The sequence below is a fragment of the Alternaria hordeiaustralica genome, assembly GCF_023758085.1.
Source record: "Alternaria hordeiaustralica strain BMP 2776 chromosome Unknown scaffold_4, whole genome shotgun sequence".
NCBI lineage: Eukaryota > Fungi > Ascomycota > Dothideomycetes > Pleosporales > Pleosporaceae > Alternaria > Alternaria hordeiaustralica.
The window spans coordinates 1,419,183-1,691,630 of NW_026056776.1; the positions used below are offsets into that span (position 1 = coordinate 1,419,183).

Below are 272,448 nucleotides of genomic sequence, written 5' to 3' on the forward strand. Positions count from 1 at the left end.
CAAGGCTGATAAGTCACGACCAGGTGGCCTGTTAAGGTATCACATTACTTCCTCACTCCAGTCACTGATCGCATACAAGGGCTCACATCACATGTCAACCTGAAGTACTCTGAGAGAAGAAGAATGAACGGAGCCGTGTCGCCTATTCAACAGCGAGCGCACTCAAGGCCGGTCGAGTTGCGCCACACCAGAAGGATTGATGATTACCTTGTAGGCACCTTGAGAGATGCTCCGCCTCCGCTTCAACTGCAGAAGACGTTCGATAAAGTTCGCCGACAACTTGACACTACCCTTGCAGGGCTCACTACGACGCTACCGTCGTCGGGCACGAGAGATTCCATGATAGCTTCTTATCTGTGTATGGCTATCAAGCTTACCGTTTCACAACGTATCAACAACAAAAGTTCATCTTCTCAAAATCAGATCCTGCTGGAACCCACAATTTGGATCGAATGCCATAACGAGAGGTGGATCAGGCCAATCTGGCGATCATTGTCCTGTCTCGATTGGCTCCTTGACTTCGTTGAACACCAACAGCTGTTGGGGATGCCTCATATATCTCCAAACGGTCCACATCCTCTTGCAATGGAAGTTCAAGGAAGTCTGGAGGTTTCTATCCACTCTTTTGCCATCCAAGATGATACATCCCAATCGAGCAGTCTGTGCGGGGCCAGAGCTAGGTTTAGAATGGAAACGTGGAATGGCACTATCGAATGTTACTCCACTATTGGCGGTCTGATATCCGTAAACGATCAGCTCTTCGCCATGACGACCGCCCACGCTTTTGTGGCGCATGCTCTCGACGAACCTCAGCCCACGCGAAGTGAAAGCCCTGAGCCAGATCTGGATACACACTCGCCTACAGCGTCGCGTTCGAACAATTGGACGCACTCGCCTACAGCGTCGCGTTCGAACAATTGGATGCACTCGCCTACAGCGTCGCGTTCGAACAATTGGATGCACTCGCCTACAGCGTCGCGTTCGAACAATTGGACGCAGACGCCCTTCCCAACAACATTCGCATATCTGGGCGACGTATACGTTCATGGGTCCAGGGTTGACGACCCCATCGTCAGCGCTTCAGACTTTGCCTTAATAGATCCTGCATCATTCTACGTGTTATCCAATACATATCACGATACGAATCGCAGGATAGTCAACACAGTCTCTAGTATCGAGGAAACATCTGAGCTATGTGCTGGACCCGTGTGGATCATTACAAGCTGCTACGATAACCCAGACGAGGGTTATATGGTGGATGGCAATGCTTCTATCATTGTGAAGGGTGTTGTAATGCCTACAAAAATGATTCAGGTCACCATGACTCCAGGTACGTTTGCGTGTCTAGTACGCTGGACGTAAGCTAAAGTTCGGGATAGGTCTTGGCTTATCGGGCTCTTGGGTTGTCCGAGAGGGGAAACTTCTTGGGGTCATATACGCAGGCAATGCCTCAAGCTCATACCTTCATATGCTGCCAGCTGAAAAAATGTTGGAAGACATAATGAAAGTAGTTGGTACGACTGTAGTGAGAGTTGCAACACCGCGAGATACGGCCGACTACGCGGCTCACCGGACATTGCACGATCCGTCTATGGCCGTGAGCTATGCCTCTGGTCAGCATGATAACATACCGCGCTTCTCACACTTTGATATTGGGTACTGATCACCCCTTCGGCGCAGCATGTAGAATTCCCTGCGCTCGGGCATTCAGATGGGCTTTGTTATTAGGGATTTGGGTGTATTGAGATTGCGAATGTTTCCAATGACGTAATTGCCACCGCCGTTAGCGGAGCTTCTCGAATGCGATCCTCTTCTTCTCAACACAGCGGTCTAAGGTCTGTATATTGTGGCAGCTTGAGGGCATCATAAGGTGCCGACACGGCGCATGTGCGCGACAAGATTCAAAGGATGGCGGCCGGCGGCGTGGAGCGAAGTGAAGATGAAGCATCGCAATTGCTGTTTGTGGACGTGCAAAAAGGGGACTGCCGACAGGGATTATCGATAGCGAGGCAACAACGATGCGGTGCTCGGAACAACAAAGTCTTACGACTTAATCCTATTGCTTTTCTTTCAATGCGACTCTTGCGATTGTTGCTCTCACATAATACGACACTTGTTTGCAGAAGCGTCAAAGGGCGACGCGCGCTCGTTGCAGACGTGACATCTCCACAGTCGCGTCTTTGTTTCCATCACCATCTGTTTACTCACCCCACTACGACTACAATCAGTGCGCTCGCACATATATGAGTCAAAAATAACTGTGCACGCATTCATTTCTCATCAATTTCGCGAACTTCACGTCCACACCTTGTCAATCGAACGCGCTTACTCCAGCGACCGAATACTTTCGCAACTAAACACCACCCGGATGGCTACCAAATACGACTCTGTAAAGTGCAAGTCATGCGCTAGAGTCCTCGCTGTGGTATCTGCCACTGGGCTTGTGCCTACGACCTCGCCGGATGCCTCCCATGCAGGATGCAGCACATGTCAGCGATTTGACTCTCTGTATGACGCGATTAGAGAAGCCGATACTGAATGGGTTGTACTCGAAAACAAGCGCGACTCAATTAGTAAATCATTCGCGCGAGATAACCACAAGAGGGCTCATATGGAGTTCGACAACTGGTTGATGACTGTCGAAGCGCCTGGACCAGCAAGAGACGCGCAGAATGAACACCCGGAGAACAAGGACCATGGAGGAGGGGACTCTATCAACGACGACAAACAAGATATAGATGGTCCCAAGCGTCGAAGATCACACTCGCCTACTACCCAGCGCTCTGGAGAATCATCCGATACAGCACCACATGGACAACAAGGCATATCGCTGTCTCTCAGGCCATCGCCTAAACGATCGCACAGCTCATCAGCTTCTATGTCACGCAAGCGGCTCAAATTTTCCGACTCAGTCGAGTTCCATGAGAATTACAGGACCAGTGAGCAGTATCACCGACCGAGCGAAACGTACGCGCGAGGGAGAAATGCGCCGCCTGAGGGTTCCGAGTACATGGACACTAGTGGATCGGGTCTGACCTTCCTGAAGTTCACCGGTACGAAGAAAGTTGGCGCCAAATGGGTTGAGCTGAGCGAGGAAGAGCTTGCAAAGCAGAGCGAAAAAGCAAAGACTTGGGCGCAGCTGCGGAAACTCGCAACTGCAGGGAAACCCGAAGCTGATACACCGGAGGCCGATGCAGAAGTAGAGGTGAGGCAGGATGACGATGCTCCTCAAGATGCTCGTGCAGCAAGACTTGCACGAAGAGCTAAGGGAACAAGCGCGGAATCAGTGCAAGCTCGGGGCACGACAAGCAGACGGGGCCGGGGCACCTTGCGAAAAGGGAAACAACCATCGCTTGTCAGTGCAGTGGATGATGTCCCAGAGACTGCGTGTGACTCTACCCTCGTCTCAAATACCATAACAACAACACATGGAAATGATCATCATTCGGACGGAGATCTAGGTCGGGTGGAGATCATCGCATCTGGAGACGACGGTCTGGAGCGAAGATATGACGCTGTTCCCGGAACAGAAATCACAGCGGCACTGGGCGCCGATCAAGTACGAGAGCCAGCCACACCCCACGAGGAGCCCCACAAGGATATGCAAGTGACTAGCGAGGCAATGTGCCAGAGTATTGCAGCTCAGCCAAACACCAGTAGTGTGGAGTCTCAACCAACAGTCGTATCTGGATACGACCAATCGCAACTCGAGCCAAGGAAGAATGCCTTGTGCACAGATCATGATGCACCGGAAATTGAGATACCTGAGGCGTCGTCTGAGTCTCGAATTCTGCGACCGACCTCAGGTAACCTTGAGGATACCGGCATCGCAAGTACGCGAAACCTAGACCCTCTCTCAGATGCTCGCCCCAATTCTGAGAAAGTTCCGGTGCGGAATGAGGATGCTGTGCGCGATGACCCTGGAGTGTCAACTCAAAACACGCCTACTGCTGCAGAGAAGGCTATCGCGACAGGAACATCTCTGCAACAGCCATCCGCGGAGCGTGAAGACCTCGTCACGGAGCTGAACACGTCTACATCAGCTGACGGCAAGCTCCAAGTGCAGGGTCACTCCAATGTGGACATCGCTAGCGCCACGATACCGCAAGACCCTGATCGCCCTCCTGCAGCCAGAATGCCCACAGAAGAAGCATAGATCCTCGCAGGGGGCATGATCGACGAAGCTGGAGACGCTGCGAGTCAATATCTAGGTTAAAGATGCGTCCCACAGAAGGATCCAGCCTCTCTCGTGGCCGTAGAATAACAGAGTAGGGATGGCAGAGGTGGCCTCGTTTGAGCAGGGCCCTTATGTGGATACTACAGCGCGATTAGCGGCGAGTCCGTGGCGGACACTTGCCGCCGGTCCACAGTTCGGCGTACATGCCGTGCCGCAAGCGCCGCAACTCTTGTGTATGATAGCAGTAATAATTGTCGGTCTGTAGACGCCGATGCCTATGCGATTCCTTTGATGGTGTCCTCTAAATGCCATGTGTGTCTGTGCGTTGACCACACGAAAGCGATACTGGTACTGTCACTTGTACTTCCATGGAACAGGTGAGGGGGAGCAGCATCATCATCATGACTCCGCTCCATCGAATGGCTCCTCTAACGCAGCTTCTAACGCATCTTCTATTCCTTCTCGAATGCAGCTAGAGCGCTGAGCTAGAAAACATCAAGTAAGTCCTGTGCCCTTCCCGTGGGACCATTACGTCGCATTCGTCTCGAATGTCGCATTCAGGAACATGATGTATTCGAGGAAGACCCACCACCTATGGCCTCAGCTGCACCTCTACCTGACCCAAGCCTCATCCAGACAACAATTCTCCTTCTCCCAGCGTACGGGACAACGCTATGCCTTTTCGTATTGTGGCGACAACAATTTTCCTCACCGATCAATGCGCAAGTGGAGCGATGACATGGCCCAAAGAAGAAGGATTGATTGCGGCGGAAGGGCCGTTCCAGCTCTGCCGGTGTGCGTAGCCGTAAAACGTACGACTTTTCTTTCTTTGTGTATGCTGCGAGATTGCCGATACCCGGTGTTGGCTTAGATCTAAGGTATGGTGTTGATCAATGCTTGGTATCTCAGGCGGCAACTAGCCTTTTTGGGTAGTACATGGGCGGGCTATCACGATGTGGTGAGGTGATGTTGTACGTTTTGCGACTGGGTTGATGTACGAGATTGCGAAAATGATAGAAATTCTCGTGGGGACTTGAGATTGATAGCGAGAGTGGGACGTGGGAATGCGCATTGTTGCATGTCCCTGCGGCTTGAGCTCTGAAACCTTCTGCATCCTACTTTTGCTTGCTTTTTTTGGGGTCAGATAACTCCTACGTCGAAGTGACGTTGAAGGCCTAGTCTTGGCGAGAGGACTTAAAGAAAGAGATAGTACTGGGCGAGAAGCTGCTACGAAGTACCTACATTATTTTCGACAGACTTAAGTGTAGGAGTAGGAGTAGAGCCTCCTCTTCAGTTTCGGTATAGCAGCTTTCGGATTCGGGTTCGCATACGTCTTCTCAGCCTTGCCCGCCTCGCTCTTGCCTTACCTAGATCTTCTCGAAGGATGGCAACACATACTGGACACCACACTATCCAACGCCTTCAAATCCAACCCTCAACCCTCTGAAAACTTCTCTTGCTTCATGGGTGCGAAGCTCCAATCACCTTAAAGATCCCCATTTCGCCGAACGAGCTCGTCGAACTTCGGCAGCGTCCAGCCGCTCGACCGCTGCCGCCTCGCAATATTTTCGGTGTCGGCCTGAGACCGGCATATACCGTTGTACCAGCTCAACGTCTTCATCATGGCGACAGGAACTGCCTGCACTGCAGCCCAAGGATTGCAAAACGAAAGCTGCACGTGGGGAGCTGCGGGATTCCTTGCGGTGACGTCATGGGACCCCTCGCATCCATGGATGGATCTCACCAACGTCGACAGGGTTATCGTGTGACCGTCTCGTCAATACTTTCCAGGTATCAAGCGGCGCGATTTACCTTTGCACCCACATCCCACGTCTCAGATACCGGGGGAGGGGATGTTTTTCCCTCGAGGGTGAAGATTGCCCCCCTCAAGGTTCGGTCTTACTAGAGTATGTCATGCATGCCCACGGTTGATTCCGCGACAACGGCGAAAACACTATGAGCCCGCGACATTCCACCCACTCCCCTACCCCGGCCCGGTTCCAAGCACATGTCAACAGGACAAAACATTTCTGGCTGACGCACGCACGGTCCTCCGGTTCCATCGTTCCGTCGGATAGATCTTTCCAACCAGCTAACTGGGATTCAGGGACCCGCCAATTTACTTACCGCGACCCCAAGATCAACACCCCTCATCAAATCACCGATTTGCGATGACATCGCCACCCCAGTCGCAGACTCAGACCGAGGTTGGCCGCTCTCTCTGCCAACAAGGTCGGCGATAACAGCTTGCGGTTGATACGAAACGACCTCAGCCTGCCCGCGAAGGTGTAATGGATATTGGCAGTCGGCTAAATCGGAAGCAGGTAGCCATTAGCGCGACAACGTGTTTCTCAACACCACCAGGGCAAGCGGGATGTGGAGGGGTGGCTGGTAAAGCTCAGACCGGCTACCGTGGCCGTCGTATTGCACGCTGTCGACAGCGCCCAGCGTTGCGGCGGTCAGGGAAAGCAAGAGCTGAGGCAAAACGCGACATGAACCGAGGTGCTCAACAGTATACTTTGATCCGCGTACACAGCCTCGTGTCTAGTTCTCAAAGGCCATTCGGTTTCCAGACTGCATTTTGAATTCGACTATCGGCAAATGCCTGCATGGGCCATCGAGATGCCGTGGGGGATTGCAAAAGCTGGTATCGGCGATGGATCGGCAGCAAGCATAGTGAGTACTCTGGAGCAAGTGCAACTATCAATTGCTTGGACAATGTCCTAGCTCGAGCCCAACCACGAGGTATGCACGTTGCCATGCATCAAACTATCTCGTGCATTCTTCCACATACGGCCTAACAGGGTACTGAGACACCTTGCGCGAGCGTCTTGACCTACTGTTCCGTTGGCCAAGCTAGAGGTCACTAGCGGATTGAAACTTCTGTCACACTTTGGAACGAAGTTTACGCAAGATTATTCGAGACATATCACAGGACTAGGATGCGATGGCTATTTCGGCTGTACAGAGGTCCGCAAACAATCATCTCAAAGCTCAAAGCAGTAGATCCATACGTCATAATCAGACCACAAATCTCACACCTACTTTACGCGTGTTGCGTTTCATCGCCCAACTCACGGCAAAACCCCGGAGCCGCAGGTGCTGGCCCCCAAAAGGGGAATCCGGTGATCCCTACACCATCAGCCTGCCCGCGCACTAACGAAATGCATGAAAACCTGCAGTAGCGTGCACTACGCGCCGTTAAGCCTCACTAACCTGCAGCAGGAAATCTTCGAGAAGCCCTTGTATCCTATCCTTCGCTTATCCATGGTTTTCATGGCTACGCCATCGTGCATAGTGGGAGCGGTGTCTTGCTTGCATGTGCATAGGTGCCGTAGCTGCAGCTTTAAGATTAGGAGACCTGGGAGACGCAGCCACCGTCCGGTCAGGTCAAACATCGAGCAGCTAGCGTAGTCACAGCGTTGCGGTGTACAAGATGCATAATCTTCACGCTGTAAACGCGCCATGGGACGCCCACAGTGCTCGTCGGCCATACTTTACACAGCGAAGGATTCAAGGTGCATGAGAGTGATGTCATGGAGGCAGTTCCCGCTCGCCAGCCAGCAAACGCGTGCATATTCAAGGCGTGGAGTTATTGTGCATCATCAGACTACCAAGCATCCTCCACAAAAGCCCCCCGCCAAGACACCGAGCAGGGATACCCTGATGCTAAAGCCCCGACTCGTTACGAGGCACGCACGCACCTCGTCTGTTCCCGTCCCAGGCGTTTCCTCTAAGGACCAAACTCTAAACCACGTTTCTCTATTCGCCGAGAGAATATCACCAGAGAACGCGTCCGAAGCGATCAGCGACGCCTGCCACCAACCTCACAATTACGTGTCTTGTGACAGCAACCGCATCACGGATTGCCTAACAAGGTGACGGATAAGGTGACCTGTGATATAATGATCTTCGTTGCGCCGAAGCACCGCCACATAGGACCGCGGGCAAAGGCTCCGGCTAGCAAATTGGAGCACAACAACCATGGGTGTCTCAGACATTGCCAAGGTATAGCACGCATGTATTCAGGCGTGCGTCATACATCGCCAATCCATGCTCGAGCAAATTGGGCCGCCGTGATTGCAAAGAAGTACAGGCCAATATATGCAGGGCTCTCGATTGTGTCTCGCGCGTAAGTAGCCATCCGGTCGCGAACCGGATCCGCACTGGCGGCGAAGACGGAAAAGTGGGGGTTCAGACTTGCGCTCGTGGTCAAACACCGACCGGTGTAGCAGCGTTTACTAGACAACGACAAGTCTGTCTTCTGGAAGGAAAACTCGTGCGTATAGTTGAAAGTGGAGGAGCTAGAATCGTAGTTTACAAAGTGGGTATGGGGTACGGATCAAGCTACCCGGGTAAAACGGCACAGGCGGTAGCGGTCAAAGGGTTCAGCTTCGAAATCATGTTGTCATGTTGTTTGGTGCATCGTGACTATAGGGTAGGGTTGAGCGAGTTTGCAGGTCACACGTGCAGACAAGATGCGTGGTCGAGTAATTGGTGTAGAGCCTGATAAGCTTCTATGGTGAATTTGTATATGTGTTATCTAGATTGGAATGGGCTAATACCGCAATCCTGATTTCTTCTAGCTATCTAACCTTCTTTCTACACACGTCTCTTCAGTAATCTGAAGCATGCAGCCCGTGCGGTCGCATTGCAGCAGACCGTCCGATCATCGGCGCTGCGCTCAAAGGGGCCTGGCAACATGTGTCGGCTTGGAATGACAGTTCGTGTTGCTCTAGTCTTCCGATAGTTCCCGCACCATGGACAAGGGCCAGGCGCACGCTAGTGGCTCCTCGTAGCAGGTACTCTGCATCCCAGACTAAGCTGTCGGGAGGTACCTAGACTCATGGCTGAAGCTGACAGCAGGCTGGCGGCGGGCTTGCTAAGGGCCCAGGGGACAAAGTTTGTGGCTGGTTGGATGCCTCCAAGTGGAGTGCTCATGGTACCAGGCCCTCTGATTCTTCGCCTTGCCACTGCTCGAATAGCTGGCGCACGCGGTAGTCGGTCGCCCAACCAATGTCCGACTCAATGTCTCGTAGGAGATGTAATACGACTTGGCGCTCTCGAGCATCGCTGAGGCACTGACCCGCAGTGAACAGGGGCTGCACAGAGTGGATCCGGACCGCTTCATCTGACCGAGCGAGCGAAATGCCAACAATTTCGCGGCTGTGCTTCTGGCACATGGCCAGAACGGACTGGTACGAGTTCATGCGTGCGACGACGGTGCTGCGCCCCTGGGTGGACTCGTGTGGCTTGTTCATGAACAGGAGAATCTGCGACATGTGGTATGTCTGCATCGTCGAGGCGCACATGGGAATCGAGTACCAGACCTCTGCAAACATGGAGGCATTATCGTTGTTGAACATCGGTCCGGATGTTTGGGCGGGTGCCACCCTGGCAGAAGGTTTGAAAGTCACCGGTAGTCCGTCGTGCCACACCTGGAACTGCTTGCGGAGACTAAACCAGTAATCTAGAAGGGTCCGCTGAGGAACGCCAGCCCAACTCATGCCGGCTTCGTTTGAGACTTCGTCTCCCGCAGCCATGAAGTTGACTAGCTTGGCCATGAGCCAGACCAGGGCGTTGCAGATGAGGTCTTCCCTCATCACCTTCTCCTCGTCGGGGTAGCCGGTTGCTGTCGTGTTGCTAGGCATAATGTAGCCTCGCTCGTCGATCATGAGGCCAGCCTCTCTCCACAGCGTCAAGTCATCGGTGTCTAGCCTTGTGTTTGTCTTGTTGATGAAGGCTGCGAGCATGTCTTGTCTGGCAATGTTCCAGAATGTTGCTCGCCGAGCTTTTGATGTGAAGTTGAAGTTTGCGGATGGCATCGATGATGTGGGTGTTGGTAGTTGTAATGGCATAACATGCTCTTGTGAAAGGACAAGGAGGGACTTTGCACCATTCAGGTGCTTCGCCCAATCCGAAACGGAAGTGTCTAAGAACTCATAGACACAAAGAATAGCAGATGCGGCCAGCAGTTCGTCGGTGTTCGCTACGAATGAAGTGTTGCTGGAAGTCCGTCGTCGCTTGTGTGCTGGCCCATCGTAGGCGGAGTTTTGATGTCTTTGCTCGCACTCTGACTCGTCGGGAGAGGAGGCGACGTCCATCTTGAGGGCGTGCAACAGTAGTGACACAGCAGTATCATAGTATACCGCTGCCTTGTGCTTCCAGTCGACCAGTGGTGCCTCGGGGTACTGCTCCATCCTAGCTTGACGCGTTACACTGCCTCCCATAACAGGCTTACGACCCTGAACACGAGCAAGAGCCTTCGCCGCACAGGCAACAGCTGCGTACTTGAGTAATGGGTTGTCACGCGCCTGTACGGGGACGTAAGACGCGAAGTAAGTGCCAAGGTCGAATAGGTCCATCCAGTAACCGGGGCCTTCTGAGAACCACCGGAGAAGGAACGCGATTTCGTGGTCATCTTGCGTGGACATGCTGACGTCCGAGCGAGGTGGTGATCGCCGTGAGCTTGATATCGAAACTGAGCGGTGCATGTGGTCGGCGGAGTCGTACGGCGAGTTGAGGCGAGGATCTATGGGCGGCGACGCTGTGGAAGCTGGGAACTCCATCACGGGATGTATTCTTCGGTTGCATAATGATAGAGGAGGCGAAAGTGGGGTGCCTACAACAGATGCGGGTGGTGACTGCATCAATGGTGGTAGGCTTTCTAGGTCGGGGGTATAACAGAAAGGAACGCTGGTAGGAGGCATCTCGGGCCCCATGCTCGACGGTGTGCTGGTAACTGAATGGAAGTTGCTGTGTGTGCGCCATGAAGGTAAAGAGCGAGCCTCGAATGGGCCAGGTGACTCCATGGAAGCTGTCGACATTGTGTCAAAGTCGGGTGTCCCGGGATCCAGGTACGGGTTGGTGGTGTTGATGAAGGTGACTGGGTAAGGCGTTAGCCAAGCTACATGGGTTACGTGAGACAGGACCTACCATGCTTGGGGATATCCATCCAGATGGCGTCCTCATCGAATGTGTTTTTGTAGGCGTAGAAGCCCTTCAGCGAGTTCTCGTCCCCTGAGTCTTCGCCGTTCATGGAGGCATTGTGTTGGTGGCGAAAGACGATGCCTGAGGATGGAATGCATTCTCTTGAGGCCTTGGTGCATTGTCCGCACACGGGCTTCTTCTCATCACACTTCAGCTTCCGCTGACGGCAAGTGAGACTGCGGGAGGCGTCAGTGGGCGACGACGTGGAAAGACAGGTCGACATACCATCCGGTTCGTGATCGCATTTCAACGTAGTTCAATCGTGTGGGTCTTGATGCGAAAAGCTTAAGATATCATAGCCTCGAGCCGAGGGAAGTGGGTAAGAAAAAGCATCCACATGAGTCGGAGAGAGCTGCCCTATATCTATACCAGTATGTCGCGGGCGATAAAGCGTTTGATACTCGATGGTTAGATGCGGGGTCTAGCATGGGTTCGCGCCAGTTGCGGATCCACCGTCACCATGAGCAAGGTTACGAAAATCGACGAAAGGCTTGCTCCTGGGCTAGTGCAGTAATCTGAATCGCGCTCGCGTTGCTCAATTTAGCTGGTGTGTGAGAAGCCAGACCTCAGTGTAAGGAACTAACCTGGGCCCGCCGCGCCCACGCCAGGTCGCGTCAAGCGCCGCAGTCAGCCGAGCCATGGCCGAGTTGCTATGCATACACCACTTGCAGACGCTGCAGACGTGCGCTGGGGGAAGACTAGCCGGATTATGGACGCTAACTTGCCACTGAATTTAAACTTTTCTCCTGGTCGCTGCGCGTTCGGCTAGGGATGCAGGTCGGCCCTTCTACCTGGACTACCAACGCATTAGGGGCGGTTTTCCCTGTCTTCACAGCCGGAACTTCACTTCCTACAACCCCGCCAAGAAGCATAATAACCTATGGGAAATGTCGGAATAACCTCCACGACCTGAGCGAGCTTTGACGATAAGGCGCTGGAAGCGTTAACAGCGGCAGCGCGATGAACCTCTCTCATCATCGCATTTCCCAATCTTCGATGAGCACGCAAGCATCGGATGCTGGTGCGGCCGCCTTCACCGCCGCCCACCCGCCCACCCGTGCGCGCTTACGGTTATTGCAAGGGCTGTCGCTATTGCGACACCTTCTGCTTCTTCTTGGGACGTTCTGGTACCGCCTCGCCGGCGTCACTCTCCGCATCTTCCATTTCAGCATCGCTGTCGGACCCGCTGCTCTGATGGTCGGAGTCAAATTCCTCGCCAACCTCCGACTCCGAATCGGCCTGGAAGTCCTCGTCGACACTTTCGTCATCTTCGTCGGCGCTACCGCGGTTCGCTGGAGCTCCATCGTCACTGGACGCGAGGTCCTCGTCTTGGAGAGCAGCTGCCAGAATGGCTCCGGACTATATCGTTATGTCAGCACGTCTCAAACAAAAGGGACATTGATACTCACGTCGTCCGCCATCTCGTTCTTAGTCTTGATGCCCTTTGCACGGAAGAAGTTCTCGAGTGGTTGTTGCTCCTCACTACGTGGTGTTAGCTCGGCTTTTCGGGTTGTGGGGGTAAACTCACCGATTGATGTTTGAAAACTGATGTTCAGCCATGCCGTTCTTCATGCTGAAAGTGATGTCAAATGTGCGGCTGGCGGCCATGGCTCCACCAACACGCGACATGGTCACGGAGGCAATGTTGTCCATGCTGATGTATGTCGCAGGCTTAGGGATGAACATGAAGGCCTTGTCGAGGCAGAACAGATGACCCTCGTTGGCCTTGATGGAACACTTGACACCCGACTGCTCGTGGTGGCTGATGAAGTCGCGAGACGGCCTGGTGATGCGCTTCCCACTGAGTCCCCTGAAGATATCTGCCACAACTGTAGCAATCGGGGCTTCGTAGTGCGACTGAAGCTTGTCCTTGTACTTGTCCTCCAAGAGGTCCCCCTTCATGTTGAGGTCGAGATTAACTTCCTCGTCGCGCTTGAACTGCATCACGAGGAACGGGTAACGCGTTTGTCCCTGGCGAAGTGGAGGATCGAGACCGACGGTGATCAAAGTGTGCATGTCGTCGGGTTTTGGCAAAACCATGAACTTCTTGACCGAGTCGAACTGGATCTTGTAGTCGTATGTTTTACCGCGTAACCGGAAGGAGCTCTCGTACATGTCGATATCGAATCGGCCTCTGCCAATGGGTTAGTACTTGCTCCGAAACTGCAGATACGAGCGTCATACCTGGGAGTGAGATGTAGAATGTCCAAGAAAGTGGCGAATGTGTCACCGGCGACCTCTCCAATCTCGGCCTTCTCCATCAGCGTCTCGTAGAACAGGTTGGCGGCGTTGGTCTCCTCGACGTCCTCGGCCCCAGAGGCGTCCTCGCCGTCCTCTGTCTTCTCCTTCTTCGACGCAGTACCGGGTATGTAGAAGCGCATCTCGACAAGCTGGTCGCGGGCGCCTGCCGACTTCTTGCCTCTGAACCTTGCGCCTCCCAGATTGCCGTTTGCGCCAGCGTCGCCATCGGCCGGCAACGAGAAGTCGACGGCGACTTCGTTCTTGCCTGCCAAATTCGTGTTGGACACTTCGGTGTAGGGGACTTCGAAGGCGGGGCGGTTGGCTACGTTGAAGGTGAGTTCAGCCTTCCCAAAGTCGGCCTTTCCCCAGTTCCAGCCGCGCAGGGCATGCTCCCGGTTGTCCAGCCCGATGCCGTACCAGGTCTTGAAGACTTTGGAGACGCGGTCGAAATCCTCCTGCTTGAAGCCATCGAGTTGTATCACGCCGTCGTTGCGCGAGAGAATCTTGACTTCGTATCCGCGTGATGCTCGGCTCCACTGCGCTTGTTGGATCTGTGACTGGTCGCAAGTGTAGGTTTCGCCGTTTGCGGGTTTCCAGCCAAAGCCGGAGTCGGAGAATCGAGTCGCGCCAGGCTTCCGCGAGAGGTTGAGGTAGATGTCGTTGAACGCCTCCCTGCGCTGTGTTAGCTGCGCCTGTCAGGTCTGTCGCGGACTTTAGTTTCTTACATGTTTGCGGTCGCGTCAGAATATTATAATACTTGTGAAGCAAGACGACAACGGTAATGGGGAGTTGGAGGCGCGACGGGGGGAAGTCGTTACCGGAAAGTTGGTGCTCTCACTTCGTAAACGCGCTGTTTGCTTACCTAAATACGCTAGTGGCAGATCGCACGTGATAGCGCGATTTCCGTCGCGTCTTCTGCGACCAACTTCACCTGCTACCTCCATCTCCATGATGATGGCACCAACACCAGAGAGTCATTATCAGTCGCTACAGTTTCTCGGTTGACTGGCCAACGTCAAGGAAATACTACCGCCTCAACGACGCACCAGACACTCCAGGGAACAACATCAAAGCTATCGCAATCATACCGCATACCGAAGTACCATCTCAATGACCCGCCCGAAGGACCAGACCGCAGTCTTAGTCAAAGACGCACTCTATTCATTCTGAGCCTCTGTCCAAGCAGCTGCACCCAGGATTTTCGTCCCTCGCGCATGCCATCATCCAACCAAGCATCTGTAACCGATCACGACTATCAGATTGAGTCGCGCATGGCTCTGACGGACCAGACTCCGCTCTGCAACAGAAATCAGTCTCCTTCAGCCTGAAGACACCATGCTGTCACTTCATAATTTCATAGCTCGTATCGCGATTGTCTCTGGAGCTATCTTAGCCACTCCTTTCCCATGCCCTTCTTCGAATCAGTTTGTCCTATCAGTTTGATGGGATTTGAGTCATTTGCAGCAAGGTTTCATATCACGAGCTGGATGATCGACCTGTTCTGGACTGTTCACTACTTGTAACGATATGCCACGTCAGTTGCGGCTGTGCCCTTAGTACTTTACGGACCGCAGCTCATTTCGCCTCAAAGCTAATATCATCACATGTTTCTAGTCGCATCACCTTTATCCATGTCCAGCCAACACTCCACTTGTTTCGTCGCGCACAAGGAGTTTAACTTTAGGAAGGATGGATACTGCCTTGCCGGTGTACGCTCTGGTCATCAGTGTCCATTTTTCAAGGTCGCAGTCATTGAGTTTAAACTGACCACTGCGCTGGAACCTTCAATCACTTGCTTCAGCGTGAATATGCAATGTCATCACTTCGGCTGCGGAGCGCCTACACGCCCTGTACACTAGCTCCTGAGCTGAGCTGTCTAGACTGAAGTTTGAAGCCTTCGTATGTGACGCGTGCTGAACTCGGTCCGGCTGTACCTGACGCAACTCATTCCTATCTGGCTTTTGGAGGGACGAGGTCTGATTCGTTGAATTCATCAAAACGTTACAGATACGCCCCTTCAATAATGCGACTTGGGTTCTGGTGGATGGATCCATTGACTGTAATATTCCTGGGCGTACATGCACGCCACTAGAATGCACGAGATTAACCGGATCAACACATCCTTCGATCACCTACAATGCTCTTCCAGCCCCTACGGCTGTTGTGGTCAAAGTGATGAACATTTGCCCGAGCATTTGCCCCAGATTAAGGTGTCGACGAACGACAGTAGCGTACGGCAGGAGTATACTCCGGGAAATGGTAAATCTCGCACGGGAACTCAAAATCTCGCATGTTCTGTAGCCGAAATGTCTAATTCTAGTTAGGTTACTAGGTGAAATGAGTCCACCTTTTCGGAGTTGCATCCGGATGCTCTTTTATATGTTCCGCCTCGAAACGAATTCTGGTCACTTTCAGGAATCTTGAACCGAGGCTTCTCATCTCGTATCGGTCACTGCCTGGGCAGGTTTTGGGGAACGCACAAGTCATCGCGATCTATGTTCGTCATAGATTTGAATCTGCTGTGCGAAAGTGGTGGACACTCGGGAACGGTGTAACTGTTATGAGCTTGCACCCAGGTACGTACCGAGCTGGGTGAATTGCGAGCACTAAACAGCTGCAGGACGCTTCGTCAAGGGAACGGGCGCTTTCCTCAGATTCAATGCACATAAGTTCTCGCAGTTGCGATACCTCTCATTCGAGAGCGTCTCCTTCCGTATGAGTCGTATGAACTGCGGAAGGTGCGGTTGGCTCGTCGTCTCTAGTTCGCCTCTGGGCCATCGCAGTACCATGGGACGGCGGCTGAACGCATCTAAACAACGATGCAGAGCAAGGAAACATTTGCGATGATGTTAATTGAAGCATCTAACAGAAAGCTCCTATGACGTTATCTGGTGCCAGTCTTACTCAGCATGCCCCTCCAAGTGAGCTCGGAGCTACCCCGCCATGCCGGTACTTCGCTCAGCTCCTTCGACACGACCGAACACCCCCATCATGACACCATGACGGATACGAGCGCACAACAGGCTGAAAGCCACTATTTTGCCAATGAGCCCCCGCCAAAAGATCTCAAAACGAACACGACCCTTGCGCGCGAATTCATCACGCGTCATGCCGACGAGGGCCGTCGCGTCGTGCTTGTCACTTCAGGTGGCACCACAGTGCCTCTAGAGCAGCAGACAGTCCGCTATATCGACAACTTCTCGGCCGGTACTCGGGGAGCCACCAGTGCCGAGTACTTCCTTCAAAACGGCTATGCCGTCATCTTCCTGCACCGACAGTTTTCGCTGTTACCTTTCTCGCGACACTATTCGCACAACACGCGCTCATTCCTGGACTACATGAAGGAGGAAAATGGACAGGTAGTGGTGGATGAACAGCACCAGGACCAGATGTTGCGCGTGTTGCGCCAGTACATGGAGGTCAAGCGAGAGAACAAGCTATTGATCCTGTCATACGTGACCATCACCGAGTACCTGTGGAATCTGCGCGAGGTTGCGCAACTCATGCGTCCACTTGGGCCGAAAGCCATGTTCTACTTGGCCGCCGCCGTGTCTGACTTCTTCGTACCCCAAGACCGCATGGTCGAGCACAAGATACAGTCTAACGAAGAGTTCCACCAAGGCCCAGATGGCGCCCGTGGGGGCGACGTAAAGCCACCGGCTGCGCGCACTGAAGGAAAGAGTCTGATCATCGACCTCGAGCCGGTACCCAAGTTCCTCAAGCAGCTCGTTGATGGCTGGGCGCCCGATGCGATGATTGTGAGCTTCAAGCTGGAGACTGACCCTGCCTTGCTGGTTACCAAAGCCAAGTACGCCCTAGACAAATACTCGCACCATCTTGTAATCGGGAATCTACTAGCCACTCGGAAATGGGAAGTCGTGTTCGTGTCCGTCTTCGATGACGAAAAATGGATACGCGTACCCACCAGCCGTAGAACGAAGAGCTTGTCAGGAATGCCATCACTTGTCGGGTTGGCCGATCCCTTGACCAAGAAGGACGTTCAAGCAAGCGAATCACTTGCGACAGAGAAAGGGGTACCGCAGGGCGAGCCTTCTCTGGAAATCGAATCTCTTATCATCCCCGAGATTGAGAAGATGCACACCAAACTCATAGACAAGACTCCTGCATAGCAATCCCAGACATGATGAGCAAGCGTTGTTTGTACTTTGCCTTCCACGGCATGTGTTCCGATACGGGTCATTGGATCGCACGGCATCTTACACGTGTTCATCAGGCTTTCAATCTACACATTACATTGGTTTTACCGCATTGCTCACTCTAGGATGACCCTCCACTGTGCCGAAGTGTGGCGTATGCTGGCGCCCCAAATAACCAACAAGACAGCACCGATGCCGACTATGCCAGCGAAGACCCCAGCCAGGGTACCGAAAGCTCGGACAAAACCCGCCTCTTCAGCCCAAGGGATTACACCGAAGAGGAAGCCAAATGCCACGATGTTCTTCAGCCCGTTCACAAGCAGCAGTACGTCCGAGTTGACTGGGAATGCGCAGTCGCTCACATACGCTATAGTGATCGTTGGCGTGGCTGTGAGCGCGATCGAGATCATGCCGTATCCGAAGAAGAGCGAAACCCACGATAAGGCGTTCTGAACACCGTAACCGAACACAAGGCAGCCTGCTGTTGTGATCACCAACGGAATGCACACCAGGTATAGTCGGGTTTCCGGCTCGTAGATTCCGAGCATTTTCCTAGTTCGCCACCTACACCACATGTCCACGAGGTCACCTGCATTCAGTCAGCACGTTTCCCGGCCGCGTGGTGCTCAATTGTGACTTACCTCCTGCCCAAGCCCCGATGACGTTGCCCAAGAGGCCTGGGATATTGATCAGGCCGTTGATTTGTGGGCTCCAATTGTACGGAGGTGCTTGCAGCACGAACGGATTGAGAATGTTGACCGCGATAGTAATGACCAGGGATATGGAGTAGCAGAGAAACGCGTATATAACCGCGGGGTACACAACCATCGGCCACGGTCTGCTAGACGTTAGTATCAAGTTCCTACCCAGCTGGACTATTACATACCGTATAAACAGCTTCACCAAACTCGTCTCTGAGACACCACTCCATAGGCTCAGCTCCTGCCTCCATGTGTTCTTTACCTCCTGGTGCAGAATACGATTGCTCGACTTTGGCCGGAGATGTTTCTCTTCTGCCATGACAATCTTATCGTTCGAAGGACAAATGGCCACACCAGCGCCTTTGATGTACTCACGCGTGTATCGAGTCTCAGGGACTAAGAGCAGTATCGTGAGGAAGTTGAGTGCGGTCAAAATTGCAGCAATCCACTTGTGCCATCGCCAGCTGAGATTCGTCGCGATGAAGCCGCAGACCAATGGTCCTACCGTATTACCACCTGCTATCGCGTTCCTGGCGCACGGTCAGCGTACTGAAATGGGCCAACAGGAAGAGAAAATATGCTCACATGTAGATACCCATCTTGCTGCCTCGTTCATGTAAAAAGAACAGGTCCTGGGAGAATTCAGTCAGCTCGTCGGTCAAGATCGCTAGAACTATGGTTCACGGATGGGGGTTGGATATGAGCATGTAGCACAGGATTACTCACGTTGACTATTGCAGCACCCAGAGCTTCTGTAGAAGACCCTGCGAACGCGGCGACAATGTTACTCCACAAAAGGCTTTTGAACGAATTCGCCATTGCGCCCCAAACGCAGCATGCGCACAGCAGGGCACTGGCGAATACGAAAACCGGTCGTTTCCCGAAATGATTGGCCATTGGTACCCAGAAGAAATTGAACACGCCCAATACCAAGACGGGGTATAAGAGTAGATGCGCAGTCTCGTCCATCGGCTTGTCAAACTCGAGCGAGAGAATATGGAACGCTGGCGCTAAGCCTGCGATCGAATAGTTTGTCAGGAAAGTAAAGGCGCACACTGAAGCGAATGCGACATGTTTCTTCCATCGTGGCCAGCGAAGAGGGTCGTTCGGGTCGGTTGGCGAGGGTTGTGGGAAGAGGACGATGTCTACTGGTGCACTTTCACCATACCCAGCTGCAAGCGCCGAATTAGCTCCGCATCCAAACGGACAAAGACGAGCATCACCGTACCTTGTTGCAACACCACCGTACCGTCAGTGCGATCCAAAGCCCTCAGGCTGGTGAAATGGAAGCCCATCATGATGTCAAGAGCCTTGGAACCAGCAGTAATCTCGACCTTGGGATCCTTTACTTCGGGTAGGAAACTGCCACTCAGAACCAGGACCAAGCAGGTGCGTCGCTATCGCTTTTAGTCTTGTCTTTCATGGGCGACATGGGGAGCACCCAGCGGAAGGTAAACATTGTTGACATGTGGTCGGACGCATGCTATGTAGGGCTTACGGAGTTCCGTGCAAGGCAAGATTACAGGTGCAGACTAGTCAACCAGGAAACTTTCCAAGGTTCTCACGCGCAGCAGGCGCCAGATTTGTTGATATACACATGCGGTCGTGTCTGCATGCTTGCTTGTTTGGTTGGCTGAATGGAGGGCTAATATGGGTATGGGGTCTGTCTGGTGCTGACATGCTGGACGTTCATGCAGTGCCGGGACATGCGGGGCCGGTCGAGATCCCGTGCCCATCATGATCGACGGCCAGACCCGATTCTGAAGGCCCTTCTCTACAAAAGAAACGTTCAAGTGCCATGGGAGATGCCGGAGTGAAAGGCAGTAGCGTATATTCGTGCTTCGACTGCCGACTGCCACGATCCCGTTGCGTGGATCAGTCGATGGCAATGTGAATGTCGATTATGGTGTCAACAACCAACTTTGGCAGCCGTGCCAGTCCTTGTCGTACACACGATCGGTGGTAATCACGACTTCGTGAGATTGCGTCGCCATGCGCTCATCTCTTTGCTTTGTCAACCTGCGAGCGCCCTCAATCGCTGCGCCTGTCCCTCATGAGACGACCTTGGAACGAGTCAAACATTCTCCATGTTACCTACCGCGGATGGAGATTCCCCGAGGTCTGAGCCAAGGGATCTCCACCACGCGACGAGAGGAGGCTTGCGTCATGTCGGAGACTTATCGATCACTTTAGTGACGCTCAAGAAGCCGTGCATCTTTGTTGTTGCGGCGCCATCCCGTCCCGTCTCGCTAATCACCGCGCCAAGCCTACCAGCGTGAAGGCCGCGGGGGACTCGACCTTGGAACCACAACTTCAACTCTCCACCCAGATATCCCGACTAGCCCACCACAGTGGATTGACTCGGCTTCTACCGCTCACGTTATCAAATCATGTTGCTAAGGTGGTGGTCGCGCGGCCAGTGCTCAGACGCTCGACGATACGGATGGAAGCCGAGCTATGCTTCCCGAATGCAACGTTGGACACATCGCAGAACATGACACGGAGGGGCAGTTGAGATGGATCGTATGGCGAGTGATCGATTTCAGTGTGAAAGGTTTCCTTCTCTGATGACGCTGACGTTCGCATCTATGGCTTTATCTGACGCGACAGCTCGTTTTTCCTTACGCCACAACGTCTCGGATTGCGCGCCCAGTCGTCATGAAGCTGTAAATGTATCTTCGTCATATCGTCCTCTTCAGATTGCGACACGAATCATGTGCGGTCTTTTCTTCTTCGCTCGAACAATGAAGGGTCTCAGAATGAACATGGAGTTACGTTTCAATGACGCCGTACGACAAGAACGAGATCCAATACAATACCCCACGGCCATGTCTACGACCGCACAAATGAGTCCGAGTGACACGACTTCTTTGCTAGCTGAATTGGGTGGATATACTGCATTTGTTCCGATTCCCCATGGCGTCCGTCAAGAGGATCAGCAGAGCCATCAACGCGCGCTGCAAAGCATACCGCATGCGCAGGCATATTTGCAGCGTTTTAGAGCGTTTCTCGACAGACGCCATCGCATGCTGACAAGACAGTGCTTCCTTGCACCTTTGCTTTTCGCCCATGAACCCTGCCCATCGGGTCCACGGTGACGCCTTGCGTTGCACGGCGTGGCGCCTATTGGACCAAGCACATATCGCATTCCCGCTAAACAGCCAAAGAGACGCGGAGATCTTACTGCTACTGCACGTTCATCGACCGAAGATCAATAGAGTACAGCGCTGTCGAATCCGCGGATGCGGCGCAACGTGACGCTTGATCCTAGCCTACACCAAAGTCTCTCTATCGGAGTGTATCCCCGCCACCGCCAAAGCATGGTGACTTGTTTGGATTAGACTTATAACCTGATAACCACCCTGTCTCACCGCTTGGCCCCGGTACCCTGGACTCGCACCAGTATATATCGTCTACGGACCCAGACTCTTACCAAAGTTTCTTCGCATCATAGGCCCAACACCTCCCTTTCCTCACGCTATCACTCCTCACCATTTCCAACACTGAAACATAGCCGCTATATGGCTACATCGACCGTGGCCAGACTCGCGCCCCAGAACTCTCCAGCCCTAGCAAGAAACCCATCACCTTTCATGGATCCCCGACCCCCACCAGGCAATCCAGCGACGACTGCGGAGATGTGGGACAGGTACGAGAGGCAAGCTGTGGAGACGGCCAGAACAAGAGAGAGGACTATGCAGCCACCACAGCCCCACCGCATAGTGATTCCAATCAAGGACAAGAGGCATAGACCAATCGACGTTTCACCGACAATACCGAGCTTCGACTTCAGAAGACGTGGCCATACGACCACGGTCTCGACTACGTTGGCTACCTGCAAGTCCTGTACACTTCCCATCACCTATGTCTCTGGAGTTTGCGAAACCTGTACAAGAACCATCATCTTGCCATCTTCCAGCGGCGAAACCACTCCGCCGATCAGTCCAGCCTCTCGGAACTTCGCCTCTACTGACCTCATTAAACTGCGCAAGAACTCATATGGGGAAGATGTCAACATCCGAACATCAACAACATCATCGCGACGAACGTCGTACTGTCCACTACCAGCGCACCTTGCAGACCCCTCATTCCGGCTGTCCACACTACAGCCACCCCCCGAACTGGAAGCTTTCTCCAACGACCCCATACGAAACAGAAGAAAGACATCTCTCACTGACCCCAACGAGCCATTCCTCCGTTTACAGATCGCGCAACAAGCACCTTTACCCCGGTCTACAATGAACTCACCACCCATAACTCCTACATCACCACCGCCATGGGCAACCCACTCTCGCTCTTCCACACGACGATCCAGTCTAGCAAACGCGGCAATACTGCCAAAGCCCGCCTACCCACACGCGCGCACCGACAGTGTAGCTTTATCAGAATACAGCACCCTCTGCCCCATCCAAACCACACTAACAACCAAGCTGGACAACACAACCAGCGCCTGGGACGACTGGGACAGCGACAACGATGACGCGGATAGAGCGGGTCTCGCGAGCTGGATGGGCCGGCGCAAAACCAAGGGTCGAGGTAGTGGGCCCAGGGAAGGCAAAGGCAGTATGGACAGCACCGAGAGCGACAACGACGCCACGAGGCCCAGTCTGTGTCTGAGAGAGACACCCAAGAAGGCAAAAAAGAGCATGAACATCAGTAAAGAAGATCAAGGTTTAGAGCGCGCTAGGATTGAAGCTGCAGAGAATGCGAGGGCAAGGCGGCGAGACGCGGAACAGAAGCTTGCGAAGAAGAAACCGAGTGGGTTTATCAGGGCGATTACTTGTGGGAAGAGCGATACTGATGGGTAAGTTTTTTTTAACACGGTTACTGCTTTCCTTGCGTTTGGGTTGAGCAAGGCGTTCATGATGGGCGATATTTTTGAGGATGATACCACGCAAAAAGGTTGGACTGGTGTTTCGGTATTGGGTTCTATGGTATACATGTTTTACGACTAAATAGGCCATTAAGCTATCTTAACTCATAACGTATAATATATTATTCAGAAGAAGTTCATATTCTTTCATTGTCACTTGCTTTGTTATTGCTTTCGCCATCTTACTCAGCGATACATTCCTCCTTCTCCCAATAACAGCGCGGAGTTACCACTACAAACCAACCTTGGAATCCACCCCATCCATCCCAACAAACCCATCCCTACAATCCCAAACCCATACTCAAAGCCAACACACACACCCTCCACCGCTAAACGCCCTCCTGCACATTCCCGCACCCGCATCCGCATACTTACCTACATACCTACCTTCCTACCCCCCTCTCTGCTACCGAAGTCGCGTACACCCAGCCGCGCGCTCCCACGCACTCCACCTGGTAAGAGGTGAGAAATGCGGGTAGGCGAGCGGTGACCCCATCGCTAGTCTTCACAGGGTCGTTGGCCGAAAAGCCCGCGTAGGGTGGTAGGGGTAAGCGAGGATGCTGTGGGAGGCGGTGATGTGTGCCTGGGTACGACTGACGAGGCGGATGTGTTGAGGTGGGGTGGGGGGTTTAGAGGTCCGGTCGTATGGTGGAAGGTGAGGTGGGGGATCTTTGGCAGTGGAGTAAACCAGACGGTGGAGTGGATTGCGAGGGTTTGCGACTGAGTGCAAGTATGACAGTGCAAGACATCATCATGGCCCTGCTACAACCTCATCCACATTGCCCATCACCATCATCATCATCATCATCATTATCATCATCAAACCCCTTCAACCAACTCCCTAACACCACCTACCACCCTCCCACGCAATGTAAAACCCATGTATCAACGTCACACAATCGCCCGCCTCGACCGAGGCCGTGGACATCTGATCAAGCTGGTGGTAAGTGAAATGCGGATGTCGTGGCTACGCTTTGTGCTGCAAAGCATCGGTGAGGTCACCATACTGAATTAGACGCTCCGTTGTGTAACGTGTTGCGGGGCTGAGCGGTTGTAGGCGAGCGTTACACCAAGGGGGCGGTTGGGCGGTCTGGGCTTCTGAGGTTTGGGGTTGTTTGTGCGTGCGTGCGTGCGCTGTGTGGGTTTGAGACCTGGGTGATGGGTATGTGGTTAAGAGTGTGCGCGGTATTTGCGTGTTAGTCGTAATTTGGCGCTGAGGTAAATGATGGATTAAATGATGGATTTGCGCAAGACGGTAGATAGCTGGACAAGCTGCGACATCGCAACTTCGAGATCGTAGTATGCGTTCGCGCGTCACAAGTGGCGGTGTGGAGGCACGATAGGCGTTGGCCACGTCTAACAATTCGTCGCACAGTGGCGGACGCACCCACAATCGCTTTGAGCTTGTCGGTGCACATGTCAGCTGCCAGTTAGCAGGGCGAAGATGTCAGTTGTTTCGGATATACCGCCTTGACCTTGGCTCCTAGGCATCTTGACTGAGCCCACTGCGGGATATGCTTTCGACGACAAATGACAAGTGTTGATGGAAGGGCCAGCTGCATGTTCCTGTTTTCTTCATCTCCCGGCGTGCGAAGACGGATAAATCCGCGCTGTAGAGTTTCGAGGTTGAAATGTCGTTCTTGGCCGCGTGTGACATGTCGAAGTTAGAGTTTGATCACACTTCAATCTCCATATGGTTTGATAAGTTGACAGCGGGAGTAAGGAAGTGATGCAAAGCTGTTGTCAACTCATTCAGTGACAGGCAAGGGCTGGAAGTTGCGAGCAAGTCGACAGAGATTGTGTAGCTTCGCACGAGCGTGTAGAGTGAACGTTGAAGGTCTCGGGCGGGCCGAATGTGACTAACAATTAACAGTTACCAAAATCGTCTTCGGTTCTGCACCCCCTAGTCATGACTATGATATTAGCAGTACGAGAATGCGAGGACCACGTGATGCTGACCGTTGGGCTTTGGGTTGAATTACCACGCCGGCATCCGATAACTTGGCCTAACGTAATGCACATAGTTGCTCCTTTTCAAATGAGAAGACGTCATAGTCCGCAATCGATACGAGTCGGGAACCTCAAGGTCCGAGATTTCGACGAGACAAAAGTTGCGGTGGTGTTGGCAAGCTCATGCAAGCTCAAAACTAGCAGCAAGCCTTTCAATAGTTTGGGGCCCATCAACGACGGGCTGCTGGCTACTTCAACCGATGCTGCCGCGGGTAGAAAGGTACCTGAACTACCGACAAACACCACAGGGCTTGCGGGAATAATGGCGCGGTGCCACGAAAGCTCGAAGCGTGAAGACAAGGAAGCATGAAGCTGTTTGAGACGTTCTAAATCGGTACGACTGCCCGACTTAGCCCTGCAGTATGTTTTGATGAGCTGTTACAGATCACGAACAAAAGAAATCGCTGAGCGCAAACATGTCAGAAGTCAAGTCGGGTGTCGGCACACAATCGGGAATTTGTGAAAAGAGGGGTGGGCGACGAGCATAGAGGTAGTGGCGGTGCTGGACGAGGTGGTTGGCGCGGGGTGGCTGCAGGCCTTGGTGAAAGTTAAGGCGGTCGGTCAAATCTCAATACGTCGGTGTTGTTCCGGCATTGGCAGTCAGCAAAAGGCGCGACGCCTGAAGCATGATGGATGCGATAGAATTGGCACGGTGGCGTGAGCGTCTCTCGTGATCTGCCACGAGGTAATTTCCTTACGAACTGCTCATTAATCGATACGCGGACGGGCCAGAGATAGACTTGATCGTCTTGCATCATCGTTGCCTGTCGTTGCTTGTAACCGACCGCGCGGATGTCACCAAAGCTTGTCGCTTCGTGTCGGGTCCGGAGAACGCGGCACTGGTGATAGTGATGGCCCACCTTGTGGGCTAGAAGGATGGCCGGTGTGTGTGGGAATACGGGAGCGGCCAGGGTCTGAGAAGGCCCGCCGGAAACTATGGAAGCGGTGTCTGTGAGGGCGGCGTCAGCAGCATTAGATTGTTGTTTGTTGACTGCTTGAGCGCTGCTGGGCGCAGGGTTTTCTTTGACCTTTGACGCAACACGCAGGTGCGTGTCTTGGTGTTGCCAGTGTGTTGGTCGCACCTTACCCCCTGACGCAGGTTGTTCTGTCAGACTAGCCGGATCGGGCGGATCTGTGGGGTCGCTTGTTACCGCATCGGGCCAAATGGCTGCCAGGCGAGCCGTGGGCGCAATCTCTTCGACGCCAGCTGGCCAGCGCCTGAAGCTTATCTGGCGTTAGCGAAGGCTTGAGTTCTTCCGTCTGCTTGGTGACAGCGCGACAACGTTGTCAGGACGATCCTGCGTTGGCGGGTTAGGCCCTGAGTTCTGCGTGCCTTATCAATAGCGCCGCTGTTGCGTTCCACCTTTTACGAGGGCACATGTGGACGTTCAGCATCACCATCCCCACCACATCATCGGATCAGGCCCAGCGCATGCCGCTTGCCGTGCTCCCCTCTCGTCGTGTAATGCGAACCAATCCCTGCGCCCAGAAATAGAAGCTCGACGAGGCCAATCCCCGCGATGATCTTACCGCACAGTGCTCGCATTGGCTGCGCTAGGGTGGAGATTGCCGCTCGTGCCCCTTAGGGCTGTCCTGAGCAATACCGTTATTGGTCGATGCGTCCAATGTGTGCCTGAATTTTCCTTTTCCAGTCGCAAATGGCCGACGCGATGACTAGCATGGCTGAACGTCCTTCGTATACGCGGCATCGTCGTAGGTACTTGAATCTGGGCGCGCCCGCTTCTATCCTCCTCACCTCCATCGCTGTAGGCGCATCTCAAGTACCTGCCTTCAGCACCTCATTCTTTACCACCTCTCGGCCGCTGTCACTCGTTTCCAGCTGCCTTGACCCCATACAGCAAACCACTAGTAATACTTAATTTGTTTTCGCTAGGTACGTACTTTCCTTGTGTTTTCGCTACCGCGCGGGGCTCCGCAGCCGCTTCCCAAAATACGTTGTTCTGCATGCTGGTGTTAGCCTTCTTTTTCGCTACACCAACCTCGCCATGCGACGACGTCCTACCCGCCCGCCAAAAACCAACTTCATAACCGTTGTGCCGCCGCCCCTGGATCATCAATGCTATTCATCACCTACTTATACCCCTGCTATCCTCATTCCACAACGACATCGCGGATGACTACCCGGCCACATCTGTCGGCTTACACACTCTTTCTACCACACTCGTTTCTAACACCCTGCCTAGGTGAACCCTCATAATGAAGGCTTCTCTCTTCGGCCTCGGCGTGCTCGCCGGCCTGGCCAGCGCAAACATCAACTTCCTCTGGGTCAACCCCACATGCAACCACCTGGACCCCAACACCCTCTGCCTGACTGGCCAGCACTGCGACGAAACCGACTGCTGCGTACCTGACCTGAAGAGCGAGTACTCCAAGCTCGTCTCGCGCTCATCGCGCTCATCTCTTCGCGTTGTTCCCGCCAAGAGACAGGCTGCCAAGTACTCTCAGGACGGAAAGTGCGGCCCTGCTAACGGCAACCTCCTCTGCGACCCCAACAGCACTGTCTACAAGGGCACATGCTGCTCGCAGTACGGCTGGTGTGGAAGCACCGCCGCTCACTGCACACAGGGCTGCCTGTCTGGCTGTGACAACGGTGCCTCCACGCCCGCCCCCCAGCCTAGCAAGGCTACCACTGCAGGTGCTGCTAAGCCCAGGGACGACGGCAGGTGCGGAAAGGACTTTGGTGGCGCTACATGCGATGCCAACGGTGCTTACGGCGGCTGCTGCTCGTCTTACGGATACTGCGGTTCCACCGACGGTCACTGTCTCGCTGCCAACGGATGCCAGAACGGATGCAAGGGCGCCACTGCTACTCAACCCGCCAAGGGCAACCCAGCCCCTGTCAGCAGCCGTCCTCCCTCTACCACCACCTCCGGCGAGCCAGTTCTTGGTAAGCCCTCGACTGCTCCCGCTTCCAAGCCCACCGGCGTTGCCACTACTGATGGCAGCTGCGGTGCCAAGTTCGGTAACACTGTCTGCGGTAACTGGGCCCAGGGTAGCTGCTGCTCCATGTACGGCTACTGTGGTAACACCACCTCTCACTGCGGTGAGGGTTGCCAGAACGGTCCCTGCCTTCGCGCTCCCTCCGTTCCTGCTCCTGCTGCCAGCCCTGCTCCTCGCGCCGCTAAGCCCGGTAGCATTCAGCTCAAGGGCCGCTCCGGTGTCCCTGCTATGCACGCTGGTCTCATGCCCAACGGCAAGGTTGTTTTCCTTGACAAGGTCGAGAACTACACTGAATTGAAGCTCGGCAACGGCCAGTACGCCTACTCTTCCGAGTGGGACCCCGTCACTGACAAGCTCACCCCCTTGGCCTACAAGACCAACGCCTTCTGCTCCGGTGGTATCTTCCTTGCTGACGGTCGCTTCGCTTCTCTCGGTGGTAACGCTCCTCTCGACTTCATTGACCCCACTGTCGGTGATGGTTTCAGGGGTATCCGTCTCCTCAAGCGCTCTTCCTCTGATGCTTCTCTCGATGGACAGGCCTGGAACGAGCCCGGTCCTCAGCTCGACACTCCCCGCTGGTACGCTTCCGTTCAGATCATGCCCGACGACTCCATCTTTGTCGCATCTGGATCCAAGAACGGTCTTGACCCCTCAAAGCCCGAGAACAACAACCCTACCTACGAGATGCTCAACGCCGACGGTTCTCCTCGCGGAGTGAGCAAGAACATGGAGATCCTCAGCAAGAACCAGCCCTACTACATGTACCCCTTCATGCACCTGATGAAGGACGGTAACCTGTTCGTCCAAGTCTCCAAGTCTGCCGAGATCTTCAAGGTCGAGACCGGAAGCGTCGTCCGCATGCTGCCCGACCTCCCCGGTTCCTACCGCACCTACCCCAACACCGGTGGATCCGTCATGCTCCCTCTCTCATCTGCCAACGACTACAACCCCGACATCGTCATCTGCGGTGGTGGCCCTTACCAAGACATCACTGCCCCTGCTGACCCATCCTGCGGCCGCATCAGGCCTCTCGATGCCGACCCAGAGTGGGAGATGGACTCCATGCCCGAGGGCCGTGGTATGGTTGAGGGAACTCTCCTTCCCGACGGTACCGTCGTCTGGGTTAACGGTGCTCAAGAGGGTGCTCAAGGTTTCGGTGTCGCCCAGGACCCTGCTCTCGAGGTCCTCCTGTACGACCCCAACCAGCCCAAGGGCAAGCGCTTCACCACTGGTCCTGCTTCCACCATCGCCCGTCTCTACCACTCTGTCGCACTCCTCCTCCTCGACGGTACTCTCCTGATCTCCGGCTCCAACCCCGTTGAGCAGCCCATCCTCAAGCCCGACGCCAAGAACCCCTTCGTCACCGAGTTCCGCAACGAGATCTACACTCCTCCTTACCTCCAGGGCAACCCCACCCGTCCCTCAGCTGTCCAGATCTCCCAGAAGGAGCTCAAGGTCCAGCAGCAGTTCAACATCAAGTTCAACGCTCCAGCCAACGCTAAGAACGTCAAGATCTCGCTCTACTACGGTGGATTCGTTACCCACTCTGTCCACATGGGTCACCGCATGATCTTCCTCGACAACACCGGCTTCAAGGCTGGCGCCACCGCCCAGAGCTTGACCGTCACTATGCCTCCTAACAAGGCTGTTGCCCCTGCCGGTCCTTACGTCATCTACGTTGTCGTTGATGGTGTTCCCGCCATGGGACAGTTTGTTCACGTTTCGTAGAATGGGTCCTGTGAATGAGAATTAGATGAGACGAAGATGTTAGCTGATTGCGATAATATTCCTTGTATCATCCTTGAATTGAGTGGTTTATTTCGCATTCGTGCATGTGTTATGGTGGATGGCTATTGAATAATTAGCGATGCATGTCCTATAGAAATAAAGAATTGTCATGAAATCACTTGTTGGCTACGCTGAAATTTGATGTTTCGTGAAGTTTTTGATATGACACAGAGATGCCTACATACAATCATGTGTGTGTAATCTCACACTGTCCTACGCCCTTGTCGTCCCCAGGCATACACATGAGCCTCACGCTCACACACCCCAACCCCCAACTTAGCCGTCCAGCTCACCCTCCTCCCCACTCTCGACCCTCGCCCTCTTACTGTAGTCCGCAAGCGGACTCGCGCCCTTGCGCTTGCGACCCACGACGACGTTGTCAGCCCTCAGGCCACCCTCACCCTTCTTCTCCCCACCACTCTTCTTCTCACCACCACCACCACCCTCCTTCCATCCCCTCTCCTTCCGGCCACCACCCCCCTTCTTCCCCCCCATCCAATCAATCGCATCAACAGTCATACTGCCATGATACATATCTCTCAAGTCCCTCGGGACGTGAACGCGGTTATCACCGATGATCTCCCACATCCACGCCATGGACTCGCGCATCTTGGGTGCTTCGCGTCTCATCTCGCTCAGGGCGTCTTCCATGACCGCCACCCGGTTCTTGAGGGCTTTGATCGTGGCCTTGGCGTCGGCGGTGGGGTCGGGCGGGGCGGAGACGTTGCCGGCGGTGGTGGTGATGGCGTCGGCCATGGGTGTGTTTGAGGACGACGATGGCGTGGTAGATGTAGTCACGACGGGAATGGGGAGGTGTGTAGGCACAACAACACTTTTCTTGACGTTCTCCAACTGCACACGCGGACATGTAGTCAGTAAAACATATCCCATACATTCCATTCCAGACAGTGTTAACAAACCTCTTTCCTCAACTCCGCGTTCTTGCGGCAGACACGGTACGCTTCTTCGGCAATCTCAGCCGGAGTCGCGTAATTGTCGAGGCGGGCGCGGATGCGCTGGGTGTCGGGGTCGTACTCCATTGGGGTTGAGGAGCGGAGTTTGCGGGTGTAGGGAAGCGATTTCTTGATGTACTGCTTGAGTTTGTTTTGGGTGAGGCCGCTGCGGGTGCGACGACGGCTGGGCATGTATTGATGGAGTGTGTTAGGATTGTGGGCAGTGGATCACGGCTGAGGGCAGCAGAAGAGGTTCGGCTGGTGTGTGGTGGTGCGAGGATGGAGGAGTGGGAGGGCGAGATATATTTCCAGGCTGCGATGCAGAGATTTCGGTTAGTGCGTTTGTGCGTTTGCATTGGGCGGGTTTTCACTTTCACTTTCACTGGAACGTGGTGGAAGTTCAGTGTTGACGTCAGAGTGTAGGTGGGCGGGCGGGCGCGATAGGAGGTGGATGTTCAGAAACCGAACATCAGACCGCTTCAGGAGACGGTGAGACGGGGTTGATTCTGGGCCTCTTATAGCTACTCAGTCAATGGTTCATTGCCAGGCCTCTCCGCCGGTTCCTTCTTCTCTGGCTTCTCCATACGCCTCCATAGACCCAGGAAGCCACCTCCGACAACCATTTGGCCAGCTTTTGGTCGGCACACCATGACCCATTTCTCCTCCTGTTTGCTCAGATCTTCTTTTAGCTCGTTATCTCGTCCTTCTTGGCCTGATTCCGAATCTGCGCTTTCATCGCTCGAAGGCTCGGAAGGTTGCTCTGGCTGAGCCTTCTTCATAGGCGCTCTCGGTTTGACTGCGCGAACATCCCACTCGCGAATTGTACCTGCTCCTAGCTCAATGACCTGATCAAGAAGGTAGGGCATCTTATGCTCCCGAATAGCTTCGACACATTCAGCGATCTGGGTGATGCTTGGGTTGAAGACGGCGAGCATGCCATTGACGTGCAACGCGGGAGCGACATTAGCGAGGTGACTTGTCGCATTGGGAAGATCCAGGAACACGTGAGTCAGGAATGGCTCCTCGGTCTTTCTCGAAGCTCTCTGTTTGGCGATCCACTCAGACACGTCTCCTACGTGGAAGTCGACGTTGCCCGCGTACATGCCGTGTCGGAAGCCTTCGACTATCTTCTTCGCATGTACTGAGTGCTTACTGGATATATCCAGGGTATGTATGATAGCGCGACGGTTCTGCTTCCACGACGATAGTGCTGATTCCTGTAGGTCTGATATGGACTCGCCGAGGTATACCGCGTCTTCGGGTTCTTCTTGGGTAGTGACATAGGACGGCGTTCTTGGAATTGGAGAGTTGCCGGCGTGTATAGCACGAGAGAGATGCAGCGTCAGCGCTCCATGACCTGTGCCAGCTTCGAGGATCTCAAGAGGTGGTTCGGTGCTGGGGGTAGCGGATGGAGTATCTACATGGATGTCGAGTAGGGACACTATGAGGTTGGTATCTGAAGGGTAGATCTGTATTATGTCAGCATGAGTATTTTGTCTCGTCGTGGCATAGAATACGTACTGGAGTAACGAGGCGCGGTGTCAATCTGACATATTCGGCCAACGTAGGCTCGTAGACGCGAAAGGTGTCGCCCTTGTGGGATCGGACAATTTGCCGTGGCTCCTTTCCAATAACATCCGCATGCTTGACGACGCCCCGATGTGTGCCAATGGTCTTGGACGCCTGTAGTTTCACGAGGCGCCCATCCTGAGTCTCCTTGCTCTCGCGCAGGAGCACAACATCGCCTTCTATGCGCCTGTGAGCGGGGTCGGCATGGTGGAAGCGGAGGTCTTGCCTTGGAAAGCGCGATGAAGGCAGGAGCTACTGGTGAAGTGTCGCGCACGCGGTCGGGGTGCAGCACGGCGTAGCTGGTGGAGAGAGGATGATCGCATGGCTTTGTAAGAAGAAAGATGTGCAGATGCGGAGGTGACGCCTTCTCCGCAACAAGCGAGCCGCGACCGCAGGAGGGCACCGAGTATGCTCTGCAGGCCTGGGAATGCAGTAAATCTTACATAGATAACTGGATCCTTTTCACATAGCTTCTGCCTCTGCCACGTGCTATATCAATATATCAACTCTACTGCACTGCATAATGCATAACGTCACAGCAGTGATTCAATCCCTGCATCGCCATTGACGATCCGAGACTCCAGGGTTCGGCCAAGAACAACATGGAGCACCTGCACACTTCCAACACATGCGCCTCGCCCGACACGCTTAACTTCACACCCTCAGCAAACGAGCCCATGTCATGGAGATGAGATCGCGCTGCTGCGAAAGACACATATCCTAAACCCGACGCTGGCTCTATGCGCCACTACTCACACCTCCGGGAGCCTCCACCATGACGCGCCGCATAGTACGTACAGCATGACCCTTCTTCCGCCAGTACTAACAGTCCCAGGTACGGACGGGCATTCAGCTCATAGCCCTCACCATCGTCGTCTCCCTAACCATATTCTTCCTCGATAACCGCTACCGCGTCCTCCCCCAATCTGTCCACAGTCACATGCCACTGCACCACGATGGCCTCGTTATTACCGATATCACCGTACAGACATGTTCGACCATCAATCCCCTCTCCAAGTGCATGCTCGACCAGAAGAAGTGGCATCGCATAGAGAAGGACCTGTACCTCGGCTCCGGCTGGGTCACTAAAGGATACGTCCACATCAAGCGCAAGCGGGAGGAGGAGCTCAAGACAGAGGACAAGGTCATCATCGACGTTCGCACAGGCAAGCTTGATCCCTCAGTGGGAGAAAAGGCCCAGGCGTCGGAGAAGTGGGAGTCGCGCCCAGCTGGCCTTTGGATCAAGCGGTCGCTGAAGCGTCACGCGAGCGACGACAAGAAGGCCGTGACGGCAGTAGACATTCTATTCGGCGCCGACGCAGTAGAGCCACGCCCTGGCTGGGAGCTGGTCAAGAACGGAGCCTTACATCTTGAGACGGGCAAAGCAAGCACAGATCCCCGCCTGAGCATACGAAGAGGCCCAGCAGCTAAGCTCGAGAAGCCCGTACCCAAGATCAGAAAGGATGGCAAATTCAAGATTATGCAGATCTCCGACCTGCATCTCAGCACTGGTCTCGGCCACTGCAGAGACGCAGAGCCGCCAGGCCACAACGGCGGGCACTGTGACGCCGACCCCAGAACCATAGAGTTTGTGGAGAGGGTGCTAGACGATGAAAAGCCAGACTTTGTAGTTCTGTCTGGCGACCAGGTCAACGGCGATACAGCACCTGATGTGCAGAGCGTAGAGCGCCCCCCATCTTTTACGCGACACAAAGCTAACCATCTCACAGGCCATGTTCAAGATAGTCGAACCCCTCGCAGAGCGCAAGATACCGTACGCAGCCATCTTCGGCAACCACGACGACGAAGGCACCCTCTCCCGCCACGCACAAATGGACCTCTACGACTCGCTCCCCTACTCCGTCAGCGAACCCGGTCCCAACACAATCGACGGCGTAGGAAACTACTTCGTCGAGATCCAAGCCCACAGCAGCAAGCACTCGGCCCTAACCCTCTGGTTCCTCGACACGCACGCCTACTCGCCCGACGAAACCCACTACCGGGGCTACGACTGGCTCAAGCCCAACCAAATCGACTGGTTCAAAGCCACCGCCGGCGGTCTCAAAGAAGCACACAGCCACTACACGCACAAACACCTCAACATGGCCTTCATCCACATCCCCCTCCCCGAATACGGCAATCCAGACAACGACCGCGTGGGCAACTGGACCGAGCCCATCACCGCACCCGCTTTCAACACGCACTTCAAAGACGCCCTCGTCGAATACGACATCAAAGCCGTCTCCTGCGGCCACGACCACGTAAACGACTACTGCGCCCTCTCCAAAGAACCCGAGACTGGTGATCCAGAACTCTGGATGTGCTACGCGGGTGGTAGTGGCTTTGGTGGCTACGGGGGTTATAACCACTTCCACAGGAGGTTAAGGGTGTTTGAGATTGATACGAATCAGGCGCGCATTGTGACGTGGAAGAGGTTGGAATATGGGGATACGGGGAAGAGGCTGGATACGCAGATTATTGTTGATTCGGGGAATGTTATGCCGATTCAGGTTGCGAATCAGGAGTGAGTGAGCGACGAGAGATGGGGATGAGAGTGGTTCTTGCACGGTTTGGCGTTTGGGTGTAGGGGTATGGAAGGAAAATCACCGCTTTTTTGTTTGGGGTGTGTACAGCATGAGCTACGACGCCTTATTCGTCTTCAATCGACTGTTCAAATCCATCTCCCGTAATCGTGCTGGTTCGAGGGTATGAGTGTATTGCTGTCTACCTCGTATGTATGTAGCTCTTGCAGCAGGGTAAGTGACATATGTCTCAATCGCTGGCTTAGATATCAAACGCTTTAATCTTTGCTCATTTTTTTGCTCAGTTTCAGTCAGCATGTGGACTCACGTGAGAGTACATGTTCTTCCATTCATTCATCGTTCAACCCTTCCATCCACACACCATCCCTAGATGAACGTCCTCATGAACTCTCCCAACGCCATAATAGCCATAGCCTGCCCATACGGCATACTCGTAATCTTGATATCCTTATAATGCTGCAAATCATGTCCCATACCCGTTCCAAAACTCGTCTCCGTCAGCTCACCCTCTGCACTAATCTTGCCCATCACAGCCTTGATCGCCTTAACCGCGCTCTGCAGATACACATCCCCACTAATATACCTCTTCCGACACGCCTTGAGCATACCATACGCAAAGCCTGCCGTAGCAGAAGCCTCCTCGTAGCTACCTTCCGACACGGGGATATCGAGCAGCGTGCGCCACATGCCGTTCTCGCCCTGCAGTTTCAACAGCGCCTGGCATTGCGACTCGAGAATACCAATGAGGAACTGGCGCAGCGGATCCGTCTCCTTAAGGTCGAGCAGTTCAATAAAATCCGGAATCGCAATCGTCAACCACGAGTTCCCACGCGCCCACCGTGCTCGCGCAAAGTTATGTCCGACTTCCAAGCCGCCCTTGTCTTCCCACTTCCAGCCGTGGAAGAAGAGGCCTGTGGATGTGTCGCAGAGGTACTGGCAGTGGAGGATGAATTGGCGCTTTGCTTCCTCGACGTATTCGGGTCGGTTGAGCACAAGACCGATCTTAGCGAGGGGCAGCGCGCTCATCATGAGGGTGTCGTCCCAGAGTTCGTCTTTGTTGAACGAGTTGTATGTCTCGTGTTGGAAGCCGCCGAATTTGGTGCGGGGCAGACCGTGCATGACCCATTCTGCCCATGTGTCTAGCCAGGGGACGAAGGTCTTGTTTCCGGTCTCTTCGTATAGGTATGCTAGTGTGAGGAAGGGGCTCATGGTGTTGATGTTCTTGGTTGTGCCTTTGCTGAGTTGCTTGGAGAACCAGCCTTGCATTATGTCCATTGTTGCCGTGCTGCCTGTCAGAGTGTAGTAGTGCCATAGGCCGTAGAGACCAATGCCGTGTGTCCACTCCCAGCCGTCCCAGCCTTTGGTGTCGATGATGCGGCCATCGTCGAGTTTTAGCAGGAACTCGCCGGTTGTGTCGTTGATGTTGATCAGGTTGTGGGTTAGGAGGAGTATCTTCTCGTCTATTTGGCCTTTTGTGAGGCCGTGGACTGTGAGTGTTGACATGGTGGGCGCGTTTTTTGGGTTTCGTCGCGTTCGCAGTGGATTGTCGCAATTGACTGAGGATTACAGCAATGCAAGCGTTGAGAGATGTAACGCAGGTTTTGGAGAGAGACAGCAAAGAGAACAGATATCGTCACACGCGTAGTCTAGCAAGTGGGTATTAGATACAGGCCGTCGGTCACACGCGTCGGTAGAGCTCAACCCAGGAACAGAGCGGGGAGCAAAAACTGGGGAACGCTCAGGGTCCTCAACCGCGTAGATTGCATCGATGCTGCATGTCACTGCCAGATTTCGTGCCCTGTTGCACCGACTCGTCCATCTCTACCCCGACTGGGCGCTGGGCACACGTGGAGTCGCTCCAGCAGATGGGTTCCTGGAAGGCGCGGCTCTTTTCTCGTGTCAAACATCAACACCGAGACCACGGACGCCTGCTGCTGACATCGCGCTCTAGGGTTTCTGCCGCGCTCGCAGTGCATTGCACCGAGATTCGCTGATCACTAAACTGACAATACCGGCGTGAAGGTCACCAATCGCTTACCTCTTGGAGGGCCGGAAGACACCGTGGAGGGAAGTGCGACCGCCGTGAAGGAGCTTGGCTGCCTGACACGACTCAGCCTGGGAAAGCCAGCCGCCGCCAACTCGCTGCAGGCGGACGAAATCTTCCACCAGCCGCCTTGGGCCCAGCAACGAAGCTTCGCATGACACTCGCGCGAGCTTGACCCATCACATGCCTTCACGAGTGACGCGGGTGGCCTTTCGGCAGCATCTACGCCGATGTTTTACCACAAACGGACCACCGCCAAGTGGTGGCACTCTCCACACTGCTTGATCCTACTCCGCATTCCCAAGCACTCCACTATCTGTATGGACGGCATGGTGGCGGGGTTGGCGAACCCCAGAAGCTAGCGACTCAAGATGCAGCACTGGCGCCGACAGGGTCGCGCTTGCAGCACGCCTTTCCAGAATCCTACCTCGAACTGGGGTGCGGAAACAAGGAGATGATCACCAATGGTCAATACCCGGCTAGACGTTGAACGTGCAGGTTCTTGGATCCTAGGATTTGCGGAGTAGCCTGCCAGCCTGGGGTAGCTTGAGGCCGGGGAACGCTTGGACGGAACAATCTAAAATCGGGTAGAAATATCAACTCGACCGCTCCTCCATCCTGGTCAGCTCACTCGCGAGTCCTGAGGTTGCTTCTTTGCAAACCTCGTTCTTTCTTCCGCTGTCAAGCTCTCGGAAGTTCTTTTCAAGATGGCTACCACCAGAGCCAGCGCTGATGGCGTGCACAACACACCCGACGTTGTTCGCCATTCGGACGATAAGCAGGACATTAGCCAGGTCGAGCGCGTGTTCTCCGAAGGAGGAGACGAGAAGGGCGACCATGCCGACTACAACCGTATCGACAAGGAGGTTGCCAAATACGCAAATGCTTCTGAGGTTTTCATCTCGGAAGAGGAGAACGCCCGGTTAAAGAAGATGATTGACCGTCGTGTACTGCCTATTATGGTCATCACATACTTCCTGCAATCGCTGGACAAGGGCACAATGTCCGCTACCTCCATCATGGGTATCCGTGAGGATATTCCCGCACTTCTTTCCAAAGAGACTGTGAGTTGCAAAGTCTGTGGGCACTAGTATCATGCACTGACTCATGACAGTTTGGCTGGCTCACCACCTGTATCTACCTCGCTGTACTGGTCGTCGAATACCCAACCAACTGGATTCTCCAACGAGTACCAGTAGCCAAATACCTCGGATTCAACATTCTTGCATGGAGTACCGTACTTGCCTGCCATGCAGCCTGCTTCAGCTTCCCTGCGCTCGTCGTTTGCCGAACACTCCTTGGTATCTTCGAGGCTGTCTGCCAGCCCGCTTTCCTCATCATGACTTCTCTCTGGTACAAGCGTGAGGAGCAGGCCCAGATCGTTACGTACTGGTACATGATGAGTAAGTTATACAAGATCAAAGACGTACAACACCAACTAATCCTTACCTCCAGACGGCATGCAACAAATCGTCGGCGGTCTCCTCGCATACGCCTTCACCAACATCAGACATCCTAGCTTCTCTGCGAACCCCGGTAACGCTTCTATCCGATCCTGGCAAGCCATATTCATCACATACGGTTGCTTCTCCTTCATCTGGGGATTGTGGGTCATCTTCCGCCTGCCCGACAGCCCCATGCGCGCCAAATGCTGGTCAGAGGAAGACAAGAAGCTCATGGTCGAGCGCGTCCGTTCCAACCAAACGGGTCTCCAAAACAAGAAGTTCCGCGCCTACCAATTCAAAGAAGCCCTCCTCGACCCCCAAACCTACTGCTACATGGGCATTCAGATCTTCACCACTTTACCCACGTCAGGCCTCGGCGCCTTCTACAACATCATCATCAAAGACCTCGGTTTCGACACTCTCCAAGTCCAGCTCCTCGCCATGGTCCTTGGTGTCGTCATCATCGCCACACTCATGGGTTCCGCCTGGATGGTCAAGAAAACAAAGCAAAACTTGCTTACCATGGCCGTCTTCATGATTCCCGCCTTCGTCGGCACAATCATCATCATGACGGTTAAAAACACAAACAACGCCACCAAAGCCGGTCTGCTCATCTCCTACTGGATCGTCTTCACCTTCTGGGCCGCCCAGGGTCTCGGCATGTCCATGCTTACCCGCAACGTCGGCGGGCAGACCAAGAAGTCCGTCTGCATCACCATGAACTTCTTCGCGTGGTGCGCAGGTAATGCGATTGGACCCAAGGTGTTTTTTGATGGCGACCCACGCTATCTCAAGTCCTTGGCTATTCATCTGGGTTGCTACAGCGCGCTGCTGGTGGTCATTGCGTTTTTGAGGTTCAACCTCACGCTCAGGAATAAGAAGAAGGACAGGGAGTTTGGAAAGGATATTAGCAATGCGCATGGCTTTGATGATTTGACGGATAAGGAGAACCCTAACTTTAGGTATGTTTACTAGGGGGGTTTTGGTTGGAGGGGCATGTGTGGTGGAGATAGTGTTGTATGAGCTATGAAATATGCGTCGCATGAGCTATTCTACGACTTACTTGTCATGTTACATTACTTCTTGTCTCTACAGACCTGGTGATGGGTCACGATCTCTGCCCAGTACTTGCTTTTCTTGTGGAAACGTCGTTAACACCATTCCAAACAATATGCAACACTCAGAGTAATTGTAATTGGATCATCACGAGACGAACGCGAACGCGACAAGAGCAGTTCATCCCCACATGTTCGAGGGAGACAGCCCCGTGCTAGCGTGAGAGCTACGCGATTGGGGGTTGGCTTGGCATGCGCGTCCGGCCCCCGTTACATCATCGCTCTCGGCGTGCGTGCGCGCGAGAACTGCTGTGCCGCAACGATGCATCTTCACAGCTAATCATTCTACGACCTACGTGTACGTCGCACTGCGCACTGCGCATATTCTTATCGTTATACACATGTCGAGTTGAAGTAAGTCGCATTACCCGCTTCGCGCCGCTCAGCTTACCCCAGACGGTAAGATGCTCGGACTCCCTGATGCTTACAAGTTTCTAGCAGATTCGCGCGCCCTGAAACACCTTCCGTATATCACGACCGAACGACAGTACCTGATACCAAGCGAACACACTGTTCTCCACGACACGCTGTTATCCTCCGACGCTTTACCGTCGACGCAATCGCATTCTTGAACGGGACGACCCGCGACAATGGCAAGAAAGAGGGGGTATGAAGGAGGACATGGCAACAACAAGAATAAAAAGCGAAAGCCTGACACGTCAAAGCCGGCAGACCAGCTTATAGCCGATCTCGATAAACTCTATCGAAGACCTGCGCCGGAAGTAGCGGCGCGGACTGCGAGACTGCCTCGCTCCCAGCTTCCCATCGAAGAATGGGGACTGTTCGTTGACAAAGAGGCATTCGGCATATGTTATTCAATACTGGGACATGTGCCTGGTATATATGAGGAATATGAATATGCCAGGCACAATGTGCTTACAGGCTTCAGTGGGAACGCAAGCCAGAAGCATTCGTCTGTCGATGAAGCATGGGCTTGGCTGCGCGCAAGGGCTCCCGCAGTCGACGAGGCACTTAATCGCCCAAAGGGTCGCGCTTGGCTGGCTCATCTGGGCGTTCGTAATCAGCAACCTCAAGGCATTCAGCAGCATGGAGCGGTGCAACAACAGCAAGCATCTCAACAGCAGCTCCAACAACACCAGCAGCTCCAACCACAACACCATCTCCAACCACAACACCAGCAGCTCCAACCACAACACCAGCTCCAACAACACCAGCAGCTTCAACAACATCAGCAAGTTCAACAACATCAGCAAGTTCAACAGCATCAGCAGCTTCAACAGCATCCGCAGCACCAACAGCTTCAGCAGCACCAACAGCATCAACAGCTTCAACAACACCACCAGCATCAACAGCTTCAGCAACTTCAACAGATTCAGCAGCTTCAACAGCTCCAACAGCACCAACTTCAACAGATTCAGCAGCTTCAACAGCACCAACAGCACCAACAGACATCGATGACTTCAACTCCTCAGCGTGCATCCTTGTCGAACTCGAGGCCACCTGCCGGGTCTTCTGCCACCTCATCATTATCTCAAGCAATATCAGGGTCAGACACAGGCAATCCTGAACCTGAGGTGACATTGAGCCGCGAGCAAGAGAGAGTAGTAGCTCGCATCATGCAAGGGCGCAATGTCTTCTACACTGGTTCGGCTGGCTGTGGAAAATCTGCCATTCTTAGAGCTTTTAAGACAAGACTGGGAGCTGCGGGCAAACGAGTTGATGTAATCGCACCAACCAACCTTGCTGCATTGAACGTGGGGGGCATTACGCTACACAGCTACGCGGGCTGGATTCCGGTTGATAATTCAAAGAAAGATGATTATTCAATCGATGAGCTTAAGAAAAGACTTTTCAAGAAGAACAAGGACGAAAAGACCACTGCGTATCATTTCGAGCAAACTGATGTCCTTGTCATCGATGAGATCAGCATGGTGGATAGCAACTCCTTTCGCCGTTTGAACGAGGTGATGAAGTGTGCTAGAAAAAGCACTGCAGCGTTTGGTGGCGTACAGATGGTCGTGACAGGAGATGTATGTTGACAGGCCCACCTCAGTGAGTTCAACAGCTAACGACTGTAGTTCTGTCAGCTCCCACCAGTCAAGCCCTTCGAACGTTGTTACCGGTGCGGGAAAGTGCTTGTGGAACATGAGAGTAAGGATAAATGCATGATTCATCCGAAGAATGCCAAATGCACCGAGACCAAGTTTCTAGACAAAGATAAATGGGCTTTCCGTAGCGACGCGTGGCGGGTATGTAGTATTTGCTTCTATGACTTCAATCGTGTTACTAAATACCGCAGGAATGTAATTTCGAATGCATTCATCTCAAGACGATTTATCGGCAAAGCGATCCAGTATTCCAGTCCATCCTGCAGGAATATCGCCTGAGTAAGTACATCAGATCTTGACAGCCTTGACTGTCTACGACATGCCAACGTTATTAACAATGGTCAGCTGGCACAGTTCCGGAACATCTTCAGAGAATTTTGCTCCAACCGCGCCCAGAGCTGGAAGACGCCGTTGTGTTATTACCTAAGAATCACCTGGTCAAGAGAGTCAACCGGGAAAAGCTGAAGGAACTGAGCACGCCTGCTCTGGAGTATACATGCAGGGATCACTTCAACTTCAAAGATCATCACAAGGGTGATACGTACTTGCAAGAGATCGACAAGCAAAGACCACGCATCGTAGGTAACCAAACATTTTCGTCAGTAGTCACTGACACATATACAGGGTAGTCATCGTTACGATCACAAGGTGCAGCTCAAACAAGGCATGCGTGTTCTATTGCTGCAAAACCTGGCCCCGGAAGAGGATCTTGTCAACGGATCACAGGGTACGATAGTTGATTTCGAACCCTACGATGAGTCCAGGCTGCCCGACAAGGACAATGGACTCTCCGGCCCCCACGCGAAGTACTGTCACTACCAAATACTTGAATTCGCGCAGAAAAACGGCCGCCAGTCTTGGCCGGTCGTCAGATTCGACAACGGCCGAACCAGGACCATATTTGCGGACTGCATGGCGTCTGAGTATGGACATCCCCCACCCTACAGCCTTCTCTCAAGGACGCAGATACCTTTGAGAGCTGGCTATGCCATGACCATCCATAAAGCACAGGTAAGAAGACAGCTCGACCGAATCGGCATCTATTCTGACAAGTGCACCAGGGCATGACACTTAGCAATGTCAAGGCTGATCTATGGACGGCCTGGGAAACTGAGATGGTATACGTAGCCCGTACGTAATCCTTCCACTTATCATTCAAATTGCGAATTGTGGCTAACGGTCCGCACAGTCAGCAGAGCGAGGTCTCTCGAAGGTCTGCATGTCGTGGCGCTTCCCAAAAAAGACCTAGGCGGGCCAAATCCGGAGGTCAAGGAGTTTCTCGATAGCTTCCCACCGCAAGAGCAGGACTAAGCACTGAGGCATGTTACACGTGTCGTCAGCTTTCGGGAAATGTCCACGCGCATGGCGTCGGAATAGACATATGGCGCCGCCTTCATTCGCGTTGGATATAATGCTTGTCTTGGAGTTTGGGATAGGGTGTCGTGGAGTGTTTTTTGGCAATAGATATCCCTCAATTTCACAATGCATCACATCACTTTTCGTCTCCATCTACATCCCCCACCATATCCAACCTCTCGTTCTTCTTCGCACTGCCCTCCAACCCCGCCAAAATCGCCTTATCCTCCCCCGGTATCCGCATCTCAAACGTCTCCCTCACGACCGCATACTCATAATACCCACATCTAGCAATCGGTTCCGTCTTCCTTACATCAATCTTGCCGTCCGTCAAAACGCGCTCATCGATGTGCACTCCGACAACCTTCCCAATAACAACATCCGCGGATCCCATAGGCGGGTTCCCAGGAAGGCGTAGGGTGGTGTAGTACTCGCACTCAAACTTCACCGGACTCCTCTTAACCATCGGCACCATCATCTCTCTCCTGCCCTCCTTCCCTTCCTCCACAACCCCTACAGTACTTAATCGACTATCTTCCTTCTCCACCCCCGCCGTCTCAAACTCATCAATCCCATACTCTTCCTGCACGGCACTTCTATTCACTTCTTCCCTCAGTTCATACGTCGCTAGATTCCACACAAACTTCCCTGTAGCTTCGACGTTGCGGACGGTGTCTTTCTGACTGTTGGTTGGTGTTTGATTGGCGCTGAACATGACGTAGGGCGGGTCGAAGGTAAGATTGTTATATTGAGAGTAGGGAGCTAGGTTTGCGGCGCCGGTTGGAGAGAGGGTAGATATCCAACCTATGGGGCGGGGGAGGACGCATGCCTGATGGGTGTTAGTCTGTATAATTAATTGACACTTAGGGATGTCTGGATACATCCAGGGAGATTCATAGATATGCATACTTTGAATGGATCATACGGTAGCCCATGGTCTTCTTTTCCAGGTTGATAGAACATCGTGTTGGCAAGAGCTACGTCATGCAAAAGGCCACTTAGCACTTTCTCTCAAATGCAGTCGAACTTGGAATAATCTTTGTACCACGACAACATGTCCAGATAGACTTTATATCCTCCTTCAAAGCCAAATCCGTAATGCGGGTCGTTACCCGTCCGCCGCCAACGGGTAGACTGCGGGGAACCATCGTCACCTCCAGATCGGCAAACCTAGGCGGCATGAACTAGGACCCTGAGGCTCTTCACCCCCACTACTTCCGACGCCAGGACTTGTTGTGGTATAGTTTCCTTTCAACAAAATTGCCACATCGAGGTGTGATCTGTAGTACAGCGACTGTGTACCTACAAACCTTCCCATAGTCGCCTGTCTGCCTCGGCCTCTATACGCACCAACACCACAACCCAAAATGCCGCCAGAAACCATCATAATAACAGGCGCATCCTCCGGTCTCGGTCTCGCATTTGTTCAACACTATGCCTCCCTACCAACACCACCAAACATAATAGCCATAGACAACCAGCCATTCCCTCCTCAGATCGCCGAACAGTATGGAACCACCATCCACTTCCACCAACTCGACATCACCTCAGCGCAAAAAGTCCAAGATCTCGCCTCCACCCTGGAGTCTACCCCTGTAATTCTCATCCTCCACTGCGCCGGCATCAGAGGACTCGTTCCGGGAATCGTCGCCCAGCAGAAACAGGGCGACAAAGATGTTGCAGCGACCGAGACGCTAGAGGCCATGGATCACGCAACTATGATGCGGACGTTTGAGATCAACACTTGGGGCACTCTCAATATCATAAGAGCGTTCTTACCACAGCTCCGACTTGGCGTCGCTGGAATCTCATCGAAACCCAAAGTCGTCATCTTATCCTCCCGGATGGGATCCATTTCCGCCAACACTGCGGGCGGCGGGTACGCGTACCGAGCCAGTAAAGCGGCGCTAAATGCGGTGGTGAAGAGTCTTACCATCGATGTACCCGATGTACAATTTTTGATGCTACATCCCGGAAGAGTAGAGACGGGGTTAGTAGAGTGGAAAGAGGAAGGGGCGATTGGGGTGGAGGAGAGTGTGAAGGACTGTATGAGGGTTTTGGAAAACATGGATGAAGAAGGGTGGGAGAGTGGGAGGTTGGTAGATCGGTTTGGGGTGACCATTCCTTGGTAGAACGGCGGTGGAAATCCGTCGAGGGAGGTGGAGGGGGATGGAGGGGAATGCGAGAGAAGAGGTGAGGAAAGATGATATATTCTCGCACGTATATATCCGCGCCTATCTGGCATTGTATTTTGAAATGAAATCGCTGAACCTCTGATCTCCCGCCTTTGCTCATCTATCCGTACATATTCTCCCGCCTCAGATATTCTTCCATAACGCCATAATATGCATGATTGAGATCGAACCCCTCTTGTTCAGCCAACGAGCTAAGAGATTAGCCGCGTGCTCGATTTGTGCTGATGAACACAACTCAAGCCGCAGCCGAAGCAGTGACGGTGGTGTAGTTAGTAACACCCTCCATAGTTGTGCCTATAGGCTTCGTAGATGACGCCCGAGGAGTCTGCACGGTGGTGTAGTTGGTAATGCCTCCGATTCTTGTACCTGTAGGCTTGGCAGATGTAGATGTCGCTGACGGATCATAACCGCTGTAGTATTTGCCGCCAGTGTGTGTGCCCACGGGCTTGGTGAATGTCGCCGATGATGCTTCCAATGCTGGAGCCGCCTCGGAAGCCGTCAACAAGAGACGTTTGTTGTGGAAGGTGATGAGAGTCGTGGAGGATGGTGAAGGGTCATAGGGAGTCATGTTGTTACCGCCAGTTAAAGTGGCAGGCAGTGTCATAACCTTCGTTGACGTAATGACCGTTGTTACGGTAACTACCGTGGGCGCTGCGCCGTAGAGAACCTCGAAAGTTGTTGGAGCTGTGGCGGATACCGAAGAACTGTACGGGACGTAGCCAGATCCGTGAGTCAACGTCGCTGGCAAAGTTATGATCTTCGTAGTGGTGATGATGGTAGTCGTGATAGCTGGAAGGGGAGATTGCTCTGCAGTCATCGCTGAGAGGCGCTCATCTTTGGATGAAGTCATGGACGTTCGGAGCAGAGAAGGTAAGAGGCTGTTATCCTGGTAGCCAGCACCGGCATCGTTCTGATAAACTCTCACCGAGTTGATGAGATAGTACACTTCGTTGAACTTGTCGGGGTTGGTTGCAACGAAGTGAGCGCAAGATTCGTCGTGAGTCTCCGCTGCGCAGTGTGTGTAGCCAGACCAGGCATTGCCTCCAGCCATGGAGCCGCAAAAGGTAATGTTGATGATCTGTCCTATGTTAGTAGGCACTCGCATCCACGAGATCGAATGTACTTACGATCTTCATCTTCTTGAACGTATTGCGAATATCGCAGCCATCCCCAACGAAGTTCATCACAGGCGTGCCCCATGTGTTGGGGTCAGGATTGGCGCTATCCCAACCCGATGGCTCGTGACCCCGAGGAAAGAACCATGCTTTGATGCCATCGTCCTCGACTTGGGCTGCCCAGACACCGCCTCGGTTATCGTTGAAGGCTTGACCGAAAGAGCCCTCAGGACCATTGACGCCGCAGTCGCGATGTTCCATGCATTCGAGGTCTGGGCGCGTCTCACCCGATCCGCCATTGTCTCGCATCTTGCATGGCGTGTGACCGGTATGGAGGCTGAGCGAGTTCCGCGAGTTCATGGAGATACCCTCGATGATGTCGAACTCGGAGTACCATTCCTCTTGATGACCTGTGTCGTGGAGAAGCCAGCTGCAAATGGTTAGCAGGTGTACGTGTCTGATACGCCGCACAAACGATGATGAGCACAAGAGAGTGCTGGAGTCGGTACTGACTCGAAAGTCCGAGAAGGGGAGGGAATGGTTGGAAGTAAGACTCACAAAGCAGGCCACATGCCACATCCACTAGGCAGGTGCTCGAAGTCGGCAATAAAGAGGCCGTTGTCGAACGTCTGTACTCCTTCTAGTCGGACGCTCTTGCGGCCATAGCCTTCACCGGGTTCTTGCGGAGGAAGTACTTGAGTTGTATCGACTCCGAGATGTACCTTGCCGTCGTCGATGCGTGCAAGTCCAAGTGAAGTTGCTTCTTCCTTGGAGACGTAGAGAGCCATGCCTTGGGTGAACTGGTCCCAGCCGTTGTAGAAACGGAAGGAGCCATCGTCGAAGAAGTTGCTGGCGTTGTATTCCGCCTTGAGCTCATAGCCTGTGGTGAGGCAGAGCACTGAGGCAGCGACGAGGAGGGTGCGTAAGATAGCCATGATTGATACTTGACTGTAAAGCTAGGGAAATGATAGGAAGTGGAGGTAGGGAGTGATGAGGAAGCTTGACGCGGAGAGGTTTGAATCATATAGTGGGTGCCCGTGCCCATACCGTCCCGCCTCGCTTGTAGTGAGAGAAACCGTGCTGAGGTAGATAGCCTGTGTCTATTACATTGCGGCATGAAGCAGGAATAATACATGGTGCTTGAATGCTAAAGTAGCTCACACTATGCAGCTCGCAGTCTGTGATGGGTATAAGTATAGAGTAGGTGAGGAAAGACAGCATCGCGCCGTGGAGTCACAGCCAGCATGTGGATGTCGCTCCTGAAATGACTGACTGGCTTTTACAGAGGCGTGTATGACTGTTAGATGTTACGGCATGGACGCTCGAGCTGAGCAGCCAAGCACGCCACCAACTACCAGCCGTCTCTGAGTCAACACAGTGGTAGTAGCAAAGAAGCGCGCGCTCCATCCAGATGCGCATTGAAAGGAAAGTGTGACCCGAAGCCACTTGCAAAACGGCAGATCACACCAGCATCATGCTTCATCACCCACCGTCTTCTCTACGTCGCCCTCGCGAACATCAGTCAACGTGCCCTGGTCTTCCTCTCTTGACCGCGCGCCTGAGATCTTGCTAGCAGTCTCCAGTCCTCTTTCAACATCTTGCACTAGCCCATCCAACGCGTCGAAGATGTCGCCTTGCTGTTCCCTCGCCTCAGTCAGCCTGTCCTGCCCAACTTCACCCTTGCCTTTGCCCTTGCTCTTCCTCGGTATGTCGATGCCTTGTATGCGCAGCATGTATCCTTGATCCGGCGAGTCCTCATCGAACGAGGGAGCTATCCGTACATCCGTATCGGTGATTTGCCACTCTGACGAAAGCGACTGCGCATCTACGACTGTGCGCCCGTCTGCGCCGACATCGATTATGAGGTAATGCTCCTTGACACCCGGTATGGGCGGAGGCAGCGGTGACTCGACTGGTGAGTCTTGCTCGTCTCCTTCTTCGCTCCCTTGGTTGCGTCGTCTCTCCCCTCCACCCGGCGTATCATGCGGGAGGTATTTTGTATCATCCAGTCCCAGGCCTCGCATCGATGCAGCAGTTATGATGGTCGGGTCGTCGTCGGCAAAGACATAGTGTGTATACGGGTGGTAGTGCTCGCCCGACGTCGTGTCTTCGATCAGGGTGAAGAAGGGTCGGAAATTCGGCGGTGGTAGCAGCGGTTGCTCGTCACTAGGCTCGGGGTAGGGTATGTCGTCCTCATCCTCGTCTTCTGGCGCATCGCCAGGCTGCTGTTGCTCGTGGAGCTCGTCGTCGGGAGGGTCTTCGGCGCGCTCTATTGACTTTGATCGTGGAGAGATCGATGCGCGACGATCTGAACGGTACTCTGTAGTGTTAGGGTAGCTAGACATGTTGTGGGAGTTGATGGAAGACTGGAGTTAACGGAGTTCGGGAGCTCTAGTAAGGTGCATGATCGATAAGGGACGTGGTCCATGCACACTACCTCATCAACCGCAAGGCAGCAAGTCAGGTACGGAATGCGGTGAAAGGCCCCTAGCTCAAAGGCTAAAGTATGTAATGCAGTCCTTAGGGTATCATCCAAATCCAAACGCCGATAGTAACATCCGTGTGCAAACCAAGGTATTGAAGCGCCGCTTTCCCAGCTTCCATCATATGCCTGCAGATGAAGGCGACGACAAGCTTCTCAACGTGTTTCCGTAATCGACCGTGTGATCCGAGAGCTACAGCGGGCTTGTATCGGGTTCTTGGGTCGGTGCCGGGGTTTCGGTGGCTGTCGGCGCGTCTTGACTCTTCGACTTGAAAGCTGGATGTACAAGTTAGCTGAAGATCTGGTAGGTCACTTGCGTACATACGCTGTCGGCACATGGGACACTTCTCTAGAGAGCTCTCTTGCTTCAACCAGGAGAAGATGCAGTGCTGAGACGTGTTAGTCTTTATCGCCCAGGTTGACTTCATGGGTATGGAGGTGTACCATGTGAAAAGAGTGGTTGCACTCCCCCAGTACTATCTCACGTTAGTCTAGTCCCAGCATCGTCATGGTCAGACATACATAGCGGACACTCATCCCCAGGGAACTTGCACTTGGAGCAAGTGCTATCGTATGGGTTACGACAGATACCGCAGACATCGTCGTCCGGCATATCCCAACGCCAGGCGGCGACGGCGTTCCACTCGCGTATAGTGACTTTCATCGTGTCTCTCGTCGCTTGGAAGGTAGATTTCGAGGTTGGCGCGTAGATTAGATGGAAAACAAGATCAACAGCACCAAAACATGCCGAGGCGGCAGTTTGCGGCGGTGAGGGGCGGCGATTGCGCGTTAATTCCGCAGGGGTCTGAGCTCAAGCTGGAGCTCCACCCGGGCACGCTGCAGAGCGACTATCACGCATCACAAACACACAATCACGCAATTTCTGTTATACAGACACGCCGTGCTATGGCACATCCATCATGGCCGTCTGATAGAGGCTACGCCACCGATTGCTGGCATCAGTCAATACAGGGGGCAAGGAGATCAGACCCTCTTCAGGTTTGCTGCAGTTCCCCGCACTAACGCTGAAGCTCGATGCGGACCCTCTACACTGCGCGAGGATTGTAGATTAGGGAAGCTTCACCTCGCCGTCTAGCTCCACAAATCTTCGTTCCTTCTTCCTTCCTCGCCGACCAAACAACACCTTCTCATTCCATCGTAGCCATCAGACAAATTCCAAAATGTTCGTCTCACGCTTCCGCTGCTCTTTACGTCCGCTCTCTTCTACCCTCTCTATCCGCTTCCCCATAGCTATAAGCAGCAGAAGGACAATGTCTTCTCAACCCGCTTTCTCCTCTTATCTTGTCACGCCATCTGAGCTCAACTCGGCATTGAAGCACAATGCCAGCAAACTTTCCACAGAACCCCGCATTGTCCCACTTTGCGCTTCTTGGTTCTTGCCCAACGACGGTCGCAATGGCTACGACACCTTTCTTGCAGAGCGCATTCCGCGCGCACGCTTCTTCGACCTCGATGCCGTCAAAGACATCCATTCGCCGTACCCACATATGCTTCCCTCCGCCGAAGATTTCGCAATCGCCATGAGACATCTTGGTATACGACGGGAAGACAGCGTCGTTGTCTACGATACAAAGGAGTTGGGCATCTTCTCTGCGCCGAGAGTGGGCTGGACGTTGCAAGTCTTTGGTCATTCGAAGGTGCATGTGCTGAACAACTTCCGCAAGTGGGTTGAGGAGGGCTTTCCAACAGAGAGTGGAGAGCCAAAGGACGTCGAGCCGACTGAGTATGCGGTGCCAAAGTTGGAAGAGGAGAGAGTCGTCGCTTTTGAAGAAGTGAAGGACATTGCGAAAGAATTGGGCAAGGAAGGCGCAGACGAAGTGCAGATATTGGATGCCCGTAGTCTTGGAAGATGGAAGGGCGTTGACCCAGAGCCCAGAGAAGGTATGTTTTGTCGCATGCGACACATTTCAATCTGGCTAATCAATCTCATCAGGGCTCTCATCTGGACACATTCCCTACTCCACCTCGGTACCCATTACAGACCTCCTCGACCCGAACGACAAGACCCTCCTTCCTGCCTCCGAACTCCAAGCCATCTTCAAGTCGAAGGGCGTCGATCCGTCCAAGCCAATCATAAACAGCTGTGGAACTGGTGTTACGGCAGCAATCATTGATGCTGCGTTGTCGGAAGCTGGCTACCCCACACAACAGAGACGGTTATACGACGGCAGTTGGACGGAGTGGGCTCAGCGCGTGAAGCCAGGCGAAGGTCTCATCCGCAAGACGGAGTAAAATGCCGCCTGGAGCGCGAGGTTGGTCATGGCTATGAGACATTTCCTTCCAAAGTTGATACCCATTTCACTTTCGTGCATGTAGTTTGTATTGACCAATATATTATGATTTTCCGCTTTTATGACCATGATGAAGAATAAAATTGCATATGTAAAGTACAAATGTCGTATCCAACGATGACCAACAAATGGGGTATATGCGGACGCCTAGATGGTCCAGCCAAGAAGACTACCATATCCAAATAAGAAAATGCGCGACAAGCGGATGACTTTTAACAGAAGGAAAGATGATAATGATGTGTAACAGAAGACCATGACGTTCGCAACAACAATTCACAACCACTCACCCACATCTAATGAATCCCACTCATCCACATCAAATGAATCAGATAATTGAGACGAAGGAGGCTCCTGCGATGGCGGCGGCATCTGGTAAGACTTATGTGCCAGCGGAGACTGCTGCGTTAATGTCGAAGGTGGTGATGACTGCAACATTCGAGTTGACGGAAGCGCCGTCGATGCTTGCGACGACTGCGGTATTTGCGACGACGGAAGCGCAACCGAAGACTGCAACGACAGTGAACCCGGACGCATCGACGCCGAGAATGGCGAGCTTGGGTCGAGGTATTTATCGAAGAACTCTTTGACTTGTGGATCGGCTGTAAAAACCTTGTCTTCGGGAGGCAGGCTCTCGACCTTCAGACCCTCGAGCGAGCGAGCTCTACTGACTACACAAGGGGTCAGCTGGGAGTTGCGCAGATTTGTTGATGCGATAAAACTTACGTGCGACGTATATCTGGCTTGCCTCGAAGACATCCTTGAGATTCACAATGACTTTATCCAATGTCATGCCTTGTGACTTGTGCACGGTGATGGCGTAGCCTGCGACGAGCGGGATCTGCGTCCTTGATATCAGGCTAGGAATACCGTCTTTCCCGTGCTCGCCCACGGCTCCGATTTCGTTGCAGGCACAGTCTGCGTAGATAATTTTTGTTCGGCCGTTGTCAAATTGAACAACTGGCCATGGCTGGCGGTGATTGCCTTCGGCATAATTCCTGATCTGCCTTTCAGCATATCGGGCATTGTCGCCTCCCAAACGAGGCAGCCTGTCCGCGTCGAAGTCTACGAAGCCGACGATGGCACCCTGGCTACCGTTCACAAGACCGCCATCTGGATCAATGTTGGCTTGTAAAATCACGCGCATCCCTTCCTTCAGACGCACTATTGCGTCGTAGCGGTGTTTCTCCTGCGAGAGAGTTAGCGGCGTTCATGAAGGTGGGAGGACCTCCGTACTAGTTTAGAAAGAATTCTGAAATCGGCCAGCTCGTCAGCCTGCTCTTCGGCCTGTTCTCCGGGATGCTCCTTTCCGTTGCCAGCGTTACTATTCTTTGCCTTCAATTCTGCCGTAAGCCTTTTGATTTCCTGATATTCATCCGTCTGGATGTACAACACTGTTGTACCCATTGTACCATCGTCTTCGGAGCTCCCCCTGACAAAGTAGTCAGAGCACCTGTAGGTGAATGCTGGTGTGTCAAGCTTGTCGATTTCCCTTTGGTTCTCAAAATAAACATCTTTGCGTAGTGAATATATCTTGACCCCGCCCTCGGCCTTCGAGTGATGATTGAGCAAGATGTTTCGACATCCTTGTGGAATTGCGCCATCTGCTACATGTTAGGATCTCGTGTACAAGTATCGTTTCAATGAAGAAGCGAAAGAAAAACACTCTCGTTGGCTGCGCTTCGGGGATGGACTATAGTACCTCTACGAATTTTTTGGAGAATCCTGACGAATCCTGGGTCACTTTGCCGAAAGATTTTGGTAAGATTGATGTGCGCGAACTTGCATTCCTATAAGAATCAGTGCCATTGGCCGGTGAGGATCTGAAGAGATGGGTAACATACTCGCCATGCTTTACTCCGGAAAGCCCATTTATCTTTCAATGGCCAGGATTTGCAGTCACATTTAGTGTTCGTGCATGTAAACTCGCCTGATTTGGTTTTGAGGGTTTCCCCACATTCGATGCAAAACTCGAAGGGCTTCACGGGTGCAAGTTGGCAGAACTACAGTGATCAGCATACCAACGAGAGAGTTTTAGAGTTGACTCACGTCTCCCGTAACAACGATCTGGACACCGCCAAACGCTCGATTTCGATTAGCCGGATCTAATGCTGATCGGGCCTCCTTCATAACCTCGTTCAATCGCTCCAATTCATGGTTCGGAACCATGCTTATTTCGTCGATGACAAGCACATCAATCTCGACGAATTTTTTCCATTGCTGGGTTCCGTGAGCATCGGCTTTCAGCTTGTCTAGTGTGAAGCTCAAATTCACGGGCCTCCATCCGGCATAGCTTTGAAGCGTCCGCCCACCAACGGCAAGTGCAGCAAGATTCGTCGGAGCTATAGTCTGCACTACCTTCCCTTGGGCTTTCAAGAGTGGGACAAAGTACTTCAGGACGGTAGATTTTCCACATCCTGCAGACCCAGTGAAGAACACATTTTCTCCGTCCACAATCATCTTCACTACACGTTTTTGTTCGTCGCTCAATTGGACGCCGGGTCCGGACACAGAATTGTTGCCAGGTGATGAGTCGTAGTACGCAGACCCCTGAGTTGAAGGCGGAGTTGGGAGAGAGAACGTATGCGATAGAGAAGACGAAGGCGTACGCTTAGCCATTTGCGCCTCAGCTTCTGTTCTGTCTTTCTTGATTTTTTGCTTGTCCTCGTTGTGTCGCTGGAGCGATTCTTCGACCTTGGATCTGTAGGTGTTCATGAAATCCAATGCCTCATCCTCCGTGGAGAAGCTGGCATGTAAACCGTCTCTTATGTTGTACTGATGGGATGCAGTACGACGGGTTCTGTAGATACCAGGTATTCTCCCGAACGCGACTGCGATGTATTTGCTGTTTGGTGCAGATGGATCGGGCTCCTGAACGTATAGGCCGGTATCCCGCAGATCTTGCATCGATTTAAATGGTGCTAATTCTGCAGACTGTGGGGTCTTTCTTGTCTGTTCTGGAGTTGACTCTGGGGTTGCCGGGAACTCGACGTGGTTGTGCTGGTGGTTGGCATTGCTTCGAGACTGGCTTTGCGTCGCAAGTGGGCTTCTGGGGCTCCCGGACGATATATCCTGTCTCAGTCGCTTTGGAGAAGCGTCGAGTTGGTAGCCGTCTGGCTTTCTTTTCCTGTCGCTTGTCCCCGGTGTAGGGACGTTCTCTTGGTCTGCCATTGGCGGCGGCGAACTATTCGTATTGTATGATGTAGGATGAAAGTCTAAGGAAGGAGCGCGACGTAAGGGAGTGTATGGCGAGAATTGCGGTGGGTATATCGTAGGGACGGTAGCGAGAGGGGCATCATCCGGATGCCGGTTCGGTACGTGACCATCTGTTCATGCGGTAAGTTTCAAAGCTCATACTCGAACCACTACGGAGGAGGAGGGGAACCACGTACCGGACATGACGTTGTAGTCGATAGGATTGTATGCGGCGTGGTGGTAAGAATGATCGTATGCGCCGTTGCGCCGGCTCACGGTAAGGGACAGCTCATTGAAGAAGCCCAAAAAGAATAGAAAGCGACCAAGATAGTGATATGTTCGCAATAGTGATAGCCAATAGCAAAGGGTGTGATAGAGGCAGCTGGGGTGCGGGGTGCAGCGCGATGAGAGCGAATGGTCGCTCTCGAGCCGAGTTCGACGCGCCAAATCGCGCCCGGCGAGGCTGGTCATCGCGCTAACCCCGATTAGTGTAGCTCCTGACCCCACCAGTCTGGCAACATGCGGGGTGCATATGCAATACTGCTTCTAGGCTCATGTCAACCCAGGAGAGAACTAAATCTTGTGGGCTCGCGCTCGAATTTGAAGTCTTTTCGCGAGGAACTTTGGGTGTGAGGAGAGAACTAAATACTCTAAAGCCTACATCGACGTTAGGCTCTACATTGCATGCTTCTGCATTAATGTAGACCCAGGCCTGTTTAGTTTTCTTCTTGGTTAACGTGGCTTCGCGCTCGAGCTTGAACCTTGGAAGTCTTTTCGCAGAACAATAAATTAATCAAGCTTCTCGATAACTGAAGCTTTGCACATTTCTCACGTAGAAGATATCTCGGGATTGCCAGGCCTTGGCCCTCCAGCGATCTTGACATTGATACTTTCACTGGCATCATAGCTACCTAGGTAGTCTCCAGCGCTACCACAGCGTGAACATATCTCTGCAGCTAGCAATTCTACTCCTCCCCAGCACTCAAAACCGCCTCCGACACCCCCCGACTACTACTCTGCCCCGTCCTCGCCCTCTTAACCTTCCCAGCCTTCACCCTCCCATTCCCCAACCATCCCTGCTTCGCCGTTATAGGATGTAAGAACCCATCAATATGCACACCACCAAGCGTCCGCTCTTCATTGTCCGAGTCATTAGTTCTAGGGTCGTAGCCGTGAACTCGCATGCAATGCTCGACCACACGATAGGCCAACGGGGCGTCTTCATCGTGCCTCCAGCAATCCGTATGCGGACAGCGTAGTGTGCCGATTTGGAAGAAGGGTCGTTTGGGTGGCGGAGGCTGTGAGATCGAGGGGATGGTCGGTGGGGGTATGGTAGAAGGGGTGTAGGATACAGGTTCGGGGGCGACTTTTGATGCGAGAGCTTCGTGGAAGGGCATGAAGGACATACCCTCACCAAATAGAGTTGCGCAGCGCTGGGCTGTACGTGCGACAGCTCCTTGGTTCCAGCCTTGCACTGCTGCTAGTCCAAGCACTTCACTCCAGTCCAAAAGCCCTTCTCTTAGTCTCCCTTCTTCTCCTGAACTATCGCTATCGCCCATGCTGCTGGAGGACCTACGACGCTTCCGTTCGCGGGGAACTTTATTAGACTTTTCCCAGTCAGATCCTCCGCTTGAGATGTCATCGTCATTGGCGGGCTCTCGTTCATCTGTTGCCTTTCTGGCGGCTTTTGTCTTTTGTCGTACTGTGCGATCAACCTCTGTAGACGTTGCGCGCGAAGGTGGTCGAGTGCTAGATCTGCGGCTTGTCGCACTCTTCGATCGGGCTCTCGATGTAGACCTCGATCTTGGACCGCTCGACTCTGCACCTGACGTGTATTCGCTCATGGAAGAATCGCCTGGCTCTCCACGACCAAAGTGATTGACGCGCGTTCGGCGGATGGCCAGGGCAAGCTCGTCTAGCTTCCCCATCATGTTCTGTATTGTCGGCTGGAGAAGTCGCTGTGCCCTTGCGTCGTCTGCTAACAAAGTCGGCTCCACGAGTCTCTCGGTGCGAGGTTTTCTGCCACGTTTCTTCCCAGTCGTCTGATCACGTTCGGTATCATTGCCGTCCTCGACATCGTCCGTCGTGGCTGGTGCCCTGGGCTTGTTCTTCAATTTCGCAGTATCGGCGCTTTGTGATCGAGATCTACTTCGTGAAGCTGCTGTGTCGTTTCCAACCTCAGAGTCAGACGAAGGCGTTTCGCGTGAGTTCCACCTCTCTTTCGCCAGCCGCAGAAAGACAGCTAAAAGTTCCTCTCGCAGGTCGTCTCCTGCATCCTCCGTGCTTGCGCGTCCCGTAGTCCATTCGTCCACATGGTTGCTCGGAGGCTCTTCGTCGGGAGGTACTGGCCATGCCGTCCACTCTCTGGAAGGCACAACCGCCGTCTGCGTAAATCCCGCCACATCCACGTATTCAAGATCCTGCCCAGTCTTGAGCCAGCTGTCCCTACTCTGCCAGTTCTTGACCTTCGCCGTGTCTTCTGGCGCTCGTCGTAACCGCCGCTTGAGCGCATGCGCGTTATACAAGTGTACTGCAAGATCTGTCTCTTGCAGCTGATCGAGGGAGTCGGCTATCTGGCGATCCGCTTCTGTGTAGCTCTGCCATGTTTGGGGCGGTCCGTCAAAGCGATTCGGGCGCGCCGGTACCTCGTCGTCGTCGTCCTCTTCTTCAGACTCGTCGCGTGCCGACTCGCTATCGGTATCCAGGTCATCGTTCACGTCTAAAGAAACCGGGATAGCGGGAGTCTGTGCTTCTTGCACGTTGCGCGGGTCCGGGATCTCCTCGACTGACGGCGACGAGCGCGCCGATGAAGACGATGAGGTTGTGGATTCGTAAGAGGAGGGCGGTGGCGGAGCACTACCACCAAATAACGACATCTTCGTTGCAGTAGATGTCGAATCGGGCTTGCGGTTGTCTTGGCGTCAACATCTGCGTTATGGGATCCAGCAGTTGTGGGAGTGTAGAGGCGCGCTCAAATTTTGGTGGGGTTCTCGAAAATGACGCGCCGTCACGTTGCCGCTACCATCACCCCTGGTTCACAATCTGCGACCCATCTGGGCAGCATCATACCACCAATCTCGCATCTAAAGCCATCTTGCTAGTTCCCCATTGGTTTCTGATGTTTTCATCTACATGTTGAAATTGCTTCAGGCGGTCGCTGCAATGACATCTTCGTGCCGGCATTTGCTAGGTCTTACACCCTCGAACATGGAAAACAGGATCTAGGCACACTCGGATGACTACAGAGAGCGACCGTGAAGCGATCGTCATCTTACACGGCGTCTCGGTAGCTTGGCTTTGTCTTCGCGCTGTGATGTACCGGCGCATTACACTTGTGATCTGTTCACGCACGTGCCATCGCTGGTAACTGCCCAGGTGGGCGTGGGCGTCAGCGAGGCTACCTTATTAACCCTCTCTTTTGCCGTAGCCTCCAACGACCCATCAACACCACGAATCCGCTTTCACAGCCACCTTTGGCTTGGCCACGCGTTAGGTACGTCCCAAAATGAGGTTTGGGCGTGCTACTTTCAGGAGACCATCAGTCGGCGTACATCAAGCTTTGCGCTTACGTATCAGAACAAGCTATGTTCTGCAGCGAATCATCATTGGTAGGTGCTATCCAGGAAATTCATCAATGCTCTATATCGGATCTCTGCGGGGGCTTCATGAGTCACGGGACAGGAGCCTTCGCAGAAAGTCAATCGCGCACGAAACATCGAGAACGAAGTCTCTCACAGACATAGTGTAAGCGAAGGAGGTACCGACTTCCGCATGGCTGCACGAAGACTGAAGTGTACCTCTCTCTGTTCCCTCACCAATGGTCGATGTTCCAAGAAATTCAAGGAGAACCCTGGTAGTGCCGAGAGCCTCAACGGCCCATGAACACGTCCTAAGCGCGGACGAACGCCCCGAACGCGGCGCTTTGAGCGTGGTCAGCGTCAGCCTTAACATCAGTACAGTATCTCCACCAGCAGTGAGCTAGCGGCGAAATTTATCATGGTGTCGACTCCGATCCGGGGAAGTGGTCCTGAGCCAACACCACATGGTGATCAACGGCATGGCAGGATGCCCAAGCTGGCGCACCGATACTAAGAAATATCACCACAAATCATGAACCTCATACAGGCTCCCGGGTAACGCCATGTAGACGTTGAACGCCTCGTTCTTGTCCAACTCCAAGCTCAAATGACGACGGGACAAGCCGACTACTAGTAGACTATACGACATTCTAGTACTCCTTTGTCGTGCTTCGAATTGCAGTAGCTATACAACGCCCATCAGCACTACAGCACACACCCTGGACTGTTCCCCTTGTAAATGGACTCTTGACGCCCCATTCAAAGCTAGTAGCGATGCTTGTCGTCGATTCTTCCGAATGCGCGGTCCTACTTTGATTACACCTCGATCCACACAGTAGGACCGAGCTGGAAGAGCCACCGCACATACGTCGGCCATGCTGGTGGCAATATAAATACAATAGGTCTGGTATGCCAGACGATCACCAACCTCAGTCGCTCTTTCAGCTTTCACATTCTCTTGCAAGACTAATTCAATCATGCGTTCATTCGTTTCAATCACCGCCGCGGCGGTGGTCGCCCTCCCTTTCGCTATGGCAGCGCCCAGGTCGTCCAAGATGGAGGCTAGGTACTACAACCCGGAGCAGGTTATTGACACTGATGTTGTCATCATCGGAGGTGGAGGTATGGGTGCTTACTCTGCCATCCAGCTCAAGGACATGGGAAAGAGGGTCGTCGTTGTTGAGAGCTCGCACCGCCTTGGAGGTCACACTGAAACCTACATGGACCTTGAGACTGGATTCCCCATCGACATGGGAGTGAAGCTGTACCATGACGAACCTTTGGTGCACCAGTGGTTCGCACGCTTCAACCTCACTCTGGGCCCAGCAAGCCCGTTCCCTACCGGCCCAACCCAGCAGGTTGACTTCAGGACTGGTCAGGTGTTGCAGGGCCTCCCTCCAGCCAACCAAACAGCTTTGGCTGTTGCTCTCGCGAAGTACGGCGCCGTCATCGCACAGTGGCCTGAACTTGAGGGTGGCTTCTACCTCCCCAACCCTGTTCCTGAGGACCTCTACATGCCGTTCGGCCAGTTCGTCCAGAAGTACGACATCGCGGATGCAGTACAGACCATCTTCGGTCTCACCTCCGCCTTTGGTGACATCCTCGAGCTCCCTGCCATCCAGCAGATTCGCACCATGTCTCTCGGTCTCCTGAAAACCATGCAGAGCTTCAAGACCAGCTCGGTGATGAACAACAGCATGCTCTTCGAGGCACTCACTGCCGAGCTGCTTGCCTCCAACTCTGTCCTCCTCTCCTCCAGGGTCCGAAAGACTGCGCGCGTGAGCAAGGTCGATGGCGGCGTCAAGGTCCTCGTCGATACTCCCAAGGGCCAGCGTCTCATCCAAGCCAAGAAGATCCTCATGGCCATCCCCCCCACGCCCGAGAACCTCACTCCATTCGACCCCAGCGGTGATGAGATGAAGATCTTCAGCCAATTCACTTCTGTCGGCTACTACACCGCCATCATCAGGCACGCTGCCCCTACCAACGTCACCCTCAACAACCTCGCACTTGACAAGCCATACGCGCTGCCACCCATGCCCGCCATCTACAACGTCTTCCCCACCGTCAATCCTACCCTCAACCAGGTCTTCTACGGCACCAAGGTCGGCCAGCACCTCAGCGATGAGGAGGCCCAGGCTGCCATCCTCGCGGACCTCAAGCGCTTCCACGCTATGAACAACATGACCGGCCCCGAGCCCGAGATTGTCGCTTTCAGCAACCACAGCCCCTACAACATGATGGTCGGAGGCGAGGCTACTAAAAACGGCTTCTACAAGGATCTCTATGCTCTGCAGAGCAAGCGCAACACTTTCTGGACTGGCGCTGCGTGGAGGGCGCACGATAGCTCCAGCAGCTGGGCTTACACTAGCAGGAGTGTGCTGCCGGCGCTTGTCGCTAGCTTGTAGGTTTGCAAGCGGTGGCGGTGGATCATTTGGGTTAATTGATAATGGGGCGGTCGCTCCCTTGGACGGTCAATGGCGATGTTTTCCTTACATGCTGCTTTACGATACCTTCGATACTTGTATTAGTAGATGACAATAATCAAACGCCATTGTCCGCAGTCATCGAACATTTTGCTAGTCTTGATGATAGTCTTGTTAAGCCCATGAAGACCAAGCATCTTTTCGTGCGTCCACGTTGACCTCGGGAGCCTACAATGACTTTGGCTTACCTACTTTGCACGTTTTTATCTTGATGTAGTCTGCAGACCTACCCAGTTTTACCCTTGCATGAGGTGCCTTGGTGTCGATTACCACTAAGGTCTAGCATTCGTTTGTTGAATCGTACAGAGCTATATTTGTGTCCTCAATACTCAGCTACTATTTCTGGTATACAAGCATAGCTAATCAGTGTCCCTGCCGACCATGCTCGAATATCATGTGTCAATCGTGAGCCGTGGTTAGCTCACTTCTCAACTTTGGTTCGAAGCAACCATGCAAATCAAATCTACCATATTTTGACTAAATGCTGCTGCTGGTGTCTATATAGATGAGAGAAAGTAAGACTCTGCGTTCGTGTGCTCATACTCTAGAACCTCTAGCCACATCCCCAACGCATCTCGCCGTCTTGAAATCTAGTCTCTTCTTATTGGGGTCCTGCGCTCTAAGATGCAACGTATGCGACCCGCTAAACGTGTTCGATTTGAAGGCGCACATACTCTCTCGACGCCCGTCCGCTTCCTCATATTCTCGGATACGCATGGGGCTGCATTACCGGAAAACCTCCCGCCATGCGATGTACTCCTACACTGTGGCGATCTGACAGAAGATGGCACCCCGGAAAGCATCTCTGCGGCCCTCCAGACGCTGGGCAAAGTCGAAGCCAAGCTGAAGCTCGTCATCGCTGGTAACCACGAGATCTCGCTCGACAAATCATACTGGCTCTCCCAGGGCGGCACTGAAGCCAATGCAGATCGAGCAGAGGCGCTTGTGAGCTCAGATGCAGGCTCCGAAGCAAGTAGAAACGGCATCACCTTCCTGAAAGAAGGCACGCATACCTTCAAGCTAGCATGCGGTGCTACATTCAAGATATACGCCTCACCATACACGCCACTCTACGGCGCATCCGCATTCCAAAATCCATCGAATGAAGATCGCTTCAATTCCTCAGGCACTCCACCGTGGGCAAAAAATGTCGGTACCGAGACCTCGACCATCCCCAACGACGTCGACATCGTCATGACCCACGGCCCCCCAAAATACATCCTAGACACGACTTCTGACGACCAAAGCGCAGGTTGCGAACACCTGCGCCGCGCCATCGCTCGTGTGCAACCACGCCTGCATTGCTTCGGCCACATCCACACGCCGCGTCGATGGTTCTACCAAGCACATGTGCTGGACTTCACCGGCAGAAGAGAAGCAGAACTAGATGCAGGTAGCGACACTAGAACAATAACCAAAGTCTGGATAGGAGAGAACTCAGCACGCAGAAAGGGGTTCAAAAGCCTGCCCCCAGGCCCCGCTCAAAAGTTCCGAGACAACAAACAGCAGACGCTGTGCGTGAACGCGGCGATGGAGGGGACTGAGCCCGGCGTTCTCGAACACCCGCCCTGGCTTATTGAGTTAGATTTGCCCGTGCAAAGAGACATGGGAATGGGAGATGCCGTCGGTGAGGATGTGCATCTCACGTAAGCGCATGCGAAAATGGAGTCGCGTGTTGAGCTCGGTGATGAGGGAGCGGCAGTGCAGCTCGGCGTCCGCGGGCCCCGGTAAGGCGGGCAGCTGCCGTAATCTCGCGCCTCGCGGTCGGTGGTAGGGAACTCCGAGTAGTTAGCTTTGCGACAGCATCGCGCAGAGAGTTTCAGAGCTTATCGGCGTAGCGCAATGGGTTGAAGTATTAGGTAGGACGCCGTGGACGCCGTACAAGAATATGAAGCGTACATATGTAGAAGTTCCGCTGCTTGTGCCTCAGGCTCCAGTACACATTCTTTCAGCGAACTCGCAACGGTACTGCCTCCGTAGCCATCCATACCTACTAGCAACAAATCACCATGACTGTTTCTTCATCCCTCACACTCTACCGCCCAGGGCCGTCCACCTCCCTAACAACCCGCTCGTTTTCCAGCTCCCTCATCTCCTCCCACCTCTTCACCCAGCAAACCGGCACAGCAATCCTAACCGAACTCGCCTACCGCATCCTCATCGACATCATAAACCGCTTCATACACTCCTTCCAGCGCCTCGCCTCCCATGGCCTCGACTCCGCATCCTCCTTCATAGAGCGCAAACTGCAGGAACGTCGTGATCGACTAGATGCTGCTGCGTCCGGTACTGGGAACGAGGGTCTGAAAATCATTGAAGAGGTGGGCAGACTGGCGGAAGAGAGGGGCTTTGTTACTTGTCCGTTGACGGGGACGGATATGGGTAGAGAGGAGGGGATGAGGGGGCCGCCGAGGTGGGTGAGGGGTGTTTTGGATGGGATTGATGAGGGGAGGATGAAGGAGAGGGATTTTTGGATTCATACGCATACGGGTTGAAGTCGACATTCCGATTCTATCTCATACGATCCCTTGAAGCATACGAGCTACCCGAGGATGTTCCGATTGTTCAAGAAATTGCCGCTTCAGCTCGGGCAGCGACAGCTTGCGCAGCAATGGCAGCGTATGCAGCAAGCTTCACAAGTACAGCAACATTGAGAACCCTCAACCGCAACGTATGCCGCAAACTCCAGAAGTGCAGCAACTTCGACGGTCGCAGACGCCACGTATTCAGCAAACACAGCCGGCGCCTCAGCTGAGTCGCCACAACGAATCGCACCGCTCCCGTCGAGAAAGCTCTGCTCCGCACGATACGCCGCCTTGATGTGCTTCTATATGCCCTTGGATCTGCTCTTAAATGAGTGCGCCTTCGTCTCCCTACAGCGACCACATTCCTCATGCCCGCACTTCGCCTTGTCCTGACACCCGGCGATGAAGGCGTAGCTGTACCTCAGACCGCGGAATAGCAAACCAACACATCAGAGTGCCACATCACGAAACCTCCATCAATTCTAGGGCGGCGCTCTGAAGTATACAGGCTCTGTCTAGCAGCTTCTGACTAACTGCCGGTGCTAGTCAGGCGCTCAGGTTCTGGTACAAGGACAGCGTAGGCCACAAGATTTTATATGCTCGCTGTCAACACATTTACTGTCTATGGCGCTCAGCTCCTCCCACAATGTTTTACCGATATTAATATCACATTTGTCTTGATTCACATCCGTGTTCCTACGTTATCCTCATTGCCTGCTTGTCTTCCCAGTTGTGACATGTGGTGTCTTCCTGCCGCGCATGCCCAATTGTGTCTGGCCGATGTCTAGTCTCATATGCTCGCCCTCCGTCTGCCGAACCAATTCCGCATCACTACAGCTGCTTTTGTCGTATATGAGGTGAAACTAGGCGCCGCGTTGGTATGTTGCACGAAATAGCTTCGACGATATGCTCTTGGTCGGCGCGAGTGAGTAGCAGCTACGCGCTGGCCGGTAGCGATCGCAAGCGGCGGAATGAGGTCAACGGTTGAGACTGATCGTCGCGCTTTCGATGACTGGTAATGGCGCTCAGTCTCGTGGCTGCTCACGTCGTGAAGCCAGCGTAGGCCGCGGGTGCATACTGGTTTCGTCCGCTGCAGGTGAGAGCCTTCGTCGCCGATGTCACTAGTCATCATGACGAACTATGAGTATAGCATGCATGTTCTTGCACATCTTGACAGTGCCCTCGCATCCTCCGCGACTGCGGGCGGCCAGCCTGATATTGCGGTCGCCGCTGGAAATGCCCATAAAGCACACCTTGGCAGCAAGCTCATGGCGGCGGACAGGACGCCTTCCTTCCGTTCGCCTCGATAGCGGGGAATTTAAAGGCATGTAAAGAATATGGCAGTCATCTGCGGCTGTTAAGCTGCCACAGTGATCCGGAAGCAGGGCTTCCAGTTCGGATGGGCTTCCATGATGCTGCTGCCAAAGACTCCAGACACTGACATCATTCACGTTCAGCATATAGATCACTGTGCAGCTACACCAATTAGAGCGGTCTTTGAATGTTCTGGACTGATATCGCATCTTTTACGATCACAAAGATCCATTGATACATCGTTCCCAAGGCGCATGCGTGCCCGGCTCATCTGAGTAAGGTCAACAGCTTGAAGGCCTCGCTGAACTTACTCTGAGGCAATCACGACTCACATGATGGATCGGGAAACACCTGAGAAGCTATAATTGAACGAGTGTCACAGCTGCTGCGGCTCCCGAAAGCCCGTGAGGTACCTGAACGGTCGCTACATTAATGGGCCAGCCTCGATACGTCGTGTGCACTGAGCACGCTGTCTTCAAGATTTGCTACAAGAACAGCGCATAATCACTTTTCAATCTCGAGTTTCGATGTTCTCGCGTGTCTTCACGTTCGCTCAGTCAGTCGATACCTGTGTACTATCGCACTGCCCGTCAAGCCCACCCTCACTGGCTTCATACATGTCAGCGAACCCATTACCTCTCTCAGTCTCTGCTTGACCTGCTGGAATTTCGCGTTCTCGTTACCTGATGAGGCCGCACGGGCCACTCCACCTCGCGTATTTTGACTTGGTGGTTTCTCACTCTCACCTGGCCAACGCCCGCGCGGCCTTCCACCGCCGACGAAGCCCTTCTATACCCGCCTTCACCTGGTGTTTCCGACCTTCCTGTCGCCGGCAGAACACCGGCCGGAGCAACAGCGCCGGCTCCTAGCGCCTGCCCGTGCGCAGACTCTTGGCAGGCACATATAAAGCCCGTTTCCCCCCTCCGACCTACACTCTTTTACCACAAACCCCACAATCTTTTACCCCAACTCGAAGAATTCCAACTTCAGTCACTCATTTCTTCAACAAACTTCCTTCCTTCACTCACTTCGACCATGGCTCAACACTTCATCACTACTTTGGATCACTTCCACTTTGTCACATGACATCATACCTTCACTCACATATGTCGACCACTTCCAACCTCATTGAGCTTCACTCTTCTTCAATCAACATCACTGCTCAACAACCTTCACACCTTACTTGGTCATCAACACTTCATCCAACCTTGGTCCAACATCATATCCATCGATGATCAACCTTCCTTCACCATGAGCCATGGTCACTCTTCCGACATCCTCCTTCGCCATTGAACATGGTAAGTATCTTCCTGGCTTCTTCTTTATTCAGTCTGCTAACCTTGTTCAGCTTGCTGTCGCCTTCTACCACATTCACTTCGCTTCGGATCGCTCCAACCTTCGCTCACATCGTCGCCAACATCCTCAAAGCCCTACACTCTAGGCCACGATCGAGCTTCTCAGCATCCACCTCAAGCCCTCTTCAGGCCAGCATCGCATGTTCACGCCAACCCGGGTCGCTCGAAAGTCAAGTTGTTTGGATGGATTGGATACTTCGGTGGTGGAAACATACTGGTGGGAAGTGCAGGATACCATGGTCAAAGACAGTAAGAGACGGACTTTACAGATCTCGATGGGATCTTGCTTTGGGCCTACAAGGCTTGCTTCGGCAAGGCCCCATGGCTGGTGGACATGATCTGGAGGAGACTTCATTCTCACATCAAGGTGCTGGAGGACAGACAGTCTATGGTACTTCGGTACTAAGCTGGGCCTACCTTGGAGATTTGGAGTTCTTCGCCAGTTTGAGCTTGCTCGCCCAGATCATTCCCCTGCACAATTCTTGATGGCGGCTCTTAGGAGTTTGGATCAATTCGAGAAATGCAGCATGCGAAAGGTATGAGAGACTTGAGGTGAGAGTGCCTGCAGTCGGTGGTCGATGTTTGGATTGGGGTTTAGATTAGCTTTGAGGTTTTGGACATTGATTTGCTGATGGCTGGTGGATATGGGCTTCATTCTGGTGGTTGGACTTTGGGTGGATGGCTTGGATTCCGGGCTGGACTTCTTCTCGAGGATATCTCAAGGTTTCGCCTCAGCAACAATGAATCTATCATATACCTCACTTCGCTTCTTCTTTGCCTTGATGACTTCTAGCCTGACTTCTTCTTTGCTTCACTTGCTTCTTTCTTAACTTGATTTCTTACTTACCTTTTATGTTTGGTTTCTTCCTTGACTTGCTTTAGTCGAACATCTTGCTTCTTCTCTGCCTTGCACAACTCTTACTTCTCTCTGCCTTTGTGTCTTGACATAGCTCTCACTTTACTTGCTTCTCTCTTAGACTTGTTACTTGCAATAAATATACTTAATAACTTAAACTCCTTCTAAATTTCTATGTGCTCGCAGTGAATACACTACTACACATCTTGAACAAGTATCTATCTTCACAACACCCTCTCCCTACTACCACTCTACTCTAAACATGCCTCCTTCTCGCCCACTTAGTCAAGAACTCTCTCCCCTCAATCCTCCAAACATCCTCCTCAACATAACTCCCATTATACCCCCTCCCCTGCGCCTGAAGAACAAGATCCAACCCCCTCCCACTCTCATTATACCTTGGCCACCTGGGCAGAGCTTCACCGTTCGGATCACCCTTCGCTACAAAGCGAATCCACTGCGCACTCACCTGCTCAGCCAGCTTCTTATACTCCACCCACGGGCCATAGAAGTTAGGATTAGCAAAGACAAAAGCCACCTCAGTGAAGTGTGCGACGCCCTTGTAAGCACGCGGGTTGCCGCCTTCGCTGGCGGTGTTGCTGTTTTGCCAGGGGAGCGTGTTGAAGCGGTATATGTACGTAGGTGAGTACTTGGAGTAAGCGCGGGCATCGGCCAGGCGGGTCGCGTGGTAGAAGACGTCGCCCATGATGGCGGCTATGCGCTTGTACTGAAGTCCTTGTTCGGCGAAGAGCTCGACGCCGGTGTTGAGCGGGATACCAAGGGTGGGGTCGTTGGGGTACAGTTCCATGATGCGCTTGATGACGGCGTCGGGGAAGTCGAAGCCTGTGCTGTTGGCGAGGAAGGCGTATAGGTCTTCGTCGGTGTTGATGACGCCGCCGGCTGGCGCGTTGTCGGTGCCTTCGTCCGAGTTGGTGCCGTAGAGATGCGGGATGTGGGCGAAGCGGCCTGAGGCGAGGAGCTCGGTGGGGTAGGCGGGGATGATGTCGCCGTCGACGATGGGGTACCAGCCTGGGCCTTGGCTTGGGGCTGCGAGGAGGGGGAAGATGGCTTCGTATGGCAGTGTGCGCAAGCAGGCGAGCGTGTCGACTTCATCTGTGCAGTTTGCCTTGTCGACAATGTTGTCGTAGATGGGCTGGTACCAGTCTGTGCCATTGTACCATGCCGTCGCCGCAGACCCAGACTCTTGGATGCTGCGGTGGAACAAGTTGTCTGTTCGGCCGCCGTACGACATGAGTAGCTGGCCCACTGCGAAGCTCCCAGCAGACTCGCCCCAGATAGTCACGCTGTCCTTGTCGCCGCCAAATGCTTCAATGTTCTCTGAGATCCAAGCAAGTCCTTTGCGCATGTCTCGAAGCGCAAGGTTCGTCTGGCCGGTACCTTGGATCTCCCGCGAGTATAACATACCCCATCCGCCTTTGCGGTAGTTGATGCTGGCTGCAATGATGGGCTGGCCAATTTCCACGCTTCTTTGAACAATGTATGTCAAGTTGTAGTTCGCAAGCGCACTGGTGCCGACTTGGTAGCTTCCTCCATGGATCCATAGCGCAACGGGCAGCTTTGCGTAGTCGTTGTGTGAGAGACCCGCTGGACGAACGATGTTGACGCTCAAGCAGTCTTCGCTCATGCTGAAGTTGGCAGCCGAGGGATCCGGACAGCTGTCTCCGTACGATTTGGCAGGGCGCGTGCCGTTCCATGTCGTGTTCAATGATTGTGGTATGCGAAAGCGATTCTGACCTCCCGTATCTTGCGCATATGGGATGCCTAGGAAGATGTCTTGATTGAACGAAGGGAGATGTACGCCTTCATATGTCCCATTCAGCACCGTGACCGTAGGTTCAGTAGCATGCGCTATCGTTGCCAGAAAGAACGTTATGAGCGCCCCCACTTTCCAAGCTCTTGCAATAGCTGCCATGATGCTGGTGACTACCCGTCGAGATGAATGCGCGAGGAAACGAAAGCGGGGAGAAGCTCTATTTGTATATTGCAGCTGGGAGTGTTCCAAACGCTGGCAATGATAGGGCGTATCGTAAGAAGCACCGAAAGGACCCTGCATCGTGACGTGATGGCTCTCCCACTCTTGTGGTGGATATGCATGCCGTGGTGATCGGCAGAGGTGCACCTGCACGTTCGGCTGTGCGCGCCAATCAGGAAGGTAAGTACGGAGCTGCATGTGTAGTCGCACCGACAAGGATGCCAGCACATGTAAGCTGCGACTCTTGCTCGCTATCATACAGCATTATGAGATACTGGAGATGGTGAGAAGCGAGGCGGAGTCCAGCAATGTTCATGCTGCTGGCCTAGAACAGCTTGGATAAGAAGCTTCTCCTCTTCTTCGCTGGTTCTTTCTCTGGTACACTCGCCATCGTATATGCCGGGGAGAACATTGCTTGTCCAGGAAGTTCTACTGGTACATCGACAACACCATACTCCGGCGTCTTATCCACGGGCGCGATGTCTGGTACGGCGTTCTGTTGCACAGGGCTGACGTACATCGGCGCCGGCGTACTCGGCACTGAGGTCGGCGACACCGGCATGGCCATTGGTAGTCGAGAAGCACTGACAATGTGTGTCGACTGCGGGTGAAGATATGTTTGCGCTGGCGATGGTTGTGCATGCACATACGGTTGTACCTGCGGCTGATGCCAACGTGGCGCGTTGGCAGTTTGCAATCGTTTGCTTTCAGCGGCCCATAACTCGAAGACTTGATTCATAAGTCGCGTCCATTCCGAAGGGCCTCCCTGGAAATTGTAGTTGACGCGGCGATCTGTGAAGGCGATGAAGTAGTGCTGTTTGTTGTAGGGCGATATGGCGACATACTGGGTTGCATCAGCGCTGTACTCATGTCATCATGAAGGCTTGTTTCCTGAACTCACACTGACGGCACCCGGCGCAGATTCCATCAAGATCTTGTTCAATCCGGTGTAATAACCGTTGAAGTTCCATGCCAGATGCCCATCCGCAAACAGGACGAACCAGGCATCTTTCATCCCAAGACCAACACAAGTTGGCGTTACCAGCGACTTCTTCACTCTATCCTCGAGACCTGAAGGTATAGCAGCCCATATCGAGCCCTGCCCGGGTGCGCACGCGAAGTAGCTGAACTTCTGGCCGAAGGTAACGAAGCACAAGCTGGCCGCATTCGGGAACGACTTCAGCCACTGCGCGAGATCGGGATAGTTGAGATCGAAGTAGGTCCGTGAGTGGACTGGTTCTGATTAGCTTGGTAGGTGCGATGGGGCTGGCCCGCGCCGTCATCGCCATGCGTTTCATGGTCGCGGAATTTGGGCCGGGGTGCTACTTACAGAGCTTGTCCTCCCCATCTAAGGTCTTACATCCGATATACCAAATCGGCTCCGGAGAGTCTCCCTGAGGAGCAAGCGCGAGACAGTAAGGGCTTGCGACTCTCCATGGATTGCTCATGGAGCTCTTGAACAACTGGCGAAGCGTCTGCGGTATCTCGTGGCTGCACCCTGTTAGCCGCGCCTTCCTCATCGGCATGCGCAACTTACAACTTCCATGTTTGGCGACAGTCGAAGAAAAAGCTATTGCGCGGTCCAAACACGAATGTAATCTCTGGCATCTTGTTGATTATACGACGAAACTGTACATGCGAGGCAGAGAAACGAAGGTGGGCTGCTCATCAGCAGGCATGCGGCGTACGCCCAAGGACGTGGCGGCGCGTTGGGGGCCGCAATCAGCAGCACCAATTGAACGCGACGTGCAGTCGTCAATACTGCCGTTCATGTGTTCCGAGTCTCTCGATCTTCAAGCTGCGCATACATGAAACATCATCTGGGCGTCTTAAATCACAGGAAACCTAAGTCAGTATCCTCGTAAACATTCCAGATGCTTGTCCATCGTGCCTACCCAACTAGGTAAGCTCGCGGCATGTCATACAACAGCGGCACGCATTTCAAGATGCGACTGTTGCTCATGCGGTATCATTACCACAGGTGCTAATAGTCCAGCGTAGACCGCTCTACGACATCACAATCCTCAGAAGCGACCTGAAAAGTACGAGCAAATGAATAGACTTCTGTCGTGATCATGCCATTTCATTTTCGCATCTAATCGTAGACAGGCCTATCTACCATGCCTTCTCGTTATCCAATCTCGCCCAGCGTCCACCGCTACAAGACGGGTATGAGCCCTAGGGCTATCTCGTTTCGTGGTGTCGCGTCGTCGGTATCGGGCCCTCTAAGCAGCGGTGGTCTTCTCCTTAGGGAGAGGAGTGAAGCGAAGGTATGGCTTGACAATGCGGATATCGGGGAACATGGTTTTCGCATCCTCGGTCTTGACGGCTGGGTGGACAATAACGTCGTCACCAGGGATCCAGTTCTGAGGTAGAGGTATGAAGTCAGTATATGTGGCACATACACTCCGTACAGTCAAAACTTACAATTGGGGTGGTAATCTTGTGCTTGTCGCCGGTCTGCAGGCTGTCGAGAACGCGGAGAACCTCAGCTGTGTTGCGGCCGGTGCTGGCGGGGTATGAGAGGATGAGGCGGATGGTCTTCTTGGGGTCGATGATGAAGACGGAGCGGATAGTGAAGGCAATACCCTTGCTGTCGACGTTGGTCGCGTCTTGGTGGTCGATCCTGTGTATGTCGTTAGCCATGTCGCGAGTCGTAAGTCGCAAAGAATCTCTGCCTACATGTCGTATGCCAACGCGATCTGGCGGTCCTTGTCGCCAATGATGGGGAATTTGAGCTTGCTGCCGGAGATCTCGTCAATGTCCTTGATCCAGCCATCGTGCGAGTCGACGGTGTTGGCAGAGAGACCGATGAGCTTAGCACCGCGACGGCTGAACTCAGGCTCGAGCTTTGCGAAAGCGCCGAGCTCAGTTGTGCATACTGGGGTGTAGTCCTCGGGGTGCGAGAAAAGGATGACCCAGTTGTCGCCGATGAACTCGTGGAAGTCGATGGGGCCCTGGGTGGTCTCGGCCTTGAAGTTGGGGGCCTTGCTGCCCAGACGGAGAGGCTCTGGTCGGTCGCTCATTGTGTCTGTTGCGCCCATGTTAGCTCAGGTCCCAGCGATTTGCGCAAACATGCGGGGTGGCGGGGTAGGTCGCAAGCAGCCAACGTACCTAGTTGTGTGGTTTAGTGTTTGAGTGAGGTTGCGAAAGATACTTGGGTATCTTGTAGGTCCAATTTGGGATGTTGGAGCGGTACTATGAGGGAGAGAAGAAGTTGAGGGGTCGATGATGCCTTTTTGTCCTCTTGTAAGGCCATACACAACATTGAACGACCAACACTTCCAGCTAGCGTATATTGCGCAATCGTCACGTATCTCACGTGAACTCCACCAGAGCTTTTTCTGCCATTGAATTTGCCCACGTCGTTTGGCCACCGGGCGAATCATCGACGCGACATCTCCGGCGGTATCGCATGCCAATTGTTGCCCCTCCTGCCGAGCATTCGTCGCAACTGGAAGCAGGTAGAAGCCAATGATGTTTTTGTTGGTGATTTCTCAGCGATATCCCTACTTGTCAGAATTCGAATAGGCTCCGAACCATGTCAGAGCGTTTGCAGACGTTCCAACGACCGATATGGCGTTTGCTTGATCCAATCTCTCGGTAGCTTTGTGCATCAAATGCGCGCATTGTCGATTTGCCGTGTGAGACTGGGTGAGCCTTATGCACTTGCGACATTGGGGTACAGTAGCCTCCATCGATAACGAGGCGGGATGTTTGGCTGTGTCGCTCAACCGAACGATTGGGGAAGTCGCACTCTTCCAACAAAGTGCGCTTTCACAAACATTAGCACCAGCTGGCAGTGCGGAGGTTACGCGAAACTCTTCTGAGATGGGTAGCTTCATGGCGGCAAGAATTTCGCGACTGCCCGCCTGAACACACACGCCGTTCCCACGCGTCGCGCGAACTCTAATGTCGCGACGTCACGCTTGTGGCAGACACAGCGAGCAGCCACCTGACTACACCTCCATATGTTACACACGCGTCCAACGTCGCTACTCCCTCCTAGTACAGCTTCATATCGGCAACCTCGGCAGGGTCCTACTTTCTTCTCGCCTGAAGCCTCAAAGTGAATTTGGGCCGATCTTCCGAGCTGGCTCCCTTGCGGCGACTCATCAAGGACACGATGCATATCTGCGCTGGTTATCGCAGGATCGAGTGACGATGAGGCTGCTTGCTTTTGCCCAGGTGCAGATACTTCCCGCCGATGATGTCGGGGAGCCATTTGCTTGTCCGAGTCGAGATGTCTTTGCTTGAGGCGCGCCAGACTCCTTCCCGCATGATGCACCGGATCTACCCTGTTCTGCACACGCTCCAGCAGCCAGAGACTTCGAGGCGGCCTTGGCATGTCGGTGTACACGATAAATTCCCAAGTTTACCCCGAAGCGGGACGCCCCCATGCATGTGGGCCTGGAAGATGGAGAAGGAGTCCTATTCCCGACCAATGCAAACGACTTCTACGAATCCCGTCGGGAGAGAACCGGGCGTCCCACACCGTCCAGTTGTTCGTTGGGATGCATATCGGCTACGCCTGTGGGTTAGCGGACCAGACCTAACCGCCGCTTAAGCTATGAAGGTCGCGCTTTTCAGCGTCACCGGGTTCACGCTTGCTTTTAGACTCTGACGCGTTCATTGCGAAATCCTCGGCGTAGCTCTTCGACATTACAATAGAAGAGAAGGACCTTATGGCAGCATGAGTGCAAATCCGGAGATCAACCTCCCGAGAGACTCTGAGCTCGGAGAGTGCGCAGATTCAAGAAGCCAAGCGGGAATAAGCATATTGCCGGATATGCGCAGGCCTTCCGCAGAGGAACCGAGGGATCGAAATTCCACAGCGGAACCAGATAACGACCCAGAGACAGACTCCCACTATGGAAAACAAAGCACCAGTAGCGAGTTCATACCGCAAGAGAACGTGCAGGACTCAGAAATCGTTTGGCGTTATCTCACATTCGACACCGAACTCCCACACGCGACCACGATATATCCGACTCAAACCGACCAAGAAGCGCCGCCTGAACCTCCGAACCTCGTCAAATACACAAATCCTTTCGACTGGTCAGAGACAAGAAAGAGATTCACGATATGTGTCTCATGCATCATCACCGCTCTCACAGCGTTCTCGGCTGGCGCTTACAGCCCCGGTGTTGAGCAGATGACGCAGGAATGGGGCGTCAGCAGTGTTGCAGCGCTGGTCGGCATCACGACCTTCACCACAGGATTCGCTATCGCGCCCATGGTTCTTGCCCCGTTTTCTGAGATCAACGGTCGCCGGCCAGTCTTCCTCGCTTCAGGCATTTTGTTCGTCATCTGCCAGCTCTGCTCTGGCCTCACGCAATCATATGCTGGAATGCTCGTCGCGCGCTTCTTCTTGGGCGTGGGCGGATCTACCTTCTCCACTATGGTTGGTGGCGTGGTCTCAGACATCTACCATGCTGAGGACCGGAACACACCCATGGCTCTCTTCTCGGGTGCTGCCTTGTTTGGTACTTCATGGGGGCCTCTAGTCTGTGGCTTCATTGCGCAGAACACGACTTGGAGGTGGATCTTCTACGTACAGGCCATCTCATGCGGAGCGGTGGTGGTGCTGATCTGTGTCGTATTCAAGGAGACCCGCGGCTCAGTTCTCCTATCCAAGAAAGCTAAAGCCTTGAACAAGTGGTACGAGGCACGCGAGAAGTCTGGCTACTATGGCTTTAATGTCCACAATAATGAAAAGCCCGGATCGATGGAGGCTTTGCGTTTGAGGTGGAAGGTGCGATCCGATGAAGAACGAGCTTCACTTGGCAAGATGATAGGCGTTTCTCTCTACCGCCCATTCCATCTTCTCTTCACCGAACCTGTCGTGTTCTGGTTCTCCCTCTGGGTAGCTTTCTCCTGGGCCGTACTCTACCTCACATTGGCAGCGATTCCGCTAGTATTCCAAAGCAACCACGGCTTCTCGCTACAACAAGCCAACGCAGTCTTTGCATCAATGGGTATAGCCAGCATCCTGGCGACCATATTATCCATCTACCAAGAGAAGATTGCGAAGAAGAATGGGAAGTTGACCGGCACACCAGAAGGTCGCCTTTACTTCGCTTGCATAGAGAGCGCTTGCATGCCCATCGGCCTCTTCATGTTCGGATGGACAAGCTTCCCCGAGATACATTGGGTTGTACCCGCAATTGCGATTGGTATCGCTACCGTTGGCATCTTCAGCATCTACCTGGCGACCTTCAATTTCCTCGCAGACACGTATCATCGCTATGCGAGTTCGGCACTGGCGGCGCAGTCTTTCTGCCGGAATATGCTTGGTAAGTCATCTCCATTCATCACGACTGGATGCATACTAATATCATCTTAGGTGGCATATTCCCACTCATTACGACCCAAATGTACAATAAGCTTGGGTATGGTCCTGCGAGCAGTCTGCTCGGCGGGATTGGCGCGTTGTTGACCGTTGTGCCGTGGATTCTGGTATTCTACGGACCTAGGATTAGAGCAAGGAGTAAGTTCGCAAGTGAGATTATGGATGTCACTTCTTGAAAGGCAAGATGGTGTTTGGTAGATACATCGCATAGCAATTCGTTGTTCAATAAACGGAGTATTCAAACGTGACTACTGTCGCCAGATGCGAGTAAGCCTTGGTAGCCGAATCGGGTTAGTCAGGCCACTTGTTGCATCATCGCAGCCGGCAAACTGCAACACTTGCACAGCCTCACAAGTCAGCCCTGCCAGCTGCCAGTTCCCACGGAAAGATGCGCACGCACACCTCACCTTTGTCGGAATCCATAGAGATGCATGCGCCTTTCCTTCCGATCTCCACCATAACCTTTAGTGGCGACTAATGGAACTTGCCATAACAATACGTGCTCTTTCCGCTCGCTCACAACCATGGACGATCTCCTTCCGTCTTACGAAAGTGTAATGCGACGCGATCCTTGGGTGCTCATCGCCCCCTATCTGCCCTCTCAAGACCTCTGCTCAGCAGCTTTGGTCAACCGGCAATGGCACCAGACCTTCACACCGAACCTTTGGGGTAGCCCGGCTTCGCACTTTGGGGTCCAGAATGATACTGTATATGGTGGGTTATCAAGACGTAGAGACAGTGATACATACTGATATCCAATAGTGGCACTCACACGGTTCAAGCGCACATTACCTTATGCGCGAGCTTCTGTAAGAGAGCTTACACAAACTCTCCGTTTCCCGCCGGCTCATGCAGAGCTGTATGATGGACCGCACGCAGAATGGCTTCGAGACTGTTTGGAACACCTACCTCGTCTGCAGTGCCTAATTGTGGACGGCCTGCCCTTCTTCGATCACGCATGTCTTCTGAGCCTGCGACACTCAAGCCTGCAATGGAGGTTGACTCGCCCTAACGCATATCCGGTGTTCAGCCTACGCCTACTAGATGCTTCCAGCTGTACAAATGCTACATCGATGGGCCTTGCAGAAGCTTTACCGCACTTTCCAGATCTTGTCTCCCTGGATCTATCAAAGACTGCAGCCGCAAGAGACAAGGCGGTTCTTTCGACCTTCAAGTACCTCCGAAATCTGCGCGTGCTGAATCTTCGTGGTATTGGCATCAGGGATGAGGAGTTCTTAGTAGTTGCGCATGCAATCAGCAGCCGCGTCAGAAGCCTTGACATCAGCAACAACCTTTTGACGGACACTAGCGTGCGACTCCTTCTTGAACTGTGCTTGAAAGAGAGGGTTGTTGTGACGCATTCTTCTTGTGGGCCACTGGCGCCTGTCGAGAACGCAAACCCGACCGATGGACCAGAGACCTTTGAGTCTGAAAACCTTGTGGGCCATCTTCGCAAGAAGCTTACAGGTGGCTTCATTGGCAGCCTAAGTATTGAGGAGTCGAGCGATGTCGGAGTCTCGCACTTGTATCTCTCCAATAACGCAATAACTGTCGAAGGTATATCGGCTTTGCTGCGATCAAGACGCCTGCAAGTCCTAGATGTGGGTATACTACCCGCTGTAGTGACGCATCCTTCTAACCTCACGCTCGAAACACCGAATGATGACCTGGGACTACCTAGCGTATCAAAGCTTACTCCAGTACTTGCAGAGTATGCTTCATCTAGACTGCGATACTTGCGGATCAACTTCGAGCTGGTGACAGAAGACGCCCCTTTTGAAACGCCCAGTTCGCCGCGCGCGGAACTCACTGGGGACCTTGCTATCTACAAACCTTCAAATGCGCATGAGCTTGAAGCTGTAGAGCCACCAACACCCGAACTCGACTCCATCCCAATAGCTGTACACGAGGTTCCAGGGGACTCATCATATCCGGTTGAGCTTCCCGGCTCACCTGTAACGTCTCAACTTGCTGAGAATGACAGGCCAGAATCAGAATTTGCCGATGGTGAAAGGCGAGACGCCGAAAGCGTTCCTAAAATATGCGTTATTCCGCAATCACTACAGATTAACCGAGATCCTGCCTGCGCTCCGGAAGTCATACCTATAGACTCGCCATTGAGCCCTCTTAGCCCACTGGGAAACGGAATCTACCAGCCCCACGCAGCTGCAAACAGACATGAACCTGGAAAACGCCTTTCATCATCTACGCCGACCCACGGCAGCAGTGCACTGGATCAACCGACTACCAAGACTACGACAAGGTCACGAGGCAATTCATTCTACTACATCGAGGACAGAAAAGTCCGACTGGACTTTCGCCAAGCAAGTGAACCTCGACTACATCCTGGGATGCTTCCGAAGCTTCACACTCTCGTTCTGACGGATGTGCCAATCATGACCAGCGATAGGAAAATTGTCGATCGGATTATACAATTTATCAAGGATGCAGCTGAGGAGGCTTCAATCGCCAAGCAACGGGCTAGGCACACTTATGTGCTACCCCCAGGACGTAGGCGTGTCATAGCAGAAGAAGAGTATGCACGAAATCAGTTTGCCCTTCGGAGAGTAGTACTCGAAATGGCGGCCCCACAATCAGCGCCTAAGAAAATCTCTACCAGTTGGCGGGCTTATCCAACAAAGTCAACTACTGAAGATGCGGACTCTGAAGCATTTTGGGAGGCAGCAACGCATGACTTCTCCTTCTTCGACGATGAAGAGTGCGGACAGCCTGGTCGTGAGGGAGGCCGCACTCTGCCCTTGGCAGCTATGAGCGGATTGGAGCTTGCACCTAGCAATCCCGCCTCAGCAGTGGACACAAGTAAGGATGTTCATGATACAATTTCGCTCATCGATGTGGTGGGTGAGATTGGCAAGTTTCGGCGAGAAAGGAAGGCCGCATACAATAATTTAGTGGAGATGGGCGAGGCTGAACCCGATATAGAGGGGTACTGGCCTGGGGATATTACGGTTCTGAGGAAGCCGGTGAATTCAGAAGCTGGGGAACTCGACTGTTACGGCAACCGGTATGAATTGGGTTGGTTCTACCGTTGAACGCGATGGCGTGGCGCAGCACTAGCACAGGATAACGCTTTTACATTCCGAAGTCACTGAGTAGGCTGATCGGCTATTATGGCACATGTCTGAGTGTATTAGAGACTGTTTCTCAGCCTTCTTGGAAGTATCCAGGTCCTTCAGGGTGGATAACCAATTACCGAGAAGCTTACTCACCGGTTTGGTGACCGGTTCCAAGGGTTGCAGTGGGCTGACCCCGCGCACAATGACACCCACATCGACACACATCTGCCCACTTGTGCAACTGCTCTCGAGTTCTCATTTACTTATGCAGTTCATGGGTGCCAGAGCACCGCCCGCCACGACGTGACCGCAGACTTTATCCCGGTCTGGATGCACCGCCACGCAAAGGCTTCCTACGCTCATCCCAAGCACTGTGTTCCACCGATACTGGCTATCAAGCAGCATCGAAGTACTTTCAAAAACGCTCAACATCCTTATCCGATCTCTTACGACTTCTTCGTACATCAGATATAATCATGGGCCAGTCGTGGAGTGGCCAGCGAACGATCCAAGCAGCTTATGAGCGACGTGGAAAGGTAGTCGCATTGAAGTCGAGACAGTCAAAATCCAATAAAAGTTACGATAGAGGCCATAGTTCCTCTTCTGACGCAGACTCAACCGGACAACATCGGTATAGCCAGGCAGCTTCCAACGGAGTGACAGCCAGACCTGGACGCGCAGACCGCAGATCGGCCTCTTCACACGTATCACATCCTACTCGGGTAATACCCATAGAGAAAGCCAAGAAAGAGCGTACATCAACATCTGACAAGCATCGAACCAAGAAAGAAGCTCCAAACAAGCCAAAGTCTAGCAACACTCACAGCAAAAGAGCCGACAGCGGCAGTACAAGGCACAAGTCGCTCCACCGAGTAGACAGCCATAACCACCAAAACGATTCGCATCAACCCAAGAAAGAAAAGAAAGACTGTGCAGTATGCACAAATACGCTCTCACTGCACCACTTCCCCGACCGGCCGCCTACCAAGAACTGCAAGCACGAAGTCGACGTATGCCGAAAGTGTCTTCGCACATGGATCGCATCTGAGTCCAGCGCAAAACTGTGGAACGATATAACATGCCCTATATGTAAAACGCAACTGCGATCGGCTGATATGAGAGACTTTGCGCCGAAAGACATTTTTAAACGGTACGATTCCCTTTCCCAACTCCGTTTCCACACCCAATCAAACACATCACTAATACCCCCCTCAGCTACAGCACCCTCTCCTCCCGCGCTAAGCAAGAAGCCCGTCTCGGCTTCCACTGGTGCCCCCTCAAAGGCTGCAAAGCAGGCCAAGTCCACTTACCCAACACCCCCAAATTCCGGTGCAACACCTGCGAAAAGACGTCCTGTGTCGTTCACAACGTAGCCTGGCATAAAGGAGAGACATGCACAGAGTACGACTATAGAACAAACGGAAAGCTGAAGAAGGAAGAGGAGGAAGCGAGCAGGAAGGTGGTGGAGAAAACGACAAAGGCGTGTCCGGGGTGTAAGAGGCCGATTGAGAAGAATAAGGGGTGTGATCACATGGAATGTACGTATATATCTCCTTTACAAGGAGAAGAGGTAGGGGTTTCGAAATGTGATGTTAAAGCTGATCAATATGATAGGTGCGAAATGCCATGTCCACTTTTGCTGGAAGTGTTTGAAGCCGTATTATGCGTCCAGCACACTTGCGCGGAACACGGGAAGCCACTGTGTTTGTCATGGAGGACTTAATGAGGGCTAATTTGCTATATACGCGACGGACTGGAAAGACAGTATTTGCGAAGCCGAGAACAGGCAATGAAACTATTACACTCAATCCGCAACGTTTCACACAGTCAACTTCATCAGCAGCGTTGGTACCCCAGCACGCGCCATATACGCAGCAGTCACCCCCACAACCGATGTCAAGACCATGTACTTGAACCAACCACCCTTCTTCCCCTTCTTCATCTCTTGCTTCTCCATCCAGTGCCACCCCTCAGCACTCTCGTCAATCGTCCTCGTCGGCGCATAATCCAGTTTAGGCGCCACACTCAGCGATTCGATGAGCCCCGCTTTCTGGGACGGCACAATATACTTGTGCAGATACCCAGCAAAGAAGTAATTAAAGCGTGACTGGTAGCTGTTCATGCGCGTAAGTTTGCCGCTGGTTTCGACGTATTCTTTTGCTCGTGCGTGGCGACCGGCTTGGTATTCGGCGAACAAGGCGGCGAGATCGGGGGTGGAGATGCGGCGGGTGGGGTTGGAGGCGAACTCGCGGTGCAGGATGTTGCAGAGGTGGACGGCGGACTCGACGGCTATGTTGGCGCCCATGCCGAGGTCGGCTGTCATCTGGTATTGCGTTAGTGGTGCATTCTGGTGGTGATGAGTCCGGGAGGGGTACTTTGTGTGCTGAGTCTCCCACAAGGACTATGCGTCCCGCATGCCATTTACTCAGGACACCTTCTTCGACGTAAAGAAGACCGTGCCGTTCGTTTGTCTTCCATACATCGCCCAGTGTGATGTTTTTTGTCATAGGAAGATCGGCGAATCTCTCTGCTACCGCCTCGATCTCTGCTTCAGTAGCTTTACCTTTCTGCTCTGCCTTTTGGAATTCGTCTTTGAAGGTGATACCCCACATAGCCCTGCCCATCTGCGAAAATAGAAGCATGGTAACGTCTTGACCCAGAATCATATTCGTATTGGAGGTACCGAGTTGAGCACCGTCTGGTACCGTGCTGACCCCGAACAAACCTCTGTATTCTCCAAAGGACATGACTTCTTTGTCGGTTTCGGGTATGCTGCCTGGTTCGAACTTGTCGGCGTGGTCCCACATGAGCTTTCGAACATGACTGTGCACACCATCTGCGCCGATGACCATGTCTCCTTCTTCGGTAGAGCCATCAGCTAGGTGGACACGAACACCCGTGTCAGTTTGCTCGATACGTTCAAGGCGCCTGCTGGTGTGAATTTTGGACTTATCCGGGAGCCCTTCGTATAGATGCGACACACAAGTCTGGCGATCGAATAGGATGCTCGGTATTTTGAAGCTGTCGTGGGGTCAGCGCGTGATGCGTCTACTTCACGCACATCTCAGGAGTATGGCAACGTACAGTTTGCTCACAGCCTGCATAGTATCATCGCGACAGATCAAACTCCCGTCTGGCCATCTTTTGTAGGAAGCATCAACGGGCGACGTGGTTTTGGTGATTCTATCGAGAATACCAAACTGGTCGAAGATACGTGCGACAGCCGGCCAGATAATCAGCGCTGCGCCTTTTAGTGAAACAATCTTGTCGTGCTTTTCGAGGACGACATGTTCGATATTGGCTAGTTGTAGAGCGTGTGAGAGCGACAAGCCGACAATACCGGCGCCAATAACAATGACCCGAAATGGCTTTGGGGATGTGGAATCTTCGTCTGCCATAATGAATTCTCCGATGCTGATGCAAGGGTTGCGCTGGGAAACACTGGGTCTTAGGTCCGAGGCCTAGAGCAAGGGATGGTCGTGACTCGAATTACTGCTGGCTTTACTATTGTTCTTGGATGACGCCTGTTGGGCCATTTAATTTAGCCTGCTACTGTATGAGCCGTGTTATGTTGATCTAAATGGCTATGATTTGCAAGTATCGGGTGGTGCCACAAGGGAGGCTTCCAATGTTGGTGCCTTATCTCGGTTTCGATGATGCTGACACGAGCGCCTCGGGCGTCTTCTTACTTTGTAGACAAGTCATATCGTAGGGCTTGCGCAATGTATTCCATGTCTTGAATGCAGTACAGTCAGATCAGTCGTTGATCCAGGCGCTGTCTATCTGGTGGTGTGGAAGTGAGGATCTTGTTTGTACAGCGTCGCGCCTACATAGTCGATATGGAGACAGCCTTACGCGAGAGATGCGCGATGAGCATCGAGCTTGCTGCAGTGGAAGAAAACCATGTACCCCGTTCAAACGACGGTTGCAAAAGATTTGTACTCCTTTCCGATAATGGTACGATGCGCATTGTGAGTAGACGTGGAAAGATCGGCAAAAGAATACTCCGGAACTTGTTGTTAACATCGTAGCCAGGGAGGTTTAGTGGACTGGTAGCACTGCTGACACCTCTAGGTGATGAAGTTGCCGAACAAGGCCGCAATGACTGTGTCCATGCAGGAACCAGCTCGCTTGTGACGTCGAAAACCTGGGGTAGTGGGATCTGCAGCCCTGGCCCGACACAAGATGTCGTGTGGAACTCAGATGTTCCCGGCTGCGCGACTCATGAACTGAAGCTGAATGCGAACCTAATCTGGTAATGTTTGTGAATCTGTTTACATTTCCTTCTGCGGAAGGTGGCTCAGTAAACCTTCGAGATGACTGAGTGAAATGGGAAGAACTCCGGTAGCACCTGAAGGCAAACTCTGGAAACACCTGTTGTGATAGTCACTAACGTCGGCAGAGACGACTGGATTGCCGAGCTTGGTAGTGACGGATCGGCCTTAAAACGACGCGGTAGGGTGCAGTGAACGGGAGCTGCGACGAACTGCCTAGGTAGCCCACATGTTGCTTGGCACACTAGCCGCATTGATCGACCCCAGCTCGCACCTCCAAGCAGGCGCATCACGGTATCGCGCCTGTCTCGCAGCCAACGCCCCTCCGCCCATCGCCCACCGCTGGCTCCCGAATCGATGAACACGGTGCACTCGATTTGCCGGGTGATTACGCGCTTGCCGTAGCTTGCACCTGACAGCACCGGCGCCGGCGCGTCATTTCGCGATCGCCCAACCTCACCCTTGCGGGTCTCTGGACACATCCGCACTTTCTACATGGCGCCTGTTCCTGACACACCACTACCACGCGTGAGAAGCACACGACCGCCCCGGCGACACATATCTGACTCTGCGCCAGCCAGCAAGCGGCGCAAGTACGTTCCAGGCGGACCAGGAGGCGGGGGACGATACGTGGATGACGAGGGGCTGGAGACGCCCGTAGGAGGAACTGGACCTGGAGGATACGCGTATACTGGTCCCCGTGGCCGTGTAGGACGCATCAACGCCGAGCGGCAAGGCCTGCCCATATCAGCGCCGTCACCCTCATACACCAGACCCCGACGCGAAAGGCCGCCAGCTGGACCGCGTTCCAGTTCGGCCGCCGCAGTCGCCGCCGCCGTGGCTCAAAACGATGGATACAAGCCGCGCGAGGAGCGGAGCTGGGATGAATTTCATCCGGAACTGGACATCGACGCCGAGTTCCCCGTCTTCAGCGCAGACCAGATAGATGGCATCAGCCCTGCAGACAGCGCCCCCGGGACTCCGCTCAATGGCTCATCGACGGGCCAGTACGCCGTCGACAGCGGTCTCTCCGCGGTTCTTGACGGCCTACGGACACAACAAGCAGAGGATGTCGCGCAAGAGCAGGAGGACGCAAGCTTAGCCGTCAACGGCTCAGGCGCCTTCGTCACACCAAAGCGACGCCCAGGTCGACCGCCTCGCAACCGAGACTCTATGCTAGCTGGGCTCGGATCGCCGCCCCGGCCACGAGTCAACCCCCTTCCGACTATGAATCCGAGGGAAAAGCTGAATCTGCCCAAGCCATCAGTGCGTCAAGTCGACCCGTTCAAAGAACACGAAGAAAGCGAGGGCGTCAAGGTCAACTATGTCGACAAGACCATGGCGAACATCGGATACCAAGAGAGCGAGATCTTCACAAGGCCATCGGAAAATAGCCTCATTAGACTACCAGAAGGCTCTATCGAAGAAGATCTGGATCTTACTCTGCAGACAGAGGCCGAAGGTACCGCAGGCGCAGTTGCTGTTGGTCGCGTCGAGTACGACATGGATGAGCAAGACGACCGGTGGCTGGAAGCACTCAATGTACAGCGAAAAGAAGAGGGTGTCGAAGGTATTAAGCCTGCGATATTCGAAGTAACCATCACCCAGATCGAGAAGGAGTGGCACGCGCTGGAAAAGCGTAAGTTTTGTGGTGCTAAAACGAAGCGAACGTAACGGCTGACATGTGAAAGGCATACCCAAACCCAACCCGAAGCCACCTCAGACACATCGCCCACGCTCAAGCAGTGCAGCTGCTGTCAACGGAGAGCCTGCTGGCCAAGGCGAAGAGCAAGATACGAAGTGCGCCATCTGCGACGACGGCGACTGCGAGAACACAAATGCAATAGTATTCTGCGATGGTTGCGACTTAGCCGTCCACCAGGAGTGTTACGGCGTGCCTTTCATCCCAGAGGGACAATGGCTGTGCAGACGGTGTCAACTAGTTGGGCGCGGTACCCCTGTCAGCGAGCTTCCGGTATGACCTGTTCCTTCCTGCTTTACCAAATGCATGCTGACACTCACAGGGTTGCATATTCTGTCCGAATATAGACGGTGCATTCAAACAGACAACGACAATGAAGTGGGCACATCTGCTGTGCGCCATGTGGATACCAGAGGTATCACTGGGCAATGCGACATTTCAAGAGCCAGTGCAAGACGTTGAGAAAGTGCCCAAGACTAGGTGGAAACTGGTAAGTGATCAAGATTCCTCATTGTTTGAGTAGCGCACTAATTGCTTTATAGTCTTGCTATATCTGCAAACAGAAAATGGGGGCCTGTATACAATGCGGCCACAAGTCCTGTTTCGAGGCTTTCCACGTCACATGTGCACGGAGGGCTAGACTATGTCTGCGCATGAAGTCTTCACAATCATCGAACCCGCAGGATACAACTGTGCTCAAGGCCTATTGCGATCGACACACTCCGTCCGACTGGAAGCGCGAGTTTGACGTGGAGAGTGCAATCGCAGATGCGAAGGCCTTCTACCGCCACACCATGCGTCACATTCGCTGGCCGGACAGCCAAGCCTATGCGCTTTCTATTGGATCTTCGCACGCGATGCCTTCCATCGAAGGGCCTGATGACGACACCCCTGGATCCAACAAGCGAAAACGTGGACAATCTACCAAGTCTTGGAGACTGCCATCTGGAGCTCCAGTTGTGCCCCAAGCTGTCTACCACAACGTTGAAAACACGCTGATCAAGTTTAATGTACGGAAGCGTAAGGAATTCGTGCAAGAAGCCTGCAAGTACTGGACGCTCAAGCGCGAGGCACGACGAGGTGCGGCCCTTCTCAAGCGTCTTCAGCTCCAAATGGAGGCCTTCTCTTCTATGGAGATCACTCGCCGCAACTTTGCAGGCATGGGAGCAGCTGGCAGGCCCCGACTCCAACGACGCATTGAGTTTGCAGAACGTCTTGAAGATGACATGGAGCAAATCCGTGTCCTCTGCGAGATCGTCAAACAGCGAGAAGCTGAGAAGCTCAAGGACGTCTTGATACTGCAGCAGATCGTCGATTGCATCTACTTCCCAATACCTCAGCTACTGCAGCCTATCCTGGTGCGAGCACAAACGTAAGCAATCCACCTCTAGCTCTTGAATCCCTACTAACTTCGCATTAGACTTGATAGCAGAGGCTACTTCAGCGACGGATTCAACAAGCTTCAGACCAAGCTCGATGAGAAATACTATACTTCGGTGCAGACATTCAACGACGATGTGGCCGCGGTCTTGAGTGCTGAGCTTGGATCTGCCGCTGTCCCCAACGTTGGCGATGCTGAAGATCAGCTGAACAGGAGTGCGCACAGCAGTCTGAGCTCTGAGCAGAAGGAATTGAAGAAGGTCGTTAAGCGAATCACCAAAAGCCTACAACCTTACTTTGAGGACGCGATCCGCAAGGAGTCTGAGCTGGCTGGTCGGCCTTACGAAAAACTACCGGACCTGGAGACACTCCTCAACCAGAAGCTGCAACGCAGGCCGAGCGTCCTGTCTCACGACGAGACTGTGCGACAAACGACGGAAAGCGACCCGACGACTGTTGAGGAAGCTCAGGAAATTGCAGTTGATGGGGAAGAAGCTGCTGTGCTCACTCAGAAACCAGAGGAGATGCAGCTTGCGCCCACACCGGACGAGAACGCCGCAGACGCACATCACACACACCATGCACATGACGAGGCGGCAGATGAGGCGGCCATCGCCATTCAACTTGGCCAAGATGCTCTTCGCGTGTCCAGCAACCAGCCCGAGAACGCAGTGGTGGAAGCCCGTGTGGAGACCAATGGCCGACCCGAGCCTCTCACGCCCCCAAGATCCGAGAAGAACTTACTCAACCCTCTGGGCAATGGCGGTGTTCCCTGGTACTTTGAGCACTTCGATGTACATGGCACAACCGTATACGAAGAACGGTACACCGGTCGTGAGGTACTCCGAGACATGAGCGAGGAGCTTAGCGAGCTAGACGACGACGAACTCGACGGCCTGGCCGACTCTGATCCAGTTCGGCCCACAGACACACCCGAGTCGAATGTTGCCGCAATTAAGAAAGCGGTAGCACGCAAGAGGCAGAAGAGATCGAGGGGATGGTAGATGACTGGGTTTATGTTTCTTTTATCCTTTTCTTTGGCATGTGCTCCCTGAGCCATGTCTTGTATTATCATTGGCATTTGCAGCATAACTACCTTGATGGGTAGATGAGGTGCTACTGGCGCAAGGCGTTCACATTCGGAGTTGGAACATGATACCGCACTTCGATGGATTGTTTTAGCAGAGCATTCTGGCAGGAGTAATTGGAGGAAGGCTGGTCGACTCTGCATGGCGTCTAGCGGGGTTCGGTCAACGAAGCGCCCATTGCGATTGGCTTGATTATGAATACACTTGGTGGTAATGCGCATCATCGATTCTCACTTGACCGAATGTTTCACTCTGTTCGTGAAGGTCCTCTGTGGGGGGGAGCAGAGCCTCACTCGTAAAGAAACGGCGGTGCACTAGTAATATTGACGCACGTTGACGTTGACGGCTTAGACAGGGCGACCAGGGCGCTGCTCCTGCCCCTAGCAGTTGCCTCACTCGAGCTTGCGCAGCTGCCGTCAGGACAGTCAGGACAGTCCTTTGACAGAACGAACATCGCATTTAGCTACAAATAGCATCTGGCCTCCGCTCACCATCACCTTTTCCACTTTTACTCCACTCACTTGCAGCACAGCTGTCTTAGCGCGACGCTTACTAAGTAGGGACGCGGCTACCGTCGATCAGCCCTGCCAAAAAACTGCCCAAACTCGCAGCTTCAGCAAACACCTCTCCTCAACCAACCAACTACCAACTCCCCCGACCCACCACAACATCATCACCATGGAGTACGAAAACGAACAGCGCGGCTACGATGGTTTGTCTCCCGCTCTGTGTGATGCCAGCGCCCTTACTGACTGGTTTGCAGACGAGCCTCGCGGCTATGAACGCGACCGCAGCAGGTCTCCGCGTGGTGACCGTCGCGACGATGGCGCGCGCGCCCGCAGTGCCTCACCTGGCGGCCGCGACAGCCGGTATGTATCTGCCTGCTTGCTCATCTAGATGGAACTGTCGCTAATGAATGCCCAGTGGCCCGCCGCCAGAGCGCAGGGACGATGACGATGAGAGCCGCAACTCAGGCTCCAACCTCTTCGTCACCGGCATCCATCCTACCCTCAGCGAGGAGGAGGTCACCCGTCTCTTCGAGAAGTATGGCGAGGTAGAGCAGTGTAACATCATGCGCGATCCTCACACTAAGGAGTCTCGCGGCTTTGGCTTCGTCAAGATGGTCACCTCCGAGCAGGCTGACGCAGCAAAGGAGGGCCTACAAGGAGAGGTTCACCAGGGCCGGACACTCAGCATTGAGAAGGCTCGCCGTGCGCGTCCTCGTACTCCCACCCCGGGCAAGTACTACGGCCCGCCCAAGCGTGGTAAGTCTGCTCGCTGTCTGCAGCGTACATGCCGTGCTAATTACGTTTCAGAGTTCGGTGGACGTGGCGGCCGGGGCGGTGGCCCTCGCTACAACGATCGCTACACTGATGACCGCCGCGGCGGTTACGGCCGACGCGACGACTACGGTTCCCGCAGCTCAAGATACGACGATCGCGGCTACGGTGGCGGCCGTCGCGACGACTACGGTCCTCGTGGCGTCGACCGTTATGCTTCTGACCGCAGCTACGGTGGCAGGGACGGCGGCCGCGATGGAGGACGCGATGGCGGACGCGATGACCGCCGGGGTGGTGGAGGTGGCTACTACGACAGGCCCCCGCCCCCAGCTGCTGGCGCCTACGACGCCCCTCCTCCGCGCGAGGCGTACGGCGGTGGAGGACGCTCGTACGAGGGTGATTACGATCGCTCATACCGCTAGCTCTCAGCTGACACAGGCAGAACCCAAGCGGTACTAAGTTAGGGTTCGTATGGCTTCCTCGGTTTGTCGCCTCTCTCAGCACTTCATTCCTGTAATCCCATGGCTACTTCACTGGGTTCAGTTTAATACGGCTTTCACACGCACACGAAGGAAATGTGGTCGACAAAAGTTCTTCGAATGGTTCGCAGCAAGGTGAGATCACACCATGATCTGGCGTCTTGCAGCTCGACATCGTCTTAGCCCTTCGTCGGCTCGGTATTTCCTTGGAGAAACGGTTCAGCACTTCGGTAAATGCTTTCGGGGCAACGTCTATAGCCCTTGGGAGCACCAGTCATCTTGATCGACACCAAATTGTACTTCTATCTACTGCCTCACGATGCAACCTGGACATCCAGTAACCCGTCCACACCACCTTCCGCATGACCAGCACTGTCTAAATACTCTTCCTATCATCCACCATGACCGCATCCATGTCAACGCAGCCCCGACCCAGTAACATTAATGGGCTTGCCCGGCTCGACCCCCGACCATCACAGCATCTCGCAATGTAAACTCGCTCCGATACGTAACGGATGCTTGAGATGTATCCACACAGCATTCCAGTTGCGTGTCGGTGTCGCGCAACTCGAACAGCATAGTTGGGCACCTTGCCTGAGGTCCAAAGTCGACGCCAGAGCCCGTGATGATAGCTTGCAGACGCGTCGCGATTGCTCCATGCAAACGAGGCGGTGTGTGCAAGTCTATGCTCCCGGGGTAAGGTACATTCGAAGGTGCGTGCCCTCCAATCTCGTTTGTGTTACTTCCTTTTTCGTCACTCGTGCTTTCCTCGCCATGCCACTCACAAGCTGAGTCGGAGTCATGCAAACGTCGACTGCAAAACAAGGTAAAATCGTGAACGCGACACTTACTTGATCTTGGCGACAGTAGAGCAGAATGTTGGCATCGTCACCAACTTGTAGATGTATGTGCTGCAATGAGCACACGGTGCAAGGCGTTGCGCAACGATTACGCCGCAACATCACACTTCATGCTCCCGCGACCAAAGAGAGTTAGTCATCTCTGTCGCACACATGTTATCACCATTATAGGACTCTGAGGCGTCCACAGTCGCTGGATGAATCAAATAGTCAACGTCAAACCTAATGCGCGGCTAATTCTCCTCAGCCCCTGCAACATTTGCAGTTTCCGTAGAGCCATGTAGAATGCCAATCATGCCAATCATGCCAAGTTCATCTTTGATCATGCAGAATGCCAAAGTGAGATACACTTCGACGCTTGTGCCTGGCTAAAGAATTAAGCTGTTCTTGGAGATCCACGGCAGGCGTGGAGCCGCGGGGTGCCCCGACTGAAAGGCCGATGCAGGGTTGGATGCAGCCTGCAGCAGGTAGCGGGCCGTCTCTGGCTTCTAGCACGACCGAACCTCAGCCCAAAGTCATCCGTCGCCATCGCTGCGGCGTCCGCAGCGGGCCACAGGTGCAACGCCTGTGTCTTGTGCGTTGTGACTTGGGTGTAGCGTCAAAGCCCATGGTCTTGTATATCTGGTCTTTTCGCGATGCCTCGCCTCTTTTCTCATACGCGCTCCGGTGGCCTATGTCATTCGTTCGTCGTTCCACGTTCGTCACTGCGGAGCTTTCCTTCGACCAACCCCAGGCGCCGCGCGGCGACTCCACCAGCACCGTGAGCTTGACAAGTCCGATCCCAAATATGCCCGGCTAACAATGCGACAGTATAAGACCATCCGGACCTCACGCTGACCTTGGCGTCCTACGCCTTTCGCCCCCTGCCAGTCGTTCGCTTTCAACTCACGCAGGATGACCCGACGAAACGTCATTCCAGTCCTCGCGCTAATCCTCACACTATTCGTAGTCGCATTCTTCTATGCTGGCATAGACTCCAGCCAGGCATGGCGGGGTCTACCACAACATGTCGGTCTAGGAGACCACATCGGCAGTGACGAGCGGCCACCTCTGAGTACAGGCACCGTTGAGCCCTCGAAAGATGCGACCAAAGACCCAGATTATGCGAACTGGAACCCGACCCCCATATTCAAGCCAGGCTCACCAATGCCTGCAGAACACAACTATACCTCGACACTGGTGATTGCCAAGACGAAGCATGAGAGTGTTGACTGGATCCTAGACAAGATGCCGGAGCAGCAGACAGCCGTCTACGTAGCCGACGACCCCTCCGCACCGCTACATCCACCCAAGAACAAAGGCCACGAGGTCATGATATATCTCTCATGGATCATTGACAACTACGACAACCTCCCCGACGTCGCCATCTTCATGCACGCGCACCAGTTGTCCTGGCACAACGACGAGATCCTCGGCAACAACGCGCATCTGCTTATAAGCCGACTCAACCGAGCCCGCGTTTGGAGAGAAGGCTTCGTGAACATGAGGTGCAGCTGGCATCCCGGCTGTCCCGATTGGATGCACCCGGCAGCAACCGAGCTGGATCCCCAGAAGCAGGAAGAGGTCCTCCTAGCCAAGTCGTGGAGCGAGCTCTTCCCCCTCGACGAAGTACCCACCGTCCTCGCACAACCTTGCTGCGCACAATTCGCCCTCTCACGAGAACGCATACAAGCAAAGCCCTACGCGCAATACGTCTGGTACAGAGACTGGCTATTCAACACACGTCTGGAAGACCGTCTCAGCGGACGCATCTGGGAGTACGTATGGCAATTCGTCTTCACGGGCCAGAACGTCGTCTGCCCCAAGGAACACATCTGTTTCTGCGACCAATACGGCTCCTGTTTTGGCGGCGAAGAGCAATACGCGAATTTCATTGCCCTCAAGAACGAACTCGGAGACCGGGAAAGGGATCTTAGGGAGTGGGAGGAGAAGCGCAAGGCAATTGAAGAAGCAACGCGAGACAACGATCAGACAAAGCTGCAAGATCTGGAAATGCCAGAGGTAGGGAAGGACGCTGAATATAGGCGGGAGATCGATCGGCTGAGACCCATTGTCGACGGCATAAAACATGATGCTGAGGTGAGGGGGCAGGATCCGAGGATGAGGGCGGAGGAGCTGGGGAGGGAGTGGCATGAAGGGGATGGTTTTTAGATATTCTTCTTGATACCCTGGGTTTTAAGCCGGCGTATCATGTCGTGCTGTATGGCGTTGATTTTCTATGATCTTAGAAGGGCGTTTTAGTATGCTATCTAGGGGTGGGATACTGTTGTAAGAAGGTGGATCAAATACCATATACTACGTCCACAGCATACTCAAGTTCCTCGATGTTACCATTCCATCATGCGAAGAGTTAATGTCGCCCTCTTTCGTCAATGCTCAGATGGGGCGCGCTGGGAAGGCGGCTTATCTAATCGCCCGAGCTCAGTCACATGCGCGCGCGTCATCGTGCAAACAAAGCAAACTCAACCCCATCCCGAGTTGATTTGGCCCGCTGGCCGGCCCGCTTGTCGTTCTCACACGACAGCAATCAGGTGTGTCTGCTGATCTGATTCCTACCATCTCGCGTCAAACCAAACCACGATCCTAATCTCCGCACCTCGATGCCAGCTTACGTCGCCGAGACGGATCAAACTGCACTCCACCCTCTCCTCTTGTCGGGTCAAACCATGCTTTGCCCTCTCCATCGAATCGCAAATGCTGCCCTCTTGCGCTCAAACCAAAACATGTCGCTGCTTCGGTGTCAAACCAAACCTCGTGGGCGCTTGCATACAAAAGAGATTCGGTGTCGCGCTCGCCCTGTAGACGTATCGAGTCGTTTTCCACCCGCAGTCCAAGTTGCATGAACTCAGTTGCTGTCTCCATCTCAACATTTGATCCAAAGACTTACCATCTGTGCATTGACAGCTCATACGACCGATCTCTCCCAGCTCTGTTTGGCTCCTACCGTCTGGCCCGTCTGATCTCGGGGGATACGAACCACGATGCGGGCAAACGTCGACGCGCCATACTACCAGATGCGCCCCGGCCACTTCGTCACCACGCCCAACAGTACAAACGGTGCACCGCCCCCATTCGTGTCCGACGACGATGAATATGACTTGTCTGCTCCCGCTCCCCTCGCATCGCCGCCCCAACACCATCTCAGCCCACACCTGTACGCCGAACACACTGCCCGTCAGACGTCAGACGATCACACACTGGAGGAGAATCATAACCTCGTTGAGTTGCTGGAGGCTGCGACAGCTGCAGGTCAGGTGGCATATGCGATGGATACTGGAGATACTGGGACGGTGACCATCCCACTACAGGATAGAGGCAAGAGAAGAAGAGGTACCAGCTCCCCGGCCGAGGACGCATCGCATCATGCCGATAGGCCTGTCAACTCTAAGCGACGTAAAACTGGCGGATATACCGATCCTCGGCTTCAGGACCATGGCCATAATATGCATGGGGTCTCTGTCGACGACACTGTACCGCCTTCCAGTGAGTCTCTGTTGAACGATGCCCGTGCCGCAGGTGTACACTCAGCCGCCGCTCTCTTCCGCCGCTCCTCCGAAAGAACGTCTCGCAAGTACACACGACCGCCGATGTCGAAGCTTTTTATGTCCCTCCAGCTAAGCCCAGAGAACTTCCTCCAACTACAAGCTTTAGCAAAAGGCTACATGCTCGACACATCACATCCTGAGCGGCAGAGCTGCGTTGGAAACCGTGGTAAAGGTGATACCGACATGGTCAAGTTGCGGCTCTTCAACTGCGTCCGGGACTTCCTGAACGAAGGCGTTGGCGAGCAGTTCTTTGGCGAAGATGTGGAGAAACCGGGCGAGAAGGACGCGATTGAAGCTGCACGCGCACTAGGAGAAGACAAGACTCCTGATGCTGGAGAAAGACTGACGTGGCCAAAGGACGGGAACAAGATTATTAGCCTCGTTACTCCGTTGATGCGACGAATGGTCACGAACGAGCGGCAGCGACAGTATGCGATCGAGACTAGGAAGGGTGGCGCGAAGAAGAAAGACAAAGAAGGTAGTGCCGAAGCTGTGCTCCAGCAAGGCGATGATGATGCAGGACGTGGAGTCGAGCAGCATCCACAGCCGGTCTTCGGTCACAGTTTGGAACAGCATCCGACGCCGTCACAGCAGACAGCTTCATCGACACGACTCACAACCGTGACGCCGCAGCTTTCATTCCGATGCACGGATGAAAAGTCGAATTCTAGAGAAGCAGTAGAGTCCAACGCAACCACACAGCCGAGTTTGAAGGTAGGGTCGATTCCTTCATGCTCTTAATATGATTGACGCTGCTAACCCATCAAACAGTTACCCACGACCAGCCCTACCGAACCCAATCTCTCGCACATCAACATCTTCCTCGTACTTGCCTCGTCGAGCGGCAGACCAGGCATCAAGCTCGACGAGAAGCGCATCTCAGCCGAACCACAAACGCACCTGGCATGGTATGACTACAACGACTTCATGAAAGATGTCATCCTCCTCCTCAAGGCCGCCCAGGACAGATACCCCGAACTCAGCGTGGGCATCGGATCTCGAGACGTTGAGCCCGGCACAGACAATCTTCGTGGGCTCGCTGCCGCCGCAAACGCACTGCAGACAGAGCATGCTCTACATGGAACATCTTCTCCATTCAACGGTCTCCCTCAATCATCCGAAGATGATAACGTTTCTATACTTCCTACACCCACTTCGGCAGTGAGCACTCACCCCGTCTTCCCTGTCGACAGTCATGCGGAAACCAGGTCTCTTCCCCGTTACGCTATCAAGTCTGTTGGTCCGCAGGGGTGGCGTGATATTCGCAATGCGGATGATTGGTATAGTGTGCTGAGGGAGAAGGCGTTTGCTGTTTGGGCTGATGGCGTGTGTAATGTGCTTGTTGAGCTTGTGGAGGTTGTTGGGGTGGTGGGGTAGATTTGGATGTGGAACTTGGTGTTGTGGAGTATGTATTCTATAGGGATATGTGCTACCTGTTTCTTTTGCTATGGAGTATTGTGCATCATTCGGTAACCACGTTCTTCCCAGCACTTCACTCAGTAGCTGCAGGCATCACATACTTGGACCTAGGCGGTCGATCATGGCTCCTCTTCCCACCCTTATCCCCCTTCTCAAGCGCATCCTCCACCCACTCCTCCCGAATAACAGGACACTTCGGACACCATCTATGGCCACATTGTCCAACCGCACGTATAGCTTCACACTGGTAGGCCCGATCAGGATTGTGTGCCGTTCGCCTGATCACCGTGCCATTGCTGCATTGACAGCATTCGTAGCTCACACTACAGCACTTCTGGAGTTGCATAGGCGCAGTCTTCTTGTATGTACGTACAACATCTGGTTTGACAGCCGGCTTCTTGGCTTTTCCCCATTTGCGGCGTGGGTCTGCGGCGCTGTAGCCTTTTCGGAGGGGGTAGCTGTTATCAGCTTTTTCGGAGTGGACGTGACGGCGATGGTTGATGTGGTTGAGGTTGGACGGAAGTATGCCTCCGCGAACTCCGTTACGGGGAGACTGAGTGGGGTGAAGGTCTTGCTTGGGTGCGGTGGGGTGTGGAAGAGGATCTTCGTTTCTTCCAGGCTTACCGCATGGCTCCTGTATGGAATGGTTGTGTTCGCATACAGGCTTCAGGTTGCTAAGTAACTTACGCGTGCTGGCATTGGTAGATGCTTTTGGCTTCTCTCGATGGGAAGATTGTTGCTTGGACAGAGCCATCACTGCGGGGTCGGATGGGCTATGATGGTGGAAATTCTTGGTTAGCGAGCAGGAGCTAAGGTTTCTTATAGACAGTGACAGTTGGGAGATGATATCGGCCTGATGATGATAGTCAGAAGAACGAGATATATATGAGCGTGATGAAGATCTTGTGATAAAGCATGAAGGCATGACTTTGTTTGCCTGAGTTCATGAGACAGTTCAGGTGGTGTCTGGTGTTTCTGACGTTATTCTACTATCTTCGCATGTTTGAAGCAATGGCGTTTGGGCTGCATGGAAGGAAGTGGTAGTAGCGACAAGGTGAGTGCTGTCTTCTGGGAATGAGACACATGAATCATCGTCGAGTCTCGTCTGTGTCGAAAAGCGCATTCTCTTGACTGCTGTGTACATGGCGTTGCGCTGCATTGCTCCACGCTCGCTCTTCAAAAGGTCTGCCGGTGTCTCGCAGCTGCATTAGCATGTGTTCAGGTCGGTCAAAGGGCACCTTTGCCAGTCATCAGTTGTCTAACCACCGAGAGAAACCGTAAGAGTGACGACAGACCCTAATACCTCACTTCCACGCACGGCCCTTCCATCTCATGTTCCCCCGTTCCCAAAACTGCGATAAGGTGTGTATCCCATACCAGGCGCTCCTGCGTGTCCGTGATAGGCAGGCGGGTGCGCCAAGCCATGGATTGTAGCGAACGTCGTTCGCCCAATTTTACCCCTCCTTGTCAGGCACACAATAAGCTTTCGGAACATGGTAGCGCGCGCACCTGCACCCTTTTCAACGTCGCCGGTTACGTCAAGCGTGCCCCGGTGTTCTGGACTGCGGAGCGCGAGATGTGGGGACATGGCCTGAGGTTTGACGTTGGGGCATGGCGGCGTGGTTCTGTTGATGACTTTGGTTTGGGAGACGCAATGGCATCGGGGTTTGACCTGCGCATGCACACCCACTTGGGCTACGACGGATCTCGAGCGCACCGATGCTACCCGCGATCATGGCACATATGACGTCGCTCCTCCTCCGGTCTGCTCCTCCTTTCGTCGCTCTCGACCGCTGATGTCTTCTCAGAACGTCGACACTGCACTGTGATCTCGTCCAGGTTCGTCAATTTTCGCGGTTTGATCGCCGGGGGGTTAGTACTATACGAGACACCCGTACCATGCCAGCCTGTACCAATTATTTCCTTGCATGGATATACAACGGCCTCTACAGTCTCGCTGACATGACACCGATCTTGGCAGGGTGCCACGAACCATAGAAACTGGATACTCATGATCCTATGGAAGCTCCTACAGTCCTCTACTGATCGACGGGAGATGTCTTTATCTTGAGGTACCAAGACTACTGATTCGGGGGTGACATCTGCCGTATAGCACATCTGCGACCTCAGCTCTTAAGGAGTTGTCACGCGCGAATCTGAGTGGCAGGAAGTTAGAGTAGCTATTGAAGGCACTCGAAGAGAGCGCTTGTCGGTGCGCGCGGTATTGTTACACATGTCTTCCTCCTCCGTCTATCTAGACGTACACTCATTGATGACATTGTGCGCGAGTCTCACCTCTCTCTACAATGCGAATGGCGACAATGTCCCTGTCCGTTCCAAACGAGAAGTGCCGTGCCTCTCGGAGGTTTACGCGGCAGACAAGTGCCGAAATCTGGAATTGATTGCAATGGTGTAGCACTGTGGCTAGGTCTTCAACATTAACGCGGGGATTTCTCAAAGTCATAGCCGTTATTGGTCACATGCAGAGGTCTTTAATCAACGGATAAAGCATATCCACACCAGACACCCATCGATGCCATGGAGCAGGGTTGACAACAAGATACCAAGACTCGAAGCTATTGACAATCCTTCAGCTTAAGATCGTTGGCGGTCCTTCGCGCATCTTCCAGCAAGAATTCACCCACAAGAACCATACAAAGATACACGACAATGAAGTGGTACCAGATCGCCGCTCTCGCAGTGCCTGCACAGGCCGCACTACGCTTCGGGTGCTCAACCTTGAGCATCCAACGGCTTGACCCGCTCGTTGAGCCAGGTAAACTTCCTTCAGCTCATGTTCATCAAATTGTCGGTGGCAATGCATTCAACGCGACTATGCAGGAAGACCCATCTACTTTGGCTACCTGCACAACGTGCACGTTCTCAGAGGACTTCAGGTTTGGCAGCCTTCTCACGCCTTCCAACTGAAGCTGATAGATGTAGCAATTACTGGACCGCCGCGATGTTCTTCAAACACACCAACGGCTCGTACAAGCGAGTGCCTATCATGCAGAACAGTGCCTTGCCGAACGGCATCAACGGTGGCATGAGTGAGTGTTACCGTACCAGACGAAAGTGACATACACTAATCGGGTGTCTACCTCATCGCAGCCATCTACTACACACAGCAAGACTTCAACGGGAATGGTAACCAGAAGATTACCGCGTTTCCCAAGGTCAGTCATACTGCGACACATCCAACACATTACTGACCGGCTCAGGGCTTCCGGATGACTGTAGGTTCGCCTACAACCAATACAGTAGAAGATGCGAAGAAGCACCCAGGCCTTCGCTTTGTGTGTCTGCAAGACAAGAACACCCGCTTCCCAGAGAGCCCAGACTTCCCGCCCAAGGCCTGCAAAGGTGGCATCATGACTGTGCATCACTTCCCGTCGTAAGTCTTTGCCTTGTAGCAGATTCATCTGAGAGGGTACTGACATATGCATCAGTTGCTGGGACGGTAAGAACGTCGACTCGCCCAACCACCAAGATCATATGTACAACACAGCCAAGGAGGCATTCGCGGTTGCCGGCGCATGTCCGTCTTCGCACCCAGTGCGCATGCCACAGGTTGCCTATGAGACTCTCTGGGATACTACTCAATTCAGCAGCATGTGGCCCAAGGACGGCTCCAACCCTTTCTTCCTCTCTTACAACGACAACAAGGGCTATGGTACCCATGCGGACTACCTCTTTGGCTGGAAAGACGACAGTCTACAGAAGGCTATGGACAACAACTGCATGTTCCAAGCTTGCGAGAATGGAAGACCTTTGAAGGTATGTGATTCATATGGGTTCTTGAAGCATGGTGTGGCTGCTAACGAGGAGTTGTAGAGTCAGAATGTTCAGGCCATGAACCAATGCCAAGTCACGAGCGCTATCAAGGAGAATATCGATGGCTGTAAGTTGTTCTTCTAGTCACACTGTGACGTTTTTTTACTGACAACTATTATCAGGGCTTGACCGTATGCCCGGTATGGCAATGTAGATGAGCGGTAAGGAGAAGCACGAGTCAAGGCTCGTACTTTCGGCGATACCAAATTGTGATCTTCTTCATCTGCGGACTTCGTATCTACACAAATTCAGTCGTTTCTGAGTCGCGTTTTTCCGTCACTTTTGCCACATCCTCGGAGATGTTTTGTCTCTAGAGACGGTGTTGATGAAGACTGTCCCGCATCGCAGTCTAGACTTTTCGGCAAGCGAACCCGCAAGCCATCATGTATGCTTTTTCTCCCATCCAGACCCTCAAACGCCACATTCCAGGCCATCCAGACATACATACTATGCAGTGCTCGCGTCCTCCATCGTGAGCCTCAGATACAGACACAGCTTACGCACTAGATCATGCGCGCGACACCGTGCAGTGAGATGCATAGCTCAGCGGTTTCACCACCAGGATGGTGCTCCGATGCAGCCCGACCTTTGCGCTGGCTCCACCGCGATGCCATGTGCCAGGAACCCGCAATTGTCAGACAGCGGCGGGCCGTGCGTCCACGGAAACCACGTTGCGACCACGTGGTGAGCATGCATTTCCATGCAGGCGCTCGGACGTTGGATGAAAGGTTCTGTCGTGCTGCCGCTTTGGGGAGCATGTGGGGTTGGGCAGGCGATTGCGCATGTGAGGATATGGTTGGAAGGCGTACGGGTTGGTGGGCAATGGGGGACGGGGTTGAAGCTTGGGGTTGCTTTGGCTACTGGTGGGTGGGCAAACCTTATCGGCGACGCATCTGCAAGATCATTTTGACGTGCATTTTCTCACATGCGCTCGCCAAATGTCAAATGCGGTGGTCGAGATTAACTGGAATGGAAAGGGGGCGGCACTCTGTGCCTTGACGTTTAGCTGCTCATTGCCAGACTGCAGCGTCCTCCGGTGCCCAAACGCCTGGGCGAGCTGATTAACTAGTGCGAGGGATCAGCTGCAGTCACTTCAAAGAAGCCGAGACGCTGCATTGATTAACCTAGGGACTTCGGGCTGACGGGTGATGGGGCATGCGATACTGTCGATATTCACGGCTCCCGTTTCGCGAGGAATGGATGTCTCATAGATAATGCAAGGAGTTCTTCAGTCAGGGAACAAGTGCATGGCTCATGCCATGACCAGACCAGGAGCGGCAATGCGCGGGCACCGGTGGAGACGAAGCTAAACCTAAGCAACACGGGGCCCTGTAGCGGCCAACGTGGGTTCTGGGTTCCCGCAGAAAAACGTGGCATAGGCGATGCAAGCGTGGGCGGTGGTCAAGGGGATTGGTCGGGTGTCGCGGTCGGCGTGAATGGCTTGAGTGGAGGCTGACTGCATGCAACTCACTCAGCACTTTATCGAAATGCAAGTATCCCTAGATACAGTATCCTTACGTGCGGCCGTTTCAGAGCCGTCTGGTGGTTGCCATGATGCCGGTGGTGGTAGTGGTAGAGGGGTCGCTCTTTCCTTGCTTACAGCCGCAGCTGCCTACATAACCGCGTCGTGTTCGTCGGCGGCGGGCCTTCTGCTACGCGTCTTGACCACGCACATGCCGCTGCTTGTCTGCAAGGCTGACGTCTTAGAATCCTACCAAACATCACCGCCGCCCGTTGCGACTCGCTAACCGTGGCGCCCCTGCGCGTGCATCTTGCTACTCACGACGCCCCTTGCCGATCTGGGCCCTTTGAAACGCGCAGGAGTAAGGCAGGCTGAGCACAGGACTTCTACCGACTACAACACCCATCTCCTCGCTTTTCTCTACAGACCCAGCACGGACACCGGCCTCTGACTGCTCTGTCTGCGTGCGCCCTCTCTTATACCCTTCAATCGCCGTCGTACGATTGCAGTTCCGGCGACCTAGCAAGCAGCACGCTATCCCCGCCCACCTACTAACCACCGGACTCGCCGTGGCGCGCATCATGACAAACTCTCTTGAGTCCTCGCGGCCCATGCTTGCCAACGTAAGTCATTCTCCCGTATCCACTGCCCGTTTCAGACGTCCCCTGCGTGTGGTCGATGCTCGCCGAGGAGCACCTGCACCGCGTGCTTGACATTCACTCCTTTGCGCCTTCCCTTCCCTTCACACTCACCACACAAACACCTGCCTTTGCGCTCCAACACGCCCGCACCAACACAAACACGCACACCACACGGCGACCATGTCGGAACAAGCACAGTCTAACGAGAAGAAGTCGGCCGCCAACCGCGCATCCACCCGCATGTCCACCTACAGCGCCACACCCACCCTCACACCCTCCATCGCGCCCTCGCACCTCTCGCAAGCCTCGTCAACAGCCGGCGACCCCAAGTCACACGACATCAAGACATGGAACGCGGGATTTGACCGCCTCGAAGACAAGCGCCTGGTCCAACAACGGTACGCCCTCAACGAGCGCAAGACAGACGACATGAGCAAGCTGGCGCTGGGAGCAAAGCTGGACCGCGCACTCGCACGTCGCATGTCAGGTCAAGACGCCGTCTTCCGGCCAAAGGGCGCAGAGAAGAAGGAGATTCAGACATAAGCCATGAGGATTGTCGCGAACACCACTTTTCATCTTTTTCGTTCAGGGAAGCCGCGCGATTCGACAGCTGCTCGCAGCCACAGCCGGCCATGCACACGGTCACATTCCTTATGGGGCACGGATTTTGGGGGTTTAGCATGCGAGATATCTGTTCTCGCGCGGGAGGGAGCACACGCAGGTACAATCGAGGGGCCAGGCGGCGTGTTGCTAGGCCTGGGCGACAGCCGGATCCGCAGCAGGACACAAAGGGCTGCGAGTACTGCTAAGGAGGACCATTCATCACTCTCCGAGACATGACGGCTTCGGATTGAGAGCTTTCTTCGACACTACTATACCAAGGCGTTACATTTCCTACTACTAATTCCATTTCCCGTTCCAATGCTGCATGTTGTACTCTTCACGGGCTTTTCTACGTCTGCTAGCGCCTGCCTCCTTTCACATTTATCTACTGAAATGCGAATGACTACGAAACTCCCCTCTGCCTATCAGTATCAGTATCTCTGCACGTGAAAATCGCCTCATTGTACAGTCTGAATCGCAAAACGCGCGTCTCGCAATCAATCCCACGCCAACCCGTCCCGCACCACACATCATCATCATCATCATCATCATCATCATGCCAGCCTGCCGCGAATTAATCATTAATCACCTGCAACGCGGCACGTCAAACGTCAGTTGTCAACCCACGCGGCTCGGCACACGCTGCATGCGTGTTGATCCCTTTTGCACGCGCTTTGTTTGTTTGGTGCCGTTGCTGATCACCATAACCTGCATTATTGTTTCCGCGCCTTGCTGGCGTCATTGTGGAGAAAGAGGATAGGTAAGGGGTTTTGCTGGTCCGCTGGTTTGCTGGGCGGAGGGAAACCCCCCCTAAGATCGGCGCTCGGAAGGGCTGTTTTTGGGTTGGTGGGTTTGGTGAGTTTTGGACGGATTGGATGGACCCCGAGTGGCGGAGTTGGGTCCGCGTTTGACAGACTTGACAGGAGGGAGGGAGGGTAAGCCGTTGGTGCTATTGGGAGGGTAGCAGTTTATCGATGTGATGGAGTAGTTTATTGTGTGCGAAGTTTTTTTCTTTTCTAAGTTGTTATGTGGGCTAAGGAGAGTTTTCGCGGAGGGAACGGAGGTGGTGTTTTTCGATAGATGCATTCGCTTTCGTGAACTTTGTTGTTCGCTACATGTACTATTGGCTGCGTCTGCCTGTTTGTTTTCAGATACGCATACGACTTTCGCATGATGGTGCCCCATCCTAGAGTAATGGGTGTATCTAGTCACGTTGTGAGCGCGTTACTCCGTTTTCCATTCGAATCCGATGCTATGCTCCGAGTAGCGATCGCATCAGGTGCCTGCGATCGTGATAGGGACTGAGTACAAACATCTCTGCTTAGCGTCTTTCCCTTCTGCCATCTCCTCCTCTTTCGCCATGCCAGTCCTACCATTCTACCAAAATTTCCCAGTCTTCCTCCGCTCATTGGCCAACTCCAATTGTTCTTTAATCCCCCTCAACTCTCCCCTGTGCCTCTCGTGCGTCTCCTCCAGTAACCTTGCATGCTCTTTCTTCAGCTCGACAAACTCTTCTTCTAGCTTCTCATGCCACGGGTAAAGTACGAAGATTTGAAAGCAGAGGGCTGACGAGCCAATGAGGAAGTTTGTGAGGGAGAAGGTGCGAGTTATCAACATGGCGAACTCGGCTGAGCTGGGCGCTTGTCGAACTGAATCAATGGAAGGGTTCAACAAAGAGGAGCGTCTGTTGATGTGTAGAGGTGCAGATTCCCAGGATGGGTATCGTGAGGAGGAGACTTTCTTTCGTGTTTGACTTGTGTGGCACACTTCCTGCACCAGTGGACCCGGGTGGTGATGAAGTCCTCGATCGCGAAGGCCTCGGAATGAGTGTTGAGCAAGGAACAAGGAGTGTGAACTGGGAGGAATACGCGGTGAAGGGAAGGAGACCGTCAGCTGCGCGTACAAGCTGCACTTTACGACCCAAAAGTCGCTCAGCATCAAGTCACATGCAATACTACCTTGCACTCCAATTGGAACTTTGTCTTGAAAAGTGGCATGATGGTTGCTGTTTTGGGCCAAATGGGACTAAAGCCGAAAGAAAATCAGACCACCGCGCGAAACGAACGGCATGGCTATGCATCGGCGTACCAGTACATTATCGGCGATCGAGAGCAATTTTCTTTGTTTGATCCTGCAGCATAGAAGAGAAGGAAGGAGTTCATGTGTCACAAGAGATCCAGTTTGGTGGTGCGTCGTGGTGATGATGGTTGCGGAAGGCACGCGACACCTGAGCGTGGACTAGCGCCGCGCTAACCCGAATGCCAACGCGCGTTGAAAGTGGGAAGAGCACTCCACTTCTTTGCTACATTGCAAGCTGAACAACTGCTCTTTCAATTCGAATGCATTCTTTTGATGGAAATATCCAATTACCTTCGGAATGCGGGCAGTCAAACAGCAGACCCTAATGACGTCCTCTTCAGCTACTTCAAGCATACGTCATCATGATACGAGTCCACGGGACCATCGGTAGTGCGGGTATAGCGCATCTATGTAAGCAGTGATACTGCAGCATCGATGCCTCCTCTTCAAGAAACCTCACATACGAGAGACGCTGCAAAGTGAGAGCAAAATCACAAGATGACGACCCCCAACATCGAGCTCCTCACAGCGGCCACACCCAACGGCCAAAAGATCTCCATTTTCCTCGAAGAACTCGGCATCCCCTACAAGACCACCGCCATCGATCTATCCAAAGACGAGCAGAAGTCCGCCTCATTCCTCAAAGTCAACCCCAACGGTCGCATACCCGCGATTGTTGACCACAGCCGCGACTCATACCCCGTCTTTGAGTCTGGAGCCATCTTCCTCTATCTCGCCGAACACTACGACAAAGATTTCAAATTCAGCTTTCAGGATAGTGACGAGAAGATGGAAATGATACAGTGGCTCTTCTTCCAGAACGCCGGCGTGGGCCCAATGCAAGGACAAGCGAACCATTTCGTGCGCTACGCACCCGAGAAGATTGACTATGGCACGAAGAGATATAAGAATGAGACAAAACGCCTCTATTCGGTACTAGAAGCGCGACTCCAGGATAGAGACTATCTCGCAGGCAAAGGTCGCGGCAAGTACAGTATTGCGGATATCACGACCTTTACATGGGTTCGGTGGGCACCATGGGCGGGGATTGAGATGACTAAGTTCCCGAAGCTAAAGAAGTGGTGTGAGGAGATTGAGGAGAGAGATGCGGTCAAGAGAGGGCTTTTGGTACCGTCGGGCGAAGATCAGATCGAAAAGTTGAGGAGGAATCCTGATGTGCAGGATCCGTTTAAAGCGTGGGTGAGGAAGGGTCAGAAGGAGATCGCGGATACGCATGGGAACTAGTAAGCCCGTAGTGCAAAACGTTGCTAAAGATAGTACCCAGGCAAGTATACACTGCCTCAAGAGCTATCTAGTTGTTAACAATTAATTATATGCATGTAGCAACGTGCAACCCGAGTCCTAGCTATCCCTAGTGCCCCTACGGCATAACCCTACGTATGATCCTCAGCATACTCCCATTCTCATGAACGAGATCGAAAAAACCTTCCTCGCGGTTGCAGGAAATGTCATGAAGGAAGGCAGGACAGAGTTCCCGAACTGTCAAGGTTCCGTCCTTCAGAAATTGGAAGATAGTACCGTTTTTGAGATTGGGATCTAAAGGGCACACCGAGGTGTCCTCTTTTATGATCATCTTATGACCACGATCAATGGGGCCAATACGAGTTTGATACGGCTCTACATCGGTGGGCCGGAAATACTGTATTTCCAATAAGTCATGCTCGCCGAATCCCTCGGTAACACCCATAAGGTGACTGTAAGGAAAATTTGTTTCGAGTGGGGGCTGGCTGGCGAAGAAGGTCGGTGAGGCCCATTGGTTGATTCCTCGGTGCAGCATCTTACGGAAACGGACCAGCTGGAGCCAGCGGGGTATGTTTGTTCCTCGATACCACACGTCCTCATCGGGGCGTCTGCGTGCTGTTAATAGAGAAGTAAGGACATGGTAGGCAATGAGCCAACGAGTTTTGCGCTGCAAATCCTCGACGTGTTGGGGGAAGGCAGATTGGTCGTAGTACATGAGGGCGGCGCGGATACATTGCATTACGATTTCGCCTTGTTGGTAGTCTAGTAGCTCTGTTGCCTTTAGGCACAGCTCTGACTTGTCGGTTTCGTGCGCAAAGAGCGCAGTGATAGCTGCGCGACCTTCGTCTGTGAGACCTGTAATCTTGCGAGACGGTGGCTCACCATTGCCAAAGAACGAGGCAACCACAGCGCGACCCATATCCACGATCGACAGTGGTTTCCTATGGCGTTTTGTCTGTTCGATAATCTGAGATGCATTGCGGTGGTACCATTCGTCCAAGAAACGGGGAAGAGCAGACCAGAAACCGTCTTTCAGCAAGGCGTCCTCAATGGTTGGGCCAGAAGGATTCAGCAGCCGTGGATCTTCGGTTGTGTCGTCGTTGTATTCAATCTGGATATGAAGTGCCACAAGGTTGTCATAGAGTTGTGTAGTTTGCTGGTAGGTACTATTCGAGTTACTCGGGGGCTTCGCAGGCGGCTTTGGGATCTTCTCGAAGAGTTCGCGACGGCAAAATGGACACAGATTGCTGACCTCCTCTCCGTCTTCCGTTGCAAAGGTTATGAGAAGACAGTCTTTGTGGAGAGGATGTCGAGAGCAGTGAGGGCTTGGCTCGACGACTTCCTGGGCCGGATATTCCCACTCACCACGACATATAGCACAAGTTGGCTCGTCCGCTGGAGGGGCGACTGAGCGTAGACTGGCAATATATTCTTGTTTCGGCGGGAGCCATTCCAGCTCAGCCACGGTCTCGTCGCCGTACTTTGTAGGTATCCTGGTCTGGCGACGCGTGATCGAGAAAGTGGTGTGGTGGGTGAAAAGGAAACGAGCAATCACTTAATTGTCCAGAGTAGGAGCTCGTGTGTCAACAATGCGCAATGGCTATGTTGTGAAAGTACAAGAATCGAGATGTAGAACTGTGTTCTGCCGACTAAATTAGTGTGCAAGATAAGATGGACAAAACTGTTGAGGTAATGTGAACTTTCAGGATATAGATGTTCAGTTCTTTTCTTGTGTGAGATGCTCCATCAATGGAGTCGCCAAAGCATCTAATCTGAACTCACCATGTAAAGCCTATATCTATCGCTTGTGACCGAGTCTAAGCCCATATGATATGCCTTCTAACCAGATTCACGTCCTCGAAGGTCGAATTTGCACGTTCGCCACCCTTCCAACTATCGATCTTCAGCGGTGAGACTGGCGCACTTTCCAACGACCTTTTCTCCGCGCAATCTGGATCTTCAATAGGCTCGGGAGGTTCTGTCGGGGGCGCTCGCTCAACCTTGACAAGCATCGAAACCTTATTGAAATCCCCATTCGGTATGAAAACACGGATCTCAGTAACCCATCGATTGTGGCCAAACCGAGTCTTGTGTTGGAGGAGGAAGAACATTACTGCTACAAGGTTCGGCGATCCTAGAGACTGGTAGTTAGTGCATATCCTGTAACTGTTGAGAATTCGAGAGCTTCTGGTGAACATATCAGAGAAAGCTACAATCGTATACATACCCAGCAGAGCGATGAAGTTCTCATTCCCAGCTCTAAAGGTGTATCCTGGCGCATTCGGCACAGCATTTTGTCCCATAGCTCTGCTGATGATCTTACGCGTTTCCGGGTTTGCAACTGCCACCGTGAAGAAGTAGTTGATGTTGGACAGGCTTTCTTTGCAATGCCTATTCCAGAGACCCCAGGCAATATCCGAGCTACTTTTGAGGGCAGGCATTTCGTCCGGCTTGACGGAGGGTACATTCCATAGCTTTCTCGCCGCGTACGCGGGGCTCTCACGAGTCAGAAAGAAGATGATACCAGCCTTTGGATTTATTCCAATGGTGGAATCCGCGCCGGTAACCTAGAGCAATGTCAGCTGTATTGCGTCAAGTTGTAGCCATGTCGAATTCTACGTGCTCACATACCCTGTATCTGCGCCCTTCAACTTTGTAGTATTGATCCCTAGGATCTTCTGGTACTTCACCGTTCTTATCTTTCTCCAAGGTAGGTCCGTCTTGATGTTGGATTGTGTGACAGATGTTGTCCCCTCCATCACGTGAATCTCTATCATCTGCATGTAGCTGTTTTAGCATATCTTGAAGGCCGTGGTTTTCTTTCCCCATGACACAGTTTTCGTCAGAGTCTTCAACTTCCGGGTAGTCAGGTTCCGAGTAGCCCCAAAGTGCTAGTTCGCGTTTGAGGGTTCCATCCCAGGGAGTTTCCATTGGTAAATAGAGTTTAATAGCCTCTGGAAGATTCAAGCTCGTGGCTAGTATCAACATCCGGCCTTTGGTTAAGGCAGCATTCCATAGAACGTCATCGGCGGGTTCTGTCGTCTCGGTGTCAACTAACACGGCGGTTTCGATCCTGTCTTCGTCGATAGCAGCGCTGGAGACATTGGAGTAAGACGAGTCGAAGACGTTGGCGGTGGCAAAGGCGAGAAAGACAGCACCGAGCGCCAAGAGCTTCGAGATCATCAGGGTAGAATCTAACCCTGGTGGAGGTATTTGCGAGAGTTAAATCGTTTCCAAAGTGGAGCTCCCTGGGTACATATTTAAGCAGCTGGCGCGTAAAGGCCACACAGGTCCGGGCTTTTTCCGTTGGTAGCAATGAAAGGTCGACCAGCGCGAAAGAGCAGCAGTTCCTTATTCCCTATCGGCGATTTGATATATGAAGGAAATGAAACGTTGTAGCTACCGAGAGTCACTGTATCTCACACCGCGCGGATCTACTTCCTCAAGCGACGTTTTTGACCCGAGTACCCCAAAGATGAATGCTACCTAGATACACTTACATGTGCGAACAGATCACTCTGAGTAGACGAGACGTCGTCGCAGCCTTCGAGATAGTTTTCAAGTAGAAACGTGGACAAAAATGGTGAAAGGAGCTGCTGATTTGGATACGAGCAGATGAATGCATTATGAAGGCCATGGCCGGTATCTGCACGACATAGTTAAGCCTAGTAAATCTCGCCATCGCCTTCCTCGTCATCGTCATCTCCTCCTTCATCATCGCAATCATCGAATGTCCATGAAGAGTACCACTCATTATCCATATCGCGCACGGTATTGGTACCGCAGTGAACCTCGCCGCCGAAGTTGTGATGTGTGTTCCAGTCGTCGATGTAGATGACGTCCATACCCACACTGGCGTACAGCGACTTGAGCTTCTCGGCAAGAACATCCGTTCCGTTCACAACGGGACCCCAGGGGTTGGGAGCAATGTATGTGTCAAAGTCGGTCAAGACAATGCCGTTGATAACACCGGGGAAGAGCGCACCGACCTTCAGCTCATCTGTCGCGTTATCGGAAGAGTTTCCGCCAAATGTCGAGCCACTTGTCGCATTACCGGAAAGAATCGAGGAAATATCGCCGAAGGGATTTCCGTTGAACATCTCAGGTAGGCGAATAATCTCGTCATCGGTAACTCCTGTTGCTTCCTTGAGGATCTGTAGATTGCCCTCGATACGCTCGGCGCAGCGCTTCTGCACAGACATGAGATCCTCATTGGCAAGCAACTCACTGATAGTGATTGGCGGAACGGGAATGGCAGCACAGGCGAAATCGGAGGTGCAGTTAGCGAATGATTGGCTATCGTTCTTGCGCGAAAAGGCGTGCTCTGAGCCGTGTCCGCTGTCCTTTAGCTGCTGGAACATTTCGACGCCCATCATGGGATCGGTGACCATAACGACCCAACCACGAGGCGAATCGACAGGGATGAACTGGATAAATTCGTCAACGTGGCCGATGACCAGCCAGTCTGTATCGAGAAGAAGGGGATCTTGTGTCTCTTGAGCTTGGAAGAAGGGAAGCAGGAAGTGTTTCTGCTCGCCATGGTTGCCAAGAATCAGACGACCGGCAGGCCAAGTAGTGCCATTAATCTCGTAGGGAGGAATAGTTTCGATGTTACCACCGGAGTTGATCTCATCGCGGGCACCACCAAGCTGCTGGATAGCACCGATACCAGTGTCGCGGTAGTATTCGAAGAGCTGTCTGCCGGCAACGCGCTCGTCCTGGGGAGAACGGATCATGATACGCAGGGTGATGGGTCCGTCGGGACCGGGCATCGAAGCGAAGCCAGGCTCCATGAAGTCCTGCGCCCAGATATCATCGCTTCCGGAGAAGAGGTAAAGTTCCTCTTCGAGGCCAGACTCGTTGACGGCTGTTTGAAGGGCGTCGGTGAAGCGAAGGATCCATGGATTGCCGGTCTCATTACCTTTGACAGCAATGACCTGCTGCACAGGGTCGAGATGAGTATGGGTGAGGACAGGTGCAGCGCGAAGCATGACATCATCAGAAGAGGCACCTATCGAGCTCTCGACATCGAAGCTAATAGTAACGCGGCCGTCCCAGCCATTGGGTCGACGGGTGTCGCGTCCGTCAACACCGAGGACAAGACCCTCACGCAGAGCGGCTGCGCTGAAAGTGGAATTGCCGTCGACATAGCTCCAGGTGCTGTTTTCGCTCGCCTTGTGGAAGATGCGGACATACTTGCGCTGCACGGGATCTTTGATGTAGATGCGACCATGAGCGTCATCGGGAAGCTCAGGCAGTGGAACTGTGCGGAGCGGAGCGAGATATTGCTCGGAGCGCATGACATTGTCAGAAGCATCGTTGCAAGCATCAATTCGCTCGTTGCTGACCGAAGGACCGTTGAGGAGGGCGTTAGAGCAACGCTTGTTCGTGTCTCCAATGTTGGGGAGAAAGATGGCGCCATAGTCGGCAGTCCACTCGGTCTTGCCGTCGCAGTCCTCGCAGTCTTCCACGTCTGTGATGTCGACCGTGCCGTCTCGATTGGTATCAGCTCGGATATTGGCCTTGACCTTGCCGGTTGTAGATGCATTGGTTGGTGTTAGATCGATTGATGCGTCTGATCCACGCGAGACGACTCCGGCAAAGGCGGGACACGCAAGGCCTGATTTGAATTAGCTTTTGTCCATCTGAAAAACGATTGAGTAATGGGTAAGCTTGGTCTGATACTTACAGAGGCCTGAGAGAGCAAGAAGCGCTTGAGAACGCATCTTGAAGCTTGCTCGGAACGATGGATGTAAACTGTTCCCGACGCTTCACCAGGTGTTTATAGGATGGCCGTTCTGGAGCGATCTTAGATATAGAACGAGATGATCTTCCACTCAGTTAAACGTTGCCTCTATATACAGCTTGCCGATAGCGAGGACGTCACCGGCCGATGCCAATCTTGTTGCCATGACGTTTCCGAAAAGGGCGTTCCGTCGACAAGACCTCGGGAGGCTGTGTTCTCTGTAGATAGGCATCATACAGCCGGCGTATAGCTTGCACAACGTTACCCGAAATGAGTCGACTCCAGTAGCTTGTTAACGAGATCAGTGGATGTTGTGGATGCCCAGGTGTTGTCGCAGTGGAGACGGAGGTGATGACAGTCAAATTGGCGTTTCCGACCGGCGGATTATACGCTGGAGCCAATCAGGGTCGTCGTGTCGGGCCGATAAGATGAACTAGAACGCATGATCGGGACTCCCGTCTCCTTGTTCTTCTTCCTAACAATTGCGCGTCCTCTCAGCCCTTACTTTGACTGTGGCTTCTGTGAAAAATAGCACCGCCTCAACCATTTTGAGTTTTGTGGGTGAATTCGTACTTATAAGGTGAAGTACCCGACATACGCCACAGCCAATAACATGATCATGGATTTGCCGGTATTGACAAAGGGCCCTCGAGTGCGCACCTTCTCTCCCAAAGTTCGCACAGGATGTAATACTTGGTACGTTCTCCAGAATCGTGGTGAAGTGCAGTTGCTTTCTCTTTTTTCGTCCCCTCTTCCCACTATATCATATCGCCTCTGTACCTGCAATCCTTAAGAAAAACCGTGTTATACACCGAAGATGACCCTTCTGCGCGCGACAATTTGGGTGGTTGACACAACGGAACTTTTACTAATGTGCTTTCGCAGCAAGTAAGTGTGTTTGGGTGTTGTCTCGCCATTGCACCATCTCTTTCTTCATACCAGGATTTCTGTTCCGCAATTGAGTATGGAAATACTGTGGCATCCAAGATCGCCCACCATATCAGGTTCAACATACTGACATGCCGCGTGTTGATCTACAGAATACGCCGAAAGAAATGTGACGAAGAGAAACCAACATGCCGTCGATGTAGAGAGGGCCAAGTGAAGTGTGATGGGTATGCGCCATTGCCACCTCAAAAGAAGCAATCACCTACTGGAGAGAAAGCCATACAAGCCTCTGCAGCAAGCAAGTGCACCGTCGCTCGTCGTCAGACGCGTAGCATATCCCCAGACGTCGGATCTGGCTTTGGCCTTTTCGGTAGCGCGCGCGAACGGCTCTTCTTCTACCATTTCTGCTCCATCACCATCGTCGATTTCGTCCGTCTCGCCACTCCGAAAGACTTCTGGTCCCGAAGAGTGCTTCCAATGAGCCATAACGAGCCTGCGGTGCGACATGCAGTGGTTGCGCTCGGTGCAGCCCATCAGCTCTACCTCCAAAAGCTTTCAGCGCCTCTTCTGGATGATACAAACGAGTCGATGGCCCGTCTGGAAGTCATCGCCACACAGCATTATAACAAAGCCATTGGAGACTTAGTGAGCATCAAGGATTCTCAGACGTCAACAACCGTTAATGCTGAGGTCACGATTCTGACCTGCTGTTTACTCTTTGTGTGCTTGGAGAACTTGCTCGGTCGCTTTGACGAGGGCATTCGTCACATGCGGGCCGGCGCACGTCTGTTGGAAACATGCAACCTGTCGGCCGCTTCAAACGACTCAAAACAGCTGATGCAGGAGATCGGGACCGTGTTACTTCGCTTCGGTGTGGACGCAGCCATGCTCGTCGACGACGAAGACGTCATCTCCGACATGACACCATACGCCACGCCATTGATCGAAATTGACGAAGAGCGTACACCATTTTCAAGCGTCCCAGAATGCAAAGAGGCCTTATGGGACCTAGAAATCAGGCTGTTCAATACCGATCCTGGTTGTGATGGAGATGAAGAGACTACGATAGATCGTGGTCTAGATAACGAAACGATAGAGCTCACCGCATCTTTCGAGCGTTGGAAGAAGAAGTTCGACCTCCTCGTCTCAGCTTTGGCCGACTCACGGAGTTTACCGAAGGAAGTTCAGCGCGAACTACTTGTCCTCATGCTTCGCAGATGCGCACTGGAAATAATCCTACTTCCAGAGACTGAAGACAACGACGAAGAGTTATCGAGGCTCAACTATGAGCTCCTGGACATGGCGGGGCATTTGTATAGTATGGAGGCATCGTGGTTGGGACGGCCAATGTTCACGCTGGATAGCGACACGATTCCTTCGCTGTTTTTTACAGCGACATTCTGCGAGGACCCTATCTTGGTTCAGCGCATCATCACTCTTTTACGCCAATCTCGGCGGCGAGAAGGCCCTTGGGATAGCTGGGAAGCTGCGAATAAGCTTGAGCTAGGGCCAAAGAAACTGTGTAGTGTTAGCAATTAGCTGGCTTCAATTCAACATACTGCTCCAACTAAGCTTGAGAAAAGCCATGAAAGATGACTGGTCAAAGCCGTAGTTCAGCGTCGAATATGGTCCTGCGCAATCAGTTGCGAAAGAAAAGATGTAGTGGTGGATCCGAGGTGCTCTTCTTCTGCTTCAGCCTTGTGGTGGATTTGCCACAAAGACTGGATAAAGTTCCGTGGAGAGTGTATACGCATCATATAGACGGTATGCGAAGGATGGTGCATTGACAAGTCTGGTTGGAGGGTATAGCGAAGGAAGAGGAGAAACGCGCGATGATGCGGGTAGCTGTGCGGGGCTGCCAGCCATCAGGCTCACAACGCGCCTGCCATCTCCGCCTCCTCACACAAAGTCTTCTCTCAGTATAACATCACCACCGCGTCCTCAACCATTTCGGCGACTATCGTGCATATCGCATTGATCCTGTTTAGAGCGGCAGCTATTTCGATGTTGGTGTAATACGTGAGAAAGACCTTGTGGCACTTCGTGTCAGTGCCACTAGGATCCGTATCGACCGCGGAGCGCGTCTCAACCCTCCAGGGCTGATGTCTCTTACCAACACTTCTTCGCCTTCCATGCCCACGCAGCCACATGTGAAGAGCGGTCATTGATCACTCTTGGCTCGACCGACTGATGTCATATTTGAGTCTACTAACGCGACATGCACACGCCGTAGCTACCGGCGGAGAGGTGCAGCCTACCCCATTTCATTATGACGACACGATGCGCGACGCGTTCTGGGGCAACGCGATATATCCTAAGGTCTCGCCTGGATTGAAACAACAGTCTACCATACAGATAAGAAGAACAAGTAAGGTATTGAACAGCCAGCTAGACCTAAAGCATCATGGACACCATCAAAAAAGCCATTGGCAGCGCCTTCGATCCCAACACAGACATCCCCGAGCTCAGCGGAAAGGTAAGCTGATCCCTCCCTCTACATGTGCAGGTTTCTAACGTCTTTTTCAGGTCTATGTCGTAACAGGCGGCTCCGCTGGAATCGGATACGGCATCGTCGCGCACCTCCTTCAGCACAACCCCGCGAAAATTTACCTCCTGTCGAACAAAGAAGAGCACGCCGACGAAGCTCAGGAAGCGCTCAAGGAATGGGGTGACATAAGCAAAGTGGAGTGGCGAAAGTGCAATCTCGAAGATTTCAAGCAGGTCGATGAAGTAGCCAAGTCGCTGGCGAAAGAGCTGGACAGGCTTGATGCTTTGGTCTGCAATGCGGGTTTGGGCGTCGGCGTATACAACGAGACGCGCGATGGTCTGGATAGCCACATGCAGGTCAACATCTTCTCGCAGGCCCATCTCACGCTCATGCTATTGCCTATACTGCAGAAGACACCCGACTCGCGCATTGTACACCAATCTTCCGACCTACACAGGGGAGCCGACTCGAGCATGAAGTTTGAGTCCATCCAGGAAATCAACCAAGACATTGGTGCGATGAAGCTCTATAACCGCACCAAGCTAGCGCAGATCCTCTTTCTTCGCGAGCTGTACCTCCGTATCAAGGCTGGAGAGTTCGGTCAAGTCACAGAGAGCACGGGCTTACCGTGGATCAACGCGACGCACCCTGGTGGCGTGATAACGGATCAGCAAGATCAAGCAATCGAGGCCTATGGCACTGCTGGAAAGATTGGGGTCAAAGCCGTGCGACCGTTCATGAAAGACCCAGTAGCGGAGGGGTGTCGCCCAGCCTTGTTTGCCGCAGCGTCGCCCGATGTTCCGAAGGAGCAGATTCAAGTAAGTCGACTCTGGAAGTCCTCTTCATCAGAAACTCAAGCTAATTGCCAACAGAACTCCTACATCGTTCCTGATAAGAAGGTCCAAGAAGCGTCCAAGCAGGCCAGGGATGAGAAGTTGCAGAGAAACTTGTGGAGGCTAACCAAGGAAGTCCTGGAGTCGAAGATTGATAGCTTGCCATACGAGATGAAAACTGAAGTTGTCAACACTGCGTAGACCGAGGGTAAATAGCGGTCCGATTCTGGATGGATAATGTCCGATTATGACTCAGGTGCTTGTTAGATACGCTCCACAGTTTATCACACTTGCGTCTAATGAACGATGCCACATACTCAAGTTCCATGGAAGGGAGACGAACTAAACGCGACTCACGCGCCAGCTATGTGTATGACGCGTTACATAACCCAAAGCTCAACCCCAAAGCAAGGTCATATCCCACTACAAAGCGTATGCAGCGTCTAGATCAAGACCTATAAGCTGCTATCACAGTCTTGATCGTCGCAACCCCAGCATGTAGTTTGAAGGGCGTGTTGTGGTGCCCCGCTAACGTCATAGTACCAAGTGGGGTTCCAAGAGGCTCTGGGCAACTTCAACTGTACAGTCATGATGCGGTATATAATCGCCAACATCGCTTTCAAAACCATCATTACAAATCTCAGTTGTCTCAAGTGTCTCAAACCCAAACACAATTTTATCTTTCCACAACACACCAAACACCATCATGTCCAAGCTTACCGACTTCAAGCTCCTCTCTTTCGATGTGTATGGCACCCTGATAGACTGGGAGGCGGGCGCTTTGACCGCCCTCCAGCCCCATCTTAAGAAGTCTGGTCAAGAGAACATGGATCGCAAGCACATTATGCAAGTCATGCACAAGATCGAGGCCAGAGTTGAGAGCGAACACGGCCATCTCAAGTACTCAGAGGTACTCGCCATGGTGCTTCCTGAGTTGTGTGAGAAACTTGGTCTGGAGAAGCCCAGTGAACAAGAGAACAAAGCATTTGGAGCGAGTATCGGACACTGGCCTGGATTTGCTGATATACCATCTGCTTTGGAGAGGTTGTCCAAGTACTTCAAGCTTGTCGTTCTTTCCAACGTCGACCATGATTCATTCAAGATCGGAAATGCGAACGGGCTCAAGGGATACAAGTTCGACGCCGTCTACACCGCCCAAGACATCGGATCTTACAAGCCCGACCTAAGGAATTTCGAATACATGCTGGCCAAAGTGAAGGAGCAATTCGGAGTCGAGAAGCACGAGGTGCTGCAAACGGCGCAATCTCAATATCACGACCACCACCCAGCAAAGGACATGGGAATCAAGAGTTCATGGATTTACAGGCCGGGTGCGGTCATGGGAAACCGCGATGATCCTGTATATAACTGGAAGTTCGACACGTTGGCCGACATGGCGGATGCCGTGGAAAAGGAGGCCGCAGAGCAGGGAAAGTAGGCAGAGATGGGAGATTGTGTGGTTGTGTGCATTGACACTGGAGGTGGGGGACGCTAGAAGTACTCCAACTTTTGTTCTGGATTCAACAAGGAAGATATCAATGCAAAGCGCAGCCTTGGCGCCTGTTACTTTTCGGACCCAGAACATTTGCCGCGCGAGGCCGCCAACACTGTGATTAGTCTGCGTTAGCTTGCGGGGTGCAGATGCTTTCTCCTCCTCCGGACGCCACAATCTATTGCTTCGCTGTGAACTCAAAAAGCTTTTTCCCAATAGAAATGAGCTGATCATCCCAAAAGCAGACTGGGAGGATAGGGTCTATGTGCGATCTTCCTGCGCGATGCAGTTCTGTTCTGCAGCTCTGTTCTGCAGCCGTGCCGTACTAATACAGGCACGTAATCATCATGGATGCCCAGCTGCGTCCGGTGAGCGGGCGACGAGAGAAAATTGCCTCCACGGACCTTTACTCAAGCGCCTTGGAGAGGGAAAGTAATCTTTATGGGGGTAAGCTTCGGAGGCAAGTGAAGATGCAAGTTCACAACATGGCTCCGGACACCCTTGCACAACCGATATCTTGACTCGGTAGTGCCCTATCGTGGCTCGGCAACGTCATTATTCGCCAGCCACGTGCCGTTCTCACCCTTCAACACCAACGTTGTACCCATCACGACCGCAAGCTAGCGCCAACACGAATAAGCGCATGTGAGATTATCCGTAGCAATAGTCACATCGCCTGCATCCCCGCAGTCTCTCCGCTATCCGTTGCCGATAGCGCCAGTCGGCACCCATGGCGGACCGACTCCCTGCACCGCCATCGGCAGAAGTACGGGAGCAAGAAAATACTATGAAAGCAACCCATTTCTCCCCGCGATGGTGGAAGAGAAGGCTAGCCATCATCATGATTTTCTCCGGTAGCACTGCTTTGCTATTCTGGTACTTTGGCGCTTTCAGCCAGGCCAGGCCATACCAGCCTGGTACACCCCAACGACCGGACCCTCCGAGTTATGAGACGCCAGACGGTTCTCTTCTCGTCACCTTGCCGGAGTATGGGTCTTTCCAGGGAACACAGCTTCTCATGAACCTGAAGAAGACGGAGACTCTCAGTCGGCCAGTGGATGCGTGGATGAATGTTGAGTATTCTACACAGCCTGTTGGCCACGGAAGGTTTATGCCAGTAACATGGCCCGAACCATTCGATGGTACAAAGGATGCGACATCAATTGGACCGGCTTGCTTCCAGAACATGTACGGCTCTCTCGGGCAGTCGGAAGCTTGCCTCACCATCAACGTATACCGACCCTCGGGTATCCCTATGGACCAGAAGCTCCCGTCCATGGTCTTCTTGCACGGTGGCTCGTTCGTCTCGGGTTCTCACCGCAGCTTCGACGGTCCGCTATTCGTGGAGCAGAGCCCCGAGCCTATTATGGTTGTCACCGTTCAGTACCGCCTGGGTGCGCTCGGCAGCTTGCCAGCCAAGTTCATGCAAGAGGAGGGTCTTCTCAACCTGGGTATCCGCGATCAGAAGATGTCATTGGAGTTCTTGCAAAAGTACATCGGCGACTTTGGAGGCGACAAAGACCAAATCACGCTCGCCGGTCAAAGTGCCGGCGGCCATTCGGTTGGTATCCACCTTTTCCACAACTACGCAGAGGATGCCGGAAAGCCTTTGTTCAGCAAGGCCATTTTGTCCTCAGGCTCACCAACCGCCCGCGCCTTCCCAGGTGTCGACTACCCTCTTTACCAGAAGCAAGTCGCAGACATCATGGACTACCTAAACTGCCCAGAGTCGCCCAGCTCAGCCGCTCTGGACTGTCTCCGCGCCGCAGAGGCCGATGACATCCAGTTCATGTCTTCTTCGCTATACAACGCCCACAACTACAACATCACCTGGCCTTGGCAACCCGTCTCTCCCGGTCCCCTCCTTGAGAAGCGCGGTTCAACTTCCGGCGAAGACGGCACGTTCTTCAACATCCCGATGCTCATCTCATCCGTGACCGACGAAGGCACAGGCTTCGCGCCCCAAGACCTCCGTACCAACGCCGAGTACCTCAACTTCTGGAAGACCCTCACTCCCGGCCTCACACCGGAAGATCTCGCCGATCTCGAGACCTTGTACCCAGATGTCAAGCCCCAACAGGGAACCCTAGGTTACGTCTCGGACCAATTCGCTCGCGTATCCGCAGCTTACGGCGACTACTCCTACATCTGCCCTGTTCAAGACACTGCCTCAGTCATGGCCTCTACCTCCGCCCCCGTATACAAAGCGCGCTTCAACACACCAAACTGGGCGCCGACATACCTGGGTGTACCGCACGCGAGTGACTCCTCATACTTCAACGGACAGGCAAACACACAGTACCCTGAGATTGCCGACATGTACAGTGCCTACTGGGCCAGCTTCGTTGTCAGTGGCGACCCAAACACATACAGCTTGGGTTACAGCCCCAAGTGGGAACAGTACGAGGGTACTGGCGGCAGGCAGCTTGTTATCAACCCCCCGACTGAGGGTGGCTCGATGATGGAGGATGAAGGCACGGCTATTAGGATGGAGCAATGTGCTTGGTGGAGGGATCCGGAGAGGGCTAAGAGGCTTAACAAGTGAGACTTGATCTCTTTTCATCTTTGATGATGTATATATATGATGATAATAAACGTTTGATCTGCAAATCATCATTGATACATGCTCGATGACTATGCGTTTTTATGATGATGATGATTGAGGAAAAGTTTTGCGCACCTAAAAATTATATAATCCCAGACTGTATCTACAAAGAAGCATCTCCTCTACAGGCAATTGTACTACTCGGATAGATAACAGTACTAGATCCATGTTAAAACGACTGGTCAGGTCGTACAAGGAAGTCGCGTGGGAGGGGCTGAGAGTGCAGGCATCTACGACCCCGCACATGTATCCCAAACTATTACGTACTTCTCTTGGACCTTTTACTGTGCCGCACACCTACATCTACCGCCACGTCACCATCCATCTGTAACAAATTAGCCATGTCGTGCATCTACGTTCCTGGCGAAGTTGTGCCCATGATTTTTGAACTCGCATCGACTTCACGGCGAGCCTGGAGCACAACAAAAAGACCCTCGAACGCCCTACATTGGTACCTCCTTTCAGAACTCATTTCACGCTCGCGAAGAACGTTTCCAAGATGCTTTGCGATGTTTGCAAGCGATGTCTGGAGGGAATACACGACCCCACTGTCACGCCGCGCCTTCGAGTCTTACCAGTACAAGATGACAGCTCTCGGGGCAACCGGTTCAGAGAACGCTGCACCCGGTTCGACATCGAGAATTATGAGTTTGGGCATCACCGCACACGTGATTCATTAATACAGTCCATGGAACAGCAGTGCCTAGTCTGTGTTAACTTCAGCTTCTCTGCTGCCTCTAGATACGATGGGCATGAAGTTACAACAACCGACGATGAATATTTCACGACATTTAAAATGTCAGTCAATGGAAAAGTGCTAAAAATTGATCTGTTGAGCAGCGAAGGGTATCATCGGTTGTCATCAAATCTTAAGCCCCTCGAAGTTGTGCAGAAACGCAACAAGTTGACCCTCGAGCTGGACGACAACACTGGTGGCCAGTGCACTCGGAAGCTGGTCAACGAATGGGATAAGAATTGCCTCGCAAATCATGTATACTGCGGACAAGCCAGTGACTCTGCTTTCTTGCCTACGAGATTGCTTGAGATCAACGATATCAGCGATCCCACTACCTGTCGCCTAGTTTTACGAGAAGAGGTGCCTCCTTCCTCAACATACACTGCACTGTCGTATCGCTGGGGTGCCACGAAGACAAAAGGAGAGATCCGTCTTTTGGAGTCTACATTCGATACGATGCGCACTGGATTGCCACTCAGTTCCCTTCCAAAAACATATGTCGATGCCATTGATGTCACATCATGGCTGGGTATCCGATATATATGGATTGATGCAATCTGTATTATACAGGATCTGTTACACGATTGGCGAGCCGAAGCTTCTACAATGCAAGCTATCTACCGCAACTCCTACCTTACCATTTCAGCTATTGCGGGGACTCACGACAATCCTGGCCTGTTCTTCGCACGAGACCCTGTCAGAGTCCAGCCAACTATCGTCAATATCGCATACACATCGTGCGACAATCCCGTGCCTTTTGTACATCGTGATGAAAAAAGGAAGGAGGCAGAGTCTTTCCAGATGGGCAACGTCACGATGGAGCGTGGCTGGTGTCTTCAAGAACGTCTCTTATCACCCCGTGTCTTACACTTTGGGTCACATCAAGTCTTCTGGGAGTGTCGCGAACAACGCGCATCTGACAAAACCCCGGAGTCTTTGGATGTTGGTAAACAGAGTCATGTATTGGAAGGCGGACGAACAAGACTATGGAAACTGTTTATTGGTGACATACAATTTCGCCACGGCAGAGACCCTTATGAGGACCTTCTCAGGGAGTGGTATGATACACTGCGCATATACAGTACCTGCCAACTCACTTATGCGTCTGACAAACTTGTGGCTATATCTGGTTTGGCAAATGACATGAGATCAGCGTTGAACACTCGCCGACCTGGTAAATACCATACATATCTTGCTGGCCTATGGTACGAAGATGTTCGCTTTGGGTTGTGCTGGCGAATGAGAGGATTTGGTAGGAGACCAGCTGTTTATCGGGCTCCTTCTTGGTCTCCAATGTCAGTTGATGGAGCGATAATTTACCCTAATTTGCCAAAGAGGGACAGATTGACATACTATATCAGCGATGCGGATTTCATGGCGATAACGCATTGTCTGAATGATTTAGATACGGGCGAAGTCACTGGCGGACAGCTCGAGCTGAGAGGTCCCTGGGTCACCATCGTCACAACAGGGAAAAAGGGCATTCTGGACAACAATAATTTCCTGGCCCACTTCCAATATCTTGATCCGAGTTCAGCGCTCGAGAAACCTCTCGTTATTGAGACTGATGACTCGGTCTATCACGACACCGAGATCATCTACGATACCCAGGACGACATGGTGGAACAAGCCTTCTGCATGCCTATATGTACATGGCGGAATGAGCTTCCTACCTGGCACTTTCGTGGCATCGTTCTAGTGCCAGTAGAAGACGGAGGCTTTAATTACCGCCGCATCGGTCTGGTCGACGGTTTCTTCAAGACTGAAGAGGAAGCGCACACCTTCTTCTCGCAATTCCCGCGAAGAAGTGTTACAGTTACATGAGGTCTTCAACTAGTACCGTAAATTATCTAGACACTATCAATTTGCAGCATATATGTATTTGTTCAATAGCTGTACAAAAGACCAAGTACTACTATAGAGATATGTTACTTTTCTTCGCTAGAATGCCTAAAGGCGTAGAAATCAGCGAATACCCCCAAGCCATATTTTAGCACTGCGTACAGCTACCGTGATTGCAGCGTATACCTCGACGATAGGTTTTGGTCATGCGCACCACGTGTAAAAAGGCAATATCTTCGCATAACAGGTTCTTTGATCTCATCTTAACAGGGTGGCGATGCCGTAGGCTAGTGGTACGCGACAGGATTGGATGAAGGCCACGACAATGGAAGCTGGGCCGCGCGATGACCTCCGGGCAGGGCAACGAATAGGAGTACCATACTTGAAGCTTGCTAGCGAAAGGATGTTAGATGTTGTCTGAACTCGCCTTTCTTGTTAAACGTCTTTGGGGACAAGTCGATGCCTTTGCTTCATTGGAAGGAGTGTGTACATGGCGAGAGGGTGTTCATCCGCAAGGGTCTCAGCGGCCACCTATTTCTGTATCCTCGACTATGCTTAGGTGTTCAGAAGCTGCTTAGCGCAGCAGAAGCGCGACAGGCGAGTAACGGATTGTACATTCCAGCCTTCAGTGCCTGTATCTCATCACAGAATGCATAACATCTGGGTAACATCTCAATTTCTGCGTGCGAAATTGATGCAAAAAGAATTTCAATGGAGAGAAGATCGCATGTGTGAGATGGAGTGAATTGATAGCTGCGCAAGGCAAAAAAGGGCAAAAAAGAAAGAATCAATTCTAGCTGCTCTCGGTTTCGATCCGAGGTCCTCCGGGTTATGAGCCCGGCGCGCTTCCGCTGCGCCAAGCAGCTTTTGTGGTTGATTGGTTGATGGAAGAATTGCAAATTTGATGTTATATAACCGCAAGTACGTTGCTGACGGGTTCGCAATGCACTGCATCATCACAATCAATTCTCAAAACTTTCGTGTGGGAGTTCAAGCGAGTGGTGGGATGTAGCGTGAAGATTCTGCTGTGACTCACAGAGAAGCGAGTGGTTGTGGAGATCCCTTGCTAAAACCTAACATCCCAACACCCCAACTAAACCCTACCTAGGTACCAACAACATCACAAAGCCCAACTCACCAGACGCCGCGCTAATTTACATAACTGAACCTTACACCAAAATACACCCATAACCGTGACCACAACCATAACCATACAACCCCCTCACCTCGAAAACGCCCCCTCAGCATCATCCCCCAGCCCCCTAAACGCAATCCTCCCATTACTCCGCAAAACCTCACAAACCGTCTCAGCACTCAACTCATACCCACTCTTCCGCCATCTCGCATTAAGCCAATCCGCCAACGCATCCGCACTACAGCTAAACCGCCTCGTATCCCACTCATGCAATATCAAATCCACAATAGGCTGATCCGGCAGCGGCTCCGGGTGCGGATCCTGCAACGGGACCGAACTCAACGGCATGGGGAGCGCGCGGGGCGGAAAGATGTTTTCGTAGGCGGTCAGGAAGTGGAGGAGGGTGTGTTCGGTGTGGGGGCGCGAGGCGAGGGTTATGCCGAAGGGTTGGCCGTTTAGTTTGAGCGCGGAGAGGGGGCAGGCGGCTGTGGGGTAGCCGGCTGCGGCTGCGAGGGCGGAGAGGGGGGCGTCGCCGGGGGCGACGATGAGGTCGAGGGAGAGGGTTGTGAAGAGGTAGTCGAGGCCTTCGGGGCCGCCGGCGGTTTGGAGGTGTTGGCGTGCGGCGTTTACTTCTTCGCGTTTGGTTGTGGATTGGAGGGCTGCCATTAGGTCGTTTTGGTCGGGGCAGGCTGGGCGGTGTTAGTAAGATGGGAGGATGGGGTGGTTTGGAGGGCACGTACTGGGTGGCAGGCAGAGTTCGGGGTGGTCGAGGTTGAAGTTGATGATTTCGGCCAGCGAGTGCATCTTTGTGACTTTGAAGTCGCGGATGAACTCTGCTAGACAATCTTTAAACTCGGAGTCTACATCGTATCAGTATCAGTATACACCCAGCGCAACAGAGGAAGATACTAACAAACAACAGGCTCAAAGCAGTTCTTGCCATCAATCGTCAAACTGGATTGGTTCGGCAACTCCACCGGATACACAACATCAACGCCCATTTCGATCATACTCTGAACAATCATATCGTATTTCTGCGTCTGCACCATGTCAGCACTGCATGATCCAACACAACACCAACCCCTGCACCAAAACGTGCGTTCTATACTTCCATACGCAGAGGTAGGTAAGCGCTAACTCACCATGAATCGCTCGGCGTCAGCATTGATCCGCCCGCTTTTACGCCACGCCTTCCAAATACTCGGCTCGCAGATACCGATGCGGAGCGTCCCGAAATCCGGCTTGATCTTGAACGATCTGTGTGGACTGCTTGCGTGTTCTTCGCGGTTGGTGGGGACCATCATGGCGTCCATTAGTGCTACAAGGTCTTTTGCTGATTTGGCCTATGATGCCGTCAGTGTGTGGAGTACGAGCTGACGCATCCGCGTGTGCTTACCATGCCGCCGACGGCGTCGAATGTCTTGCTCAGGTTGAAGATGCCGTCCATTGGTATCTGCCCAGCTGTGGGTTTCAGAGCGTAGAGCGCGGCTCGGTTTGCGGGCGTGATTAACGATCCGATGGTGTCTGTTCCGATGGCCAGGGTGCTGAAACCTGAGGCTACGGCGACCGCGGATCCAGTTGATGATCCTCCCGGTGCGGAAAGCTCCCAATGTAGCTTCCTTTTCGCGATGTGTCTTGAGACATACGGCGACTGACATTGTCCACCGACTGCTGACCATCCAGGAGGCATAGAAGGGTTCTTGAGACCGCAGAATTCAGTCAGGTTCGATTTTCCGATGATGATCATGCCGCGTTTGACCAGTCTTTCGACAATTGTTGCGCTTTTCTTGGGTATGCATCCTACGAAAGCGTACGATCCTGCACAGCAGTAAGTCACTGGCCTGGATCCAAGTTAACTATCCACATACCAACTGTGGTATCCATGCCTAGCTTCTCATCGGTCATAATGTTGTCTTTCAACACTATCGGGATACCATGTAATGGGCCTCTTATCTTGCCTCTTGCCCGCTCATCGTCCAGCTTCCTAGCCATCTTGATCACTTCATGCTTTGGCGCAACCGAGATCAATGCACGTAATTGTCTTCCTCTTCTGTTGTGCTGTTCAATTTCTTTCAAATACAATCGCACAATCTGCACACTTGTGAGGGCTTGTGCATTCATGAGTTCGGAAAGCTCGAACGCCGAAATCGTAAGTGGATCAAAGTCTGGCAGCCATGCATCGTCGGCCGAAGATGTGAAGGATGCTTTGCGCGACGCATTACTGTTGTCGACAGACTCCCGTGGTTGTGCGTTTCCGATGTTTGGCGCAAGGGCCGTTTTCAGATATCTGAATACCTTCGGCATGGCTGTGTTGGGTTTGCGACCGTCGGCTGTGATCAATGTGGGGTGCGGGCGCGTGGGGATGGAGATGCCGGGATGTGTGTCGATCCGGGGTGACGACAGCGGAGCGTGAACGTTGTTTGGAGTGAGAGTACGTGCGATCGCAAGACTGAACAAGCAGATCGTCAATGTAGGGAGACGAGACAGCCAAAAGCGTCTGCAGGGGATGTGGGCTCCGCTAGATTATGAGTGCTTGCCATGGCTGCGTCCGAGGCTCTAGACATCGCCAGTGGCTGCGGGTATGATCACTCCTTCGAGGCCTGACCGAACTGGACGTTCGCCTTCTGACATCCCGGTCCATGGCGTCCATAGACTGTGTGGAGTAATAGGGTTGGTGGTTCCAGTGAAGCCAATCGAGGACAAGTATTTCCGGTAATTCGTACTTTATGTTCTTCCTATTCGCAGATGCGAAAGCCCCGTAAGAACCACATGATGCGTGATCAGGTTGAAGTTGCACAACACTTTACCCGGAACGCAGGGCCGCACGGAGCTGTTGGCGGTTGACGTCTCGCTTACGGTCAGATGGTGGCTGCTCACCCTGCTCCATCCAGCCGGCTGGATATTGGCACTCTTGGGTTCTGCGGAGTCGTGATCTATTCGGTATTTTTACCTCAAAAGTGTACCTGCTGCCTGGTGTCGGATGAGCTGGCTGATCTTTACTACTACCATTACACATGACTCTACGGATTAATTCCAGTCTTTGCATCAATACCACCGAGGTTCATTGTTCATCATGAAGGATTTCCCTTCGTGATCTTCACCAAGGTCTGTCCCAGTGATACTTAGCCGTTGCTCGAGATCTCTGCGCCCTGGTGGCACAGCGATATACTTCGTCGTGAGACGATAAGAAAGCTTGCACTTGAACTTGAGCAACCATGGCGTCCTTCGTGTATACCGGACTGGGTAATGTTGGGGAACCTGAACCCCTGTCTCGCTTCCAGACATAGGTTTGCCGTGTTATGCGGGGTACCGACTCCTTCAACTTTGGTGGTCTGATACGTTGTTTGTTGCACTCGCAGCACGTGGAATGTCGAAGCGCTACGACGAATCGCCGTTCGATCGAGGCTGACAGCGCGGCCAGGCCCGCAGAAGGCACGCGGGATTCACTATCACATCACGATGAAGGACCGATCAGAACGGTGGCACAGTTCTCGAAGAGCATTCAGGCGGCGCGGCTAGTCAAGCCTAGAATAGCGTCAGCGCTTCAACCTGCCGCCGTGCGTCCAGATGGTCAAGACGCAATATGCAGCCCCATACTTTGCAATATACGACGCCACGCTGTATAAATTACTACCCAGGTCAACTGATTGCTCCTCGAAGCCGCGATTGCCACTGGGTCAGCACAGGTGTGCAGCTGCCACCTTCAACTTCCCGCCAATCTGGACTGTGGGATCCCTCACTGCCGTAGGTGGATGTCAAAAGCCGAGGCAGGTCCCGGTACTGCATGCTGGGAATTAATCAAATAGTGAATGTAGTGCCAACCTGATGCGTATCTAGCGGATGCGGAGGAAGATGTCTAGTCATCGGACAGGTTGGGCATGCGAGAGCCTGACACGTAGAAAAGTTGATCGCGTTCATGGAGATGAAAAAATGATCGTTTACTACCGCTAATTCGACGCCAGCTTAAAGCATTTTCTGCGGAGAATGCGACCTCTGCTGTCGAGTCGCAGACGCGATAGTGAATACCGTTCGAAACCGACAAGTGATTAGAGGTAGGCATGTATAGGCTGCAATACAAGTGTTGAGCGACGTCCTGCCGTTGCTTTTCGTGCCTTCAGACTACCACAAACGAGCATGTCCCTAGAACGTCGTCGTAGCCAGTCTGCTCGCCGCATTCTTCGCGTCAATGCGATCATCATCCTCTTCAATCCCCTTCTGGCTGCCTGCCTTGCTAGTCGCACGTTTCCTCCCATTCACAGACTCTTCCTCATTCTCATCGGCTTCGGGTAGGGGCGCCACGATACTGCCGCTCATGCTACGATTAAGGCCGTCACCGGGGCGCCGTGGTACACCGGACCATGCATCGCCCTTGGGACCTTGTGAACTGGCCATGGGAGTACGGCGCTGAGTGGGATGTGCTTCGCGACCCAGCCGGGAAAGGCCACCGCTACCGTCGATGGCGCGGATGTCTGGTCGTACCGATTCTAGTGTCGCAAGCGTACGGCGCTCTGCTTCGATTTCGCGCACGACGTATTCGCGGATCGCTTGCCTCATGTCTTGTGTGGTTCTGTTGAACCATTTACGTTGCTCTTGTAGGAGGTTGGCTGTGACGCGCTGGGCTTTGGTCGTGAGGTATTGTTCGTGGCTTCTCGCTTCGTCTAGGGCTGCGATAGCCTCGTCGACCTTGTCCCGCTTAACGCTCGAGCTGGCCTTGAGCCTATCGGCTGCGGACAGCTTGGACTTTGTCGCGGATTGTGCTTGTAGGAGCTCGCGGAGGAGGATGTGTCGGTTCGTGAGGGTTTCTTTCGCGATAAAGGCGTCGCTGCTGTGGTATTGGAGAGGGTCGCCGAGAGTCGTAGCTTCGGCGGTTCCCTGCGCTGCGTGGAAGTCGCCGGTTGCCTGGATGACCTTCCCGAGCTTCTTGTATGCGTGTGAGAGACCGACGTGTGTTTCCTGGACATGTAGCGCTGCGAACTTGGCACCGAGGTCAGATTCTGCGACGCCCAGATCTAGATTATGTTAGCCATGTACTAGGACGTGTGCCTAGGAAGCGCCTACTTCTCCTGTGCTTCACGACCTTCTCTAGCTTCTGCTCCGCCTCCATTGTGCCTAGGTAGAAAGCCTTGACGACTGGTCGTGCCGCAGCAAGTTCCGGCGTGTCGTCTGGCGGCGGCGCAAACTGCTTGATCATCTTGCGGCGCACGCCAGTCGCAGGTTGCTTCCTCCGCACCACAGGGCTGTATCCAAAGTCGCTCTCCACGAAGAAGACCATCTCTTCGTCCCGTATCAGGATGTCATTGCTGCATACAATGTTCAGCCACCGTTGTAGCGATGTCTTCAGGCGTGCCTCGTCTTCGTCGGTGCCTGCGCCTGCCGAAGTAGTCGCGGGCGGTACTGCAGGCACAATAGCCTCGGGGCATGCTGAGATGAGATGCTCGCCCAGCTTGACAAACTCGGAGTGCAGGCGTCGGACATCGCGGAATTGGGTGGTGCGGAACTTGGGGAGGTTCGTCTGGAGACAGGTCAGTAGGAGTCGGGAATGGGGGCCAGGCGTGCGCGGTATTGGTAGGAGTAGTGAAGGTATGCAGTCCGACTAAGATGCCGGAGAAGCACATGTCTACCTTGCACCACGCCTCAATGTCCGCTATGTCGCGCGCCTCTAGCCCGGTCGTGTCGATGTTGTGGAGACGTACGTAAACATCGAATCGCAGTATCGGGTCCTTCTTGCTATTCCGCTCGAGTCCCGTGACCTTGGCCTGGAGCTTGTAGTGTTGCTGTTGTCGCTGTGGCCTATTCCCGTGATATCGCTGCGGCTGCTGCTGGCCCTGCTGCGCATTGGGAGACCGCGGCGCATCTTGGCCCGGCATCTGTGGTTGTTGCAGATGGTCGCCGTTCTCTGGCGCCGTCCCTGGCCGGCTTTGCGCATCTTGGTCGCCCATGTAGCCGTACTGCTCACCACCTTCGTGGTACGGGGAAGCCTGCGGAGGCAGCGGGGATGAGGGGATGTCGTTGGTCGGCGGCTGGCCAAACGACGTTCGGTTGGCCTGGGGCGACGATGCCCATGGGTCGCGGCCGCCGGGGTGGTCCGGGTCGTGGGCGCTGTAGTCCATGGTGTGTGGTGGGGAATTGAAGCTCTGGACAGCTGCACCGAGCTGTCGAGTGATGCGATGATGTCGCTCGAATGCCCTGACCTGCCCTGGAATTAGCCGAGCTAGGCAAGGCGCGAACGTCGACATCCTTTACATCACGTGCGACTGCCAAACTGTCAAACGCTGTCAATTCGCCCATCTATCGCACTGAGCAGTACTGGGCATGAGGTTCGGATGGGTTACGTCTACCCGTCGAGTCTTGCGACACCATGTGAAGACTCCACGGCGCTTGTTGTCGACGCAACCACACCATGATCTGCTTTCCAAGGCCACCCGCAACATTGGCATCATCGCCCACATCGATGCAGTAAGTGCTGTCTTCTGTTAGTTAGATTTGTTCTGATGATTCGGTAGGGGAAAACCACGACGACTGAGCGTATGCTCTACTACAGCGGAGTGACAAGGCGAATAGGAAGTACGTACCCGTTGTAACACTTTTAACGCCTTGCTCTCTTTTCGTTTTCAATTGCTTTTAGTTGAGAGGCATGCAAGATCCCTGATCTGTCTCTATTCCGATTCTTTATCTAGACGTTTTGGAATTCTGACCAAGTGCTTCACCTGCGTCCACCAATCCCTCATCCAAGCCTGGCCATTACCATTTGAGTCGATCAAACGTAGAATTCAGGATCCACATTAGATTGTATCTAATACCCCACAGACGTCGACGAAGGCTCGACAGTAACCGACTTCCTCCCTGCTGAACGAGCACGCGGCATCACCATCCAATCCGCAGCCATCACATTCCACTGGCCTCCCCTACCACCAAGTACTCAAACTCCGCCACCGCCGCCACAGCTACCAGCCTCATTCGACAATGTTCTAAGATCTTCAACATCCCACAACATCAATCTCATCGACACGCCCGGTCACGCAGACTTTACTTTCGAAGTGCTACGTTCGCTTCGTGTCCTAGACGGTGCTGTATGCATTCTCGATGGAGTTGCCGGTGTTGAAGCCCAAACAGAGAAGGTATGGACGCAAGCTGGACATTACCATATCCCTAGGATCATTTTTGTCAACAAGCTGGACCGTGTGGGCGCCGCGTTCTCACGAACCGTCAAAGAGATAGGCGTTAGACTGCACGGATGGCCAGCCGTCTGTCAAATTCCATGGTGGAAGAATGGCAATGGCGACTTTGTTGGAGTCGGTGATGTTATCAACTTACGCGGGATGCTCTGGCAAGCCGGTGGTGACGGGAGGGACATTCAAGCTTTTGGGCTGCAAGATCTGAGTAAAACCGACGAGAAGTTTGCAGAAGAGATCAAGAAGGCGAGGATAGCCCTCGTTGAGATCTTGAGCGAGCACGACGACGTCATGGTTGAGCACTTCTTGGAGCACGACGAAGACCACCTTGCTATCTCTGGACTCCAGATCATGCAGTCATTACGCCGAGTAGTACTACAGGCACCGCAGAAAGTCATCCCAGTCTTCGCCGGCGCCTCTTTCCGCAACATCGGCGTTCAACCGCTGCTCGACTCGGTCGTTGATCTACTCCCTTCACCACTCGAACGACCAGATCCTGAGATCAGCATCTCCAACCAAAGCAGTACACTATCATCTCTTCTAAGTGCAGCAGCGGCAGCACCAACAAAAACCACCAAGCCATCCAAGAAACAGCAGCAAAACAACGGCGAACTAGCCATCTCAGAAGTAAAAAACCTCAGCGCCTGCGCCCTCGCCTTCAAAGTCGTCAACGACGCCAAACGCGGCGTCCTCGTCTACGTCCGCGTCTACTCCGGCTCCATCGACCGCGGCGCCACCCTCTACAACACCAACCTCTCCCTCGCGGAGCGCGCACCCCGCCTGCTCAAAATGTACGCCAACGACGCCGTAGAAGTCGACAGCATCTCCGCTGGCCAAATCGGCGTGATAACCGGTCTCAAGCACGCAAGAACCGGAGATACGTTGATCGTCTACCGCGGCCTCCAGATGAAAGGCACACCACCCGGCGGTCTTCACACCCTCCAACTGCGCCCCATCGCCGTCCCTCCCCCCGTCTTCTTCACCAGCATCGAACCGAATAGTCTCAGCGAACAAAAACACGTCCAAGAAAGTCTGGCTATCCTACTGCGTGAAGACCCCAGCTTGCACCTTTCCATCGACGAAGAATCTGGGCAGACTCATCTGGCCGGCATGGGCGATTTACATTTAGAAATCGCACGAGACAGATTGCTCAACGATTTCAAAGCCAAAGCCCGCATCGGAAAGATAGAAATCGGGTACAGGGAGACCATCACCACGATGACGCCAACCGAGCCGTACACATACACACTAGATAAACTCGTCGCGGGGAAACAGACAAAAGCAGCTATAACCGCCTCTGTGGAAAGCGTAGAAGACAGCAACATAATCCCGCTTTCCCCAATCCAGCACCAAATCGAGGAACGACACGCCCTCTCAAACCAATTCGAAACCACATACCCCCTCCCCGACAACAACCACCTGCACATCCACCACCCCACCCTCTCTTCCCTCGACTCCTCGGCTCATAAACAGCACATCCCCCCTCACCTCTCCCTCCCTGGTATCCTGCACGCCCTTCAAGCCGGTACATCCGCGGCCCTCGCCCGCGGCCCTTTCAACGGGTTTCCCGTAGCAAACACGCGCGTTACGCTCACACTGGATGCGAGTGCGCATCTCTTCCCCGAAACAACGTCCACGGCGATATCGATGACTGCGCGCGCGGCTGTAGGAGCGGGGTTGAGGCAGGCGGGTGAGGCGCAGCCGGCGGTGTTGATGGAACCGGTTATGAATGTGACGATTTTTGTCAACGAAGGTAGTATGGGCGCTGTGGTTCAAGACATCACCTCCTCACGCGGTGGGCAAATCCTATCCCTCGACGGCTCAGAGTCTTCATCCTTAACTTCATCTTCTTCTTCATCTTCTGATGACGCCCTTCCCCGTATCGACCCGCACCTTATCTACACGCCCCCCGACCCTTTCGCGTCGGGGACGGGTGATATGGGCAGCGGCTTGAGCGATAGCCAAAGACAAATTGTGGCTAGGGTTCCATTGAAGGAGATGGTGGGGTATTTGAATCAATTGAGGGCGTTGACGGGGGGTAGGGGCACGTTTGTGATGAGTGTGGATGGGTTTGAGAAGATGGGAAGCCAGAGGCAGAAGGACGTTTTGGATGCTTTGAGGGAGTTTTAGAGATCTAGAGGGAGGAAAAGAGGGGGTATAAGGGGAGTGTATGAGTAGATAATGTAGCATAAAAGTGTGTATATGTATTCCAAACCATCTCAATGCAATATGCGCAATATGCTTCAAATCTATCCAGTATCACCACCGCCATTTTCCCCTGTACATGATAAGATACACTCACGCCGTCAGCGCACTACTCAACCCCAAAATCCCCATCCCCGCAAACGCACTAACAAAGCACAACCTCCTCGAATTCGTCAAGTCCAAACTCTCGCCCAACAGCTGCAAGCTCACCATCGCCATAATACCCGCAGTAACTGCAAACATGCAGCCGTAGATCGTGTCCATGCCCTCATCAGCGCCGTGCTCTCGACCCCTACCCTGGATCTTGAACCACAGCGCTGCGACACCAGCACCGAGTGGCTGACTGACACCACCTAGGACGGCAGAGATGAGCATGGCTTTCCAGCGGGAGCCGATGGCGAGGTAGAGGGGCAGAGCGAGAGCGAAACCTTCGGTGATATTGTGGATGAAGAGGGCGAGGAAGATGGAGAAGCCGAGGGTGGGGTTGGCGTGGTTGGTGGCGTAGGTGATGAAGCCTTCGGGGATTTTGTGCAGGGCGATTGCTGTGCTTGTTTGGAGGCCGAGAGAAAGGAAGGCGTTTGTTGGGACGTGGTGGTGGTGTTGTTGGGCCTCCTGGTCATGTTCGTCGTGGCTGTGCCCGTGATGGTGGTGGTGATCAGTGTGCGATGAGGTAGTCGAGGATGAGCGGCTGTGCTTTTGGAGGGGTTGGATCTCGTGTGCTGCGTGGCCGTTGGTAGACGGTAAACTTGCAAAAGAGCTTTCCATGGTGGCTGGTCCGGACTTTGTAGGTACCAAGGGGGTTGTTTCGTTCACATCCTCCAATGCTGTTCGCCGATCATGCGGTCCCTGAGAATTTTGGCTCCTGCTCATCCCAGATGGTCGTGTAATACTCAAGCTGCCTAGGGACTTTCGTGATTGTAACCGTGAAGGCCGTACTTCACACAGATCACCATAACATTGCCCATTGTCAGTGTCGTCACATGCTTTTTCGGCACCGACAATTAGTTGCGAGACTTTGGATGACAGCGTCTTATGAAGCGATGGCCTCTGAGGCAGGGCGGCTTTCGAGTTCACGCTACTAGTCCCATACGAAGTATGCTCCTCATGTCCGTGGGCGTGCGGAAGACTGAGCGGCTGCTCCTGCATCGGTTGGTGAGAGTGCGATTCCTCTTCTTGAAGCTTCCCATGCTCTTCATCCTCGTGTTTGCTTTCGCAGTCGACAACTGAGTGCGGAATGTACTGATGCAGTATTCCGGAAAGGACTGAGATGCCAAGAGCTCCAACAAGGAAGCAGCCGATCAAAGTCAGTATCGCGTTCCTTGGTGACATGCCTCCCTTTTTCAGATAGTTCTTCGCGCAAGGAAGCATGCTGTATAGTGAGGAGAATATCTTGAAGTCTTGTCAGTCAACCCCAAACGAAGCCCAGCAGCTCCACTCACCATGACACCAAAAGAAAGACTCAACCCGGTCGACAAGAACGCATTACTCTCTTCAATCTTAAAGTTCCTCTTGCCAGGAAAATATCGCACAATAAGGTCGACGCATATTATCGAAGCTAGCCATCTTTAGCATCTTCCCTGACTGAAGTACGCGGAATCCCGGTCGATGGGATCAACCGCGGGAATAAATCTCACCTCCAAATGTACATGCTGTTTACGCGTTAGCTCATCTGGCTCCCCGTGAAATCCATGCAGCTTCCCGCGCGCAATCGTCAATCACATACCTATGCCGCTGACCGCAGTCATGATCCACCCACGCGTATCGTTATCGAGAACCATGGTGCCTGGCCTGCAGGTACACACTTTGGGAAATGACGTCGTTATGCCAAGCTCCTTGTCGCTTTCACGGGTAGGGGATAGTACGCGGAAATGCAAAGGCGATCAGATTGTTCTAGAGAGCGGGCGGCAGGCGGATAAGAGATGATGAAGTTTGTATGTACAAGAGGGTCCTGGTCAGATGAGGCGTCTTCTTCGCACCGTGTTGGCCTCCTAGCGCGTCGAGGACAGTCAAGGAAAAATCGGGTTTAGCGGCTTGGCGATCGTGTGATACTCGCGCGTGGTCATTGGCTGGAGCGAACGAGGCTGGGGTATCGCGTTTCGCCTTACATTGGATGACAGCTACAAATGGACGTAAAGAGGACTGGAGGATACTGTTTGAGGCTCTCAGAAGGACTCTCAAAGATCACGAAGAGAGTCCTGGATATATGGGAGAGAGTGCATGAGCGGCAGACGCACTAGTGCCCAACAAGGAGGCGGTGTATGAGATCAGACACGTGAAGTATGACATCTGACATTGTGTGGCTGACAATCATGAGGCTACTGTGACTGTGACTTTGAAATTACGACTAGATGAGAGAAGAGAACAAGCCTCCACCTTGTCGATGAACACGAATTAAAGTGTTAGACCCAAAGTACTCCTAAGCATCCCTGACCAGCCCGCGCTGTGCGGCCAAGGACGTCGCTTCCTATTCGAAGCATGTTGGTGACCGTAAAGGCAAAATTCTAGAAAGCTCGGTGAGCTGCCAACGCCGTGTTTCCCATCCATCCCGCTATGCATAACAAAGGAAAATTTTGAAGTACTAAATGAAGGCCGTGAGAAGGAAGTCGTCGTCGATAGTCGTGTCTCGAGCGATCAAAGCTGGGGAGGCCTCGGAACAAAGATCTTGCTCCACGCACCGGGGCCGTGTTCGGGCTTCTCGTTGATAACAAGGAGATTGGGCGATGAGCAATAACCGCCAGGCTCTGCTCTCCGCTCCTGCTCAACGTAGTGGCCTGCACGATCGGCTTCTGTCGCATTTTGTGCAAAAGCCGCAGCTGGGTGGTCATAGATCCAGACCTTGTCCGTTACGAGCTGCCCTGGCTCCTCAGTGAACCGGGCTTTCTTATCAGGAAAGCCGACGAAGTAGTTGAGAATGTCGTGAATCGGAGCGTAGAGGCGCTCCGGGCGACGAATGAAAGAGAGCCAGCTCAGCGTCTTCTCGTCGTACGCTACTCGAACGAATGGGTTCATGTATATCCTAGATTCCGCAGGTCGGCCTCTTCCAGACATGCGATACTGTAGATCCGCGTGGATCAAACAGCACTCGGAAGCCTCCCAGAAGGTTTCGTTGTCATGACGGAAGCGGAGCGGGAAGATGCTGTGGTTAGGCGTCCCATTCTGCGGGTTGGCGGGTTCGGGCTGGACTCCGGTCTCTGACTGGAACCATTTGGCGTCAAAGGCCACCATGCCACCCCAGCAACTCCGTACCCGTACCGCATCTTTCCCTGCGAGCACATCACTTCTGCTGGTCCCTGTTCCTGCGCTGGTGAACCACGGGAAGAAGGGCAGCCCGGTGATCATGCCGTCGAAATCGCGCGTCGCGAAGCGGTCGTAGAACTTGAAAGGCATGATGTGGTCGACAGCGCATGCTGCAGCGTAGTCTGCCCGTCCGGTCGAGTCGATGTTGGTCGCGAAAAGGAGCTGCGCAGCTTCAACGGGGTCGAAGTTGACATCGTTCAGGTACAGGACCTTGTCGAATCTGACCCCAGGCTGGTCGATGGGCGCAAGGGCTCGGTTGCGCACCTCAGCAAGGAATGCGATGCGCTTGAGGCGTTTCTCGCCGTTGGGTAGCGTAATGTGGGGGAGGGAAGCGAGGTCGAGATCTTCGGATACAATGGTCGAGTTGCCTGGGGTTGTTAGCGATCTTTGCACGGCGGCACGAGGCGAAGCGTCTCACATTTGACCTGGTCGCGGAACGAATCCAACGACTGCTTCGTCACCAAATCTGGATTATCCTCATATATGCTCAGATGGACATTCTCTGGTCCCAGCAATTCCACCAGCTGCAGCACCTCTCTACCCCAGGCGCCAGACGTCAAATCGCCCTTCTTTTCGGCGAGCGAGGCGGCTATGAAGACCTTCTCGTTGTAGGGGTTCGCGCGCCCAGTGTCCGTGGCTCGCTTGCGTAGCTCGTCGTAGTGTGGAGGCCTGACTGTGTAACTCGGGAAGAAGATGCCGGCAACTAGCACCAGAACGATCAAGAGGTACGGTACGGAGAATAACGTCCAGTACAGGATGCGTAGAATGGAGCGCTTTCGGCGGCGCGGGGTGACGTAGTGGGCGTATACGGCGCGATCTGAGAGCTTGTTGACTGCATTAAAGCGACTGCTCAGCCGGTTGAGCCAGGAGCGCCGTGGATTTGAACACTGTTCATCTTGACCGACAACAGCTTCCTCGCCATCAACATCGAGGGATTCGCGCGGAACCAGCTCATACTCGTGTATGGGCCGGCGGGAGGGTTTAAGCATCGGGATGTCTTGGGGGTCGAAAGGGGCCTAGTTAACTCAGGTCCGCGGGCGCCATCAAGCGATGATCGGGCGCAGGGCTGCAGTGGAGGCGTTTTGTAGCGTTGACTACAACCACAGCGGGAGTGAGTGTTTGTATATCGGAATGGGAAGCGGCGGGAAGTAGTGAGTGACAGCAGTTGGCACAACGCAGCGAGGTTCCGCTTCTTGGGGACGCGCAATTCACACGGACTCGCGACTGTTTGGTTGGGGTCACCCATCGCACAGGGTCCAGCTCCCTGACGACAGCCCTGGAGTGGAGCTTGCCTTTTCCAGCCGCCAGCACCAACTCTAATCACGACTCAGTCCTGGATAGCCGTTTCGAGCGCCCTCCCTCGTTGGTCTGACCAGAGGCTAACCCTCCGCGCTGCGAACTGCCCACATTCACAGTCGCACCACGCCCCCAGAGCAGAGCATGTCGCGAGCCCTCCCACTTGCAACCCTCCTCGGCCACCGAGACTGCTGCATCATCATCAACATCATCAACAAACCTTAGCCCATCCTGGCGGCTGGGCCTTCTCTCGGTGATTAGAACCGTCATCAGAATCTGCACATGGGTGGCTTGGCCAGATGCTCGGCCTCTTGGTCTTCGGTCATTTGGACGTCGATGCCACAAGCGAAGATCCATCTCCCGGAATCGCGCGGAGCTTTCCGTCGTACGACGCTTGTAGCAGGCGCGTACCTGGCAGCGTGTCGATATACGAACGCGTGTATACATTTGCACTGCCTTACACTACTCCACAGTCCTCAAACAACTGGCGCATGCCGTTGCGCAGACGCGTTATGCCTCACAACCCATACTACGGTGATTGCTAAAGCTTACACAGCATACTCGTCACATCGCTTGATGCCCGTGTCTTACGACGTACGTGATGATATCTGATCCAACTATTGGTCGTCCCCTCATGCAGAAGAGCATCTGCCACGCTAGCGATGCACCAACCCTGGCTTTGATCCTCCACGCTCGCAACACTATCCCCAGTCCCATCCCACCACTACTCACCTTTGTCCAGACTCGACACGGCTGACCTAGGCGAGCTGAGTGGACTTCGTAATTGCGAGATAGGAGACAGTGGCGCAGACCCAGTACTAGCCTTCGGACGACCAACACTGCCGGAAGCCGACGGTATCTTTGGTGCGTTCAGCTGCCCCTCGGATGATGGAGTACATGGTTCCTCAACTACCGGCACCGGCATGGGGGAGTAGCGGGGCACGTCTTGTGTTGTTGGCGAACGTTCCTGAGGTGGTTTCTGCTCGGACGGTCGATCGTTCCATCCGCCGAGTTTCGGTTCTTCGTCTCGGGCACTAGCAACGACCCGTTCCCTTTCTTTGCTCTGACTTGTGTCGTCGTTTAGCTTCGTATTGGTCTCTTTCGCTTGATATCTTTCTTCTCGCGGCTCGTCCTGCCTTCGTCCCTGGTTCCTTGGGCTCGTCGTCCGCTGTCTCCACCGCTCGTACGTCCGAGACCGAGGTACGCTAGAGCCTATTACAATAATTGTCAGCATACACTCCGTGGACCAAACGAGACTTCAATCTACAAACGAGCAGCGGGATTAGGGTAGCATTACTCGGTGCGGGACGCGTCCTGTTCGTGTGCAAACCCCACGGCCTCGCTCTATAACCGCTCATCGGCGTGAAAGGGGCGTACCTGGCTTGATTATCTAGTCCATCCGCCCCCGTTGTGTCGCGCATCCATTGCCGGGGATACGATCGAGGCGTATTCCACGCTCTCGTCGCCGAATATGGATGCGGTGGGTACTCGAAGGGCAACGTATCTGCGAACCCAGGCGTTGCTCGCGGTATTGACTCTCTTGGGACTTCTTGCGTGGCGCCAGACGGGTCGCTAGAGCATGACGACGATGATGACGACGATGGAGGCGCTGCTTTCTTAGGCGCTGCTTTCTTTAGCGCTTCCAGCACGATAGGCGGATATTCATCGCAAATGTCGATGAAATCGACTTTCTCGTGTCGACGTGCACGTTTAGCCGGGGATTTTGGCTTCACTGGAGGAGTTCTGTGATGGTTGGTCTTTGGCACATCCGTACTCATCGTCTCCGTATAGGGCTGTCGATGTTGATGCCGATCTCGGGGCTGATACTGAGGTGGGTACTGGAGAGGTTCAGACACCGGTGTTGCCATACGCTGGAATGGCTGTTGCGGCGCACTTGTCGGCATAGAAAAAGGTGGCATCTGAGCCGCCACTTGATTTTGCCATGACACTGGCATCTGTTGCGTTATACCCGGATGGTTACACACAATATTTACGCCGGGCCATTCTTCTCGCAAATCGTATGGAGAATAATACGACTGTCCGTACGGTTGCTGTTGTTGTGGCCCACCAATCTGCATCACTGGCCTAGCTCTCTCTCCATCTCTCTGCCCCGCCCAATTCCCATTACCATTCCCATACCCCACTCTCTGGCTCTCCACATCTCTCCCCTCATAATACTTTCTCGTCTGCGATCTCTCGCTCCTTCCTCTTTCTCTCTCCCTCTTTGCAGACCTCGATCGGTGTTTCGACGGCTCTCGGTATCTCTCCAATTCCCGCTGCTCCACTTTCTCAACATAGATAACAGGCGGCGGCCGTATTCGGTTCGGAAAAAGGAAATGGAACCAGTGCTCGAGCTCGCAGCAGCGCTGGTGGATGTAGCAATGGACGTACCAGAGACCGAGGTAGACGAGTGCTGTGCCGAAGATACCGGCGAAAACAAGGGCGATTATGAGGTTGGTTGTTGCCATGATTTGTCGCTACCTATCAGTTGCAGAGCTCAAGCAAGCCAACAACTTCTCAGCAGGAAAACGGCGCAGGTAAAACAAAGCAAAGAAGAACGAAGACACGACTTTGCATTTTACCATTCATCCCTAATCCAGTCGTACAGAACTAACCTCTAGTATGTTTGTTCGAAAGCTAACACCACTAACGACAAAGCAAACAATTCAGCATGTCGTGCAACAACCCCATTTCTTGAACATGCACATGCCAACGCAGTAGCCGCCACCCTTATGAGGACTCCAATAGCTCTGTCAGCTTGTGTTTTCCCATAGTTTTTTGTCCCGCAACGCTTGTAGAGGGGTCTAGCTGCAAATGAAGGATAGAGCCGTGGATGCTGGATGTTGGGGTGTGGTACATGCGAGAGGGACAAACTCGTGCGACGGGGCGTACGCGCTTGTGCGAGTGTGGTATGTTGTACGGAGGAGGTGAGTGAGGGGGTTGGGTAAGTGGTTTGTGTCATGGTGGGTTGTAAGGTGTTGAGTGGAAGGATGTCTGTGTTTGTGGTTAGTATAGTTCTTGGTATCGACATAGTGGTTGTTGACATACCTGATGTTGCCCAGATTGACTCTACCAGTTTCCTTTGACTTCGTTGCTCCCTCCCGCATCCCACGCTGCTCCGCCTCCTCCGGTGGTGTCCCATCCTCCTCCTGTTGCTGCTGCTGCTCCTCCACCTGCTCCGGTATCGTCCCATGCGGGAGCATCTCCATCTCCACCGCTGTTGCTCTTAGCTGCTTCACCACCAGCTCCTGCACTCTTCGCCTTACTCCCTCCAGAATCTCCATTTCCACCCCCATCCTTACTTCCTCCACCTCCCCCTCCACTCTTACTCTTCGCCTTACTGCTCTTACCCCCTCCACTTCCTCCGTTACCATTTCCCCCTCCACCAGCACTCTCCCCCGCCTTTATCTCCCCACCTCCGCTCTTGCTCTTACTCTTCCCTCCCGCACTCTTACCACCTCCCCCTCCTCCTCTTATCCCAGCCTCAACATCCCTACTATACCCCAATTCGTGAACTTCCAGATCGATAGCCCGCCGACAGCTCTTCATGAGGTAGTACCCGAAGAGACAGCAGAAGAAGGTGATGAGGACGAGGGTGAGGATTATTGCGTGGACGTAGTACATCGCGTGGAGAAGGATAAGAGCGTGAGTGCGTGGATGGTGTTGGGGGTATGGGTGCATTGGTTGACGAGTGCGTACGTGCGTGCGTCGATGAACAGACGCGGTGACGTCGGCGTGTGGGAACGGTATGGGCATATATCGCTAGCTTATGCGTACGATGGGCGTGCTTGAGGGTAGAGCGCGGCGGTGAGACTGAGTGTCGGCGCGCCCAAGTGTTGCGTTGGTGTTGGAGGGCCGCGGGCGGCTTTTGAGAGCGTGAGACGTGCTGCTATTGCTGTGGTGTGGAAGATGTATCGGGGAGTATAGGGGAAGGGCAGCATGAGGATTGTGTGGGAGCGCGATCAGAGCAGTAGTAAGTTGCGATTTCGCGATCTAGAGAGGAATCCAACTTCACCTTCACTTTTACTCTGCTAAAAAGAGATTAAAGCACTTACAGTCATGTCCAACGCCGCATTTTGAAACATGCCTCTAGAAGAGGAAAGTGGATTAATAGTATGAATATTTGTCTAATCATCATGTATGTTATTACAAAGGAACTTAGTTCACTGCCCCGTCATTCACTCCACAGCAGCAATCCCCGCTTCAACAGGCTTAGGGCTCGTCTTCTCGCCGCCACCTGACGCAGCAAGAATGATGTTCTCCGCAGCCGCCTCCTTCCCTCCCTCCTTCTCCCCTTCCTCACCCTTCACCTGGTTCTGCACCGGCGTCTGCACCTTCGCAGCCGGCGTAGGTGTTGGCGGCGGCGGCGGCGGCTGCGCGACAACCTTCCTACTCGGACTACTCATCTCCCAAAACCGTCTCGGTACGTTCTTCGCCGGCGGCATACCCAGAAAGCCTTTTCCGCCCATACTCTCCAGTGGTTTAGCTCTGCCTCCCACATAACATCCCAAATCGCCGCTCCAAACGAAACCACCTCCGACTACACCTCTCAACACGCCGAAAGCGCGGGCGTCGCGGTATGCGATGCCTGTTTCCGGGTCGCGGTATCTGGCAATGGTGTTGGTGATAGGACACAGCTTTTGGCCTGGTTTGAGGACGATCTCGGGCTCGGCTTTGGGCGCGGCGTTCTTTCGGGGTGGTTTCGGAGGCGCGATGAGGGTTTGTTGGATGTAGTTTGCTGCTTCGGCTGGGGTCCAGTTGAAGAGTGCTGTGTAGAGCTGGACTAAAGCTGACTTGTCCTTTTCTTTGAGGAGCGAGGCTGCTGTTCTGGCTCGCGAGGAGGATGTTGGTGGGGCTTCTAGGTTGGGGAAGTTGGATAGGATGAGGAGGTTACGGAGAGCTCTGCGTATGACTTTGCGTCGCGGTGGCTGAGGGGGTAAGGCAGGTTTTTGGAACTGTGCTAGGAGAGCTTGAGGGCCGATTGCTGAGTCGCCGTTTTGCTGGGGTAGGGAGGGGTGTAGTTGGTTGAAGAGGGCTGTTTGTGCGTCTGAAGGTTGATGCTGTTGATTCTGGAAGGTAGAGGATTCCGTAAAGGGGAACGGAGGAAGTTCGTTGCCATGCATAGGCTGGGATTGCTGATCTTGGGCGTACTGGTCGATGCCATAAAGAAACGAGTCTTGGCTGGGTGGTGCGAACATTACCGTGCTGGGATGCTGCATGCCGAACGAGCCCATGAACACGTCGCCGCCTTGTGATGCTGCTGCTGTCCATGGTTGTTGTGAGTTATCCTGTTGTGGGGGCATGGTTGCGGGTATTGACGGCATGTGTGTTGGGCTACTGAACTGATCCAGAGACGGAAAAGAAGGCTGTGCATTATCTGCATGGTTATCTGGAGCTTGTACCGGAAGCTGTGTAGGCTCTGACTGCGTTGACGTCTCTGCAGCCGCGACCTCCTTATTGAGCTTCTCTTCGAGCTGCTCCAGACTCGGTGCGTCCTTGCCTGTGTACTTGAGCTTATCATCGACCCAGATGCCCGGCCCGCTGTAGTACCGGTAGAAGGGCCCATCGATCTGTCGATTCTTCAGGGCGTCAATCTTGGCCTGCCTCTCTGCTGCCCTGGCTTCCTCTGCCTCTTCCCATCTGTGCAGGGTTTTCTTGTTGATGCGCTCATTCCGAGCAGCCTCAGCAAGCCTCTCAGCCTGCGTCAAAGGCTTCTCCTTGGACTTCATCTTCCGCGCCTCTGCAGCCTTCATCATAGCCAGGGTGTCATCGCGCCTCCGGTCCTTCTCCTTCAGCTTAGCCAGTGTGGCATCCTTGTTTGCCACTGTCTGCTTGCGCATCGACATTCGAACCGGGCCATCCTCTTCGGTGGGTAGCCATGATGCCCTCTCGGACTTCTTCTTGGGTCGCGGCGGCGCAAGTGTGGGCGACTGTGTGCGGGGAACGTCGAGCTTGACCTTCTTGCGTGCTTGGGCGGCGACTCGTGCAGTGAAAGGATTCGTCGTGGCCTTGCGTTTCTTACTGCGCTCTTGTCGCTCGGCCTTGCGCAGCTCCTTCTCGCCCGCCTCGTCCTCGTCGGCATCGTCATCACCCTCTTCTGACGATGACGAATCCATGTTGTAGTCCTCCTGCTCATTGACATCACCGCCTTGGAACTCCTCCTCGTTTGGCGCTTCCTCCCACTCCTCGCCCCATTCCTCCTCCTCGGCCGATTTGGCGAGCAAGATGGACATGCGATTGCCGGCATTGGATCGCTTGGCCCTGGACGTGACCATGAGCTCCGCGGGCGCTTCCTCTTCGCTCTCATCCTCGGATGCCTCCGACTCGTCATCGCGATGTGACGGCGGGGCATCCTCCACGGCTGCCTGGGGTAGCTCTTCGGACATGGTGAGTTGGAAGTCCGGCGGCAGGCGCGAGGGCGGCGGGGAAGGTGCAGACGAGGGGACTGGAGCCTGAGGCAAAGCGAGTCGGACGGCAGCGATCAAGGTTTGGGCGAGGCTTTCCAGAAGGATTCCATGCGACAGTGACACGGATTATGCGCTCCAGGTGTGGGGTGAACGGTTGGCAGCATGGACTGCAGGGCGGCGGGTTCGTCTGAAGTGCGGTATTATGCGGATTGTTTCAAGCGGCGTGATGGCAGCATGTCGTGAATTGCGGAATCGAGAGCACGCGCCAGCATGACGCGACGGGCCATGGAAAGTCGCCAAGTCAGCAGCAAGGCTTGGCGCGGCCCGTCTGCATCTGAAACTTAGTGCGCCTATGATAGAATCAGATAGATAAACGTCGTTCCAAGGTACCGCACCATCGGCTGTCAACGCCTCACTAAAGCTCTTTGGGTCTGCGTGGCCTGTCAGCCTGTCTACTTCAGGACGTGCAGCACAAGGCATATCCGCCGTGGTCTGACATATATGTTTTCCAGAAGGGTTGTTTCGACTGTGTGGATGCTGCGTCGATGCATTGCAGGGTCGTAGTCTGTAGTCTTGATTGCGTGCCAAATTGTATGCTAGATGATAGCAGAGACTCAGTAATGGCGTACGCTTCGGGCTCAGAAAGTCTAATAGGCCGTTGGTATGCATGCAGGACCCCAACGCACCTCCATCCATGTTTAGCAGCCGCAGGCCAATCACGTCTCCTGGCCGGGCAGAGGCACACAGTGTCCACGTCAGATTCTGGAGTAACGGACTTTCTCGACGCGCCTCTGTGTTTCAGACGCTGGCGGGCATGCGCTGCTCTGTCCCGCGGCCACCCACTAAGGACACAATTGCAGGACGCAGCCCTGGAGCCACCCGGGCGCCCTTTGTGTGCCCCTGAATTGTACAAAAGCAAAGCACCGCAGCCGTGCCATCGCAACCTCACTCGCCGTTGCACTTAACAGCCCACCTACAACCGTAGCCGACCGCGCAGATCGTGCCGTAACCTGTAACGTGCTTGTTCTGGCAGCCCGCCCAATTGAGCTAGTTCCCTCGTGTTCCTGGTGGCTCCCCATTTCTATCAAGCGAACCTCACCATTCATTCCCTCGCAAGCATCGCTCCATCGCTCATCGCTCTCTTGCTCCCGCCGCGACAACTAGCTGTATCCGCCTCCGCACGAGCTCGCATGCGTAATCGGCCCTCGTCCGCTTAATCCTATTACTTCTGTTCTCCAGGCACTCCGGTGATCTGTCTATTCCGCCCGCCTGCTGCTGTACAGCACCCGTACCATAATCGACACCCGCCCAGTCTCCGTCACTCCTTCGCGGCCTCCCTCGCCGTCGAGCTGCACCACCGCCCCCGGACTGGATCCAACCCGTGTCGTCGTCTTCACTGTACACCAGGCTGCGCTGTGCTGAGCCCGGTCTTGCTGGCAATAATCCCTCGCCTCACATTCCTTTGGCCGGCACCAACCCTCCTTCGATCCCTTACCCTGGCTTTGGTAACCGAGTCACGACGACTATTCTTCCCTATTAGACTACCACGGTCACCGCAGGGTCTGTAATCCATAATGGCTCCCACCACCAACCGCCCCGAACACCACATCAACCTCAACTACATCCCCCAGCTGCCCCAGCCGCCGCACTCGGGCTCCTCGACGGGCAACACCTCGCCTGTCGAGCCGCCCAACAGCGGCTCTCTGCGCTTCGCTGGCAATGCCCCGAACCCGCTCGGCAACGCGAGGCTCGGGAACGGGTCCCCGTCGCATGACTATGGCGGCCGCCTATTTTCCAAACGGTATGTCGCACCCTGAAACAAGTTCCGACTCGTGCTAACACCCTGACAGTGCACGCGAGATTCAGGCACAGGAGGGCTTAACTCCGCAAATGTGGGGACCTCCTACCAGCGGGAATTCCACGCCGCTGCGCGAGACCATCCCCGAGTCCCCCAACAGCGAGAACTTGAGCTTCCCCGACTTCAACAACGCCGTGCCAGACACCATGTCAGCAGCACCTGCTCCCAACCGCCGCGCCCGCGCTGGTACCCTGCCCTCGCGCTTCTCCCCCTCCGCTGCCCCTCCCGGCCTCATGTCCGGCAGCTCGCTGCTCCCCAAGAGCTCCCGGCCAACACCCTCGACGAGCCCCTTCAAGCCTGGGCCAGGCACACCGACCGACAACTCGAGCTTCAACGCGCTCGGGTCTACAAACGCTGCGGCCAAGTCTGCACTGCTCTCACGTCTGCGTGCTGGCTCAATGCCTCAGCGACCAGGTGGCTACCTGCCTCCCTCCAACTCGCCGTTCGGCAACTCCATCTTCTCGGGCGGCTGGTCAAACCAGCGTGACCGCAGCAGCACACTCCAGAGCATTGCCTCGGTGCCGTCAAACGGACAAGGTTCGCCTAGGTCTTCCTTCTCCCGCGACTCGCTCGCCGACACCGATGTCAAGACCCTGGACTACCTGGGTCTAGTCGACACCCCGCAGCCTGCACGAGCTACCCTGGCTCCGTCTGATATTGAGCTCCTCCTCGAGAGCCAGAGGAACGCCAACAACCAGAACTCCGGTGGTGCAAACCGCTTCCGTTCATACTCTGTCAATGCTAAGGAGAAGTACGCCGAAGAGGAAGAGGATCAATATGGCGCATACAGCGGCACCATCACTCCTGCCGAAGCCAATGCCCTTCTCATTCACGAAGCTGTTCGTCAACACAACCTCGAAGTCCAGGCCTTTGCGAACCTCGCCTCCAACGCGCGTCCACGTGCTCGCACCGCCGGCGTGCTAGATGCTCCTTCGCGGGGCATGATGCGGCCCTACTTGCCCGCCATGGGCCGGTTTGACAATGGCATGGGAACCGGTGACTTGACTGAGGATGCAGAGTACAATCTTACTGAGGCTGTCAAGAAGCTCCACTTGCCTGGCTCAAACCTCGGCGATGATGGAACTCTGGAAGGACCCACTCGCTCGCTGTGGCTTGGCAACATTCCATCTTCGACCACCGTTTCGTCGCTCCAGGTCATCTTCGCTCAGTACGGTGGGATTGAGTCTACCCGCGTCCTCACACACAAGAACTGCGGTTTCGTCAACTACGAGAATCTCGAGAGTGCAGTCCAGGCGAAGTCAACTCTGAATGGAAAGGAGATCTTCCCAGGTGCTGGCCCCGTCCGCATCGGTTACGCCAAGATTCCAAGCGCAGCAGCCACCCCCGGCCACAATGGTCTGTTCCCTTCACCAAGCCCTGACCCACTGTCAAAGGCTCAGGCTGAGGGCACAGCTGGCTCTGCCGCCGCTACCAAGGTGGCCAACATCCCTGCGAATGTGCCTTTGACCACCCCTGAGCTCAGCGACATCCGCAGCGACATCATCCAGATTGTGAAGGAGTTGGGCGCTACGGACGACGAGCAGACAAGGATCACCACCAAGGTCGAGAAGGCTGTCCAGTTCAACAACTACGTCGACGAGATCCCATCTGTCGAAGAGCCGAGCCACACTCGCATTCACGACGCTCCTAGACTGCGAGAGATCCGCAAGCGTATCGACAACGGATCCTGCTCCAAGGAGGACATTGAGAACATCGCCATGGCCATGCTCCCGGAAATCGCCGAGCTGTCGTCTGACTACCTTGGAAACACCGTCGTGCAGAAGCTGTTCGAGTTCTGCGAGGAGCCGACCAAGGAAGCCATGCTTCGCGAGATTGCCCCGCATCTGGCCAAGATTGGTGTGCACAAGAACGGAACATGGGCTGCTCAGAAGATCATCGATGTGTCCAAGTCTGAGACTATGCAGAAGATGGTCGTCGATGCTGTTCAACCTTATGCTATGGCTCTCTTCCTCGACCAATTCGGTAACTACGTCATGCAAGGCTGCCTCAAGTACCAGAAGTTCAACGACTTCATCTTTGAGGTCATGCTGGGTAGACTCTGGGATCTCGCCCAAGGTCGATTCGGTGCCCGTGCCATGCGAGCTTGCTTGGAGAGCCACTATGCCACCAAGGACCAGCAGCGCATGGTAGCTGCTGCAATCGCTCTTCACAGCGTGCAGCTCGCAACCAACGCGAACGGTGCCTTGCTCCTGACCTGGTTCCTCGATACCTGCACCTTCCCCAGGAGGCGTACGGTCTTGGCTCCCCGCCTAGTTCCGCACATTGTCCACCTCTGCACACACAAGGTTGCATACCTCACCGTCCTGAAGATCATCAACCAGCGCAACGAGCCAGAAGCTCGTGACACTATCCTACAGGCACTCTTCTTCTCTCCCAACGACCAGGTACTGGAAAGCATCTTGGCCGACCAGAACTGCGGTGCCACCTTGATCTTCAAGGTACTCACCACTCCATTCTTCGATGAGCAGATCCGTGCGGATGTAGTAACAAACGTTCGCAACGTTCTTCTTCGCATCAAGGCGCAGCCCCAACAGGGCTACAAGCGACTCATGGATGAGGTAGGTCTTTCCACTCGTGGCGGACCTGGTCATCGTGAGCACTCCGCAACCCGCCCAGCGTCGAAGGACAGCATTGCGTCTGGACCGCCAAACCCTGGGCAATTCTATCAGGGAGCGGCAGCTGGCTTCGACCCTGTCGCACTCCAACGCACAGCAAGCATGGACTCCAATGGCTTCGAGCAATACCCAATGGGTGGTGGACCCATGTACATGCCAAACATGCAGGCCATGAACAACCAGCAGCAGATGCAGTACCAGCAGCTCCTGGCCCGACAGGGTCAGTTCTACCCTCAGATGAACGGCTTCCAAGGCCCCGTTCCGGGCATGGATGCCTACCGCAACGCGTCGCCTGTTGCAGGCCCCGGCAGCTTCAACGGATCACCGATGATGCAGCCCGCCAACCTCGCCGGTCAGGGCATGCCCGGCATGTACCCTCCTTACGGCATGTACATGCCACCCCAGCACCAGCAGGCGGCTGGAGGCAACCAGCGACGTGGCAGAGTAAGCAGAAATGCGTCCCCTGCTAACAGCGTCCGCCGTTAACGTCTCTTCAGAGATAAAAATCGCCTCGCCTGAGGGTTTAGATTCTCATCTCCTCTTAGAATTTACTGTGTTGCCAGGAAAAGCAGCACTATCTTCCTGTATATGATTCGGATCTTCACCTACAACGCATCTGCTAGCGAGCATTTTTTTGCAAAGCGGCATAACACCATACTTGCCATGTCTTCTCCTTTGCTGTCTTCGGACTATTACGATTTTCATATCCTTTCTTCACTCAATCGGCACATGGCTATCTGTCGGCCGACGATCGTCCTGCCTCGTCACTCGCTTAGCCACCTTGCTTGGGTGTTTCGGGGCGTACTCTTTGGAGCTTGTATGTCGTTTCGAAATGAAGAGGAGCTTACCTTTGTGGGCTCTTGTCGATCGATCGGATGATCACTGTATCGATATGAAATGCGCATATGAGAGCTTGGTTGGAATGATATATGCGACTGGTGACGCCGCAAAAGTACCGTTACAATGGCATGATGTTTTGGATTTGGGAATCTTTGCACACCGATCTTCTGTCTTTCGTGGACTGCAATGGTGGATGGAGGTGCGGGACCGGGCTCGAGCCTGCGAGCTAGATAGAATCGAGGCCTCTTTTAGTCTACCATCGTATTGTCGTCTTTGTGTTATCACAGTGAATGTGTGTCGCCTTGTACCACCCAAAGAGTGAGTCAATCAACGGTATCGTGACTCTTGCTCGCGCACGTACAGCATCCTGAGCTGTTACCCAAAAGTCATAAGAGAGCAGTGGGGTACGGCCATGACTATACCGCTGGCTCATGCCCTATTATGACAGCGTTACAGTCACTTCATGAAGTGTATATATTGATACGCATACTCCCGTGATGTCCCTTCGTCTCCTAAACATTACATAACACTGCTACCAGTCACGAATTTCCAATCTATCCTCCTGAAAGCAACAAAGATCTACCCGCTGCAAGAATGCACGAAATCTGGAAAATAACGCATCTCGTCGGACCCACCAAACAAGATACGATACTCGAGTACACAAACTGCACGAAGCTGAAAGAGCTTTACCAAGATCTCTTCCCGAAGATTGTTAATGAAGATGAGGAGAAAGGCAAGGGTGACGACCGTTGTGTTCTCATCGAAGTTACAGATGTCGAGGAGTGCGAAATCAAGGATGGGGGGCTAGGGAATCTGAGCGAATTGTGTGATTTGATATGCTCTGAGAAGGACGCATGGATCACCCCTAGATGTAAGTCTGTTTACGGAGAGCTGCTTTGGGCAGGTGCTAAGGTTATTTGCAGTGCTTTCGGAGATGGTGAAAGTACATATGGACTGGCTAGGCGAAGACGAAGTAGCAGACGAACTATTGAAAGCGAAGGGAAAAGGTCAAGAAATAGGAGAGGAGGAGGAGAGACAGAGAGATTACGTTCATTGTACCTAAGTAGTCCTCGACGATGAATCTGATTATGTCTATTTGTGTTATTTCTCGCTCTTTGACTCAACGTCGACTCAGCGAAGAACTTAAGAGTCAGTGTACTTACTTAAGATCTCGGTGTATCGAAGGGTTTCCTGGAATATCATCGATCCTTCACATAGAGCTTCACTGCGCCCTAATAGTCCAACAGAAAACATGTCTATACCGGCCATGTAAAAGGTCTACTTGGTAAAATATCCCGCAACGCTTCCTAAAGAAGGCACTGTTCCTGTCGATGAGAAGATCGAGGCTCTCACAAACTATATAAGCATCTTGGGCTTCGTCGACAATGAGGAAGATGGTCTGAAGGAGCGAGGATGGAAGATTAAAGAAATTCCCAACATGACGGCGGCGGAAGCTATGGTAGAATACAAAATTAAAGATGGAGAGCCTGTGGAAATTGAAGAGGGCGACGAATGGCAATGTGACGAGAAGGGGCGATGGGCAACTCCTGGACGTACGTTAAATTACGCAGAACGAAACACGCATTCGTAGACTAATACGTTGTCTAGTTTTGGCAAGAATTAGAGCTGCTAGGTCTTACACAATACCATATTGTACTAGCGAAGATACTAGTGAGGATGGCCCTACCATTGACGGCCATACTAGTGAGTTCCATATCGCCCGGGAGTTCAATGAAGCCGTGTCGTCTCCACCCCTGATGTTCCATGCCAACGAATGGAACGTCGCGGAAAACGAGAAAGAACTCCAAGAAGCCAAAGACAGTGATGGAGGGGCTGTGCCTGTCCGCAAGGATATCGCGAAGGGGCCCGGCGGATGGATTACCCCAGGCTGTGAGTCCTCATGTAATCCACAGAATAATGCCACGCTAACTGATAATCTAGTTCAAGACGCATACCTCCTGTTGCTGGCTCAGAGGAAAATCAGCAAAGACAAGAAGGTAGTGGAAGTGGGACGCAAAACTAAATCTCCTGGGTTCTTGCAAAGGTTGTTCGGCGGCGGAAAATAGCTACAAGTGTAAGAACTAAAGCACGATCTCGAGGCTGGACATCTGCCAATGGAGCAACTTTTACTAGGTCGCGCAAATAGTTGTGTGATGAAACAAAGATACCGAGATAAGTCCCATCAGCTTTACGATCTTGCTGAACTTTCTGTGACTGTTCAACCCCTGACTCCCGATATATTGTGTCGTTACATTGCAAGTAAGAGTCATGAAGAAGGGTGTGACATGCCTACTCATCAATGCAAAGTTACTCACCATTTAGATATCGTACATCATTGTTATAGTCACCATCGCAGTCACCATCGCACCTGGGCAGTCACCGCGCTGACATTTGTCTTGACTCACCTGCTGAATCATATCCATAGATAGTCACTACTATAGACTCATACCTCATGCTGTCATTGTCGCAGTCAGCGTGCGAGCGCTTATATCTTGGTGTATCTGCGCTTACACTTCAACACACTCTTCACAACACCATTACTTCGATCAGATCTGTTCGTATACATCCATGGATACCTCGATACCTGACTCAGTTATCGACTTGACGATAGAGCCAGAGCTCTATCTTGTCGTCTTTCCCACGGAGTTTCCCCCAGAGGGAGAATGCGATGAAAAGGACATGGACATCGGCTTCACTAATTCTCCCGCTATAGGGGAACTCATGGAGAGATCGACCAGAGACCCCAACCTACCAAGATGGGAATTTTTGGACCTGAGTCACCTGAGCAAAATCGCCAAGGAGCTGATACTGATCAAGCATAATATAAAAAAAGAGGACTGCGTGAAGGTGAAGGGGTGGGATAAAGAAGACTACGGCTTATGGATCACTCCTGGACGTACGTACAACTCTGGAGTATTATACGGAAGTTAACGTGCTGACACGGTCATTAGTACTCTCCGCACTGGAACTCGCCAAAGTATACAAGATAGAATACGAATGGAACTCCAGCGCGGATTGCTTTGCGAAGATCGGCTACACGAACAAGCACGCTATTGCGGGCAAGGTTAAAGCAGCCGAGCGCCTGGGTTGGAGTTGGAAGATAAATGTGACGGTAATCCTAGTGAAGAACCAGGAAGAGCTTAGGAAGCTGCGGCATGAGGATGGGAGGCCTAAGCTGAATGCGCCATGGGAATACGAGTGTGAGGAGGTCATAGGTTGGATCACAGATGGCTGTAAGTTCTATCTGCAACGTTCCAGAGAGTGGCATGAATTGATGCTAAGTACTAATACAGTGAATCGTGCACGCCTCGCATGTATTGAGCATGAGAGAAAGCGGCAGGAGGCACTGGAATTTTCGCGTCTCAATCCCCCAATGTTTCCATTGCTATAACTGAGGGTACAACTCGAGCCCCAGATCTCTGCTGATGGACTTGTGTTTTCTGGTTTCTGTCTCCGGCCGTACGATTCCAAGTGGCATTTCATCTGGTTCTTTCAGCTATGTGTATCATAGACGTATCTCATCATGATTTAACCTCTGGCTCAGATGTGACTCACTGCAGTTGACGGTCACAGTTCAAAATATTACTCCTCACCATTTGACGCACCATGTTGACACAGCGATTTCAAGAGTCATTTGGCATGTGTCAGACTGCGTTATGTTCAACAGTAACTCACACCATGGAACCTCTACGCAACGCTTCACTGCACCACACTGCATCCATTAGGTTACCATCACATATAACGACGATGCCGCACATCTGTTCAATGTTCTTTCCCGAAGATCTTTCTATAGCAGGCGTCATCCTTAGCAACGGAGGGAGTGAGGGCATCACGAACCACGCATTCCTGAAAACACTTGTTGACGAACTCGTCGAAAAATCGGGCTTCCGTGGATGGAAAGCTGGAGACCCAGTTCACGTTACGAGAAAAGCAGTTAAAAGGAAGAAAGAGATATACCACAACGAAGGGCCCGTAGAGATCCTTGGCGAAGAGTGGAAGGCTGATAACAATGGTCGGTGGGCTACTCCTGGATGTGTGTAAAGTGACGCAAACCCAGAATGCGCCTAATGTATTAACGTGTCTAGTGATGGCAGTACTTCGCAGCTGCAGATACTACGAAATAACTTATCGTTTCCGGCCTCGCACTGGCTCACCAGACGTTTACAAGACGGGCTACACGAACAGCTACTCTATCGCTAAGGGAATTGAGCGCATCTTGAAGTTGCCAGGGCGGCCGTATTCGCGATTCGACAAATGCGACGTAAAGCTAGTTGCTAGCGAGAAGGATTTCAAGAAATACCACGACAGTGATGGTGGATGCGAGCGCCTCTTCAAAAAGGGGTTAAATGGGGAGACAATTGACGACGGATGGATCACGAAAGGCTGTAAGTTATTCCTGGATTGGTGAAGAGCGTGATGTAGCAGTTATGCTAAACAACAGTCTAGTGTTTGCGGTATGTCAAGTGGCTGCGGACTTAATTCCCAAAAAGAAGCCGAGGCGCAGGAAGGCCCACAAGGCCCGACGTGTACACTGTCCCACTAAGACCTAGTTCAGAAATTGATGGACTCAGTCACGTCGGTCAAGATCGTACCAAAGTAATTGAGACTACTTCCCCTTTGACTGACTTATCTAATCACGGTTGACTGTCACCATGCACAGCTATGACCAGCCTTTCGTTGTCATAGGTATACTCACCATTCTAAGGTCAGCATTCACCATCGCAGTCATCATCGCAATGATTACCACAGTCACAGCGCCGAAGTATATGTTCTAGTACGTGAAATCCCTCGAGCTCTTCCTCAAACTCTTCCCAACAACGTATAACACCGAAATTCACTGCCAACCATCCCTACAACATCTGACACCTACTTCATTTCTCTCCGCACCAACGATGCCGAAACTCTTCACTGTGAAGTTTTCCGCAAAGGATGATACATTTGTCGCATACGCCTACATGAACTGTTCCTATTTTCGCACTCGCGTCATACCGGAACTGAAAACACTGAAGCCTGCAAATACTGGGAGGTTAATGAAGGGGTCGATGATGACAAGAACACGATTGAGATCATGGAGTTCCCTGACGGAAAGGCTGTGAAAGTGGACCCGAAATGGGGGTTGACAAAGACGCGATTCGTTACTCCTACATGTGAGTATAGTTCTACGATGCTGAACAAGGCTCAGTGGACTTACCGTCTGTGTAGTAATGTCAAGGCTGAACGAACTCTGGCCATTGCTAGACAGGCTCAATGTGCACAAAATTACCTACCCTGACGGTAACGGAGAAACCCAGACCGAATACACGAACTGCCCACCTATCATCACACTCGTCAACCTCATCATCGAGAAGCTGCCCTCGGGAGGATGGACCTGTCGTCGTTGGCCTGTCGAGAACGAAGAACATCTTAAAAATCTTCGCGGAGAGAAAGAATGGGACAGATGCAAGAGAGGTGACTTTGAGATAGGCGATGACGACGAAGAAGAGGGTGGAGACGATGGATGGTGCACGAAAACACGTGAGTCTCTTGGGCTATTCGGAGGAGTTACAAACCTGCTGACGAATATCTAGTGCTGCTTGCATATGAACCACTGGCAAGACGTGTAACTACCGACTGCATGAACGAAGATAATGAAAAATAAGACACACTTGCCCCAGAGAAGTCCCCGTCATTCTTGAATAGGTCAAAAGAAGATGCAACGATTCAGCATGGCAAACAAGGTGTTGCGGGGGAGTGTCTCTTGTAGGTAGATATCCAAATGAACAAGGTGGTTGCTCCTTAGTCTTCATGCATTGCCTCAGACATACATATCGTGTGACTATCATATCTCCCAACGCTTCGTCGTTGTTCTTAGATACGTTTTGAACCCAGATGGGAGTAGTGCATGCCGTTATTGCTGAAAGTGTGCGCGCTCGCGAAATAGCCAAGTCAGAAGCTTCCTGAGTAACGGCAACTGTGGCAAGAGCATTCATCTACTCAATATTTATGAGTATTGAGCGACCAGTCACTTCTTGACTCATTTTCTCTGAACCACAAGATGACACTGCGCAGAGTTATAAAGTCAGAAGCTTTGCAGTCCCTCCAATCGTTGCTCCCTCTTACATACCACGCACATATCTAGTACATACTCCTCTATCTACGCGTCTTTCAAAGAAGCACTCTCACCCACAGACATGAGTAAGAAGTACACCGTACACTATCCCGACGCGACAGACCCCGATAATAAGCTCGGGAAGTACTCAATAGGCCAGACGAACAATAAAGAAGTTATCGACGAAATCCCAAATATATCGGCAAAGCTAGGAGACAAACGCTGGCGTTATTGTGTCCACCCCAATCCCAACGGTCCAAGTAACCAGGAAATCGGGACTGACGGAGGCCTTACATTCCATACAAATAAGGTCAAGGTAGACTGCAAGAAGGATATGAGGAGGAGGAGGAAACTTGAGTTTCGCAAATACGGTCGCGAAATTCTCAACAGCGATGAAGGAAACGATGACGAAGTATGGACAACAAACAACTGTGAGTCGCTCTTGCAGTCTTCAGAATCCGCTCTTTCTGCTAATAGTCAACACAGTATATTCTGCCTGGGTACACAGTATGGAAAGAGTCCACGAAATCCAGATGAAGGAAGTGGAAGAAGAAGTAGCGCGAAAGGGGTACTATTGGAATAGGGGTATCAAGGTGCTTTATGAACCGAGCAGGCAGCTTAGTGAGGCAAGCGAAAGTCCAGCAAAGCAAGAAATGCCTTAAACAGATATTCTTACTACGTACCGAAACTTTGAATGACTGCATAAGTTACTCATACGTCTTCACACCCGACCACAAGGTTGACACTTTGTGTGACCATCATGATGTCGCATGCAGTCATAGAGATATGACTTCCGAATGACTGACACTAACATGTATCTAACTCTGGAAGTATGTACTGTTTCTAACTACCACCCGAATACTGTACCCATATATCTACCACGACATACCTGACTAGTCATCTCCGACCGAGTATACTCTTCATCTACGAACCTTAACAGCACTTCCCCGTCTTCCCATCAAAGATGACGGCCACCACCACAGCGATCTTCCAAGTCATACACCCCCTTGGCATAGACTTTACATCTTCATCCGAAATCGCCCACAGCATTGGCAAAGCGAAAAAGTACAACTGGCTCATCATACGATACGAATATCTCGACGACGAAGAGGGCAAGACTTTCGTCAAATATCTAACAGCAAATCGCGGCAACAATCCCCAAAAGGTTTTGAAGGACTGGCAAAAGAGAGTGCTGCAATCAGAAGTAGCAAGGGGCGCTGGAGTGCACTGGGGTAAAGAGTGGATGACCCGTAACTGTACGTATATTCAGTAGGTCCCATAATGCACAGAGGTTGCTAATGGAAAGGACAGTGTACAGGATCTTCAAAGAGGCCAGGGAGGGTAAGGAGGGCAGCGATGAGGATTTGAAGCATATGCTGGATGTGTTTATGGGGAAAGGGAAGAAATGATAAGGATGAGGCTCATTACACATACCTACGGGGAAACGGAGCGAGGCATCACGACAACGGGTACCTGTTCAGATAGGCTGAAGTCAGAAATGGAAAGAAACACCGTACTGGGAACAACAAAACTTCGATTTTTGCCGCCCTATATAAACTGAGCGTGGGTATCATGAACTGCCTGAACGCGCCGTAACGCCCTGACGAATACGATTACATCTTAAAAGTTTAAAAATATTGCTGATAGCAAACCCTGGAGGTCCTCATCGCGTCGAAACCCAAACGCTCAGTGACCGTTGAGGCCGTCGCTGAATTTGCGCTTTTTAGCCTCACGCTCACCGTCTTGGGGCGGGCGGTATTGGTCCAGCTTACCCTGTAGCCGGTACGTCTCCCTCTTGATATTTTCTGCATTAGCCAAAAGGTCCATCTCGGTAACCGGAGCTTCAATACTTGCCAGCACGCTCCTAACAGTGCTGATATGATTGGCATCCTTCTTGTCGTCGCGCCAGCGCGGCGTACCGTCCGTCTCAGCCTTGTATTTCCACTGTCCACCTTCTGTGCGGTAACATTCTATGATACGGCCGTCGAGGCGTTGGTTCAGGGATTTGAGCGTCTCCCATTCAGCTGGGGTGACAGAGAGGGTGGCGAAGACTTCGTAGTGGTTCGCGTTGTGCTGCACGAGCAGTTGGAGGGGGGTAGGCATCGCGTCGTAGTCGGGGATGAGGCCGTCCTCGCCATCTTGTGGGTCTATGAGTGGGAAGTCGCCGAGGCGGAGCTTGAAGTCAATGGTGTTCTCGTGTGGTGGCTTCCACTTGAGGATGTGTCTATCGGTACCGAACTGGTAGGGTGTGGATACGCAGGTGAAGATCAGGCCGTCGTTGCCGTGTCGGAGGTTGGGGAGGATGCTGCTAAACATGTCCTCGAGCTTGTATGCAGGGTAGGTCTTCTTTCCTTTGAGTGCAAACGGCTTCAGGTCGTCTGGTGTAATGTTCTTGCCAAATGTCCTAGTCAAGCCGGCTTCGTACGGCTTGATGACCCATTCATGCAGCCGACCCAACCGCTTGTCCAGTGTCCTTTGCGTCACATTTGTATTATCCACCGCCAAGCAATCGAAGACATAGAAGTTGAGACGTGGCGCAGGCTCGTTTGGATATTGGTCATGGACCAGCTCGCCGTCCAGAAGGGTTCCGAATAAGAATGGCTCGGCTTCGTTCAGGTGCTGGTAGTGACGTATGCGAAACGGAGGCTGGACGTTGTAGTAGTTGTTCTTCCTGTCGATCAGGAAAGTCACAGGCTCGAAAGCTCCTGTCGGTCCCTCCTGCCAGTGCAAGTAGAGGAGGCAGCGCAAGCCGTCCGTCTTCTCGCACATGTAGTATTCATTGCGCTGGAGCTCGGTGACGTGTTCGCGCGAGAAGGATACGGGTTGCGCGCCGGGAAAGCGTGGGTTGTCGCGTTCGAGGAGTTCGGCGACAGATTGTTTGAGTGAATGCGCCTCGTCATTCGGGATTTGGAAGCCTGGAATCTGCGGCGGCGCGTGCGATGGTAGCGCGGCGGCCGGCATATTGGGATGCTACGGGAGGTATTCGAGGCTCCGTAAGAGTTGGGACGTCGAGCGCGATAGATTCCGTACGCGGGGGCGGTTGGAGGAGGGTTGGCTTTTGTTAGCGGTCGCAACAGTAGTTGTACAAGCAATAGATCGCCCGGGCGAGCTTACGCGCTAGTGAAGGGTCTGCTTATGTAATCGCTGGCTGCGGCTGCCTAGGCACGGCTGTGGCATGGCCCATCATGCTTCTGACCTCGCTAAGATTCAGGGAAGCCTTGGTATATCCGCAGTACAGTTCCCACCATGCCGACTGTTTCTTGTCGCATCAGATTCGTCGAAATTCATCCTGCTAGCGTACCGACTGTCCGATGTACTCTATTGCAACCATGGTACTACGACCGCGCACAACGCCGCGCTTATCAGCCATTTCCAAGCAAATAATACCAACATAAGAAACTGAAAACTCAGAGACATACATTCCTTTGCTCTTGCCAAGACTTCTTTCCCTCTTCAACAAAATCATCACCACAATTCTCACATCCAGTTACTACCAGACCCCATACTCACGATGAGCGACTTACCCACGGAGATATGGGCCATGGTCTTCGCATATTCCGAAGATCCTGAACACCTCTGGCTTGCTTGCCGTCATGTCTCCAGCAATCTGAAGGCTGCCGTCGAAATATACACCAGCACTGTCTTCCTTCCAAACTTCCTCACGGTATCCCTCGAATATCAGAGAAAAAACAAATCGACCATATCCTGCAGTCGCGGTACTTTCAAAGGATACTCCCCAGACAAAACCCTTGTTTACTTCGATATGAGCCGTACCGACCGGCCATTCATTCAGTACGTTGACACGCAGCGAATGTGTCTCTACGTCGACAAACTACAAAGGGGATGGATAAACAAGGGGTTTGAAGTGCTGGCGAAATTGAAAGGGCCAGATCACGACCGTGCGATCTTTGTCAGACTTTTGGATGGCGTCACTGCTAGCCCTGCGGATAGTAACGAGGGAGTTCTCACCTTTGGGCTTGACTTGGAAGATAAGATCCTGTCCTTTGACTGGCGAGAGGTCATGACCAAGAGCTTCATGGATGGTACTCATTGCGGGGGATATCTTATCGACCACCTGACGTGGCGCGGTCGTGATAACAGGTTTCCCTGGTGGTGTTAGTAGTGCTTATGAGCTGCTCTATCGGAAATGAAGTCGGGAATGTCTGTGGGATGAAAAGGAAGAAACAGCTCTGATGTGTTGCTAAGGATAGGCTCTATCGCGATTGCACATATCAAATGGAGGGTGTTTGAGGGCTGTATAAGAGGTTTTGTTGGCACTGAACTCCAATCAAAGGGTATGTAGTCTAATGGCCAAGACGCCCACTCTTTCGAGGGTGTCGTCGGGCTAATGAGCTCGACGGTTCATGGAGATGCGGGTTCGAGTCTCGCTGTATCCAATCACCTTTTGCTACTTGGATCGTTCTTTGGTTGGTCTGTTGGAGATGGGCTTAGAGATGTCTGGCGAGGGACAACAAAGAACAGTCGTGACCAATGCGACAAAGAAGCACTTCGAGGACTGTAGATCGCGATTAAGAACATCTCCGCGGTATTTAAGAGGTATTATCCGTGTTAAATGTCAGTTAAAGGGTACATGGTCTAATGGCAAAGGCGCCCACTCTTACGCAAGTGAGAGTGTCGCTGGACTAGACGGTAACGTCTAGCACAGCAGTGAGGAGATGCGGGTTCGAGTCTCGCTGTATCCACTTACATTTTGCTGCTTGTATTGTTTTTGCCTTTGTAGTTGTTATCTCGTTCTGGATTTGTGCTTCTTAGTCGACACATAGTCCTAGCTAGTCTGAGGACTAGAGACTGCTGTACTTGGCTATCTCACCCAAACAAAACAATTGATTACACAGAATACTTCATGTTCCTGCAGCTATATGTGCTAGGGGAGGTCGAGTTTTATTTGGACGTAGACATTAGTGGACGCGAGCATACTGGACTCGCTTTTCACTAGAACGCCAGGCCTCATATTCGGAGAGAGCGCCTCAGCATCCAAGCTTTCACTTGATTTAACGCCACTTCCTCGTACTATGGAAGGTCCGCGCTTTTTTTTTCGAACAGGCAGATTGCGTGTTCTATTATAGGCTTTCAAGTTTTCGAGGAGCAACCCATACATAACTCCACCGAAACCGCCATGTTGTTGCCAACCCTTTCTCTCTTTCTGGCATTCGTCACCGCTTGTCCACCGCCTCTTAACAGCTTCAAATATGTAGCCAATGATACCCACACAACATCACAGATGATCTCTAGCCTACTCGTATCTAGAGACGAGTCTTCACTAGATCGCAGATGGACTGAGATCGTAACTATGGTATGCTCATCCCTACGCTCCAACGCATGACGTCCAACTGACCGTTCAGCTAGACCGGACAACCTCGTACAGTGTGGCCCGACGGACTGGTCCGATACTGTTTCGAAGACGAGAGCGCCCGCAATAACTTCAAGGACGATATCGACGCAGCTTGGAAACTCTGGGTGGACAAGATTGGTGAGCCCGGTTGTCCAAGCGGTTACATACTTCAGTTCAGGGAGTACAGAGTCAAAGAAGGCGTGTGGCCTTACTGCTACAACAAACGCGAAAAGGATGACGACCCTTGGGTCTGGAACAAGCACGTCAAAAACGATATTGCCGTTATCGCGGAGTCCAAAGATACTGAGACTCAAGCTTCTTCGGTCACGGGATACATACCAAAAGAATGGAGCGACGAGCAAGGTCGGCACGGCATCCATCTTGGTCTCGCCTTCAAGCAAAAATATCCACCAGATTACTGGATCACAACTGTGGCCCACGAACTAGGCCACCTATTCGGATTCTGGCACGAGCACCAACGCGAAGACCGCAACGACTACGTCCACTTTGACTGCTCCAAACTACGGGGTTACGCAGCTGCGAAAGCGAAAGTTGATGCGGCGAAACAACATACCATGGAACAAGTCTGCGCCGACTACCGTCTAGCTCTCCAATACGACTTCCCCGCTGTCCAAGACTACGATACCATCGACCATATCGCGCCTCTCCGCGAGGGAGGGATTGAGTTACCATTGTACATCAACAGTGACATAGAGTTTGACGATGAGTCTATCATGTTGTATACCTCTTCGGAATTCGCGAATGACGGAGCGAATACAGACGACGTCCTACAAGTCCCATTGGCATTCTGGAAGCACCGCGGACTAGGCTTCGATCCACCAAACCCAGTCGCAAAAGAAGATCTAGAAATCATCGACGTGCGATGGAAAGTCAGTGATGGAGATGCAGACGGCGTCCGTCATCTCTACCCTTATGTCGACTCGGACGAAGAAATGGAGAAGAGAAAGAGAGACCAGCCTGGCCGCCGGACTTGGATAGAATGGACGTCCGAATTCAATAGCGGGGTATAACTGATCTGATACCAAGGTAGAAGTATTATGTATTACAAAGATATGTAAACGGCGATCCGTTCGTTCGGTCAACGAACAGAGCCATATCGGTGAGATGGAGGAATAGCAAGATCTTGAGTGGGGTATATAGCGAACCGAATGAAACCAACCGGCCCAGTACGTCGCCGCGCAAGATCGTCCAGTTCGTCGTAGCGTGCCGTAACGCCAAAGATCCAAAGTCCAAAATCCAAAATCCAAAAAAGGCGCGTAGTCCTACATATCGTACATATTGTTACAGCGTATTACAACAGAGTTGCGAGCCAACTGGGGTCTCGTAACCGGATCCAAAATAGAACGCCTCGCTGGAAAAAAAGTCCCGGATCCCGTAGTAGTGGTGGTGTTGTTACATATATTACAAATGACATGTTCTCGTAAAACACGTCTCAGTCGCGTCGGTCGGTGAAGTCAACGCGTGTAGCTCCTCTCCTCGTCGCACATCTAGAAGAAGCCCTTGCTCTTCCCAGATCCAAGTTTCGGACTCATCGGTCCAAAGAGTTTCATATCGGTATTCATCTTCTTAACAAAGACCAAATATGCCTCTAGCGCCTCATCTTGCGTCTTGAAAGTCTTATCCCGATTCATCCACATCTTGAGGTATTTATCCGCACCGACATCTTTTAGCGCCGCGTACCAGCCGCCAGAAGAGCGCTGACGCAGCGAGATCGCTAAATTCTTGCCTTTGAGGCCGGTAACGTTAGACGCTTCGCGGAGGCAGGCGGCACGTAAATCGCTGTATTCGTCGTCTTCGAGGGAAGAGGATGACGACGTTCGCTCCATCTTTGGTCGCGACGAGGAGGTGCGAGCATCAAGCTTAGGGCGCGAGGCTTCTTTAGGTTTGGGCGCGGGTTTCGACTCGGTCTTCTTGCGTGACGGGGTGGAGGGCTTGGGTTCTGGAGCTTTCTTTGGTGGCGCGGCGGCTTTGGGTGTCGGTGGTGTCTTCGGTCGCGAACTTGACTTCTTCTCCGATTTAGACGACTTCTCGGCCTTTTCAGATTTCGATTTTTCTGACTTTTCGTTCTTTGAAGACTTCTCTGGCTTTGACGCGGAAGGTGTGCTGGTTTTTGACGGCGCGGATGGTTTCGATGCGGTAGTTGTCTTGGAGGACTTCGACTTCGACGGCGTTGACGGTGTGGGCTTCTCTGGTGGCGATGTTCTCGCCTTGAACGAATCGAAAGGACTTGGCCATGCGCCTATGGCTTTTGGTGTTTCCTCGACCACTGGCGCATCTTTCTTTGACCTAGAAGTTTTCGCAGGCGTCTTTGGTTCTGGTGCCGCCTTAGTCGCAGCAGACGCCTTGAGTGGCGCGCCTCTCCTTCCCGTCGCGACCGGAGGCGGAGGAGCAGCGTCAGGAACCGCAGCCTCTCCAAAAAGCTGCCGTGCTCTATCCTTTACACTGGGAAACATCGCGTGTTCGGATCTGTGGTGGTATAACTCGGGCCGACTACACTGCTGGTAGAATACAAAGTGCTAAACGCGCGATTACGATTAAGAGGTACTACAAATACACAATAACAGCGCGCGTCAAGACTATGTGAAATGGGAGAAGTAAACAAGATGCGCAAAGAGATGGAAACATTACTGGGGACCTCGGGATGGGGATACGGATTATTCTGGTGCCTAGTTGTGCAACCATGACACGCCCCCATGCCGCATCGGCCAGCATGCGAACAGGCGTTCACATCCAAATTCTGCGTGAATGAGCTAGCGGCCGCTTCTAGAACGCCTGAGAGCATCTCGGAATGCGGGTGGCAAGCGGGTCCCGCGGTTGTTGTTTTCAACGTTATCGATTGAGCATGCTGGACGCGACTCCTGCCATGCGCGCCCAACGTGACCTCAGCAATGTTTCTCGACTTGATCAGCGTGAAGACCCATCTGACAGCTGAAAAAAGATCGTTTCATGGTGAAATGGTGTACATTGCGATGACCGTTAGGGGCAGTAACGTTACGAGCCACAGTGGCCCCTTTTCCGGAGAACCGGGCTGTGCGGGAAATTGGAATGGGGACGAAGGACGGCGCGGCAAACACCTTCCGGATGAGAACAATGGCCACAACGCTGCGCAAATGGAGTTGAAGGAAACAGTTGCGTCGTTGTCAGACGTTCGTGATGGAGATGAGATGATTTGCGATAAGGTGAGTTATCTTGGGCTGCATTGTGCATGCTGCACGTCAGTCAACGTGTAGCGAAACGGGTTCGGGATGTGGTATAGCGGGCTCCACCCCTTTAGCGCACCCTATTTTGAGCCACGTCTCTCATCTCGTCCCAGATACCCCATATCTGGCCTTCGCTTACCCAGTCGTTCGCGATCGCTAGGGATGCCTTGACATCCTGCTGAACCAGTCGCTTGGTTTCTCAAACTCTGGAATTTCTGTGTCACAATGGTAGCTCCAAGGTTGTGTATTGTTTGTCTGTGATCATCCCAGCGCGTCCATGACACCCGGATCACTCGCCGCTCCCCGTAAACTTTAGCAGTCCCAACCATTCTGCTTTTCAGCCGTTACTATGGCGTCCCTTCAAGAATTCATCGTTATGGCTCCCCAGGTACTAGCCAACGACCCGATCAGCAGCTCCAATAGACCGAAGCGAGTAAACCGTACGTAAAACACACAAAAAGGCTAAGCATATGGCCCAACAATTTCCTGTGTTTTGGCCCAAACCTTGTCCTGGGCGCCGCTCGCCCTCAATCTCGCCAGCGGCTTCTCATTCAGCGTCGTCTCACAAGTATGCCATATCAGGAATAAGCCTCCGTCTTTCTGTCCTACTGTGTTCTTCCCTTCCGCAATACCTTCTCTCAACGGCACACCCTTCCCTCCAAAAGCCGCACTGGTAATCTGGTACACATACCTCTCACCGGCCTCCTCTTCCCTATACGTCATGATCCTAATAACCGGATCCATGAACATCCAAGCCGCCCACGAGCCCCAGGACCCTTCCTTGAACCCGCGGAACAGATTTCCCGTCCGCACACTTCCTGGAGCCGCGTGTATGAAGACGATACTCTTGTTCTCTGGTATTGCCGCGAGGCGTTCGAGTGAAAGCGTGGCCATGTTGATCATATGTATCATCGTAGTCATAAATCCGAAGGCGCCTGGGGCTTCGAGCAGTAGATCATCTGGTTTGAAAAACCAGTCGGTTTCCATTCCGCCCGCGCGTACGCTTATTACGCGTGCACGATCCGAAGCGCGGAGGAGGGGAAGGAGGTTTTGTGTGAAGCAGAATCGCGCGTAGAACTCTAGTACCTGGCTGATGTCTAGGCCTTCGGATGTAGCTGGGCACGTAAGTTTTTGACGAAGCGCATTGTAGCAAGATCATGCCAGGATGGACTTACTTTCCCGTCCAAAAAATGGTACGTATCCGGTTGTCAGGAAGAGCAGATCGATGCTGGTTTCGAGCTTCTTGATGTAGTCGCATATCCGCTTTACCTCAGACAGCAGCGTGACCTGGCCTTCTACCCATATGATACTCGCATTCGGGTTCGCTGTATGTAGCTCTTCGATGAAGGGTTGGAACGCTGCCTTGCTCTCTTCTCTTCCAACAACGTAGGCTTTGAAGTTTGTTCCAAGTTTCGCTACCGCTCCCAGCGTGATCTTTCCTATTCCTGAAGTCCCACCGACAAACACTGCGACCCGGGGTGCTGTCTTTTCGTCGATTTGCGCATTACTTTCCTTGATCTTGGTAAGGTGCACCATGTTGCTGTCTGTGATAATTGACTGTGAGTGTGTCTCCTGGGGATTTCGATGTCGTGGGTAAATATGGTGGATGCGCACTGTGCAAGGGTTGAGAGTACTTGAATACGCAGGCGCAATTACCTGGCTGCGCCTCGTGGACGAATTGCGCACGGCAACAACGACCGGATGATTTCGAAAACCTCCGCGCAGCATTTTGTGGCAGTGACTGCATATGCGCCAAGTGTTTGTGATACCTTCCGAGGTCATTTGCCGTCGACAGCTTCTCAAAATCATTCGAGTTCGCCGCCATCTGCTGCATTTCACATCTCCAAACACGAGCGCTAAGGATAATGAAAGGACGGTATGTAAAATGCTAATCTGATTGTACGAAAAATACATGTTTCCTGTCATGCTCCTATACCCATAACGCCTGCAGACTCTTGTCCGTCTAAATTTACGCCTGCGCGCTGACAGGCTTGATGCCCACCTCGGTCATCTTCGTCTTCTCCACTTCCTCCACCGGGCTATCCGCCCTCTCTACAACATCAGTCAGACCCATGTACTTCAAGCTCGCCGACCAACCGAGGTCATCGCCAAAGTAATTCTTCATGACCTCAACACCATACTTGATGCCGTTCTTCGGGTCGTATGTCAGACATTGCTTGCCAACTGCTAGACCAATGACTGCATCCCATGCTGGCAGCTCTGTTTGTGTGTACTGCTCGGTTGAAGGAGCAAGTTCTGAGTTTAGGATGGCGGAGTAGATATTTTGTGCAGCGGCTTGACCCATGACTGTTGCGCTGCCTGCGCGCTTAATACCGGTCCAGGCGATTACATCGCCGACGCCGAAGTGCGATGATGCGTTTGGAATATTGTCCTTGAACATCAGAGATTGATGGACCATGATCTCCTTGTCCTCGTTCAGGCACTCAGTAGGCAGGACACCCGTGGTCGGTGTGCCCTTCTTCGTCGAGTCAATGACGAAGTCGGCTGTGATTGTGTCGTTGTTTGCGAGTGTGACTGTGAACTGACCATTCGGTTGTTCCGTGATAGATGCGCGGCTACCCAAGACCAGCTTGACGCCTTCTTCTTCGAGCAGAATCTTTGCGCGTTCCTTGACGTCTGCCGGTAGTGGCTCTGACGACAGTACTTCACTCCGTGAGTGCACGAGTGTGACATCGATCTCAGGGTAGTAGCTCTTGATCTCAGCAGCGAATTCAACACCGACAGCACCAGCGCCGATGACTACAACTTTTCTTCCTTCACACTTCGATGGGTCGCCGCCAGTGATCTTTTCGATGAAAGCCTTTGAATCTCTCTGGTACTCTTCGAAGCTTCCAGACTTTGGCACGGCAGGGAACGGTCTCTTCAGGCCGGTGGCCATGACTAGGTAGTCGTATGATTGGTGTTGCGTCTTGCCATTGCGATCGCACCACTCTGCAACCTTGGCTTCAGGGTTGATGTTCTTAACACTTCCATGCTTGAAGTGCAGATTTGGGTGCTTTAGCTCATTTAGGTGGCTATACCTCTTCCACATATGGGTTGTGTACTTTGGTGTAACATGGGCGAGCGGTGCGCCAACCGAGTGGACTGCAAGACACAAGCATTAGCTAAAGTTCCTCTAACGCAGGGTGACAAGGTGGGGCAGGAAAGATGCTGAGCCTCGGCTAGTGGGGTAGAGTGACGCACAATAACCATCGCGCTCATCGATGACAGTAATTTCAACCCCTCTGTTACTCCGTGCACCCTTGAAGTCAGGACCTGGGTAGACACTCTGTCGGGCCTTCCCTTGTGAGAGTTCTAGGAGGTTGACGACAGTAGAGATGCCTCCATATGCGCAGCCGACAACGAGTACGCGGTTGGGATTTGATAGGCGGAGGTTGCCCAGTGTGTCCGTAACGCCTTGGAGCCTCATTGTGAATATTTGATCTGATAAAGGAGGGGTCGTGGGGGTGTAGGAGTGTTGGCAGGGCGGGATGGGAGGAAGATGATCTGATTAGATTAGAAGTGCAGGTGGCAGAACGCCCACTTCTATATGCCGGCAGCGCACCAAACATACACCACACCGACATCGGAAACCAGCTAACTATCGTCGCGCCAACAACTAAGCTATTCGCAAGTACACGAGCGATCCACCATCGTCGCGGATGTGGTGGTCGGTTTGCGATTGGTTAAAGGCTGAGCATCTTATCAGATCCGAGCATTATCCGGTGCAAATTTTATCTGATGCCCCACTCCAATTGCATCTGCCCATCCTTCGCGTCTTGCCAAGGTGAGCAATCAAGGACCTGACTACCCAACGGTGTTCAATAACAGCCTGGTGTCGGCTGCAGCTACCGCAAAGTCGCGTATTTGGCCGCTTCTCGACTATATCTCCACATCAGGCCTCCGCTGGTGGACACACATGTGCGGAGACCAAGGCCGCTGGCGACAGTCACGGTTCACATCGTTACAATGAGTTCGTATCAACGAGGAATGGAATACGCGTCCGACCCAGACCAGGGCTTGCTCTTGGCTCAAGCTGGTCATCAAAAGTCACATTAGTATACGGTTTGATTGCGATAGCTTTGCTGCATGAGGTCGTATTACGGATGCCCGCGGACACGATGGTTCGCTGCACATGCCAGGCCAAGTTAAGCGGAGAAAAAGTCTATATTCAATCCTCGTCTTCATCGTCAGATCTATTAACATCAAACCCAAGTAGCTCATCGCCCTCTCCTTCTTCGTCCTCATCCCTTATCTCTAACGCACGTATCTGTCATTCGCCCTTGAATCCATCCACAAGCACAACTGGGCCCTTATACTGCTTGCGTCCGCGAATAGCATAGTCAATACCACTCAGAACAGCCACACCAACAAACATAACAACAGCCCAGTTGAAGTACGCCAAAGGTACAGGCGTAGACTCAGGCCAGAAGCACCAGAAGAAGGCGTGGGAAGAGTAGAGAACGCCGCCGATGTTGATGGGTACGCCCCATTTGCCGAGGGACCAGCGGCAGTTGGGGAGGAGTTCGGGGTGGCGGATGCGGCGGTAGAGGACGGCGCCGATGGAGAACATGTATGTTATCATAAGGGCTACGACGTTCAGGGAGATGACTGTAGCGCGTTAGCTGACATTGTACAAATGTGCGGATGGAAAGGAAGAAACATACTAGCGTTGAAAGCAGTATCCGAGCCAATGTTGATCAAACTCAGCGCAACGGTGATAAGACAAGTCACCGTCACAGCATTCGCCGGAATTTCCAACTTTGGATCGACATGGCCGATCCAATTGCTAAATGGGAGACCCTTGTCTCTAGCGAAAGCCCAGGTCTGGCGCGAAGTCGATAAATTGAAGGTCAATGTGCCGGCGAAGATGAGCACAGTGGGGATGGCGTTGAGGGCTACGACACCACCGGAGTTGACGGCTTGGGCAAATACCCACATGTGTGGGTAGTCCTCAGCGAGTGCGGCGTCGACGTCGGTGATCATAAACATATAGCTGATTAGGAAGACTATTCCAAGGGAGCCGTTCATGAGGTACGCGCCGATCATGGCGCGGGGAACGGTTTTGCCGGCATCTTTGATCTCTTCGGCCATGTGGGCTGCGGAGTCGGAGCCTGTGATCGCGAGTTAGCTTATGTTTCAATGATAAAGCTTGGTAGAGATATAGACTTACAGATACACGCGTAGATGGCAGACACCTGACCCACCATAAGAGCCAAACCAGTTGAACTCCAGTTTCCACCATTCTTGAACTGGGTGAAAGTCACTTCAGCAGTAGCCCGTGGCGACAGAACCCAGAAGACGATGATGATGGCCAAGAAACCGAATACGTGAACGACCAACATGACGTTCTGGAAAATAGGCATAGCCTTTGAGCCCCAGATGTTGAGGACCCAGACCAAGAAGGTCACGGCAATGACCATGAGCGTTCCGTGCCAGCTGGTGGGCTCGTATTCTGGGTACATGACGATGACAGAGGCTTGGATTAGGGTGCCGACGAGGAAAGGTCCGGAAGCTGTACCGGCTTGCCATGATAGTGTTGACATCCAGCCGATGAAGTAGCTGAATGGCTTCTGGACGCTTGGAGGCGAGAATTCGGAAACCCAGTGGTACTGGCCACCAGCGGTCGGTGCCATCGATGCCATCTCTGCTAGCGACAGCATAACAGTGCTGAAGCCGAACCATGTCCAGACAAAACTCCAGATAAGACCTGCTGGACCTCCATCGAGGAGGCCTTGGTATGTTGCACTACGATACTGTCAGTTCCTAGTCCACATTCACAGTACCAAGGTAACGTACGTCAAAAGCACCTCCCAAGTACCCTGCAAAATAACGGTAAACGCCAACGCAGACAACGGCCGATAATTCCTTTTCAGCTCTTGCACCTTGCCCATGCGCTCCATATCCGCGCGATCAGCCCTCGTGAAACCCCTCAGAGACTGGTGATACTCCTGACTCTCATCCCCATCCAACGACCGCGACGCATTCGCCCGCGACTCCAGCGTCGCCTGCTTATCCATACTGCCAAGCGGCTGAGCCTCGTAAGCAGCCATAACCAGATGCGCGCCTTAAGATATGCAGGAACGCAGCGCCTCAATAAAAATGAGACCCAAGAAACAGGAACAGCAAACGCAAACGAACAAGCGAGAACGGTGCGATGGTAAGTAAGAAGAAGGGATTGCCCACACGGACACACGAAATGGCGTGCACATGCATGCTGGCGAGATGGGCTCGTCCAGCCGCTGCGAAATGCCTTGTCTGCCGCTTCCACGAAGAAGTGGGGTGCACTAGACCCAAACCCCCTTCACATACCCGGCATCTCTTTTTCTCGAGCGGAGCCAGGGTCCAATGGTGCAGATACACTCCGGTGCACATGTCAACCAACAAGATCGTCGCGGTACACAGTGCGTGGCCCTCCGACTTGCCATGAATGGTTTGACGTCCTGTCCGCCCAGATGCCACTATCCCTGCCGCTAGCGCGACACCACGCGGCCCGCTTCCTTATATGGGGGTTTGCTGCGGCTGGGCCGTAGGCTATCGCTGCAGGAGTCGTACATTGATTACATGTAGTTGCATCTGCCGCAGGCTTGTGTAGGAAAAGATAATCCGCCGAAATGACACGTTCGTGAGAGGTGGAAACGTCTTTCTAGGGGAAGCGGAAGAATTCGTTCTGGACCTTCTCCAGCCTTACGAGGTTGAAGGGAGCCAGGGTGAACATCAGATTAGCGAATGTTGATCATGGTATGATTCGTAATTCATGGTACGATTTGTAGAGTTCTGTAATTCTGTACCCGTATTGCTGCTTCGGACGGATATTACCTAGGAAATCTCAAATCAGTCATGCTGGTAGCCGAGCTCATCAAACCCGAGGGAACGGTAAACTTTCACAAGAATTTCTTGTCCCACCGTTCAGTAAACCGCTTTCTTCGCGCTAGCTACCTGAAAGTCATTTCAACGTATGGCAGCATGCGGCTGTCATTCCGCCGGGCGCCGAGCCTTGTTGGCGTCAGCCACTGTAGCACATACAAGGACGAAGAGACCCTTATGCGTTAGATATACTTGGTCATGGCTCGCTTAGCATCAGACGCCATCTTCAACAAGATCTCCCGTGAACCCGTGTACATGGGTCGCATTCGGTCCTGATCAATAAGCGATGAGCGTGAGGGAGGACGACGTGAAGGGAGTGACATGGGCGGTATAACGTCCGCGCGAGCTCTCATTGGGCTGGCTGTGTGCAAACCACAGGCGGTATAGGTACATGTCAGACGCAGGAGCAGCGGTACAGAACCCAAAGGGTCGCCCTCTGACAACTGCCGTGGAATCTGTCTGCCTGTCATCTTATGGCCGCCACTCTGTTGTACCTTTGTTCTTCAATTTTTCCCTTGATGCTCGATGGCTGGAGAGGTGATTCCTCCGCCGTATGTTATATCTGCGGATGACAAGCGCGGGCTCATTGTCGTGACTGGTGCAGCTGTCTTAGCCTTTGTCTGGTCATGTTTTCTGATACGGGTTTGGTTGCGCCTGCAATCGAGAGAGTGGCGATCCGATGGTAAGTACCCTAGAGTCGGTCTGTACTCAGAGTTGAGACATTGTGCTGATGGCGTGTGTGCAGATTGGTGGCTCGCAATAGCGACATTGCTCGACACGGTACAATCAGGAATCATATTCCATCTCGTCAACCTAGGCCTAGGAGCCTCACAAGTCGGAGTACCGCTGTCGCAACTGCAGCAACTTGGAAATGTACGTGGTGTTTAGGTTTTGGCGATTCAGCGACCCTCTGGATCCGCGCGTGGGTGTCGGCTCCTTGCTTCCTTCTGGCGTTCGCGCAGGCCCGCAGGGCAGCCGCGACCGAGTGAACCGCCGAACATCTGGGGAAACCGCGTCTAACAGCCAACAGGAAGGTTTCGCGTCGCAGATCATTTATATCTTCGTTATACTCGCCTCGAAGCTATCGGTGCTTTCCCTATACCTAAGACTATCGCCTGGAGGATCTCATCGCATAGCATCATGGTCGCTCGTAGCACTGTCCTGTCTATGGGCACTGGTATCCGTCATCCTGATTGCTATACCATGCAATCCTGCGCAAACATATATAGACGCGGGCAACTGTACGAACAGGGTAAGTCGACTATTCCAGGCGACTAGGCGCATTCTCTTCCTCGATGCAATACATCCACACACTAACGCACCACCACAGTGGCCAAAATGGCTCAGCATAGGCACCTTCGACATCCTAACCGAACTCCTAATGTTCCTCGCCGCAGTCCACCTAATCTACTCCCTACAAATGCGCCTTCTCGCCAAACTCCTCGTAATCCTCGCTTTCTCCGCCCGCCTCCCCGTCATCGCAATCGCCGGAATCCGTCTCTACTACCTGGACCTACGACTTAGCGGGTCAAACTTCACTTTCGACTATGTAATCGCTACGCAATGGCAGATGGGTTACGCGATTATGTCGAGTACGATAACGGGAATGGGTCCGGTCTTGAAGCCGTTTGATAAGGAGTACGTGAGTAGTACGTATAAGCAGTATGGAGAAGGGCATAGTGGGAGTGGAAGTGGGGGGAGGTCGAGGATGGAAAGTGCGTTGACGACGCATTCGAGTGGGATGTTACCGCCTTCGAGGAGACAGATGATGGGTCACCATCACCATCATGGCCATCACAGGCGGTCCGCGGATAACATCTCAGAATCCTATCTCATGGATACGTTACCCAGCCGGCGGGCGAGCAAGCAGTCCTTGGGAGAGCAAGATGGCTCCCATGCTCTCGAATCGATGCAGTCTAGCAGCCCGACAAGAGCGTCACCGCCAGGGCATACTCATGGGTTCATGACGGCGGATGAGCATTTTCGTCCTACGCATATGTACCGTGGCCACGAGGCGGAGGTTTGGGTCGGAGAGAGGAGTCTGAGCATTACGAGGGAGGAGATGGATAGGGCTGCTGCGGATGGCGGGAGTGATTCCAAGTCTGGGACTAGGTTGGTGATTGGAAAAAAGAAGGAGTTTAAGATCGAAGTCGATCGGGCGAGCCGTATCGTGTAGGCTCTGTGCTGCATTGTTTGGGTGGATGTTTTGCTTCAGAATGATTTTAGAATACCCCTTTGCAGTTTGCGTTGGTTCGATGGAGAATCCGGACCAGAGAGGCGGAAGTATACAGATACGACATCATGATATAGAAAGCCCTGTGGATTGAAGAATCTTAATAGCAACATGTCTGAAATTCTTGGAGTGTTGAAAATTGTCTGTATGTGCTGTGATGGTGAGAAGGAAGTACACAAGCGCGCATCTCAGCTGCATTGACGATCTCCCTATTAGATCCCCAGACTTCAGCCATTGCCGGTTCCATCACGGTAAATCGTTTCAACAGACTTCAATAAGAACATATTGTCAAAACTCCTGATTCCAATGGGGACCTATAATACAGCAAGCAAAACTAGCAGTCCCTGGCCATACGAGCTTTCCATCGTCCTGCCAAGTCAACGGTCAAGATGATATCCTGATACAATGCTTTTACGGTTCGTCCCATGCTTTCTATGCTTGTGCCCAACGATCGAGAATAGATAATAAGGAAATGAACACGGGTAATCGCAAATAGAGGTTGTGAGAAATGTTGAGGTCGCCACAGTAGAGGGCCAACCTCAACGTAGGGGGAATCGGTCGAATATTGTAAAGGGTGCGTCTGGGAAGATGTGTTTATGCGGAGAATCGGCGCATGACCTTGGCGATGACTGAGAGCTGTTAGATTGATACTGAACTAGGAGGTTCCGATGTACATACCGTGAAGAGCGACAACGCTGAAGATGAAGACAACGGACAGGGTCATGACCACGACGGGGTCGACCTTCAGACCGGGGGACTCATCGGTGTATAGCCCTGGAAATGGATGTTAGCCAATGTCCCAGAACTGTATCTCTGCTAACCGCCGCATGCCAAATCCGCTGCCAGCATAGCTGAGCAACTCATTCTACTACACATCCTCCTCTTCTCGTTCTCTACCCAGCTCAAAGTGCACTTACTCAGCATAGTGCTTGAGCTGCCGCCAGCGCCGGCTGCCCTTGTGCTGCTTGGTCGCAGGTTCGCGGTCTTCTCGGCGCGGTCAGCCGCAGCTTTCCTGCGCATAACGGTCGCGGGGCCACCTGGGGGCTTTGGTGACGCAGGACGCGCGGTTGTTGAGCCAGTAGAGCCCGTGGCGGGGGAGGTAGCGCGTGCAGCAGACTGTCGGTCATGTTAGCAATGATCTTGGTGTTCTGAGGTTTGGCTTGTGCGTGAGGGTATTGTCGCGGGGCTTCTTGGATGAATCGAGAAACCATGACGTCTGAACGGATAGCAGACAGCTCGAGAAGTGACAGCACGCGACACCAGTCCAATAGTCTCTGTGACATGTCCTCATGCTCTTGCTCTCCTGTCGCATGCTCCGGAACGACAGCCAGGTGTCCTCGTGTGTCCAATGGCCTCTCTAGTGCCAAGTAAGGTGTTACTGACCATGATGTGTGTTTTTGACGGTGACCGGGGCGAGATGGACGGAGTGGTTGTGATGGAAGATGTTGTGGAAGCAGCTGGTGATAGTCGCTCGGCGGCTCTCAAAGGCCACGATTCTGGAGCTGGGGTTGCCGCGCCGCGCTAACCCTGACCTCGATTGCCTCGCTTAGAACGCCGCTAGCAAGGGTCACGTGTTAGCTTCTTCACCACGGCAGCGGTTTTCCCGAACAGGCAGGTACATAATCACAGCGGTGGTATGAAGAAATTCACTGGAGACGTTTTGCAAAGCATTTTCACCAAAAGGATGGTTCGTCCCAAGCCACTTTTCCCATTAGACCGTTTGATATACCAGGCCAGATAGCGTCCCAATATCATCAGCGTAGGACCTAGCCCACTTTCGATGATGTAGATGCCCTCGACCAGATCCGAAAGCTAGCAACCGGTAATAGCAAGTCATCCTTAAGCAAACTCCCGCAAGCCCGTAAACCGATGCCGACCCTTAACCTTGCCTAGCAAACACCCATGTAACCGCCCGTAAGAGGTATATTATCTTCAGCAGACCCAGAGATGTGGAACGTAGGCGAGCATGCTGCAAGTGCGCCGCCAAACCCACAGGAAATATTCGCCGACCACCAATTGACCGGCTCCACCCATGGTTGTATCTGAAAGACCGACACAGTATGCCCGAGACACCTGAAATGCAGTAACTCCGGAGGTGCATCCTATCTCCCTAATCAAAACTCCGATTCTAACCCCAAACAGACGCCTGGACTCCCTGGGTGGGGGTGTTGCTCCAGGGTCCGTTGTTCCAAATACCAACGCCCTTGTCAGTGACAGTAGAAGAAGGGTTCATAGAAGCAGATGTCGTCATGTTGTTCTGCTCGCTCGCGTTGTACGAGTTGTAGCCGAGAGGCGACGGCAGCGGTGAGTTTGCGCGCTTGCCCAGGGCGGCACCACCTGGCTGCTGCAGGTTCTGGTTCTGGGGACGAGTGCCAATGGGGGCAACACCAGAGCCGTTGGCCTTCTGACCGGGCACGGGAGGAGAGCCTCCGGGCGACGAGTTGGAAGTGCGGTTCGCCTGCTGCGCATCGAAGAGGTTGAACGCGGGGTTCTGAGTGCCGGACGGCGAAGAGGTGCTGTTGGCACGAGCATCCTGAGCACCACCAATAACGTCCTTGTCGCGGGGAGGCATCTGGACGGAGCCCTCGCCGGACTGGGCCTGCATGCCGAAGGGGTCAAAGGCGAGCGGAGAGGGGCCACGGCCGGCAGCAGAAGTCTGAACGCGGACATCCTGGCTCGAGGTGGGGTTGCTGTTGTACAGGGTGGAGGTCTCGCCATACAAAGCACGGTGCTGGCGGGCGATGAGTTCGCGGCGCTCATCTTCATTCATGGCATTGGGGCTCATGGAGCGGTCCGACTTGGAGCCTGAGCCTGAAACGTCTGTATTACCCTAGTCAACCAACTGTCCTGCCTATTGTTGCCCAGATTCCGAGTCCTTACTTCTGTGGTATTGCTGCTCCTGATGATAGTTGCGCAGCTCACGCTCACGCTGAGCCGCCATCCGTCGCTTCGCCTGTGCCATCTGGTCCGCGTCGTTGGGTCGGGGCGCATAGCCGCGCTGGTTCTGGTAGAAGCCCTGGACGTTGGTCGCCGAGTGGGAGCGGGAGCCGTCGTACTCGCTGACCGAGTGGTGGCGCTGGGGGCCGCCCATGCGCTGCTGCTCTGTGTCACATGTCAGTGGTGTGGAGGGGCATGCGTGGGCAGAAGTGTGTACCGAAGTCGGGGTATGGGCGGGGCGCGCCTCCCATCATGGGCATCGACTCGCGGCGGTTGGCGCCCATGGGGGTGGGAGGGAAGCCGGGGCCGAGGGGCTTGCCGCTCTTGCTGAGGTTCTCAATGGCGCGGTCGACCTCTGTGGTTACTGGTCAGCACTCGCCTCGCCTATGGTTGCGACGGGGCCTGTCACTGCCATGTCGGGTCGCATTGGCTCTGACAGACCCCGCTGCCGGAACTACGTACCCTCAAACTGCGAAGCAAAGGCATTGGCGACCTCGCTGTTGACCGTGGAGCTTGTGCCTACATCCATGTGAATCGCTGCACCTGCGCCGTTGAATCCCATGTGGCCGGTACCTGAGCGCGAGGGCGGTTGGGGCTGCTCCCATGACTGCTGGCGGCCGGGAGCGGGTGTGTTCCACGACGCGTCGTTGTAGTAGGACATGGCGGGCAAGAGGCAGTCCGGTGGCTTCGTGGGAGTCGGGGTAGTTGCGCAACGCCAAAGGGCTCGTGGGCGGGACTAGTCTAGATATTCTGAGTACACTGGTCAGTACGGTTGTTCTGGTCCAGCAATGGCACGCAGCAATTGGCGACTGAGGTTCGGCAACAAGAGGTTCGGCGGTCGGCGGCAGCCCGTGTTGACGATATGGGGGCGGGAAATGAGGTCGAGGCGGGCAGCGGAAAATTTTGGTGGAGAGCGGAGATGTTTTGGACGACAGGGTCGTGCCGCGTACCGAAGAAAGTGAACCGTGAACTCACCTTCACCGCGAAAAAGGAGCGACAGCTGTTCACCGGGCAGGCAGCAAGTGAGGCACCAGGAAAAGCACAACTGAGAGCGGGTAGGGGTCAGGGAGGGACTTCGGGAGATATCGCGGGAATGTGAGGACATGGCGAAAGGGGATGCTGGATTCCTCGCGCTAAGCAGGCCGAGCAACGACCTATCCACTTAATTCATCTCCGCTTCGACGACACGGGCCTCACCAGCTGCATGCAATTAGTTCGACATGCCTTCCATCCCGTCCTGGTCCAACCGCGTACTTCGTATGACGGACGCCGCAGCCTCGCGTTGGTGGCTGCCGTTGTCCTGGAAGCCCAACTCTACGGCTCTTCAGCGGTCGGCGAAGTGGAAGAGCTGGCGGATGACGTCCGAGAGGGGCAGCTGCATGTCGTCGTCGAGGACTGCGGGATATGCAGTGCGAGCAGCGGGCGCGTTTAGCGAACCTGCAACCGTCGTTCGGGCTCTCACCACCCTATCTGTCGTCGGCTATTCGCAACAAAGCCCCGCGCGTCTCCTTTACACGTGGACCCTACCGGTCTGGCTTTGTCACGGCCCTGACATACACCGACTCAGGGTCTGCGTCCTCCCATAGACATCGACAGCTGCGTCGTGGCCGTCATCTGCGAACCTCGCGTTCGCAGTGCCCCGCCAGTGCGCCCGCGAGTGCAGCAATCCATGGCTGCCAGGCCGACGCATGCCACGCCGTGCTGCCAGCATGATCACTGCCCTCCACCATCACGCACCATGTGGAAGCGCTTGGGCTGTGATGCGGGGCAATCGGACGAGCAATGTAGGCTGCCTCCAATAAGCACCCACCAAAGACAGACATTCGTGAAAATATCGACTTGTGGCTTGCTTCTCTATCATACCACATGCACATCCACCAGAGAGATGATACTCCTACCATCGGTGTGGTTGTCGCCTGAGTCCGTTTGGCTCAGAGAAGACCAAGATGGCCAACGTCGGTGCCGGCCTTGTTTCCAGATGAGGTTTAACAAAGTCAAGATAGCAACGCCATGCACGCCGAGCTTCGCATGCTGATATGCGACGTCAGTATCCATCCACGATGTGGGGGGTCGGAATTCGCTGCCGAGTCTCCAGATACACAGGGCTTTATACAAAGCCGGGCGATGCTCGAAAACACCTCACTGTATGCGCAATAACAGAATGGCACGTGCGTGAGCCGACCAACACAGGCAAGGGTACGACCCATTCGGCTAGGCCTGCGCTCCCGCATACCCCAGCTTCTGTAGTTCGCCAACTTCGCCTACACTCCGCCGTTGCGCTATAGCCTCCAAAAGTAAGCCTTGCACACGTCATCCTGAGGAATGTATTCTCCTTCCGCCTGTTCGCTCAGTCACCCTGTCCATTCCATTCCATCGTCATCACACATTTCGAGTCATCAACATCCAACGCTCTTTCCCCTTTCATTTCTTGACATCACGCGCCTGCCACCGATCATGAGTCTAGGCATCACTCAAGCCATCAGCCACACCTCCGACATGACCACTCATCCTCCCTTGCAACATATACGCCCGATAAGCCCGTCACACATGATGAAGCGCAACGCCCACCTCACGCATGAATATGAGACACCGCCCTTGGAAAGGAGGCGAGTTCATGGATCCCTTATTAGCAGCGAATTCACCCTTCGACGGACGGGCGCTGTTTGCCTTTACAGTCGGACGTGAAATGTCACCACGGTGGCTCTACAGTGTGAATGACTCCATTGATATGGCTCCGCAAATGGGCCTCGCCTTGTGCGCGAGCGTACTGTATCGACCTCCTCCTACGACTGTTTCCAATCCTCAGATCGCGAAGACCCACGAAGTATCAACAGCCACCTCTGCCGAACGTACAGGAAGCCATGCCCGCGCCTACAGCACCGCTCATCAACCTCCCCACTGAGCTTATCCTCGATATCGCAGACATTCTTCCGCATGATGCGATAGTTGCCCTCGGGCTCACACAACGACGACTCAACAGCATAATATGGCTTCATCAGCGACGATGGCAAACTCCACGCCCTCGTTGTGTACAGCGCGCCATTCAACGTCACCTAGCTCCACCGTCTTCGAAACCCACCCATCGATACTGTATTCTATGCGGGGTCACATGTCCGATCAATAGTTTTAAGTCATCGCTCAGTTCCGCCTGTCTGCCGATGGTGGGAGTCAACATATCGCACGACGTTATCGAACTACCACCAAACGTCTGCTTCTGCCATGTTGCAAGGTTTACGATGCCTATCGAAACCGGGCCTAATACCATACTTCCGCCAAGAAACGAATGGGTCAGTCAAAGGATCAAGATATGCCTACACTGTGGAGGGACTCCTTGGGATTCCAACCAGTGCAATTACAATTGCCAAACCTGTCTGACTGAAGAAGTAACGACGTACATCCGGTATTTCACACCGCGTAAAGAGATACCAGAGTTCGTTTTCTGGAGGGAGACTCCCAGACCAGGGGAGCAGGGAGCAGGTCAACTTTGGGTTCGGGAGACTCACAAGGATGCGATCGACACTGTGTCAGTCATCAACTTCCCCGTGCTGGATGAATCAACCCCGAAGGTGGAGGGATCTGTTCGGCGTTAAGCTTCAATCGCGATCCAACCAGTCTTGAAAGCTACACTTCACGCGCGAGCTGGTCTCGCGGTTCGCGCCCGTTTTGTTCATACTCTTTAATTCATAATTCATTTAGAACCCCGTCTTTTCATCAAACATAAAATCGTCCCTTCGCACAAGGCCAGCCTTTTCCACATCTCCCTCGCCACTCCTATCCTGCTCACCCAACTCCTGCCCCCACGCCCTCACACTGCACAACGCCCACCACTGCGCGCCCATCAAGCTCAAACCCAGCCCTGCAATCGCAAACTTGACGACAATAAAAGTCATCGAGCACTTCTCCAACCACTCGTCGTCCCAGCCAAATCCCGCATCGATATCGCGACACAACAACGACCCATCAACGGCATAGCTCGGAATAACCGGATTGAGCAACCGAAAGTCGAAGGGCAGAATCAGGTTTACGAGCGCGATGGTGACGAAGGAGAGGGTGATGGCGTGGACGATGGTGTAAGCTGACACTAGGCGCGGTAGTAACTGCGAAACAGGGCGTTAGCACATTCCCGCCTTGTCTTACTAATTGACTCGGACATGTCTTGGATGTTGCTTTCCTCCGCGCGAACCCGGACCCATCCAAGACCCGCCAGTCGCACGAATCGCGGGGATGAAGAAAGTGGCTTGCTTGCTTACCCGTATAGCGCCCACGAGGCCTAATATGCTTGCGCTGCCGGCGATGGCATTGTATGTGATGGAGAAGACGGCGCGGTTGGGATCTGAGCCTGGGAGGAGGAAGGAGAGGGCGAGGAGCGTGTGGGTGCAGAGTGTGAGGGAGGGGAGCACGACGGCTAGGAATCTGTGGGGGCAAAGTCAGTATTGACTGCATGGTGCAAGCTTCGCGCGTTCGCGAACATACCTCATCTGCTTTTGCTCGACCGATAGTGCCATGTTTCCCGTTTGGTCAGGCCAGGGAAATGAGGATGGGATTCAGGTATGACGGTGTGGATGTCGACGTCGATGCGGATGCGCCTGGCTCAAGACTCCAAGTAACAATGCGCTGCGCTGCGTTGCGTCCCGTTTCGATCCGGCGTGATTCGCGTAAAACGTTTGTATAAAAAGCAGATTCAAATCAAATACGTCAGACAGACTCCGGGGGTGGGTATCAAACAGCAGATCAGTACCGGCGCGTCGGAATTCAGGATCAGGAAGGAGGCAGAAGCAAAAGCAAGCGATCCGGCACGAATCCTTCCAGTATGTATATCGTTGTCTTTCGCGCGGGGAACTAGCTAGCAGGTAGCTAGCAAGTAGTACAATCGTAATCGCAATAATCGCAAGCCGGTTGCCGGAAGAGTAGTCAAAGTCAAGAGGAGAAAACGTGGTGATCGCGTGCAGTAGTTCAAGGTAAGTAAATAGCCAACGATCCTCGGAAGCTTGATGTCAGTTTCGCCTGAGTTGGCCGATAGAAAGAGCCCTCTGGATTGTTAATCGGTCCTGCGTTTCGGTGTTCCGATGCAAAAGATTTAACTTTGTCGTGACCTAGTACACATGGCATGAGCTTTTTTTCGGACTAGCTCCGGGATCCGCGGATGCAGGATGCAGGATGAGGTGCTGCCCTGCGATGGGCGGCGGACGACTCGGACGATGCGCGTGCGTTGGTGATGTCACGGGTTGAGGATCTTTCTGGTCTGGGTCGCTATAATGCGCACGCGCGTTTTAATTACTTCGTGAAACTGATGCGCAAGCTGGGTAGCTTTCACGCAACCTTCTACTTCACGTCGACGCGCACAATTCACCTCTGAAGTCCAAATGCGCCATCAACAACACGCATCACACAAACAAGTCTAGCCTTAGTCCCCCCAGCCAGCGCCATGTGTGGTGTATGTGCCAATGCCAATGCGGATCATGCGGCAAGCGGTTGTTCCAGTGGAGCAGCTTCCGGAGCTTAGCGGAAACAAGAACCTCGAAGACCTAGAATCGCAAGCGCGTCATTCCGTGCCTCCAGGTCTAAACGTTATCTTTGTCTCTCTTGCATATGCCGCGCTTGTACGGCTGTCGGCAGGTGTCTTTTGCCTAGGTATGCGATGCCCCGCAACTGAGAGGCGTAGTGCATATTTCATGGCTGATGGAGTTTTCAGGATGGGATTGTTGATGCGCATTCTCGCATGCCCATCTCGCATCTCCCGAGTCTCATTCTCGACAGAAAGACCCGGATGCGCGCGCTTCCTTATTCCGTGACCAATCACCCACCTCCCATCTTACCACCCTGGTCGCTCAGATAGAAGATCTTGAATATGAAAACGAAAACTAACGACACCCTATCCCATGCACAACCAGCACAGCAAAGCCCATCACGATCTCACGCGCCTGCAGGGCTGGTACAACAGAACGGGTTCTAGACGTGGCTTGTACCCTGGAGCGGACGCGTTAGGTGCATGATGTGCTTGGCGCGATGATGATGATGCAGTAGGGGCTAGAGCGAGTGTGACAGCTATGACAACAACCTGGCGTGCGGTGTGAGTGTTATCGGATAGTCCGGCGTGGTTAGCTGGAGGTGTGCTTTGGTTTTGCCTGAAAGCCGGCGAGGAGGGAGGGGGTGTGACGGTGCGTTGACGTGCGTGCTGGAAGGGACTGAGACCACTCGTTCGGAGCATGGGTAAGGGTCGCGACTCGGTTTTCGTTCATCGTCCCTCCTCGTCACAATAATCGACAGTGTGGTTTGGACTGTGGATGAGTGTTTTGACAGTATATTCATTTTCGCCATCTGGCGTTGTTATCTGGCTATCAGCGCAGTGCAACGCGCCGTGCTGTTTATCTATTTATTCATATCGTCATCCTCGTTCATCCACGACTCCTCCATACGCCATCCATCTATGCGAAGACGTAGCAAGGGATACCGTACTGCAACACAACATTAGCACTCATCCTATACCACAAAGATACGCATCTAAACTTACGTTGGTAGGAGCGTTGAACTTCAAGTTCTTGTCCAGGCCAGAGATCTCCGCAATCTCGCTGTCCTTGAGATCAAAGCTGGTAACATCCAAGTTCTGCTGCAGACGGTTCGCCGAGTTGGACTTGGGGATAACGCTAAGACCGCGCTGTGTCGACCAGCGGAGGAGGACCTGCGCGGGAGTCTTGCCATGCGCATCAGCAATCTTCTTGATGACGGGGTGGTCAAAGAGGAGGGGTGTGTCAGCCGCGATCTTCATGTCGCACTCGATGAAGCTCTGGGGGCCGAAGGAAGAGTATGCGGTGACCTTGATGTCGTGCTGCTTGGCGAGTTCGATGAGGTAGGGCTGGACGTAGTAGGGGTGGTGTTCGATCTGGAGGGTGGCGGGCTTGATCTTGCAGTAGGTGAACATGTCGAGGAGGAGGGCGCCCGAGTAGTTGCTCACACCGATGCTCTTGGCCAGGCCCTTGTTCTTGAGCTCCTCAAAGGCTTCCCATGTGCTTTGTAGGCTGGCATTGCTGTGCTCGATCTTGCTCTCGCCGTCGACGAACCAGCCCGGTGGGTAGCGCACCTTGGGGTCGACGTACTTGAGCGCGACGGGGAAGTGGATGATGTACAGGTCGAAGTAGTCGACGCCCCAGTCGGCCAGTTGCTTCTTGCAGATGGGCTCGACTTGCTCGCGCTCGTGGAATGTTTGCCACAGCTTGCTGACGATGAAGAGGTCTTCGCGCTTTACGAGCCCGTCCTTGATGGCGCGGGCTACACCCTGGCCGCACTCGACTTCGTTGCCGTAGTCTGTAGATTGGATTGTCAGCTGTGATCATGCGCGGCGCTGTTCCGAGGCAGGGCGCTAGCATTCCGACGCAATGTAACCTTGCAGAGGATGCAGAAGCCACCGGTAAATCGGAGGGAAAACCCCGTCTGCGATTGCCGATAGATCTCTGCTCTTTACGGTTTACGGGCCGATGGAGCGTTTCGTGGTAATTGAGACCGCTTCCCCAGACCTCCGCCAACTGCGGCTCTGGGGATGAGGAGAGGGGATGAACGTACCGCAGGCACCGTCGAACAACCTGTATCCAGCCTTGATGGCGTTGTAAACAGTGTCGGCGCAGGTAGCATTGTCGACCTTCCACAGTCCAAAGCCAACCTGGGGCATCTTGTTGCCATCGTTAAGCGTAACGTAGGGAGTGTTGACAGCCATGGTAGCGAAGAAGTTGCGATGCGCAAAGCTATTCTTTTGTAGTAACGTAGGAAGTGAACGTCCAAAGCAAGGTCTTGTCGAACGAGTAAAAGAGGAAGAAGCAAGAGGTCTGCAAGTAGTAGCAACGGCAGAAGAACAGGCGGCACGCAGCGTATTAATACTGCTAGCACGGCAATTGAAGCGCCCAGCAATCATGTCCCTGGGGGTAGTATATACGTGTATTTTGCAGACGGAATAACAGATTTTGGCGCCAGGTACAACAGCCTGCCGTCTATATACGCCGTGTCAGAGGCTAGCATCACCATATGACCCTGCGTCTTCAACCGGACGACTGGGCTGCCATGGCCGTGTCTGCGCCTTTACCCTGATGGGTTATGGTTCCGCCTGCCTATTTATCCTTGTTGCGCCGCATGCTTGTGGCGGATGCTGAGCGTGTTGGTCGGCCTTGGTGTTTGGCGTTGCCTGCAAAATACTACTGCAATGCCTCTTCCTTCCTTCCTCTTGCCCGGCAATTCTCAATACATGGGTAAATAGCGGCTCGTCTCAACAATGCTCAATCAGAAACTTCTGCGTCCTGAAACTGCATGCGAGCGCCGTAACGCTGGCAAAAGAGCGCAGCTGCAATCACGATCACCACAGTGACGATAGTGGGGTACCATGTGCCCCTCCCTACCCACAATTTGGCCTGCCACCACGCGGTCGGCGGGTAAAGTAGCTACTAGTCTCGACAGCTCGAGGCACCGGATAATTAGTACGCGCCATGGTCGTGATTTACCGTTCGTCCATGGCATTGGATAAGCGATGAGCCGGCGTGGGATTTCTTTTTGTGCTGTTCGCATGCCGTGGTGGGGCGGTGAAACGTTTGAGGCTCTTCGGACATGCGACATGACGCTGAGATTGTCGCAATAGCCGGGAGTGAAGCGGCATTACAGCACGTCAGCGACAGAATACAGACTGAATAGAGAATAAGTCATTAGAAACTACGAGCAAAAGCTTCGTTGATTGACGCTAACATCAATAACACTATGCAGTACCGATATCAAAGACATCATGCCCAGTAGGAGCGCAGTCGTACACGAATATCATTCCGCCCATTCCCATGCGCCAAGCCAACACCGATGAGTGAAGTTCATTCCCGCGATCATCCCCAGACCCTGGCTTACTTCCGAGAACTCGCCATTTCTCCGAACCGACCTCGTTGCTGTGTGGTGTCATAGGCTTGCAGCACCCTAGCTTGCGATTCGTCTGTTTGAGAGAACGCATAACCACGCTGTTTGCGCATGCGCTGCACTTGTCGGACTTTTCGGATTGCTTTTTGGAATTGTTCCATGCTGTTGAAGAGTTAGTCAGCTGTTGCTAGCAAGGGTGAATATTAAGTAAACATACCGTGGCCGATAATCTTGGATGTTGTACTTCTGAATCTCCTGGACGTGATGGTAGCTTTGCGGGAAATACATCCTCTTGGCATACTTCCATGCAAAGTCTCGGATAAGACAGAGTGGCGGCAACACCAAGACCATTGCCCAGAACCGCGGGTCGGGGAACAAGCGCTCGATAACACCAACATATTCGGTGGAGATATTGACCTTGGGAGCTACAATGGCGTAGATGGGCATCAAGATGAACCATAGCAGCATGGAGCCTGGGATGGCGATTACAGTGTACTTCGTCCAGATATTGGTAATGAGAGAGGCTTTGAGAAGGACAGTCGCAAGGTTGGCTGTGTAGGAGGCAGTTCCCCAGACCCAATGGCCTGCATTTCGACCATCCCATTGCGGCCAGTCCCACAGAATGAATGCTTGAGCGCCGAAGTAGAGGATTAGCGAATGGTAGAAACCGTTTCCGACCCACGACCAGAAAGAGTGCATCCTAAAGAATACGCCAGACTGACTGAGTCGGTAGAGCTGCGGATACCTGTCCAAAAGCCTTGCGCTTACGAACTGATCGAAAATACCCAGGACGAAAGGCGGTGCAGCCGTGAAGAACACGTTGTACATCGTCAGTGTCCACGATTCGTAGATAATTTGGCCGGAGAAACCGTTCTGGAAAGCGTACCAAAACTGCGTCATGAACATGGCAATGTTCTTGTAGAAGGAGTACAAGATGACCTTGCTAACACGCTGGTAGCTCCACGCGCCATGGACAAGAAGAAGCTTACGCAGGTAGCGGAACTGGCCAATCGCGATATCCGCGCTGCGAGCTGCCTGTAGTCCCTCCATACCGCTGATACCAACACCAACGTGAGCAGCTTGGATCATGGAGACATCGTTCGCACCGTCGCCGATGGCTAAGAGGATAGCCTTGAGATGGCGTTTGACAAGCTTGACAACAAGGGCCTTCTGGAGAGGGGAGACACGGCAACAGATGACAGCCTTGCACCTGACAGCGAGATCCAAGAACTCCTTCTCAAGGTCGCGTTCAAGAGCGTAAGTAAGTGACTTGCCGTCAATGACTAGAGCGAGGACGTCCATCTCTGCACCGCCTTGGCTCTGGCTAGTGACCGCTTGGTACTTCTTGCGAATGTTGTCTCGTGTGTCTTCCTTATTTTCCTCGTTGATGATAAGCAAACTCATGTCTTCACTAATCAGCTTGCAGCTCATGCCAATATTGATAGCGGTTTCTTGACGATCTCCAGTGAGAACCCAGACCTTGATACCGGCTGATTGCAGAGTGGCGATAGTGTCTGGCACGCCCTCCTGCAGCTTGTCTTCGATAGCAGTCGCGCCAAGTAGAGTCATGTCACGCTCAATAAGCTCAGCGGCCTTGTCTAGCTCTTCGGCACGGTTTCCGCTGACTGTAGTTTGCGCAGTGTTGAAGATCGTCCACCATTCCTGGAACTCGTTCTCCGGTATTTCTCGCATAGCAAGACACAGCGTGCGCAGTCCCTCGGAAGCGTATTCCTCAAGATGCGTCAACGTGGTTTCCACATGGGGGTTGTCCTTGCTAAGTCTCTCCAGAATGACGGTGTCAGCACCCTTGGTATAACAGACAATCTTGCCTTCGGGAGTGCGGAAAATAGTCGACATCCTCTTCCTGGTAGAGTTGAATTCGCAAACGGCTAAGAGCTCGTATTCCAACTCGCGACCGTCGACTTCGATTATGACGGCGCGCGGCTTTCGTGCGATGAATTTGTAACCAAGAGTTACCGCACCTTCAACCAAAGCACCCTCATCAGGAGACGCAGCTTGGTATTTGATAGCGGCCTTTTCACCCTTTCGCTCGGGAATTACTGTGTGACAAGTTGAAAGTAGAGTGAGGAACTGGTCAATGATGTACTTGTTGTGGTGCGTCTTGCGATTTTGCTCGAGCTGCTTGAAGTCGTGAATACCAACCTCAACGCCGTCCTCGATCGTAGCACGTCTGTCCTCTGGAACCTCATCGGCATACTGAATACCAGCAATTGTGGACTGCTTGAACTCCATCACATTGCAGGTAAGAGTACCCGTCTTATCTGAAAAGATGTATTCGATCTGACCCAGTTCCTCGACCAATGACGAAGTTCGACATTTCGCAGGTGTATCCGTTGGTTCGTAGTAAATGTCTAGGTCGGAATCGATCAGACTGCCAGTATAGTACTTGACGATCTCGATTGTCACGAAAAGTGAGATGGGTACCAGGTTGGAGTACAACACCCAGTATGTCAGAAGGTCTCGGAAGAACTGCTTGGCGCCGTTGAAAGTCTCAAGCCTAAGGTACTCGAGGCTGTCTCTTTGCGTGGATTGGATAATGACATCGCCTATTGAGCTGATAATACTTAGGATTATGAGAATGACGACAAGCATGAGAATCTGCTTGTTTACCATCCTCTCCACTGCAGTAGTTTTGATAGGTGTAGCGGTCGCGTTCCTCATCAGCTTGGTTTCGTGTCCAGTGAAGACAACAACGCCGTGTATCCAAGGGGTGTTTCGCAATGTGGCTCCACGTAACAACAGCTGATCGGGTTGAAGTGGTAGTTCCTTCTCTCCGCCACCTGCTGCGATAGTCAAGGTTGCTTCATACGTGTATAGACTACTGTTGGGCTGTTCCGATCGGATGCGGCCTCCCAGTCGCGCTAGCTCAGCAGGACTGACATAGTCAGCTGTCTCCGGAATAGCTTGCTTGATCTTGAGATTCGTCTCTCCGTCCAAGTTGGCCGTTTCGATGTAGCACAGACCCTCGGGCTCGGAAGAAGCGAGTAGGACCAGATCAGTTGGGAAAGGTGATTCAGATTCGACGCGCACAATGTCGCCTACTGCCACGTTGACCCATTTTGTGTCCACGAATGAGGAGCCTTTGAGAACCTGCGCCTTCGAGTTGTTGAGGTCGGAATCGGACTGTTTTCGCCGGTAGTCCTCAATGTATTCTTTGACCGCCGAGACCAATAGGACTATGCCGAGCGGAACAATTGTAGTGAATCGCGACGTGGGTGAGATACCGGGGATCTGTTGTAGGATGGCAGTGAACAAGAAGAAGAGGTTGGCGTATTTGGAGAACTGCTCGTAGAGGAATTTCGGGAGGAAGGTGACGACGTTGTATTTGGAGGTCGAGATGTGGTTGTCGACGTATTTGTTCGCGGCGTTCGCAGGCGGATTGTTCAGGTGGATGATTCGGGGCCCCAGGGTGGAAGGGTCTGGCGCACCCCGGCCGAAGCCGAACTTGAACGTCCCCAGTCCCTTCTTTGTCTTTGACGACTGGCCATCGTCGCGTGCGCTCGCGGTCGCGCTCGGCTGCCGTTGGTGTGCTGCGTTCTCAGTCAATGGAAGGTCCATCTCAGAGTACTCGTTCCCCTGCCCGAACATGTTCTTGACCCTCCCCGTCAGACCACCTCCGAGGCTCAGGATACTATTCCTGTTGTGCGCCTTCTTGGATGCCCCGCGCTGTATACCTGGTGAAGCCTGATCATACGCCCCTCCTGCAGCATAGTAGCCCTGTGTTGAGGCATCGTCGTCGTGTGGTATGTCCGCGTCCGAGTACCGTTGGTAGTTGTTCAGGTCCGACGTTTGCGAGTAGGCCCTGTTATTGTTTGCTCCCCCCAGATAGGGCGAGGTACCCGTTGGTGCGCCAGGCCCGCCCGGCAGGCCTGCCGTCGCCCTCCCACCCCCAACAAAGTCATCGTAGGACACCGAGGGCCGGCCCTGGGGCGCCGCGTCGGAGCTGTCTATGTCGTACCGGTGGAGGAGGTCATGGTCGTTTGCGGGCGGTGGTGCGCCCGAGTAATATGTGGGTTGGTGGTCGTCGAAGTCGATCAGGTTCTCGCTGTGAGACGGTCCCCCCGGCGGCCGGCTGGCCATAGCGGCCGAATGTTGTGTTGGTCGTCTGTCTCCGAAGAGCGCGGCTTCTCTACCACTTCATGTACGGATCGCCGGTGTGTCGTCTGCGCTGCAGTGTGTTGGCGCGTCGCGGAGGTATACGGAGTACGGAGGTCTTGCGGAGCTTCCTCGTAAGCCGCCCTGGTAATAGTAGGTCACACAGCTTGGCCGGCGTTTCGGAGTTGAGTTTGTACGGGTTGCGCGCAATGTGTCGTGATCGCGTGTCTATCGTGGAAAAGCGAACGTCAACCTTTCACCGGCGCTGGCAATGGTCGCGGATTTGTTTGCAAGGTTTCGCTGCTTGCCTGTCGTCGAAAGATGGAGGCACGGACCTATGTGCTGAGGCAGTGCCTACCCCGATCCTGGACAACCTGCTGCAACCGCGCCCCTGGGGTCTCGATATATCGACGAATGATATCGGATTCCCTTGGCCGTATGTCTCAAATTGCACCACGCTGCACGCACGCGCGAATGCTGCAAACTACCCTACTTGCAGCGACATTACGCGGCGCCACGTTGTGGGGAGAGATTTGGTGGAGACCCTGACGTTGCGCCAAGTCGGCATGCTGATACTCTCAACAACGTTCTGTATTCCTTTTCCCAAGGCCTTGTTCTAGAATACACAAGTCCATCCATCAATATATCTACCATACGATGCGCAACACTGTTAGCCTCCTGCTAGGGCCAAAATACCATTCGGCTGGCCGGACTGCGCCAAGTACCGACGGCTTGTAAGGCGGGCACACTACAATTTCTCTCAGCCCGGTTCGTGCTGCGGCATGTTGAACTCATCGAAGATGATTAGATCTAACCGACAGAACGCATCTAGAATTTTGCTCATATATCAAAGTGCCGAGCTCATCAAACTGTGCATCTCTTTTGAAGTTGAGAGAGTACAATCTGCGGGTGCATTATTATGCTTCTTCCAACGATTTGATGTTATCTTCAACGGTTGAGACTATCTATTCGGATTGTTGGTAGAGTGAGGCTGTGGCTCGTAAACTCGCACCGAAGGCGCAGCCGATACGCCCAAAATAGCATTGTGCATTCGTGGCCGCCTGGGAATCGTTACATATCCGTCCAAGGGCAGTGTGACCTACTAATCATTGTAATGTCGTGTAGTGATCGTAGTTTGAAGACCAGATAGTAAGTGATTCCGGTCAAGTGATCTCACTGTCGCAACGAGCCGTATTTCGAAAAGTGACCTATCTTGCAACCTTTTCCATGGTATTATGTTCAATAACTCTATAGCCAATAGCCAGCAGGTTACGGTGGTGCTTTACCGAGCATGCAGATGGTTGGTGTTCCACTAATGAAATTTTCCAAGCGTCCCGCGGACATCCTCCCCGCCCCGCCCACCATACTTCCAGTCATGGCAAACTTCATCCTGGAAAGTCGTACAACCATGCTCTTGAGATGAAGAAACCGTTGCTTGGTATAGAAAGGTTTCTTGAGATCTGCTTTCCATCGAACAACATTACTAGCCCGGCTAGCTCAATCGGTAGAGCGTGAGACTCTTAGTCTTTCACGGTCTAACAGACACGATTACTCAGTACATCTCAAGGTTGTGGGTTCGACCCCCACGTCGGGCTTGTACGTTCTAGCTTTTTGTTTCGCGTTCATTTGAACGCTTCAGCCCTTTTTTTGGTATTGAGGATGTTGGTGGATGGCATTTCCACCACGTCAGCCTTTTTACCCCACCACCACACTCTACAAAACCGTATTTGCACACCAGAACTGTGGCGACTCTGCTCCACGATATCGTTGTATTTTTAATATTTTAAGTTCAGTCTGTTATTGATCACTGGCTCCAATCCGACGTAGACCATATATAATTCTCACGCATCCTACAAGCCATGGGAATACAACTCCAATGTTCAAAATATACACGGAAGATTCTATCGCAGCCTCTGCACGTGTCCTTGATCGTTCATCACATCTCTGTTGTTAACATATCTTCTCGTCATGACTGGTTTTGCACTGTGTTCAGGCATGTCCCTCCCTAAGTACCAAATATGAGCGAATGGGTGCAGCATCGACAGGAGTGCTCCGACTCGATCGATTCAGTAGCCGCGTAAGCGTTCGGAGTGATTCTTCTCTAAACCACTACCCTATTTAAGGGAAAAATCGAACACCTCTAGAGCCTACATTAAGATAAGAACGGGCAAAGTAAGTGGCCTAACAGCGACGTAGGCTCTAGGGTGTTTAGTTTTTCCCTTGTATAAGGTGCACATTGTAGGATAATTGTAAGCTCTTTCGTCATAACGTTTACAAATAGAAAGACGTGAGGCATTGAAATATTCACAACAGTGAATCGTCTACACAAGCCGACGCCAGCGCGCAATCGAGTCTGTTCTCCTTCTGCTGTCACACGACAAGCACATTACACTTGCGCTATTCTTATTCTAAGATCCACACTGCCTTCTACGTTCGTTTTCCTTCCACTTGGGCGCCTACATCTCACCGCAGCAATCCATCTCCGTCAAGTAAACCATCATGTCGGCGGAAAACAGCATAATCGTCAAAAGATACGACCAAGAAAACACTTCCCGCGGCGTCATTCATCCCGATATCCTTGCCCGTCATTGTATCCTCGACAACGGCTGTCATGCTCTCGAACTCGACTACACCACCGCGCCCAGTCTGGGCTTACTGTCAAAACTGCCAGTAGAGTTGCAGCAGCAGATCATCTTACAAATGGATACTGCTACTGTATTTGCGTGGAGGCGAGTCAACAAAAGGGCAATGGACTTGGTCTCTAACATGTTTGAGTGGAAAGAGGTAGGAAACGATTTACTGAGAACATCAGACTGGAGACTAACACTGCACCAATAGGTCATCTCACTTGCTCCGAGCGCCCTGAGAATGATAATAGGCCTTCGCTCACAGGCCACGTTCGGTCTCGCTGACCTGCACAACGCGCTTCACTACCGTACCTGTGTTACCCAGGGCTGCGACCCCAATACCGCACAGTACATCAACATGAAGAGTCTCAAACGTCTCTGCCGCAGTTGCTTCCAGTATCACGCTAGGCATATTGAGTTCACAATCGAACTTGCATTGGGCTATGTAGAGCTGATCGACATTGATTATTTATTGGGTGGACAGACTGGCTATATAGAGGAGATCGACATGGATAAGTTATTGGGTGGATTGACTTACCGTGCGGAAGAGAAGGAAGAGAGCGAAGATGCCAAGGAGGAAGATAATGGGCCATTCAAGGTAGCCGTTACTGAGCGCATGGCCTTCGTTTATATGGGCACGTTGTAGAAGTGAGATTGAGTGTTGCAGTGACAAAGAGTCAAGGTATCGATGGCGGAGATGCGGACAAGCGGTGGGTTGGCGGTTTGGCTTGAGAGGAAGACGCTTCACTAGGAGATGACGGAAGCTGTATCGCCTTTTGCTGCATACACACCATTGCATGTCAACGAACAAGTAGTATATGAGATAACGTATACTTCAACATACGCGATATCCATGAAAAATCCAACGCGAAAAGATTTTGTCGTCTCCTAGTCCCAAAGTAGCGACTCGCACACTGCACGCCAAGGTGACGTAGACTTCTGCGTCACCACAACTTTGGCAAAAAGATACATTCTCAAGCAAGTATACAAAAGGTCCTCACGTCGGCGCAAAAGAGCTGCAAAAAGAAAGACAATGAACTGGACATGGCGAAACTCGAATCCGCGTCTCCCTGCATACACTCGTGGACTAGCACGCACAGTAGCTTTACGGGCGCCTTGCCATACTCGCTTTTTGAGTCTAGACCACATGCCATGGAAATGTTTTCGATGACTAATCTTAGGATTGAATGAGATATAACGATAGTGAAAGAAGAGAAGATTGGGTGGGTGGAGTGGTGGCGGGTCGGCTTCACCTGCGCAGTACGTAGCGCTCGTCATTACTGATGGTCTCACTGCTTGCTTCTACTGCTTTGTCGACGCAGGTGTTTAGGTAAACTTTTAGATCAAGCAAGGTATCAGACATTTCCTGGGGTAAGAAACCGAGTTGTAAAGATGGTATTGCTTGTGATACTGGCATGACGTAGTAAACGTGAAAGTCTTGGTCTTCTTCATTTCACCAAGTTTCTTTGCTGTACTCTTTTCCATTCTGATGAGCTTGTGGAAGCCTCTCCGACTGGAACCGTCGCATGTTTGCTGAGATATGCGTAACGCCCATACATCGCGAAGTTTTACGCGTGGAATGGTTTTTCGTCTTCTTGTTTAAGCCGCAATGGCTGCTGTTTGTACGCGGGTATTGAATCTTGGATAGCGGAGTCGCGTTTCTTCTGGGTTTGGAACGGGGGTGTTGAAGACAATGCATGCTGAATTTGTCGCTCTTGTAAGTTGGTACCTTGATAACAGGTAGGAAGAAATTTACCGGTAAATCAAGGTCTCTAGGTCTCCCTTTCATCCAGCAACCTCTGAACTGTTGCCTTCAACTCCTTGAAATTCATCTCCAACGTCCCATAACTCTCCTCCAAATCCTCATACTTGTCCTCCAACATACAGACCTTCTTCTTTAGACTCTCGTCCCCTGTGGTCTCCTTTTTTAGCATCTTGTGACTCATCTCTAGCTCGTCATAGTCTCTTTCAACCCCTCTGATTCTATACTCTAAATCACCACACTTCGCTTTCCACTCTTTTTCTATCCTTTCCATCTTCTCGTTCGCATCAGTCGACATGGTCGCGCTGCTCAAGTGTCTGGGTAGGTCGTTGGCGTTGAGGCAGGAGCTGTAAAAAAAAAAGGTATACTGATGGAGGGCAATTAATAAAAGTATTGAGACAGTCTGAGCGAGTCGCGGGGTATCGAAGCATTATATATGTGGCAGTGCGTTGAGAGCCATTAGCGGGGAACGTACCATGAAACCATCCCCAACAGACCCCTCAACAACAACCAATCCAGTGTCGCGCATCTCGAAAGGGTCGCTCCGATTACGTGTTGACTTCAGGAACAAGCTCCCTTCCAACGGGCTCTAGGTCATTCTCATTACAGTAATGATGCGCAGTGATGAGACGACCCATCCTTGACGAAGACCAGGCCTGAATAGCTCTAGTTCCAAGACATCCTTGTACAGTCATTCCATTCAAAGGCAAATCTGAAACTCTGAAGCCTATGTTGACTTTAGGCTATCTGATTTGCATGTATTCATCTTAGTGTAGGCTGCAGATCTTTTCAATTCTATATCTGTACGAGGAACACTCAAACGCATCGTGAATAAGAACCATCAGTGTGCAAGACGCCAGGAAAATTTACATGGATGGTTATCTTCAAGACTAGCACTACAAAGAAAGTGGGCCTGGTACATATTGAGAGTACCGTCGCGACCTATTTCGACGAAGGCCTAAGCTCATCTATTTATTGAACTATGCGACCCGTCTAATACGCTGTTCTAGTAACCCTGTGGTACCCGGGTAGTATTTCGTGATACCGTGAGTTTGCTTAAGGTCTTGCTGCTCGCCCGCGATCCAATCAAGAGCTTCTCTCAAATCCACTTCGTCTCCGAAATTTTCAAGCATCTCCTCGATGATGAAACACAATTGGGTATCGGCGGCTTGCAGTGCCAGGCACATGGCAACATCCAATGGAGTCCTGCCGTAGCTGTACCTCAACAGTGCTCCATACATTTGCCTCGCAAGAACGAAGGCTGCGTCATATCTCCATCTCAAATCCCCATTGCTCTCCTTGATCTTGATGAAGTGGATGTCGTGTACGAGTATCTTGATCGTGCGGCTAAGAGTATCTGGATATTGATTGAAGGTATTCCGTACGTATTGCTCATAGACTTTGAGTTGCGCTTCCGCTGCATGGTGGTCAACCGTGCGTAGTTGGGTGTATCGTAGATCTGATTGTTCTCGTCAGTACCATGGAGCAGCATTTAACAAATCGATAAGCAAGTTACGTTTGTGTAGCCCCCGCATTTTAAGTGCTTCATAGGGATCCATGGTGTTGCTCTGTGCGAATCTGCGCCACCGTTCATGCTTATCGTTTGCTTCCCTCAAGTCTTCGCTCAGCAGGCTAATCTCCTGTTGCGCACGCCGTAGCTGTTCTTGCGTGTCTTGTAGTATTCGACGTGTCTCACGCAGTTCTCCTTGTGCCGTGATGCTACTAGTATGATATTCGTCTTTCGGGCATTCTTTGCGAAGATGTCCAAAGCCGCTGCATCCGTAGCACTGAATGTTGGCCTTGTCAGGGCAATCATCCATGATGTGGCCCTTCTCTCGACAATGGAAGCAAGTTGCTAATGGACAATCCTGGACCCAATGCCCCTGGGCATTGCATTTAAGGCACCGGTCGCCTCCGGGAATAACTTCGTCGGCGTAGTCGTTCAAGCCTGGGGTTGAGGAACGTGAGCGTGGAGGCGAGCTCATGATATTGTCGTGTACCGCGTGAGAGTGTTCGCGGGCTCTGATAACCTCAGAAGCAAGAGTACTTGCGAAATAAGAACTGGGTACCATATGTGACATGCTTGCTCATGGACAAATGTCTTTGCAGAAGACGCGTTGTGTTCGAAGGGTAAGCACAAGGGACGACATACCAACCGCATCACGGACGCGTCGCGTCGCGTTTCAGAAGATGATCCGCCGACTAGGCTAGAGATAGGCTAGCTGACGTGGAGTGAACGCGCATGGAAGTATAAATGAATCCGGCTTACACCGAGACCGATGATCAAACGAACTCTTCGAAGCTTCAGCTGGTGCAGGCACTGCCCAGGTGGTATACAGTCGTTGTGACCGCATCTGGCATGCTCCAAGACGTGCACCGAACGCGAAAATTAACAGTGTCATGCAGTGCGCGTCGTTACCCAGAAGCATACATGGGTATTGAGGATCGCGAAATATGAAGTGTGGGGCCGATGTGGACGTCGCGCTGGTGGATAGTTCGCGCTAAATTCTGGGTGCTGACGGGAAACCTACGAACACCTCCAGGATACCTTATATTGGCGATGTACGAAGATTTCAGATGGCGAAGAAATGGCATAGTACAGAAATGCACGAGGGTGTTCGAGCTGTTTGCTGCAGGCGACCAGTGGGTGGTTTCCACAAGTGAACTAGCCTATCACATGATCGTGCTAAGGTAACCCGCGCGGACCCGACACTCTTCTCCTGCCCGACGCTGAACCAACACTCCCGTTCGCAAAATGCTATCGTGCGAACATATGGCACCACCGAGCCCAACACACGACCGCCACAGCAATCGTCTCTGGCATCTTCCCGCCCTTATTTGATAATCGCTTACCCCGTGTCCAGACGCGTCGCGAGGTGCGCGTGTCTAGCTTGCGCTCTATGCTTTCGACTTGCTGCTTCACCAGATCTATACTGGCTTCTAGGATGCTCGTCATCGTCATGAAATCATCTATGTCCTGGGAACTGGCACGTGTCATTATGCTCAAGCATGATGTCACGGCGACGAGGACCGTCGAGTCTGGCTGAGACGTCTGTTGTGGTTGATACCTATACCAGGGCTGAAAACCTGCACTTTGAGATTGCCTCTGCACTATACCCACCTCACGAAATAACCGGCTTAGCTATGGACTCTGAACAGCTGACAACGGATCCTTCTATTTGGCTAAGACATTGCTTCTATTGCTACCTTTACTATGGTCCATTCCTACAAAGAGTCGCTACACATTCGCCAATCTCTCACTCTCTGCGTACTTCGTTAGCTTCCTTAATCTCACTTCCGAGATGAAAGCTGCCTGTAATTATTGTTAACACGTCAGCTCCTTCAATTACTCGCTGTTTCTCTGTCTCTTACCGCAATTTGCTCTGCCTATCGTCACGGGGTCACCCTCACCACCTTTGTCCCATATAAAACTAATCTTTCCTATCTCAACCTTCTTCATCCTTACACTCTCTTTCCATCGCTTCCATTAGAGACGGGTAAGTACTGGTCCTGTTACATCTACTACATATGCTAACAACACCAGTGTGGACCCAACCCAGTTCCAACACCGGAAGCAAGCTCACCTCTACAAATCCAGACCATGGCGTCTTTACTCTTCCCCACTCTGGAAGAGTTCAACGCATGGCTCAAGACTCAAAAACCCCCAAAACGCTATAATGCCGCTATCGAGGATATGCCTGATACACCATGGTCAAGATTGCCTCGAGCCATTATTGATACCAGGCTGAAAGAGTTTGGGCAAAGGATCATTGTATGTTTGGGCAAGTTCCCTTACGACGACAAAGAACTCGACCACGTGGAGAAAGCCGCGCAATCGGTTTCTCAGGTCAAGAGAAGCCCTGCTATGCAAGTGGCATTCATTGGTTCTCAAGCTGCAGGGAAGAGCACGCTATTATGCGCTTTCTTCAGTCTCGAAGGCGCTTCTCCCACTGGTGCCTCCGGCAAGGCTTGTACAAGCACAGCTATCAGGTACAAGAACTATGCAGAAGGCAAAGATGGCCCAACGAAGTTTCATGGTCAGACTAGATTCCTCAAGACGAAGAAGCTCGAAGCCATGTTCAAGGAGCTATGCCGCCACTACTACTACTTCCACCACGCCGAAGAAGACTCCGAAGATGAGGATGATCCTGAATCCGAAGAAGCACCCGACCAATCAAAGCTCGAAGCACTCAAGGACACGGCGGAAGACATCCTAGTGGCCCTATGGGGATCGAAACAAAGTTTCCTGGAAAGCTGGAGCCCATCTGTGTTCAAGAGTGGAGCGTTCGTACGGCTTTGCCAGCTAAAGTTCAAAGAAGCAATCGAGTTCGCCAATGTCGACAGTGATAGTATTGCATACATGATGGGGAGTGATCAACATCAGCTCCTGAGTCAGATGATACGGTTCATGTCACAAGTCGAGGGGGAGAAATGTCTATGGCCTTTGGTGGATCATGTCATGATCAGCTTTTACAATCAATGGCTCGAACAGGGGCTGGAGTTGATTGATCTACCTGGTAAGGAGATTTCAAGAAAACGAACATTCTGTCAGCTCAAGCTAACATCTTACAGGTTGTGGTGACTCCAATCGTCAGCGAGCCCGACATGCCGATGAGATCCGCGACAGCGTGCAAGTCGAAGTCGTTGTATGCAACACGGCGCGTATTGAGTCCGACGAGATGTTTATTCAACAAGCACGTACCGCGATCAATCTGCATGGTGCATCGAATGTGCGCTTAGTTGCTACCAACATTGATGTAAGACTTTGACTCTTGCTATGGAGCCGTAACTAACATTTGCAGAGTATCGCCGACAATCAACAAGGTCAGGACGACCGTGAGCCCTATCGCACAATCAATCGTCTAGTTCGAGAAACCCAGGAAATGCTAGCGTCAATAGACGATGACGAAGATGAAGAGGAGAACTTTGCACAAGTCATGAAACGCAATCAGCTCGAAAAGCGTTTGAGCCATCTGAAACGTTGTGATAAGCAACACAGGGTAGCAGAACGTGCACAGAGGCTATCGAGAACTATTGGAGAAAAGCTGCAGGGACGATCGGCAAGCACACTTCCACCGCTCATTCACACCTCGGCAGCGCAATACATGGAATGGTTGGAGAAACCAAAATTCACGTTCAAGGACCAGCCTGATTTCTCGGTCGAAGAGACGGGTATACCCCAACTCCGCAGAGAGCTCCTTGCTCTCACAGCACCTCAGAACATGCAAGACTATGAAAATCACGTCTTCATCACAGCGCCAGCCGTGATTGAGAAGATTATACGAACAGTCCGAGAAGATATCCATGAGGGTGGGTTCGTCACGATCGCCGACGCGTTCGAGGTAGTAGGACAAAAGTTTATGGTACCTTGGAAAACTGGAGTGGTGGGAGTCTTCCGCGACTCGTCAGACAAGAGCATGAAAAAGCTAAGAGCAGACATACCCGCTCTTCAGAATCGCGTCAACATGAAGGTGGAAGAGTGGTGCAAGTTGAAATTTGCCGCCTTCAACAGAGCCATGAAAGGAAAAGGTGTCCTTCCAGACGGGAAGTCGTACGCCAAAAGCCCTCAGAATGGTCGCAACTTGGACAAAGAGCTTTCAGATATCCTGACTCCGGGTATCTCTAAGTGGGCGAATACTCATGCTTCCTTTATGGCACATATGGAAGAAGCATTTTGCAAAGCTATCGACCAACTCCATCGGCGCGTAATCAACGAACTCGACGATGCTGGTGGCAACATGGTCACAGTGGAAAAGGCTAAGACTAAGTGGCACAACGACAAGAACAGCTATCCGGAAAAGATCAAAACCGATATGATGGTGCTGGTGACTGATGTTCAGCGACTGACGAAGCGCGCTTCAGACTGGGCTATCATGAAAGATGGCAGAGAGAACAACCTTGTTGGCTCTATCACCAATGAATGGTATGACGACATTCATGACGCCGCGCCAAAATTGAAGCCACCGGTTCCAGGAAGGAAGCAGAAGAAGGTTTACGAAAAGCCGGGTCGATTTCAGTTCCAGAAGAACCGTATGAAGTCACACTTCTCTGGTTCGAAAGTCCAATTCGTTGAGCACGCCTTTCAGAAGCTTCAGGCAAAATTCGATAGAGACACCGAAGCTCTGGTCGACAAACACTTTGAGATAATCAACGACATACTATCAGAATTTGCTGAACACCTTCGAGGTCGGAAAATGCTCGACTATCAAATCAGCGAGCATGGACGAGCTATCCGCGCCGATCTGAAAGAGCTACTCCCACACCTCCAGGACGAACTTCATCAGATACAGAGCCTCTTTCCACAGCGCGTGAAGGAAGAAGATGGCGCTTCGCCATCCAAGTTCGCCAACTACGCCGACTTGAATGTGGATGACGCGACCTTCCCCGAGATCTACGATAGGGTGATGAAGATGAAGAAGCCCGCTCAAGCTCCGAAGCGCAGCACGAAACGCGACGATGATTCCAAGACGAAGCGCATGAGAATCGAGCAGTCTTGAGATTATCTTGACAACACAGGATCTGGCGTGTACCCCCAGGACCGACTTTGGATTACCTACTCGTCAACCAAGGTTCCCACAAATTCGGCAATGTGTCTACGCGGCAGTGGGACGTTCACGGATTCATTTCATTCTTTCTCTACTTCAAACTCTCTGTTAGACAAAAGTCGGAGCCATGCTGCATGGTAGCCTTTCACTTTGGAATCACGCCGCGATCGCCGTGCAGGCGTATGCAAAATATCATTCAAGGCGTGTGCTTCTTGCGTTTCTGCCAGCGTTAACGATCTCTTCTCTCAGCGACAGCAGCAATTAGTTTAGCGATTTCTTTCGTTCAATTCAGCAGGCGATTTTGGGTCCACTCTCTGGGTTCGGTCTACCCTGAGCAAAAGTTTCTCATCATCGAGCCATACTTCTTACATACTTTGTCAGAGCAACATGAATCACATTCAAGATACCAGCATACCTTTGCCTCCAGTTTATGGTGTACGTGATCAACCCGGTCGTCCACTTGGTATCTCTAGCTTGATGCCTCTGACACGCTGCAATCATTCACGCTCTTCCAATGCACATTACAATGTTCGTCTGTTCAGAAGAACTGAGAGGGATATAATAATAGTCGCTAACAAAAACATGTATGTATCCAGCACGCGAAAGATGAAAGGAGAGTCAAAACCATACAGTACACCAGCAGCAATCCGCATCTCCTACTCCGAACCCAAAGAACACCAGTATCGTATATCCACCACCCATCTCCTACAGTCGCCATGATCCTACACAAAGACCCCTAGGCTCTTCCATCTACCCTCATAACATAACTTCCCTCTACGCGCCATCCCCCCAAAGCCCAACAACCTGCATCGCAAACGCCACGCCCGCCAACCCCGTCTTAACCCACTCAACCACCTGCTTCCTTTCAACCGCCAAGCGCACCTGCTCGCCATTGACCTCATCGCCCTGCGCCTCCAACTCCATAACCTGCCTCTTCTCGTTCCCGCCCTCGGTCAGACCAACCGCATAGTCCACACCGGGTCCAGACACAAACGAGAAAATAGATGTGTAAAGTAGGTACGGGTGGCGGAAGCGGGCGGGCGAGAGACAGTAGGCGGAGAAGAGGGTGAAGGTTGTTATGTGGCGGAGGTAGGAGGATAGGTTTGTGGATTTGGTGGTGAGGTAGATGAGGGAGGTGCGGGCGTTTATGGCGGTGGGGAGGGCGAGGAGGGAGGGGAGGGCGATGGTCGAGACGGTTGCTGAGACGCCCTAAGGGGGTGTGTTAGTTATCTGGACAGTGTCTTCTGGGGTTTGTGCTGGGGGGTTTGGTATATGGAGGCGTGGGTTGGAGCTCTGATAGCTTTCAAGCGGGGAGCTTGGAGAAGTGAAGTGGCGGGTGGTTGACTTACAGTTGCGATTCCCAGGGTGATTGTTCCGACGAATTTACATATTGAGACTGTTTGGGCGGCCATTGTGATGGTACCGAGAGGTTTTTGCGAGAACGGATTGCTCTGACTATCGCGCGGGTTCTTTGTCGTGCAGTTATCTGTTGGCAATGCAGGTTGACGTGCATGCAGCGCTTGGAAGATTGCGGAGATGCTGCGGGCATCATCCGGAGCAGGCTGTCATCTTTCGGAGAAATCCTGATGGCCCAAGCTTCCCCTTCCAGAATGCGGAGAAGAGGAGCACATGTCAATCAGTAATCATAGGCTACACGCCCTATAGAGAGAAAGATGTTGATTCATTGTCAGGACGCTCCTTACCGTACATACTCTGCACAGTCTCTCAAACCTATAAAATGCATTCGATGCGCGCAATGTATCGCCCTGGGCGGATCGCAAGCATCAAGAGAGTAATCTCGCCAGTCGTACCTCGGCTTACAACACCAACGCGTATCCTGCACGCATCAGCCGGGGCTTGCGGCCGTAACTTTCACACGACGTGAGCAACCTCAGCTACTTATACTCCACTCCATAGTGATCTCCGCACTTGACGATAACTCCCAACGTCGTCACCTGCTCACTCACCATCGCCAGTCCTGCACGCTTCCTGTCCGAACACCCCGATAGCACAGAACCCGCTTGGAAAACACCGCGCACCATGCCTATGGAGAAGTACCAGTTTATGAGCAATGTCTGGAGGGATGGCATCTTCGGTATGTCTCTCATAAGCGTGGATAGGCAGAGTTGGCCTACAACCACAGCTCAAACAGTCCAACCTCTCCATCAAAGCTAACAAACCACCCCAGACAACAAAGTCGTCTTCTGCACCGGCGGCGCCGGCACAATCTGCTCGGCCCAAGTCCGCGCCATGGTCGCCCTGGGCGCCAACGCCTGCATAATCGGGCGCAACGTCGAGAAGACCGAAAACATGGCCAAAGACATCGCAACCGCGCGCCCCGGCGCCCGCGTCCTCGGCATCGGCGCCATCGACGTGCGCAAACCCGAACTCTTACAAGAAGCCGCCGACCGCTGCGCTCGCGAACTCGGCAGCCTGGACTTTGTCATCGCAGGCGCAGCCGGCAATTTCCTCGCGACTATCGACCAGATCAGTCCGAATGCGATGAAGAGCGTTATCGATATCGATGTGTTGGGGAGTTATAATACGGTCAAGGCGACGCTGCCGTATCTCAAGGAATCGGCGGGGAGGTATAGGACGGATGGTACGACGCTGCCGGCTAAGGGGACGGGTGGGCGGATTATCTTTGTGAGCGCTACATTGCATTACACGGGTACACCGATGCAGTCCCACGTCTCGGTCGCGAAAGCAGGTGTAGACGCCATGGCTATGTCTGTCGCTATTGAGCAAGGCCCACGGGGCATCACGTCCAATATCATTGCTCCTGGACCCATTGCTGAGACTGAGGGTATGGCGAGGTTGTCCAAGTCGGATGCTAAGAGTAAGGTTGCTAAGGCCGTGCCGTCTGGTCGCTTTGGAGCTGTCAAGGAGATTGCCGATGCTACTATCTATCTGTTCTCGGATGCGGGTAACTTTGTTAACGGCGAGACGCTTGTTGTGGATGGTGGCGCGTGGCATACCGCGGGCTTTGCGGGTGGGTTCGAGTATCCTGATTTTATGCTTAGTGGGGAGAGTGTTACGGGGGTTAAGGGAGGGAAGAAGAGTAAGTTGTAGAGTGGAGACGTAGAGACTGGTAGACGTGGAAATTGAAGACCAGTTTGCGGGCTACGAGGACGCTGAATTCATGAGTTGTACCTTCTGACGCTGCCGTGGAGGCATTCAACAAATCCCTTGCTTATAGTTGTGTCCATCTAACGGCGATGTATCCATCAGAGCGTCTCTTGGTAACGCGTACAACCCTTTCAGAGCGAGCGTTTTCGTCAAGTAGAGTAGTGAGACTGGCACATCTCACATCAAGTTGCATTTCAAGCGTATGTGACCCGGCCATGTATTGCATTGCGTTCCCTTGATTATTCTCGTTCACGTATCACTGTTGAGGTCTACAATGACGAGATACGTACCGTGAGTAACTTGGTAAAACGTCCCTCGACGTATCCATTGCGCCTGTCATTCCGCGAAACCATCTGCACGAGTGTCATGTAAATGGAAGCTTTCGGATCAGCAACAGAAGCTTGGGTCAGAGCCCGGTTCAACGGTAGCGTATGTGATGATGAAGATGTACTTGGTCTCCGTGGGTTCGTAGACTGACGCAATAGAAAGGTATGTATGCGTCTGAGTATAACGTATGATGCAATATATGCACGATAGAAGATGATGTATACGTCTGTTCCGAGGGGTGCTGAGTATGATTCAGAGAGGACGTAGCACAATGTATACATCCATGTTGCATGTGAGATATCGCGTACATAGGCAAGCCTCTCTGTCAGCGTCTGATGCCAAACAGTTGCATTCCTACCTAGAGCTTCAGCCTTTTCAACATTTACCTGAAAACAAACATGTATACCACGCCTGGCCACAGTCCTTGTGATGCTGGACCAGGCTGACACTGAGGTGTGCAGGCACGCCCGGGCACTCCAATGTTTCCAATGTTTTAACGTAATTTTATTGCTAAGACGCTAGTCTCTAAGTAGGTTTCTTCCTACAATCTTACCTTAGTATTTTGTTATTTCTACTAACCTATATTTATCTACTCTAGCTTAAAGCGCTCCTTATAACTAGCTATAATTGTAGTGCTAATTCTACTCTTCTTCTTCTACGTACGCGTAAGCTACGCTTCCTTAGTATTGCTAAGAGTGCTAGTAATATGCTTTATAAGTAGCTTATTTAGAGCGTTAATTTTTAGCTAAATAAAGTTAACGTTGTTATAATCTTTGTCTATATACTATTAGTAAGCCTGCTTTATTATTGCCTTACCTACTTTATATAGACTAATCTTTTTAAACATTATAATAGCTAGCTTAACAGCCTTGCTTTCTTCTAGGTTCTTAATAAGTCTCTTAACCTTTTAGATTGTTCTTTATACTTCTAGTAATTAGAGGTTTAGTAGACATCTTACTACTAGTAGCTTAGATAGTTAGTTATAGCTAAGAACTAGGCTATTATAGTGTTTTATTGCTATATTAGTAGTTAAAGAGAATTTAGATAAAGTTAGTATAATACAACTTAGAATAAGCAGTAACAGCACTTTATATACTTAAACCTTAACTATAGTTCTGCTATCTTATTATAGAGTTATTTTAAAGACTTATTACTGTACTATAGATATACATAGAGATGTACTAGCTTAGAATTAGTTATTAGCAAATTATAGTTATTATATACCTAACTACCTAAAGTACTATTAAAGTCATTGCAATCAGATCATCACGAGACGAGCGCGCAAACAAGAAGACACGCCCGGGCAGCACTAAGTATCCCAGCTGTTGTATAGCGCGCGGCCCACTCCATACCTCGGACCACTATAGCACCGGGAATCGAAATCGAATCTCAACGACTTTTGGACCAGGTTCGATAGCTCAAAACGGAATGAACCTTGTATCAAGGCTGTAGTGGCTGAGCAAAAGCAAAAGTATCATCGAGAGAGATCATCAAGTATCAGTGCTGCAATCTCACCAAACGTTGAGAGACTTGTCTAAGGACTTACCTCCGCCTCGAGTCTTGGGCGTAAAGGCGGACGGACGAATATAGCAGACAATCTCTCAGTAAGCATCGCGCCCCAACATCCAAGCATCAGATCGTCGACTAGGTGTATTTTGAGTGTGAGATCATCGACCCTGAGCGGGAACTCATCTCGTCGTCAGCACATCAAAGAAAATCTCACACTTCCCCACGGATCAACATGCCAGCACATCGATCCTACCCAGTGATGCCAGCCGCACATCAAGGCATCCACGAATAAAACCCACTCGTTACCAACTTTGTCCCCGCGGAATGACGAAATGGATTGCAGCACCAGGTTTGGAGCGAGTGAACATCTTCATCTGCGCCCCTTGACGAGCCGCACATGCCAGGCCTGCGCTCCAGTTTTAATACAAAATGCGCAGCAACGGCTTACCCTGCTCCCCTGTCGATCGCACTATCGATACCCAGGGGTGCTCCTTCTGGACTGGGCTGGTGGTGGCTGGCCATGCATGCGTCATAGCCCTTTTTCAGGAGACAGACGCGAGCGCGCGGTGCCCGGTTAGCGAAATTGAGCGTTTAGGTTTGGCGTGTTTTGGGACTGGCGTGGGCTAAGACGCGTGGTCAAGCGGTGGCTTGCGGGTGCTTGGCCGGCATCTTCGCTGCGGTGGGTAGGGCCGTCGTTGTGTTTGGCTAAAGGTCGGCGCGCGTGTTTGTGTGGTTACTGTGGTGTTGGGCAATTCTCGGAGGGTTTAGGCTGAAGTGGAGGGTTCGTAAAAGAGATGAGGAGAGATAGGGTGAGTGAGCTTCCGAGGGGGAAGCGACTTCATGTTGATTGAAGATGCAGGCGTGCAGACTGGTTGTCGGGTCGTAGAGGTGCCGTTGACTGACACGTTTCGATTCGCGGGCGCGTCGCCGTGCTCTTCGCGCGCCGCTTGAGTGGTGAGGGAGCGATGAGGCTTAACGCCGTTGCTAGACGACGGCGTGAGGGCGCCGGCGCTTTTTGTCATGCGCGCCCAAGCGCCTTGCGCATTTCATGGGATGGCAAGCCTCAACTTGGTTTTGGAAGGTCGCACAGGTAGAGGCATGAATTCTGCAGGTTGTACACAGGGTGCGGGTGGGAGGTACACGGAGGGGATGGCCTTTCTTGTACCCTGGACTATAGCAGAGCGGGCAGTAAGCAGGGCTGCAGGTACAACAGGTACATAGCGCGGACACCTGCTTATGTTGTTTACTGCAGGCTGCAGGTAGCGATGATGTCGCTGCAGGTTGGGTTGGGTGTAAGCGACAGGGAGGCGTCCGATACGACGCCACCGAGGTGTTTAGTATGCCCCGTGCCAGAGGATCAGCATGCATCAAAAGACAAAACATGCAGCAAGTCCCGCGCTGTGCACCCAACCATTACATTCTCTCCCTTTTCTCTTCATACGCTCCTTATCGAAAGTGCGCTTATACATTCGTTTGTGTGGTGTTTGGTACAGATCAGAAGTAGTTGGACTGCCCAGGACGGTCGCTTTATCGATTATCGCGAGACATATCAGTTCCGGGAAAGGGTCCGCGTTAGTAACACTGGACACGGGAGCACCAAGACGGCTTTGCGAATCACCGACGGCTTGTGTGTCGTGTCCGCTGCGTTATCGCGATCGAAAGAGTCGTGATCTGCGAGGTGTCCGAGGTTGAGCACGTCATGCCCACGAGATAGGCCGAGTGCTTCACGTTTGACCACACGACTCCCTCGTCGAGTTTCAGCACCCACAGCCATCCCACGACGCCGGCGGAGCACCCAGGGCGCCAACCAAAAACCCAGAGTTGGCAGTGCAGGGAGTACCGCGGTTCGAGTCAGACCTAGTGCCAGTGCGGAAGAGGCGGAAGAGGCTACTCTTGAACTAACGGCCAAAGCGGGAGAGATCAGTTAGCCAGAAAGTGCTCCATTCACCAGCACAGACCTCACTTAGCGCTGGTAAGTCCTGCAGCTCCACCAGCTCCCATCCTCAACAGCCGCATCGCCATCAACCTCTTCCCTCTCCACACCAGCAGTGCTACCGGCGACACCCGTCCGACAATCCATCACGGGCAGCGATGCTGACGATAGTGTGAAGCATACCAGCAACACCTCGCGCCCACTCCCAGTAGCCGATCCCACCGAGCCGGCGCTTTTCTGCCAGCCACAGGCCCGTACCACCTCACACCACTTGCACCCATCGACCCCACTTGGAATCCTCTCGAGGCCCTCCCAACCTCCATCACCAGCTCCATCGCCCGTTCACGACGTCGGAGGCGTTCAATCGCTGTTCCAAGTCCTCATCGCCGCAAGCGCCCATTCACTACCGAGGGACAAACAGCATTGTCAAGACCTTCGCACAAAGACCGCGCCTATACAAGCGACCTCGACCTCCCCACCCACAACCTCACACATCCATCACCATGGAGCATAGATTCGCCTCGACGCTGCTGGGCTTCCTCGCCTTTTTTGTTCTGCTATCGTCCATCCAGCGCGCAAGTGCACAGGGCTTCACGCAATCATATTGCTCTAGTCTAAACACAGGCAGCGATGACGACGTCTGTAAGTGACATGTCGACCCTGTCTTCCACGCTCCACAACTAACATCCTTAGACACATGGCCATACCAATCCAATGGCAACTGCACCAACCACTGCAAGGAGGAAGGTACCTATGCCTTCGCCGTTCTAAAATACACCGACTGCTGGTGCTCAAACTACGCTCCCGGGGAGACGGCCGACATCAGCGACTGCCAGAAGGACTGCCCTGGCTTCCCGGCCGAAAAGTGCGGCGACAAGGACAACAACCTGTTCATGTACATCCAAATGGACGGCAAGGTATCCGGCACCATCGGAGGCTCGGAACCCACGTCCTCCGCCGAGCCCTCGAAGACCAAAGATAAACCTACAGAAGCCCCGACTGTTAGTATTCCCCCTCCTCTCTCGCGCGTGTCTTTCTTGTCTTTCATCTTTCTTGGCTTTCTTGATTTCTATGCGTACTATATTGTGCGACCGGTGTTTGACTTCGTGGTAGTCTGCTCCGGCTCCGCCACCAGTCACTGTGACGCCTGACCCGGAGACTGTCATCTCTGTGGTCACCACGGCACCGTCTTCTACTTCTTCTTCTACTGTATTTGCTCTCAATCCCGTCTGTAGCACATGGCTAACTCATCAAGCAGACCGAAAAGCCATCTGCGACTCAAACCGAAGCCGACGATGAACCGACCTCAGCCATGGCACCTGTCACAACGCCAACTGTCCTAACCGAAAGCGGTCGTGTCGTTACCAGGACAGTCGTCTTCACTCCGACCGCGGCTGCCTCCGAGGAAACCAGTCATGACAGCGGTCCCAACGTGGGCGCCATTGCCGGTGGTGTTGCTGGCGGTGTCATAGCTTTGTTAGCCATCGTAGGTGGTGTACTGTTCGTCCTCTGGCGGAGGAAGAGGCAGCAAGACGAGCAAAACGGCGGACATGACGGTGGTTCCGCTGGGATCTCGCGCAACGTGAGCACCATGAGCAGAGCCGGCCTGCTAGGAGGACGTAGCGAAAAGTCACCGACCCAGCTTGTTACAAACTTCGGTTCGCAACGGAGCCGCCACGACGAGGAATCGATCACGCCCGTTACACCGTCGAGCCGCCGATTAAGTCAGCCCATCCTAGTCGACTCGCGACTCAACCCAACCGCTGTTTTGACCTTCCATGGCGCGAACGCCAGCCGGGAAAGTCTTGGAAGCATCGATGACAGCCGAGACTACGGACGACAATTGAACGTGCGAAACCCGGATCCGAACGTCAACTAGGGGAGAGCTTGAACCACCATCTGCGGACTCGATAACGGGTGCGACTACATCATGACCCGGAGAAACTCCGTACATTCACAGAGCACACCTACCATCAGAAAAGTTGGATGTCACCACCGCGCTACGACTGACGAACCTACAACATCATATCCAAAATAACCAGGCGTAATCCATAGCACCGACGCACGGCCGTCTAGTTTGTTTCATTACTGTCTTTGGGGCCTTCACGCCACACATCTACTCGAGACACTCCTGTCCGGTTCGATCACATCATTAATGGGCGCCAGCATCTGTGTACACTATTTCTCCTTCTTCGCTGGATCTCTGTTATGCGGCAATGTATATACTTATTTAGGGGGTGTGGGAGAAGAACAACATCAGAAAGGCCTCACGGCACTCGGCAGAAAAGGGACACACCTTGCCACACCTAATGGGTCACACCGTCAAGGTGTGTGGGGATGGCGGAGTCGCAATAGGGATTTGCTGGTAGATTAGTTTAGTTGGAAGAGATGGGACTGCTACGCGTACGTGAATGCGAGTAGCTGCATCACCACTCGATACTTGAATTTAGAAATTACTTGTCAATTTGTGTTTTAGGATTTTCGTTCCTGCTGTTCATTTGTCAACGGCGATTCGAATCATCAACCCTGGCCATATTGCGTCCCGCCAAGGCGCTAAGAAAGGAGACACCCAGCACGACCTGTCGCGTCTTACACGTTCAGCTTAAAGTTAATCTCATCAACCCATTACTTCTCACCATTGCCCTCTCAAACCTCAGGATGGATAAACTTCCAACAGAAGTCCTCGCCGAGATCGTCGAGTTGCTCCGCGACCGCAAGGATCTCTGGAGCATCAGTTACACAAACAAAAAGCTGCATGCGATTGCCAACGATATCATATACTCCTGTTACGTACTTGACCGTCAGGACGCGTCGTTGTTCATCCGAGCGCTTGCATCGAATCCCAATCTCCAGCGATGCGTTCAACACGTCAAGTGGAACAGTCCCATCCATGATGAAGGTGCCTTCAAGTTCCCCCGTCTGATCACGGAAGCCGAGTTCGATCAAATCAAGGAGAAAGTGGGATTTCCCTTCCTCGCAACGTGGCCACGACATGCTACCTTTCTCACTGGGAAATTGGTGGAGGTGAATAACTGGATGCGTCTTCGTACAGAACGCGATCTGTATCTCAGCACGTTCATGTTGTTTACGCCGAACGTCAAGGAACTTTGCATCTCCACGAAGCGGTGGGGATCTGAAGGCATGTGGTTCGTACAATCGCTGGTCGGTAAGATTGGCACAAACCTACAAAAGGTGATACTCGACGGCGGAGCGACCGTTGTAAACCTCCTTCCGCTTTTTCTGCTGCCGAAGATGAAAACGCTGATCATGTCCGATCTACTGGCACCCACTCTACACGAGGACGCCGAATTGGAAGCCATCAACCTCGTTTGGGCACGACTGGAAAAAGAAGGATCGAATCTGGAGCATTTGGAAATCTCTCATACTACCACCGACATATTCGATCTCGCCCGCTTGCTGAAAAGCCTCAAAAACCTCAAATTACTCGACTACGAGTTCAGCGGCGGCGGGGGTTCGATCAAGAAGCACAACAGAGACGTACAAACGCTCTTCGAAGCCATCGGAAACCACTGTGCGTCCCTCAACAACATGGCCATCGACGACGACCGTCTAGTGGTGAACCCAGGCGCGCTTGAACAACTGCGCGGCTTGGAGAACGTGGAGACTTTCCAAATGACCACGTCCATCTTCTACGAAAAAGTTCATTGTCGTTCCGTTACCAAGCAATTCCTCGCCGAGTCGCTCCAACGAAACCTCGGGAACCTGCCCAAGCATCTCAAAAATCTGCGCATCTCAACCAAGACGGGTTATCACGACGTGACGGAAACCTGCTTCGACGTCTTGCTCACCCTGGGCCCTGCTATAAAAACTCTCCTTCCTAATCTCGGAACCATTACGTTCTTTGGCTGGCACCCGCAACTAGGCACCTTCCCATGCCAGACGCGCATCGCGGCCCTCCAGTCTGCGTTTGCGCAGGTGGGGGTAAAGATTGTGTCGGAACATGATACCAGAGGCGACTCTGAACGGTGGTATACCAAAACGCGCGTTGGTGCTTCGAGCAAGATTGAAGAAGACTATGTCTGGGTGCATCTTCTGGAGGACTTTGAGGGCGAGAGGGAGAACCCGTGGGTGGCACGGTTTGGGAGCTCGTATAGGGGGGATGAGCTGAATGGCGATGTGTGGGATAGTGATGAGGAAGAGGAAGGGGGAGATGATGATGAGGAAGAGGAAGACGTAGATAGTGATGAGGATGGGGATGATAGCAACGAGGATGAGGAAGACGACAATGGGGACGAGTGGGAAGATGAAGATGACAACGACGAAACTCCTAACCCCAGTGCTGGTGGCCGACCACTGAATATGCAAGATATCATGGAGGAAATGGGCATTCTTGCGGCTCAGGGACGAATGCCGGGTATGTCTGGTATGCAGCCAACAAACGACGATAATGAGGAGGATGGAGATGATGGAGAAGAAGGCTCGAACACTCAATTTGGCCCCGGCCGCCCGCTTACTATGCAGGATATCGAGAATGAGATGAGGATCATGATGGGTCAGGGACTGATCTTGAATTTGCCTGGTATGCCTGGTTATAGGCCGGAGGGCGGGGATGAGGAAAATGAAGAAGAAGATGATGATGAAAATGAAGAAGAGGGATCGAACGATAGCGATGCCGAGCAAGATGAAGACGACTCGGACAACGAGAACGACAACGATCCACCGCCAGCCACGGAACCTCTACCCGACACTAGCAACCTGACCCTACAAGAAATCGAGGAAAAGATGCGTACAATGATGGCTGAAGAGCGAATGTTCAAGTTGCCTGGTATGCCTCATTTCAACCCGGAAGATCAGTATGACAGTGAGGAGGAGGATGACGATGACGATGACGGATTCAACTTCAGATGGACAGTCTGATAACGATCACGACAATGATGACGATGCGCCGCCAGCCTTGGGTCCTCAACCTGGCGGAGGTCGCCCGTTGACGAGGCAGGATATCGAGGATGAGATTGGCATCTTGCGGCGAGGGGGCCGCCAGGAGGGATGTGTGTTGATGTGATGGTGATGATGGATTGATGGATCGGTGGATTGGAAGGTTGACTGAGGGATGTGGTTTCTGGGGACTGGAATGATGTTATCTTTTTTTTTTGTAGGTAGGATATCAGGTAGCATGCGAGAACGTATGTATTCAGCCACGCGGAGTTGGTTGAGGTCAGGAAGTGCAGTTGAATGCAAGCTTGTTCCGGCCCTCACTACTGCGAAGATAGCTTTGTTTTTGCTTCTTCTATACAAACTGCTGATTCGCTTTCTGCGTACATGCTGCTCAGCATGCGTTACACGAATACTACCGAAGTAGCCTGTTCCACGATTTTACGGTGCCATTATTTCAACACATCCATGATACATTCTCCGCTGAGGCAGACGAAAAATTTTAGGAATGATGTCGCGACAAAGCGACAGTATCGGACGTGGTGCACTTGACTGCGTGGATACCCGAATCACGCAGATCCCTGTGAGGCTCAACTGCACACGCGCCACGCGTTCTTAGGCCCACGTACCCTGAATCTCGACCGCAACACCGACCCCGTCCACGTTCCCCCAGCCTAGGACCAGACCTCACCTTCTATTCCACTACAATCGCACAGTTTCTCGGTTGCCCATCATGAGTAAAATGTGGGAGGTGGATCCGGAGACGCGGAGTAAGGTACGTTGCGCCTTCTACAGCTGAAGGAGGGGGATGTTAGGGGTCAATTGCGGCGTAAAGACAGCACAGGTGATGAGTCGAGCATGCGCATATGACAGAGGCTAATCAGTTCCGTACGCAGTTGCTCGAGATCCAAAAGACCAACGACAACAACAAGTGCGTCGACTGCAATGCGCCGAGTCCGCAATGGGTATGCAACCGCCCTTCCTCTACCTGCGCACGCGATCACCGCCTACACCTACTAAGATGAACTGTCCTAGGCCTCGCCCAAGCTCGGTATCTTCATGTGCCTCTCCTGCTCGGGCGTGCACCGCGGTTTGGGTGTGCACATTTCCTTCATCCGCAGTATCACCATGGACGCCTTCAAGGGCTCGGAACTCGTGCGCATGGCTGCCGGCGGCAATAAGCCCTTCCAAGACTTCTTCAACACACATCCTTCGAATACGAAAGACGGACGCACATTCGAGGCCTCATCTATATCAGAGCGATACGACTCGGAAGCGGGCGACGAGTGGAAGGAGAGACTCAGCTGTAAGGTCGAGGACAGGGAGTTCGACAAGGCAAACCTACCCAAGCGGTTACCCAAGAAGGACAATGCATCTACAGCCGGCATGGGCGCGCCCTTGAGCGGACGCGCCAGCGCAGCCGGAAGCCGAAGCCAGACACCCCTAGGAAAGACACGAAGCAACGACGCAGGCTTCCAGCGCTCGGGCTCCCCCGCCCTCGGCACCAACGCCATGTCTAGTCAGAAAGTAAAGAACGAAGCCTACTTCGCTAAGATGGGCCAGGAAAACGCCAACAGACCCGATGGCGTTGCGCCGAATCAAGGCGGAAAATACGGCGGCTTCGGCAGCGAGCCAGATGCCTGGAAGAAGGACGATGAGCCGGGTGCGCCTCCTGCGCTTGACGACTTCCAGAAAGATCCTGTGGCCGCACTTACCAAGGGCTTTGGCTGGCTAGGCGCAAGCGTGAGTAAAGTAGGCAAGACGGGATATGAAGGCTGGGTGAAACCCGGTATGGCAAAGGTACATCTACCCTCCCTACACATCACCCTAACCCATAAGCCACAACAACGACTAACATACCATGCTACAGCTCGCAGAAGCAGACCTCGCAACCCAAGCCCGCACCACAGCCGGCACCCTCGGCCAAACCCTCCAATCCGGCGTCGCAAACGCAAACACGCAATTCTCCCGCTTCGTCGAAGGAGGCGACTCTGCACACCCTTCTTCTTCTTCCTCTTCTTCGCGCGCTCCTTTGTCTGGTCAGCGCGAACCTGAGCGTAAGGACTTTTGGGAGAGCTTTGGTGCGGCGCCAGCGGGGCCGGCGAAGGATAAACAGGACTTTTGGGATGAGTTTGGGAGTGCGGGGGAGGCTAGGGCTGGTGGGACTGGGGGCATGGCAGGGAAGAAACCGAGTGGCATTGGCACGAGTGCTATGAAGAAGGGGGGTGCTGGTGGGGGGATGGGTGGAGGTGGAGGTGGAGGGGCGAAGAAGGATGATGAGTGGGGGGAGTGGTGAGAGAGTGGCGCACTAAGTGAGGCGTTTGGGCGTTGGATATGTGGAAGAGGGTTGGGTTGGTATGGTTGGTGGTTAGACAAAGAATGGGAAGTATTGTTATCGCTTTGTGAAGAGTGCTTCATCTTTACTCTTTGCATGTGGCTTCACTTATATCAACGGATCCCAACATGGTAAACGTCACAGGTCTCAGGTACGCTTTTGCGCTATACTCGTCCTTCATCTGAGTTCAATTAACTTACTCCATGTAGGGTTCTTGTCGAGTGTACCTGTCCGCTCCTTCTAGATTGCTGTCGAGGCTGCACTTTCCGAACGGCCGCTCTCACCACTTTATGCCTTCCTTTGCTGCGATCTCATCTCGCCTGGCCACCTTCCTTGCCTCTAGAATGATCCAGCCTTTCGCTTTGCACGGCCTTGTCGCTGCTACATTGGCCAGAGGTTCTTCCCTCATCAGTCCAGTATCCTGGCCTCATTTGCTGTAGTATTTGGCGCGACTGCCTTCCTTGCTAACTTCCTGCCCAGCTCAACCGCTCGCAGACGCCACGACTTCGTCATTCCACCACACAAAGCGCAGCAACCACACGAGATGTACTGTCTACCTTCTACAACCCACGGAAGCTACCTTCTTCATCCATATCTCGGTGACGAGGCCCGAGATCTGGTTTTAGCGCGTCTCCGGGACCCTTATAATCCCACTTCCTCACCCGTCTCTCCGTTTCTTCTTCACCCAACCACTCAACAGCAACAGTACCATTGGACAGTTGCTTTTCTTGCACCGCTTTTCTACTCAGTTGGTACGTCTCTCTATTACTTCTCGTCCTCACCCTTGGTTCGCACCACACCGGCACTCCAGATCCTTCGACTTCCTCTTCCATCCGATGCTGCTCAGAGCATATACACTGACACATCTCAGGGTCACATCATACCTTTGAACTACAGCCTCAGTCGAACTCCTATCCTGCCTTTTGGTTGAGTGGGTCGCCTCGTCTTGCTCTACATCAACAAGTGCTAATGCACTTAGTCGATCCTTCTTACCGATCTGAGCCGTCATCGTCGAACTGAGCTGCGGTTGAACACCACTGCCGGTATGTTTCCTCACCTTCCTCTTTCCTCTTCTTTCCGACACAGTATGAACTCTCACTAACGCAAAGCAGAGCTCCCCGACCATGCCTCGCTCCACCCTCGTCGTCGCGAGTGCAGTCCTCGCACTCCTATCTCCCCTCGCCCAGGCCAAGATCAAGAGCGAAATACGCACGTACCTCTTCACCAGCGACGACTGCAATGGACCAACTATCGGTGGCAACGAGGACCTCAAGCCCAACAAGTGTCACGACATTGTCAGCGGCGCCAACAGCATGAGGCCTTCCACGAACAAGCACCAGGACTGGCTCAACCAGATCAACCTCGGACAGCAAGAGTGCTGGGTCGCCACATACAAGCATCACGGCTGCTCAGGCTACCCATCAATTGCCGAAGAACTTCCCGGGGCCATCGATCAGTGCTTGTCACCAGACGAACAGTTTCTCTCCATGATGTTTAGATGTCGAGACGTGAAGTCAGAGAACGTTACGACTACCGTCGTGGTGGTACCAACCGCCGTTATCGGAACTCCGCAACTGATCAGCACCACCACTGTATATCCAGAAACGATCACCGTCACCGTACTTCCACAACCGATCACAACTTCCACCGTGATCACCGAGGTTGGAATTGCTGGCTATCTCACGACATGGATGCACGCTGGCAGCTCTTTTACCAACTACGTCTCGACTATCTTCACAACTTCTACCAAGACTTCCATGCAGACTCTGTACCCTAAGGCGAGCACCATCACCACATACCTGCCGCATATCGTGACGCCTTGGGTGACTATCACCCCGCTAGAGACCTCCACCGTGCTTCTTAGCACTCCGACTCCGACTCATACCGTCACCGCCTATGTCGAAGACAGCCACTACCCGCGCGAGCGTCGCTCCGACCCTCAGCCCGAAGCCCATGCTCTGGAGCCACGCCGCAGGAGCAAGTGGAAGGGCCCTCGGATTGGTGTATGGATGAAGCACCCTTGGTCTCAGGCGGTCATTTGCTACGAATGCTACGCCAAGGCTCATGACAATCTGTGGAAGTTCGAGTGCCGCTCTGGACCGAACAACCCCGTCTCATGCGAGGGCCCGGTACCTGATCCCAACGAAACCGTCACCGTCACACATACTCCAGATGTCACGGTAACCCAGGGTGCAGCGATCACCAGCGTGTCAGTCGTTACAGTAACCGCTGGGCATGCGATTACAACGGTCATCGGCGGCAACCCAATTCAGCCAATGCAGACCATTACGCTCGGCCAGAAGGAAGCCGATCTAGAACGCCGCTCATTCCACAGGGCCGTCAGATTCACCCACCCGTGGTATCCTGGCACAGAGATGTGCGCAGATGCTGAATGGGAGGAGCGTGGATCGAAGGGGTCAGAAGTCCGAATCCAAAAACCCAAGGAAGACATGAAGAAGCGCACTCCGAAGCAGCAAGTGCAGTACATCGACGCCACTCCAGAGACGAAGACTGTCGTACTCCCTTACTCTACTGTCTCTGTGATCTTCAGCACCTCCACGGTTTATCCTCCCGCTATCGTCACCGTAGCTCCTCCGTCTATCGTCACCGTCGCTCCTCCGTCCGTCGTCACGGTCATTGGCTCTCAACCCGTGGTTACTATCACCACCATCTCGGCTCCTGCCATGGTCACAGTCACTCATAAGTTCCCTCCTGCAGCCGTCACCACAACCATAATCGCCGCCCCCGAGCCACCTTGCACCACCGAACCCTACTCCATAAAAACCGTCTACGTCGACCCTGAGCCACCCTGCACCACCACCCCCGTACCTGTTTCCATCACAACCACAACCGTCTTCGTTGACCCCGAGCCACCTTGCGATACGGTCACCGTCGCCCCCGAGCCACCCTGCGACACGGTCACTGTCGTCGGAAGATCTGCGCCCACGCCCTACACCACCTTCTACTCAAAGCGCCAGCAGCTGCGCGATCTCTGAGTTATCAGAGGAAAGGAGGACGACTGCGCGGGGCTGGAGATGACGATGAAGCATGATTCTGTTTGTATTGTTTAGTGTTGTTTCGTTAGTTGAAGTATGATTGTTGGGCCCAAGGCCACCAAGTTGGTCATTTTATCTTCTCGTATGGTGTGTCCATACTGCTTTGTGTTTGATTAAAGGTCTAGTGTTTCTAGTGGACCATTACTTAAGATACATTATTCTCGTACTTCATTCCCGTGCTTCATCATCGAATCTATCTTCAAAGCTCTAACCATGAGAATACACACCAATTCTGACCTTGCCATGTCCCTTCACACCATCAACCGCTCTTGACAGCCCGTTGACTAACCGCCGTAGCCTCAACATCTTCCTGCAACGTCCTCGTCTGCGTCTCCTCCGACACCTTCCCACTACCCTTGCGCTTCCTCAACTCAGCCATGGAGATGGGTGGTTTCGCCTTCCTCACCTTCTCGTCAGACGAACTCATCTTGCGCATCTCTGACTCCAACTTCATCGCCAACCTTTGCAGCAACCACTGCGGCTCAGACTGATTGCCCATGAGCGGACTCCTTATACCCAGCCAACTCCAAGCATGCTTCTTGCCGTCATCTGCAGAGCCGATATCAGGAGCTTCACCATCGTCGTGTTTATGCGTAGTATTCGCTTTGGGTTGACGGTGATGCGAAGGATCGTTTTCGTCTTGGCCGATTAGACGCAGGTAGTACTGCCACTCGTGGTACTCGTATTGTTTTGACGACGAGCTTTCGACGTCTTTCATCAGCTTGCGGACTTCTTTTGCGAGGACGAAGTGGTAGAAGCGGATGTCGCGTTCGAGGTAGTCGCCGTGCTCGCTGGCTTCTGTCGCTTTGCCTAGTTCTTCTTCTTCGATGTAGGCTGCTAGTCTGTCTTCTGTGCGCTGTTCGGTCGAACCGGCAGAGTCGTTGCGGTAGCCTGCCTTTTCTTCTTCGCCAACCTTGCCGGATTTGATGCGCGTCCATCCGACTTTGAGCGCGGCGCTGAGGCCTTCTTCGTCTGGGAGGACGGTGAGGGAGCCGAGCCAGATGGTGAAGTCTTTGAAGGCTTTGATGACTGTGTCGCCCATGTTGGAGATGAGGATGGTTAGTGTGGGGACGGCGAGGAGGCTCCAGAAGACCATGAAGGCTTTTCCGGCATTGCTTTCGACGACGTAGTCTCCGTAACCGATCGTTAGGAGCGAGACGTAGGCATAGTAGAGGGCGACGAAGTAGCTGAATCCTTGCGGCTTTTCGGAGTACATGAATACTAGAGCTCCTAGGAACCACAATAGCATTGCTGCTGTGGTTGATAGGGCTAATGCGGTGTATCGCCTCTTTCGCTCGGATAGTGTTTGCACGCGCCGCATGATGTGGAATTCCTGCTCTCGTCTCTGTGCTTCCGTCAAGCCTTTCGAGGAGAACTCGACCTTCTCCCATAGTGAGATGCGGATTGTTTGTGTGTCGCCATCAATAGACTTGAGGACCTTTTGTCTCTTGACTTCCATGAAGCGAGCAGCCATCTTTTGCTTTCCATGCTCTAGAATGAGGGATCGAATAGAACCAATGACCAAACCAACCGTCACTAGACCCCCAATTGCGTAAGGAATGAGGAGTGAGCGACCAGTATGCGTTTTAGGCACAAACTCTCCACCGAAACCTATCGTGAGAAGGGTAAAGTTGGCCCAGAACACTGCATCCAGAAACATCCAGCCTTCGACGTATGAGAATATCAGAGCGCCGATAAGCAGGTAGACCATGAAGGCGATTGTCTGCAGCATCAGCGTCCTCTGACTGGCCGTCAGTCGGAAGTCTCTAGCGTAATGCCCTTTCCACGCCCCGAAAGCAGTAAAAGCCATAAGAGAGGCGATAATGAAGTAGATACCCGCAGCGATGATAGCGTAGTAATACGCTTGGCTGAGAGCATGTTCTTCCATAGGCTGAATCCGGAACACAGATGACGAAGCGACCCCCACGAGCGCCATCAAAAGGAAACCAGCCAGATAGAAGCCGATGATAGTGATAGGTTGCGCAATCTCAAACGTCAGTCTCCTAGACATGTTGAGTAGCAAACTGATGTTTGCACTTAGCGCAAAGACGAGCGAGACCGAGTTGACCGCGATAAGCCATTTCGGATCGGTAATCTTTGAGCCGTGCCCCTCGTCACTTCCAGGCGGGATGTAAACTCTCCATTTCTCTACGAGAGCGCAGATGGAGAAGCCGTTGGCGATGGGGCCGAATGTTCCTGCTATGAGGGGACTCGCTGTGGAGGCAAACCACCATTGACTGAGTTTGTCAGCGTACGTAAAGCGATGTCGAGGTACTGAGCGACATAACTTGGATCGAGATACTCCCGCTCTTCCTGCTCGGCTTGTTCATCTTCGTCGTGGACTGTGTCATTAACATCCTGCGCTGCTGCGCCTGCTGGCTCGTCGAGGCCGGGGTCGTTCATTGTCAGTCAATTGGTAGTGTGGTGAAGACTGCAGTAGACAACAACGAGTCCGGGTGCATGTTGTGTAAAGAGAAGAAAATCAAATCTGGAGATCTGGAGATCTACCTGCAGGTATGTGCACGAGGGGCGTGCATGTGAGATAACCAAGATGCGCGGGTTGTCGCGTGGACAACGCCAGGGAAGTCAGGGAGTGATGACGTATGTCTCGCTAACTTTGACAAGCCACCAATTTCGGGTGGCTTCCAGCACAACATCAGAGAAAATTAAACGTAGAATTGTTACGATGGACGGTGGAATGCATTGGTATGATGTACTGTTAGAATACCATATCGGCCCGAAATTCATAGGGTAACGACTTTGTAGAAGCTCGCCTAAACTACATGCGTGACAGCCTCGCGTTTAGCGGCTGACTCGGCTACCTGTTTAGCTCTCCAGGCATTCGTATGTGTGTGATGCCTAACGTCCTTTTGTGGGACTATGCTGCAGATCTTATGCAGCAATCCACAAGCGTTAGATAATGAGCCCGTCTTCGAGCTTGACATTCTCGCCAGCCCATTGCACGCTACACAAGTAGAAGCTTACTGTGTCGACGGGATACATGTCAGAAGGAGAAGCAGAAGGCATAGCCCCTAGGAATGTTGGAAGAATATATCGAAGGCACAGTGGATGTAGACTTGAGCAAGTGACAACACAGGGGACTATATGCCTATATATACATGCGGGCACTGTGACTTGGCCTAGCATATCAGAAGATCGAGGGGCGTGCTTTACAGCGATACTTCTTACGGGCTTCACTAAGGACAGTCTGTCGAGCTCGAGGACATTACCTTCTCCAATTGCCATACTATGACTCGGACAGCTAATAAGCGGGCTGGCTGTTTGCTGTATCTCCGCCTTGACATCTCAATTGTTTGTTCAAGTCCACGCTCGTTGGATGATCGACTGTCTCGAGAGACAACAGGTGAGCATGACTCGGCCTGCTGCTATCTTCCACGCGACCTCGTTGAAAAGCGGTTGCGTCTGAGGCGTGTCGCAAGCTGGGGACATCGATCGGTATCCGAGGACTGCCTTCGGAGAGGCGAACTGGCTCAATGAGCAAGAGGGATCTCGGAGGCGCCAGCGGCTAGCGGCGTCGCATGCACTGCTCCCAAGAGGTGGCAAAGTACAAGGTGATGGGGGTGAGTGCGGAGGTGCAAACAGATCGTCCGAGCATTTCCAGGCAGATCTGCCTGTTGCTTCGTGCTCCTAACACAATCACCGCACCACTCTCAACGCCACCTTTATAATAAGGACCCCAGCTGCCGACACACAAGTACCCGTAAGTTTCTCAATGCTCTTCGACTGTCTCGCAGTCGCCTCGAGGTATTCGATCAGACTGTGGTCGCGCCGTCGCGAGCATACCTGGCTCGATCCACCGCATGCACCACGACCGTATGCGACGGGGCGCCTACCTTGAGGCCAGATGCACCACCCACCGCCTATGACTACAATGCTACCTACTTTAGGGAGAAGCTCAACAAAGACCTAATAGCATACTAACTTATTATAACAGATACATCTGCATCGCACCTCTCCGCCGCGGTAAGCTTCAGCCCCCGCGACTGTTAACTAACGCTAACGTAACATCAGATGGACAACTCGAGATCTTCCGCGCACCACGGCGCTATGTTTCTCGGTGGTAACCACCTCGTCGACGGCAAGACCAAGCGCTTCGATCTGGGCGGCTTCGAGCCTACCAAGGTCACCCTCGCAAAGAGGGAGGAACGACAAAAGGCGGAACAAGAGAAGGTGGAGCGAAAGAAGGCAGCGGCGAAAGAGGCGGAGAAGGGGGTGGTGAACAAGGCGTTCCCTATCGTCCCCAAGGTCAACGAGCGATATCCGCCGTTTCGTCTTGCAGAAGTGGAGAGGAAGAAGCCGGTTCCCGACGGCCCCAGGGGCGACGATCAGTACATGCCGCTCCGTCCTGGAGAGTCGCTGTGGGATCCGAACATGGATCCACGTCGTTACAGCAACCTCTTGGGAGGCTGGGGCAAACCGCCTGCAAAATGGAGGCGCAACAAGTAAGCCCAGTCCACATCGACTTGGAAGAAGTCAATGCTTTTCCATTGGTGGAGAGATAACATCCTCTTGGAACACGCATGACAAACAAAGCTGACAAACACCCAGTTGAACGAAGCATACGAGCGAGATTCTGGAGCTGAGACTGGGGCCTCCGGAACGTTTTGTATCCTTCGGCGTCTCAAAGGACGTGGACTTCGCGGCTCACATTGCAGTGGCCTGCTTCCAACATGACGGATGCGAGAGAGGGCCTCTCATATAGAAAGAGAGCGCGCATCGTCATGGCTGTGTGTCCTTATTATTTCCTCTCTCTTCGAGCGTGTAGCTTCGCATGTCGTGCTGGAGGCCTCCGGGCGAGGTATTCCTATGATGTGGGTTCTTCAACGAGAAGCTTCGGTCGCTCTTGAGGCAGCGGGTGCCCTGCTGGCGAATAGTGCTTGCACTCCGCAGTTCGGTAGAATCATACATTATCGCTCTAGTTGCTGGAGCATGTGCAGCTACGTGGTGTCGTCGACACATTGGAGTACGCCGGACTATCGTGTGCCTTCTCAGCGCTACATCATCGCACCACAGCCCTGTCTGTCAGCTGAAGTCCCATGGTTCTAAAAAAGCCTCTAGGTGCCTATGGCCGACGACAAGGCACCGCCGATGCATGTGGGCAGGCGCGTCTGAGCCAGCGCCGTGGCGGCTGTCGAAGCTGCTGTCGGCGGTGTCGAGATCGCGAAAATAGCAGCATAGTAATGAGAGCATCATAGTGTTCTATCATGGCACACGCGGCCGATGTGTGTCGCTGTTGTAGAGGCGGTCGTGCGGTCGCGGTCGTGAGAGCGATCGAGGGGCTCAGGAAGCTGCGGAGAAGTCTGTCAGTAGTGCCTTCCCCAATGCGCCGCAGAACGTATAGCTGACAACGGCCATTCCGTAGTCTCGATCTCGGAAGTCATAGTCAAGAAGACGAACGTAACGGCTGTGAGCGAAGTTGGAGTCGGCATGCATGGCGCGTCATCGCGCGTGTGAATCAGTCGGCCCGCCATGCATGAATCAGGCACGGTACGCCAGCTCGGTTCCGGCATAGTGTCCTCCTTTGGTCACGTCTTGACGACGACCGCTGCAGACGTCTTCTGTAACTCTTTACATATTCTCGACTTCTTGCGGCCGCGATTCCATACTATCTTACACGTCACAGGTAACATACAGGCCAGAGCCGTGCTATGTGTATTGCATCTACCTCACAAGGGCTTGGAAATGTAAGTTGGTCCCACACAACGACTTGTAAGACGAAGCGAAGTCTTGACAACACTGGCCTTGTTGCGAATGTGAACCATGCGATAATAAGTTCAGTACGTGTGCACATGTACGAAGATCTCCCATTGCATCCTTTCCATGCTTATCGACATCTCCCAATTCATTGTCAAGTCACTTCTCAGTCCCCATATTCGCAAAGCGCCCTGACTGTCATACATTCTAGAGGCAGAAAAGTACATCTTCGTTCAAAGTAAAAGGAAATGGAGCCAATAGTTATTCGCTGCTCTCAGCAACAATTCTTCCATGTTGCTGTTGTGTGAGGAAACGGAAACGAGCATGTCAGACGTGTACTGTTGTGAATCGATCTGCATACCCACCAAAACATCACTTTCAGTCTGATAGCGTCTTTCATGCGAGGCTCGCCATCTCCATGATTCTCATTGTTATTCTCACTTGGGGCCATCACTTCGAGCGTCACTTCACCGCTATACCTGCGTGCATCTTAAGATATAGGAGCTCGCATTTCATATGGCCTGTTACTTCTTCAATTTGAGTCGAGTCGTTCATGCTTGATCCGGGGACAGCCCACTCGTCACAGCTGCCAGAAACTACTGCGTCATCGTACAGTGCGTCGATATCATCTCGATACTGCAGGACAGATACCGGCAGTCCCTTCACTATCTCCTTCACCTATCCTCACTCACCTCAATTGTGGAAGCTTCCCGTCTCTCGCTTATCGTCGTGGTCACCCAGGCACCAGTATCTCCTTTGGAAAGCGCGCTAAGGGACGCTACTGCGCACAGCTCCTACCCTTTTCGTCCATATAAACAACGCAAGCTTTTCTCCCCACGACCTCCAACTCCCTTACCCCACATCCCCAACTCTCACCCACGCTGCCATTAGCAACCTCGTTCAAGCAATAGCTACACTTTCTACACACTCTACCTTCTCCCCTCATCGTCATGTCTGACGCAGGAGCTCCCGAGGCGACTGCGACAGACGCCGGCGCTGCCCGCAAGGAGCAGCAGGCTCAAGATCTTGCGCGCGCCCAGGAAGCCGGATGGAACAACCCAGTTCCCTTCCAGTATGAGACAGTCGTTGGTGGCACTCCTGCCGAGGACGATACTCGCGACACTGCTGTCTGGCTCTCGGACGCTGCTATTTACCAGTGGGACGACGAGTTCGGCGATGTTGGAGAGCCCAACCCTGAGCTCGAGAAGATGCTCTTCACCGACCAGTATCTCCAGCGCGCCGGTGGTGCAATCAAGGCGCTCTCGTTTGACGTGACTCTCTCGGGTCCCACCAAGATCAACCCCGTCCGCAACGTAAGTCACTGGAACTTGGGCCTGCAGGTCTTCGCATGCTTCTTTGCTAAACTTTGTCAGTTTGAAGATGCTGGTCTCCACCCGATCATGCTTGACAACGTCAAGTTGTGCCAGTACGTGGCCCCGACCCCGATTCAGTCCTACTGCATTCCTGCTATCTTGACTGGACACGACGTGGTCGCCGTTGCACAGACTGGTAAGTTGCCTCGTCCGTACTCACTCTACTTCCTACTAACACTACTTAGGTTCCGGCAAGACTGCTGCGTTCCTCCTCCCGATTCTGTCCAAGCTCATGGGCAAGGCCCGTCAACTCGCTGCGCCGCGCCCCAACCCGGTCCGCTACAACCCTCTCACCGACAAAGTCCGTGCGGAGCCGCTCGTCTTGGTCGTCTGTCCTACGCGTGAGCTTGCTTGTCAGGTAAGTTTCCATCATGTGAAGTACATGCTGAACGTATACTGACCTGGTTTTGTGATAGATCTTTGACGAGGCACGTCGTCGTAGGTACCCCAGTACAACATTCATGTGAGACACATACTGACTTCATAACCTCCGTTTAGTGTGCTACCGCACTATGCTGCGTCCTTGCGTCATCTACGGCGGCGCTCCCAGCAGGAATCAGCGGGAACAGCTCGAGATGGGCTGTGACATTCTCATCGCGACTCCGGGTCGGCTCATGGACTTTATGTCTAACATCAACCTGCTGTCCTTCAACCGCCTGAAGTAAGTCAAGCAATCCTGTAAGTTACTTAATAACTGACTAACACGAACAGGTTCACCGTAATTGACGAGGCTGACGAGCTCCTTTCCTCTGGTTGGGAAGAGGCCATGGAGAAGTTGTTCGCTGGTTCAGGTATGTCGACACATTCTCCCCAGCAAGGACTTCCAAGAATTACTCGCTAGATCATCTTTTGTATTACCTACTGACCAACGCTTAGACCAGAACGACGACGCCGACCACACGTATCTCATGTTCTCCGCCACATTCCCCAAGTCAGCTCGTCGTCTGACACGTGAATACATGGATGAGGATTGCGTTCGTATCAGTATGTTTTCATCTCCCCTGCTTAACGAATAGCCCACTCACAATATACAGAGGTTGGTAGGGTTGGCAGCACCCATCAAAACATCACCCAGCAGGTCATCTTCGCAGAGGAGAGCGCCAAGAGCCAGGCACTGTTTGACTTGATCTTCAGCGAAGGCCCTCAGCGGTACGTGCAGCCCCTCTGACATCCAAAACGAGCGCAAGATGCTAACTTTGTCACTACAGCACCCTTGTCTTCACCAACTCCAAGGTGAAGTGCGACATGGTCGATGACTTTCTCTACAATAAGGGCATGCCTGTCACCTCAATCCATTCAGATCGTACTCAGCGCGAGCGTGAAGACGCTCTTCGGTCCTTCCGTACCGGCCGCTGCCCAATTCTCGTCGCTACCGGTGTCACTGCGCGTGGCCTTGATGTCGCAAATGTCAAGCATGTCATCAACTACGACCTTCCTTCAACCATGCATGACGGCATTACTGAGTACATTCATCGCATTGGTCGTACCGCGCGTATCGGCAATGAGGGCAAGGCCACGTCTTTCTTCAACGACCGGAACGAAGACATTGGCCCAGACCTCTGCAAGATTCTATGCGAGAGCAAGCAGGAAATTCCAGAGTTTCTCCAAGAGCACATGCCCGAGGATCCCAACACCATCGAGTGGCACGACGGCACTGACGATGAGTCTGATGATGGCCTTGGTGGTGGTTTCGGTGGAGGCGATGCAGGCGGTTTCGACGCTGATGCTACTGGCTTCGGTGGAGAGGCTGCCGCTGATACTGGCTTCGGTGGCGATGACGGCGGTTTCGGTGGAGGTGGAGGAGGCTTCTCTGCTGATGCCGACGCCGACGACAAGGCCGCTGCCTGGTAAGCTGCTTTGGTTCTCCAAAGCCCTTCACCTTCTTCCAAAAGTGCTTAGCTAGCCTGCTCCATGCGGCTTGCTTTCGTCGCCTGCGCCTCCACGGCTTCAGGCTGAGTACTCCGGTGAACGATTCACGCTTCACGACATGACGCGACAACGACTTCTCCTTCGCGGTGGTCCAGGGCCTTGCATATGAGTTGCAGGGTGCAGTACCGCTGATGTGTGGCATGATGATCATGGTCAGCTAGTCTACATATACCAAATGTCAGAGTAAATCTGGAAACCATGTTCTTGTCAATGCTTTAGTGATGTGACGTTCGGTACTTTTGACATTGCTAGGTCTAGCAACAAGCGCGTTCACTCAACGGGTCCTTCTCGCATATGCGTATGCCCCGGAGTTGTCAAAACCAGATCCAGAAGGTATCTACATTGGGCATGAACTGACACAAGACAGTGCTAATAGGAAGTGCCCAGGTGTGGTGGATGACCCCTGCGATGCTTCGCGCAATCAAGCTTTGGCCTAGCCGGGGCCGGCTTGAAACACCATCAACAATTTCGGCAACGCACGATCTCCCTGTATCGCATCGCAGCGCGAACAACTTCTGACGTCACACCCGACCATGGCTTCCGTGCCTTCCAGCTGGGCACACAGTCCGCGTCCCCCTTAGTCCTTTTGAACGCGCAACGCACATTGCTCACTCAGCATTCAATGCGTGACGCAGCCGCATACAACGAGTCCTCCGCGTCATGAACGCCGTCGCCCTGTCTACCTCCGTGTCATAATCACGATGAGCAGCTATTTCCATTCGATTGCCTATTTTTTCCGCCTTCCCTTCCACATACAATGGCGGTAGGATATTCCGTAATGAATAATGCGCGAGGCCGACACTGACTGCATCCAGCACTGCGCTTGTCCAAATACCGCGATTCGTTCCTCTCTCCATCCTGCACGTCACGTCTCCTAAGGGGCCGCATCCTTTCCTCATATCGCTGCCGAGTCGGAAGGACAACCTCATCTACTGCTACGTCTTTGTTCCGCCGAAACCGGTCGATCTCGATGGCAATGGCGACCAGGAGAGGAGAGAGACTGGGGAATGGCGTGTGCCCGTGGTGCTGGATTTTCATGGTACGAAATTGGAATGTTCATGAGGACGCTTATGGCTAACAAAACCAGGCGGAGGCTTCATAATGGGATCGCCCTTGGAGCAAGCCCCGTATGCGTCGATGATGTCGCGTGAGCTCGGCGCCGTAGTCATCAGCGTATCCTATCGCATCGGACCCTTCCACCAATTCCCCGCCGCTATTCACGACGCGGAAGACGTGCTGTCCGCGATTCTAGACACGAGTGGAGTCTCGAAAGCCGGCAAGGTCCTTAGAGAGGAAATTCAGCGGTACTACTCCATAGTACGGGATGGCGCACTGGAAAAGAAGAAGAAGGAACCTCTTGCACCACATCTTGAGCACGTCAAGACCATCACCCTCGACCCTACACGTCTTGCGATTTCTGGGTTCTCGGCAGGAGGAAACATTGCCTTGAACATGGCTATTTCAGTACCGCCCTGCCCTGAACTCGGCATGTCGACTACATTCGGTCCTCGCTCGCGCACGAATGACCCTGCGCATGCAGACACCATGTCGCCTATCATGCCCGAGAACCGCAGAGCCACGATCCTAGACGATCCCTTCGAGTCGTGGCCCTCTCTCCTCCCTCCTCCTCAAGCACAGCCCCGCATGCTGCCACTCCTCCTATTCTACCCTTCGCTCGACGCGCGACTACTCCCACACGAACGTCCCATGAAGCCCTTACCCAACGCGCTCAGACCAGACGACCACCACAAACAGAAGCCGAAAGCACCTGGCCTATTCTCAATCATGGGCCCGACCTACCTCCCGCGCAAACTACGACCGCACCCGCGAGCCAGCCCCGGCCTGAACGACCCAATGCACATCCAGAAAAACGCCGCCATCCTCCTCGTCCTACCTGAAAAAGACACCCTAGCCGTGCAAAGCGACGTCTGGGTCGACAAAATGAACAACAACGACTGGAACGGGCCTGTACGCTTCGGCGACGGGCGCTCAGGCGACTGGGACGGACGCCAGGGTGGGCAAGCGGGATCGAACAATGTGCCCAGTAGCCAGAACGGAGGCATGGAGGTCTGGCACGCGCCTGGGTGCAGACATGGCTGGACGCAGTTTCCGGATACTTTTGTACCTCAGCATGAGCGCAGTGAGAGGAAGCTGGTGTTTGCACGGACGCTGGATTTCGTCAGGGATAATTGGAGGAAGGAGTTGCAGGTTGAGAAGCGGCAGTTGGGGAATCAGATTCAGGAGTTGAGGAGGTTGAGTATACCTGGGGAGGATGAATAAGATGGAGTTTCAGTGCAGCTGTAGGGCTGGTAATAGAATTCACTACACCGAAAGCGATATCTTTGCACAGGGGCGAGTCTTAGAGCGAGACGAGAATCCACACCACAGCTGTTCTCGATAGTGAGCACGTGTTCTGACATGAACGTTTAGCACAATATCTGTATTGTGCGATGTATGAGGCACGTATCTGGTACTGCAACCTACAGGGAACGAAGATTAGATGCAGAGTACCTGTCTTGTGTCCCATAACCCATTTCCAGCAATCGTCTTGCCCCATAGCCTCCACGCACTCCCCCGGAGTTTACCCCAGTGTACTATATGTTGTTGGTCTCTTGTTCGGTCTTACTCCCACTCTATCAGCGGGTCGTGAAACAAGCAGGTGACTAGGAGAAATGCCGAGCCGCTTGGCTGAAGTAAGGAGTGTCTTGGGGGGAAGGTTGTGTGTTGCTTAGGCGGCTTGGCTTAACAGCGCAGTCGGTGCGGGATGGACGGGACGTTGTTGTGTGACGGTGGGAGATGGGTTGGAGTGGTGTGGTGTGGTAGGCACGTAGGGAGTGTCTGGTGATGTGGAATGATGATGCGAGGAAGACGTCCAGGTCTAAAGGCGTGCAGAGCATACACTTGTTTTCCAAGATGAACTGTCGATGTACTTCTCTACGTGTTGTGAACCAAGGGTCTTGTTCGCAGCAAAGCAATATCCCAGTCTGTCACTGCTAGCTCTTCGCATGTCGAGACGAGTAACCCAGCTTCTAACGTTTTAGCCAGTTTGAAACGACACTGCACACTTCAGGCAAGTATGGCGCAAGCAAGCAACATTAGTACGCGCGCCGCTGCCGAGTCTAACTAGCAAATGAGGGGTAACCCTAACTCAAGTACATCTAACTCTCCACATTCCAACACGTGGTGCTGGTGGAGGAGAGCGCCGATGTATGTGTGTTTACGACGCTGCTGATATCACGCGCATGTGAGAGTCGGTTGTTCGGGAATGGGAAGGGAGGAACTACGTCATATTGCGATGCAAAGACAAGGATTAGATGTAAGAGGACGGCAGACAGCTGTTCAGGCCTGACCGCAAGTAGCAAGCCGTGCCGGATACCGGGTAATACCCAAGCTGCGTACTGTACACTGCGTAAGTTGTGTGGGGTACCTTTTCCTCCTACACAGCCGTAGTAGAGTACGTATTGGAGGAGTACGAAGCAACAGGACGATGGTATTGGCGCGAAAACCACGCGTGGGGGTTGTTAAGCAGGAGCGTCACGCGTCATGGGGTACGGATACCGTCCCCGCGAATACAATGTCGGCGATTGGGATAAGCTCGTTTGAAGCCGGCTGAGGCGCTTGCTGGCGAAATGTTATACTGCGTCTCAGCGAACGGAACCCCAGACGTGAGATGGACCCTCTTGCTGGGCACTGCACGCGGCGATGCACGACAGGTATCGTGCAGCTGCAGATTGGCGGCAGAGCACGGTGGGTTAAACCGGTATCCCGTTCTTGAGGCTTGAATGGAGTCAGATGATGGACTACTTTCTACAGTGTAGACGCGTCCTCTTTGGACTAAGGTGAGGCGCGGGTGTAGGAGAAGCGGTCAAGTAGCGGTGTGGAGGTGGTAGCAAGAGATGAAGCTGCCATGTGGAGCTGAGAGAAGGGAGAGGGAAGGAGATATGGAGACATGGCGAGGAGTGAGGCATTTGAGGAAAACGATATCAAGCCGCTGTGCTTGGGTTGAGCAGAGGGCGTGCATGTGGTCGTGTTGATGCATGCGACGTCGGACAGATGGTACAAAAGAAGGTGTGAGGGCTGGCTAGCGGGGCGTTGTCGGCGGCGTCGCGTTGATCAGGGTCCTGCTTCCGAAGCTTGCGGAATTCAGCATGGCATGGGCTGCGCTGCTCGATTGCGTCTTGCATCGGCTGTGCTGGAAGGATGAAACCTGCTTTGGCATGCTCCCAGTTGCTGGAGTATTCTAGTCGCAGATGTCATCTCCGCACTGACAAGGGGAGGAAGTCAATAATCAACAACAAAGGCGATAACAAAGCAATACAAAAGCCGCAACAAAGTTCATTGATTGTTGATGAGTGAGGGTGACTGCGCGCAGAGATTGCCGAATCTGACGGCCAGAGGGCTCGTGTCACGCAAGTGCAGGTGTGGCAGCGTGAGCAGGTGCATTGCTAGACCAGTGCACAATTGACAAAGGCCCAGCGTGGCATTGGCTGCGCGGGCGTGGGCGCGAATTAAAATGCCGGCTACCCACTGTTTGTGCTTTGCAGACCTTCTGGTGCCGAGCCGCCAGAGCGCATATCAAATTCCTCGCTCCCTCTCTCCTACGACCAGTCCCACCTGCGTTGCGCCACTACTGTTGCAGTCTGAAGTCGTCTGACAGCACAGCTTGGCCCTCGATCTGCACCGTCCCTAGCACCACCTGGGCACTCACTTGTCAACGGGCCCTCTGCTAGCCTGCGGCCCGTCGCCACACGTCGCTGTCGCTGTGGGAACTCGACCTCATCCTCTCCAGGTACCCCTTCCCACTCGACACTGCCCGACGCTTGTCGCTTCTGACACGTCTTCGAGCCCGCTTCTAGTTCCACCCACGGCTCCTCACACACAGCTCCACCATGTTTCTGTCCATATTATAACACTTCGCCTCACTGGGGCCCCACTCTCCCACACACCCATCCATACCGCCCAGCTGTAATCCGCCGAACCGCCTCTAATTGCATTGCACTCGACACGATCGACATAGCACGCCGCCTGCTCTAACGAGGGTCCAGGAACGCTGCGGCAGGTGCATTGCGCCAAAAAGAAACCGTGAAACGCCTCACCCGCTTGCATCACGACCACACAACTTCACTATTACGGCATCACTTCGAAATATTATTCGCACTCAGCAATTGAATCTGATACACGACCTTGCACCGACTACACGCACGTTCTTCGATCGACACACCACCGACTACAGAACACATGGCGAACGAGCAGGATTACTTTGCTAGACAGGGCGCGTTGCAAACAAACACACAGCAGAACATGTCGAATACATGTCCGCCAGATATGACAGCAGAGGAGGAGGCGGTCGGCGACCTAGACGAACCCCCTGAACCTCGCGCACAACGCCCTGCGCCCCTGGTGCTCCAGCATTCCTCCTCCACATCCTTCACCAAATCGAAACCCGTAATCGATCGCAAAGCATCGCTCCTTACCTCGGCGCTCAAGTCGGGCTCGAACGCGAGCTCGCCTGTTGAGGAACACTCGGATGCGAGCCCCGTCCGCGGCATGTCGTGCGTCTCGACATGGAGTAACAACAGCGGCACCGCAGATCTCACTAGCGACGGAGGCTTCACGAGCCCTGGCACACGGCCCTGCACGCCGAGCCCGCCACTTCCTTCGGCAGCGTTCCACAGCATGCTGCCCACGTTCAACAACAAGCCGTTGGAGCTACCCATCTCCGTGGTCTCACACGACGACGAGAACATCACCCCAGTACCACCCAAGACCGCGCCCGCTCAGAGCACCGAGCAGAGCATCGAGGCTGTTCTGGGAAGGAAGAGGCGCATCATGTTTGCGTGCGGGCCCAAGGAGGACAAGAAGCCCGCAGAGGTACCTGCGAAGCCCGCGCCTGCTCCTCAAGCAGAAGAACCCCCTAAGCGCGTCTGCACCATCAAGTTCGCGTGCCCGTCCAAGCCATCTACAGAAGCAGCGCCAAAACCCCGCCGCATGGCTAGCCCCGCACCGCCACCACGCCGGATACCCTCGTCTCCTAAGCCAACCACCAAAGTCCATCGCGACTCTGATTCTACGGTCCGCAACAATTCCCCCGTGAGCGTGCGTAAAGTCCGCCCGGTTGACCACACGCGGCGCTTGAGTTCCAACTCCGACCTTGCCCGCTGTGAAGCATACCGGTTCCACGAGTTTGCTAGCTCAGAAGAGGAGGTCGAAGAGTGGACTCAAGAAGTTACCTGCCATCGAAGCCGGCTTACGGTCCAGGATACTCTCAAGATTGAGAACAACCTGCGTAAGCTAGGCGAAGAGGTTGCTGAAGAGGAGGCCATTGATGAAGAGGACGAGGACGATGATGAGGACAACGTCGAAATGGATGACGACGATGACGATCTGCTAGACGAGGATGAAGACGACGCCGCGTACAGCGATGCGACTGACGAGGGTTTCCAGACTGACGATGAGAATGGATTTGCCGTCTCAGATGACGACAGCGATGCCGGATCTGACTACGACTGGTGGGCGCCTGGAGCATCAACTGCAGCGACATCTGTAGAGCATCTGGAACAGCTTCGACTGAAGACTCACCGAACCGTCTCTGAATCATCGATTGGGTCCCTGGAGAGCCGTGAGGGTCTCAAGATCATGGACAAGCCTTCCAAGCGCAGAAAGTCATCGAAGCCGGTCAACATTCGCGTTCCCACCCCTGAGCTGCCCGACAGCACAGATTTTGTTTGCGGTACACTTGATGAGGATAGGCCAGCTGAAGCTGCGTACATGTCGACACTCGAACGTCGACGTGCGGCCAAGCACAAGCCTACTCCACAGGACATCGACCCTACCTTCCCGACATCAGATCCGGAGCTTCCTGACGATGATGAGGATGAGGTTTCTGAAGATGAGAAAGCTTCCGAGACTGATCATCTCATGATTCATGGCCGCATGGACCCTGTCAACATCGATGGACGAGGTCGCCGCAAAGAGGTTTCAAAAAAGCGTTCTCCTCTGCCATCACCGAAGCGCTTACGATCTCCTCCACCCGCAAAGCGTGCTGTGCATCGCTCCCCTCCACCACGCAAGCTGTTTGGAAACTCCCCCAAGCGCCACCATTCTCCTCCGCCCCCAATGCGCCTCAGGTCTCCACCACCTACACGCCGTGGCTCCGTCAACCCCGTGACCATGACCACACGTCAACGCAGCGACACATCCATTCGCTTCGCCGGCATCGCCGAGCGCCCTGCACCCACAGTCTCAGCCTCCGTCCCACGCACCCCCATCACCATGCGCAACCCATTCGACCTCGACGAGGACGAAGACGCCGACGGCTCCGACATGCCCATCCGCCGCGCCATCGACATCAAAGTCGGTCTCGAGAAGAAGAGGCAACGACGCAAGGAGAAGCTGTACCGCAAGCAACACCGCAAAGGTGCCAAAGAAAAGCGTCCCGCTCCTGGTCGCGGCGCAGAACGCATGCGCGAGATGGGCCTCGCGGTACACGCTCACAAAGGCAAGACAAATGCCTTTCAACCGTTTGGAATCCGCAAAGATGCGGATGAGGAGGATATGCATGTTTTGTCAGCGTAGATGACAGACGTGTTTGTACAGGTGAGGATCAGCGCCGCCGTATACATTCGGCATTTTTACATGTTCCCTGCAGGCTGTTGTAGGGCTTGTTGGTCGCTGATCCCACTTCTTTCGCTTGCGTCGGGTCTAGCTTGAGTGAAGCGGACAGACAACGCAGCGATTTCAACTTCTTAGGCCCTTGTTTTTCCCTTCTTTGCCTACTTACCTTCTTTTTCGAGCTTCTTTCACTACTTCAGGCTTCTCATGTACATAGCCTTTTTATCCATATTTTTGCCCAATCATCTCTAGTGTGGCTTCTTAACGTTACATGGTTTTAGTGTCTCTTTTGTTGGTCTTGACTATTGCATCTAGGTGTTTCGCGTAGCATTGTTGGCCTCCTCGTAAGGCATAGCGGGTTGAGCGCCGGTTTTGGGGAGTTTGTGAATGCATTGTATGGGATTCGAGGATCCTGTGATTGACTACTGTTCCGTGGATGTGGGTGAAATCTTTGTCTGCCACGTTCGACTGCATACCCATCCCCATCATTAAAGCCAACGTCCTCACAATCTGCCATGACTCTCGTAAGCTCCACCCTCTAGACGTGTCGTGGTTTGATGATGTAAGGTACTCCACACCGGCACTTGCGCAGATGCAGACGTGCAACGGGTGACCCACTACCCACGAGTGTGACAACCATGGAACCGACCCACGACCCACAAACGCAGAAGAATTTAATGCCCGATAGATCAACACCTGCTTTGACATCGGTCACAGTTCAACTGCCGCGGGACGCTACTAACCAAGTATATGTATATGCGCTATGCGAACACGTACGCGTCCTACTGTACCTACTCGTATGAAGCTAAATGTAAATGCATGAGCTCGCAGTCCGGTATAATGATGATACCAACACTATTGCCATCGTGTTCAATAGTCTCGACAATAGTTGAGACACGTTGAAGCAGGTAGGTGGCTTGAATGACATCAAGGAAATGCAGGTGGGTCGCGTGCGCCGCCTTACTGGATTGGGCTGGCAGGTGCTAGAGGCCGCGCGTGCTTCAACAGTTCCAAAGTAAGCGCGCGCAGGGTCGCATTTCACGACGGATGCAGTGCGGTTGTGCTGGTATACTGTGATAGTTGCACCCTGAGTTGCACGGGGGGCCTGAAGTTGATAGACGAGGATCCTATGCTCGTATTCGCATCGTGCAGCGGGTGCAGCCGAATGCTTGACATGCGAGGGATAACGCGTGGGGAAGGCGGGGCGTGTGTGGTGGAGGTCATTTGTACAGTACTTTATGCAGATGTAGTCTATGTTCTTCTGGCTTTTGCATTCGAGGTTAGAGTATCTGCTTGCGAATAATCTGGAGACATAGTGTTGAGGTAACGACGAAGTGCATGTGAGGCGTCGGTACCTTCTCGCCCCTGTCATACGTACTACTGTAATGTACTAAGCGTTGACCGATCTAAATATCCCGCCGCGCACTGCACTCCGCAACGCCCTCACCGTATCTCCCATTGGGGGCAACCCGTCTTGTCCATCACCATGCCAACTCCACCGTGAAGCGTCTATCGTCATTCCTCCCGCCGGCTGTCCCCATCGCCGCCCCTCTTCTTTTTTTCACAACCGTCTTTGGATCCCTTCACCTCTGCCAGTCGCGTGCCGACCCTCGTTCCTCGCCGACGCCGTCATAGCGCTTCGCTTCCCTTTCACTTGTACATATTCATATTGGTAGTGTCGCCATCCATGTCGCCTCCAGCCACGCTCCGAAGCTCCCCAATTTCGATAATATAGACACGCGCGACCGACTTCGCTCGCGTGACCGACCACGCTACCCGCACCCCCCATCGTCGCTCCGGTTCACGTCGCCCGGATCCCGCTAGCACCCATGCTCATGAAGAAGATGTGGATAGTGGAGGAGCGGAAGGACAAGACTGTATACCGTCGCCGCTGTCCGACCGGCGGAGAAGTCCTCTCCTTCTTCTTCGTCTCGGCGTGCGCCCTGCTCTTCCTCATCATCTGCACCATTCTCTACGGCACGCGCACACAGAATCCGTCCTTGCCCCCGCTGGTCAAGGAGTACATGCCCGCCGGCCGCTGCTTATGCGAGTTCAGTACGACTTTCTCCTGCGACACTTGTCTGGATTGCGCTGCAAACCAAGCTATTCTCACGACTAATGCGACCGAGTTGGAGGAAAATGGACTGTGGACTTTTACGTATCCAAGGGATAAGAATAATTATGGGCTAGATGAGGCGCAGTGCGACAGCGCTTTTCCGGGGCAATATGAGGATATTGAGCGTGCGGTTAAGGTGCGGAGTCGCTGGGGTAAGGTGACGCAGGCGGATCTCAATAGCTTCGAGCTTACGAAGGGGATGGTGAGGGCTATGGTTTATGATAGAGAGGTTTGTTGAGTCCCGGACAAATTGGAAAGTGCTGAGCGCATGCTAACGTACAACAGCTCTACATCCTCGAGACTCACATGGTCGATAACGTCAACCGCCAAAAAGCCATTGCAACTCTCAGCGCCATATACCGCGCCGTTCTCGCCGCCCCCTCAACCGCCGATATCCCAAACATCGAATTCGTCTTCTCAGTAGAGGACCTCCCTGCGCAACCCCACAAACCGATATGGTCCCTCACCCGCCGCGTCCAAGACCACAACCTCTGGTTAATACCCGACTTTGGCTTTTGGAGCTGGGACATGCCCGCGCTGGGCACACTGGACGAAGTCGCTCAAGAGGCGGTTCAAAGGGAAGCCGTCGAGTCGTGGGACCAAAAGATCGAGAAGCTAGTCTGGAGAGGCAAAATCACTTTCGCGCCTAAGCTGCGGAGAGCGCTCCTCGATGCAGCAAAAGGCAAGCCATGGAGCGATGTAGGCCAACTCAAATGGACGGATCCAAATTTCAAAGAGCAGTTTCTCGGGCCGGTGGATCAGTGTAACTACATGTTCATTGCTCACGCTGAAGGTAACACACCCCGAAACACAACGCAGAGTCATGCATACTAACAATCCCCCCTCAGGCCGTTCCTACTCCGGCTCCCTCAAATACCGCCAACTCTGCCGCTCAGTAATCGTCTCACACAAACTCCAATGGATCCAACACCACCACTACCTCTTCCGCTCCAACGGCTCCAACCAAAACTTCGTCGAGGTCGAACGCGACTTCTCGGATCTAGCATCTGCCATGGAAGACCTGCTCGACCACCCTGAAAAAGCGAAGCGCATAGCAGATAACTCGGTGCAGGTATTCAGGGAAAGATATCTGACGCAAGCGGCGGAAGCGTGTTATTGGCGGAAGCTCATGAAGAGGTGGAGGGATGTTGTCGATTGGGAACCGGTGTTGTTTGCTGGGAGTGGAGAGGATGGGATGGCGAAAGAGAGGAATAGGGTGAGGAGGAGGGGGGTAAGGTATGAGACGTTCATGTAAGTTGCTTCGATCTCAAGTACAGAGTGAAGATATCGATGGCTAACACATCTGGCAGGCTTTACGAACCCAAAATCCAACTTTCGTACCCGGAATCCGCGCATTGAGGCTTGAGTCTCAGACTCGCTCGCGTACTTTACATGTATACCAACCGGTTTGACTTCATCCGTCATTCAACCAATCTTCTGGAGTATAGGCGGGAAAGAGCTTTTGAAAGCGTTTATACCCCATTTTGCGCGCATGTTTTTGAGTTTTCGTTGTCTAGCAGATATGGGTGTTTCTAGAGGAGTGAAGTGAGGTTAAAACCAGACCGATCAGGATACTGTGTAGAGTCAAGTATAAAATGACTTTGGTCTAGATGTACAACCTCTAAACACGTGAAACCTACATGCATCGGTGTGTTTGGCTTTTGCCACTCTGCGACGTGACATGCATGGTTTGTGGCATTGCTGTATTCCCAACATAGCAGACTAGCCACGTGATGGTTGAAGTAGGTGCAAACTCATGAAAGAAAAGGATGGATATATGTAACACTTTGCTATTGTTACAAATTCTCGTAGACTCGTCTAACTTCCAAAGCAAATCACAGACTACCCTCACGTCTTCCCACCCCTGGCTATTGTCACGGCGCTGGCTCTCCTTCTGTATGTCCAATGTCTGACAATGCTGGACCCTTCATACCAACTAGTTCTCGGGACACCAAGCGAGGAATACGCACTGGGTAGAGTGCAAAAGCGTATGTGTAGAAGCAGTGGTCTGCGCAGCCACGCGGGGTGCCGTGCGAGAGACATGCGCACCATGTATTTGTCTGAGAAGACAAGAAGCGGGGTGTCCAATGAAAGCGGTGTGAACTGATTCGTCTTCCAGGATACAATAATAATCGGGTATCATGACTAGCAGTGGGTGGGTGGGTAGGAAGTAAGTCGTCCGAGCGTTTCTCTGTCGTGGTCCTTGCATCCAGTAGGGAGGAGTGTGAGTGCCGTGAGGCCGCCGCTTCTTCTGGGAACGCGTAATGAACATGTTGACGTGGTCTTGTAGTTAGACCACATAGTCGATCATGTCGACTACCCTCAAGAGTAATCGGCAGGCATACTCCTCGTCTCAGCCTTGACTTCTGCCGTCAGAGCCTCGACCTCAGCGGTCAGGGCGTCGAACTCGGCTCTTAGAGCCTTCTCATCGCCCTCCAGCATGATAGCTCCTGTCCTCGAGAAAAACCTGTGCCAGATATTAGTATGTAAGTCTCTTTCTCGGAAGCAGTCAGCAACCCACCTCATCCACACCCACTCCCCCGCAACCCAAACCATCGTAGCCACCATAAACAGCCCCAGCACCGTCCCCACATAATGCACCTCCTGCTCCACGCCTCCCCTCCCCCTCCCACTCACCCCGTCAACCTCTTGTCCAAACCCACAAACAACCCTATTCTCACTCGTCACCCCGCTGCTCGGATCCAGGGGACTAACTTCCCCTCCCTCATGCATACTCTGCAGCAGGTTCAGCGGAAGGGGCTTGGGAATGGCGAGTAAGGTGTCCATGGTGGTTTGGCTGGCGAATTGGATGGGGAGCGCGTTGGTGAGGGAGAGGGAGAAGGCGGCTTCCCAGTCTAGAGTGAGCAGCTCTTGGTAGGAACATGGGGTTGGGGTGCGGCTGGTGGAGAAGGTGAGGCAGCGGCATTGGAGGTCTTCTAGTTGGGGTGTGGGGTCAGGTTGTGTGGGAGCGGCAAGAGATGCGCTGGTGAGGGCCATGATGGTGAGGAGGAGGGGGATTTGTCGGTTGGACGGCATGGTTGTTGTAGTGGTGTGTTTGGTAGGTTTGACTGTTGCTGCGGTTGAAATCGCTGGCGTTCGATCGAGCGAAATGGAGAAACCGACCGACTGGATTCGCAGCGGCGGAGCGGAGAAATCTCACGATATAGAGTCAACCTGCTGCTTTGGGATGGAGGTAATATGGTCCAAGAGCTATGCGCAGCAATCTAGACCCTCGTTAGCGCAGCCCTCACTCTCGTATATCTGCTCCTCTTGATTAAGCGAAACAGACAACACCCTCAATCATCAAACTCACCAATGAATAATATCTGCGTATACCTTGAAGTAACAATCGTCGTGAGCCACATGTGCAGTCGATGGGGGGCGACAGAAGTGGCTTATGAACCCGTTCAAAACAAGCGTGGGTATGAGCGTTGGAACCAGGGCATGTATGCGCAAGCTTGCATTCACCCTCGCGTGGCGCTAAACCTCGGTAACTCAACTGGGGGGGCCCAGATGTGAGTGAATTCCACACACGAGAGCTCGGGACCCTTGCAGCGATCCTGACTTTCCCCAGGCACATAATCAAGTCTCACACGACAGATTTCACGCACGCTGCATGAGCGGCCGCCCGGAAACGGTGGTCATCCTATACGCCGGCCCCGGCGAGCCAATAGTTCCGATAGTCACATTTCCAGCTTCAAAACCGTCGCCAGAAGGAACACCGGTACGGTGTCGTCGCACGCGCTATTGTTCCACACGTTTCGTGAGAGGAGCGTAGTGCCGGTGATAATTGCCTAGCTCAGCCACACGTTTCTGTGCACGTTGCGAGGGAGGTAGGCGGATTGGTCCCTGATCGACTGGTTTGCGGCTGCGATGGGGTTAGTGCGTGTGCTCTCCGCGTCTGTGCTTGTGGCTTGAATCGACGCGCTGGCGTCAAAAAGGGCTGATGGTGCGCGAAACAAAAGTGGAAGGTTACGAGAGTGGTTTGGGGGGATCCTGGGGATCGTGCTGCAGTGTCAAAGCCGGGAGTAGCTGGCTGAGTGTGCCGTGTCGTGAGATGTTGCCTGATGTCTTCCTCGAGGGAATTTTTTCGCTGCGTGCAACCGATGCCACGAAAGCAAAGTGATGCAGGTATGCCCATGTATACAAGCTAAGCAGCAAATCGCCTAATCAAAAAATCCCATCTCCAAGCTGATAGGAGCAACGACTCCTCGATCGTCACCAGCCCTGATACCAAGCTTTCCTAGACACCTGTCAAAACAATACCAAGCCTTCTCAAAAAGCTTATCCCTCCACAAACCCTGACGCGCAAGCCACGATATTCCCGGCCCTCAGACCATGCAGCCCTTCAAAATCCCTCAACCCCCTCCCTGTCCGGACGCAACGTGCCTCCCGAAAGCCTAATCAGTTTCGAAACCGACCCTACCCTACCTATCACAGCCGCCGCAGCGTATATCGGACCATTTAGACCTGCGTCCATAACACCGCGGACCGGCGTAGACTCCGAAAGTCCAGTTCGCGAATAATTACAATTCTGGGTGGGTGCGTTTGGGAACACGAGATGTGCTAGTGGGCAAGCGCCGACGTGGTGCTGGGTTAGTGGCTGAGGTGACGACGCAAAAAGAGGCGCAGGTTTGTGGTTCAATTTCTGACCAAGGCCGGTGTGTTAGGCGTGCTGGAAAGGGCCGTTGGGTAACCGGATGGGGAGCTTAGTAATTCGTTGGGTTTGGGGTGAGATTAGGTAGCGTGGATGATTAAGTACTACGACCTTTTGCACATACGGTGCATACGACTTGAATATGGCAACTTGGAAAAGACTCGCAAGTCTACCGCAAAATGCCTCACAAAGCATTTCACTAGCCTTTACGTCCACGGGTAGCTCCCCCTCTTTCTCCCTTGTCCTCCTCCCATACCACCAACAGCAGCATCATCACTACCACCCTTTCCCCAACCTCTCATCCCATCACCTCATTCCCAAGTCCCAAGACCCAACTACACACCCTCCATCAAAACCCATCAAAACAAGGCCAACCCCCGAACTCAGGCCCCAAACCCAGTCCTGCAACACCCGTATACCGCGTATAATATATCCACCGCAGAAGGAGCGGATTCGGCGTTATTTCTCCAAAGTGATCAGCACGACGTTTCGTGCCAGTTGTGGCTTGTTTCCAAGCGAGGACGGGTGAGAGCGCTAGTTAGGCTGTGCAACACAACGCCGTTTCTGCTGGTGGGTTTGGAATGTGGTGTTGGGTTCAATTGTGAGATTGGGGGATATGCGCCCGCATACCTTCCCGCTCTCTCTTCGTTTCGAGCATTAGAACAGCTTTGGGAAGACGTAGAGGAGATGTCGGTAAGCTAACAGTAATGATGAATGACGATTTACATAGACATAAGTGTGATAATATCAGGTTTCCTTACTATCCCCCTCCGCCATGCACGGAATCTGCTTTCAACCCCTCCTCCTCCTCAACAGCGACCTTCACGTTCGCTTCTCCCTCTCCTCCTTCTCCCCGCACACTATCGCCCTCTCTGGCATCTTGTTCTTTAGTTTTCTCTTCCTGACCCTCCTCCAAACCCTCCACACCCTCATCCTCTTCGTCACCCTCCTCAACCCTCTCCAACCACCTCTCAACCTTGCACCTTCATTTCTCCTTATCCTCTCCATACCCCGTGATACCGCCCAGCAGGCCACCCACGCCCTTTCCTACACCACCCAATGTACTGCCCACACCACCAATCACATCGCCCTTGCCGAGCTTACTAACGCCGTCGCCGACGCCGCTGGTGATGCCGCCAACAGCGTTGTTAGCACCTTTGCCTACGTTGCCGACGACGCCGCCGACGGGACCGCCGACAGTGTTGCCCAGACCTGCGAGACCGTCGCCGACGGTGTTGCCGACGCCTTTGCCTACGCCTGTTACTGTGTTGCCTGTGGGGGTGTTAGTAGGGCGTTCAGGCATATATGACAAGCGCATATCGACGTAGCGAAGTAAGAGTATGAGGTAGGAAAAAAGGGAAACATACCAACACCACTGCTCGCCCCAGCAACAGTCCCCTTAGCATCACCCCTACCAATCGCCCCCGTCGTCTTACTAACCGTGCCCTGCAGCCCCTTGGTCGCAGACCCAACAGTGTAATACGCGTTATCCACCGCGCCCGTCGCCGTCTTACCCACATTATCAGTTACATGCTTGACCGGCTTGCCCACACCACCGGGCAATTTGTCCAGTCCCTTGCCTGCATACCCCGTCACGCCACCAACCGTGTTATTCACACCCGTAGTCACAGAATCGGTAACGGTATTCAACCCCCCCGTCGTCGTCCCAACAGTCTTGTTCAGCGTGCCCGTAGCCGTGTTAACACTTTTACCCACGATACCCGGCTGTTTCTTCGCGGTAGCAATGGTAGACTGGGGAGTAGGTTGGCCTGGAGCGGGATGAGCTAGTATTACGTCAAGAGGGGTTGGGTAGGTACCGTCGATGTTTACTTTGGTGGGCGCTGTGCCGTCGGGGTTTACCTTGGTGGGTGTGCGCTTGACGGGGCTTGCTTTCGCTGCCGGAGTGGTCTTTGCAACGGGGGAAGACGCTGCGGCGGTGGTTGTCTTCTTCACGGGCGCTTTGCTGACTGCGCTTGCGGGCTGCGATTGCGCGGCGCCGGTTGTGGGGTTCTTGCGTATGGGCAGCGGCTTCGTGGTGCCGAGGGGGGTGCGTTGGCGGGCGGGCTTGGAGGCTTCGCTGACGGGTGTTTTGCCTGCTGTGACGGGCGTTTTCTTCACGGGTGTGGTGGTAGAGGCGGGCTTGCTTGCTGAAGCAGCGGTTACCGGCTTCTTTACTGGTGTTGAGGATGCTGCTGGGGTCGCTTTCACAGGCGTGGTCTTTGCTGGAGTTGAAGCCGACGCGCCGGCTGCATTGAGCTTCCGCGGTACTCTCTTCGCTGGCGCAGCAGCTGATCCTGCGGTATCCGTAGCTGTCGCAACAGGCTTCTTCACAGGGGTGGCTTTAGTAGCCGACGTCGCTGTCTTTGCCGGAGTCGTAGAAGCCGGCTTCGTCGCGGTCGATCCAGCGACTTTGGAAATGTTTCCAATACTTGCTGAGCGCGCATTAGCCCCCGTCCTTTACATCATCTACCAACCTACATTGCAGCGCAGCATTCTGCTGCTTGAGTTGGTCCACGGCCGACATATCGGAATAACAACAACGTAAGCTTCAGGAAGTTGGTGCTGGAACGTCAAAGTATCGTAATGACAGCGAAAAGGGAGGACAGAGTCTGGTAGTCTATGGTCCTGTACCAAGAAACCGCGTTCTAGACATCTTGAACGCGGCTCCGTCATACGTCATGCACGCTCCTCATCCCTGCTGTTGTGGAGGTACGAAACGGCCCAGGCTTGTGGAGATTCCTGTTTTTCGGACACGGGACGATCGCCGTTGCATGGGTTGGACCCTGACGTTGTGAGATCCGTTGCAACACCAAACTGGCATCTGTCAAATCTGACATCTTTCAAACAGAGCGCACAATCAGTAAGAGATGACGGAAGAACGTGAGTAGTTCTGAACGGTCGATGGTTAGCTGGTATGGTGGACTATGCCCAGCCGCGTTGACCATCATGGCCATGCATCAACACCACAAAAGCAAAAGCCACATCAAAAGCACAGTCAAGATTGTTTGAACATTTCATCATTCATGAAAACTACCCAGAGGCAAGTCTACGTAAGATACATTTCGGGATATCCATTACTCGTGATGCATAAAGTACCACCACTCTAAGACGCCATCGAAGATTAAGCTTCGTGTTACCATGCAAGTGAGGTGTAGAAAGTGAAAGAAAGCCATGACACATGAAAGGGATATCAGAGCGCCGACCAAACTTTTCAAAACCAGTCAAGACGGGCGATGCGCTTAGTCGACCTCCTCCATGGCGCTCTCGCCAGCCGCTGCGGGTGCCTCGGCGGCTTCGGTCTTCTCTTGCTCGGTCTCGACCTCCTCGTCGACGTTCAGGCCGAGGGAGACAAGCTTGTGGATGCGCTCAGCGTACTGGACGGGCTCGTCAATGGTGAAACCAGAGACAAGGAGCGAGGTCTCGAAGAGAAGCAGGGTGATGGACTTGACGGTACGGTCATCCTCACCATCGGCCTCGACCTTGCGCTTCAGCTCCTTGATGATGGCGGACTTGGGCGAGATCTCGAAAGTCTTCTTGGAAGACATGTACGAGCTCATGGAGGTGTCACGGAGAGCCTGGGCCTTCATGATACGCTCCATGTTGGCTGACCAACCGAACTGGCCGGTACGGATAGCGCAAGGTGAGCCGACAAGCTTGTGGGAGACGACAACCTTCTCGACCTTGTCACCGAGGACAGTCTTGAGGCTCTTGGCGAGACCCTCGAACTCCTTCTCCTCGGCCTCACGCTCCTTCTTCTCCTCCTCAGACTCCTCAAGCTCGAAGTCCTTGGTGATGTCGACGAGCTTCTTGCCGTCGAACTCCTTGAGCTGAGTCATGGCGTACTCGTCAATGGGGTCAACAAGGAAGAGAACCTCGAAGCCCTTGTCCTTGAGGGTGTCGAGGAAGGGCGACTTCTGGACAGCCTTGAGCGACTCGCCAGTGATGTAGTACATCTGCTTCTGGTGCTCAGGCATGCGGGTGACGTAGTCGGTAAGCGAGGTCTGCTCCTCACCAGACTTGGTGGAGTTGAAGCGGAGCAGCTTGGCGAGGGAAGCGCGGTTCTGCGAGTCCTCGTGGATACCGAGCTTGATGTTCTTGCCGAAGGCAGAGTAGAACTTGTCGAACTGCTCACGGTCCTCAGCGATCTCGTTGAAGAGCTCGAGGGTCTTCTTGACGATGTTCTTGCGGATGACCTTCATGATCTTGTTCTGCTGGAGGGTCTCACGGGACAGGTTGAGGGGAAGGTCCTCAGAGTCGACGACACCCTTGACGAAGCTGAGCCACTCGGGGATCAGGTCGGTGGCGTCGTCAGTGATGAAGACACGGCGGACGTAGAGCTTGATGTTGTTCTTGGTCTTCTTGGTCTCGAACAGGTCGAAGGGAGCGCGCTTGGGAACGAAGAGGATGGCGCGGAACTCGAGCTGACCCTCAACGGAGAAGTGCTTGACGGCAAGGTGGTCCTCCCAGTCGTTGGAGAGGGACTTGTAGAATGAGGCGTACTCCTCGGTGGTGATGTCCTGAGGGTTGCGAGTCCAGATGGGCTTCTGCTTGTTGAGCTCCTCCTCCTCGATCTTGGACTCCTTGACCTTCTTGGTCTTCTTCTCCTTCTTCTCCTCGTCGTCGTCGACCTCCTCGACCTTGGGCTTGTTGTCATCGCCCTCGGTGGTCTCCTCGGCGGCGTCCTCATCCTCGACCTCCTTCTCGGTCTCCTTCAGGACGTGAAGGTAGATGGGGTATGAGATGAACTCGGAGTGCTTCTTGACGACCTCCTTGATCTTGGACTCGTTGAGGTAGTCCATCTGCTCATCCTTAAGGTGGAGGATGATCTTGGTGCCGCGGCCGATCTGCTCGCCCTCGGTGTCCTCGGTGATCTTGAAGGTGCCACCAGCGCTGGACTCCCAGACGTACTGCTCGTCATCGTTGTTCTTGGAGACGACGGTGACGCGGTCGGCGACGAGGTATGCGGAGTAGAAACCAACACCGAATTGACCAATCATGGAGATGTCGGCACCGGCTGACAGCGCCTCCATGAACTGCTTTGTGCCGGAGCGGGCGATCGTACCCAGGTTGTTGATGAGGTCGGCCTTGGTCATACCGATACCGCTATCTTGGATGGTGAGGGTCTTGGCCTCCTTGTTGGGGATGATGTCGATGCGGAGATCCTTGCCGCTGTCAAGCTTGCTTGGGTCTGAGAGGGCTTCATATCGGATCTTGTCGAGGGCGTCGGAGGCGTTGGAGATGAGTTCTCGCAGGAAGATCTCCTTGTTTGAGTAGACGGTGTTGATGATGAGGCCGAGCAGCTGAGAGATCTCAGCCTGGAACTCGAAGGTCTCCCCAGACATGGTGGCGGTTGTGTGGGTGTTGAGCTGTGGGAGAAGAGTCAGCCGGGGCTCAATGGTACTAGGCTGAAGTGACAGGCGAGTGGGCGAGTGTGGGGAAGACGTACAGTTAGGCGGGGTAGTTCGGTTGCTGAGCTCTTCTAATGCGCGTGGGTAAGAGCAAGCAGAGCGACGTCGATGTCTGTGTAGGTGCAGTGGGAGAGAGCAATTCGATGAAGAAAAAGTAGTGGGAGGAGTCGAGTTTGGGGCTGATATAGTCTTTGGTGGAGCTCGAGAATCTTCTAGACAGAGCGGCAGAAACGCAGAGAAGGCCGCGGCTAAGCCAATCACGGTGGGGCGCGCCTTCCAATTGCGCCTCACCGCCAAACGCGCCTTCCCCGGCAACGCCTAGTAGCGAGGGGCAGAACAATCGCGACGCTGGCGATGCACTCACACGTTGCTTGTCCCGCCGGCGACACGCGCATAATCTACTTCTAGAAACCTCGCTTCTATAATTGTCACCGTCTCGACGGAGAGCACGAGCATCTCCGGCGGCCGTCGCAGCTTCCCCTCACGAGCGCGCGCGGAAGCTCAGAGCATCAGCCTCGCCTGGACAGTCTCAAGCACCTGGGCAGCCTTGTCCAGCCTTGCGCATTGCTAAACTTGTACAGCTGCCTACATACGCGCTCCGCCACAGCAATCGCTGCTGCTGCCTATTCCATCGACGTAGCAAACTGCAGCTCGTTTCGCCAAATATCACCATTGCCTTTGCCAGATTTCTTCGCAAGCCCCGCACGCCTACCTTCACGACCCGATACCGCCGCCTTTCTCCACGCTCGAATAACAACGTTGGATGCGAGGTTTCGGCTGGACAAAGGTGTGATGTAGCAATAATCAGGAGCGCCAAACCTGGCTGGACTACAACTTCGAGAGTGACATGATGTAAAGGTAGGTGTGGAGTCTACTGTCACAAGGATCCCAAGACCCTCAAGTGCATTGGAGAACAAGGTAGGAGGGGGTCCCCCCAAATTACGAATACATACCGCCCATCAAAAAGGCTCCGTCTGCCAAAAGTCCAAGTTCGTAGGCGCAACCTGACCCAAAAACGTCTCGTCAAACCCAAACCCATAAGAACCAATCAAATCATACATGTTATACTCATTCCCCGCCGTCACATCCACACCCTCATCATTGCGCGCCGTGGCCGCTTTGACAGGATCAAACACAGTCGTGGTAGCAGGCGAAGCAGCCGGAAAGCCGCCTTGGGTCACAGAACCCGACGGCGTACCCGCAACATCCAGTCGTTTCAACAGGTCATTGATGCCCTGAACAATATGCGTAGTAATGTGTTTCTCGTTCAGATTCTCCGCTACTTTCGCGAGAAAAGAAGATGAGCGCCGCGATAGAGATAGGACTTGATTGATGTTGAAGTTGAGACCTAGGCCAACGGGTTCGGTTGCCCATTCTGGCGATTGCACTTGTGCCATGCCGCCCCAGGTCTTTGCCATTTTCAACAGAAAAGTAGCGCAGAAAGCGACCATGGTGTGCGTGAAGATGGGTACTGCTGTCATGGCCTTGCGCAGATCAGGCTCCTCGAAGATTAGAGTGAGGGTGCTGGTTGCGGCTGTGATGGCGATGTTGGCTGCTTCGCGGCGGTCGTAGGAGAGTGATTCGGATGTGGCGGCGCTGGGTGGAGGCAGAGCACGCAGCGCGAGGGAGTTCAGTTGGAATCTGGCGAAGTGGTAGTATAGTACTACGCCTTTCGATGGGTAGGATCCGATGGATGGACTGTCGGCGGATCGGGCTTGCCATGCGAGCCGCCATTGTTCGATGGCGAAGTTGAAGAGGCGGAGCTGTTGAAAGTCGGGTTCCGTGAGTGGTTGCTCTGGGTCGCTGCCGTAGGCAATGTATGCTTCTGTCAGGATCTTGAACAAAGTGACCTGCGCCCCCAGTCTGATGTCTCCTGGGGTCGTTTTGGGACTATCGAGAAAATTCTCAATGTTCTTGATGGCAATGTCTTCGTGGACGATAGATGGTCGTCCATATGCGATGCTGAACTGCTTGTCGCAGACATACAATGCGTACCATAGACGCACGTTGTCGCGCTGATCCTCATGCCCTCGCATCAGCTTCTGGTATGACATGTGCAGATTCATCTCGACAGCGTTTCTGACAGCCAGGCCAGCCAACTTCCAGCTCAAATTTGAGAGATAGAAAGCGGCAAGAGCTAGCGCACGGATATCATCCAGGTTCTGAGGCCGAGCGAGAAAGGCACTATAGACCAATGAAACGAAGATGTTGTAGCATTTCTGCAGTGCTTCGTCTCGACCAGGCGTGTGTAGTGCGGAGATCGTAAGCACAGCCGCAGTGAGAAGAGTGGACTGGCGACGGACTGCATCCAGAGAGTCATACGGGAAAAGTACACCAGCCCAGAGATAAAGCCGAATGTCCTGCATATACCGTCTGAACAGGTCCTCAGCTTCCGGTAACGACACAATGCCTTGCGCTATAAAGTCCTCCTCCACAGAGTTGGAGTTGGGCTTCCATCGCACGCTACTCCGAAGGTTCCGGATCCGGGTAAGGTCGTATAAACTCTTCATGGGCGCTGTCACCAAGCCAGACTCTTCTCCTGACTCGCGCTCGACAGAGGTATCTCTTGTCATATCCATGGGCGGCGGAACAACAAACGTCGCATGTCCGCTCTCAGACATGACGTTTGTCGGACTGATGGTCATGGTGCGTCCTGCTGAATGCGGCGGCGTATCTTGACTAACTGGACTATCCAATCCGGGCAGTTTGTTGTGCTGCAGAAGACGCTGCACCGCAGAGCGCAGCTGCGACAACTCGGCTGTCGCATTTGATTTCCAACTGAAGTACTTAGCGATGGTGAAGAGAGCACGTGTGATATGAACCTACGCAGCATCTTCATCCAAAAGCCGTTGATTCAAATTATAAGGAACGCATTCCGTTCCGCTGCGCAAACACTTCGCGCATTTTGCTTCATTGTCGACGGGCTCACATTTGATCTTGTGTCTTTTACACTCCGCACCTACAACAACACATTGTAAGAAAAAAAAAGAGAAGCAATGATGAAGTGGGGCGCGGTCCATGAACTTACAAGCTCTAATCCTCGGCGTTCGTGGTGCAGGTCGGCGCCCATCCTCATGCTCCGCATCCTCACTCGGACGCTTCAGTGGAGACATATCCAAGGGGCCATGGCCATCGGAGCTGCAAGAGATGGAAATAGTCGGAGATCTTTGCGATTTCACTTGCAGGCTTGGAACACCGTGCTTTCGTTGCCTCCGTGCTCGTGACGTGCTGAGATTATTTGGGAGGCTAGCCAGCCATCCTGAGCGGGATCTGGCGCTTTGCCGCATGCGGTGGCGGGGTGGGGTTGTCAGCTCGAGTCGAGCCGTGTGTGAACTGCGTGTTCCCCACCGGCTTGCCTTGTTGCTATTAACCTCCCTTTCTACCTGGTATAAAAGCCGATGGATAAATCCGGAAAATTTCAGGGATACGGTGGCTAGAAGTTGTGGCAAGGCGCACGCTTGTAGATAGCGACGTAGACGTCGGGGTGTCTTGAAGACGATTTCACAGTTTGACTCAGCTTCACCTAGCTCATCCACGTATATCGTATGAACACTCTTCTTGCCATTGCCTATCTACAACGATCTCAATGGTGAGGTTCGAAGAAGCTGGCATTGATGGTATTACCAGCCTCGTCAACAGAATCCTAACCCATTTCACCACCACCAGAATCATCTTCGTCATCGTCGAAGAAGCCAACCATATGAGTCATACTATCAAGGTAATGCTGAGGCCCTTCCATTTGTAGCTGGAGGCGTACAGTCCTGTAGACCCTAGAACCGTTGTGGCCGGGTTGATAAGGTTGGGAGTGATTAAAATCGGCATCGTCGGCTCCAGTTCTTACCCTTTGCCCAAAAATGTCGCGGGAAACATGCGGACCACCAGTGAAAGGAGCTCCGAAATATTCCATCCCTCGATCCAGTATGCTTGTACAGTTCACAGCTGCAATCATTATGTTCTCGGTGATACTCCTGGCCAACTCTACTTCTTCGCGCGTGATGTGACCTACGGCCAGCCCTTCCCAAACATCCAAGTAGACGGTGATCGTGACTTCCGTGACTTCCTCACCAGGATCGAATCCATATTCCTGCACCATCTCGATCGCATCATTAAGCAGATTGTTTACGATTGGACCGATTAGCCTACGTTGGTGCGGGGTGAGCATCGAATTGAATGCCTCGTTTCGTGCGCGGGTGATGACAAGTCTATCATCAGCTGAAATAAATCCTAGGTAACCGTCCGTTTCATCCGCATACCTTGCATATGTGTGAGCGGTACCGTGTGCATCCGTTTCGTCTGACTGAACGGTTACGTGTGCATGTGGGTCATGACCTGGGAATGTAGTATACGTAGGAAGATTGACAGGCTCTTGGGGTACGCGTACGTCGCCGTAGCAAAGTGTACGATCGATAGGGCAGGTGTTTAGATGAGGGTTACCGGACTTCCACCACGACTCGATGCAACTTCGGTGGAAGAAGTGTTTGTCGCCACAGACCTTCGTAACGACTGCTTCCATGTCAGCCTGGCAATCTGTATCGGATGTATGTTCATCTGCTGGATGGTAGACAGGAGGCGCGTCATCTAATGACTCCTGGCAGATAGCACACTTCTCGCCAGAGGGCGATGGCCGAGCCTCGAGAGCGGTGGACAGCGTGAGTGTGGGTGGGTCGACCGTCATTGTTATGCGTTGTGCCTGTGTGACGGGCTGCGCTGACCAAGAGAAGAAACATGATTCTGTTCACATGCAGCCGGGAAGGTCGTATTGTGAACGAAATATCATGAATCGCGATCCGCCACATAGTGTTTACCTACCGCTTCCTGTTATTTCACATTGTCTAGCCGGTCTTTAGTGGAGGTCATCTTTTTCGATCATCGAGCAATTCGGATTGGACGAATATTGAGGTGGTGTAAATGTGACGCAAAATAACTATAATTGCTTCAATATGTCACTTCAATGATGTATGGATGTACTAGACGCGGAGACAAGAAGGTATATACTCCTTTCCCGGTGGACCACAGTGTAAAAGGAGATGACATGATCCAGTACGAGGCTGAGAATTGTGCCGCTTGCCCAGGTCCTGTAAGGTAAAGAGAAAGAAGTCGTTCGCTTCGAAATTGTTTGAGAAATGACATGTTGAAAAAAAGGTGGTATAAAGCTGGCGCAGCGGCCCAGAAGCGCGACAGCCCTGAGAGCTATCACGCTAGCGTGCTTAGTCATCAGCGCGTCTCTCGTTCGGCAGGTGTCATCCGGCACCACCTGGGCAGCCCTCCTCATCGAACGCAATCTGGGTGCAACTCATGAACATGATCCTCCCTACCCAGCTCCGGTACTGTCACGATCTCCTCTAGTTCGCTATCGCCGTGTTTGGCTGGCAGCTCGTGAAAGGTCACACCTGTCAGCTCCGGAGCTGGATCTAGCGCGTCGTGAGCTCCCTTCTCTTCTACCAGCACTGTGCTTTGCTTCCGCATTCGCCTAGGTTTCCATAAAAAGAACCATGCGCACAGTATACAGAGTACGATCGCTGCTACGCAGCCCACGACAACCCCAGCTATCGCACCACCAGAGATGCCCTGCCCGCGGGCTACCTCGGAGTCACGGTCAGCAGCTGGTATAGTTACTATATCAGCTTCCCCACCATCCCATCTCGCCGCGCTGACGTTGAATATGCCATTCTCGAAGTCAACGCCGATGTAAGCTTCTTGTAGGAACGCCCTACCGATGGCGTACTGGCTCTCATTATCAGCTCTTCGAATCGGAAAATAGTTCGTCGCATTCGCAAAGATTGGATACCCTGCCTGCAGATCGAAAGCCGCATATGGGATTTGGATCAAAGTAGTGTTGCCACCAGTCACGGCGTTGGTACCAATAGTGAACGTCAAGGTGGGATTGAGTCCCCGAAGTCGATCCCTAGCCGAATCCCTGAGGACGTATCTGCCCGACCTCTCATGATACTCCAGACCGAATACGGACTCAAAGCGATCGCAGACAGACTTCGGAAGCCATATCTCTGGGATGGACGAATCGATCGGAGCAAGGATTCGCTCATTGTCAACCAGCGAAAGTGTTCCGTTCAATGAGTCGGTTACTATGATATCCTGGAGACCGACTGTAAGAGCTCTGGACATGTCGGTGTTGATGTCAATTGTCAAGGGCTCTGATGCACGTGCAAGATCATAGCCTCCAAGAACGAGGCTGGCAGGTATCTTCGTTTTGCGATACGGGGCGCCAGCCTGATATCCATACGTCAGACTGGGTATATGACCATCATCCTTGAGAGCTGAGATCAAAGATGGCGAGCTGATTGTCTCTGAGAAGTTTAATGGCAGCGGCGACAGTCCCATCTGTCCGATCCAGAAGCCGGGCGAGGCATACGCGGTGACCGCCAGATGTTCCAATGTGAAGTTATACAGCGCAACACTATCAAACCCATTGAGGCCGTTCCCGGTGATTCCGTGGATCCTTCCCATTCCGAGTTCATAAAGACCGATGGCTTCCCAGGTCGACGACATGTTCGCTTGGAACCCAGGACTTGGACTTTGTTGGAACGGAGCTGCACCGCGAGAGCTGCCGCACGAGGCTGATTCGCCTTGCAGTCTGACACACTCATCGGCAATCGGAAGCCAGATGTTCTGAGCCTGAGTCGCCGGTAGCACATTAAATGTTTGCGGTGGCGTCCCTACTTGAACCGGGAACCTATTTTTGTCAGCTCAGGCCTGGATACATGTAAAACAAAATGCGGAAGACGTACGTTGACCAGCTTCCGTCGTTACCAAACCAGCCCCCTGACGCAGCGAGCGATAGTGCTTCCGCCATCTTTTCAAAGTCCCCAGGCTGTAAAGGATAATGGTATTTTGCAGGTGGCGACGATTGAGGATAACAACAGAACTGCGATTCTCCGCATGCGTCGACGCGCCTATACTTGATTACTACCGGAGTTCTGCGGCTGGTCTCGCCCTTCTCCACAACCAGGCATGCCATGATATGGTTGGTGGGCTATGTAAAGCCTTACACCATGTAGCCTGCAGAGAAAATCAAAGTTTATCGTATTTCGCCGGATTAAGGCATTGGAGTACACTCTAGCCAACCACGACGGTCGTGCCCAGACCATGGTTGGGGGCCGGTCGCAAGGCTGAAAAATGTTGGCTGGTCGCCCACCGGTCAGCTCACGCCATAGAAGATATCGTATCTAGCCGGCTTCCTTCGACCACTCGTCCTCGTTTTGTCTAAGACGTTGCTTGTAGCTTGATATATACATCGACAACCCCCAAAATCTCGTATTTTTCAACATGTGGTGGTCCATCGCGAACACGGAGTTACTTTGCCGGATGAGAGTGGTTGCACTTGCTGTTTTGCTCTTTTCAGGTAACTTTCTGGCTAGAAACACATGATATAGACTTATGAGATACAGGTCCTGGCGTCGCGGTAAACTTCGCTCGTTCTTTGACACCAACGTCGGAATGTCCCGCGTTTATTACTAGTCTCACCTACGTGTCGACTGTCACCTCAACCCCGACCGAATTTGCTACCCCTCCCCCTCCCCCAAACGTAGTTACTGTAACCGCTTCCATAATCGTCCACATTACCCCTTTCAAAAACGGCACAACATCGACCAGAACCGAGGTAGTGGGAGTTACATCCGACCAGGCAGTGCCAATTACATCCGACGAAGGAATGAGACTTACATCTGATTCAGCCCTTGAGAAAAGGGCGGCGAAGGCCGCTGCGACGACTTTCATGTAGGTTCACCATGCTTGGACTAGCAGCGTGCTTATCTTTCGCAGGACAAATCATTATCTGAATAGCTCTATCGCGATGATGACAACTCGAACAGAGCCACGGACTGACTGCCCAAATACTACCCAGACGACAATATTCACCAGCGTCGTGACGATAGTGCTGCCGGGAGCACCGCAATCGAGTGCTGCACCTCCATTCACCGAGACCGTTATAACTGCTTCAACACTGTTCGATTATGGTCAACTTGATCCAGCCATCTTGGAGCCTACCATTTCAGAATCCAGGTAAGCAGCAAGTTTATGTTAGTAACACTACCAGCTGACCAGATCGAAGTACGTCTACAGTAGTATTGGCTCCCCGGCCCTCAATCATCAGAACTACAACCCCAGAAAATCTCCAGACTAGTACGACTGACCAACCAACTATTCCTGCATTGCCTCAAAATACTCTTCCAGGCCGTCCGACAGCAACAAGTCCTGTGCCACCTCTGGTTGTACTTCCTTCGTTACCCAGCAACCCTCCGGCTTCCACGGTAATTTCTCGTCCAGACGAAACACAGACTACAGTCTTACCTGGTGTTGGCCCTATTATAATTGATCCATCGCGCTCGGCTATCATGGTTGGCAGTGCTACGAGCATGATCACTGCTGGACAACAAACCACCATCAACGACGTTGCAATCTCATTCGATACTTCCGCCTCGTTCGTTGTCATAGGCGGCACTACGACTTTTGCGCTCCCTCCACCGAGTTTTGTAACTCAATCAGATCCTGCGGTAGTTGGTGGGACGACAGTTGACATTGGTCAAGTCGCTACACAACTTGACCCAGGAGAAGTGACTTCCATCAACGACGTTGCGATTTCTCGAGACACTTCAGCTTCTTTTCTTATCATCGGCGGTACCCAAACCATTCCGCTACTGGAAGCTACTCAGACACCTGGTCCATCTACAGTGGTCATAGATGGAACGACCGTCAATGTCAGCGAGCTTGCGTCGGAACTGGAGCCAGGCGAGGTGACCGTCATCGGCACCATGACCATCTCACGCGATTCTTCCGCTTTAGTTGCTGGTACAACGACGATAGCGGTTGGTGCAGCAGCAAGCAGCGTAGTCATCGGTGGTACTACGATTTCTCCGGGTGCTCTTCCGTCTGGGTTCTCTTTCATTCCCGCGACTGATGGCGGAGGCTTGTTGCTACCAAACAGTCAAACCTTGATGCCTGGTGCCATCACTACTATCAATGGCATCGAGATTTCACTCACTCCTGGAGAAACACCCGTGGTTGTAGTCGAGGGATCGATGTCCATCACCGCGTCTGTTACCGCGGATGGCAACGACGGCAACTCTATCAACAGCGGTAGCGGGGGGTTCGGGCAGCCGACGAGCACCACCACAGGTGTACTAGCGGATTTCACTGGTGGTGCGATTGCGAGCGTTCATGGTGTTTGGGACGCGCTGTGCACGTTGGTTATGACGAGCTTGTTTTTCGGTATCGTGCAACGTCTGTTATGATGTTGGACATTAATGTTTTGGTATGCACTCAAGCTGGAAATCTGGAACTCGCATGCTTCCCCTAATTAATACACACTCATGGCATGAGTACCGCAACTGTGGTTCATACGTGCCTATGGAGGCTGGTGATGACGATGACGTAATTACGGGGTCCAACCTCCCGTGTTCAGCTCGCAAGGTCTGCCTAATTGGTCCTGCCTCAGCCTCTCGCGAACGCATGCGCATCCTTCGCAGGCGCAAAGCTTACCACTAATGTGACTTTAGCATCGTTGACGACTGGTATACACGAATGCACTCATGCGATGCCTCCACCAGGGCGTAAGCCGTTCTTCGACAATGAAATACTCACTGATGCCGTACCTACCTGGGACGGCCAGAATTGTGCACTCTGCTTTTCCTCCTTGACACCATGACCACGCAGCCTCGCCTAGAAGATGACCCTTATATACCGGAAGCCAATGCACAGCACGCAATGCTCCAACAAGCACAAGCTGCTGCTTCTGCCGTCCAGACTGAAACCGCAGGATCAACGAGACATGACGCTCCCTTGCGAACGACCGACCTCGTCACTCCAGATGCGACCGACGAAGAAGTTCCGCCTCCCCCATATGGCGACATCTATGGCGAGATTCGGGACGAAAAAGATGGCCTAGGCACCAGCGCAAGCGTCACCGAAGACGGCCGTGTCAACATCCGCATCAACCAGCTCAACCGACGTTTATCCCAAGTCTTTACGCCAGCTTTGCGTGAGCACGTTCAAAGCGTCCAAGATATCAGCCCGCCTCCCCCTGCATGCATTCCACCTTCATTGGGAGGTAAAGAGGGAGTTCCACCCCCAGCCCTAAATGTGGTTATCCAGGTTGTTGGCTCGCGCGGAGACGTACAACCTTTTGTTGCTCTCGGGAAAGTTTTGAAGGAGACCTATGGCCATCGAGTTCGTCTGGCAACTCATCCTACTTTCAAGAAGTTTGTAGAAGAGAACGGCTTGGAGTTTTTCAGCATCGGTGGCGACCCCTCCCAGCTGATGGCTTTCATGGTCAAGAATCCTGGATTGATGCCAGGGTTCCGTAGTCTGGCCAGCGGGGATGTCGGTCGCCGGAGAAGAGATGTCGCGGAATACATTCAAGGCTGCTGGCGATCGTGCTACGAAACAGGTGATGGCATGCCCGACGACCACAGTTCAGATCGCTTCGCAAACGACCCCGGTTCTTTCCCCTTCGTCGCGGATTGTATCATTGCCAATCCCCCAAGCTTTGCACACATTCATTGCGCAGAGAAGTTAGGAATACCCCTTCATATCATGTTCACCATGCCATACTCTCCCACCCAGGCCTTCCCTCATCCTTTGGCGAACATCCAGTCCTCGAACGCCGATACTCAACTCACAAACTACATCAGTTACGCTATGATCGAAGCCCTCTCATGGCAAGGCTTGGGCGACATCATCAACCGGTTTCGCGCTAAGTGCCTCGGCTTAGAGCCCGTGAGTATGATCTGGGCCCCAGGAATGCTCCAGCGCCTCAAAGTGCCTCACACATACTGCTGGTCTCCTGCTCTTATTCCGAAACCGAAGGACTGGGGCTCTCATATAACCATCTCTGGTTTCTACTTCTTGAATCTGGCCTCTAATTACACACCTACGCCTGAGCTGCAGAAATTCCTTGACGATGGACCACCGCCGGTGTACATTGGATTCGGAAGTATTGTTCTGGACGATCCGAATGCCATGACGGAACTCATTTTCGAGGCCACAAAAAAGATTGCAGGCGGAAGACGTGTACTGCTTTCCAAGGGCTGGGGAGGTATGGGTGCGGACGAACTTCGTGTTCCCGAGAACGTCTTTATGTTAGGCAATGTGCCGCATGACTGGCTTTTCAAGCACGTCGAATGCGTCGTTCATCATGGCGGTGCAGGTACTACTGCCGCAGGTATCGCAGCAGGTGAGCTATGTGCCTACTTAGTAATCAAACAACCAAAAGCTGACCTTTTGACTTTACTTTAGGACGACCAACATTAGTAATACCCTTCTTCGGTGACCAACCCTTCTGGGGCGCAATGATCGCACGAGCTGGTGCCGGCCCCGATCCAATTCCCTACCGGCAACTCACATCGGACAGACTAGCAGTCGCCATCAACTTCTGCTTGAAGCCTGAAAGTCTCGAGCGTGCCAAAGACCTTGCAAGTAAGATTGCTACGGAACGAGGAAGCGACATGGGCGCCCAGTCATTCCACCAGTATCTCGACCCCGACCGACTTCGCTGCAACCTTGCGCCATCTCGAGTTGCCGTATGGCGCATTAAACGCACTCAAATCAGACTGAGCGCTTTTGCCGCCTGTACTTTAGCCAATGCCGGTCTTTTGGATTTCCATGACCTCAAGCTATTCAGGTCTCAAGAGTATGAGACCGATGAAGGTCCTCTGGAGCCTATCTCTGGATTTGGTATGGGAATACTGAGGACGTTAGGCAGCATGAGTATGGGGATAGCTGAGATGCCTTCAGAGACGGCAAAGGCTGTTCAAGCTCCTTTTGGACCTAGTAGACAGCAGTCTGACACCTCAGTACGGAACGCCGCAAAGAGGAGCGATTCGTCACTTGTAGGAGAGAGCTCCGCTTCATCAAGCTCACAACAACACCCCCATCCCAGTGCAATGGAGCGGAAACCGCTTGCCCGCTCTCAAACTACCCCCAACCTCCCCACTCCGGCATCTCGGACACCCAGCGTAGCATCCAGCTCTAGCAAAGACAATGACATGCTCCGCCCCACTGGTCTACGCACAAGCAGAGGCTTCGGCCGCATCGTAAAAGCCGGCGTGCAATCCCCCATGGAACTCTCCGTCGGCATAACAAAAGGCTTCCACAACGCGCCCAAGCTCTGGAACGACACCACCGTGCGCCCGCAAGAAAAAGTCTCCGATCTAAAATCCAGTATGGTAGCTATAGGCCGCGAATTTGGTTTCGGCTGGTACGACGGCGTCACTGGTCTCTTTACACAGCCCTGGAAGGGTGCCCAGAAAGAAGGCGCTAGTGGCTTTTTCAAGGGCGTAGGAAAGGGTATTGGGGGTTTTATAGCTAAGCCGGGGGCGGCGCTATTTGGGATACCGAGTTATATGATGAAGGGGGTGCATAAGGAGGTGCAGAAGAGGTTCGGGGGTAGTGTGCAGACGTATATTGTTACGAGTAGGACGGCGCAGGGGTATCAGGAGTGGGTGCAGAGTGGGGAGGAGGAGAAGCAGGATGTTGTTGAGAGGTGGATGTTGATTCAGAAGTATTTGAAGAAGAAAGATGGGCTTGATGAGATGATGAAAGATGTTTTGGATGCACAGCGGAAGGGGAAGGCGGTTGATGGGTCTACCGCGGATTCAGCCCGGTCTGCGGATGCTTCTATCCAAGATATGGGAAGTGGTACACTCACCTCGGAGTACAATTCGCATACTACGGGTACCGAACCTGAAGTACCGCTCGGAGCGGCGGAGACCAGCGGGTCTATCCATCAGCCAGTACAAGAAACGCCGCGCGCAGGCGCTGAAGCAGAATCCAGTGAGGAACTACTCCAGGCGATGGCTTCCAGCGAAGTCGAAGCGCAGCAACACTCAAGAGAAACCCTGGAATTCGAAGAACAGCTGAAACAAGCCATGGCGCAAAGTCTCCAGGAACAGCGTCAGATGAACGAAGACAATGCATGTGAAGATCTCGATAGGGAGCGAGCAGGAAAATCTGAGCAAGTAGCAGCTACAACGAGTAATGGGTCACTAGGCGCCCAAAGGCCGCCCTCGTATGACTACGGTCATCTTGGAGGCACTACGCAAGGTGAATTCCAGTCACAAAAATCAGGTGAGAAGACGATGGAGGAAAAGACGGAAGAAGAGATTGTGATGGCGTACGTCAAGAAGCAAAGTCTTCTGGAAGCGCACCATCATAGGAAAGGCAAAGGGCGGGCTTCGACTGCGGAAAGTGGGGATGAGGAAGAGTTGCAGAAGGCGCTAAGCTTGAGTATGCAAGGACACGAGTGAAATGGGGACGAATATGACAAGGCTTGTTTCCATATCACATCTCTCATAAGATATATACATATTGTTGATACATGGTTCTTCTCTTACATCCCGTTCGTGCCATTCATAAATCACGCCTTCGAAGTCTCCGCCGCCATCATCCTACTCGGCGCCTTAACAACAGGCGCCTCGTCCCCGGGACTACCACGGAACGTCCACGTCCCATCCGCGACCTGATCATCCGTAGCACTATCCAGCCTCTTGAGCTCTCTCCTCATATACCCCACAATCTGTGCCAGCTTCTCAAAGTCAACATCTTCCTTTGCGCCGAGCAGATTACGCCAGATAGCCGCCGCAAGCATAGCGTCGCCCTTCATCAGCCCCTCGTCGTACGACAGCAGCACCGCCCGCCACTGCGAAAACATATCCTTGAGGTGCTTCTGACGCAGCGAATTGGCGTTGAACTTGTGCCATATGACCAGCCGGTCCTCGGCCGCGTAGAAGGCTTGGTTGGTGAGGTGCTGGATCCATACTGGTGCGTGTGACTGGGGGAACATGCGGAAGCGGACTTGTAGCATGTATATGTGGATGAAGGTGATTTGGGCCCAATTCGAAAAGGTTGGCTTGAGTCCGAGGGCTGTGCAAAATGTGTTAGCGAGGGTCTGGGTATTGTTGTTTCCAGCACTTACTGTCATACCACCACCCTTCGGCCTCGCCCAGGTGCACACCGTTCTCGTCGACGGGTATCTCGCCCCGCTTTAGCAGCGCTTGGGGTATCTTGTATTCACCGGGCTTTGTGCATTCCTTGATGAGGTCTCGTGTTGCGCCGTATGCGACGTACGTCTCGGTCATGAGTGGTGCCTTTTCGCGCAGCTTCTGGGCGAGGCCAGTCACGCCGGATGCGACAGCGGGATGCGGCTTCTTGATCGCTTCGGGCCTGACATCTGCTGACAGCGATTGCGAGGCATGGTAGGCGGTGGGCGAGGTGGTGGAGATTGTTCGACGTGCTTGGCGCAGAGACGCTCGATTCGTTCGCTACGAGAGTCAATTATCCGCTTTGGGGAGGGGGTTGTGGCTGTGTACCTGGAGCAGCGAGGTAGAGGACCTCAAGAGGGCCTTGGAGCAGGCTGTGCAGGTGTAGCTGGACGACATGGCTGGCCGTGTTGGTTGGGACGGGCGAGGGCTGCTAGAGGGTCAAAAAGTCCAGAAGTCGCGAGTCGCGCCCTCCATCGATGACGGCACGACCCCGGCGCCGCCAACACCACCAATGAGCATCACCACAAAGCGCCTCGTCATCGCGCAAGACACCTGCAACACCACGGCAGGCCTGACAGACGGAGATTTGACGGCGATCTCGCGAGCATTGCTTGTCGAAGCATCGAGGCTGAGCCACCGGTGCTGATACGCGGGTCTTTAGGCCCATAGGGCGTCCAGGACAATCAAACCCGGGTTTGAATACCAAGATGGAACTTCGGCTCTAACTCGTGACACCCTAGGGCTTGGTATGGCAGGTCCCGAGGAACAGGGGCGGCACCGAAGCGACATCGCCGTCGATACTTGACCCCGTGGGTAGCCTTGTACAATGCCATTGTTTTCCATAACCACAATTATTCTCCTATTCTTGTCTTACAGTCATCCATCGTCCATCAGCTGATCATGGTATTAACAATTGCTGCGACCGGCAGCCGAGCTAATCGCAGAGACAATCCCGTCTACATCGAAGTGCTCAGTCCGCCACCGACCTACACAAGCGGGGACTGCGTACAAGGCCAGCTAATCGTGGTGCCCACATCACAACCTAAACGCATAAGCATAAGTCTAAAAGGCTTCTCTGCCGTTGAAGATGCCCATGGAAGAAGCGTGCATCTCGAGTTCTATGGGCTTTCGCAATTTCTCTATATACACGAAATCGCAGCTGATGAATTCCACCTTCGCGCCAACAACGCGAGGGATCCTGCAAGAGTCGAGTTGCCTTTTTCCTTCACATTCGGAAACCATGCTACGATACCGCCTCCCGCTGGTAAGAATAATCGCTGTACAAACTGCATGTGAGACATGTACTGACTTCGTACGCCTACGTTTAGGTAGAGTATGGCTTCATCCAGGGGACCAATGGAACCATCCCCGCTTCCAGCATTCTCCAGGATTCCCTTTACCTCCAACGCTTAACGGTCCCATGCCCACAAGTCCACGGGTCGTATATCACCTAGAAGCGTACATGGAGTCCGATCTACCCGGCACACCACCAGTACGAGTCCGACAAGAAATCACCTACATGCCACCAGCGCCCCCCTACGACCGCTCCCTCCAGCAACCCGACCTAAACTTCGGCACCAAACTACCCAAACACTGCAGCGCAGCGAAGCTAATCCGGACCCGCAAACTCCTCCCCAACTACGGCGAAAACTCCAGCAAACTCGGCCGCTTCAAAGACAAACTCGCCGACAAAGAACTCCTCTTCGGCATCGAGTCCTTTGCAGAAATCCCTTACGCCCAATTCAACGTGCTCGCCACTCCACCCAGCATCCTAGTCATTGGATCCCCCCTCCCAGCTATCGTAACAGTGCAACATACCAAACGCTCGGAATCGCTGCCTTCCCCACCCGATCTCTTCATCCGGCGTTTAAAAGTCCAGCTAAACGCAAAAATCAACGTCTTCCTCCCCAACGAAGCCTTCTTCAAACACCCCAGCAGAGTAACCAACCACACCGACCGCCGCACCATCGTCCTCTGCGACCACAAATACGAAACAGGTGACGGCGAGCCCCTCTACGACGGCCTCAACCTGCTCGACGTGGCGAACATCGAACTCGCAAAGGATGGCAACATAGCACCCAGCTTCACTAGCTACGGCCTAAACCTAGAATACGAGCTTCAAATCGAGATCACGGGTCGATGTGCGGACAGAGAGTGGTCCGGCATCGCTTGCACACAACCCGTGCAAGTAGTCACGGATTGGCAGGCTGCTCCAACCGAACCTCCTAATGTATTCGAAGCTGGGCCGGGACCGCTGGCATACCACGAATTAGATGCTGCGCCGAGGTTATACGAACTGGCTGTTCACACGGAGGAACCGCCGCCTTATCATGATGAGCCGCCGCCGTATAATAGGATGCTTGGTAGAACTGATGTGGGGGGTCCGGTGGGGGCTGTTTGAGCGGATTGATGTATCTGTGTTGCGTGGTTTGGTTTTTGATGGACTTGGAGTGGGGTAAGGCATGTGAGGGGGAAGTTTTGTTGGTGGAGCTGTGTAAGAAGATGGGGTGTTACGCCCAGATTTGTTTGGAGGATGGGAAAGAAGGATTTCAAGGAAAATTTGATGACTTCGCTGGGGTTGTTGCGTTGTAAGATGAGGACTTCGGTCTGACTTATAGGCCAACTGTACCGTCTTTTGTTATGAAGACGGTAGAGAACAATTGCAGAGCATGAGTATGTCGGACATGCCTTCGAAGCCGTGGTTCGATTAGGCCGTGGTCACATTAAACATCTGTACTAGACGCTTTGCGCAACCCGTGCCACACACCCACCGACACTCCCACCGACACTCCGCCTCACCATCCTACTTCTCCCCCCTAGCCCTATTCCTCTCTCTCCTACGTTCCCGCTCCGCCTTCCTCGCCTGATTAAAACTAGGCGCAAGCCCCTCCTCATCAATCTTCGCCTTCACCAAACTCTTCTCATCCACCTCGTCCAACAGAAAGCGTCCCATATTGCCTTGCCTCCACTTTTGAATCATCCACAGCGACGTCGCTTCCGTGTCTATGACCCCGCCCTTGCCCAGTCTACCAGTCTTCTTCGCGATCTCAGTAAGGAGCTCGATGATGTCGTTAGTAGGCGACGCGTATTCGGAATATAGCGACGGCGAGTGGAGGTTCAGGTGGTAGAGCAGGTAATCCGCGAGCATAACAGGCGCGATGATGGTGTCCTTGACGGAGCCGCAGAGCGCTAGTTTCATCATGGCTTCTGCGTCGGGGACGTATGGGATGAAGACACCGGGTGTGTCAAGCAGATAAACGCCTCCGCCCACGCCTTGCAGCTTCTTCTTCGCCGCTGCCTCCGCTGCTTCCATGTCGTCTTCGCTCGGTATGATCTTCACGCCGCTGCTGCTCACTTTGCGCGTTACACCCGGTTGTGCACCCGTGGCTGCGACTTTGCCTCGACCGATTCCTTGTGCGCGAAGGGCGTTGAGGAGTGTCGATTTACCCACGTTGGGCATGCCTACTACCATGACGCGGTGGCCGACTAGCTTCCACCTCTTCTGCGCATGTTCACGCAGGATGTCCAGAAGCTTGATCACGCTCTTCCGTCCGCTAATCTCGCCCTCAGCTTCCTTCCCGTTCCGCACAAACATCGTCGTAGTAGGGTGATGCCACTTCGCAATGACATCCTCATTCCGGTTATCGCGCGATCCTCCACCCAGATCCCTCTTCGTGTACACAATGACTCGTTCTTTTCCTTCCAGCGCATCTTCGAATAGAGGGTTGCGCGAGGTGAGTGGGACACGGTAGTCGCGGCATTCGATTACTAGGTCGATGGAGGTGAGGAGCGATTTCATCTTTGCCAGGCCGGCTTTGTGGTGGCCCAGGAAGTAGGACCGGGGCAGCGATGGGATTTGTGGGAAGGCATGGCGGGGGATGAATGACATCGGTTACATTGGTGGAGTGGTGGAGGGGAAGATGTGGTGGAAGTGGAGGGTGGAATTATTTTGAGAACGAGTCAGACGAAAGCTGCGTCTTGGCGAGCATGACTGGTGCGAATGTCGGCGTCTGGTCTCGCCACTGCCATTGCCATTGCTCGCCACTTCCGCATCACATCACTGAATCTAAACATTCGCATCTGTCCTGTTATTACACGGATCTCGATAGCGTCGGACCTGTTACATGTATTACTTGCAGCTCCATATCGGCTCGTTCATATTTGTGAGCGAAGAACAGCAGGCCCGTACGACGGAGATCGTAAAGCGCCACCCTCTCGAAGCACTGGAAAGTACGCTCCTATGAAATCCTTGCTGTTTGCAGGGTCAATTCGTTCTAGATTTACCTGTTCCTGAATCCTTCGACAATCGACTCTGTGACCATAGTGGCGTAGTCCCAGGTTGGAATATGCTGTCAGCATCGCTTCTCCGTCGACGGGTATTCCGCGGAATACCCGCGGTATGCTTGGCACTCACCTGCAGACATACCTCATGTGACCAACCATCTTCCTCCCCAGTTTAGAGAATATGTTTCTTGATTTTTTGCCACTGTTCTCTCATTGCGATTGTCTACCAGGATTTCAAGAACCGTCATGCCAGCTTCCGGCGAGCGAGAACGTTCCAATCGCAAAGGACAATACTCCTGTAACTTCTGTCGGTCGCGCAAGATTCGCTGTGATCGACCACTGCCATGCACAAGTTGCAGGTCACGAGGAAGGACATGTCAATTCGATCCTACCCCGGTGGCACGCGAAGTTCAAGGCCCTCAGACACCCGTCTCGATCGGGGCTTCGCTCACACAGCAACAGCCATATGAGAACATCCAGACACCATTCTCTTCAGCCGGAAAACCTGATATGCAGGCTGAGATAGATGCACTTCAGGCTCGTGTGCAGGAGCTCGAAGAACGTATCATACGAGAGACTGCCTTTTCTCCGCAGGCGGGCAATGACGCCAACGATATTGGCCGAACAGCCATCGTTTCTGGAACCGCTCGAGACGAAATCGAGGGGTACCGGCCTTCCGAGATCCAGCAAACGAGAGACATGGTGGAACATCTCGAAGGTGTCTCAATGAGTCAGAGCTCTTTCGAACTGCCTACCACAAACCACATCGTCTTCAAGATCGGCCACATCCGCACAATTCCATCAACACTGAGCTACACAACGCAACTCGGTAGACTAACACCATGTATATGGCTCCCACTAAGGGAAGAAGCCACCATACTCCTTGACACTTACATCACCGAGCTCAACTACATTCAACACGTAACGCACACCCCCTCGTTACCAGCCGTCCTCGACGAAATTTACCGTCCAATCGAAAGCGGTGAGCCTGTTCATCCCAGCAAAGTCGTTCTACTGCTAAGTATCATCGCTCATACAACGCATGTATGGAGTGTACCGGATGGACTAAACAGAGAACGTCCTCTATTTATGTCCTCGACCCAAGCGCGCTCTCAGACGTCTATTTGGGTCAAGGCGACACACACGGTGCTTGAGACTTTGCAAGAGGGACGTTTGCTGGCTTTGGAGGCTATACAAGGCATCATCATTCTAACATACGTCTTGTGTAATATAGAGGGTGTCTCTCTACGATACCGCTCCTTGATATCGACTGGCTTGTTGCTGGGTCGGGAAATGGGTCTTCATCAGATCGATCATGTGTCTAATGTCGATGCGGCAGGGACGCTCAAAGCAGAGGTTGGCCGTCGTGTTTGGTGGTATCTGACTGCTACGGACTGGTACGTTGAATTGAGAAGACTTGATACATTGATGGTATAAAGTAGACTGACAGACTTGCACAGGCTTCTTGCAGCAAGATACGGCGGTCCCAGCGAAGGCGTATACCAATCCAGTCCCCTTCACATGAACGTAAACAAGCCCCTAAACATCAATGACGTAGATCTACTTGCTGTCGGGCCCCAGCCATCTCTGCCACTTTCCCAGCACACAGACATGTCATACTTCCTCCAGCGCATCCATCTAGCAGAGATCTCACGCAATTTTGTCGATCAAATTACATCAGATCCGTTCAAGCGCGATGCTCATCTCATGGCAATGGACAGACAACTCGTGGACATGATGCACGAGACGCCCGCTTTCTTCCAGCTAGACTACTATGACAGCACCTTTTCCTCCGAAAAGCCAAACCACACCTTCGTCCAAGCCTACTTCCTCAACACGCTCATCCACACCCAGCGCTGTAAACTGCACCTCACCTCCCTCGCCCGGTCATCCGCATCTATGAACATCTCAACGAGCCCCTCTTCCCGCACCGCTTGTCTATACTCAGCCAGCCAACTCATCTACCTCGAAACAAAACTTTTACAGTCACGTCACCCTTTCGCGCACCGCCCCCAGCGTCCTCCAGCTGGTCTGTACAGTATCTTCATTGCCACTATTGCGTTACTCATGGATGCTTGCCTCAACAGATCCGGTGAACTGCAAGCTGAGCTACAAAAAGATAATGATTTGGCGAAAGGACTGCAGATGATAGCGGATGCGAGAGAAGATTCACTCGCAGCAGCGAAACTGTACGAATCTCTCCTCCAGGTTATAGCAAGGTATCGAGATGCTGGGATTATGGGACAAGAGAACTTAAAAGGTGTGGACAAGGAAATTGCGCTGGAGACGTTCAACGATTCCCCCTCGAGTGTCTTGCAAGAGCACCACCCTTCTTCGCAAATCAACGATGCGATACAGCTCGATTTAGCCGACTGGGACGATCTTTTCTCCAGCGTATCCTCATCCCCGTTTTTCTGATTGTCGGTAGAAATTCACAGACAACACCGTGCCAGAGCTGCAGACGTGAAGTGCAGATAACAGCGTTTGTACCAATCAATCACCAAGTACACACTCCTATATCCTGATATCCCAGAACCACCAACACCGCAGACAGACTAACTTCCCTTCTCCCACCTTATATTATCACTAGTATCACAATCTCCCCCATGTCCTCCACACCACCCACCCCATTACCAACTCTCTATCTCTTACCCCCTCCCGGCCTCCTCCCCTCTTCACCCTCTTCACGTACACCTAGCATCGAACCCGCATCCATCGCCATCAGCGCCCTCCTCGGCTCCCTCGCCCTCATCTTCATAATAACCTTCCTCATCAGGACCCCTACAAAAGGAAATTTCCTAGACGGCACAAGCGGAACGCCGGAGGAGGAGCAAGCAGAACAAGCAGAGAAGCAGCTTACTATCAGCGGCCCCCTGGATGCTGTGCTGCAGCGGAATGGGAATGATGGGACGGGGCACCCGATACCGAGGTTGTGGTCGGGTTTTTCGAGCTCGAATGAGGAGATTGGGCGGGTTGGGGCAGGAAGAGAGGAAGGGGAGAGGAGGGTGGTTGAGCTTGACAATATGCCAGCGAGGATGCCGGATACGAGTCATAATGGTATGACAGCGTACCCGCCCTATCCTGTTGAACTAGACGTTCTACCGCGCTCACCCCAGGGTATCCATCATCGTTATCCGGATACGTACGCTGGTCGTCCGGTGCCACCACCGCCGCCGCCACCTAAAATCCCCATTTTATTTCCCCAACACAACCCCAACCCTTACATCACCAACTACAACACCCCCACCACCACCACCAACAACAGGAACAACAATGCCTCAAGCTCCCGCCCCACACGCCTCCCTCTTCGCAACCCACGCTACTCCTTCGGCGACGACGACACGACAGTCGTAGGCGACAAAGCGGACGTCGAGACTCTACGGAGTGATTTGAGTTTTCCGGATACGGATTCGGATAGGGGTTCGGATAGTGCGAGTTATGAGGAGGGAGTGGATGGGAGGAAGATGGGACTGGTGGGTAGGCATTGGGAGTGAGGAGGATGAGTGGGATGAGTGGAATGGGTAGAGTGGATGGGTTGGGGAAGGAGGTGTGAGGGAGGAGGATGAAGAGGATGAAGAGGGGGAGGGAGGTGTGATGGTAGTAATGTTGGGACTAGGAGAGAGAACTAGGGTATGCCGTTGTATCTTCGCCGAGATACCATTTGCTCTTGCTATGCAAACCAAGTTCAATCTCATCATCACTTCAACCGTCCAAAATCAGCCCTAACATCCACATCCCCCTCCTCATCAACAACCTTCCCTCTATCCCACTCCCTTCCCTCCCCCTTCTTCCTCCACACCACGTCCTCTTCCCCCTGCACATCCCCCCTCTCCCACTTCCTCACCTGATCATCCGTAAACCCAGCTTGCTTGAGTCGATCGGCGCCTTGTTGCTGCCAGCGCGCTCGGTCACGCAGTGCCTCTAGGGCGTCGCCCCAGTCGTCTTCTACGTCGGATGCCGGGCGCACGTCTGTGGTGGGATCGTAGGAGGAGGAGAAGCGCGATTCGATGCCGCCGTTTTGCGGTTTGTACGCGTTGCGGCCTTTGGAGCGGACGGGCGGTGAGCGCGGGGGAGGGAGGGGGCCGACGATGGCTTCGAGGGGGTCGGAGGAGGAGGATGCTGGGGAGGGCGTGCGTTTGGTGGTGTGGCGGCTGGGTTTGGGTGGTTTGGAGGTGGTGGATTTGCGTTTTGGGCTGAGGGAGCGAGTCCGGTCTCGGTGTCGGCTGTGTTTTCTGTGCTTGGAGGAATGGGGTGATTGTGATTGTGACCGTGACCGCGAAGATGTTCGACGGTGCGATGTGCGCCCTGAGTGCTCGCGGTCCTTGTGGTCTCTTCCCCGGGGCTTGTAGCGTTCTTGCTCTTTAGTGTATTTGTCTTTACGCGATCTGTCTCGGGGCGACTTTGATCGTCTCCGTTTCCGTTTGGACTGGTCTTCGTCTTCACTATCGTGTCTCCTCTTGTGTCGGTGTCCATCTGTGCTTCGGTCTCGATGTCGTCGAGATATCGGGGTCGTCGAACCATCTTCCTCTCTTTCTCCGCGCCTCTTCCTATGCCTACCCTCGTCCTTGCCGCGATCTTGTCGTCTGCTTGACTCTGCTTCGCGGTCGATGTCGCTTCCTGATGGCGCCAACCGTCCCTGGTTGCCCGCGCTTTCGACATCGGATCGGCTTGGCGCGCATGCGCCCCCTTGTCCTACCGCCTGTCGTTTCTCCCGATCCATCATCCTGAGTCGGGCGCGAGACTCGGCAGCCTCTTTAGCAAGGAGCGCAGAGTTGTGGCTGTCAGTCTGTCGGATGAGGTGTTGCAGGAAGCCTTTGTTCGGTCTAGGTGCGCGAGACTTCATCCTATAGAATATTAGCACGAGCAGTCTCATAATGGAGTGCTCATGTACTTTCAACGCTCATGCGACTGCACAGCGTGTACGGAGGCTCATGACGCACCTCGGGTTGAAGGCATCGATGCCAACGAGTTCGTATGTCTTGGTCGCTTTCTTTGCATCCTCTTTCAGAAGCTCTGCGATGTACGCGTCGTCATTCAGGTCCCTGGCCATGATGGGCGACTGTTGTTGGGGTAGAGATGAAGGGTCGCAGAAGTCTGACCTTGCGAGATCCCGGGCGGCCATGTGAAATCATTCCACGCGGCGGGCCGTGCTAGCTGCATGCGGTAGTCGCCGCGGGGAACTCAGCCCTACGCGGGCATTCGCGATCCCAAACAAACATTCAATCCTCCAGTTCATTTACAACAAGCACAATGGGACCCAAGCGGAAATCAGCAGCGCCAACACCAGCCGCAGTGTTGGAACAGTTGCAGCAGTCAAAGTCACTCAAGCTCTTGGCTATTGCAGAGACACTGTCGCCAAAGGATCTCCCACAGGCCGCGAAGAAGCGCAACTCGGCGGCGTCGGAGGACAGCGAGCAGAATGGTGACACTCATCCGGCTGCCCTCGAGGCTGATCTATTACATTACAAAGTACGCGTCTTCGAAATGCCATGAGAGAGATACAGGCCTAACATTGTTGCAGGAACTCTTCAGCAAGCTACGCTTCAGCTACGTCGAGCAGGTCACCAAGGAGAAGTTCCTGCGCAGCATAACGGAGAACCCACCCCGCCTGGTCGACGCGCACGAGAACGACGAGAAGGAAAAGGAGATACTGGGTCTCAAGGCAGAGCTCAAGGAGCGCAAGTTGGAGGTAGCCGAGATCCTGAAGCAGCTGGAGGACAAGGGAAAAGAGCTCGCACTGCGCTATGAGGGTCTCCAACTACGTACGCAACAGCTTGAGTCACTTCCGACTGAGATTGCTGGCCTGGAAGCGACCATTGAGCAGTTGAAGCACGAGCAAACACCAGTCTCGACGAACCCTGAGCTGTCTCTCCCACTTCCAGAAACTCAGCGAGTGCTCAGCGAACGGGAGGCAGAGCTCGCAGCCCTGAATGCGCAGATCGCAAGTCTGCAGGCTACCATCCCGAACCGAACCAGAGACTTGGAGAAGCTGGAGCGCGAGCTGAGGCCGCTGGAGACGCAGAAACAGGGAACCGTCGCGGCAGCTAGAGAGGCCCGGAGACGGAAGGAAGAGGGCGGTGGAATCGGAGATGAACTAGAAGAGAGAGGCAGATGGCTCCGAGCGTCTGAAAAGGCGCTAAGGGACATGTTGGATGTTGAGGGATGACGCCCTTGCGGTGAGCGTGTGTTGGGCTTGTTACGGCGTTATGGACTCGAGATACCACTGCTTGAAACGACTTTTTCTCTGCGCAATCGACTCGTGTTGACCCGTCTTCTAATTCGTGGCCATGCACCTGCGAACACGGTGCTTGAGCAAGTCCCCTAAGGCCTAGTGACGGTTCGCCTCACTGCCAGCGCATGCACGCCCAAGAGCAGCGGCCAGCAGCGTGCCGAGCTAATCAATCGGCCTCGGAAACCAGAAATTCGAGTCGTCTCAGAAACTGGGCGGCTGGGTGCAGGGGTGCGGCGGGCTGTGGTTGGCCGGCCCCAGCCACTCACCGCCCTTCAACCTATCGATTACGTTGCCAGGCCATTCCACCCATAAACATGCGGCTGGTGGAGCCCTCGACGAGCTAATTGAGCTGGCTACCGATTCCATCCTTTCGTGACATCTGCAGCTGCAGCACCGAAGAGAAGACTTTTGCTCCCTGCAGTCAAGAAACCGCTTCTTCCCATCGACGTCCATTGCACGGCGCCAGGAGCTGACGTTCCCCCACCACCGCGAGCTGTCCAACCGGACACGCTCTACACGACTGCACGACTATACCACCTCGTCCCGGCCTACTTTCGCTATTCTTACGCCTGTCACGACGTTACGACTCTCTGTTTCCACGTATTGTTGCTTGCCTGCGTTGTTAGCGAGAATCCGGTTTTCTGTCGTTACCTCGTCCGTCAGCCTGGTGTGTTTAACGACTTACGCATCTACCTTACGACTGTTTCTGAAGGAATTGACTATTGAGCGCGAAACGGAACATTATTGCGATAATGTCAAACCAACTCTCGGACCCTGGGTCGAGCGTCTACGACTCGGCCACGATGCATGTGGGAGATGGCACATGGGACTCGCAGCGCAACACTTTTCTGTTGCCCAACTTGCAAGCCCCCAACTTTGAGACGATGCGATTGAATGGTAAGAATCTTCGTTGTTAAAAAAAAAACGAACACAGAGACTGACTACTCAGGCATGGGCAATCGCTTCCGCAGCATGGCCAGCTACAAGGCTCTCATCATAGCCCACGGCGTACTAGCAGTCATTGCTTTCCTATTCGTAATACCCGCAGCTATCTTCATGGCTCGCTTCTACCATCGCAACCCACGAACCGCCCTGCGAGTCCACATCTGGTTGCAGGTAGCAGCAGTCCTACTCTCGACTGCTGCCATCGTCTGCAGCTTCCAAGCTGTTGGCCTCGAGAGGTCTCTGACCAACCCTCACCATGGCATCGGCGTTGCGCTATACACTCTTGTTATGGTTCAATTCCTTGGTGGCGCTCTCATTCATAAGCTAGAAAAGGGCAAGGAGCGATTCAAGATCCCTCTCAAGCTTATGGTAAGTAAACAAAAAGCGCAATTGCGGCAAAGACTAACTTATGTAGATTCATCAATGGCTAGGCCGCACTATTGCACTGCTTGGACTTGCCCAGATCCCACTTGGTCTGACACTATACGGATCACCACTGGCCTTGTTCATCCTTTTCGCAGTGTGGACTTTCATCCTAGTCATCCTCTACTTCGTCCTTTCCTACAGGACCCAGCCCGAGATGGACTTTGATGACCGTAGCACCTACATCACCGACCGCTCATACAGTACCAGAATAAGTCGACGCACGAGCAGAGGCCCCGGCGCTGGAAAGCTCGCAGCAGCGGGAGCAGCCGGTGCAGGATTAGCCGCGCTGGGGTCAAGAAGATCTCGAAGCCGCACCCGCAGCAGGCACGGTGGCACAGTTCTGAGTTCCCGACCCGACTCTCGGTCCCGCCGTGATTCCCGCTCTCGTGTCGCCGACTCTGAGTTCACTGAATCGTACTTGAGCGATGAGAAATACCGTGCCGATGGCAACAAAGGTTCTACATGGAAGGACAAGCTCCTAGGAGTTGGGGCTGCAGCTGGTGGTATTTTCGCCGTCAAGAAACTATTCAATCGCAAACCAAAGCATCCTCCGACCGAGACAGGGAGCGACTTCAGTTACAGCCGCCCATTGGGACCCTCCGAAGTCACTCAGACCGACATCTCCAGACTCGAAGAAGGAAGGGCACCCGAATCTCCAGCAAACCGTCGAAACGACTGGCGTCGAGACAACCCACAAGCATCGGCTTTGTCTGGAAGTGCTATGCGACCTGGTCACCGCACAAATGGAAGTGTCACCTCCATTGACTCTTTTGATAGCCGGACAAGCCTCAGCGAAGAGACTGAGATGAGGCCTAGGGATCGACAGTATGGACTAAAGGAGGGTGTCGCTACGATGGGAGTCGTCGGTTTCCTGAAGCATTCTCTCAGCAAGCGCAGCAAGAAGAAGGAAGACGACCGCGTGGAAGAGATGAGACAACAAGATCTGGAAGAGGAACGGGTCGCCCGCATGAACAGCCAACGCCGCAAAAAGTACACGGGTGATGGAGCACCTCCAAGGAGAGGCCATAGAGCACCGTCCACCATTCTATCTGAGAGCGATATGACCGGCATTACACCCTCAGTAGCGCAGCGCCCATCTCGACCCATGGATTCTACCGTCACGCCCAACCCCAGTCGTCCCCCTCGCGCCGGTGTCTACAGTGTCTTGTCAGATTCCGGTTCCGAAGCTTACGACTCACCTGGAGGCCGTCACCACAGCCGACGCCGCACGGGAGACGCACCAATAATACCTGCCGGTGCAGCAGCAGCAGCTACAGTCACTTCCGCCGGCTCACCCACCAAACGGGAACGCCGCGGCAGCAGAGACGACGTAGCCTCGCCTCCCGTATCCGTCAAAGTCAAGATGCACAACGACGGCCGCCACGTAACCCTCCGCCGCCTCAACGAAGAAGAAGCCGCCGCAGAACGCGAAGCCCGCCGCCGCGAACGCCAACGCAAAAACCGCGCCGGCAGCGTAAGTTCCATGAGCGGCGTCGGCGGCGACCGCTGGCGCAGAACAGAAGCCATGGAAGCTGCTCAAGCCGCGGAAATGGCTCAACAATCCGGTGCTCCTCCTCCGCCTATGCCCATGCCCAGTTCGAGCACCTTGCGCATGCCTGAAGCTACTATTCCTCCGCCTCCGCCAGGCCCTCCACCTATGTTCGGTAATGGCCAACAGCAACAGCATCTAGCGCCTGATCAAGCGAATTTCCCTCCTCCGCCTCCTATTCCTGCTGCGGCGGATACGGTGCTTAGTAGTCCTGTGTATGGTACTGAGACGGATCTTAGTAATTATGATTCTAACAGGAGGAGACGGAGAGCGGAAAGGGCGCAGGCTAAGCAGGCGAGGTTGGGGGGGAGTCGTGTTGAGTTTTCGTGATTGTGATTGACTCCGCGGTATTTGAAGGTGGTGAGGTGGTGAGGTAGAAAAGGGAAAAAAGTTGGAGACAATGCATGGTTGTTGATAGCGATGTTTGGTTGGCATTTCTCTGGCGTTTGTGGGTTGTCATTGAAATCTGTTTACCGTTGTGTTTGACATCGATCTGGCCTTCTGGCAGATTTCCAGCGTCATGCCTTGTTTACGTTGCGAGAATGGAATCGAAATGGATGATGAGAAGAGTAAATAGAATGAGCATAGGTTGTGTGGCTTTTGTATAAATGGATAGATACGCGCTTCGGCGTTGTGTACGCTTCAATCTTTGTGGTTATTGTCGTCAGGGTGAGATCAAGACGTTTAATGTGATGTTGTAGTTTGGTGAGTGGTAGTTGGTGTGGTATGGTATGGTGTCGTGGAGGGAGTCTTGGTATGAAGGTCATGGTGTAGGTGCTATTACTAAATAATCTCTTTCTAGGGTTGTGGTGTTGATAAGTAAGCTAAGGTAAGCTATGAGAAGTCGTTGATGTTTCTCTTTTACGTCTTACAATAGTACAGTAGATGAAGAGGCGCGTTACAGCGACAAGATAATGTCCAATAAATCTATGGGCAACTTATTTCGTCTTTTACACTGGACCGGCTTCTTCCAAACTCATCGAGTCTGTCGTTTTTTGCAACAGTATACTACGAATATTAGAATGGGTGCAGATCCTCGCTGCTGGGCTGAACCACACTGACTGGTTATCAATCAACAACGATAGAGTGCGCCTTTGACCCAGACTTGGGGATTGATATCGTAGATAGTGCGTCAACTAGGGGTACGTATGTGGATGTGTATATAAGTGTGGATATGTAGTGGAATGAAAAT

At 53.2% G+C, this 272,448-nt stretch overlaps 82 protein-coding genes and 4 non-coding genes across 86 annotated transcripts; 46 read left to right on the forward strand and 40 right to left on the reverse strand.

Annotated features, from left to right (window-relative positions):
* Positions 1-2,368: 2,368 nt before the first annotated feature.
* Positions 2,369-4,156, forward strand: J4E84_003255 (uncharacterized protein; the record flags this gene model as incomplete). Its single annotated transcript, XM_049385872.1, has 1 exon — positions 2,369-4,156. One exon carries the CDS (start codon positions 2,369-2,371, stop codon positions 4,154-4,156), a length of 1,788 nt encoding a protein of 595 aa, XP_049246749.1.
* Positions 4,157-9,114: 4,958 nt separating this feature from the next.
* Positions 9,115-11,412, reverse strand: AMTR1 (Transcription activator amtr1; the record flags this gene model as incomplete). Its single annotated transcript, XM_049385873.1, has 3 exons — positions 9,115-11,063; positions 11,114-11,343; positions 11,393-11,412. The coding sequence occupies 3 exons, from the start codon at positions 11,410-11,412 to the stop codon at positions 9,115-9,117; spliced, it is 2,199 nt and encodes a 732-aa protein (XP_049246750.1).
* An 844-nt stretch (positions 11,413-12,256) lies between these two features.
* On the reverse strand, positions 12,257-14,501 carry POB3 (FACT complex subunit; the record flags this gene model as incomplete). The annotated part of the gene is made up of 5 exons (XM_049385874.1): positions 12,257-12,526; positions 12,577-12,649; positions 12,696-13,301; positions 13,352-14,080; positions 14,497-14,501. The coding sequence occupies 5 exons, from the start codon at positions 14,499-14,501 to the stop codon at positions 12,257-12,259; spliced, it is 1,683 nt and encodes a 560-aa protein (XP_049246751.1).
* Positions 14,502-16,317: 1,816 nt separating this feature from the next.
* Positions 16,318-17,538, forward strand: J4E84_003258 (uncharacterized protein; the record flags this gene model as incomplete). Its single annotated transcript, XM_049385875.1, has 1 exon — positions 16,318-17,538. One exon carries the CDS (start codon positions 16,318-16,320, stop codon positions 17,536-17,538), a length of 1,221 nt encoding a protein of 406 aa, XP_049246752.1.
* Positions 17,539-17,681: 143 nt separating this feature from the next.
* On the reverse strand, positions 17,682-18,585 carry J4E84_003259 (uncharacterized protein; the record flags this gene model as incomplete). The annotated part of the gene is made up of 3 exons (XM_049385876.1): positions 17,682-18,154; positions 18,207-18,403; positions 18,452-18,585. The coding sequence occupies 3 exons, from the start codon at positions 18,583-18,585 to the stop codon at positions 17,682-17,684; spliced, it is 804 nt and encodes a 267-aa protein (XP_049246753.1).
* Positions 18,586-27,366: 8,781 nt separating this feature from the next.
* J4E84_003260 (uncharacterized protein) lies at positions 27,367-29,838 on the forward strand (the record flags this gene model as incomplete). The annotated part of the gene is made up of 1 exon (XM_049385877.1): positions 27,367-29,838. The coding sequence occupies one exon, from the start codon at positions 27,367-27,369 to the stop codon at positions 29,836-29,838; it is 2,472 nt and encodes an 823-aa protein (XP_049246754.1).
* A 336-nt stretch (positions 29,839-30,174) lies between these two features.
* Positions 30,175-31,043, reverse strand: J4E84_003261 (uncharacterized protein; the record flags this gene model as incomplete). Its single annotated transcript, XM_049385878.1, has 2 exons — positions 30,175-30,750; positions 30,819-31,043. The coding sequence occupies 2 exons, from the start codon at positions 31,041-31,043 to the stop codon at positions 30,175-30,177; spliced, it is 801 nt and encodes a 266-aa protein (XP_049246755.1).
* Positions 31,044-31,372: 329 nt separating this feature from the next.
* On the reverse strand, positions 31,373-32,743 carry J4E84_003262 (uncharacterized protein; the record flags this gene model as incomplete). Its single annotated transcript, XM_049385879.1, has 3 exons — positions 31,373-32,320; positions 32,373-32,599; positions 32,677-32,743. 3 exons carry the CDS (start codon positions 32,741-32,743, stop codon positions 31,373-31,375), a joined length of 1,242 nt encoding a protein of 413 aa, XP_049246756.1.
* A 452-nt stretch (positions 32,744-33,195) lies between these two features.
* J4E84_003263 (uncharacterized protein) lies at positions 33,196-34,948 on the forward strand (the record flags this gene model as incomplete). Its single annotated transcript, XM_049385880.1, has 3 exons — positions 33,196-33,210; positions 33,256-34,101; positions 34,151-34,948. 3 exons carry the CDS (start codon positions 33,196-33,198, stop codon positions 34,946-34,948), a joined length of 1,659 nt encoding a protein of 552 aa, XP_049246757.1.
* Positions 34,949-35,329: 381 nt separating this feature from the next.
* Positions 35,330-36,466, reverse strand: J4E84_003264 (uncharacterized protein; the record flags this gene model as incomplete). Its single annotated transcript, XM_049385881.1, has 1 exon — positions 35,330-36,466. The coding sequence occupies one exon, from the start codon at positions 36,464-36,466 to the stop codon at positions 35,330-35,332; it is 1,137 nt and encodes a 378-aa protein (XP_049246758.1).
* A 1,248-nt stretch (positions 36,467-37,714) lies between these two features.
* Positions 37,715-39,427, forward strand: J4E84_003265 (uncharacterized protein; the record flags this gene model as incomplete). Its single annotated transcript, XM_049385882.1, has 3 exons — positions 37,715-38,071; positions 38,122-38,410; positions 38,463-39,427. The coding sequence occupies 3 exons, from the start codon at positions 37,715-37,717 to the stop codon at positions 39,425-39,427; spliced, it is 1,611 nt and encodes a 536-aa protein (XP_049246759.1).
* A 3,701-nt stretch (positions 39,428-43,128) lies between these two features.
* Positions 43,129-43,955, reverse strand: J4E84_003266 (uncharacterized protein; the record flags this gene model as incomplete). Its single annotated transcript, XM_049385883.1, has 2 exons — positions 43,129-43,821; positions 43,902-43,955. 2 exons carry the CDS (start codon positions 43,953-43,955, stop codon positions 43,129-43,131), a joined length of 747 nt encoding a protein of 248 aa, XP_049246760.1.
* Positions 43,956-44,359: 404 nt separating this feature from the next.
* On the forward strand, positions 44,360-45,032 carry J4E84_003267 (uncharacterized protein; the record flags this gene model as incomplete). The annotated part of the gene is made up of 2 exons (XM_049385884.1): positions 44,360-44,941; positions 44,991-45,032. The coding sequence occupies 2 exons, from the start codon at positions 44,360-44,362 to the stop codon at positions 45,030-45,032; spliced, it is 624 nt and encodes a 207-aa protein (XP_049246761.1).
* A 390-nt stretch (positions 45,033-45,422) lies between these two features.
* On the reverse strand, positions 45,423-47,237 carry J4E84_003268 (uncharacterized protein; the record flags this gene model as incomplete). The annotated part of the gene is made up of 3 exons (XM_049385885.1): positions 45,423-46,265; positions 46,315-46,732; positions 46,861-47,237. 3 exons carry the CDS (start codon positions 47,235-47,237, stop codon positions 45,423-45,425), a joined length of 1,638 nt encoding a protein of 545 aa, XP_049246762.1.
* A 537-nt stretch (positions 47,238-47,774) lies between these two features.
* J4E84_003269 (uncharacterized protein) lies at positions 47,775-48,647 on the reverse strand (the record flags this gene model as incomplete). Its single annotated transcript, XM_049385886.1, has 1 exon — positions 47,775-48,647. One exon carries the CDS (start codon positions 48,645-48,647, stop codon positions 47,775-47,777), a length of 873 nt encoding a protein of 290 aa, XP_049246763.1.
* Positions 48,648-48,977: 330 nt separating this feature from the next.
* On the reverse strand, positions 48,978-49,448 carry J4E84_003270 (uncharacterized protein; the record flags this gene model as incomplete). The annotated part of the gene is made up of 4 exons (XM_049385887.1): positions 48,978-49,060; positions 49,110-49,173; positions 49,229-49,260; positions 49,307-49,448. The coding sequence occupies 4 exons, from the start codon at positions 49,446-49,448 to the stop codon at positions 48,978-48,980; spliced, it is 321 nt and encodes a 106-aa protein (XP_049246764.1).
* A 607-nt stretch (positions 49,449-50,055) lies between these two features.
* Positions 50,056-51,037, forward strand: J4E84_003271 (uncharacterized protein; the record flags this gene model as incomplete). The annotated part of the gene is made up of 2 exons (XM_049385888.1): positions 50,056-50,686; positions 50,739-51,037. The coding sequence occupies 2 exons, from the start codon at positions 50,056-50,058 to the stop codon at positions 51,035-51,037; spliced, it is 930 nt and encodes a 309-aa protein (XP_049246765.1).
* Positions 51,038-53,127: 2,090 nt separating this feature from the next.
* J4E84_003272 (uncharacterized protein) lies at positions 53,128-54,264 on the reverse strand (the record flags this gene model as incomplete). The annotated part of the gene is made up of 1 exon (XM_049385889.1): positions 53,128-54,264. The coding sequence occupies one exon, from the start codon at positions 54,262-54,264 to the stop codon at positions 53,128-53,130; it is 1,137 nt and encodes a 378-aa protein (XP_049246766.1).
* Positions 54,265-55,253: 989 nt separating this feature from the next.
* Positions 55,254-57,164, reverse strand: J4E84_003273 (uncharacterized protein; the record flags this gene model as incomplete). The annotated part of the gene is made up of 1 exon (XM_049385890.1): positions 55,254-57,164. One exon carries the CDS (start codon positions 57,162-57,164, stop codon positions 55,254-55,256), a length of 1,911 nt encoding a protein of 636 aa, XP_049246767.1.
* A 1,679-nt stretch (positions 57,165-58,843) lies between these two features.
* J4E84_003274 (uncharacterized protein) lies at positions 58,844-60,274 on the forward strand (the record flags this gene model as incomplete). The annotated part of the gene is made up of 1 exon (XM_049385891.1): positions 58,844-60,274. One exon carries the CDS (start codon positions 58,844-58,846, stop codon positions 60,272-60,274), a length of 1,431 nt encoding a protein of 476 aa, XP_049246768.1.
* Positions 60,275-60,976: 702 nt separating this feature from the next.
* J4E84_003275 (uncharacterized protein) lies at positions 60,977-62,002 on the forward strand (the record flags this gene model as incomplete). Its single annotated transcript, XM_049385892.1, has 1 exon — positions 60,977-62,002. One exon carries the CDS (start codon positions 60,977-60,979, stop codon positions 62,000-62,002), a length of 1,026 nt encoding a protein of 341 aa, XP_049246769.1.
* A 4,656-nt stretch (positions 62,003-66,658) lies between these two features.
* Positions 66,659-68,335, reverse strand: J4E84_003276 (uncharacterized protein; the record flags this gene model as incomplete). Its single annotated transcript, XM_049385893.1, has 1 exon — positions 66,659-68,335. The coding sequence occupies one exon, from the start codon at positions 68,333-68,335 to the stop codon at positions 66,659-66,661; it is 1,677 nt and encodes a 558-aa protein (XP_049246770.1).
* Positions 68,336-68,720: 385 nt separating this feature from the next.
* On the reverse strand, positions 68,721-69,941 carry J4E84_003277 (uncharacterized protein; the record flags this gene model as incomplete). The annotated part of the gene is made up of 4 exons (XM_049385894.1): positions 68,721-69,239; positions 69,297-69,628; positions 69,826-69,886; positions 69,933-69,941. The coding sequence occupies 4 exons, from the start codon at positions 69,939-69,941 to the stop codon at positions 68,721-68,723; spliced, it is 921 nt and encodes a 306-aa protein (XP_049246771.1).
* Positions 69,942-70,620: 679 nt separating this feature from the next.
* Positions 70,621-71,421, reverse strand: J4E84_003278 (uncharacterized protein; the record flags this gene model as incomplete). Its single annotated transcript, XM_049385895.1, has 3 exons — positions 70,621-70,761; positions 70,823-71,021; positions 71,078-71,421. The coding sequence occupies 3 exons, from the start codon at positions 71,419-71,421 to the stop codon at positions 70,621-70,623; spliced, it is 684 nt and encodes a 227-aa protein (XP_049246772.1).
* A 1,667-nt stretch (positions 71,422-73,088) lies between these two features.
* Positions 73,089-74,923, forward strand: J4E84_003279 (uncharacterized protein; the record flags this gene model as incomplete). The annotated part of the gene is made up of 2 exons (XM_049385896.1): positions 73,089-74,691; positions 74,742-74,923. The coding sequence occupies 2 exons, from the start codon at positions 73,089-73,091 to the stop codon at positions 74,921-74,923; spliced, it is 1,785 nt and encodes a 594-aa protein (XP_049246773.1).
* A 4,720-nt stretch (positions 74,924-79,643) lies between these two features.
* J4E84_003280 (uncharacterized protein) lies at positions 79,644-81,222 on the reverse strand (the record flags this gene model as incomplete). The annotated part of the gene is made up of 3 exons (XM_049385897.1): positions 79,644-80,147; positions 80,200-80,845; positions 80,909-81,222. The coding sequence occupies 3 exons, from the start codon at positions 81,220-81,222 to the stop codon at positions 79,644-79,646; spliced, it is 1,464 nt and encodes a 487-aa protein (XP_049246774.1).
* A 1,371-nt stretch (positions 81,223-82,593) lies between these two features.
* J4E84_003281 (uncharacterized protein) lies at positions 82,594-86,184 on the forward strand (the record flags this gene model as incomplete). Its single annotated transcript, XM_049385898.1, has 5 exons — positions 82,594-83,737; positions 83,790-84,073; positions 84,123-84,290; positions 84,343-85,172; positions 85,221-86,184. 5 exons carry the CDS (start codon positions 82,594-82,596, stop codon positions 86,182-86,184), a joined length of 3,390 nt encoding a protein of 1,129 aa, XP_049246775.1.
* A 762-nt stretch (positions 86,185-86,946) lies between these two features.
* Positions 86,947-87,970, forward strand: J4E84_003282 (uncharacterized protein; the record flags this gene model as incomplete). Its single annotated transcript, XM_049385899.1, has 4 exons — positions 86,947-86,980; positions 87,032-87,137; positions 87,193-87,533; positions 87,585-87,970. The coding sequence occupies 4 exons, from the start codon at positions 86,947-86,949 to the stop codon at positions 87,968-87,970; spliced, it is 867 nt and encodes a 288-aa protein (XP_049246776.1).
* Positions 87,971-89,781: 1,811 nt separating this feature from the next.
* Positions 89,782-91,038, forward strand: J4E84_003283 (uncharacterized protein; the record flags this gene model as incomplete). Its single annotated transcript, XM_049385900.1, has 1 exon — positions 89,782-91,038. The coding sequence occupies one exon, from the start codon at positions 89,782-89,784 to the stop codon at positions 91,036-91,038; it is 1,257 nt and encodes a 418-aa protein (XP_049246777.1).
* An 830-nt stretch (positions 91,039-91,868) lies between these two features.
* On the forward strand, positions 91,869-93,809 carry J4E84_003284 (uncharacterized protein; the record flags this gene model as incomplete). The annotated part of the gene is made up of 2 exons (XM_049385901.1): positions 91,869-93,053; positions 93,204-93,809. 2 exons carry the CDS (start codon positions 91,869-91,871, stop codon positions 93,807-93,809), a joined length of 1,791 nt encoding a protein of 596 aa, XP_049246778.1.
* A 3,004-nt stretch (positions 93,810-96,813) lies between these two features.
* Positions 96,814-97,839, forward strand: J4E84_003285 (uncharacterized protein; the record flags this gene model as incomplete). The annotated part of the gene is made up of 6 exons (XM_049385902.1): positions 96,814-96,901; positions 96,963-97,027; positions 97,073-97,245; positions 97,301-97,628; positions 97,686-97,752; positions 97,808-97,839. 6 exons carry the CDS (start codon positions 96,814-96,816, stop codon positions 97,837-97,839), a joined length of 753 nt encoding a protein of 250 aa, XP_049246779.1.
* A 1,889-nt stretch (positions 97,840-99,728) lies between these two features.
* On the forward strand, positions 99,729-100,331 carry J4E84_003286 (uncharacterized protein; the record flags this gene model as incomplete). The annotated part of the gene is made up of 2 exons (XM_049385903.1): positions 99,729-99,770; positions 100,002-100,331. The coding sequence occupies 2 exons, from the start codon at positions 99,729-99,731 to the stop codon at positions 100,329-100,331; spliced, it is 372 nt and encodes a 123-aa protein (XP_049246780.1).
* Positions 100,332-102,968: 2,637 nt separating this feature from the next.
* Positions 102,969-103,715, forward strand: J4E84_003287 (uncharacterized protein; the record flags this gene model as incomplete). The annotated part of the gene is made up of 1 exon (XM_049385904.1): positions 102,969-103,715. One exon carries the CDS (start codon positions 102,969-102,971, stop codon positions 103,713-103,715), a length of 747 nt encoding a protein of 248 aa, XP_049246781.1.
* Positions 103,716-103,851: 136 nt separating this feature from the next.
* On the reverse strand, positions 103,852-106,916 carry J4E84_003288 (uncharacterized protein; the record flags this gene model as incomplete). The annotated part of the gene is made up of 4 exons (XM_049385905.1): positions 103,852-105,231; positions 105,578-105,867; positions 105,961-106,300; positions 106,365-106,916. The coding sequence occupies 4 exons, from the start codon at positions 106,914-106,916 to the stop codon at positions 103,852-103,854; spliced, it is 2,562 nt and encodes an 853-aa protein (XP_049246782.1).
* A 482-nt stretch (positions 106,917-107,398) lies between these two features.
* Positions 107,399-109,459, reverse strand: J4E84_003289 (uncharacterized protein; the record flags this gene model as incomplete). Its single annotated transcript, XM_049385906.1, has 2 exons — positions 107,399-109,353; positions 109,423-109,459. The coding sequence occupies 2 exons, from the start codon at positions 109,457-109,459 to the stop codon at positions 107,399-107,401; spliced, it is 1,992 nt and encodes a 663-aa protein (XP_049246783.1).
* A 1,385-nt stretch (positions 109,460-110,844) lies between these two features.
* On the forward strand, positions 110,845-111,906 carry J4E84_003290 (uncharacterized protein; the record flags this gene model as incomplete). The annotated part of the gene is made up of 1 exon (XM_049385907.1): positions 110,845-111,906. The coding sequence occupies one exon, from the start codon at positions 110,845-110,847 to the stop codon at positions 111,904-111,906; it is 1,062 nt and encodes a 353-aa protein (XP_049246784.1).
* An 865-nt stretch (positions 111,907-112,771) lies between these two features.
* J4E84_003291 (uncharacterized protein) lies at positions 112,772-113,889 on the forward strand (the record flags this gene model as incomplete). The annotated part of the gene is made up of 3 exons (XM_049385908.1): positions 112,772-112,843; positions 112,894-113,673; positions 113,728-113,889. 3 exons carry the CDS (start codon positions 112,772-112,774, stop codon positions 113,887-113,889), a joined length of 1,014 nt encoding a protein of 337 aa, XP_049246785.1.
* Positions 113,890-114,394: 505 nt separating this feature from the next.
* On the forward strand, positions 114,395-115,126 carry J4E84_003292 (uncharacterized protein; the record flags this gene model as incomplete). The annotated part of the gene is made up of 1 exon (XM_049385909.1): positions 114,395-115,126. The coding sequence occupies one exon, from the start codon at positions 114,395-114,397 to the stop codon at positions 115,124-115,126; it is 732 nt and encodes a 243-aa protein (XP_049246786.1).
* Positions 115,127-115,910: 784 nt separating this feature from the next.
* On the forward strand, positions 115,911-117,725 carry J4E84_003293 (uncharacterized protein; the record flags this gene model as incomplete). Its single annotated transcript, XM_049385910.1, has 1 exon — positions 115,911-117,725. The coding sequence occupies one exon, from the start codon at positions 115,911-115,913 to the stop codon at positions 117,723-117,725; it is 1,815 nt and encodes a 604-aa protein (XP_049246787.1).
* An 856-nt stretch (positions 117,726-118,581) lies between these two features.
* J4E84_003294 (uncharacterized protein) lies at positions 118,582-120,345 on the forward strand (the record flags this gene model as incomplete). Its single annotated transcript, XM_049385911.1, has 2 exons — positions 118,582-118,858; positions 119,927-120,345. 2 exons carry the CDS (start codon positions 118,582-118,584, stop codon positions 120,343-120,345), a joined length of 696 nt encoding a protein of 231 aa, XP_049246788.1.
* Positions 120,346-121,157: 812 nt separating this feature from the next.
* J4E84_003295 lies at positions 121,158-121,229 on the reverse strand. Its single transcript has one exon. It is a non-coding gene; the product is annotated as a tRNA-Met (tRNA).
* Positions 121,230-121,585: 356 nt separating this feature from the next.
* On the reverse strand, positions 121,586-123,802 carry J4E84_003296 (uncharacterized protein; the record flags this gene model as incomplete). The annotated part of the gene is made up of 6 exons (XM_049385912.1): positions 121,586-122,187; positions 122,239-122,358; positions 122,412-122,538; positions 122,641-122,841; positions 122,895-123,316; positions 123,367-123,802. The coding sequence occupies 6 exons, from the start codon at positions 123,800-123,802 to the stop codon at positions 121,586-121,588; spliced, it is 1,908 nt and encodes a 635-aa protein (XP_049246789.1).
* A 1,836-nt stretch (positions 123,803-125,638) lies between these two features.
* J4E84_003297 (uncharacterized protein) lies at positions 125,639-127,608 on the reverse strand (the record flags this gene model as incomplete). Its single annotated transcript, XM_049385913.1, has 3 exons — positions 125,639-126,507; positions 126,557-127,010; positions 127,120-127,608. 3 exons carry the CDS (start codon positions 127,606-127,608, stop codon positions 125,639-125,641), a joined length of 1,812 nt encoding a protein of 603 aa, XP_049246790.1.
* Positions 127,609-127,810: 202 nt separating this feature from the next.
* Positions 127,811-130,800, forward strand: J4E84_003298 (uncharacterized protein; the record flags this gene model as incomplete). The annotated part of the gene is made up of 3 exons (XM_049385914.1): positions 127,811-127,954; positions 128,002-128,062; positions 128,306-130,800. 3 exons carry the CDS (start codon positions 127,811-127,813, stop codon positions 130,798-130,800), a joined length of 2,700 nt encoding a protein of 899 aa, XP_049246791.1.
* Positions 130,801-130,968: 168 nt separating this feature from the next.
* J4E84_003299 (uncharacterized protein) lies at positions 130,969-131,640 on the reverse strand (the record flags this gene model as incomplete). Its single annotated transcript, XM_049385915.1, has 1 exon — positions 130,969-131,640. The coding sequence occupies one exon, from the start codon at positions 131,638-131,640 to the stop codon at positions 130,969-130,971; it is 672 nt and encodes a 223-aa protein (XP_049246792.1).
* A 1,866-nt stretch (positions 131,641-133,506) lies between these two features.
* J4E84_003300 (uncharacterized protein) lies at positions 133,507-135,161 on the reverse strand (the record flags this gene model as incomplete). Its single annotated transcript, XM_049385916.1, has 2 exons — positions 133,507-134,540; positions 134,591-135,161. 2 exons carry the CDS (start codon positions 135,159-135,161, stop codon positions 133,507-133,509), a joined length of 1,605 nt encoding a protein of 534 aa, XP_049246793.1.
* Positions 135,162-139,646: 4,485 nt separating this feature from the next.
* On the reverse strand, positions 139,647-141,854 carry J4E84_003301 (uncharacterized protein; the record flags this gene model as incomplete). Its single annotated transcript, XM_049385917.1, has 1 exon — positions 139,647-141,854. The coding sequence occupies one exon, from the start codon at positions 141,852-141,854 to the stop codon at positions 139,647-139,649; it is 2,208 nt and encodes a 735-aa protein (XP_049246794.1).
* Positions 141,855-143,449: 1,595 nt separating this feature from the next.
* Positions 143,450-146,914, forward strand: J4E84_003302 (uncharacterized protein; the record flags this gene model as incomplete). The annotated part of the gene is made up of 3 exons (XM_049385918.1): positions 143,450-143,676; positions 143,726-146,813; positions 146,897-146,914. The coding sequence occupies 3 exons, from the start codon at positions 143,450-143,452 to the stop codon at positions 146,912-146,914; spliced, it is 3,333 nt and encodes a 1,110-aa protein (XP_049246795.1).
* A 7,347-nt stretch (positions 146,915-154,261) lies between these two features.
* Positions 154,262-154,706, forward strand: J4E84_003303 (uncharacterized protein; the record flags this gene model as incomplete). The annotated part of the gene is made up of 2 exons (XM_049385919.1): positions 154,262-154,553; positions 154,609-154,706. The coding sequence occupies 2 exons, from the start codon at positions 154,262-154,264 to the stop codon at positions 154,704-154,706; spliced, it is 390 nt and encodes a 129-aa protein (XP_049246796.1).
* Positions 154,707-154,983: 277 nt separating this feature from the next.
* On the reverse strand, positions 154,984-156,258 carry J4E84_003304 (uncharacterized protein; the record flags this gene model as incomplete). The annotated part of the gene is made up of 1 exon (XM_049385920.1): positions 154,984-156,258. The coding sequence occupies one exon, from the start codon at positions 156,256-156,258 to the stop codon at positions 154,984-154,986; it is 1,275 nt and encodes a 424-aa protein (XP_049246797.1).
* A 1,332-nt stretch (positions 156,259-157,590) lies between these two features.
* J4E84_003305 lies at positions 157,591-157,694 on the forward strand. Its single transcript has one exon. It is a non-coding gene; the product is annotated as a tRNA-Glu (tRNA).
* Positions 157,695-157,882: 188 nt separating this feature from the next.
* Positions 157,883-158,000, forward strand: J4E84_003306. Its single transcript has one exon. It is a non-coding gene; the product is annotated as a tRNA-Val (tRNA).
* Positions 158,001-158,330: 330 nt separating this feature from the next.
* J4E84_003307 (uncharacterized protein) lies at positions 158,331-159,681 on the forward strand (the record flags this gene model as incomplete). Its single annotated transcript, XM_049385921.1, has 2 exons — positions 158,331-158,337; positions 158,684-159,681. The coding sequence occupies 2 exons, from the start codon at positions 158,331-158,333 to the stop codon at positions 159,679-159,681; spliced, it is 1,005 nt and encodes a 334-aa protein (XP_049246798.1).
* Positions 159,682-160,158: 477 nt separating this feature from the next.
* J4E84_003308 (uncharacterized protein) lies at positions 160,159-161,124 on the reverse strand (the record flags this gene model as incomplete). The annotated part of the gene is made up of 1 exon (XM_049385922.1): positions 160,159-161,124. The coding sequence occupies one exon, from the start codon at positions 161,122-161,124 to the stop codon at positions 160,159-160,161; it is 966 nt and encodes a 321-aa protein (XP_049246799.1).
* A 2,716-nt stretch (positions 161,125-163,840) lies between these two features.
* On the reverse strand, positions 163,841-165,301 carry J4E84_003309 (uncharacterized protein; the record flags this gene model as incomplete). The annotated part of the gene is made up of 2 exons (XM_049385923.1): positions 163,841-164,976; positions 165,076-165,301. The coding sequence occupies 2 exons, from the start codon at positions 165,299-165,301 to the stop codon at positions 163,841-163,843; spliced, it is 1,362 nt and encodes a 453-aa protein (XP_049246800.1).
* Positions 165,302-166,144: 843 nt separating this feature from the next.
* On the reverse strand, positions 166,145-167,924 carry J4E84_003310 (uncharacterized protein; the record flags this gene model as incomplete). The annotated part of the gene is made up of 4 exons (XM_049385924.1): positions 166,145-166,482; positions 166,539-166,985; positions 167,045-167,619; positions 167,671-167,924. 4 exons carry the CDS (start codon positions 167,922-167,924, stop codon positions 166,145-166,147), a joined length of 1,614 nt encoding a protein of 537 aa, XP_049246801.1.
* A 5,175-nt stretch (positions 167,925-173,099) lies between these two features.
* On the reverse strand, positions 173,100-174,569 carry J4E84_003311 (uncharacterized protein; the record flags this gene model as incomplete). The annotated part of the gene is made up of 4 exons (XM_049385925.1): positions 173,100-173,782; positions 173,852-174,073; positions 174,126-174,263; positions 174,371-174,569. 4 exons carry the CDS (start codon positions 174,567-174,569, stop codon positions 173,100-173,102), a joined length of 1,242 nt encoding a protein of 413 aa, XP_049246802.1.
* Positions 174,570-178,044: 3,475 nt separating this feature from the next.
* J4E84_003312 (uncharacterized protein) lies at positions 178,045-178,386 on the reverse strand (the record flags this gene model as incomplete). The annotated part of the gene is made up of 2 exons (XM_049385926.1): positions 178,045-178,321; positions 178,382-178,386. 2 exons carry the CDS (start codon positions 178,384-178,386, stop codon positions 178,045-178,047), a joined length of 282 nt encoding a protein of 93 aa, XP_049246803.1.
* A 1,947-nt stretch (positions 178,387-180,333) lies between these two features.
* On the reverse strand, positions 180,334-181,616 carry XYL1_1 (NAD(P)H-dependent D-xylose reductase (XR); the record flags this gene model as incomplete). Its single annotated transcript, XM_049385927.1, has 3 exons — positions 180,334-180,363; positions 180,420-181,210; positions 181,466-181,616. The coding sequence occupies 3 exons, from the start codon at positions 181,614-181,616 to the stop codon at positions 180,334-180,336; spliced, it is 972 nt and encodes a 323-aa protein (XP_049246804.1).
* A 1,159-nt stretch (positions 181,617-182,775) lies between these two features.
* Positions 182,776-186,886, reverse strand: J4E84_003314 (uncharacterized protein; the record flags this gene model as incomplete). The annotated part of the gene is made up of 2 exons (XM_049385928.1): positions 182,776-182,947; positions 183,003-186,886. The coding sequence occupies 2 exons, from the start codon at positions 186,884-186,886 to the stop codon at positions 182,776-182,778; spliced, it is 4,056 nt and encodes a 1,351-aa protein (XP_049246805.1).
* Positions 186,887-188,387: 1,501 nt separating this feature from the next.
* On the forward strand, positions 188,388-188,496 carry J4E84_003315. The gene has a single exon. It is a non-coding gene; the product is annotated as a tRNA-Lys (tRNA).
* A 1,153-nt stretch (positions 188,497-189,649) lies between these two features.
* On the forward strand, positions 189,650-190,174 carry J4E84_003316 (uncharacterized protein; the record flags this gene model as incomplete). Its single annotated transcript, XM_049385929.1, has 2 exons — positions 189,650-189,658; positions 189,794-190,174. The coding sequence occupies 2 exons, from the start codon at positions 189,650-189,652 to the stop codon at positions 190,172-190,174; spliced, it is 390 nt and encodes a 129-aa protein (XP_049246806.1).
* A 4,717-nt stretch (positions 190,175-194,891) lies between these two features.
* Positions 194,892-195,872, forward strand: J4E84_003317 (uncharacterized protein; the record flags this gene model as incomplete). The annotated part of the gene is made up of 2 exons (XM_049385930.1): positions 194,892-194,896; positions 195,035-195,872. The coding sequence occupies 2 exons, from the start codon at positions 194,892-194,894 to the stop codon at positions 195,870-195,872; spliced, it is 843 nt and encodes a 280-aa protein (XP_049246807.1).
* A 195-nt stretch (positions 195,873-196,067) lies between these two features.
* On the forward strand, positions 196,068-197,787 carry J4E84_003318 (uncharacterized protein; the record flags this gene model as incomplete). Its single annotated transcript, XM_049385931.1, is given in 2 exon segments — positions 196,068-196,075; positions 196,095-197,787. 2 exon segments carry the CDS (start codon positions 196,068-196,070, stop codon positions 197,785-197,787), a joined length of 1,701 nt encoding a protein of 566 aa, XP_049246808.1.
* An 822-nt stretch (positions 197,788-198,609) lies between these two features.
* Positions 198,610-199,247, reverse strand: J4E84_003319 (uncharacterized protein; the record flags this gene model as incomplete). The annotated part of the gene is made up of 2 exons (XM_049385932.1): positions 198,610-199,044; positions 199,185-199,247. The coding sequence occupies 2 exons, from the start codon at positions 199,245-199,247 to the stop codon at positions 198,610-198,612; spliced, it is 498 nt and encodes a 165-aa protein (XP_049246809.1).
* Positions 199,248-199,875: 628 nt separating this feature from the next.
* On the forward strand, positions 199,876-200,907 carry J4E84_003320 (uncharacterized protein; the record flags this gene model as incomplete). Its single annotated transcript, XM_049385933.1, has 2 exons — positions 199,876-199,930; positions 200,024-200,907. 2 exons carry the CDS (start codon positions 199,876-199,878, stop codon positions 200,905-200,907), a joined length of 939 nt encoding a protein of 312 aa, XP_049246810.1.
* A 6,484-nt stretch (positions 200,908-207,391) lies between these two features.
* J4E84_003321 (uncharacterized protein) lies at positions 207,392-209,611 on the forward strand (the record flags this gene model as incomplete). The annotated part of the gene is made up of 1 exon (XM_049385934.1): positions 207,392-209,611. One exon carries the CDS (start codon positions 207,392-207,394, stop codon positions 209,609-209,611), a length of 2,220 nt encoding a protein of 739 aa, XP_049246811.1.
* Positions 209,612-210,754: 1,143 nt separating this feature from the next.
* J4E84_003322 (uncharacterized protein) lies at positions 210,755-211,922 on the forward strand (the record flags this gene model as incomplete). Its single annotated transcript, XM_049385935.1, has 2 exons — positions 210,755-211,426; positions 211,497-211,922. The coding sequence occupies 2 exons, from the start codon at positions 210,755-210,757 to the stop codon at positions 211,920-211,922; spliced, it is 1,098 nt and encodes a 365-aa protein (XP_049246812.1).
* Positions 211,923-213,085: 1,163 nt separating this feature from the next.
* Positions 213,086-214,957, forward strand: J4E84_003323 (uncharacterized protein; the record flags this gene model as incomplete). Its single annotated transcript, XM_049385936.1, has 1 exon — positions 213,086-214,957. One exon carries the CDS (start codon positions 213,086-213,088, stop codon positions 214,955-214,957), a length of 1,872 nt encoding a protein of 623 aa, XP_049246813.1.
* Positions 214,958-215,276: 319 nt separating this feature from the next.
* Positions 215,277-217,368, reverse strand: J4E84_003324 (uncharacterized protein; the record flags this gene model as incomplete). The annotated part of the gene is made up of 2 exons (XM_049385937.1): positions 215,277-217,254; positions 217,361-217,368. The coding sequence occupies 2 exons, from the start codon at positions 217,366-217,368 to the stop codon at positions 215,277-215,279; spliced, it is 1,986 nt and encodes a 661-aa protein (XP_049246814.1).
* A 1,681-nt stretch (positions 217,369-219,049) lies between these two features.
* Positions 219,050-219,484, forward strand: J4E84_003325 (uncharacterized protein; the record flags this gene model as incomplete). The annotated part of the gene is made up of 1 exon (XM_049385938.1): positions 219,050-219,484. One exon carries the CDS (start codon positions 219,050-219,052, stop codon positions 219,482-219,484), a length of 435 nt encoding a protein of 144 aa, XP_049246815.1.
* A 2,198-nt stretch (positions 219,485-221,682) lies between these two features.
* On the forward strand, positions 221,683-226,314 carry J4E84_003326 (uncharacterized protein; the record flags this gene model as incomplete). The annotated part of the gene is made up of 10 exons (XM_049385939.1): positions 221,683-222,241; positions 222,291-222,463; positions 222,522-222,543; positions 222,604-222,766; positions 222,817-222,896; positions 222,982-223,089; positions 223,140-223,254; positions 223,314-223,952; positions 224,850-225,073; positions 225,122-226,314. The coding sequence occupies 10 exons, from the start codon at positions 221,683-221,685 to the stop codon at positions 226,312-226,314; spliced, it is 3,276 nt and encodes a 1,091-aa protein (XP_049246816.1).
* A 3,267-nt stretch (positions 226,315-229,581) lies between these two features.
* On the forward strand, positions 229,582-231,609 carry J4E84_003327 (uncharacterized protein; the record flags this gene model as incomplete). Its single annotated transcript, XM_049385940.1, has 2 exons — positions 229,582-229,586; positions 229,614-231,609. 2 exons carry the CDS (start codon positions 229,582-229,584, stop codon positions 231,607-231,609), a joined length of 2,001 nt encoding a protein of 666 aa, XP_049246817.1.
* Positions 231,610-233,474: 1,865 nt separating this feature from the next.
* On the forward strand, positions 233,475-235,016 carry J4E84_003328 (uncharacterized protein; the record flags this gene model as incomplete). The annotated part of the gene is made up of 3 exons (XM_049385941.1): positions 233,475-233,990; positions 234,047-234,554; positions 234,610-235,016. 3 exons carry the CDS (start codon positions 233,475-233,477, stop codon positions 235,014-235,016), a joined length of 1,431 nt encoding a protein of 476 aa, XP_049246818.1.
* A 4,387-nt stretch (positions 235,017-239,403) lies between these two features.
* On the reverse strand, positions 239,404-240,942 carry J4E84_003329 (uncharacterized protein; the record flags this gene model as incomplete). Its single annotated transcript, XM_049385942.1, has 4 exons — positions 239,404-239,690; positions 239,786-240,187; positions 240,236-240,850; positions 240,897-240,942. The coding sequence occupies 4 exons, from the start codon at positions 240,940-240,942 to the stop codon at positions 239,404-239,406; spliced, it is 1,350 nt and encodes a 449-aa protein (XP_049246819.1).
* Positions 240,943-241,657: 715 nt separating this feature from the next.
* On the reverse strand, positions 241,658-243,760 carry HSP90 (heat shock protein 90; the record flags this gene model as incomplete). The annotated part of the gene is made up of 1 exon (XM_049385943.1): positions 241,658-243,760. The coding sequence occupies one exon, from the start codon at positions 243,758-243,760 to the stop codon at positions 241,658-241,660; it is 2,103 nt and encodes a 700-aa protein (XP_049246820.1).
* Positions 243,761-244,785: 1,025 nt separating this feature from the next.
* On the reverse strand, positions 244,786-246,471 carry J4E84_003331 (uncharacterized protein; the record flags this gene model as incomplete). Its single annotated transcript, XM_049385944.1, has 1 exon — positions 244,786-246,471. One exon carries the CDS (start codon positions 246,469-246,471, stop codon positions 244,786-244,788), a length of 1,686 nt encoding a protein of 561 aa, XP_049246821.1.
* Positions 246,472-253,208: 6,737 nt separating this feature from the next.
* Positions 253,209-255,076, forward strand: J4E84_003332 (uncharacterized protein; the record flags this gene model as incomplete). Its single annotated transcript, XM_049385945.1, has 3 exons — positions 253,209-253,213; positions 253,245-253,252; positions 253,452-255,076. 3 exons carry the CDS (start codon positions 253,209-253,211, stop codon positions 255,074-255,076), a joined length of 1,638 nt encoding a protein of 545 aa, XP_049246822.1.
* A 467-nt stretch (positions 255,077-255,543) lies between these two features.
* On the forward strand, positions 255,544-257,085 carry J4E84_003333 (uncharacterized protein; the record flags this gene model as incomplete). Its single annotated transcript, XM_049385946.1, has 2 exons — positions 255,544-255,547; positions 255,575-257,085. 2 exons carry the CDS (start codon positions 255,544-255,546, stop codon positions 257,083-257,085), a joined length of 1,515 nt encoding a protein of 504 aa, XP_049246823.1.
* Positions 257,086-257,195: 110 nt separating this feature from the next.
* Positions 257,196-257,759, reverse strand: J4E84_003334 (uncharacterized protein; the record flags this gene model as incomplete). The annotated part of the gene is made up of 2 exons (XM_049385947.1): positions 257,196-257,726; positions 257,754-257,759. 2 exons carry the CDS (start codon positions 257,757-257,759, stop codon positions 257,196-257,198), a joined length of 537 nt encoding a protein of 178 aa, XP_049246824.1.
* A 1,481-nt stretch (positions 257,760-259,240) lies between these two features.
* J4E84_003335 (uncharacterized protein) lies at positions 259,241-260,221 on the forward strand (the record flags this gene model as incomplete). Its single annotated transcript, XM_049385948.1, has 1 exon — positions 259,241-260,221. One exon carries the CDS (start codon positions 259,241-259,243, stop codon positions 260,219-260,221), a length of 981 nt encoding a protein of 326 aa, XP_049246825.1.
* A 402-nt stretch (positions 260,222-260,623) lies between these two features.
* J4E84_003336 (uncharacterized protein) lies at positions 260,624-261,709 on the reverse strand (the record flags this gene model as incomplete). Its single annotated transcript, XM_049385949.1, has 1 exon — positions 260,624-261,709. One exon carries the CDS (start codon positions 261,707-261,709, stop codon positions 260,624-260,626), a length of 1,086 nt encoding a protein of 361 aa, XP_049246826.1.
* Positions 261,710-263,625: 1,916 nt separating this feature from the next.
* Positions 263,626-264,522, forward strand: J4E84_003337 (uncharacterized protein; the record flags this gene model as incomplete). Its single annotated transcript, XM_049385950.1, has 2 exons — positions 263,626-263,631; positions 263,734-264,522. 2 exons carry the CDS (start codon positions 263,626-263,628, stop codon positions 264,520-264,522), a joined length of 795 nt encoding a protein of 264 aa, XP_049246827.1.
* Positions 264,523-265,801: 1,279 nt separating this feature from the next.
* J4E84_003338 (uncharacterized protein) lies at positions 265,802-266,947 on the reverse strand (the record flags this gene model as incomplete). The annotated part of the gene is made up of 2 exons (XM_049385951.1): positions 265,802-266,882; positions 266,943-266,947. The coding sequence occupies 2 exons, from the start codon at positions 266,945-266,947 to the stop codon at positions 265,802-265,804; spliced, it is 1,086 nt and encodes a 361-aa protein (XP_049246828.1).
* A 407-nt stretch (positions 266,948-267,354) lies between these two features.
* J4E84_003339 (uncharacterized protein) lies at positions 267,355-268,270 on the forward strand (the record flags this gene model as incomplete). Its single annotated transcript, XM_049385952.1, has 2 exons — positions 267,355-267,573; positions 267,626-268,270. 2 exons carry the CDS (start codon positions 267,355-267,357, stop codon positions 268,268-268,270), a joined length of 864 nt encoding a protein of 287 aa, XP_049246829.1.
* A 1,038-nt stretch (positions 268,271-269,308) lies between these two features.
* On the forward strand, positions 269,309-271,586 carry J4E84_003340 (uncharacterized protein; the record flags this gene model as incomplete). The annotated part of the gene is made up of 2 exons (XM_049385953.1): positions 269,309-269,650; positions 269,697-271,586. The coding sequence occupies 2 exons, from the start codon at positions 269,309-269,311 to the stop codon at positions 271,584-271,586; spliced, it is 2,232 nt and encodes a 743-aa protein (XP_049246830.1).
* Between the last annotated feature and the right edge of the window lie 862 nt (positions 271,587-272,448).